The sequence below is a fragment of the Oreochromis aureus genome, linkage group 11 (genome assembly GCF_013358895.1).
Source record: "Oreochromis aureus strain Israel breed Guangdong linkage group 11, ZZ_aureus, whole genome shotgun sequence".
NCBI lineage: Eukaryota > Metazoa > Chordata > Actinopteri > Cichliformes > Cichlidae > Oreochromis > Oreochromis aureus.
Genome location: NC_052952.1, coordinates 13,382,655 through 13,606,232, shown reverse-complemented (window position 1 = coordinate 13,606,232; position 223,578 = coordinate 13,382,655). Strand labels below are relative to the sequence as shown.

The window sequence follows — 223,578 nt, the reverse complement described above, 5'->3', positions numbered from 1 at the left end:
TTTCCATAATCAGAACCATCTCTAAACATTTCATAGTTTTAACTGTTTCTTTATACGACTGACGGTCACTGTTTCAAGACAACATCTAAGCTCTGGCATTTAAACAATGCTTAGATGGCACCAAGAGACCCAAAATGTGCCAAGAAAATATTTCCCACAACATTACACCACCAACAGCAATCTGAATTGTTGATGCAAGGCAAGATGGTTCCATACTTTCATGCTCTTTACACCAAATTCTGACCCAACCATCACCAGAAATCAAGGCTCATCAGACCAGTCCTCTGTCATCCCATTTGTGTTCAATATGTTCTTCTGCTGCTCTGACTTGTCTGCTTCAAGGTTTGAAATGTTGTGTTTTGTACTGGGAAATTCCCAGTAGATCAGCAGTTTTTGAAATACTCAGTCCAGTCCGTCTGGCAGCTTTCTTTCCTATTCTGATGTTTACTTTGAACTTCAACAAGTCATCTAGTCTGCACATCTAAATGTGCATATTTACTGTCATGTGATTGGCTGAGAGGATATATGCATTAAAAAGCAGCTGAAGTGGTGGGCCTTGCTCACAGCTCTCTCAAACAAGGTCCTAAATAATCAGACTTCATCTTTTCTTAAAGACCTAATTGTACCATATCACCCCAATAGACCACTTCTTTGTCAGTCTGCAGGCTTGTGGTTCCTAGGATATTTAGAGGTAGAATGGGAGGCAGAGCCTTGACTTTCAAGCACCTCTTCTGTGGAACCAGCTCCATGTTTGGACTTAGGAGAGGGCACCCTGTCTATTTTTAAGATTAGCTAAAAACTTTGTTTTATAGTTAGGCTGGATCAGGTAACCCTGAATCCTCCCTTAGTTACGCTGCAATAGGTTTAGACTGCTGGGGCTTCCTGTGATGCAGTATTTCTTCTTCACTCACCTTTTCCACTCCCTGTGTGTTTATGCATCACTCTGCATTTAATCATCAGTTATTATAATTTTCTGTCTCTCTCCCACAGCGTGTCTTTTATCCTGTCTTCTTCTCCTCACCCCAACCGGTCACAGCAGATGGCTGCCCTCACTGAGCCTGGTTCTGCCAGACGTTTCTTACTTTCAACAGTTTTTAAAGAGTTTTTCCTTTCCACTGTCACCAAGTTTTTGCTCATAGAGGGTCATCTGATTGCTGGGGTTTTCTCTATTTTCTCTGTATTATTGTACGGCCGTAACCTTACAGTATAAAGTACCTTGTGGCAGATGTTGTTGTGATTTGGAGCTGTATAAATAATATCTAATTGAACTGAATCAAGTGGTGTGTAAAGGTGAGTGTATTAGACTGATTGAATCTAATCATTTAATTCTTATTAGGAATGTCATTAGGCTGAACATTTCTTGAAGAGTATGCTCGAGCTCAGCCCTGGACAACTCCTAGCTCCAACACGTACTGTGTTGGAGTGTAAACTACAAAAGCTGCACTACTGCCTGTATTGTTATACAGCAATAAATGATTTCTCTGTAGGAACGTGTTTGTTTTTTACTGTGTTTTAACTTCATTATGAAGACATTTGTTAGATTAAACCTGCAAGAAGGTACAAAGGCCCTCGGGGCATTGTTTCTGGTAGCAGCTTATTTCACATCTCATGTGATTTTGTTACCTATGTTGCTTTGCAGTCTGCTGCTTCACTAGCTCCCGGAGCAGCTGCAAGTAAGGTGAACTCACTTATTTTCTCATTCATGAATTCATTTCATAATTCACACACCCACATGTGTCTAGCTCTTCTTGTCGCTCTTGCTGCCCCCTCTATCCCAACCATGACATCCACTACTGGCTAAGGGAAAAGAACATCCATCTTTCATAGTCTTTACTCTTGTGTGCGGGTCTGTGCCTTTGGTAGAAGAGGCTACAAGGATATATGGATATGCACCCTTTAGGAGCACTGAATCCCCTGCTGCCCCTCCTCTTGCAGGCTTGATGTCCTTGCCAGCAGGAAAAGTGGTGCACTGTTGCAGACAGATAGCATCTCATGTTGGCTGTTGTTACAGATTTCAGCTTGCTGCCTCTGATTCTCTGCACAGGACTGACTCTGACTACCATTATGATAAACCATTATGATCTATCAGTCAGTGACCTGGGAGTATTTGTGCTTCACATCCCTCTGAAAACTAATTTCTGGAACAAAAAGGGTAAAGTAAATCTTTGTCTCTCCCTGCCATTCTTTCTTCCCCCCTCCCACTCCTGTCCCTCTCTCTTTACTCATCTGTTAAATGGAAGTCTTGTTGGGAAATGAGCCAAAGCTATTCACCCAGCCACCAGGACCCAAGGAAAATGTGGCAACTATATTTATAGCTGCTGTCTGCTTGCACCAAATAAGGTGGAACAGTCAGCAAATGAATATATCTTTTAAAATAGGATTAGGCACTTAAACGGTTGCTGGTAGTTCGTACTTAGCATTTAGTTTACAAAGTGACACTCTCCAAGAGTCATGAGTCATTTGATTAATAAGAATCCTTGAGTATGGTACCAAGACGAGGACATGGAAGATGTAGAATGAATGACATAAACCTTTCAAAATGTTTACATAGGGTCACAGATCAGAGACATACAGAAGAGATTACTCTATGTTTGTCTATGATCTTCAGTTGTGTGGCTACAGAAATATTAAAATGCTGTACAGTATTTTTCCTGTAGAGCAGGCTATATGGGAACTAGAGTGACCAGGTGCCCCACTTTATGTAGGACTCTACAGCATTTTTATTCCTCCTCTTTCCATCCCACATTTCACCTGCCACTAGTTTAAAAAAGTCAACACATAAATGTGTGGTTTAACAAGAGATGTCCCGACAAAAGGATGCGTCACTGCTGGAAAGCAAAGATGATTAGCAGACAGAACAGCAGCTGAAATATCACTAAAGCCTTATTGCCAAAGCAAAGCAAACAGGAAAAACTTTTGCTTTTGTAGTAATCATTAGTGGTCACCCACAACATTAAAAGCACTGACAGGTGAAGTGAACGACATCAGTCATTGTTACAAAACAGTAACACTATGATAACACTTTGAAAAGTCTGACCCTCCCAGACTTTCTTGCAGAACAGTTATACACACATCACAGCAAAGGCTGTTCCCAAAGATAGCAGCTCCCCTCAGCAGAACAACAAGAAGAAGCCCAGAGTACTGACCCAGTGCCCAGACCTATCCCAGTAAGCCTGATCCAAGGAGTCCCCACTGCAAATTGATTTTATTTCCTTATCTCTATTGCAATAGCATCTCTGTATGAATTGTCTCTGTGGGGGTTTAACATTGGCTTCATAGAGACCTTGGGAATCTTTCCTAAACTCCTAATTCCACCAAAATACTTAATTTTCAATTTGTTGATGGCATTTGAGCTTATATTATATTTACGTTATTTCCCAGTAATGTGCGCTGGAGCTTTACAGCTATTAACTGGCATTTCGGTGCCATATATAAGGATTCCCCTCGCTCCTTCAAGTCTTCGTTTCTGTTGACGGACAGCGATCGCAATCGACTCTCAGATAGCGGCGCTCCTTTCAGCGCCACATCGCGGGCGTCGCAGGCTGTGTGTGTGTGGGAGGGACTAAGGGGAGAGCTCCCCTCAGTGCAGCCGGTCTGCCAAAGCACTGAGCAAGCTCAGAATATATTCAAAGCATATCTACCGATAAGGCTTTTTTTGTCTGCCTCCGTTGTGTGGTATCATCCGCTGTGACGGAGAGAAGTCGGAAGGGATGCTTAAGTAACGCGGTGAGTTTATTTCTGTTTATTAATGCAGCTTGAGGAGGATTGAGGTTTTTTTGTTTTGTGTTTTTTTAGTCAGGGATTAGAAAAAATATGCATCGCTGGTCCAACCCTTATGCAGAGGAGCATCTCATAGCTTACGCTGAATCCAAATTAAGTGTGCAGGACGATTAGGGTATATCTTTGGGGAAGTGGTGCTTTTATTTAAAGCTACTGGTGCTTTTTACTGGACTCGGGCTGATAGTGGTTATGAATCTCTCTGCTCTGCAGGGATTAGTTATAGCTCAGTTTCACAAAGGTGTTTATTGATCAAGCACTGTATATTTTAAAACAGAATTAAAATAGATAGCTTAATCTCGATTTGTACGTTTTGTTTACCTAATTGGATTAAGAGGCATTTGGCTAATCACGGGCATATAAGCGCCTTTTAAGGTCCACTCTTAAACCATCTCATCAACTTTAAAGTGGTCTTTTCGTCAGCATTACTCTATATTAACTATATGTGGATTCTTCATTTTACGCACAAGTTTTAGCGCATTCGTGAATTATGAAATACGAGAAAAAGAAGAATGTTATCTACAATGACAGGAATCTCATTTATAAGCACCGTTAAACTTAGACGTGGTGTGTGTTCTTATTAGGGATGCTGTGGAGTGAAAACATCGTGGGAGGAAGGCTCAGAGTGAACCAGCGGGTGGTGAAACACGAATGGCTTCCCCAGAGCTGCTTCCTGCAAAGGAGGGAGGAAAACAGCCCGACATTTCCGACGCCCTTGACCGCGTTTCGGCCAAGCTGCATGCCCGCAAGTCGAGTGGATCAACAGGAGGAGCGATCCCGGGGGAGGGCGCCTGTAACCCGGTCCGCAGCTGCCATGGCCGGTGTCTTTCAGCACCAAGGACGGCGCCGCGCAAGGCGGGCGCGGAGATTAAACTTGGTCACCTCGGTGAGGAAAAAATTCGAGTTTGTTGCGACGAGGAATTAGAGACATCTTTCACCTATATCGACGAGAATGTTAACCTGCGACTGGCCAGCCCGGAGTCTAGTTGCAAAAGTACTCACAGAGCCGTGCGCAACGGCGAGCCCTGCTCTGAGACTCTCCCCGAGCTTTCTTTTATGTCCGAGGATGATCTCTCCTTCGGGGAGGGCTCCGGGAATTCTATAGACTACGGCTTTATCAGTGCAGTCACGTTCCTAGTTACCGGGATCTCATTGGTGATCATCTCCTACGCTGTGCCCAGGGATGTGGTGGTGGACCGCGACAGCGTGTCGGCGAGAGAGATGGAGAAGCTGGAGATGGAAAGCGCCCGGATAGGTGCCCACCTGGATCGCTGCGTCATCGCGGGACTCTGCTTGCTCACGCTGGGCGGCGTGGTGCTCTCCACGCTGCTGATGATCTCCATGTGGAAGGGAGAGATGTATAGGAGAAAGGTCATCGCTTATTCCAAGCGTTCGGCCAAACTATACGGCTCGATCAACCTGAAAACTAGATCCAGTCCCAGCCACTCATCCGGGCAGTATTCCTTAGAAGATGAAGTGGAGGAAACTATTACCTAAGCTGCTGCTCTGCATATAAAAGAATTGTGATTAATTGGGGAAATAATGCCATTCACATTGTCATTCTCTAGCATATACTGTATTCAAATTGTAAGTCTGCAACATTTTTGTCTCATACTGTAGCAACAGATCAAACCTCCAGTTACATTTCCACGTGGCAAATAGAGTGAACAAGAAAAGCATCCAAAGCAAAGTTAGCAATCAGCAGAAATCTATTATTTGGAATTAAATTATTCCCAAATGATCTTTTTATGACTAAACTATTTTTAAAAAAAAAAGTGCAGGGAGAACATTAAGAGCTTTGTGCCACAAACATTGTATTACCTTTTTTTTTTGGCTCAAGATACAATCCCTGAGAGCTTCCATTTATTACTAAGGTTATTCATATTTAATGCAAACAACAAAATTGCACATAGGCACATTTCAGGAAGTAGGGGGATGCTTGTGTCCCCAGAGCAGGAAAGTGGCAGTAAGAAGGGATGTATAGTTGTCCCTGTCTACTGTCACGTGGGCGAATAGGCTCAGCGGTCCACATGGTAATATCCAGTGACAGTCCCTCTCTGGTGCAGTGCTGAGGTAAGCCAGTAAGGCCGGCTTCATCCATCTGAGCCAAAGCTGCACATTGATTTGATAGTTATGACAAATTTGACTGCAGTTGACAGCCATCACATCCACTCTGCACCTTCCTCTGCTCTCTGTTGATCTGCCCTGCTCCTCTTTCTCAGCTTCTTGCCTCACCTTCTCTCTGCCACAGCAGATTTCCCCTCCCCCTGCAGACCTTCAGCATATTTTAGACTTATACGCCTGTGGGAGGGGTCCCAAAAGACCACAACCCAAGTGCCTGTTACGTTTCAAGGTTGAGCAAGCCTGTGCTTACCAGTCTCTTTCCATCTTCTGCTACCTGAGGATGGACTTAAGAACATCTAATCACAGATGAAAGCGCTGCCCTATTTCCCAAACGGAAAGCTGTCACTACTTCAAAGAGCTAATTACCTCTCTCAAGTGATGTCTCACTCTTTTTTAAAAGGTTATGTTTGATGTTATCACACTGATTTGCTGAGTAAAAAAAAAAAAGAGAGAGAAAAGAAATGCAGGTGAGCACAAAGAGCTTAGGAAAAGAGGTTTATCCTGTGCAGACTTGCTAAAAATGTTAATGCTCCAGTGACCTGACAAGGTGAAGACCAGCTTCTGTCTCCTGGTTAAGGAGGAATTCACTTTGGTCTAGGCTTAGTCAGAGTTACAGCAACCTTATGTTTCTCCTTGATGGTTATTAATACAGGCTGAAGAAAAAACCATTAAAAAATCTCACACAATTGTCTTTTGCACACCTTAAGGCTCATAAATCATGCATGAAGTGCTTATTCTTATTTGCATATATTCTTATGAACAGCCAAATGTTGCATTCTGCAAGACGAGTTCAAGTGGCTCTTACTGTTACCTTAGTTTCTTGTCCTTTCTTTTCTCAGGCTGTGTGACCCTATTTCAAGGCTTACATTCAAAACGACATGAGTCAGCCTCTATTAATGAGATGCGGAGGCTTATTACTCGACGGTAAACAGCCCGGGGCTGTTGCTGTGCTTTTGTTTGGTTGTATTGCTTCTATATACTGTCAGAGCATATACATGCATTCTGAATGACAGTCAGTTGATGGAAGATGGGAGATGATGGAAAAATGGCCTGAGATGGTAAGATTAAGCAGAAGACATTTATGTATGAGCCCGGATTTTGTCAACAATGGACTAATGGAACTTTTTGTTATTAGAGCATTTCATTTCCTGTGTGTACATCCCTGAAGAGCAACCATTACATTTCAAAATTGCAATAAAACACTAAATGCAGACAATTCCAGGAAAGGTAATAAAAATTAATGATCCAAATGAGGCAAATTGTCCTGTTCTCTTCATGGGAGCTGTAAATCTTAATCATATTTCAATGAGAGGGCTTTCCTGGTCTCGTTGGCTGAGGAGGTGAAGTGCAACATCCAAGTTGGGTTGCTAGATTCTCATTTCTTCCCACTTCCTCTTTCTTTCACACTCCCCAGTAATTCCACATAAAATTAAACCTGTTCATCACCGATAGGTCAACACCAACTGAGCCACTGCCAAAAATTGTGAATGATACTATTGAGCAATTGGATCAAAATCCAGAAATATAACACTGCACTGCCTTTAATTTACAAATGTTGCAACATCTGTGACAATGTCACTCTTGTAACACACAGAAGGCCATAAATCCCAGATGGGGGCAATTAACACACATCAAAGAGCATCATGTGTGGTATATAATGCATTATGCTGTAGGTTTCACATACTATTCTTTTCCTGCTCCCATTTTTCCTCTTTATCTCCCATTCTTCTTTCTGTCCTCCTCCTCACAGCCAACACCAGGCTTCCCCTCATACAGCCAACTAAATGTGTTCAGGGGATTTAATCAGGGGATTTGCTTGAAGCGACAGCATTTTACATGCCAAGCTCAAGTGTATTTCCAGAGGTTTCATGCATAAGCTCTTTATCCTTGAGCAGTGCACAGCTAAATCACCCTTATTGATATTTGGTTGGCTTCTCCGTAAGTCGATCCTTTCGGGTAAGGCTGAGGAGCAGTCAAACTGCTGCCATCAGCTAATTTCCCAAAGGTGATATTACACTCCTCATCCTGTCATTGCTAAGACTCCACGTGTGTGCATGGTGAGTGTGGGTGTATTTAGTTGGCATAGGTGCTGTGTGTCACCTTTTCTAGATTAAAGAGTTGCTGACCTGAAAATTTCATTTCAAACCATTTCTGTGGACCAAAGATGGTCTACAGAGGTTTTAAATGCAGGCAGTGGATGAGAAAGCTATAGTATCTATATATAGATATATATATGTATGTGTGTGTGTGTGTGTGTGTGTGTGTGTGTGTGTGTGTGTATATATATATATGGAGAGAGAGAGAGACGAGAGAGAGAGAGTCAATTCACAATAGTAACCTCAAAGCAAATGACAGTTTTATGATTAATGCCTCAGTTTTTTAAAAGAGGGGGAAGATGTATTTTTATCTTAAAGTCCTGCATTCAGGGCAGAAAATCTGCAATCTGAGAACCCACCAGCAAGTCTGCTGACTGAGCCTCTAGAGATAATGGCTAAGTTTTGGGGGATGTAGCCAGCAGATATCTGGGCCAAGACTTTCGGTTATGCCTGTCCATCATTTTAGATTCTTTTTTTTTTTTTGTAGAAAAAGAAATGGATAAACCCCACCTCACCTGGAGGATTGGAGCTTGGCTAGCCGTTTTTCCATATTTTCTGTCTTAATGCTAATTTAAGCTAGTGATATCAAAGTTTTACTCATAAAAGTCAAATCACATACATTATTTAAATTTCCTGAATCTCCCGAGTGTGGCTACTATTTTTACACCATGCACCATGTAACTCCCATCTTGACAACACAACTGCATTGTGCACAGAATCCCCTCCAGTGTATCAGAGGCTCTTAAACAAGTGGAAGCAACAAAGTTTGGTGAGTAGGATTTGTTAAGCAAAAACTGGGACTAGTTTTCTGGTGTTAACAAAAAACCCTTGCATTTACAATGTGCTTTGCGCTCAGGACAGCATGTTTGCACGCACCATAGCTCAGTCATTTGCACCAAATGTTCTCCTTCAGATGTATTAGGATGTCAGAATGAAAATACATTTTACCAGTCTGAACTGCAGGGTCAAATTCATGCTGCACAACACCATAAAACATCGTAAATGTCAACAAAATGACAAGCATGCACCCGCTGCCTCGATGCCCCCTCTCTGGCTTCCAGTCTTGCAGACTTTTCCATTGAAGACTGCTCTTTGGCTTCTCCACACATCGGATTCTCCACACAGAATGTACACGAGAGGTCAGTTAGAAAATTTTTGTGTGCAAGTTTGAGCAATCAGAAAATACCCACCACACTGGAAGCGGACCAGAGGGCCACAAAGACAAGGGGAGATTAGCGAACTTTAAATTGGATATGATTTTGGATTTTTATGGGCAAAGTCACAGAACTTTGTGATCAAACCTGCTAATTCCTAAAAGGTTTAACTCTTCTTCAATGGTTGGCTGTGTAAATTTTGTGGTTTCTGTGTCTTTTAACAAAAAAACAGAAACAACTGGCTTTCATTGGTCATACATATTAGATAGTGTACATTAATTGCTATGCTGTGTCTGCTCTCTGTCTATCAGTGGATAGTGAGGCTCACAAAAAAAGTTTCCATTCTGATTGATTGCTTTGGAGGAGAAAGCTAAAGCCAAACTCCTCGGGGATATGACTTCATTCTTGGTTGTTCCCTCCACCACCGTACTAAGACAGGATATTTTTAGTCAATATGCATATTGGATTTTTTGGAAAGCTCATTGTCCGCAAAGCTCACTGCTATGGGTGCACTTAGCTGGGCTGTTTTACATTTAGACTCCAAGAACATCCTTGTTCAGGCTCATCCAAGCCCCTTCCCGCGGTTTCACTTTTAGATGACATCAAAGCTTTTGAAAAATACTTTTATGCTGCCTGTGTGTGTTTTTTCTTCAGCTAAATTTATTACCATATGGTCCCTCCTACTCAGTACTGTCTTGTCTTTCTTTCGCCTGTGCCATACCATTTTGTAAGCCTCAGCGGTTCAGCAGTTTCCTATGCTGTGTAGTAATACTGAACAAAACCCTATTCTTACGAGAAAATACCACAACTACTGCTCCATGTCAAATCGATTTACGTCTCTGGTCAGCCGTGTTCTACATGGCTGACACTGAAACAGTCCTCTGAATTGCTCTGTCACTCCCTCGCTGGCAAACCTCAGTGATGCCTCTTTAGCTGCCTCATCCCACAGCCGGCAATAAGGCTTGCCATAACCAGATACAAGAACGTCTGCAGGGCCATTTCCTGTGTTGTACTTGGCACCTTAAAATCACTTTCTCAGACGGATAAACTATCAGTGCTTTGGCTGCTATGGTGGATGAGAGAGGAAATGAGGTGATCGGTTAGATCAATCTTACAGTAAAACCACTCAGCCGCTGCAAGGAGGCAATGCAGGTTACATCTCTCTCCCTGTGTCTCTCTCAGCCTCTCTGATCATCCACTACAGTGAATTTTTAATGCGCTGTTTGCAATGGTAGAGGCTGCCCCTGCCAGTGATGTGGTTACACAGTGGCTGCTTTAACAATACCATTACCATGACATTTGCATTGCGCTCAATGCCTCCTCAGCTTAGCAGATGCCTGTAATGCAGATGTATTGCACAACAAATCACAGGATCTGTTCACCTCTTGATCACCTCGCTGTTTAGCCCCTTCTGTTGTAAATCACACAGTACTGCTGGGATCTGTTGATTTAATTTGTATCAAATTACTAATGTGGTTATTTGTCATGCATGGCCTCTATGTATGCTTGTTTCCCCCTATTATGCCTATGCATTTACCTCTAATTATAGCAAATAATGATTGCTTGCTAGTTTGCTGCAGTAAATTTTCTAGGTGGCGCAGAGTGTGTCCTTGAGAATGACTTCACCGAGCCAAGAAAGCAGTTTGTTTTTCTCCTACGACGTTGGAACAACACAATGGAAATATTCAGCACATTTACATCTATACTGCCTTGAATGATTGTGTGTTTCTATTTTTTCAGCTGTGCTTTAAGCTAAATGCCAATTCTAGCATGTGCACAGTTACTATGTATGCTGATGTGTAACGAGTATTGTGCTTACTATACTTATGATAGCATGCATTCTGCTTGGGTTAAACATAAAACGCAACTCATGTAAGTAGGGAAATAGGATCCAGCCTCTGTTGAGCATGTGTATGTGCATAAAATCAGTCTGTCCCTAGAGCATAGTGCCTAATATCACAAGAAAAAAAATCAGGAAGCTGACCTTTCAAGATCAAATCAGCAAGCTTGTTGTCTTTGCTTCTACTGACAGCAAAACTATTGCCATAAAAGCCTGCCACTATAATTAAATTTCCATGTTTGGATGAAAACTGCAGCTTGCTGATACATCCACAGATGTTTAACTCAAAGAATAATACTGTTTCCACCTCCAGGAATAAATCCAGTCTCCCTGTGTTCATTTGTTCATTTGCAGTTTCAGCTCTTCCTACATGGCGCTCGAAAAACAGAAATCAGCATTATCTGGAATTCAGCAGCAGATAGAGGATAGACTCTGGAGGGAGTCAGCAGCAGTGTTTGGTCTGAGGCCCAGACCAAAAGCGGGCGCTGCAAAGCTGACTGCAGCACTGCATTTCATTTTCTCTGCAGTGTTGTGTTACCGATTGGTATCAGTCTGCTGAGAGATGATACTAACTGGTGGAGAGAGGGAGGTTGTCGATAGGGTGAATGCACCTTGAAATCTTAAAATAAGACCTCTTTTATTGATTATTTTATGCAAAGTCGGTCATTTCAGCAGCAAATAGATCGGGTCCAGAAAAAAAGAGAACCTAAATAATAAAAAGAGTTCCCTTTTTTTTTCAAGAGGTATTCAGAGTCTTTACTTTAAGATAATTGGCAATAACAGAAATGTGAAGCTACACATTTGTAAGTAAATGTATTATATTAAAAACTAAAAAGCATAAGTGTTATGTGAAAATGCCTTACTCTGGGTTCATTATGCATTACAAGCTTTCAAAGGGTTATAAAACAAATATTGCAGGAGTGGTAGCTTTCCAATGAATTGAGCCTTAGCTTGAATCCACAGCCAACAAGCTCTCCAAAGCTGAACAAAATGTAAAGAAAGGACAGTTAGATAAACTGAAACACAGAGAGGTCCAAATAATGAACTTATTGTTTTCATTTATTTCTTGTGAGGACAAAAAAAATGAAAACAGTTAAAAAGGCAAAAAAAAGGGGGAAAAAAAGAACAGACATTACCATATTACCATTATTGGATGGTAATGTCTCGGTGCAGTGACTCCCAAGCAAGGCAAGTGGCTCCAGCAGATCACAGGAACAACATCGGAGATCTCTGTCCAGAAGAGCACAGTCCTAGGAACAGCAAAGATACTGCACAGGACCCTCAAGCTCCCAGGCCTCTGGTAGAGGACCCGAGCTTGAAAGATAAAGACTGCCTGCAGCTGCGGGTGAGAGGAGAATATATACATATATATATAATTTGACACTCCAAATCCACAATCGATGTTTCTGTCTTCAAATTGAGATTGATACTATACTTTAAGACATTAGAGGGGATATCTTGTGTCATATCACTTCAGTAGTTGGCTGCAAGCTCAATGCTAATTCTTTACTAATATATAACCTTCACTAAGATATAACCTTTTTGGTATCACTTTTTCACATCCGCCAGGTCACCAATGTCCCAAGTAGTACGTTTAGATTTTTTAACCACATGCTTGGTGAAAATTATATATACAGGGCATGGTAATTGAACTCCAAATTCCAATATCCCAAACACTATGTGCATGTGTGGAAGTTAGGAAGTTAAACATTTCTTTTTATTTATTATATTTTTATTTATTTTAAACATTTATCCTAAAAGTTCGAAGAAGGCCAGAGCTGGGACTCCACGAACAGATCTGATTTCAGATTGAACCTGTTCAAACTCAAAAATGGTTTGGAGAAACCTGTGAACAGTAAAATGTTTGTGCAACCTATAGAAACTGGACATCATGAAAAAAATATACAGCTGGTTTGAAAGCCAATGCTCAACAGCGAACCAATTTACCAATAATATTATTAACATTATGATGGGGAAATCGTCGGAGGATGTTACAGCAGAGGAAACGTTTATCTTCATGAACAGTCACTTCTGCTTATCTTATTCATTTGTACCAGTATAAGTATAGAGTCCTCAGAGCGATATCAGTTACATGGACCAAGAAAAGGATCGCTGTGCTAGAATTACAATCACCCATATACAGTAATATTGCCGTCAGTAATGATGATGCTTCACCTTATTGCCTGAAGATGGCAGCATTGGACCTCTCAATGCAATCCAAAGCCCATGCACTTATTGCCCTGTCAGCACCGAAAGTCTGACTTTCTGAGAACAGGCTGTGTGAAATCCCTGGATTACAGCACTGAGTTCTGCAAATCACTGCTGTTCTGTAAAAAAATATATATAAATAAATAAATAAATAGTGATGTGAAAATTTAATGCGAGCCACCCTACCTTTTCTCACAGCGCTACAATCTACTGGCATGCCCCTCAGTACATTTATAAATGCAGGCACACAACTTCCTCTGGAGGATTCCTCTTAGAAACCTTCCTTCCCCGCCGAGGTATTGTGCAACATCTGGCTCCAGCTGCGTATTGATCTTGGCTGAGGTCAAGACGAGGGGGTGAGTATGTGTGTGTGTTGTGGGGGAGGAGGGTTGCTGTAGTGTGAGTTAAGTGCATAGGTCTTTTTTTAAGGACCTCTTGTTTGTCCCAGCGAGCATTTACCGTCAAGTGGTGCTCTAACGTTAGAGGAGAGCTAACGGCAATCCCAGAGGATATCCTCCAGCCAGAAACTGAATAATTCATCCAGGCCTGTGGCTCCTCAGAACACCACGAGTCTGAAATGATGAGAGGTTATAAAATGCTCCTTTACCTCCCAAAGATCTTACACTTTTTTTATTGTCTTTCCCACTTTAAGCTCATGGCTTTTTGCTACCTCATTGTAAGAATTCTAACCCCTTTGCACTCCCTCACTTTAATCCACCTTTTTCCTTCCTCTATCTGCCGCGTCTCTCATTTTTCAATTTCAAAGTTTGATGCAACTGATACACAGATGAAGATGCCTTGGATCTGATGTCTTAACGCAATAATACCTCCACCCTCCTAACCTCCCTCCACCCTCCCCACCTCCCTCAATGCTCTGCTGTGAAGGGGGCTCTTTGCGGGAAACTCTAGCATTCAATCGTATCTGTTCGCATCTCGAGTTTCTCAGTGGCACATCGCACCGATGTGAGGCAGTGCATTCTCATCATCCTAACCTTCAAATTTGCTTTTCTCCTCTACATTCACCGCCACTGCTATCTCATCCTCTCCCTGTTTTTCTGGAACTCTCCTCTCTCTTCCTCTCACGTTTCCCTTCCCTGTATTTGTCTACTTCATGGTCCACCTTGCAATGATGCAGCTGAAATTCCAATGGGGAAAAGTGACAGCAAGAGTTTGAAATCATGCATGCACAGGTCTGACCTATGAAACGGCCATTAAATGCATTAAAAACTGGTATATAAACCTAGGAGTGGTTCTACTGCTAATAACTTTGGAATTTTGCTTTTATAAAGTTTTCATCCTTTGCTAATTAATGCTGCATCCTCTCTTTTACTCTTGTCAATGCAAAACATGTGGGTTTAGTGAGAAGCAGATGTTAGTCCTTTTTTACATAACAGAAAATATCTCACTGACAAAGTTTAATACTGAAGTGCCTCAACATCCAAAGTTCCTGTAACAATCAATCTGTGATTCAAGTAAAAGCAGCTATTCAGGGGAAGACTGGCATCAGTGTAACAGTGAAGAAGAAATGTGATTTTGATTATTAGCATGATGACTAATAAGCTTCCAGTCAACCATTGGGAACATCCGTAGGCCAACCGCTAGCTTATCCCAGCAAGGCCTGCACTTCTTTAGCACTCCTGCCTTCAACTTTCAAGAGCAGGTTCACATGCTTTCACACTGTTGCCAAAAGTATTTGCTTGTCTACCTTCATGCGCATTGACATCCCATTTTTAATCCATAGGGTTTAATATGATGTCGGCCCACCCTATACAGCTATGACAGCTTCAAATCTCTGGGAAAGCTTTCCACAAGGTTTAGGTTTAAGTGTTTATGGGAATTTTTGACCATTCTTCCAGAAGCACATTTGTGAGGTCATTCATCGATGTTAGTTGAAGGTCTGGCTCACAGGCTCTGCTTGAATTCCCCTTGAAGGTGTTCTGTTTGGTTGAGGTCAGGACTCTGTGCAGGCCAGTCAAGTTCTTCCACACCAAATTCGCTAACGACTGTTTTTATGGAGCTTGCTTTGTGAACTGGTGCACAGCCATGTGGGAACAAGAAGATGACATCTGCAAAATTTTTCCACAAAATTGCGAGCATGAAATTGTCCAAAATGTCTTCATATGCTGAAGCATTAAGAGTTCTTTACAGCATAATCCCCCTTCCACCAAACTTTACACTTGGCACAGTGCAATCAGACAAGTACTGTTGTCTTGGGAACGTACAAACCCAGATTCCTCCATCGGATTGCCGGAGAAGCGTGATTTGCCAGAGAACACATCTCAACTGTTCTAGAGTCCAGTGTTGGCGTGCTTTATGCCACTGCATCCAACGCTTTGCTTTGTGGTTGGTGATGTTAGGGTTGGATGCAGCTGCTCGGTCATGGAAACCCATTCCATGAGGCTCTCTACACACTGTTCTTGAGCTAATCTGAAGGTCACATGAAGTTTGGAGGTCTGTACCGACTGACTCTGTAGAAAGTTGGTGGCCTCTGTGCACTATGCGCCTCAGCCTCCGCTGACCCAGCTCCATGTATTTAGCATGGCCTGCTACTTCATGGCTGCCTTGGTGTTATTCTCTGTCGCTTCCACTTTGTTATAATACCACTATCAGCGGACTGCGTAATATTCAGTAGCAAGGAAATTTTACAACTAGATTTGTTGCACAGGTGGCTTCTTGTCACAGTGCCACACTTAGAGCTTCCCATTTTTTCACCAATGTTTGTAGAAGCAGTCTGCATGCCTAGGTGCTTGATTTCATGCACCTGTGACCATGGAAATTATTGGAACACCTGAAATCAATTATTCATATTGGTAAGTAAATACTTTTGGCAGTACAGTGTACATTTACATGCCACACTGGTCACTGCTGCTCATGGGAGAGGCAGGGTTTATTTTTTCTCAGTGTGTTCACCTGTTACAAATGCTGGAACCACATGATGTGGGATACTTGGATTCTTTGAAATCACATGTTTTCATACTAAAATGCACATCTTAAATTGATAGCAACAGTATTATCATAGTTTTATGATATAGTGATTACTTTGCATTTCACAATTATGCAGTTGCTTTTTTCCTACTGAAAAAAAATGACTGTAGAATGTAAAATGACTTAAAATGAGATCTGCAAATAAGATACTGAAATCAATTAATTTCTAATTTTATAATTTAGGAATTTGCACACAAAGCAAGTCCATCACAACAATGGTATGCAATTCTACATGCTTTTATGAAGCAGGTAATGGTTTAAAAAGTACTATTCAGCCCTAAGCTTTTATTTATCAGGATACAGTAAAAAGGTCATCTGGTACTTTATTGATCTGCAGCATTCAGGTGTGTCTTAACACAATGCCAAGAAAGAAGGACATCAACAGAGATGTTAGGAATGTAATTGTTGTCTGGGAAGGGTTATAAGGCCTAACAATTTAAGGTCCATCATCTACAATGAGAAAGAGTATTCACCACTCATAGAAACTGCAAAAAACCCAACAGCTGAATCTCCAACTCTACAGACCTCAGTTAGCATGTTAGCATGACTGTACAATTTGAAAAAGACTGAAAAATTACGGCTTGTTTGCAAGGGTTGGCAGGAGAAAGCCTCTTCTTTCTAAAAAGAACATAACAGCACAAGTTAGGTTTGCAAACGCTGCTTCTGAACAAATCACAAGATTTTTGAAACAATATCCTTTGGACAGCAGAGAGCAAAGTGCACATAGCATGTAAAGCACCATGTTTGGAGAACACCAAACGCAGCAGGAGTGATGATTTGGCTTGTTTTGTAGCAGTAGGACCTGGGTACCTTGCAGGCACTGAGTGGACTATGAACTCCTCTGTATAACAAAGTATTCTAGAGTCAAATGTGAGGCCATCTGTCTGTCAGGTAAAGTTTGGCCCAAACTGGGTCATGCACAGCACCAAATTTACAACAGAATGGCTGAAAAAGAAAAGAATCAGTTAAAGCCCAGACCTCAACCTGATCAAATTCCTGAAGCAGGACCTTAAGAGAGCTGTGCATGAACGAAAACCTCAATGAACTTAAACAAGGTTCTAAAGAAGAGGGGGCCAAAATTCCTCCACAACAATGTGAGAGACTGATCAAGTCATACAGAAAACCATTACTTCAAGTAATTGCTGCTAAAGGTGGAGCTACATGTCACTGAATATTAGGGTGTGCTTAGTTTTTCCTGCACTATTTCTGCTTTTTGATTAGTTTTTGTTAAAAAAAAAAAAAGACACAATTCCCCTCACATACCATCTACTATGAAAAGACAAGGCAACAGACTGGTTGTTTCAAACAGGACAGATTTATCAAGTTTGGACACTAACAACATTAGCCTAGAATAAAGCACAAGGCATGGTAATACACAAATATATGCAGAGTTCCGTCTGGAAGGGCAGTCACTTACTTACCTTGCTAATGGCTACATAAAGGAGGGGATGCTTGCTGGACTGAGGGGGGTTGGAAAATTACTGGAATTAGTTCATAGTAATTATAGGAAGCAGCCCATCCAGATCAAATTTTGGAGTGGTTTGGGGGTGAGGGCTCCAGACGCTGAATCTAAAACATACTCATGTCTTTGAAAGTTATAAGTCTGTTTGTGTATTGTGGATACAGAGGTTGATATCAGCTCTACCGCTGAGGTCCCAGTACTAAAGTTGCAAAAACTGTTGGGCACTGCGCTTCTAGTTGTGACCCTTCGAAGGTGTGGGCAGAGGAGGTATCCAACAAGCTTGCCTGAATCATCCCTAGACCTTCACTCAACAATATATTCATCATCTTTGTTTATAGTGGACACCAAATTCGGCTCATTTAAGTCTGCTGTCACTCCATTATTGGATTAAAAAAAGTTTCTTTCTTGTGTTCTGCTGAAGACAGACTGTGGATGATGTAATAAGGGTTTTGGAGTCAACAATGCATCGAGACCGATATAGATTAAAAGTCTAAATTCAGTGGCTGCACACAGGGCCGATGCATTACATCATCCCTTGTGTGCTGTTATTCATTTCTTGCAGCGTAATTGAAGCAGCCACAGATGATGTCATCTAAACAGAGGACTTCCATTCAGAAGTTGTTTTGTTGCTCCCGTACACGATTGGGTAGACTAGCCCCATCACCATAACTCTAATAAATGGACTGGATATGGCAAGCTGAGAGTGTACTTGGCCTTTACTGAGGAGATTGGCAGGTGTTTGATATTCACGGAAGGCTTACCCCATGCATCTCTGTCCCCTACCACCACCACCCATCCCATCTCCCTAACACAATTGCACTTCAGAGTCTAAATGATAGACTACAGGACTTGTAACTTGTTAGGAACAGCAAATAAGACATCTTGCACCGAGAGTTAGGGAGGTGAATACCCCTAACCCATGCCACTCATGAGATTAATGATCTATCAGACTGTGAACTGACACAAATGAAATCACTCCTCTTCGCTTACGCCAAGGGTCTTTCTCTCACTTTGTCTTTCCATTTCTGTGTTTCTCTCCCGCTCCATCATCCCCCTCCTCCCCCACTCCCACCACCATTCTCTCTGTCGCGGTGGCAAGGTTAGAAAGGTGCAATGAGGAAAGGGTGGGGAGTTAGGAAAGAGAGGGAGACGAGGTCTAAACAAATCTCTGTCCTGCCAGGACGTCCTCCTGCCAAGGTTTGTCTGGGAAGGCGGGGCTGCTGGGTGGGGAGGGCGGAGTGGAGGTGGGAGGGAGGGAGGGGGGGGCAACAGGGAATGACGTGATCCCCTTTATTCCGGCCAATAAAACAGAGTGGCCGGTGAGATCCGGATCCGTACGTGCCATCAAATTCAATAAGGTAGTGCTTTAATGTTTTCTTTTAATCAACCAAATTGCATTACACACTGCCTCCTCCACGAGGCTCCGTGGCGCAGAAGAAAGGGGGACTGGAGGGTGGCTGTTCTGGGGTGGTGGAACTACCAAGAGGGGGCATTCCCAATATCTAAAGGAATTTTAGAGAAAACCTTCTGATGCATGTATGTTAAAGAATTGGTGCAGCACAGGCCCAGGCAGTGTCGGTTCCCACTCAGTGAGAGGAGGAAGGGGCCAGTGTGAATTCAGGGTCAGACTGGGGACAGACATGGCGCACAGACAGACTACGTCATTCTGGTAATGAATGCCAGCTCAACATTGAGAGGATCGGCTGCTTTAAAGGCAGAGCACTCTCCTTCCTGGACGATGTTGTCTCTTATCATGTGCAATGCCCTCGGCAGTGCCTTCCTCCCTTCTTTCTCTTCCTCCTTTCCTACTCCAACAACTTCCTCCTCATCATTCTCGTCTCCCCATCCTCACTGACCTTACTCCTCCTCCCGCCGTTTGTCCTGCATAACATGAGTCAACCTTCCACGAAGGTACATCACGAATGCTCTTCAAAACACTTAATCATCAACCCCCCCACCCCCCCAGCTTGTTTTTTTTTTCCCCATTGTTGGACAGAGTAGCACAGGGCCCAGTCAAATGGGGAGGGATTGTACATCTGCGTCACCGGCTGCAAGATCAGCCTGCTGCCCCAGTCTGCTCGAGTTACTGGGGTTTTTATTCTGATTGGAGTTTTACGGTTGGATGTTTCATTCCACCTTAGATCAGGCACTGCTGTTGTGGCCCAAAGGATTACAGCCTGCTGCCGCTGTTGGCCACTCATCTGCGGATAGATGAAACTTCAGAGAGCAGTAATCCACCGAAGTAGGGTGGCTTTGCTGCTCAGCTGCCACAGCCACAACTTTAGAGCCAGCTGACATTTAACATAATGATCAGTCAGAGTGGCCGAGCGTTTACACACAGGAAAGGTTTCCCGGACACAATTAGACCACAGTCCTTGCATGGGCTAAAAATGAATCACAATGCACAATACCATAGTGTAGTCCTTCTATCCATCTAATGGTAAACTGTGAGTGGAGTGACTGGAAGAAAAGCCTCAGTCTCAGCTGTGATATTACAGTGGTCTATCCACAGAGTTTGAAAAGATGACCACAGCTACAATCTACTGTACAGTGTATAGTCTAGGAAACAGGCTGCATTTTGGTTTTAGCCATCCATCCTGGTGTGAGTCATTTACGGTATGCTATTAGAGAGAGGGTTACCCAAGTTTTCCAAATGCTAAAACAGGAATGATTGCAGGATGATTACAGGAATGTACCTCATTCAACCTTATCTATATTGAGGAAACAGTTTAATAATTTAGTACTCAGCTTCTCTCCCTCAATATACAACACACTTACATCACTACAAATATTTGTAAATGTGGTCAAATATAGGTGAATTAAACACCTTCTGTGTTCTCGCGCTTGCCTCTAAACTAAACTGATCTGAAGTTTGTTAAGTGTATTTGTAGCCAGTGAGTGGGCAGCCAGGATTCCTGCCTTATAAAGAAGCAGGAATGAGAAGAATTTGATTTCTTGCAGTATTTGGCTGACGTATGAGCATTAAACTTCATGGCATATAGGATGGATTGTAAAGTTTAGTAAAATTCCCATCGGTATTCACGTCAAGGCAGTACAGTACAGTTGTTTCCTGACATGAATAATGCGCAATAATACTGCTCTGTCTATTAGATTTGTGCTTAATTACCTCATACGACAGGATTTGGCTGATGTGAGACATCATCTGCTTTTTCGGGCACTTCTGCATTGTTACTATATCATTAAGTCAGAAAAGTGGAACTTTCAGAAGAATTTTCTGCTCATGATTTCAACTCACATGATGTGTATGCTATTTACAAGTCAGAAAACTGGTGATTATGGTCACGTCAAGATGCCATTGATGCAGCATAAGAGTGGATGTCTGAAACATCAATTTTTCTTTTCACTTTGTGAAAAAGAATATTTTTATGTCTGTAAATGATTAGTGACTTTAAATTATGGTTGTGTTAATTTAATCAAAATATGCACTGATAAGCTCTAACAAGCATTAAGCTAACCATCAGCTTTCACTATGAATGATTCATGTCGCCTGCAGATATGCAGGTCCGCCCGCTGCTCTACATCAAAAAGAACAGGAGGATACAAACTGAAACAACAACAACAGCATGCTGCCCGGTTCACGTTGAACTCATCCCCGAGGTCCCTGATGGGTGGATGACTTCAGCTGCAAAGTCACTTTGACTCAGTGAATCAGGAATCAGGTAACGGGATCAGGCTTCATTAGGTGACTTCAGCCGAGCTGGCAGACGGCCAGGTGAGCTGGACGCACAAATGGACATTGATTTTTCAATAAGGGCCCTGAAGCTGTCAGCCAACCAGGCTATGGTGATATCTTCTCTCGCGGGGATGGCCTTCTCTCGATGATGGCCTGACTGGCACACGACCACAGGCCACCACACCAGCCCTGGCTCTGTCTCATGACCCTACACTAGTGTTAATGTGCATTATCCTGGAGTACAGCTAATGGTATGAAGCGAGAAAATATTGTCATGTTTATTTAAAAGAGAAAAAAAGTTTTGTGTGGGTGGTTGTGTGTCTTCTTTTTACAAATCTTTGCTTAAGTTTCACATTTTTGCCCGTATTGTGGCAAAAAATATATAATGAGTCCAAAATATCAGAAGGCGATATCATGTTTTCGTGTTCTGTCACCCATATATATCTAGTCTGATAGTCAGATAGGCTTTATGACACAGGCCATCCATCTGGCCTCCCTCTAGCCTGCCAGCAGCCTCAGCTCTCAGTACCTGTAAGAGCACCATATGTTGGCCCTATGAGGTCAGGAGGGCATCCTACTGTGAATGAGGTACAGGAGATATAGCCTGGAGTCAATCTATTGTATGATTGTACAAAATGCAAATAATAGATGTCAGACAGCACTGATATTAGGAGGGCAGCAGGAATGAAAGTAAGAGCAGAGAATAAATGAGACAGTCACAGCAATAAAAATAAGTTGTTTTCATACATGCACAGCAGTCCTGAAGTTTTCTTTCATTTCCCAAAGGGGTTTCATGTGAGAACGCAAACGTCTGATGCAGTACAGTTGGAAATTCAGCTGTGTCTAACCAGCCAAGTATAAACTGGATGTGATGGCCATTAGCGACAATGTAAGGATAGCATGGTTGGGATGCTGCATAAAGTGTAGGAAAAAACAGAGTGCAATGATTTGCAATGACTGGGTATAAGAAAAAGCATCTAAGTGAGGTGTTTAGGCACTTAGTTTCTCAGAAGTAAAGATGTGAAGAAGTACACAAATCTACAAAAAAAAAACTGTGTCTACAAATTGTGTGACATTATCAGATGTTTCTCAGGGTAAAAGACTTTGAATATCTTATCAGCTACATAATATCATCAAAAGAGAATCTGGAGAACTGTCTGTGTGCAAGGGACAAGGCAGAAAAGTAATAATGGCCATGATCTCATCCCTGTTTTCACTGCTTGGGTTCAAGAAAACACTGCATATAAGGACAATTGACAGATAGTCCCCAAAATCCAGGTTAAAGCTCTATAATGTAAAGAAGAAGCTGTATGTGAGCATGATCCAGGAACGCTGTGGGCTACTCTGGACCAAACTCATTTCAAATATACTGAGACAAAGTGGGCACTGCATCACCCAAACTAAGGAAGGGAGTGACTATCCAGCTTGTTACCAGTGATATGAACATCACACTCAAAATGAGTCACTGTTTTTCATGAAATAGTAAAATGACTCATTTGATAAACATTTGATATATTTTCTATGTTCTACTGTGAATGAGATATGTGTTTGAGACATTTGCAAATCTTTGCATTTTGTTGTTATTTTACACGTTACATAGAGGCCCAACTTTTTTGATTTGCGGTTGTAAACCAAAGGAGGTTAAATCAAAGGACAAGGACACATGTTTAGTTGAAAGTGTACCATTTTCAGTTGTTTGCTACATATAAGAAAGGGCAACTTCAGAAAACGCTGCAACATATCCTCCCACAACTGTCTGAAGTTCACGTGTGAAAACAGCTATAGAGTGAGAATCTCTAAAATTCTTCTGCTGGAGAATTGCCCTCAGAGATTCTAAACAATGGCAAGAGATAATTTCTTCACTCAGCGCAGTCTGACTTATCAAACTATCAAGGTATAAAAACAAAGCCTTCTCTTTGTGAAAAGCTTGAGTCCTGGGAACAAAGTCCTGTTTGGTTAGCCCAACTTGTAGCTCCAGTCCCACAATGGTATTTTTACATCCTCCCTGCTGAAGTGTCTCTCAATTTCTCTGAACTGTGTGAACTCTGTGAGGGGAAAAAATGTTATTTGACTGCAGCGATCTAGAGTAAGAAACTGTTTCATTTTCCTCAAAAGCACATGTTGGGATTTCGGTTTGTATGACTGATTCAATCTCAAGTAACAGCATAAAAGAATTGTAATAGGCTGCCAAAAGGAAGCTCTGAATATGATCCTTAGTGCAGGTTGTTGGACTCATTTTACTCGAATTACTGGTTTTAAACAAAGAATAAGGAGTTCTAATTAAATGTCCAGCAATGAAATGTTCAACCAGGTCATTATAAATCTTTCTGTCTGACAGGCACGCACAGATGAGCTGCATTTCATTTAGGAAATGAGCATCCCTGTATCAACAATCGGCCGCTAATAAAAAACCCTGCATTTGGATTGGATGTCTGGGCTGTAAAAGAATCACCTGCAGATTTTTTGGAACTACTTATAGCCTCGTGCATCAATCAAGTGGCAGTTTAGTGCTCGCACTGGCCAGATTTTAATTTTTCTTTAAGCTTTATTGGAATTTGATTTGCCAAGATAAAGCTGAAGCCATTAATCTTGTTCTCCCCATGCGTCCACTCCAATAAACTCACTAAAATGGGCCTAAACGTGTCTTTGCTCCAAACCTCTCCAAAGTGAATTGTGTGTGTGTTGGTATTTGATGACACAATTTTGGGCTTTATTTAAATATTTTCTGTCAGGATCAAACACTGAATTAAACTGCTGGAGATGTTTGAAATGCAGACAGAAACCGCAGCGCTGATCACTTTCACAGCTCTAAGCATCAGGCCAAAGCAATGGGCTCGAAGAAGCTTTACACATATCCACAGAAATGACTAATAGCTACTGTGTGAACAAATCTTCCAATATCAGGAAATAGTAGAGGTATTTCAGAAAAATCTCAAATCGATGAAAAAACATAAGTCGAATTCCAGTTGTTATCAGCGGGCTGCAAAGTGTGGACTTGGGGACCGCCCATGCTCAGTCATCTTTCCTCAGTTGTTTCCCTTTGCATCTTGAACATGTCGACCCATTCCGCATCTGTCAACATCTATTACCCATGGCTTTCCCCTACATCGCTATAACCACTACCACCTCTGTTGCTGTGACAAACACAACCCTCCCCTAACCCCACCCACCCAGCCACACTTTTAAAATTGCTCATGACTCTTCAGCCGTTGTCCCAGCTCAGCCGGGGCCAAAACCAAGAGCATCTGCCACACAAGTTGCAGAAGAGGAAGTGGAACAAATTCGAGTCCTCTGGATCGCACCGCCACTTTTCGCCTGTCTTATTAACCACACATTTCTCAACGAAATTCTCCCAAACTGTCTAGATTCTTGCAGCAATTAAAGCATTTCTCTCATTCCCCTTTTCTTTCTTTTCTGCCTCTTGGCAAGGGGCTTGACCATGTTGGTCAGGTCGTCTCAGTGTTCCTGGGCCAAAGCTGACACAACCAATCAGAGGAGGCAACCGTGATCTGACGAATAAAAGAAACAGAGGATTACAGCAGGGAGGACGTCTTAGGTTCGAGGAGCAGCAAGAATCACACAGGGCGTGCCATTGTTTCTCAACCACCGATGGTTTTTGGCAGCTGTCAGGCCTTTTCTTTCCTAAACCCAAAGAGCCGTCCTGCTCTGGCAAAAGCCTCACAAAAAGAGACATAGAGAGGGTTGCAGTGAAAATAAGAAGCATTTGTGTGGCTAGAGGGCTGCTGGCATGTTGCTGTAAACAGGAATATAAACTCTCTTCTGGGGTGAAAGGGTGAGAGGCAGGAGAGGAGGACTCTGACGTTTGCAGGGGATGCTTTCCATGAAAATGATGAGTCAGTCACAACTACTGCAAAATGCATGTGATAAAGAGAATGTGTAACTTTATATGAAGATAATGGGGTGGCTGGTTGCAGCTTTGACATGTTTTATTTTGAAAAGCACAGCAATATTGTGATCTCTGGGAGTCCAGTCTAGCACTTATTTCCATTGGCCCTGCATCCAAAAAACTGGCCAGAGAGTTTGCAGAAAATGATACCAAAGACAGCACATTTTCCACTGCACCTCTCAAAGTTGTTATTGGAATTTTGCTTTATTTGTCCTTTATTTCCTTTATTTTCTTTAGTTTGTTCACATTATTATTTTCTCTTCACCTCAGTTTGCAGTGGTAATCAGTCAGTAGCTCTTTTCACATGCTCGTGTCACTCCTGTGTATAGATCTACAGTTTAGGAGACGTGATCCAAAGGGAATGAGCCCAATTTTTTAAAAAAAACATTTAAATTTGGCTGATCTCCTGTTCAAGCTCATCTTCTCATGCATGTCTGGATGGTTTCCAGCGAGGCTATTTTTGAGATCACTCACTGGTCTAAACATTGACTACTCCAGAACCGATTCCACTGCAGACCTGATGCAATGCCTTTGAGCTTGGAAACTGCAGACTCTTCAACTAAAAACTGCTGCATTATAGTTGAAGACACAGCTCTGATCCTCCATACAAGAACCAGAAACAGAGGAAAGCAGATCTGACTGAAGGAAAAAAAATCCGCCAACCAGTACAGTTAAAGTTCACTAAAGTGTTGGTTAAATCTACAAAAACAACCAACATGTAAAAGTGATTTATTATGGCTTTTATAGTAGGTCAGAGGGGTTTATGTATGACTATAACTTGGAAAGATGCAGGGTCTTTCCCTTTTGCCTCGGAGTTATAGAAGGAAGTTTCTACTCTGGGACATAACCAGCATAAAACTCTTCAGGGTGTATAAATATACACAGTAATTGTGCAGCTTACAAGATAATATATTAAATGGTGATTAGTATTGTTTACTTATCTCTGGACAGGATTAGGTTCACTGTTCCACTTTTGAGGGATCATGGTGATCCCTACAAAGTGGCTATATGCCATGACAAGTAGGTGTATGCATGTATCATGAAATGCCAAATGGCTTTTTTAATTAATAAAATGTGACAAATACATAGGTGCACTGCTTTCTGTACATACAGCAGACAAATGCACTTTGAACTTTAGAATCAAGAGCCAATGAAATGCAATGTTACACATATGTGCATTCGACACTGATGGAGACAAATGAAGGAGGGTGGATGAAACCGCTCTCTGGCTACTCTGCAGTGACAGCAGCGGTCTAATTGGGAAACGACCTGCTTTATCACTGAAACCAATGGGTAGGACGAAGCAGGAGACTGAGGTATAGGGCACCGAAGATAGCCAATGTTGGACTCCTTTTAATATTATTAACTATGTGTCCATTTTCATTTGTTCCTAGAAGAGGACAGTACAGTGTGTGTGTGCATGTGCATGCACTATGTGTACGGGGAAAAGGGTAGGAAAAGGAGACAGAGGACAAACACAAATTAATCTGACAGCTCTGAACAATGTCAAATCCATCCACATGAGAGCGTGCATACTTTGGACGAGATCTGCTCATTATTTATTACTTTACTACTACTTTCATGACCATAACATACTTCCAAACATCATTAACAAGCCCAGCACAAATCCCATCTTATTTACACAGCCAGGTGCACTGAGGGCAAGGCAGGGCAAATATAAAATATCCTGGCGAGCAAAGGCTGAGAGATTATGACAGTGTCCAGGTCGGAAAGTCCTTAATATTCCCACCTCTGCTTCAGGTCAATAAAGTAAATCATAAAAGGCTATTTATTTTAGGGCTTTAATGTTTGGTTTCCATTTCCATTTCTCATGGGAAAACTTTAAGCTTTAAAAAAAATGAAACACATGCTGCTTTTGCTTGATCCTCAAATGTAAATTGTCTTAATGATGTTGTTGAAGGGCCTTTTTAATGGACTTTTCGAGGGTACTGAAACACACTAATATTACCACTGAAAAGGATACCGGGTCGCTGATGACTCTTACGGCAGTGCGGCTCCTGAGAGGGATTCGTGTAAATCGAGTGAGAGCTTATTGCGAGTAATTAGGGAGAGATGAAATTGAATGCGATTCCTACAGCAGCGCTGCATGCTGTGCTAATGTAACAGAGCACTCATCAACTCCACGCCACAAAGCCAATATGAAAAACATCTGTTTCAACATCTCCCACTTCCCAAAGCAATGCGCTTGAGAGGATTGTGGCACTGTGACCTTGACGGTGTTCCGTTTTTATTCAGCGTCAGTGGCTGCGTTCGTGCCAGTGACTCCGTTGCCTCTGAGGCAGAATTATGACTGTGGAGGTTTGCTCTTGTTCTGTTATGACTGCTAACCATGACTGTTTTCACAGTCAGGCAGTCAAAAATGTGGTAATTCCCATTATATCATTACTGGGTGGAGTGTGAGGTCTATCTACGGTGTTGTGGTCCAAATGAGTGACTTCTTTTCTTTTTTGCAACGAATAAGCAAGTCCTAATTAGCCTGCATTAACAGAAAATTGACTGAAAATATGTTAAAATATTCAGGAGCTTACTGTTGGCTCCAGTCATGGATGTAACTGCTCTCCAAGAACTGGATTGTTCTCTAGTATTCAAAGTAGAAGGCATTAAAATGCACATCTTACTGGCAGCTTCAGACTTCCTACCAGAAATTTTCATCAAAACTGAAGTTATAATTAAAGGGAAAAGGCTCAGACATCTGATTTAAGCACTGATTCTAACAGTCTTTGGCTCACTTTAGAGTGCACTTTGTTACACCTTTGTGAATAACTAAATAAAATCTGTCATTAAAGTTCATGCGATCTAGACAAAGTCTATGCAATTCCTCTGTGAAGCTTCACTGTTTCTACCTGTCTTTCAGTTCTATATGTGATCCTAAGAATAAGACAATGATGGAAAACCATCTTATATGTAGAAAGATGGCTGTACCTTATTTCATTTTTGCTTCTAAAAAAATGTATGAATTCTCCTTTCTGTCTGTCCAAATGCCAACAATTGTGGAATGTGTGGAATGTAACTGTAGTTTGCAAATCATAAAAACATATTTAATAGCAAGTAATAGAAAGAGAACTCATGTTGAAACTCAGGAAAGGATGTCAAAGAGTTTTGTGATGCTTAAAGAAAGACCCAGCTGATCACTCAAAAATTATTTAGCACTGTTTAGCAACAATTGAGTGACATGACTGGGTAAAAAAAAAAGAAGAAAAAAAGTAATAACATATATCAGCCTAAAATTGCAAAGATTTGGGGGTTTTCATCATCTAGAGAACATTCAAGAGAAATCTTGCAGAGAAATCCAAAAATCTGGAAAAAGTCAAAGTTAATCACTGTGATTTTCAGCTCCCAGCTGGCAACTCATCAAAAACGAACATGAATCCATTATGAAGTTAGTTCATGTCAGCGAACACACCTAGAACACCAGTCAGTCAACACTGCTGCATCCACAAACACAAAGTTAAAACTCTACAGTGCATTAAAAAAAGGCCTAAAGGAAACACCATCAACTTATGTCGGCCTGCAACCTCTAAACTAAGACTGATGTGATAGTGCATCTCAATAAACTAGAATATCAGATTTTTTTTTAATTTTATTTAAAAAAGTAAACTTTCATACACTATATCTATTACATCTAAACTTAAATATTTCAAGTCTTTGCTGTCATTTTTGATGATTCTGTCTTACAGAAACATCTCAAATTAAATTATTAGAATATTTTGTAAGATCAATGACAAAGACTTTTACAGTACAGTACAGAAAGGTTAGACTTTTGAAAGGCATGTGCACTTATACCTTTACTTTGAAAAGAGGATTTTGGAGCAAGAGAGGAACAGTCCAGTTCTTTTTCTCCTTGGCTCAGGTAAGATATTTCTGATATGTTGCTGGTTCGGGCTTAATATTAGGAATGTGTCACTTGTAGCCCCTTTCCTAAAGATGTCTGCAGGCTGTGGTCATCCCTGCTGTTTTTACGCCTCTTCCCTTCACATTTTTCCAGTCAACTTTCTTCTGATATGCTTTGATACAGCACTCTGTGAGCAGCCAGACTTTACAGAAAAAACCTTCTGTGGCTTACCTGCCAAGTGAAGAGTGTTGACAATCATCATCCAGAAAACTGTCAAGTCAGCAGTTTTCACTATGACTGTATTCATGTGCAGTAAACTAGATTAAGAGATATACATTATTCATTGAGATAGTGGATTTCTGATTTTTATGAGGTATATGCCATCATTATGAATGAAAAATTTAAAAAGAGACTTGAAACATTTGAAAAATAACTTTTTGAACTGAATTAGAAAAAATAACTTTTTCATTATTTTTTCTTTTCCTTCTTTTTCCTTTTTTTTGCATTAGTAATCAGCATCGTTCTGAAATCAGCATCCTTTATATTAGGATGCCCTAGTGCATAAAAGGCAGGATGGAATGGTTGACTTGCAAGGCTGTGAGCATAATTATATTCAATTAATTATATAATATTAATAACAATATTAATAATAATAATAATAATAATAATAATAACCTAAAAACTAAATGTGAGAAATATTTCACTCAACCAAAATGAACAAAATCTATATCATGTACTTGCATTCATAGCATTTAACATTTGTCCATTTAACTTTCTTTTTTCAGAACAGGCACATGAGGGATGCTACTCTGGCAGATGCATGGAGAATAAAAATTTTCTTCGAATTATCTTAATTAAAGAATGACCACAAGATATGCACTGTGATTCCTAGGAAGCAGTAAAAAGGCAAATGTATTTCAGACAAGTCTCAGACAAGTATCATATTAAAATTTCAAAGGTAAATAGAGAGAGCTTCTTAAGAATTGTATTAGTACTGCAGTCAGACATACTTTCAAATATTATCAAGACAACTTCTTTGTGAAATTTGTTTAAAAATTTCATGACATTCTCATGTGGTTTATTTTACTTCTGTCATTTCAGAGAAAAAAAAATCACAAATAAATCAGACTGCATGAGAAATGCAGTGAATGAAATCGAAGGAAACACGAGTTTGGCCTTTGGGTATTATTACACATTCTTCTTGGTTTTGAAGTGCTATCTTTAAGATTTTCACATGCTTCTCCGGGGGTTTTGAGGCTAAGTGAACAGTGTGGACTAAATGTGGGGCAGGAGGAGTCCAGAAACCCAAATATTATTTCACAGAAATCTAATATGTGGGTACAAGTATGACAGCTAATAAGTTGGCCCCTGTCCTTGCTGCGCACCACCCACAGAGCGACAACCGCTAACGTGTAAAATCTTAACCTCTGTCTGGATGACCTCACAGCTCAGACCTCTGCTCAGGCCAGGGTCCTCAACCTGGGTCCAATAAGCCACCCCATAACTCGCTAACACTCTTTTTATTTGTCGTCCTTCTCTCTTTAGCATAAAAGCGCTACATAGCTGCATTAATACCGAGTGGTGCGCCGAAGCGTCAGTTAAACACTAAACTAGGTGTGTCTAGATTAGCGTGGGTTGCAGGCTGGCGCCTCCATTGTTCCTCATTGTTATTTCAGAACCCAAAAAAATAAATAAATAAGACATTCAGGATGGTTTCCACAGGCTGAGCCATCAGTGAGGGTCGTGCGAGCTTTTGGTGCCGAGGTCTTTTCATGCAGTCATATGGCCCCAGGCTTCCAAGAGAGCTTTTTTACACAGGCCACACAAAGATAAACTCTCCTTTTTTCTTTTTCTTTGCTGTATCACAGCCCTTTTCCTACAATAATTACAATGTCAGTCTGTTTAAAAACTAGTCTTACGGGAATATGAGGCCCCCATTACCGAATCGCCCGTGCACTAGGAGCTGGGGGGGCCATAAAACATTCATCTATGACCAGCTGTAAAAGAAGCAGTGAAGCAAAGGAGGAAGAAAATGGCACCCTGACAGCATCACATTTAGTGGAATAATAATCACACCCCCTTTTTGCTTTTATTGCATGTAGGCTTGATTGATTAACTGCCCTGAGAAGAGCACACATGGAAATATACCTGTCACAGTGTTGGTGACTGTGGCAGCACAGTTTCCACAGATTAACCTCCATCTTGCTGTACCACATGTGCATTTTGGTTGAGATTATGGTAAAAATTGTAGTACCGATGGTGCAAATTGTATACAATGACTTGCATATGGCTTATTGTGATTTTTTTTAGTTTGTATTAAAATGCCATGTATTTTAAATATGTGATTGCATAGTGGCTGGGTAGCTTTTTCACAGAGGCTGCTCACATATAGATTATAGCTTTGAGCTGACATTATGACACCAAATCAGTCCAGTAGGTAACAGGATTCAAGATGTAATTTTATATGTGCATTTCCCTCAAAATTCCAATCATAACCAGGATAACAAGCACACAAGTAAACACAACACGCATTTTTATTCAGCCAAGTGGCATCACAGCATGTAACAACTGTGTTAAAAGGCAATATTTATCCTTTCTGTTGTTCAAATTAGTATATATTTAGCTCAATTCAATTCAGTTTTAGTTATAAAGCGCCAAATCACAACAACAGTCGCCTCAAGGCAGCAATACAGTAATACATACAGAGAGAAACCCAACAATCATATGACACCCTAAGAACAAGCACTTTGGCGACAGTGGGAAGGAAAAACTCCCTTTTAACAGGAAGAAACCTCCAGCAGAGACAGGCTCAACTAGGGCTGCAACTGGCTGGGGTGACAGAAGGAAGACAGGACAAAAGACATGCTGTGGAAGAGAGACAGAGATTAATAACAAGTAATGACTGAATGCAAAGAGGTCTATTAACACATAGCGAGCGAGAAAGGACTCGTATATCTAACTATCATGTAAAGATTTAACATGTACGTCAACTGAAATGAATGAGGAAAAAATGCTCGAGGCATCCAATCGCATTAGAAGAAGAAGAAAAAACATTCAACTTTGTGAAGCAGAGGACTGAGGCTTGTTTTCCAGTATGTAGTGTTTCTATCAGTATTAACATTCATAAACTCTGACCAGTGTCAAAGTGGCGTTTATTCATATTGCCAGAGGGCAGGACAGGAAAGCTGAACATATACAAGATCAGCATATTATCAACAGGTCTAGTGATATGCAAATACTGATGGTAATCAGTGGTAATGTTCAACAAAGTAAACCGATGAATGTCATAGTAATAACTTAAATATGATCGTGTAAATCATCGGTCCCAACCCCTGGATCCAGTTGCATAGTTACATCCAGTTCCGGGTCATAGTTGAGGCTCAGGTGTTTAAACTATGTTTTTTGACTATTTATTATCTGTTTTAGCAGCATTTTGTTGCACGTGGTTAGGTTTTCCTGGGTCTTTTCAGGCTGTGTTATGAATAAATCTTATTTTTGTGTTCTTGCTACTAGTTTTATTTTGTTGTATTTATCCGGGACACCTTAAAATGAAGGTCCATGCAAAATATTATCGGAATAAACCACACCGTCTCACAAAAAGGCTGGGTAAATATAAATAATCTAGCAATAAGGATCCAGTTGCATAGTTACATCCAGTTGTACATACTATCTATCCACCTTTTTAAACTTGCATTTTGACTATATATTATCTGAGTTAGCAGCACAGTGATGCACTGGTTAGCACTGTCATGAGGAGGCTGGAGCTTGAACAAATGCTTTAAGAATCGCTGTGTTCTTAGTCAATTCAATCAAGACACAAATTCACAAACTACAAAATGAAGGAACATGCATAACAGCTATAAAAAAATGACCATTCTGTCAAACTGCAAATTCCTTTAGTAAATATTCCACAAACAAGACGTGCCTTATTTGCTAGCTTCAAGTCATGTTTAACACAGTATGGTGTTTAATTTGTAAATTATGGTAATATTTTGACTAAAATAGTAGGTAAAGCCAGGTATGCTTTATAACATAACCACCACGTGACTGAGAAGGAGCTACCACATATGCTTTCACAGAATCGCTGGGTTCTTAGTCACAGCAATCCTCACAACAAATCCACAATTCAGACTTTACATGGTAATGACAGCTTCTTTATAAATCTTTGATTCTGTGAGAAACTGCAGAGACATGTGACATTCCTCTGTAAAAGACTCCTTTGACATCATTGTCCAGTTATTTGATCTGCTGTTGATACAGCCCCCTATGAGCAACATTTGGTGACAGTGGGAAAGAAAAAAATCCCTTTTAACAGGAAGAAACCTCCAGAACCAGGCTCAGGGAGGGGAGGGATATGGAGTGGAATATAAAAACAGAGAGAGTGAAAAAACCGTGAGTGAAGCTATAGATTTAAGGTCAGAATTGTGCAAAACACTTTAAATAAAACCTATGACATGATGATAGTCATATAATAATTTCTTAAAGGTGAACCTGCTTCTCTAAAAGGCTAGTAACTTTTTTAAAAAACTTGTAAATTCACATTTAGAAACACTTATGGTCGACCCCCATACCACCACCACACAAACACACACTCCCCACCCCACCCCATGATAAAGAGTTGTGAATTTAGCCTTTGGTTTACAGGCAAAAGTACATAGCATAGTACCTAGCTCTCCACTGCTCCAACCACAACAGCCTTACTTTCCACTGTGCTATTCCTATGTCAAACCACCGCCTGTTTTTAGTCATGTCTCCTTCATGTAATTCTTTTGTGGTGGGAAAATGTATTTTTCCCTTGTACAGTTTAAGATGCACTCTTTCCACCAAATTTTAGGAAACCACATTCATAGGTTTGTCACAGGATTTATTGCTCATTGGAATAGATAGGTAGGCTGGACACTCTCAATGGCCTCTGAAACAGACAAATAGGCTTGGGGTTAAAGTAAATGTCAGTCCTAAAATATGATGAAACAATTACAATAGACATGTTAGATGTCAATGATCTGAAGGGGAATGTCAAATATGTCGATAACTACATGAACTGAATAAATAAATGTGTTTCAGTGGGGGGATTACTAGTTTGTCTCCAGTCATGCAGTTTTGAATAACAAGAATGAGCCACAGTTGAGTAAAGATATTATTATGTGTGGTTTCAAAGTAAACATCACCATCTGTGACAGTAAAGCAGAAATAATGGACCAACAGTAATGATCTATAGCTACGAAACTCACACAGGACTTGAAGCTGACAAGTTAAATATAATTTCTTTTGTCCAATCTGAGAGAACACAGAATTATAATTAAATAATGATAGACAATTCAGAAGTTAATACTTACTGAAATCTAATATTCTGAGAACTTTATAGAGTTCAATCTTCTGTTCAATGTTAAAATCATAAAACACAGTGGGTTAGCCAAGATGGCTGTCGGCATCCATATTCACTTCAGTCAGAATAAACGTCCATTCAGCGCAACCATATTGAACATTGATTTTGATCACAGACAAACACAAATGACAAACACCACATGCAATGCTTTAAAATGTCTGACCCTGTGTGATCCTTGGTTCACACGAAAACATCCCAGAAAAAGTCTGATGCTGTGATCAAGGCGAGAGCCCAGAGGGCCTGAACCAATAAAAGGCTGTGGACGGTATCCAAATTTTCCCGACTATTGTAGAATAAGAAGTGCTTGGCTCAGTTTGCTCTCTCCATCTGAGCAAAGGATTGGGCTGGAGGCCTGTCTTCACAGTCTTGACTGGATGCCATGGGAGCAGGCCGCAGCAGAAAAACAGGTCAATACTGACTGTTAATGCCACGATTGAATGGTTTGTGGTCTGACCATTTGGGAGACGGAACAAAATAACATTTTACTGGGGTTCATAAACCTCTCATGGATGTTAGAATGGTTCCTCCATAAATCCTAAAGTGTTGAAGGCAGACGTTAAAGTGAAAGCTACAAGAGTGACAAAATGTATGGAACTGCAGAGGTTCAGAGGAATCTCCTGCACATGCTGGAGATTTAACTGTACGGGCAATTTTTAAAGCAACTAAAGGTCAGTGAGTGTGAATGATGCTTTATACTACAGTCTGTAAAGAAGTGAGGACAAAATCACTGCCTGAAATTCTCTTCAGTCCAGTTTACATCTTTAATGTTAAATTGTAACTCAAAATCAATTCTTTATGTGAAATATGTACACTGCTAAAAAACACTGCATGTTTTTTAGTGTTTATTTGGTTAAAATTTGTAAGAAAGAGGAAGAAGGAAGAGGAAGGAGGAAAGGCTTGACTTGAGCAAAACTGTACTAACAGTTTTGTGATTAGGTCTCACACCCGCTTTCACACCTTGGCTCATGTGATTAGAGGATCATCAGGGGGTCCTTTTGTCCCTCTTTGGGGGGAAACTCCCACTGGGTTTAAATCTGGGACTCTCGGCCATTTGACCTTAGAACTGAAGAAGCTTCTTGGATGAGAGGTGAAACATCTTCAAGCAACTTAAAGAAGTCCAGACGCTTTTCTTTGCAAACTCCTTTGACTACGATGACCTGGATGACTGAGAACCTTCACAGACATGTACTAACAGATGTAGCTGAATCATTATCTACAGTTATGTTCAAAGAGTTTCCACACGACTCTTTGTAGTCCCGTGAAAACCTAAAACCCATGATTCAGCAGCTTGTAGAACTACCTTTAGCAGCAATGAATTGAAGTAATCATTTTCTGTACGATTCTATCAATCTCTCACATCGTTGTGGAAGAATTTTGGCACACTTTGCTTTACAGCCTTCATTGAGGTTTGTGGGCATTCGTTTATGGACAGCTCTTTTAAGATCCTGCCATTTCAATAAGGCTGAGGTCTGGACCTTGACTGGGTCATTGCAGCACCTTGATTCTTTTCTTTTTTCAGCCATTCTGTTGTAGATTTGTTGCTGTTCTTGGGATCATTATCTGGTTCGGTTGACCCCATGCAGGCCAAGCTTTAGCTCTCAGACAGATGGCCTCACATTTGACTCTAAAACATGTTGGCATACAGAGGAATCATGGTCAACTCAGTGAACGCTTCAATGAGTGCAGGTCCTGTGGCTGCAAAACACAGACATGGGACCTGTGTTTTGGTACAGTATGAGGTGTTTGTGCTGATATGTTGTGTTTGGTTTTTGCAAATGTGTAACAGTCTTGTCTGTCCAAAGGACATAATTCCAGGAATTCTGTTGTTTGTTCAGATGCAACTTTCTAAATCTAAGTCATGTATCATGTTTTTTCGAGGCTTTGTCCTTGCTACCCTTTCAGACACGTCATACTTATTCAGTCTTTTTCTTATTGTACTGCCATGAATTTTAACATTTAACATGCTAACTGACACGAAAATCAATCAAGTGCATTTGATTATTAGGACCTGGTGCTACTTATACTCTCAATTTCTATGGGATTAGTAAGGGTGTACTTAGTTTTTCACAGGACTTTATGCAGTCCTGTACAAACCATTTTTTCACTATATAATTTAATATGAGATGCTAAAATACTGGGAGACTTTGTCTTCTCCAAAGAACTGCATCAAAGAACATCAGGAGAGAAATTATTCAAAGTGCTGAATGCATTCATGGCAGACACAGAACTAATGACAAAAATATGTGTCCATGTGCAACTAGCCACAAGAGGGGACACAAGGATAAAGGCTGTCAACCCCACTGTCATGGCATCACACTGTATGTTCCATCACCAAGCACTTGTATCCAGATCAATGGAGCCAGAGCCTCACTCCATTTTAAAACGCAGTAACTGTAAGTAACTCTACCTCAGTTCAATACTGTTAAAGTCCTAATGTCAAACCCAATCAATTTGAGTTTGAAGAGCACCTGTTATCAACTTTATCAGTTTTATAAAGGTAAAATCTAATTTTCTTCCAATTTAGGGGCTTGCAGGAACCTGATACATATTGGTTCCACTCCTGGCCTGCAGTACCAGTCAACTAATGAGCTGCTAAATGGATCAAAAGTCAACACAGAGTTCACAGAGGGTGAAGATGAGAAAGGAGATGTGTCTAATCACAAGAGGTGAAAAGAGGGGAGAAACAAAAATAACAACAATAGGTGCTATTTTGCTAATTACTGATCTAGTAATGCAAATATGTTATTTCAACTTACACATTTGCATTACGCAGATCTGAGTCAGGGCTATGTGTAATAGCAAGAGAAGGTTTACAAGGCATGGTGGGACGGAGAGATTCCGCAGGTCTTTCCTTCCTACTGCTGTCAGACTCCACAACAAGGACTTCGCAGCTGATCAAACACACACATCCACACATGTGCAATAACACGAACTGCAATTCTCTTTTTCTGACAACACTGTATTTCATTCTATTGTATATAGTATCGTATTCTTATTCTTATTCTTAGTCTTATTATCTTATCCTATTGCAGTGGGTTTTTTGCTACTGTAACTTTGCACTGTCCACTTTCTGCTGTGACACAACAAATTTCCCATGTTTGGGACTGCTAAAGGTTATCTTATCTTCCTTTTTTAGGGAGACCTTTGTGTCCTCCATGCATCATTGTAAACATACCCTTCTAAATACATCCTATACTGTCCAAAGGTGAACAAGGGATATGTGAGACATTGTTCTTTACTTGTGTCACTTAACAGAATAAAAATATTTACAGTTGTAACCAGACTGCATTTTGATAGCTTCATTACTATTTATGTGCTATCGTTATGGGGAATAGACCCATGTGAAAAAAAAACTGGAAGCACCCCCAAATTTGACTTAAACATATGTATGATGTCTTTGTTACTATTCAATGCACTAACTAAATGTCCTTGGTGCTATAGTCGTAGTACGTCCTGTAACAACTAATATCTCTTTTGCATGCGTGCAATAACAGCCGCATTGATGCCACTAGGAAAATGAAGGTTTCTTTGATTTTATTGACGGGTGACTCATCCGATCGGCTGCAGTCTTTTCCAGCAGTGAGGACACCAGACCAAAGTACATCTCTGTATTACATTCATAAGGGGTGCATCAACTAATTAGATGTGATTTAAGCAAGTGCTTCCCCTTGAGAAGAAAAAAGTTGTACTAATATTATCCAAGAACTAACTGAAGTTTGAAGTAGAGCAAAAGCTCAGTTAAAGTTGATGCTCAGAGGTCAGACTGGAAATAAAGTATACCCACAAGGATGTGCTTTGCTTATGGTTATCAATATGTGTGCAGGGTTTGGCTCAATCATAACAGCAAAAAAGCATTCTTGGGGTTATATTAAAGTTTACAATTTAGCATGCATTTGTATAAAATTATCTTCTAAACCTCTGCATATAGACCAGCTCACAAATGTTTATACTCTGGTAAATGCTGTCTTTCTGAACCAAATCATTTACCTACATCATGTGGCGAGGGAATGTTACCTTCATTTTTAAGTAAAAGATCACACCTGCTGGTCCGTGTCCACTTTACCCCCTGCTTTAGGCAAAAGTAACAGAAGTTAGCATGCACATGTGGAATTTAGCCCCATGGTGGTTGGAAAGATGATCCTGTGAAAAGTGTGTAAACTCCAGAACGGAAGCCCTGCTGTGACCAATATATAACCCGGCATGAGTCATCCTGCCAAGCGCCCACAGATATGATGACCTTCTCTGCTTCACTATATTCTCAACAGTTGGGGCCCTGAAAGACTACGTATGAACATGCCCTCTGTGATCATCTTCAGATGTTCTTCCCTTTCCCTGGAGACAGTGAGACAGCAGAAGAAGGGTGGAGAATGGAAAAAGAAACCAGTAGAATCAGAAACTATCAAAGTCTCTGGGTCATTTACTTTATACACTACTTCCTGAGTTTATTTGATTTGATTTGTCTCAGATAGAGATTCTCTTTAGCACTGTTTTATTCAGAGAGTTTGAATCATTGCAAAAAATGTGTGTGTGTGTGTGTGTGTGTGTGTGTGAGAAGACAATGGGCAATCAGGAAGACTGATGTAATCATAAAATCAATCAGGATTTGACAGATAGCACCATCTCTCTGCTCACCACAGCCAGTATTTCAAAGATATCACTGTGTCAGTGCTTCAAGACTTGAACAGAACCACAGTTTGAGTTCTTTTTTCCTCATCAAGTCTACTGCAACTGAAATGAACTGCAGGGATCATGAGGACAGTCTGGCTCACCCTTACATTAAAGAAAGCCCCTGGCAGGTGCCAGAAGCTCCCCAAAACACATATCATATGAAAAGGAGTGGAGCTGTTGAAAGTAAACAAATTAGCAGTTGGCTTTTTGTGTTGCCCTTAGGTTTGTGGAGTTTCATTAGCATTGGAAGAACATGCAACCACAGGTAAAAAGAGTCCTGGATAGAGAATGATGTGGTATGTGTTTGAAGTGATAACCACTGGCCCTCTGCAAAGCAAGAACTCACTATGTCCAGACCTACAGCTCAAACACAAATAATGAGATAGTCTACTAGCAAAATGGGATTCCCATTTTCCCTGTGGCTGTGTTAAAGTGTAACCCAAAGGGTCAAATTTACATTCTTAAAATTCCTCGGAATACAATTAGTATACTGTGCAAAAGTCTTGAGCCTTGATAAAGTCTTGAGCAGCAACTCAAAATGGTACTCTGTTGTTTGTATGGCCCTCATGGGCTTTTATGCATGCCGAACAATGTGGGACATGCTCATAATAAGACGATGAATAGTGTCTTGGGGGATCTCCTCCCAGATATGTACCAGGGCATTATTGAGCTCCTGGACAGTCTGAGGTGCAACCTGGAAGGATGTCCTAGAGGTGTTCTGTTGGGTTTAGGTCGGGAGAGCTTGAGGGCCAGTCAATGGTATCAATTTCTTGATCATTCAGGAACTGCCTCCATACTCTCACTACATGAGGCCAGATATTGTCATACAGTAGGAGGCACCCGGGAACCACTGTACCAGTGAAGGGTCTGACAGTGGGTCCAAGGATTTCTTTGTGGAGGAGTTGGACTACCTGTGCAACCTCTGTAGGGTCCAGGTTTGATTTCATGCCACCAGTAGTGACACTGAGCTTAGCCAAATGCAAAACTAGTGAAAAAACAATCAAAAAATAAAAAGGGAAAAATATAGTAATCTCCACCTATAAAACCATTCCTGTTTGGGGGGTTATGTTATTGTTGCCCCTCTAGTGCACCTCAAACCTATTAACAACCCTCTGTGCTACTTAACTGACCAGAACAATATCCCAGAATTGATTAAAAAGTCTTCTTTTAATTTTTTTTTATTTATAACTTTTTTATTGAGTAAAAGACAGAAATAGAAAACAAATGAAAGATTCACGCAATTCTGTGAGGAAAAAAAAAAAATTATTGGCAAATGGTTTCCAATAGTGCTATACTAATTAGCTTTAGGACAGACATTCACTGTGAGGAATAAAAAAACTCACATTCAGGTGAGGACTGACTGTTCTGTACTCTGCTGCAAATTAAATGTTGTGAGCCAATCATGCTGGATGACCAGTGTTGAAGGTTACTCTTGTCACTATATTACAGAATACGGCTATATTCTGTTAAGTTACTCAATGTAAGTAATGTATTCAATACTTTGTCATGCTTTTTACAACTACATGAATGTACTATTGCTGTGTGATTTATTACTATTACTGAAGGCTACTCGCCACCAAGCTAACATTATTAGCTGGCGTTAGCTGAGGTTAGTTTATAGACTTTGCTTTCAGAATTGCACATGATTATTTGTAGGTAGGAGGTTGTTAATGCTATCCATCAAGTATAACAGTCTGCAGTCTATGAACTAACCTCAGATAATGGCAGCTAAGAATGTTAGCTTGGTGGTGAGTAGCCTTCAGTAATAGTAATAAATCACACAGCAATAGTACATCAAAGATACTGAAGTGGCACATAACCCAGGTAGCTACCACAACTGAAAACAAGGTAGTTGCAGTAAGCTAAGATTAGTTTAAAAAAAAATAACTTACTTCTTTTTGACTGGAGGTGGAGTCTTTTGACGCTGAGAGCAGCTTGGTTGCTGGCAAACAGAGTTCGCATTGAACGGTCAAATTTCGCCCATCCCTTTCTTGTTTAAATATGAAGTGGTGTCAGAATTTCCAAGTAAGGAATGAATTCCTGCCCATGCACTGCTGGCTCTGTTGTGCTGGCTTCGGGTCCATTGTGTAACTGATGACACCAACATTAACAGGACGCTTACATTAGAGCCTCTTATTTCGTGTTTTGTTTGGGTCTTCAGTAATGCGTGAAATTACCAAAATTAGAGAGGGGATAGCCTAACATAAACAGGAAAAGACCACCGTGTAATCCATTTATTTCAACTAAGTAACTGTATTCTAATTATCCCCCTTTTAACTGGTAACTGTAACGGAATACAGTTACTCGTATTTTGTAACGACGATACATGTATTCCGTTACGCCCCGGCACAGTGGATGACACACAGTACATACATTATCTGCAGTATCAGTCTACATTTACTGTTGTTTGAGGATGAAATAACATTTGCATATTATACAAAAGTAATACTAGGGTTATGCTTGTCACAAGATGCCTGGATGAAGATAGATAGTAAGATTCAGTGTCTTCTGTGGTCTCCAAATGTGATGAATCCAAAATATCCACATATTTTCCCAGACACCCTATCTCTTTCATACCCTGGTCCAGCCAGTAGGCCATGTGAATTGGGCTTCACGCTTCCAAATCCCTTTGCCTGCCTTCTACAGACCACGACTTCCTACCACAGGACCCCTGCCGCTCAACCAGGCCCTCAGGCCAGACCACTGGTCTACCCAACACTAATGGCTCTGTTTAGTAACTCAGAGCCTTTTGCAATTCTGCCAAGCACTCTCCAGGAGTCAAATTTGACATGGAGACCCATAGCACATTCTCACAGATTCCACAACTTCAACAGGTCAAATCACACCAGCATCTGTCTCCACCACATTCTGTTTATTCACTAGTTAATTTTTTTGTAGGACGTTAGAATACATTGTGTTCTTAAAAAGGCTGCATATGGGGTCTGTAGCTCTGGGGGACAATCAAGGGACCACTCAAATGAACCGGAGTTTCCCACTAGCTCTTACCGTGATGTTGAGCTGAAAGCAGTTGATTTCACTTTTGCATGCTTTTATTTTCAAGGTTCTAAGGATGGTTGGTATTGATTGGACTCCCATGATGTCTGTATGTTTGTAAGCATTCGTGTATATTGGTATCTGACTTTGGAGATCAGATTTTTTTTCCTTACAAAGTTTTTCCTTAGCAAGTAAATATCTCGATCTCCACTGGATAGATAATCCCAAAATTCTGTACAGACTTTTACATGCTGCTAAACCCTACCTTTCTCTGGTACAACATACCAGCAAGTTGATATCTTGCTTAAGGCAGGCAAATATTTGCTCATATAGGCAAAACTCAATATTTGGAATCTCAGAAATATAAAATACTCTTCTGAGGATGTGTGCAAATACTTACCTATAGGAATAACTGAGGATTTTATATTAAGATATCATAAAGTACTGCAGGAAGACTACAATGAATCCGCAGACAGACCTGCTGAAGGGTCCTGACAGCCACTGATTTTATCAGCCTTGTCTCAGACCTCCTTGTGCTCACCAAAGATTTAGCTTACTATGTGCAAAACAAGGTGTGGTTTTCTGGGAATGAAGAGGATTCCACCATCCATGCTTCTGCTATTAAAAAAAATAATAATAATATGCACAATTTTGCCCCCATCAAAAAAAAAAACATGCATGTACTTGAAAAAAAGATATATTTATCCTCACTGATAAAAAAAAATATATATATATATACCACACTACACATTCACCCCATCTGACTGTCAGCACTGCATCTTGAAAGTCTACAGCACAAACAACACTTTTAGTGTTTGCAGCCCAGTTACACCAGTGGTGATACTATGTTAGAGGGATGACCTGGATTCAGTTACAACCCACCTTTTCAATAAACCATCGCTGTTTCAGTATGAAAACAAACGAGCCAACAAACAAGAGAAATTGATCAGAGTCAAATCAGCATATTTTACAGGATTTTCACCAAAAACACTCCTACTGAGAGTCATCACCCTACTCCAGAATTCCCTTCAAAGATGCAATCTATAGTTTCTTAAGAATTGCAGCTATTTACTGGGGCTGCTGTCTTGCATCCTGTAGTCAGAAACTCTTGCTATTTCTTCAAGGAAATGTTACAGACATGGTTTTCTGGCTTTGCTACCAATAGTGTAGCTGCTGTGATGAGCTGATAGAGAGGAAAAGAGACACTTCTGTTTCAAAAGATTAATCCTAACCTGACCATCACCTGCCAGCACACTACAGAGCCTCATTTCCTGTGTGGAGATTTGCCAACGGGAGTAAAAGCGGAGCGACATGCTGCAGACTACACGCTGCAGAAAAAGTCTGTCATCACAGCAGTATGGGGGTTTTTTAATCTACTATAGCAATGTGTTTAATATTTTTTTTTTAAACTGACAGTAGTTTAACCCATTTGTACACATAATGACCTCAGCAATAAATACTCTAACAGGCTAGAGAGAACCATTCTGGTTCTTGTTCCACCTATTCAGTCAACTCCAGGTTTTTCTGTCATCACTCACAAGTGCTGAAGTCTTTCAACAGAACAATAGAGTTCCTTTTTTGATTCCCATCCAGAACACCGCCTTCACAGAGGCCAAATATTCTGAGGTACTGTTCAGTCTATAAGAACATACAGCATTCATAGCCACCCCATATAATCACACATAAATGACTCTCTCATATTCAGGAAAGTATCTATACACAGTGGAAGTGGGAGTTTGTGAACACTACTGGCCAAACCCAGCTTGTACCTTCATGAAAAGAGTCCAGGCACTCTCCAGGAATTTAGTGCTAGGAACTGTGCATAAACTCTAACTATAACCTGGTATTAGAGCCAGTGCTGGACTCAACACCATCTAAATGGTGATATTCATTGTCATTAGAAACAATTTGTGATGCAGGAGTCATCAAGCCTAAGTCACTGCCTGGACCTCCCAATCAATTATTTCTTGTTATGTCAAGTGTGTGGCAGTTTTATATCTGCCCTTCTGTTGAAATATCTTAAAATTGTTCAGTATAATATGCACAGGGAATATTTCAAGTAGCTATACAGTCAACTCAGAATTTGTATTATTATTTGTTTTTTATCTGTTGTTATTTTATCTTATTTGTATATTTTTTTATATTTTTTTATTTGTTTTTTTTTTTTCTTTTTTGGCTCTCACAAAAACTTTTTACTACCACAAAAAAAACATTATTATTGTGGAACAGATTCTTGAGCCATCCCTCATTTCTTTATATTTTGTTTCCAAGAAGCCAGACTTAAATTTTTCCAGTGATCTTGAGCAACAGCTGTAGAGGTTATGTGAAGGTCTTTCAAAGTTTTTTGGACATTGACTGCTTTTTCACTTACTGTAATTTAGGTCCTTGTACCTGACCATTTTGTCACAAATAACACTTTGTCACTCTTTTATTATTGCTTTTCCTGTTATTGACAACTTTAGATCATTTTAAATTTACTTACCAAATTAGTTTAAGTGCAGAACATCAGTGATTGGTAGTGACATTCCTCAACGCTATACGATTTAAAAAATAATATATTATTACTGGAGATAGCAGTAACTTTTATTTTATAAGCTTACTATTATCTGAAATATTATTTTGGGTGTAACCGATTGATCTTTTCAATATCTAACATTTGAAAACTCAGTTATACTGTACTATATACTATATGCTATACTATATACAGTTAGGTCCATATATATTTAGACACTGATACAAGTTTTTTTTTTCCTGCTTACTGAAAAATATTCCAATTATAGCTATAATGGACGTAACGTGTAGACTGACCTTTCATTTGAGGTGTGGCAGGGGTGTGGTCTCTGGCTCCACTGCAGTGGAGGGGTGGTGCAGCAGGCTCGAGGGGCAGTGCCAGGGAGGCTGAGGGCCAGGTGGAGGGGATTTCACTAATGAATGTTTCTCTTTTTGAAGTGACGCTGAGGACGAGGGAGGGGTGTGTGTGCAGAGGCAGCTGGGAAGCTGTCCAGAGCAGTCAAGGTGCCGAACAGGAAGCTCTGTGGCTGAGCTGCCGTGAAGAAAAGCATCTAGTGTTTGACACCCTGCAAATATAAACTGATGCACTATAACCGAATGTTGTGTGGGTCTGTGGTGTGTCACATGAGGGTATTCCCATTTAAACTGAATGAAGAGTTTAGGAGTTTCAGAGACTTAACTGGTGCCACCCTCTTGTTAAAGGGACCAAAAGTAAATGGTCAAATGACTTAAAGGCTATTTCATGGGAAGGTGTGCGCAGTTCCTTTGTTATGTCATTATCAGTTCAGCAGATAAAGGCCTGGAATTGATTTGAGGTGTGGCGTTTGCATTTGGAAGATTTTGCTGAGAACAGACAACATCCAGTCAAAGGAGATCTTCATGCAGGTAAAACAAGCCATCCTTGAAGGTACAGTTTGGTACATCCTGAAGAAGTAATAGAGCACTGGTGAACTCAGCAACACACCTGGATGTCCACAGAAGACAACAGTGGTGGATGATTGCAGAATCATTTCCATGGTGGAGAGAAACCCGTTCACAACAGCCAACCAAGTGAACAACACTCTCCAGGATGTAGGCATATCAATATCCAAGTCTACCATAAAGAGAAGACTGCGTGAAAGTAAATACAGAGGGTTCACTGCAAGGTGCAATGCGACAGATGAAACCAAGATCAACCTCTTCCAGAATGATGGCAAGAAAAAAGTATGAAGAAGGTGTGGAACAGCTCATGATCCAAAGTGTACCACATCATCTGTAAAACACAGCGGAGTCAGTGTGATGGCTTGAGCGTGGATGGCTGCCAGTGGCACTGGGACACTAGTGATTACTGTGGTGTGACACAGGACTGAAGCAGCCGAATGGATTCTGAGGTGTTTGGAGACATACTGTTGGCTCAAATCCAGCTAAATGCAGTCAAACTGATTGTTAAAAAAATGTTTTAGCTCTTCACATTTTTATGCAGTCATTTTGTTCAACCCACTGAATTAAAGCTGAAAGTCTGCATTTCAGCTGCATCTGAGTTGTTTCATTTAAAATTCATTGTGGTAACGTTCAGAACCAAAATTAGAAAAAAGTTGTTTCTGTCCAAAAATTTATGGACTGTAATTCTAGTAGCATGGTGGATATAGTTAGTAGTTCTGTTGTTGTTATCAAGCACTATAGGGTTATGCTTCATTTGTTTTTATGAACCTAAAGAGCACAGGAACTGACCATGTATCCTGCCTTCAATCTTTAATATATTATAGTGTTATTTGCCCCTACATTTGAAAGCACATGAAATTACTATAAATATGCTTACAATCACAGTAGTAAATAAGATCTTGTAACCTGATATTGTCAGAAGTAGCATTATTAATCAGAATGCTGGCTCAACTGCTGCTGCTACCATCACAGCGCACTTTTTGCTTCTACTAAAAATAACACTACCAGCAGCTTTGAATTCACAGTCGCTGGCATGTCATCCTAACCCTCTCCACTTCGGCATCCATATAAAGCTCTGGCTTCCCACTTGACTGGCTGATGATGACTGACAGCATCCCAGATTCCCAGACACCAGAGCTGGCCAGCAAGGAGGAAAAGAGGGTGCAGGCTGAGATGCCAGCTAGCTGGATCGGGGCATCTGTTCTGGATGATTTGGCAAAGGCCTCGACTCTGCAGCCACGAACAAATCACCGCTTCTCTCCTTTTTGATGACGGACCATTTGCTTTCCTTATTCCACTGCTAACAGACAGGAGCTGTACAGTCCAAACCTAAAGACATCATATTTAACCTCTGTAGACCTTGCTGTGGCTGCAGTATTGGATGACGCTTTCAATGACGTCAGTGGTAACAGTGAGGATGGGTAATGAGATGGAATGTATCGCCAACGATAGGTATTTATTCAAATGTAATGTGCCAACCCTCAATCTGGAAGCTTATATGATGGTGGTGTCTGTGGTTTAATGTCTGCAGTTTCAAACCAGGGTTATTAATCTCCAGGGACTATGCTTAGCCCTGAGGGACAAGGGTCTGGGTATGGGAATGGGTCCATTCACGACTTACCATATATGAGCTTGGTTCATTGGTGGAAGAAAGAAAATTAACCACAATCTTACTCATTCCCTCTGTACCAATTAAGTTCAACTTACTTCCCCGTTTCTTGCAAATACCTCAGCTTTTCCAATATGTATACACCACAGTCCAAGTTTTTTTCTACCAACTGGTCTAATTGTAATTCAGGCCTCTTGTCTCTCCTGGTTTACCCTCAGAACATTCAGGTAGACTTGCAGACTCTGCTACTTTAAGGATTTGATACCATTCCAGCCATGTATCAAAAGAAAATAAGAACCATAAGAGTGTTGAGGCGTGAGGGCAAAAGAGTCGAGAAACGTAATAGTTCTGGGTTGTTATCCCGGTTGCTTAGACCTCTAAAAGGAAAAATAGCCCAATTTGGGCTAAAAGGAAATCAAACCAGCCTTGATCTTGGACTGAATCATTACCTCCACAACAAATCAAATTTGCATCAATGATTATTTTCCAAGGGAGGAGAAAATTCTTGCACAAAGTTTCCAGAGGTATAAACAGCAATTATTGACAAGCTTTCACCACAAAGGTAACCTAACCCTTCTGAAGAGCATGCAGCGTTCAGCATGTGATATGTATTACTTATCCAAATCTTTACGAGTGTTGCATTGCTGCATGATACAGTGGGCTTAATGTGAGCAGGCAGTGGCAATTGAGATTATTGAGCTGTACTAAAGTGTCTCAGTTGCCAAAGAGAAGGTAAACTTTATTGGATCTTGCAAAATTTGATAGCTTAAAGAAGAACTTGATCTCCTCTTTCTGTCTGCTGTGGTGTTGTTGATGCTCTTCTGGACGTGCTGATACACAGCTACAATATCCAGACTGGTGTCATTTAAGTAATTCTACCTAAAGCCAGTGCGATGATGATATTTGAAGAAGGTGGTTTGAACTTTTGCACTGTGTTATTCAGCGATGGAAAAAGAGCCACTGCTCAGAAAAGCAGCAATTTAACAAGAAAAAATCAGTTAAAAGTAAAAAAGGGATACTCTTATAATTGGACTTGATAAATTATAAATTATATGACAATATGAAATGATAAAACAATGACAATAGTAACTGACATAATTGTTTTGCAAAAAATGGACTGGCAATACATAAATAAGCATAAGCATAATTTATGCTTGGGGCAGGGTTAGGGGTTACATGCCATCTGATCATAAAACACTGAGTCACAATTCAGTTTAAATATTGAATATTAGCACCTGTTGCTAGTAGCAGGAGCCATTCAGCTATCATTGGACATGCCAGACATTTTACAATAAGTTGATCAACTATATTAAAATGTGACAATTTCATATCTTCACACTTAAAGCCTTACACAAAATGTTAGCTTACCATTATTTGATGATATAGTGTGATTGTCGTTGACTCGCAATAGCAAACTGCTAAAACATGAGTGGTGGTGGTGGTGGTGTGTTTTGGGGCTTTTTTAATTGAATTATTTCACCAATATATTCTCCACCAGTCACATGTTAGCATCTGCAATGATGCTTTTAATGCATGCATTCATCCACTGTGAATGTGATGTTACAGTCTACATTTATAAGACAGCAAAGTAACTGCAAAGTGACATAGGTACTTGGCAACTTTGCTTTTATATAGTTTTAAAACCAGAACATGACTGTAGTTGTGCTCAGATTGATTGCAATATGTAAACAATCTAGTCACCAAATGGGAAAAAATTCAATGCAATCATCGGGCAACCACCAGTTTGTCATAGACAGGGAGGTTGCTGTCCTATTTTTAATATAGTGTGAGTAAGCCATAACATAATCCTCTTCTTTGTTTTTTTGTTTGTCAAATGTTGTGTTAAGTTTATAATGTGCAATCTTAACGGTAATAGTGGATACATGCAAAAATAAAATAGTTTCAGTAGTTTCACAAATGTTAGGGAGTTTATTGACATTATTTATACAATCATATCGCATTTAGTGGAATGAACTGTTGTTCTTAAAACCATCATCGCAGCCTTATTAGCTATAGAAACATTCTTGATCAAGAACACTTGTTTATTGTGTTTGTTTGTTGCCTTTTAGCATATTTATTGAGTTACTTCCTCTGCTAGGTTTGATACATAACTGATGAATAATTAAAAGTTTACAAAGCAGATCACTGCCAGTACTGATTGTAATACATTATGCTTTTTGCACAGATCAACACACTTTGCAATGTAAAATGTGACAGTGGAAGAAGTATCTCCATAATCTGTTTTCATGTGAAAGATCCCACTTTGACCTCAGAGGAATATGTGCTGAAATTAGACTCTGTGGTTTGGCTCTGCAAAAACTTTCAAACTTTAGCCAACACTAATACCGAGGGAAGGTCACGGGGGCAAGTGCAATTTAGCTGATCAACTTTGTCATTTAATATAGGAAATGTACTGATTTATATGCAAGAATTTACACCTACTGTTTATTAGATTTGGGGAATCATAAAGTTGCATGCAGACTTTTAACTTTAATATGGCCACTGAAAATCAGATTTAACAAGTACCATTAGTGACTCCAGAAATATATGCATGTTTTAGTGTTTCTGAAATGGAGAAAATGCATAATTAAAACTTTTAGCTGTTCGAATTCCAGATGAACAAAGAGTCCATTAAAATGCTGCCATAGGTAATGGATTTTTTTTACTCTGGCAAGCATTCTAACTATTCATTTTTGATGAGGACCCAACTCATAAACCAAGTACTTTTATTTTGTTTTTCAGTTTTTCTATTAGTCTGCTGGCAATGCCCCACTGTTTCAAGCTTTCTCTATGTGATCTGTTACTTACTTTATGTTATTTTCAAGGGCAAAGAATCTTCCACCAGCAGAACTTTACTCCCAATTATCATTTTAAAAAAAAAAATCTTACCTTAAAGTTGTTGGAAACTGGCTCCACAATTTACATATGTAAGAACTGGATGAATAAACGAGTCTGTCAGGTTTACACAAAACTACGTAAATGTCTGAGAAATATCACAGTAACTGCCAACTAACTGGAGAAGCACTTTGTCATTGTGCTGTGGCTCATGTTGCATGACATCCAACTGCAGTGGAACAGGGTTTCTAGTGCTGTCTGGGAGATAGAGACTGAATGGAACCCATCACTATTACCTTGAATGTTTGAGGTCAACCGCTTGCCATACTTCTCTCTCTGCAAGCAGATGGTAGCATTGCTAGTCTGCCAAGTTTGCGCTGACAAGAATGCATTTGTGTGACCAAAGTATCCATTGGTGTACATATGTGTACGTGACCACACATAAAATTGTATGCGCCAATAATATGCTAGACTTGATTTTTATTCATCGCGAAAACCTACTCAAAAATTCCCCCTATTGTCCACAAACAAGAGTGTACTGGTGTGTTTTCATGTCTATTACAAATCCTGTCACAGGGAAAGGGTGTGATGGGTTTTGACTGGATGGATGTAAAAGGAAGATGTACTGTAACCTTAGAAAATACAAAATGAGATGCAGGCAAACAGTGTGAAGTAGATAATACAAAGGGAGTTAGCGGACCACATTGCATGTCAGTATGTCCTGCAGTTGGGGGTCTGAGTTTCTCACTGCCATAATTTACATGTATCAGGAAACTGCAGGCACCGTCAGGGCAGAGCCTGATCTTCAACAGGTAACAAAGGCAGTGATGAGCAGTAGCCTCCATTTCTACCTTTACATGTTTTAAAAGTACAAGATCTGATTTCCTTTGTTTGCAGCTTAACTTTGTGTTCACATGTAAAAACACTAAAAGACAAACTGTACGTGTGTCCTCATTAGGATTCACATTTGTTTTATTGTGTGGAACTGTAGCCTAATGTTTATACTGTTAACTGGTAATTATTTGACAATGCATTTCAGGTCGTTTTTAGGAGTAAGCAACATATGGATTTACTTTCAAGAAAAGTAAGGAATACTGCGTATTAAGAGTACTTTTTTTAAGTAACGACCCCAAGACTGATGATCAGCCACCCTATAGGCAGTGGAATGGACAAGCTATCATGAAAATAAATTAAACCACACACAGGTGCAGCTCTTATGGGCTCAGATGGATGTAATTAATAACATACTACTGGTGATGTCTTAGAGCAAGATCCTTGGCCTAGCATGCAACAGGTAGGTGAATGCTGAGTCAGGCGCTAACAGCAGTTAGCAGTCAAGCATTCATTTAGGACGACTGAAGAAATCATTTATTGTGTCCTTAATTTACAATGAGTAGGAAAGTACCTGGGTCATTTATAAGCTAATATGCCATGAATTCTACTTCCATAGTGCTCCATAGAAGCCTAAAGTTTGTGCAAAGCTAAGGCTGTTAGCATAGCTTAGCACAAACACAGGAAACAGCTTCCATGAGGTCGTAGTGCCCCTTGGGTTTCTCACAGCCAATTAGGGAAGATCAGGCTATGTCACAGATGGCATGTAACCCCTCCCTGCCCCCAAACAAATTTCCCACCTGTGGGACTAATAAAGGTCATCTTAAACTAACCATTTGCAACATAAAAATGAAACATTTTGGAAAAAAGTCAAAATAATTTTTGATAATAAGTTGTAATATGTAATATGGTTGAACTTTCCAAGTATTTCAATGAGTGCCCGATAAAGGGTTTAAGGCTCTACTAATATACAATACATGACTGCAATAAAATGCAGTATTTGAATGACAGACATTACACTGTTGACATGATATATGGGTACTCAAACTCAAGAGAAGGAAGTGCTCAAACACCACTAAAGCTGCAATGTGAAGGAATATGTGTGTCCCATTGTTCCCAGTCGGAATGAGGTTTGGCAAAGTGCCTTGGAACTCCTCTGAGACCAGAACTGTAGCACAATAATGTTTACCATTCCTGGATGGCAGTGCAGACACAAATATGATGTCTCACAATGCCTATGGAATCAAAGAACATGTTATTGCTTGTTTGCATTCATAAAAACATGTAAAGCTTTGCCTGTGAAGCCTCCCCAACTTCCACATATATTTCCAATCTCTGCTGCATCACTCTCAGAGTATAAAATATCCTTTTGTGGTTGCCATTAACATTCACCCAGGAAGCTCAATCAGTAGCCAATTCTGGTTTTCCCTCCTTTTTGTAATTAGGCCCCAGGCCTTGTGTGGGGTAGGCTTGTGCATTCTGGCTGAGAAGACACGCTGAGAGGGGATTTGTGGTTTGGGAAGCATGGGCTGGAAAGAACAACTGCCTGCTGGAGCCAACGACTTGCCCCCTCTCTGATTTGACACATGCCCTACACTGTGACAGACTTTGCAGACAGGATGCAGCCTCGACATGTGCACGGTCGAGGCCTCTGCCAGAGAGCCTGGAGCTGAGAAGCCGGCGCAACAACCAGAAAGGAGTGCGGAGGCCGCAGAATATCCTCTGGAAGAAGATAGCAGCAGTCTGGAGCCTCCTGGTCAAGAGGCTTTGGAGTACAAGCATCGCCTGAAGCCAATAGTTTTAATTCCATGGGCAAAAGTTCCTCATATTGTTGAAATTACCACATAGTCTCGCTTGCATGTGCGCGCAAACTCAAGCTGACACAAAGGCATGCCTGCACATTGTCTGCACATTCATAATCACACTTTCATAACCACACATTCTCGTCTTCTTTCCCTCTCTCACACACTCACATGCTTTTCTCAGGGATGTTCTCTTGCCTTGAGAGGAAATTATTTCCCAGCATCGATGCCCTTGGAGAAAAAATTAACTTTGCATTCATGCCGGTGCAATTGTGTACAGGAAAAATAAAACAGAACCAACAAGGAGACATTGTGCAATAGGAGCCAGAAAAAAAAGTTTTTCCAGATTACACCACTAGTTCATAAGCAATGCTTGCAATGTATTATGTATTGCAATCCCTTCAGTTTTAAATGTAACCATCTTGCCTCTTTATCAGCATGTATTGAAGCAGTTCTTGACTATGTTATGCAAATGGGTGAATGAGATGCTTTCAGCTGGATCTAAGTAAAAAAAATAAAAACTGCTTTGATGAATATACGCATGTCAAACATTTTGCACAAAATGAAAACAGCATTATATTGACACAACAAGCCAAGCAGATCTATGCAAATACCACAGAATTAATGAAAGTCATTTATTGCAGTGTACACGTGTTAATATTCAAAGGTAACTGAGATGGAACAAAGCACTCAAAGTTGCACAAATTACAAATACACAAATTTGCTAACTGAGCCCCGGATGGCCAACTGCATGAAAGACGTCATCTCATTGCAGGTCTTTAAGTTAGGTACTACTTGACAGATCCATCTTAAGCAATCCAACTACTTACTTCTGCATCTCAAAAAAAAAAAAAAAAAAGGAGCGGGTCAGGTCGTCCCTGCTCATGGCCAAAACACTATCTCATCGCCAAGCCCGGCTGTGTGACTGGACAGGGCTGGATTTAGCACTGCATGCCTCATCCATCTTTGGCACTTCCAGTCTCTCTCCCTAAATCAGACAAAGATGGATGAATTTGCAGGAAGCCTCACTCCTTCTTTCCATTCACTCCCTCACCTTGAGAAAGTTACCCTGCTCCACTTCCTGCATTTGTCTGCCCCTTACCTACACTCATATTTTTTTCTCGTCTCCTCTACTTTGATCTTGCACAATCACTCTTCTTACAAACTCTTGTCCCAATCCCATGGTCTTTTCCACAGGCTAGCCCCTTGCCCTTTATATGCAGTATAACATTATTCAACTTGTTAAAATACTAGACAACTTCAAACAGTTGTGCATGGTCAAAACTTTGACCATGAAATGTAGTTAACATTCCTGTATTTTAGCTAAAACCATTTTTTGACTTAATTTTGTTGTGTAAACGTAACCAAACTGCAACTGAAAATATAATAGAAAAGAGTAAATCTTGCTACATGTGCCTGTGGCCTCCCGTGTCAACGAGCACAAGAATGGCATCATGAACATTTAGCAGCATTATCTGGCATATTTCCATTTGCTAGTTAGCATCATATATATTGTATAGCTGTTGGGAACATCATTAGATCAGTGTACGTGACAACTGATACTTCAAAATGAATGGGGCTATCCATTCAAGTGGTCAAGACTCAGGCTAAACACCAAAAATGTAAACTTCATAATGGTGTTACAGGAAAACTTGAGGGATCCCCAATGTCATTAAGCTTTATCCTCTGGGAACTCTCCGTGTTTTTGCAACATGTTGTTCCAGTTCTTCCAGCCAGTTACTATGTCAATCCCAGTGTTGCAATAGCAATGCCAGAGATCACCGGTGTCAGTGGGCTTATCCTGTGGGTATGATGAATATCTTAAAAAGAAAATGTCACAGCCAAAAAGCTAACTAAACCCCCAACACTTTTATCTGCTTTGGTTTAAAAAAAAAAATGTGGGAATCATCCAGTGTCTGCATTAGATATCATTGCAATCCAAAGCAGGGGCATTTGATGAGCGTTGCCATTCAGAGTCATGCACTTGGGTTACCAAAAGAAATTTTTGTTTAAACTCTTTCAATCTGACAGTGGTTTAATGGTTTACCAGCAAGCATCTTGCCTTTGCCCAAGCACTTGATGATCACAAAAAAAACAAACAGGTGTCCCGTAATAAAAGTAATATTACTTGAGAAGTAACCTATTTCAATCTTTGTCATTCGGTGTAAGTGTTAATTGTAAATCACTGTCATCACCCCAGCTTTTGATGAATAGGCTGATCAGGCACAGTTCTTATCCAGTCCTCATAAGCTCCTCATCCTCAGGCTCATCCTTTTTCAGCTAACCTGACCATTGTAGAGCAGCCAAGGACAAGCAAACCCTCTCCAAGGGCTAATCTCCCAGAGAATCCAGGATTATGAGCAGCACTAACAGTGACTTCACTATACACACCAGGCTGAGCCAGCAGCTTAGAGGGATTAGAAGGTTCTCTTCTCAAGCTTTAGGACCAGGTATGCACTAAAGTCATGCTCCTAGACCCTAGACCACAAGGAGAAAACACTGATGATCAGGTGCTTCTGTAGAAGTGATGCTAGGATTTAGTCTGACTTAATACAAGCACAGGCCAAGATTCTATTTTCCTTGACTCTACAAGGACATGTTTGGACTGCACAGCTGAACACAAAGAAAAGATTTATCAGATTCATGACTGTTAAATGGCGCGTAACAGATTTTCTTCCTCTACAAATCAAGGTTGCAGACAGGCTAAAAATAACATTACATACAGGTTAAGGTTAGTGCATGACATTCACAGCCTCTTTCCAATGTATGTCACTCACTGCTGCATGCAAAGGCTTTACCCAAATTCTTCATCTAGACTACAGATGGCACTGTTGCCTCAGTGTGGCTAGACCTGAAGACCTGTTTCTCATAATGATAATAATGACTTCAATCAAACTGATTGACAACCTTTATTCATCCTTTATAAGTTCATAAATGACCTACTGAAGTACTGCAATATTTACATGGGCGCATGGGAGCATTAAAAATTAAAATAAAAAATAAAAGATCACAGCTTCAAATCAAATGACTCCAAATTGTGCAACTACAAGAGTTCAATTTAGCCTCAGTGCTTTTCCTGTAAAAAATAATTCATGTCAGCATTTTCTCAAATGTCCCTTGGTTTTTACCAATTCCATCAGATTGGTGAGAAAAATCAAATGCAGACACGTTCATCCACTGACCAAGGCCAGAGAGTATTAAAAACTTGAGAAAATGGCTTTCCACACTCCCAGCTCTGGGCTAGTTACTCTCTCAGTTTAAATGCTGTCCAAAAAAAGACCATAAACTCGACACTCAAGTTTTCCATCCGCCGAAGAGTGAAATTATGAGACAATTGCCTTGACTTAATAAACAAAAGAAATGGAAGTAACAGCTGACCCCGCACGGGTGAGCAACAACTTGAGGTGCACGTTTGGATGGGATTCACATTCAACCATCACAGAACTGAGTGAACTGAGTGAACGGCGGAAGAAAAACCTACCAGAACTAAGATGTCTTTTCTTCCCTTCCTCTTATGAATGCACTCTCTTTATGAACAGTTTGTTTTTTGTTTTTAACAAGATGCCGCATGTTAATGACAGAGTTAATCGCAAGTGTAATAAAGCTGTTTCAGCTGCTGTTCAGAGGGGTAACTGAGAAGCAGTGGAATATGTCATACCTCTGATCCTGCTGCTGCCTTAATGACAGATGCCCTTCTTAAATCGTCCAGGACAATTATTGCAGGTGCAAATTTGCCAACAAACAGAAATCCAAAAACAACCTACATATCCTGCTCTTAAACTGACACAGATGGGTAGAAAATTTATACTCAACTTCTATGAAAACATGTTAAAAGATTTAACAAAAAAAAAAAAAAAGAAAGAAAAAACGCTGGTTTATTAAATTAGATTTTTCATTTACAGATAGAATGGAAACAGTAGCAGACATCAGTGCAGACATGTGGGATCTCTTAAAAATAACATTTACTGTACAGCTTGTTTTTCTCCTGGTTACAGTCATATCATTAATGCAAATGTAGTAATTAGTGATATTAGCTGAACTTAAAAGAACCTAGAAAGGGGAAGAGCTAATACAGTCCAATCTGTGGAGACACTTTGTATGTTTGTTAGTTATTTTGAAATATGTGGATTTAACTCCCAGGCAGGTGGCAAAATCACTGCATTTGAGCATAACAAATGTCCTCTTACAGAACCAAACCTGATTAAAAAATAATAATTTATACAACCGCTCTGGTCACATTGCAAGGCTACTTGAGCTGCCATGTTGCTCCAAGGACAGATGTACACAAGGGCGTCTAGGACATTGTAATCTGCATCGACTCCAGCATCTCCTCCACCGTCTTCATGGAGCATTTGTTCTCCTTGGTCCCACGACCAGCCAACTGCAAGTCAGAGAACGAAAGTGAGTGGCAGAGACAGAGTAAGGGGGGAGAGAAGGGGAAAAAAGAGGGCATCAACTCATTAGATCTCTCTGCCAACTAAAGTAATGGAGAGCCAAACACACTTAAACACAGCTTCACAGAATCAGAGATAACCTGATCCACCCAGTAGCATGCTTCAACGACTAACCAAAAACATCCTTTTCTCCATTTAGAATGGAGAAGTATAGAAGCAGAAATAATCAGAGACGCAACAGTGGTCATTAAATAGAATTGGTAAATGGGTCATGCAAAGTAAAATAATACCTCCAATCAGGATTTTTCCTCAACTGTTGCGTAAGTGCCATTTTCATTTTGAGTGCGCTCCGAGACAGGATGCCCACATTAGTCCTCTTCCATGGCCTCTAGTATAGAAGTATGTAACACCCTACTCTAATTTCTGCACTGTGTCCACAGGGTTTTGCAGGAAGTGCTGCAAATTATAATCCGCAGACATGTATCAGATTACTCATGCAAACACACAGAAGCACACACTTTTTCTACCCAATTTAACTTTGCCACAGATAAGGCACCCCCTCAAAAAATACCAATACGAAAGGCGACTTCCTTAACCATCGGCAAGGAACCAGGGACCCAAAAAGGGTCAGTTCAATTAACTTTACCTATACAGGCATAGATTTAATTTTGTAACTATGTCTAAAGAAAGACATACATGGCAAATGATATCAGCTAATAAAAGTTATGTGCCCTGCTCATGTTCACTTAATTGTAGTTACTGTATGTTATGACAATTCTGTATAGTAAACTACAACATATATGCAGTGAGTAAATCCAGAGTAAACAGTTCTGAGGCTCTATATTCATGTAGTCAGCTGGTTGAGGTCATGCAAAATGTAAAAGCATAGTAACAGAATCAAAATCAGATTAACAAAATGCTAATAATCAGCATGTCATTCTTCAGTTTTGGCATGTTAGCATGCCAACACATGCTGAAGACCTGCAGTTTCTGAAGGGACCACTTAACGCCATCCCTAAAAGTGAGTCTTGCTTTCAGTAATGAAATTAACATGTTTAGAGCTGGTCTCAGTCTCTTAACAATTATAAGACTGTTAAATATTTTCAGAGCTAATCCATTGGATAACAGCATGCAGCCACTTTTATTTTTTTTTAAGTTAGAGAGCTAAGCCTGAGATGGTGTGGATATGTGCAGAGGAGGAACAAAGAACATTGAATATGGTGCTGCCATGCAGGAGGAAAAAAGGAAGACCACATAGAAGGTTCATGGATGTAGTGAAGGAGGGCATGCAGAGGGCTGGTGTGACCAAAAAAAAACATGATGCTTGGGATGTATGAGGAATAACACCGCTAAGCAGATTATTCTAAATCTTACATATACCATAAAGCACTGATTTATTGCTGTGACATATTTAGTCACTCAAGCTTTGGTCCTTCTCAAGCCTCTACAAACAGGAAATAAATGTAGGCTTCACCTAGTCCATACTGTATTTCCATGGTAAAAGCTTTTTCCTTCTCCTTTTGCCAAACTCCAACTTAGAGAGGGCAGTTGGCTAAGGTGTACAATTGGGTGTGTAATTTCCAAGGGTGACTCATTCTTCTAGATTTAGGGCGTGTGTGTGTGTTTTTGTGTGGTGGGGTAGCTATAATGATCTGTGCATTTCATTGCTTTGCTGTCTAATGCGCCATTACTCTGAGCCCAGTAGTCAATTATCTCCTCGGCCTGAGGTGAGACCACCACATTAACTCCTGCTCTGCTCTACAAGTAGGAGCAGACTAGACAGCTCCACATCTATTTAGAGCATCTGATAATGGAGTCATGACGCAGTGTGAGCCTCTGTCCGTGACAGAAGAGCTAATCAGAGAATTTGTTTAGAGAGTTAGGGCAAGAGGCCAGGCTATGTGGTACTACTTTCACCCCTCCTGGAACAACAACACACACATCTCCAGGTCTCCTGCACATCCAACTTCACCACGGTAATTACTTTTTTTTTTTTTTTAAATGCAACCCTGTCAGTCGTGACCCCTCACCAATGTCTGCTCCCTCGTGCGCTCACCTGCCCACAGTTTCCTCACACAAAGGTATGACAATCACCAGGTACCGGAGCCTAATAAAAGTGGACGACTGACAAGGGCGACGCTTTAAAGGAGCAATCAATCAGCCAGCACAAGCGCACAGCAGCCTGCAGCTGTCTGATGGAGGGCAACACCGCTGTTCCCTTTTAAAAATCTCAAGAGTCATTTTACCCGAGGTGAGATCGAAGAAATAAAGGAGGCAACCTCACACCTTGTCATTTAACTCATCTCACACAACAAAGGGAAGAAGGAAAAAAAAAGAAGCACACGTGACACATGGTGGCAGCCAGGCATGCATACACGTAATGTGGTCACACGCTCGCAGCTGAATTGAAATCCACACAACTCCACTAGGCAACTTAAACAAATACTAGAGGTTGCAGAGCAGGGCAGAAGCAGAGGGCTGCGATGAATCTCACATCATGCTCCCTGGAGGACAAAGGTGTGACTGACTGAGGTGTTTCATTATCGTCAGTACAGGGTCAAAATCACACATAATCTAGCTTTTACACACTTGTCCAATGGCCTTTAAGAGTAGCTACTACTTTAGCCTGCTATTACAACTTGGCCCAGAGTATTTTCATCTTGGCCATTATTTTTTTAAGCACATTAAATCCCTGGGAAAAAATATAAATTGTTACAGAACTGGTAAATTCAGAAAAAAAATACACCAAAGATTTTTTTTCCTATAAAACTAATGAGAAAACTTTATATAGTTAGGCACTATGAAAGTGTATCATGTACCAAACAATCAATTTCTTTCATTAGCTATATCACAGATGTGTTTCCTGTCTGTGATTAAAGCCTTTAACACACTCCTCGTTATGCTACTGTGTAACAACATTTAAAAACTTACTTGTAAAGCCCAATAACATGCATCGGGGCTGTTTTCTTATTTTAAGTCTTAGATATATGAAAAAATGCTATCAGTGTGGGATATTCATCTCTTCCCCTGCTAAGATCAAAGCTTTTCTAAGACAGGATAAGGTCAGTAAGCACAAAAACCAAAGTGAAAAGTAGTATGGACTTGACATCAGTGAAGACATTCTAAATTGACTAAGCCAGCTCAACATTTTTTAAATGTATCCAGACATTCTGCAAATATAAAAGTGCTAATCTAAACCAAATAAGCTGCACCACTTCAATAGCTCTTCTATTTTTATTTTATTTCTATTCTTTTTTCACTCAAATCGAAGGAGCAAGTGACAGCTTAGAGCGGTTTTGTGACACTTCTGCAAAAAACATTCACCATCATGTTACATGCACACTTTTTTCCAACAGAGCTGTCAGATTTGTCTGAGGGCTCAACATGTGAAACGTGCTTATAAGGCAAGTAGAGTCAAATGTGGTGAGACGAGGTCTTTAGAGGCTCAGCAGGAAGCCTCACTCAGCTTCTGCAGGACCCACAGAAGCTGAGTGAGGAACCACTTATTACATTACAATCGTTTGGTGCCCAAAAGAGCAACACATCTGGCAAGTATGGCAAATAATCTTTATGCTTTCGTACTTTGGTTGCCAGGACGACACTGTAAACCATTTTAGTGATAACATCTTACAAACTCCTTACTTTTGCCCCTTCCTTGCTAAAGCAGCAAATACATGCATGCATGTCCACATCCATCCTTTATTACCCTTATTTATCGCTTCCTTTTTTCTTTCTCTCCCCCAACTTTTGCTCTCTACAGTAATAGGGCAAAGCAAATACTTAACGGAAGACTGGCTCACAGGGAAGACTGAATCTGTTTGTAAAATATTAAAACAGCAGCTAGTTAAACACTGGAACTGAAGAACGTTTTTTGGAATTGCTACGAACCTCCTACATTTTTCCTCAAATCCAGCTACGGGTCACTATATCCCACTTTGAGAAAGACTGAAGTAGACTACTCTCACGCTATAGTTTAGTGTGTTGTCCTCTGAGAATCAGCTTGTGGCTCTGAAAGAAGCTCATCTGTGAAGCCAGTTTGCAGGATAAAGTCTTAGCAGACGCTGTGGCCTTAAGTCAACACATTAACAGTAAATGTACCCAGACACAGTAAAAGACGTCAGGGTTGTTATTACAGCCATGCAAGTCAAAGGCATCCTACAGGACTGCTGTGCATTTAAGGGTCAATACTCGGTGGTGAATACTTTTCACATTCTATGCAAATAAGGGGGATTTTAGGATCTCTGAATATTGTGTGCAAATACTCCATGAAAGCTGCAACATAGCAGAAAAGTCTGATTGGTGGTTTTCAGTGTCTGGTAGAGTGAAGATTGATGTGGGGGGAAAATGTTTTTCAGTGGGAAAGAGACACCAAACAAAGAAAAATGAAAAGCTAGGTGCACTCACATCAGATCTGATTAAAGTCTATTTGTAACTCACCTTATAGGCTCTATTTATTTGAGTGGCAGCCCAAGCAGCATACTTCATGTTGTCCTTCTTCACCTTGGCACTAACTTTAGGACTGGCAGCGATGTGACTTGCAGACTAGAAGGGAAAAAAAAAAAAGATGGAAGGAAGATGCAAAGGAGAGAACAGGGGAAGGGGTGTTCTTATATCAAAACTTGGTGAAACAGCAATAAAAGCGTAATGGAGATGAATGTGCAACCACTCCTACCATCTACCACTCCACTAGTCATTGTGGCAGAATGAAGAGAAAAAACAGACCTTGGCCTGATGACACAGGGGAAATCATTTACGGAGAGGAAAAAGTGAGCATTTTAATGCTTCATACGTAAATTGTCACTTAACAGGGCCTAATTTCTCCAACACCATTGATTCCCGCCGATGAAAGGACCTTGTATGTTTTGAAAAAAGCCTGACGTGCAGTGAAAGGAGCGCCATGTGAATCACGGTCTCTGCCTGCCCCAACAGCTCCCCTCCGAACCACAAATCCCATGTCTTTCCCATGTTCCTGCCATCATCTCCACGCAGCAAACCCCAGAGGGCTTACCCTGCCTGCACTTCAAAGCCCAACCTACCAGTGTGCTGAAACTTTAACTACGCACCAATCAACCTGGCCCTATTTTTTCTGTAAAATGGTTTGGCTTCTGTATTTTTTTAGTAAGCATTTTTTTTTTTTTTTTTTTTTTTTTTTTTAACTCAAGAGAAACCTCAATTTAGATGATGTCAACACAGACAGGCTATCCCTGAATAACTGTGTGCACGACTGTGGAGGGGAATCCCCAAGTGAGTGTTGTAAGTTACCAGTCCACAACCAGCCTGTGGTCAGTGCTACCAGGTCTTGTGCCACACTGACTCAGATGGTGTAAGATGGTGAAAGTTTTCCCTTATGTTGAACTTGCACCTGTCACTGTTTGGACCATCGAGGCTAGCTGACAATGTGCAAAACACATTAAGACAGATCTTTAACTACTAAAAGAATAAATAACCACCTGAAGTATCCTTTAAAGACCCAATGGTCTTTGGACGATATATATAAAAAAAAATAATAATAATGATAATAATAATCATCATGAAAAAAAAAACCTGCTCTTTCGCCAGTCAGACTTGAGAATAAGCAGGACTAAATGTCTTGGATCTGACCTTCACTGCTCCTCTTCTAGACCTCTGTGAGGTTTCAGAGGGTGTGGGTTGATGTGAGGTGTTTGGACTATTTGAAGAATCCCAGTGCAGAAAACAGGAAACACCAGGGCTCGCTGCGTAAAGAGCTGCTTCCACTTTCTGCCTATTGCTCCCTGCATTGCTTTGTTTGTGTTTTTATGTCAGGTCTCCCTTACATATGATGCACTGGCACTAGCACACAATATCCTGTTTAAACAAATATGTAGATGAAGGGGCTATCTGGCCAATATTCCAATTAAACTGGAACCTGATTGGATAATTTGCCAGTGCAGTCACAAAATAGTGGCAGCAGCTGTGCTGCTCTCTCCCTTATGCTTTTCTCCTTTTTAGCCCATAACTACTTTATTTATTCAAGTCATAAACATGAAAAAGTCTCACCAAGGGGGTATTATTACTAAAATAAAGGGCTCCAGAGGGGCAGGCTTTTCCAGTGCTGGAGTTCACCGTCTGAGTCAGCAGCGAGCTGACCCGTCTGAGAGCACTTTCTTGCTCTCCCCAAAAACATACACACACACATACAGATAGAGAAAGTACAGTCTTGACACACTGTGGCCAGCCTCAACCTTGAAAAACCACAGCGTTACAAAAAAAGGCTCAACCACTGTTGTATTTCTTTCCCACTTTCTCTTCATTCAAAGCAGCACTCACCATGTACAGACCAAACAATGCCCTCATGTTTCGGTTGTTCAGCCTCAGCGCCTGGGCAAAATATTTCCTGGACAGCTCCAGGTTTTCCAGCCCCCCCTGAGTGTACTTCACCTGTGAGAGGAGTCATTAAACACAAGCAACAAGCTGTGTTAAAGGGCAGCTCAAGCAATGACAACATGACATCTGAATAAACAACATATGACCACCCCACGTAAACATTTTTTTCACAAGCCTATATTCCCAGTGACATAAGCACATGTCAGTGTTTCTCAGTGTTATAAAGAGACATCATTCACTGAGAGCTAGCATTTATTCCACAGTTTGCTCTGTATTTGGTGACAGACATCCAGGCGGTTACCTACCTCAGCGTACTGCTCACAGTACAAGTGATTGTGAGGATTGATCATCATCAGCTCCTCCAGGCAAAATGCAGCTTTTCCATAGCTGTGAAAGTGACAAAGAAAACAGTAAGCTGATTGATACAGCTGTGGATGGGTCATCCTTTAGGTTGTTCAACTGTGAAGCACAACAGCTATGCTCAGTAAATTCACAGGTCTGAGATGAGACTGCACAGGGTACACGTCATTTCACAGGTGACAGACTTATAATATACAAAGGCCCACCAGATGAGAGGTTTATTCACACGCTTACAATAAAGGGTATTCAGTCTAGACAGCTTGCTAAGGTAAAAGCCTATCTAGTGTGGTGATTCTTCCTCCACTGAGGACACTGTGTCCATCTGTGTGTTTTTCCTGTCTTTAATGTGTAGTTAACTACCTTCCTGAGGTCAGCACTACAGTAAGAGCTGGCACACTGTGCCTATACTCAGATGAGATCACTTCTCAGCAGCAGACTGCTGAGCTGTTGACCTCACACTAATCTGCTGCCACTCCACTTCTAATACACAGTTTCCCCCCCTCACAGGACCAGGCCAAGACAAGCTAAGATACAGTATATCATTGGACACAAAGCTATAAAACGTCTGCACACCTAACCAAATGCAAGCTAGCACATAGGCACACAGCCGAGCCAGAGCAGACCTACCAACAGAAAATGGGCAAAGTTTTGTGGTCAAGCCTTAATATCTTAAGGAATTCTGTATTTTTATTTGCCTTTCAAGATTTTACACATATCTTAACAAACTTTATCAAAGAATAAGCTGAAAAACAAAAATCTTGCTTGTGTGAACAGGCTTTTATGCTGTGATAGTTAAAGACTTTTTCTCACTTCATTAAAAAAAGCAAAATGCAAAGATGCATTTTGCTTTTTATATTGCTCTTGTGAGAAATGAAATGGTCCAACTGTTGCTTGATATAACATGAAACACTTATCAGTTTACCTGAAGTCTGCCATGGTAACTAGCTGAAAAATTAAGAGCATAGGAGCTAAAGAAAGGTGGGGACACAGAAAGGAAAAAAAAAAACAGTGGAAAGGGGCTGAGTAGAAAGGGAGATCAGAGGGCTTGGGAGGTTGGGGGCTGCTTACAATTACTACTTCCTCTCTATAAAGACTTTCAGATGTGCTCGTGCAATAGCTGTGGCCTACACCAGAGCCTGCTCCATCAGTCTTGTACTGGAGCCAAATTTGTACCTCTTCTACTCTTCAACGAAAGCTTCTAACCCAATCTGCTCTTTATGGCAGCTTCTAAGCTCCCTCTACACCACAGTGCTTGAGCGAGGGTAGTGTCACCATCATGTGCGAGACTCTGTATTTATTTCTTTTGGAGGTTAGTAAAACCATCAGCAGTGGCTTACCCCCATTTTAATACCACATTCTGACTATGCATTGGACAAAAATGGATTCAAAGTATGCTTGAAAAAATTATTACTATTTATCCTGCAATTTTGGATGACCAGTCCAATTTGGTTGAACAGGCTCATAACTTGGGTCAGAATGAGCGCCAGCAGCAGATTCCAACAGTGGCTCTGAGCAATACTTGCAACAGACAAAATAATCTCCTGTCTAAACATCAGCGGCATAAGGATTGTTTTAACAGTGTCAGCTCAGAGGCTATTAATTACATTCTTAATCTGTTAATGCTGTCTACTACAACCCTAACAGCAGCAAGGCAGAGACAGACTGCTTTGTTTATTTTTAGCTTCCAGGGTGTTGTGCAGTGAGGGGAGGAGAGTTTATTTCTCTTGCTTTGCTTCTCCATCAACTTCTGTTTTTTCTAGCAGCAGGGGGGCGACTAAAGTGCCACCACCTTCTCCTGGGAATTTCACAGCAAGTGTCCTCTCCCTCTGCCTCCTGATCTATCCCTGTGGAAAAGAGTGGTGATAATGCCTCACTATCCGGAAGAGGAGGAGGAGGGGAAACAGGGAGTTTGTAACCCAAAATAAAGAAGACAAAGAAAAGAAATTGACACGCCTGTAGATAGAGGGCTGTGGGAGTGAATGGTGTGATATTAGAAGTGTTGGGATAAGCTTGGAGATAATCCGCTCACCCTAGGATTTCCTCTGGCTACTACAGCAATAAAGCCTCCCAGACAAAGCATGAAATATCCAATAAGTAGCCTTCTCACCGTGCTACACATTCCTGCTGCTGCTGCCTTCCTACCAGAGCAACAGAGCAACAACAGTCAAGTGTCTCTGTCTCTCTCTCACACACACAGACACACACATATATATTTTTTTTTAAAAATGTTGTTAAACTGCAGACACCGCTTGACTAACTTCTGAGCCCCAGACAATTAAGGAAGGATGAACAGTGACACAAACAAAATTATTTTTTTCTTACAGTGCTCTTGTCTGTCTGGCAGTTCTCCCTGGCAACTGAGATATCAGGCTGGGGAGTCTTTCTGCTCTCATATGTCGGAGAGGGGGCTTAAGCCTGAAATCCTATTAAACCAGTCTTATGTGGCAAACTCAGCCAGGGTTCTATTCAGACCCCTGGCTGAGTTAGGCATCTCAACGCCTTCCATTGTGGCCATCCAACGGCCCTCTGGAGATCAAGCCATCAGAATGATGTGAAGTCCTGACACAAGCAACCCAAACATGAAGCAGCTGTACCAAGTCACTTTTTATCTGATAACCTTGATTGGACAATTCTCACTCAAACAACAATTAAATACTAAATTTTTGCTACACAAGATGTCTGGATTAATCCATGTGCATTTGTTAATAAACTATGATGAACATGGTGATGCTGTGCCCTGTGTTAGCTGTTACAAAATCACATATTGGAGAATCCTTTATCTAAAAGAAAAGGGTTTGTTTATGCTCCAACTGTATAAAACAATGCTTCAGTTTGACCATACCATCTTTTAAAAATGTTTGACTTGAATAGTGTTTGGATTTGGGTATTGTAACTGCAAAGGTGGGTCCCAGTATAACCACAAAGAATGCAAAGCTTTTAAAGCTGTACATAGAACAGGCACATGAAAAAGTATATATGCAAGGATATTTGGCTCTGCTTTCAGGGAAGTGAATACTACAATAGTTTTGGTTAAAATATAAAAATGGATTTACTCATGTTCGTTGATGTAGAGCTCTGACAGCTCATGCCATGCTTCCTGGTCTCCAACAAACCTGTAAGCAAACACTGACATTAAATTCTCTTCCTCCAGAGGAGTAAAACAATAAATGAAACTAACATATTAAAGAAAAAAATATTAGGATTAAGCAACCACTGTGTATTATAATAACAATGACAGTCTTGCAGCTGACAGCGTTTGTTGGCATTTTATGCTCAAATCATGCCAGCACTCTTGAAAGCAGGTTCGTTTTTAATTAAAATAAAAATCTAGGGAGATGAAGAGAAGGGGGTGGCTGATCCCCCCTTGTAACAAACACTCACTGCTCCAAATACTCATTGAGCTCCCGGATGGCTTCAGTGCTCTTCCCCTGGGCCTTCAGTATGGAGATCTTGCGCTTCCTTGCTGCCTATAGGGCAGAGTGTAAACAGGATTAGGAACTCAGCTTCTCAAGTGGTTGAGAGGGTAAAGAGCATGAGGGAGTGTAAGAGTTGTGAGTCTAAGTGTTTCACTTTTCAGTGTACCACAAGCTTTCTTAAAGTTCCATTATGACACTGAATCATTTTCTATAAGAAAAAACTGCACTTTTTTTCAAAGTAACAGCCACAGAGTCAAAAAGACAAGACTCTTTCAAGTTAACTTTTTTAAGTTTATTCATATTGTTACTGCGGGACTTTAATCATAATTGGAGATAGTTAGCGACCATGTCCAACGGGATACGGACACACATTATGAGTCAATGTTTGGAAGTTGGAATGAGCTCAGTGGCTGAGATAAAGTGGTGAGTCATCCCCTAACCAAGTGGGGAAAATGGCACACTCCTCCAAACCCCAACGCCTGTCTTCCTGCCGGCACAGCACGCATCTAGCACTGCACCAGCCTGACTTACATCAGCTGAAAATTGCTTTCCGCTTCATTTTGATGTTGAACTGACCTTAAGGTGGATTAGATTCTCATCAATCTGAATTAGAAAGTATTGCCCTGACTTTTCCAAATGTTAGACTCCCCCCAGACCACCTCCTTCTTCTCCTTTTGATAGTAAGTGAAAACCTTAACAGGGGCTGCTGCTCCATTAGGAGTGCACTGCCCTGCCACAGCTTATTTTATTTATGGACTGGCACTTGATTGAGTGGGGCTTCCTCTCATAACCAAAGCCATTGAGGGCTGTGTATGAGTCATGTCTAGGGACTGTAAATCTGGGTCTCCTCTGACACTGCCATCATAAGAAATCCACTTATCCATCAAGCTGGGACAAAGACCTGCTGACACACTGCAGCTTTAACCAAAAAAATAAATAAAAGGAGCGCTGTGCAACAAAAGAGACATCATCGTCATAAAGGAAAGAAATATTTTAACATAAGCAGTAAGCAGGCAAATTGAGAGAAAATTAACATTTCATGAATTTATCAACCAGTAGTGAACTGTGAATGGGTAATTATTTCCTTTTAATACCTTCTTTAATAAGGTTGGCTGATCTGAACTGCACATCTTTGAGCTGCAACTTATTTTTCAAGAAGCTAACAAGACAGATGAAGAATAATGTCCTGAAATTCTTCAAAGGAGAGAGAGGTGCTCACTACATCTGGTCAGCACTTTCCCAATAAAATCTGAGAAGAGATAAGAAGGCTGGCCCTCTTATCTCGAGTTGGAGTGACACGCTTTGTATCCATACAGCAACATCGTGCATCACAATTCTATTGCCTACCTGTATTCAGACTATTAAAACAAAGATGCCGCCAATTTAATCTGCAGTCTATCATGAAATGTAGAATTTATACTCACTTCAGATTAAAGATACAAGTAAGATCTTTCCTCATCACACACCCACTTCTCTTTGCCCCCCCTCCCCTTTTTTTCTTGGATAAAGAACATCTTTGGGCTCAAAAGAACATATGGAACTTGTTGCTCTGAAAAGTCATAGCACTTTATTAAACATAAAGTAACTCCAACTTACTCCTCCCTGTTTTTTTCTAGCTACTGATCCAGAAAAAAAAAAAAAAAACCTGGCATTTGACTATCTGATCCCTCTGTCGTTATGACTCTTTTTTTAATTAATGCTCTGAGGACACTCAAAGAGTACAAACTAGCATATTTGCGTCAACACTGCACCATGAGTTGACCTACAGCATTCGTTCCCTATGATGAGACATGAACACACAACACAGGTGGCACACTCAGCACACTGGACATGTGTGAAACAGGTTAAAAATGTATTTTATGCATTTATTTATTTTTTCCCCACAGGTATGTTTGCACCCATACACAGCAGAATGGATGTTTTTAAGTTACAATCGAATCCTTTTTTAAAGTCTGAAAGTCAAACGCTTCCAAGAGTTTTCAGAGTATACTTCACATTTATGTGGTCAATAAACATTGACGTGAGGCTTTAAACTTCACATCGCTTTTCCCGCACAAATAAACTCTTGTCTAGCAATGAATCGCTAATTGCATATGATTGTGGGTCAACCTCAGAAGTCGTCTGTGTGACCTCAGCGGCTTATTTAAGAAATACTAGCTTTTTATATTGAACAATTAGGGTGAAATGAGAGCGTTGGAATTTAATATTAACGTAATCACTAAGTCCACTCATTTTTAAACAAATCCTAAACTAGCACATCCTTTTTTGCAAATGCTGTTTGCACCACATAATCTAAAATACTCACAAGAAGAAATAAAAAGGTGGAAAAATTGCATTTATGCACGCAGACAAGAATTTTGCCAGCTCATTGCTGTAGGTATTGGAACATAGCAAGCAATGGAAGGGCTAAGAGTTTGAAACATTTTTTGGACAGCGCCATGGCAAAAAAAAAACCTTGAGCAATTTTTGTTGATTCAACAATTTTGGTTAATGGGTACCACATCTATTCCACAGCCTGTAATTACAACAGCTCAGTTTCCAATCTGTGCTTCGCATGCTGGGATGCCTCGCAAGTCTTCCTTGTGGTCGCCAATTTTCCGCCATTTCTCAGGCCCATCCCCTGCCCGAATCGTAAGAGCATGTTGGAGAACATGTAGGGAGGAGGCAGCCCTCACAATAAGACAGGTGACCTAAGTGATGTCATCGAATGGTCACTCCACCCTGCGTCACAACACCCATTGAGGACAAGGATTGTGGGAAAAAGTTTAAGGTTAACATCTCAGAGACAGAGGACATATTTGTCTGTTTTGTTCCATTCCCAGTCCCAGGTTTGAATGACAGCCTACGCTTGAAAGGGTGGCAGTCTCTAGCACGCAGAGACCAGGAAACAGACCATTCCCTTTCCGAGTATGTCCCTGCAAGCTACATTAGATCCGTGCCATGTCAGGGAGGTGTCCTGGGACTCACTGAAATTACAACTCCCATTATCAGAACAGTGGATATATTTAAAGCAATTCACTACAGATCATTCTAATAACAAAACATAAGTTGGCTAAGTGCCAATCACTGTACATGACAACGACAGCACTGAAGGAAAATCACAGAATTTGCAACTTTAATCTCATTTTCGTTAGTGTGAGTGCGACAAAGCCCAGTCAGAATATTCACTGCAATCACCCGAATCTTATTTCCTTGTTTGAAACGAACCGACAGAGTCGTTGAGGAGAGCAGGCAATGACCAAAATGTCAATGACACTTTTGTGCTACCAAATATTGGTAGGCATCACGACTGAAAAATTAAATCAGTGTTGGTAACCCATCCTTAAAATGTTTGCTCTGTGCTTTAGTTACAGCCATACTTGCAATTGCTGGATCCAGAGCAGGTCTGGTTCCGGATTGGTTCAATAACTGCACTCATTAAGCTCAGACACTAATCTAATAACCTCTCATTAAACTTTTTATCTTTCTTACTGCTCAATAAAGCAACAGCTGGGTATCTGTTTCATTGTTTTCAGAACAACCCATAGACATTATAACGCTACCATAACATCATCCATTGGTTTGTAAAGTCCTGTTCTGAAGCCTTGTTATGTTTTTTTGGGGGGGGCCATTTTGGTTGCAAAAGACCAGATGTATTGAAAAGGAGGAGGGATTGTCTAATGACCTGTGATTGACAACTCATTAGCCAATAAACATGCAGCTTCATACCACAGATAATTCTCCACTTGAAACATAGTATGACCAAGATTTACTCAGCAATAAAATGTTTATAGATGTCACATGACGAAAAAACAAAACAAAACCAACAAAAAAAAAAAAAACATTTTTCCCAAAGACTTCTATTGGACTTGAATTCTCTTTCCCAACCACAGCTATCACCATATGGTGGCATTCAGATGGGATGCAGGATTTTAGGCACTTTGCTACATCCATATTTTACATTATGTATGGAAAACTATTATCAATCCAACAATAAACCTTATATGACTCCTGCTGAGCATCTATTTTTCCGGGTAGTTTTCGGGTTTTAAAATAAATTGTCACTACCTCTTGAAAAAGTAGCATTTGGTTTTTTTTGTTTGTTTTTTTTTATCTCTAACAACCAACAGATCATCACAGTCAGAGGAAAAACTGAATTTCAAGTTCTTGTTATTTCTAGCCTTAATGAAAGCTAAAACATTTTGAACTTGACGTTTGATCTGATGCCTTATTTGCATTCGTTAAAAATACCATTGCACTAGTAGCTGTTATGACACACAGTCATGGTCAGTTACTGAACACTGAAAGACAACACACTGCTCCATAATCAATCATGGTAGCTAGTGTTTCTGATATGCATGATGTCATCTGGTAGGAAGGAGGTGCCAGCTAACAATTTCCAGGAAAAGAATGTTAACCCAATTGCAACAGAAGTATAATTTCTCTTTTGTTTTCTCATGTTTACAGCTCTACACAGCTGAGTGGTGTAAAAAGTTCTCAACAGCTGGCAGAATGCACCATGTTTACCTTGGTAAGCCTTTCAGTAGTTACAGAACTGTTATGCAAGATTTAAAGAAAGATGTAATGCTAAAGTTATTTTTTCTGTAGCTTTTCTGTCAATATTATGTAGTCTGAATCCAGCATAAGGCTGGATAAATAAAAATGTACATTTATAATTGTAAAGTAAAACAAAATTATATTTATAATAACCAGCAAAAATAATTTACAATCTCAGTGTAAAACAGCGACAAATAATTATAAAGTGAGTGCGAGAGAGACGGGAATGATGGGAGGCAGCAGCTCTTGCAAGATAAAGATAGGGAGACTATTTCTCCATGACACAAGGAGAACAACCATATTCCTATTTGTTTAAAGCACAAAGCTGATGTTGTGAAATGAAATCCAAAGTATCTATGATGTGTCTCTAGCACACTGCCTGCTGAAAGAAAATATCTAATACATCTAAAGGGATCCATATGTCAGCATGGCACAGGACTTGTTGAACATCTTTAGCGGGGGGGGACCAGGGGACGGGGGAGGGCTACAGCCAAAATAAACAAGCTACTTTCTTCTGAAAACCCTTTAAAAGATTTATTTTCTTGCATGGCCACATGTCCTTATGGAAACAATTACCAGCAGGTACATTGTGTTTAAGGATGGTATGTGGGTTTGGCAGAACACTGGCTAGACAAGTTTCTGCAAGTCATTTTACAGTGATGGATAGTAAATTGAAAAGAAAAGATGGCAAGGAGTGGGCTTCAGAGAATTACTTCAGACTTGTTTGTATTACCAGCTTAACATCCAGCAGCACTTTGCACCTGAAGCCAGTAGAGAGCAAAGGTGAGGGAAGGGAGCTTATCTCTGTTCAGTTGGGGTGGAGGTCTAAAAGGCCCAGTAAATCATCATCTTCAAAGACCGGAGCTATATTTACGCTTTACTTCCACCAAACATGTCCGCCACTGACTAAGACTATGAATCACCCCCCCAGCCACCCAGCCCCCTCCCTAAACACTTTTTAGTTGTGTGGGTGATAGGCTGATCAGCAGTGTGGTTGAGGCCAGAGGCCAACTGGAGTTTAACTTAGCTACTCCCTCGCTAACGCCGAATTGCCTCGACAGATTTAAAGCCCTCCACAAAGCTGAAACCACAAAGTGAAGCAAAGTAGAGCGCTAAGCAGGGGACTTTTCATTTTTTCTTTCCTTACCGTATTGGTGGGGTCGTCTTGGAGAATGGCATCATAGTGCTTGTTGGCCTCATCGTACCTTCAGCATGGGAAAGTGGGGGGAAGAAAAAATTTTTTTTATTAAAATTAAACCAATCCCTATTCCCAGTCAAGTAAAATTAGATGGTTTGGAAATCAAAAAGAAGAGTTCAAGACAATCAAGTTTCTGTACACATTGTGGCAGGTTTCTAGGATTACAATGAGGCTGTACAGAAATCAGTAGTGATCTATAGAAAGAAAGAAACATTCATTTAAGTTTAGGTTATTGGTCATACGGAGGCTTATATAATTTCACAATGGCTCATGACATCAATACAAATAAAACTCCCTGTTTTTCACATTGTATTTTCATTTGATTGTGTAGTTTTTTTCACCTTTAAACAAAATTAAAATGCTGCCTTTACATCTGTCTGGGTCTGCAACAATGTTTTTCTCTCTCTGGGCCCACACATTTCCACAAAACATACATATGAACCTGATAGGCTGCTGCTTCCCAAAGAGTGTGCTTCAGACTGTTGGACAGGGCCAACAAGAACAAATACATGAGCTATAAATACTGGATCATATGGTTACAAATAAATAAATAAACAAAAATCTTGCAATCGGATGCATGTGCTCCCTACTTATGATGTGAAACCAGGCGCCAAAGAATGTTTTTTCTTATAAGGAGTAATCTGCAGTGCTGATGTTTTAGCAAACAACAGCATGGTTCCTTGATCACAAATGGTTCCTCCCGCAACAGACAGAAGCACCTCTGGTTCCCATTAGCAATGAGCAGCCCTACTTCCAGCACTGATGCTTCCCTCACATTCACTTTATTACTCAGCCACACTTTGGGAGATTTCAGATGGCACCAGGCAACCACTCACGAGCCACTTTGATTTGCTTTATTTATTTAGGGACCAAACATGTGTGTGTATGTGTGGGCACGCATATGCATGTGTGGAGGGGAAGGCCCTTACTGTTTGAAGCTGCGTCATTCAAGTGTAGCTCTGTCTGCTGCCAATTAGATCCCAGTGTGGAGTTTATTTAATCTGACAGTGCCGAAGCAATCACTCTCAATTATCACATAAACTCTGACATAACCGATAAACCAGCAATGGTAATCTGGGTGGGGAATGTGAGTGAGGTAGTAAACAGATTGAATTACCCTGACTTCAGCTCAGTACAGACTAAAATACCCCCTTGTTTATCTTCCTTCCTCAGACTCCTTGTTCTGATTGTGGTGACATTTCAATATTTACACGGCCAAGACACTCTTAAAGCACTGAGATCAAAACAGAGAATGCAAAGAGAAAAAAAAAAAGGCAAATAAGAAGTAACAAAATAAGGAAACAACAGCAGAATAGAAACCAGAGAGGGCTGAGAGACCCCCAGAATAACAGTGGGATCTAACCACTTCCTTCCCGGGAATCCTTACCTCAGTCTAAAGGGCCACAGGACTACCCAGCACTGAACCTTTCCTCTCTCCATTCCCTTCTTTCTCCAAAAGGAATGCTGGGTGATCCAACATAAACACACATTACCCCACACACTGTACTTACATATATCCAGACCACTGTACCACTTAGGATCTGCTAACATTTTCTTGTCCCCAAGCCTCTCAAAGTACCATACATAACAGTAAGGCCGTGCTTTTTTTTTTCTGCCTGCCCTCTCTCCCAATGCTTACCTTTCCAAAGCTTCCAGCCTCATGCCCGTTAATCGCTTCACTCTGTGGCTATCTGGAAACTGCTTCCTCAGTTCCTGTAGACAGGTCTGCAAGGATGTGGGCAGAAGGGAGACCAATTATAGATGGCAGTATTTAAACTTTATGTTACGCTGACTCTCACGCAAATACCAAAGCTTCTTTGATACAAACGGTCTGTCTTGAGACTTAACTGAACAACCAACGATACAAAGACATTCTCGCATAAGGCAAACTTCACTGTCTTAAATAAACTATTGTTTCTCTGTTACACATTGGGACAGCTACATTACTATATTTTTAAAAGATTTTTTTTTTTAAAGTGCAGATTCTCCTACTTCCACTTTTTCTTCCTCTTCTACACAAAGTCTGAATTTGTGAAAGAGAAGACAATAGTAACAATAGCATTCAGCATTATCATGAATGAGATGGAAAAGTCTGCAGTGTGACCTGGATCGTTTCTGCTATCCATCAGCTTAAGTCTAGTCCTTCTGCTTTTTTTTTTTTTTTTTTTTTTTTTTAAGTCTGGCAGAAGTGCTGAGAGGATAGCCAACAGACAACTAATTCTAATGATTGAGTTCAAGCCTTCTCTGTACTCGGTGAGTCACTCATTTAGCCAAAGGGAGCTGTCACATCCATACTGACTGGAGATGAACTACTTGATTTACTCCCCCCCCCCCTTCTAGTTTTGCATGCAGATTTGACCATTTTCATATTTCTGAACCTAAACTCTGAATAATTACGTGACGCTTTATGATGACAAATAAATCCTAAAGGGAAAAAAAGGTGGAACTTTGTTAGAGATGGCCAAGTTCCGTGAACACTTGAAGCATGCATCTCCACGTATTTGTTACATCCACTAACTCCAGTTCTTATTAAACTGTTTTTCCAAAGTACAGACGGAGTAAAGACCACTTGGCCAAATAAATATCAGATTTTCACATTTGGCAGCGCAGGTGCTGCAAAGTAGTAATGGTTGTGAGAGAGTGAAGCTTTTGGGTGTGTGAGGAAGTGCGACGAAAACTTACCAGAGCCAAGTCATCCCGACTGCAGTCCAGGGCTGCAATCATCACCTGCTCATAAATAATCCATACTGGGCAGAAAACACACAGACAAAGAAGACAGTGTTGACGCCCTTTCTATTCCACTGTCTGTCATAACATCTAAAACTTGATATATTAAACTATACACTTGACACAGAGACTTAGAGTCTGACTGTAGAGCTGCATGAAGATGTTTTTTCCCTTTTCCACAATGAGAACCAACAGTTTATTATTATTACTAACAAAACTGTTCTGTTTCATTTAATACATCATGGAACATTTATCATTTTCTTTATGACATACACTGAATATTACTTAAAAACTACCCTGCCGTATTAATAACATCCATAAACACCCTTCTGAAAAATTTTACAGGCATCCTATTGATTTGCTAGCAGTGAACTGGTCATAAAATGTAGTCAATTTCAGTAGGTTTTTTTTTTTTACATTTAAGGAAGATTCTTAGAGCAGGAATACACATGTATATTCAAATTATAAAACTTTTTTATATCAACTGGATTCAACTGGTTTCAGTTAATTCAATTTCAGTCAATTTTCAGAGTGGCCATGTTTGTTTCTAATTCATTTTTACTGTTAAAAATGTCACTGATTTAATGTGAGATTTTGAATTTAATTTTTGTGATTTATTTATTTATTTTTTTTGCTTAAGTAAGTGGGAAATGGATTATTACTTAAACAGCTTTTCTACTTTGAGCCTATGGTTACCTATGGTTATACTATATTGCATGGTTTATAACTATCACACAGACACACAATAACACTCCAGTGGGTGGAGTGGTGACTTGGGGTTCAGTATCTAGATCAAAAACACTTCAGCATGTGGAACTGACATCTGGACGGGAACCGAACGATTTCTAAGGAGTAAAAAAAGCTTCTATGGGGGTCAAGTGGGGAATTTTCTCAGATTTGACTATGTTAGATAGAATGATCCTAAAAATAACTGACTGTACGACAAATATAAATAAATATATTTATTTAAAACTATGTTTTTATTAGTCCTGACAATCATTTTAATTACATATTAGTTGCAGAAGCTTTGCAGATCACTTTGAAAGCATTTACACAACCATAAACACAGGTGGAACATCTTAATATGGTTTTGTGTGAATTCAAAAACGGTCACCATGACACATCAAGATAGGCTTGACTTGGCCTGTGGTCCTTAAGTTAGACTGTTTGAAAGTTACACTCAACCCTATAATTTGCTTTCCTCACTATCTTGAAATGGTGCCTATGGCTCAAGAGGTAGAGCAGGTCATTTACTAATCATAAGGTTAGTGGTTCAATCCCTAGCTGCTCAAATCAGTATTCCGAAAGCATCCTCGGGCAGAATATTGAACTGCAATTTAACAGAGTGTGAATCTCTGTGAACGCTAAATAGAAAACACATAGACATAGAAAAAGCATTTGTGAATGGGGAAATGAGACATAAAACATTTTGGATGCTTAAGTAAAGTAGAAAAACACTATATAAGAACCAGTCTGTTTATGGTTTCCAAATAAATTCTACTTTAATAATACAATACAAAGTGTTAGTATGGAAATAATTATCTCTTGAGGCACCAGGGGAAAAAAACAACAGTCACAATTTGGGCGGTTTAGTAAGAGTGCAGCAATATTCTGAAGAAAAAATCCTGCAAATATTACTAGCATTCTTAAAAACAGTGCTGACGCATTGTGAAACTAAAGTAGTTAAACTAACAATTCTGTAGATTCCATGCTGAGATGTTTCGCTCGGGGTTGTATGACTGTTATAACACAGACTGTAGTTTTTGTGCCAAAGCAAGTTGGATCTGCTCAATGTGGTCGGGTTAACAACATATTGTGACTGTTTTCATTACAAATACAAAGATGGTACATATCAGTTTCTGAGTTTATATCAGTTTATATAACTATACCGCTAATGCTTAAACAATCCAAACATTGTAACGCTTTTCAACACCAATAAAATTATTAATGGACATTTACATAGGTGTTATAGGTGGTTATATGACAACACTTTCTGCATTTTCTTCCATGTTATATTTATTTGCTTGTGAAGCAAGTCATGCTGAGCCTCACCAACATAACACGCACTAACCCTTTAACATGTTTAACTCTGTGGTGAGCTATAAAAATATGAAATGTTTATTGACAATTTTTCTGTAAGTCAATTTTAACATTACAACATTCTATAATACATAACAGAGTGCTTGCACAAGTCGACTAATGGAAATCAGCGCAACATGTTAAGCCAGCAGCTTTGATAAGTAAACTAGACATGTTCAGCCAAATGAAATACACCCAGCCTCCACCCAAAAGGTTTTATGCCAAAACAAACAAATGTCCTTAGTTTTTCTTCACTTTAATGATTCCAACTCATGTTTTGATAATTGCCATCTCATTTCACAGCCAATTTAGGAGTTGGTTTCAATAAAAGCATAGCATGTCAAGTGTGCGTCCGCCTCTTTTAAGGGGTTTGTGAATCATTATGATTTGAGGAAAAGGGAGAGTTTAACAGAGTAATGCAGCAGGGCAGCTAAAACAATAAATAAATTCTGCAGGAATAACAGTATGGTGTGCACTGTGAAAGGTAACTGAATACACTCATTATTCCTTTTTTCTTCACACTATTAAACTGTGTAGAGCTGTATTCCTGCTCACTGTATTTCTGGAAAATAATCATGTTTTAGAGTTTTTCCTGACAATCTACCAATTTAATTTCTGTATCGAAGTTTACTCATCAAACCAAAGATATAAAATTTGAACTTGTTCACCCTTTTTCATTTTAAGCATTAACACCTGTCCAGACTTGTATTCTCAGAACTGTCTTTGCTTATCTGCATGTTCCACATCACAGTAAGCTCAAGATCATTTCCAGAAATTAACGTTTGATTCTCTCTAAGAACAAGAATATTACTATTGACAAATTTTACTGAGGGTTATTAAGTAGTTTTAGTCACTACAAAGTATAAATCCCCAACTATTGCCTAAATACTGCAATTTTGAAGGTTGCCACTAGTGAACGGGAACAAACAACTCACTGTTTGTTACAAATATATAAATCAAATAACATGTCATACAAAGACTAAATTTTCTCTGCTTTTATGTTTAGTCACCTGTTTTAATACTACCAAATAATATTATATAATCCGTAGTCTTAGGTGTAACGCTCCACCTAACCATACACGCAAAAACATGTCTATAATGATATAAGATGACGATCTTCAGATTTATTTAGCCTTGACACACTTACTGTCATCTCCCAGTTTAGATGCATGTTCACTAATGAGCTCTTCACCAACATCCACGATCTGTTCACTGTTTCTGCAGTTATCTTCTCTCCATTTCCGCAGCTTATCTCTCATCTCTTTGGACAAAGACAATGACAAATAAGGACAACTACAACCTGAGACAATTAACAGATTGCAACACAATTTACTATTTCAATACCTTCACTTCTGTAGCACTCTACCACACGTTTTTCAAGTGTGGACTCAAACCTTTCCGGCATTTTAACCGGTCTGGCTGAAGAGATTTGCGACATTAGGACCATTACACACATCAAACTTCATATACTATGCATGTATTTAGCTCAACAGATTTGACAGCGTGACACGAAAATGTTCGACCTACTAGGAGACGTTATGACTGCACACGAGTGCAGGCGGAGAAAAGGCAGCATCAACATTAGTACGGTACTGCGTTACTGTCGCGGTGTTCCAGCTCTCTTACAAGACCCGACACCTGCGTAGTCTCAGATGTGGTGGCTACCGTTAGCCGCTGCATTAGGCTAAACCAGGCTAAAATGATAACAAGCACTTTGTCTTTTCTTCAAAGAGACAAACGTCGGTTTCCACTGCACACTCCCGGTGCTTTCACGCCATCATTACTCTGAAGCTAGGAACAATGAAGCGGTTACTGACTACTGCGAACATAAAACTGACAGGGTAGCACACTGTGCTAACTATGTTTAGCTAACCACTTTAAAGGGTAGCTTGAAAGCTCGTGTATTAAGTCTAGAACAGCGACGACTCCACGCCATGTCAATGCGCAAGATAACGCTAAAAGCTTTCAAAAAGTAAGAACACGTGACTGTGTGACACTTGAAGAGTAGCTATTTTATATTTAATCTTACCTTCCCATCCTACATCGTACATTTCTGCTACCGACGCCATCTTTTCCTTTGTGATAACGTACGCCGTGCTTACGTCATGGACATGCCCGCTGCGATTATGCATTATTATTATTATTATGTCCAAGTCTTTCATAACGCGTGAGATGTGCTATAATTCATCCAAACAGCTTACGTATTTTTTTATTCATACAATAAAAATCCTTAGTGTTTTTGTCTAGACTTAGCCTTAGGGTAAATTAGGTCCCTCTCTTGCATACCCATTGCAGTATTCAGCAATACATCCCAAAATAAATAGCAGGTACAGAAGGCATTTACAGTCCAGATGATGTCGTTTTCGTGCTCCATTGCCGTTTTTATATGTTTCCCTTTTAAGTATTGGGTAGGATAATCGGCATCTCGGTTTCCTCTGAAAATATGAAATGTGCTTTCCAAGCAAATCTACCGTTTTATTCTGATTTCCCTCAGGAGCCTCTGTGAATCTCATCCCCTCGCTGTGGATGCTTGCTCGCACACTTCTCTCTTACCACATTACACACTTGTTGATGTGGACTCAGCACAAACTTGCTTACAGAGACATTTCAGAGATTTGATGTCATATCCAGTGCTGCTCACTGACCATAACCTAGTGCTATGCATACTTTGCCGATGCTCTAACGGTGAGAGGGCAACAAGATTATTTGCCCATGTCTTCTTCTTCTTCTTCTTTTCTGTAGGACACTGATATGATTAAAAAAAAAAAACAGTCTGGCTTCACCAGTATAGGGCAACAATGAAATGTCATCATGCCTGTCAGAGACACAATTAATAACGTTGTATGTGCAGTTTAAATTACACTCAGTTCTGGCTATTTGTGCACTTGTAATTTTCAAGTCTGCACATGGCAGTCAGTTGATATGTGGTTGGGTTTTTGCTGGAACACAGAATACCGAAACAACCACATTAAAACAGTCACACACGCTCCTCTGGGGTGGAAGCCTTCCCCCGTCTGCCAAGGTGTCACTGAGGGCCAAGGCCCTAATGGTGACCTGCAATAAACACCATGTGGCGGGCGTAACTCTTGGGATTTTCAGGACATGATGGTAAAAGCACTCTGTGAACAAGCCGTCCATAACTTTGAGATGCAGCTGGATGTGGTGATGGTAAAAAAAAAAAAAGCCTCTTGACATAAGGCGTCTGTTTAACTTGGAGCAGCTCTCCTGTACAGAAATGTCACAATGCGGGAGATCAGTTGCAGCAAATTGTGCTACTTGACTGTTCTTACGTAGGTTTCCATGCTCTGTCCCACATATGGCAAATGGGACAAGCATATATATATATATTCTTTTTCAGTCTCCATGTATAAAGAAGAAGAAGAAGAAAGAAATATTCCAGTAGAAACACTTCACAGGCATTATATTTTGATTTCTGACAGAAGCAATCAGAGTTGGCAATCTCTAAAATGAACAGTTACGGCCTAAAAATTGAGGTAACGTTGAGGTGCTCTCTGCGGTTTTGAAATAGTCCCTGTTCCATCTAGGTTTCTCTTTTGCTGGTGTTGTACAGTGAGATGCGGAAAATGAAGACAGATGCAATTAGCAGCAATGTTTGGACTCAGTCTTCTGGAGCCGGCGGCACTGTATTTACTTTGAAATCTGATTAGGTCTCCTGTCTGACCAAGTTGACTTCACCTCACACCGAATAACTCTGTACAGATGACTTCAGCACGCCTTGCCTCTGATGGACTCCCTCTATTGCACCTTTGACCTCGCCCATATGACTGAGAGGCCCTGAGCGGGAAATTATGGCACATCACAATTAGGCTTGCTCACTGTCTTGCTCTTCTCTCTCTGCCTTCGATGCCAAAAACAATATTCAGTCTCATGTCAGAGCAGCACTGCACTGGTAATTGACGTGCTCGCACAGCACGGGCCTTAAGATGTATTGCTCCCCTGACACCTTGTGTAGTAGCCTGATTGCTCATTGTGGATTGGAGTATTACCACATGTAGTATATTATGTATTGCTGGATTGGTTTAACATCCAGTCATCCTTTCTTGCTAAATCCAAACAGGGATTTCACATTACTGCGCGTGCTATTACCTCCAGCAGACTTCAGCTCAGTCTGCAGGTGATTTCTACAAACCCCTGACAGTTCCATCTATTCACTTCCAAATGAGCATGTAGCTCCGCTCCTCCTGAAATGTGTAATAATAATAATGAAAGAAGTCATATTGGAAGACTTTATATTTGAGTTTAAGCTTACATAACACTCGGGCAGTCTTATTAAAGAGAATGTTTGATCTCTAAGAGAGCATTTGGCAGTGGCATGACAATTTTGACACCTCCGAGCCAAATATTGAAAATGTCTTCTCAGTCCAATCCAAGAATCACATCATCTTCACTCTAAGTCTCGGCAGCTGGTGGAGCTCATCCATTCCAGCAGCATTTTCTTTTCTTTTATTTGTGTGTGGGTAGAATTTGAAATATAAAGCACTTCTACAACTTCCCAGGGGGTATGAGTTGAGGTTTGCCATTCATGGAAGGCACGGTTATTGTTCATCAGTATTACTTTCTTTCCATGGCTGCAAGAGAGTTTTTTTTTGTCTAAGGCAGAAATACACACGATAGCAGTTATTACAGAATTTCAAATCCACGGAAAAAAAAAAATTCAAATCACCCCAGTGCAGCACATGCCTGTAACTTTACAGCATAATCTGGAGTTATCAGATTTCACTTTTTTCTCTTTCTGGTAAGAATAATCATGGCCGCAAATTTGGAGATAGTGCCGCATTCTCTCTAATGTCATGTTTTCAAAGAAAATTACAGAGAGGAAAAGTGAAGCTGTGCATAACAAAAGGAGCAAACATGGAAACAGTGCTTGTTGAGGAAGGATTAGATGGGTCAAAAACTGATCAGCTCCCTTGTGTATCCTCTGTGTTATTGCTGATGTGTTTTGAGGACAAATCAAGGTGACTTGTGCAGTTGCACAGATGTTCTGCCTGGTGCCACTGGGTGCACACTGGGAGTTTGTATCATTTTCTGGCCCATGGGCCTGGTCGATAACCTTCATCTCGTTGCCATAGAGTGTGACGGTGCTGAAGTCAGCACTGGGCCCTGAATCAGGAGTGTGGGCTGCTGATTTATAACCTGACACGCAAACAGAGCGAGGTGATGCATATCTAAAAAGTTTACAAAAAGAATCATTGAAATTCATATGAGATGCCGGAATTCAGATTCAGCTCAGGGATGCTTGGCTTTGCAACCTCCAGCACCGAGTCATTTGTCTTCAGATCTTATTGATTTATATTTTGACAGATATTAGACTGAGGCCAGTGGTGGGTGTCTTTGGCACTGTCATCTCCTCTCCCACTCTTGGATTCATTTGTTGACCAAGAAAGCTTTCAGGGAACCAAAGAGCTGAGGTTTTTCATGGAATATTTGGCCCATCTCTCCAGCGCCCTTTGAGTTTATCCCATTAAGGCCGAAAAGTATTTTCTGCAAGACAAACATGTAGAGTGATAGATAGCTCGTGTGCATGCTGAAATGTGTTGCTGTTCCTGACAACATCCCAGCACTGAACCTGGATGTTATGTGTGGTCAAACCCGTCACTGCCTGCAACTGCTTCATCCTACAAAAACACACATGCTTTGATTTACAGAGGGATAAATGGTGGATGACTGTTTATATTTACTCCACATTTTATGGGCTTTGTTTAAAGTTTTGATAATCCTTTGAGCTCAGACCTCTTCATTCACTACCCCTGGTTGTGTACCATTGAGAGCTGACAGGAGAAAATCATTAGTTACTCTGTTGGGTGGGGTGACCGTGAAGCACCTTGGCAGAAGGAGAAGGCAAAGCTGAAGAAACATTGGCAGGACATAGTTAAGTTAGATAGCAGACCACCATGAAATATATCCACACAGAGGATCAGAATTAAATCTGGGAGACAACTATTACAGTAGGACTGGGTGCAAAAACAATTAACAAGCCTCAACCTTAGAAAAGAAATCTTTTCCATTTGTTAATAACAATGAGATGAATGACACATTTCTAACCTTATAATTAGTTTTTGTGACCTTTTTCCTGAAAATAAATAAAATAACTGCACAGTTTTTAATTTTAAAACAATAAATTGAACAAAAGTGGTGGATGTAGCAAAAATGATAGAAATCAAAACTCATAAACGTAAATTCATATATTTTTTTATTTGTCAAAAAAATCAATAAACACACTAAAGGTTAAAAATGATTACATTTTTTTTTTTTTTTTTGGTAATTATTTCATGGTTCAGGCTTTACAGGTTCAGGCTAATATCTGTTTGGTAAATATGAAGCTACGGCCAACTGCCTGCTAGCTTAGCTCTGGCTAAAGATTGGAAAAAACAGGGAAACGCCTCGCCAACCCAGCCTCTGTGCCAAGGTAATAAAATCTTCCTACTAGAACTGCTAAAGTCCCACCAATAAACACAACGTATCTTATTTCTTCAGTCCATACAGAACTCAAGTGTAAAACTCTAGTTTTCATACCGGTTTGTGTTGAATATTTCTTTTTCCTTGAGCAGTGACTTCTGCGAAGTAACTGTGGCTTGATATAATCATTTATGTCAATTACAGTCATTTTCCGTTTCTTGTTCTTATGTTAAGCTAAATTAAACAATTAAAACACTCTAATTCCAGCTTAATATTCAGTAGACAGCCATGACGGTGGCATTTAACCTCACACCTCCTGTATACCTCCAGGACACTGGGGTGTGCAGCTCGGATCACAGCTGACCCTTCTCACCCTGGACACAGTCTGTTTGACCTGCTCCCCTCAGGCAGGAGGCTCCGGTCCATTCGGACCAGAACCTAAGAACAGTTTCTTCCCCTCTGCTATTGGACTCATGAACACCACAAACACATGACCCTATACTGTGTTCTCTGCATCTCTTCCATTTTTGCACTGATCATCACCTGCGCACATGTATATATCAATCTGCTTAGCACTTTTAATTTTAATTTTTTATGTTTATTTAAGTGTTTGTCTTACAGCATGTTTTGCACTAAGTGCTGCAGCAATTTCCTAATGTTGTAAACCTGCTCAACATTTGGCAATAAAACCCTTTCTGATTTTGATTCTGATTCACATCTGATGCCTGTCTCCCCTTTTCAGCACATTTTCATCTATTGTCTTTGGTTGTCTAACTGAGGTTTACTTATCCTATGAGTGATGTAGATCTTTTGTAGATCACACATTATAAGGTTATATTACTTTTGGATATTTGAAAAGAAATGAGCTGAACATAGCTCTGTGTTCACTGTCTTGGGCTGTTTAATGTGCACGACTATGTATTCTGAGACTTCTGTTGGAATTAAAAAGTAATGGTTGAGATTGTGTTCAACTGAAAAATGATAGCAATTAACTGATTACTGTAAAAGAGAAAATCTCTTTTTTTTTCCTTTTATGCCCTATACTATGACCATTCAGAAACTCTCAGGTCTGGATGGAAGAACCGGTTTAACATATTTTTGCGTGATCGATATGTTATTAGCAAAATAACATTACTGTGGCTTTGGAGAAGAAAACTGAAACAAAGTCAAAAGAGAGGAAAGAGAATTCCCCTTCACGTTTCCCAAAATACTACCTCCCAAGTACCTTTTTTTGTGAGGATTGGCTAGTTGAAGCAAAAGAAACCAGTCCAACTTGGCTCTTGAATCCCTGTTTAAAATACATCATTTCTACATCATTTAACCTATCTGAGAATGCTTATTGGCTTTGTCTGCCCCAGTGAAGACTTTTTTTTTTTTTTTTTTTTTTTTTACCACTGCTTCCTAATTCAATATTGTGTAATAACAAGTATTATGGCCTGCACATAAAATGCAAGTACACAACTCACATTACACTTTAAATGGACAATATATTCCACGTATTTATGTTTAATGAAGGAGCAATTACTGGGTTTTGATCATTTTGCAATAAATTAGGTTGGAAGACCATATGGAGGTTTTTTCCTTCACGGTAACTGGATGAAAATTAATAGGGTTGTGAGAAGGCACGCTTCACTTTGTGAAAAAGTGAGCCTGTTCTCGAGGTGATTAAGGTCTTCTTTGAACTCTCCTGTAGACACAGAAAACCACTCTCACATGTCAGAATAATGATGCTATATTGTTTCTGTCATATACTGGTACATTACTTTTAATCGAGTACCTCACATTGAACTTATAGCAGCGTTACTATGTAAAGGAAAGCTGAAATAAAAATATTAATTCGAGATTCAAAATTACCCCTGCCCCCTTTATGACCTGTTCTCCCATCTCCTGCAGTTTCTTTGTGCAGTCCCTAACGTTTTGACAGGAAAAATAAAATATTTACTGGAAGCGTGGTTTCTAAAAAAAAGTGTAAGGTCTATTGTTCCTAAAAGTGAAACAGACTTAAGGATTAAACAAAATATCAGTTCAAACAGTTGAAGAACTCATGCAAAAAAAAAGCGTACAGGCGGAAGTATGTAAAAATATGAATACAGCAGTAAAATAAAAAAAAGAAGCATTGCTGCCTGCTTATATCAGCAAAATCTAGTAAAGAATATTGTAACACAGAAGGTATTTTATTGTGATCTTATAAAGCGAGCTAAGTGGCAGCCAAACTGGCCTCATATTAAATCTATGAATGAGCTAACAGTAACAAATTCCCTAATCATACTTGCCAAACAGACCGAATGATTTTCACCGATACCTCTTTTTACTGTGCAACCATTCGTGAGACCAAGCAGACAACAAAAAAGAGGTTTGAGGAGAGTCGAAGCTGTGTTTGCTTTTTTCTTTTTCATTTAAAGCATGCTGCCACTGAGTGAGAGCTGGCTGTGTCAGAAGCACCCAGTAAAACAGAAACTGGCCACGGTGAGTGGTGTCTGTTTATGACTCATTTCTACCTGCAGTCAGGCGGCAGGGAGAAGTGCAAGGGGAAGAGGGAGAGACTGGTGCTAACAAGGGGAGAATTGTGTGGGGATACAAGACAGCGCCGTGTGGTTGTCAGGAAAACAAGGTAGCAGTGAAACCCATTAGAGATGGGCCATTCAGTAGCTGATATTGGCTGTTGTTGACCGGGTATGGTAGACACATGGGCACCTTTATGAGGCAGCTGCTGAAATGAAGGTGGACAAGGGATGGTTTTGATGCACAGTGAAGACATTCTAACCTTTAGGAAAAGGAAAATAATTGGAAAACGATGCGGTTGTTTTCATTAAAATTTAGACGGCTAGCAAGTGGTGGTTAATATGACTTTATTTGCCCTCAAACCGTTCTCGTCCCATAAAGAAGTCATACAGCAGAAATATTGGTGGTGTCTGGAGGAAAGCCCATGTTTTCACATTCAACAATATGTTCACATGGACCCCTCTTTATAAATGAAATGTTTCACTGTACAAACACCACAAGGAAATTATTGGAATTCTGAAATTATTACAAGTCACAGTCATGTATCCTTCTCAGAAACCAGCAAAGGAAAGACAAAAAAAAAAAAAAAAAAAACATGCACATTTCCACACATAAGCAACAACACAGCTAAAGAGTAAAACTGTATGTAAAACTCATGTCCTTTACTCCATGACAAAGAACCACATTGTCATGGAGTAATAAAATTAAGTATTACACTTTAAAAAGCATGCACGTTTCTTGGAAATAATGTATTTGCCATTGGGGAACATTAGTTGAGAACCATGACTTTACATCTATCTGGGAACAGTTAACAGGTACAGGTATTTGTGCATTCACCTGACTGACAGACTGAAGCACCGACAGTATAGTGTACAAGAAGGGATGAGCAGACTATTTCCTAAGGAAGCTCAGAACCTTTAATCTGTGCAGCAAGGTGTTGGAGATCTATCTGTCTGTAGTAGCAAGTGCCATCTACTTTCCTGTTGTTTGCTATGCATCATCATAAAGCATCAGTGCCTGAGATGCCAGCAGGATCAACAAAATGATTCACAAGGCAGGAACCATCGTTGGCTTGTATGTAGAGGTGTTTGTGTCAGTGAAGGACAATTGCTCTCCATCATGAACAACCCATCACAGCTGCTCCACTCCACACTTCTGAGGCAGCAGAGCTTCTTCTCCCTCAGACTGATTCGACCCATAAAGAACGCTTCAGGAAATTATTCCTGCCATTCTCTATTAAACTGTATAATGAGTCTTCTTTCTGTGACAGGTAAACACACCTGTCAGGCATAAGATTCCACACAAACAAGTTACTGTATTATACCTTCATGCAGCTGTTTGTCTTAAATTCATACATACACTTAAAAAAAAACTGTTAAAAAATCACTCAAACGTTTTTTTTTTTATTATTATAAGCTATTTTTATTCTTTATCCTGCTGCTGTAAAACAATACCAACAAAATTCAACAGCCTATCTCTCCCCAAAATGGTATACTGTTAACAAAAATTCATACTATCTGCAGAATTTTACGCGAAATCATATTGACCTTTGGAAAAACTTCTAAACCCACTGCTAGATTTTTTTTCCTCAGCGAGGATGTCGCTGATTGGTTAGTTTCTCAGTAGACAGCTGCGTCATACTACTACTTCCCTTTCCCCCGGAGCAAACATGGCGGAGTACGACCTCACTACCAAAATTGCCCACTTTTTAGACCGACATCTCGTTTTTCCTCTGCTGGAGTTCCTGTCTGTCAAAGAGGTACGATGTATATGAAAACGTTAACATTTCGGTACATTTTTTTCGGTGTTTTAACAAGCAGAGGACGGTGTTTAAGCTGCTGTAAAAACCCATGTACTCCACGAGCCACATTGTTTGCCGCTTTGTAAAGAAACGATATTTAACCGGAAGTGTGAAATGTAGGAACGACATTCAAAGTAAAAGAAATAAAGGACACGTAACCGTTTGAGCAAAGCCTGTAAACGTCGAGGATTTTTTTTTAAAATAAGATCAACGTTTAGCGTAAAAATTTATGTATATGGCTGAAGAAAAAACGTATGACACGAGATTTTATGAGCTATAGTGTCACACTTAAGAATTCAGTTTGTTCCATATTTGAAAGACCCGAGTCGGAAGTTGTGCATTTGATTGTGATTCACTTTACACTGGTAAAACCAAGCTTTTTTTGAAGTTTTAAAAGCAAGTTTTAAGTTTAGCTAAGTGTAGGAGTCCACGTTTTCTAAACTCGAAACAGCTGGTTTTACAGAGTTGTTTCGCGGTAGTACCAGACTTGTCCTTATTCAGTTCAGTGGTGTTGCAGTGTGAATGTGCCGGGCGATGAAACATACTTAATGTCCTCTTTCTCTCCGGTAAAGCTAAACCCCAAAACCTGAAAAAGTGAACAACTTCAAAAAAAACCCCAATCATTCCCAGTGCTGAGATAGCCATTTAGTTTGTGGTTCACTTAATACAACGTTTGTGGCCAGCAGATTGATGCAGAAAGCTAATAAGACGAGCAAGTTTTTTCCGGTGGTCTGAAACTATTTATCTACGGAAAATAGCATACTAGATGTTATTGGTTTAACTATTGCCGCCTTTAGTTGAATCGGCTATAGCCAAAGAGAGCACTGTTACAAATACAAAATAATTGTCAGCGTTTGAAGTAAGCATCGTGGCTTCTGTAGTGTTAATGTATTGCCGGACGTTATGGAGGAGATGTGCTAAATTTATTCAGTACGTTGTGCTTTGTAATAATAATCAAATTTTAAAAAAAAATAAGCCTTTGTAACTTTGAATCTCAGGGTTTGAATTAATGTACAAAACACTCTGTCCTCTGTTCTGTTTCCTGTTATTTGCCATGTTTTTAGATCTACAATGAACAGGAATTACTTCGTGGAAAATTGGACCTCCTCAGTGACACAAACATGGTGGACTTTGCTATGGATGTGTACAGAAGCCTGTTTGCTGAGAAGGAAATTCCCCATAGTAAGTGGTGGTGCTGCTCAGTGGCTTATCCCGGTTTCTCCAGAGCTGAAACATACACTACTCTACACACATCATTCAAAATTGATTTATCAGTAAACTTGGTTTTACAGCCATTTTTAGTACTGGGGTATTGATTGCTAGTTTATAGTGTTGTTGCATCTAATGACCTTCTTTCTCTTTCCTGTGTCAGCACTGAAGGAGAAGAGGTCAGAGGTTGTGGCCCAGCTAAAGCAGCTGCAGTCAGAGACCGAACCCATTGTGAAGATGTTTGAAGATCCTGAGACAACAAGGCAGATGCAGTCAACCAGGTAGAATCTGTTATTTCCTACTCTAAACATATCCTTCAGCTGTATTTAATTACTGTCCCAAAACAGATTTTATGCCAAACATGAGGAGTTTGTAAAATTTACTGGCTCTTGGGTTAGTAAAACCTGCACAGCAGCATAGCTAATGGATTTTATGAAGTCCAAGGAGCTGCATATTGAACAAAAAATGTACTTAGCCTTCTTAGGAAGACACAAGTTAAACAAAAAAAAAAAAAGGCAGATATGATTAACTTTATCTGGACTGTTTTGTGGTATTTCAATTAAAACAGTCATATCCAGCTTTATCTGTTCATTTGTTTCTTGGCAGGCAGTGTAGTGTTTAGAAGATCATTTTCTATCAAGATCATTTTCATAGTTTAATCTCTTTACTTGTAGAAACTGTTGGGTTTGTGCTTTGTATTAGCTTGTCTTGTTATTGCTCGTTTGATTCCCACATCAAACAGTTTCCTTATGTTTTACATCATTCTTTTCTTGGTTTATAAAACAATAGTGTGTTAGATTAAAACTCATTTTATCTTATAGTTTTGTTTGTAACGTTATGCCTCGTTTATAGGATCACCTGGTGCTGGAAATAAAAAAAAAAAAAGGTTGTCCTTTTTCCTTTAGGTTAAATTTTAACTTCTCAAACAGTTTCCCCAAGTGTGTTAGATGAAACTCAAACTCACTTACCAAGCTTTTTTGGATCATAGTAAATCATGTTTTACCATATCTATAAACAATCTGTCATTATTGGATACACTCTGTGGAATATAATCACCATTAGGATGACCAGTGATTTATGTTCTCATTTGTTTGGAGTTAAAGCACTGAAAACCACTTTTGGGTTTTTGAGTAGACAAGCTACTGATTGCTTGGTGGGGGGTTTTTGTGTGTGTGTGCTAACATCTCCTGACGGGTGCAAAGCAGCAGATTGGATCTTTTGCATCATCAGTTTGTTAAACACTGTGTTAAACAGCCTAGGGTTTCAATGATTAAACACTGGAGTGCCATGAAGTTGTAATGTTGTCAGTTTTACTCTTAATACTGGAGAAATAACTAAAACACATTTCCTGTTTAACTTTACTACATTAAATTTATCTTGCAAATTTTATCTCACCAATTTCTTTTCTAATTTATGTTAAGATTAAGACTGTTGTCTATGAAGCATTTTCCATGTTCCCAATCCAGAAGAGAGATCTCTCTTTTGGAGCTTGTGTGTGAAGGGCAGGAGCAGCAGCACCGCCATCCAACAGACACACACAGCCTGCTCTTAGTGAGGATTGGGAAAGCTGTGGTTACACTTGAGTATAGTCACACTTGTTGCCACATGTGCAACAAGTCTTTTGCATGTAAGAGCACAAACATGAGCAATATGTGGAAAAATGTAGTGAAATCACATCACATGCAGGAGGAGAAATACATCTGCCCCCCCCCAGGTGGGTTGTATATAGAACCTACATACTTAATTAAGTAAATGATACAAGCATGGGTTACCAGTGTATAAAAGCAACCATCAGTCATCTGTGGATGTTTTAAATGCAATCTGAGCTGCTGTTCAGATGTCTACTTGTCAACACAGACTGTTTTGTTAGTATGAAGTAGCCCACTGGACAGGGAGTAGGAGGATGTCTGCCTGGTACATGGTGATTATATAACTCTAATCACCAGCAAATTGAAATTGTTACTTTGCCTCTGTCCTCAACTCAGGTGTACTGTGTTTTCTATTTTATTTATGCCGCACCAATTGACAACAACAACAGTCTTTTCAAGCACCCTACAAGAAAACTGCTTGTCAGGAAATTAAAGATAAATAGAGGGTTAACTGGATCCCCACTGATGGTATAACTATCCTCAGTCTGATCAGCCCCAGCTACTGGCCAGTTGTCTTACCTGAGTAAATCATTTCTGGCCTCAGGATATTTCTTATGTGGAACCTTAAGAAACTGTGTTTTGTGGCAAGAAATGCACATGCTAGTGGCTAGTGGGTGTGTTAAGTGATCGCAATATGTGTTACTAGTGTGGACAGTGGGCTGACATTTCACAGTAGAGGGTGGATATAAAGGAGCTCAGAGAAACCATCCACCCAACCATCTTTAGCTTCAGAGCCTAAATCAAATTCATTTAACAAACATCACACTTGTGCCAGTAAATGCACACTCATTCATTCCCACTGTGAAAGTGAACTTAACCCAGGCACACACATAGTTTCTATGTGGTGTTCACATAAATAGATTTTAGGTCACAGGCAAAGTTGTAAAATGCATTCAGGACAGAACAGTTAAGGGAAGCCAGTGCATTCCTTTATTTTGACAAACCCATAGAGACACAGAGGCTGTGCTGAGAAATCAGTATTCACTTTATTCACCAGACATCATTTGTTTGACATGGCTAACATAGATTTATGTTGGCCAAACCAAATGTAATAAACAGCCTATCACACCATTTTAAAAGTGAAATGGTCTTCATTTATGTATGGTTCTTGATTTAGCCCAAAAGTGGAAAAATATACCTGAATGATGGTCTAAATGCCGGTTCTTTAGCCAAACGGCAACTCAAGTTAAATGGTCTCTAACTACAGGAACTGTCTTGCTTTCTTCTTTTTCTTTCTTTCTTCCAGAGATGGACGAATGCTCTTTGACTATCTGGCAGAGAAACATAACGTAAGTTGGCCTGATTTGCTGACATCTCACTTCTTCGCTGCATTTCCCATGGCTCTTGTGTGAACTCATGGTTGTTTTAGGGGCAAAGCGGGAGGGACAGGCCGAGCAGGGAAATGCAAAATTACTTCCCAAAACCCTTAACTCATTTTCGGGTTTGTATGGCTTGCACAAATTCTGTGGACATTTACATTCTGTGGTGAATTGTTAAGAATAAACGGAGTAGCTCGGGACTCGTGGATAGAGCCGCAAGAATGCCGGAGGTTCTATATTTACCGTGATGTTTGGCTTCTTACCCTCCCCTCCATCGGTCCCCTCCTACTCCGGTATCCCACTGACCTGCGTGCTGTCCTCAGTGTACCTCGACACAGCCCAAGCTCAGAGCGCCTCAGTATGCACTGGGAAAGGCTTGGGCGGCAAAAGGCGCTTGCTGCCTGTCACGGTTGTACTGAATCTTCTTGAATGGCTTGACGTCAGCTCACGCTGCTCTGAAATACTGGACAGGAAGGACATTTAAATATAGGAAGACATGTAGGCTTGAAATGATAGCCCCATATATAATATATAGTTCATATGACCACATCTTGGAAGGCGTTTTGTTTTGTTTTGTTTTTGCTTTTTTTAGGTTAAATATTCACTTCCTTTTCATTGGGGAAAAATGATTTAGCAGTGTGCCACCACAACAGGGAATTATTCAAATGCAACAAATTATTCAAATGCAACAAATAAATATAAAATATTGTCATATTTGTCATTTAATTTATAGGTCATTTGGGTTTCTCTGGAGTTTTTGTTATGACTGTTGTTAAACTTACTAGTATTTAATTTTTACTTAATGCAATGATGGTTTGACGCTTGACATTGCTATTTTGTTCCTGATCGGTAAGCTCACATCATGATTCTAATGGCATGAAATGCTGCCATTTTTAAAACCTGAGATACGTAGTTGTCTTTGAGCACATTCCTGTGACACACTGCTTGTGGCAGTAGTGAAACAGGGGCCTCGCCTACGTGCTCTCCTAACTTGTTTCATTTTAACCCAAGCCACAATGTTTTCTCAGTTTAACCAAATCGTTTTGGAGGCTAAGTTGAACCAAACAACTAGAGAAAGTAAAAGAGAACAAGTGGTGAAAATGCTAACGTGTGAGTGAAACAGGACACCACCACCACATCACCTCTTTACTTATATGTTCAAAAGCTTTATAAACATAATTTACAACTGTATAATACCTGTACAAATAATGTTATGTGAAGAATTATTATATAATTTTGGTAATCAGTCAACATTTCAATGATTTCATATTTTTTAACAGTAGAAAAGGTCTCAGTACATACCAATGTACCCTTTAGAAATTGTATTTATAAAGTTTTAGTCTTACCATTTCACGCTGTCAACAATTCACATTTTCTCTGTTTGTAAAATTGATGTTTATGCTGCATTTCTCTTGCAGTTTCGTCAGGAGTATTTAGACACTCTGTACAGGTATGCCAAGTTCCAGTACGAGTGTGGAAACTACTCTGGTGCTGCAGAGTACCTCTACTTCTTCCGTGTCTTGGTAAGCTGTCAGCTTTGGTCGCACACATTCAACACATTTACAATCTATCGAACATGAATGGTGACATTTGCTGATAACCGGTACCCCTTCACTTAACAGAGTGCCAGTACTATTTTTCTGTCCTCATTTATATACTAGCTTAAGGCGTTCGTCTGATATATTAAAATTGAACGTCACATTAGGTTTGCCAGATAGCTTTAATTCCTCCATATGCCAGTGCTTGCATAGCAGAGGAAAAGAACACTTAGAAGTAATTGAATGTGAAAAGCTTACGTCATTGCCTGTTCAATTCCTTGCACGTCTTCTGTATTAGGAGGAGACTGCTGCTCTAAGACTTGAGTAGAATCTTTTACTGGGCCAAGTGATCAGTGGCGGACTGCATAATCTGTCTGTAGTCTTCTCACGGGGCGGGACTCAGTAGACAGCTTATTGATTTGAGTGCTGTGGCCAGAGAGTCGCTAGTCACGACTTCTGAGCTTATGTACTTAGTTATGCAAGGCATCTCCCAGTTACCATTAAGAGGGTTTCATGCAATTTGCAAGGTGTTTCTAGGAGGGTGTGTGATTATCGTGGGGGATGAAAATTAACTGTACGTAATTAATAGCTGTGTTCATCATACAGCTGTCTTTCTTTTCTGAATTTGGAGTGCTGAGCTGGAGGACAAAGCCGAAATGTTATTAAGTAGTTTTCAAGATGAATGTTTCAAAGTCCAGTAATGCCAGTGATTGTCTCGCAGAGAAAGATAATTACTGTTCACTGAGACCACTGCCAGTATTCTTGTTTGTGCACATGCACACTCCCTATTTCCTCTATAATGGAGCCTGACTGATGTATTTGTGAGGCTGATGTACTGGCCAATATTAGATGTTTCCAATGTATCGGTATCAGTATTTAAAACGGCTGATAAATGAAAATTAAAAAGGTAAGAAAGAGACAAGAGAAACACCCTTTAACCGTACTATGAATTTTGATGATGCTTATTTTGTCCAACAAAAGGAACTCTGCAACTTCCCTGTTGGCAACACACGTTTGGAACGCCAAAAACACAAACAGCTGATCTGAGCTGAGTTGGGCAGAGCATAAATGAGTAATCCACTGGATGTTCTGACAATTAAAATAAAAAAAAAAGGGCAGGGGGGATTTTGAACGGCATCGTTATGTTATCTTATTAAGGAATTATAACTACACCCAAAAATGCCTGGGAAACCTGGTTATGTTTAATTTGTCTGAAAGAAAAAATATCCACAAACATTTTTTTTAAATGCCCAGGAGGATATATTAGTATCACTTTTGTTTAAGGGAAAAAAAAAAAAAAAAAGCCCATATCAGGTGGCCTGTACTTTACAAACACAAAGACATATTGTGTATAGAACCAGAAAATGGGAATGGACTCACCTGGATGCATTAAGAAATCACAATTGCCAAGTTTTGGTAAGTGCAATGATCAGTGATCGTGGTGTTTTTTTTGTGACACGTAGGGGACTCTCCAAGCTTGTACAATTTGTTGACTAAAGTCATTTGGAGTAAATCAAAATGCCCTGCAGAAATTAAACTCTATTGTTACTCCTTGTGTGTAATCTTAGATCAAGTGTTTGTGAGTTAAACTCGGAGCTGAATGTCCTATAATGAGCGATGGAAGCAGCCTGCATTGTTGGTGGTTTCAAAGTGTCACTCACTTGTGTTCTAGCTTTGTTGGTTTTTGTCAGCATTTAGCTGTGTGGTAAAGCAAGGACTTGTGCTAAAGCAGGCCAGGCAGAATGGGAAGAATAATATCATCATTTTGTCTGTTTATTAGAATGAAAAACATTAAGACCATTTTTGGTTGTTTCTGTCCTCATTAGCATTTGATACGGCACTGCAACTTGTCTTTTGGATGTCAGTGACTCTGCCTAGTCATGCACGTCTCTGTCCCCCTCCTGAAAATCTTGGCAATGAGTTTAAGCAATGATTGACCTTCTTCCCTACAAACAACTCTTTTAGCCCAAAGCAGTTGGATATTTTACTGTTGTGCTCAGATCTGTTAAGGGAAGAGACAAATCAATAGCATGTAAGAAAAGTCTTCAAAAGCTTGCAAGGCGTATGACCCACTATCCCAACAACAGTTGTTTATGGCATTGCAACTCAGTCTAAATAAACCAAAATTGCTCTAATTGAGGTATGCTGTTCAAAGTCCAGCATAGAGGGCTTTTTCTTTTTTTTTTTTTTTTAACCCTCAAATTGTTAGTTTCCTCATTTCCAGCCTCTGTAACTGGATATCTGTTGCTTACTCTTGACAATGCAAGAGGCTTTTTAGAAAGGGGATAGGTAGAAATGGGTTTCATTAGTGAGACTCTGTGTACTACTCCCTCTCCCCCTCCTGTTTTTTTTTTTTTTTGTGTGTGTTTTTGTAGACCTCCCATCCTCACAGGCCTCTTGTCTGCCCCCCCCCCCTCCGTATGGGAGAGGTGAGGTTCCATAAAGTCATTTAACGTGGGAAACCCAGTCAATTAAACGAAGGAAGCCAGCCTTGCAAAATCCATGCCTCAGGTCTTGTTACAGTGTGGCCTAGCCCGAAAAGAGCAACTTATTCATATCATCACTTAATGCAGGGATTGAATGTTAAGAATAAAGATTGAGTATCCCGACGGATCCCCAGCACAGTAAATTTATTGTTGCTGGTCAGTCAGCGAAAATGTGCCCATTTCACAAACCAATGGAAACTTAAGGTAACTGCTGGAAAAACCCAGGTATTGAAACTTTTCTAGCGTGGCCACTAGTGAAAAGCCAGACTGTGTGTGTGTAGAAAGCTGCCATAATGACCTGGAGGTCAGCCAAACGTAGCAGGCAGGGACTTCCAAGAGAGAAAAAATAGCAAACAAAACAAAACACTAGAACAGATGAAACGCTGACCTTTATATCGGCAGCATAGCCAGTTTCTTCTCAGAGCTACAATGCTGATCTTTCTTGTGACTTCTGCACTCCCCCCTCAAAAAAATCATTCATTATAGACCAGAGACGTGCTCTGTGATCAAAGAGCGCTGCTCCGACTGGTTGGATGGACACAACATCTTACTGTTTTCTCCTTTGGGGGAATACCACAAGAGATTTTCCAAATATTTCCCTTTACCTGCCATCATCTCATATTATAACAGCTTGATGAAATGTTATCAGACTGTAGCTGGTTTTTACTAAGCAAGAAATCCCTTTATAGCCAAATAATCACCAATTTCAGTTTCAGCGGAAACCTGTTCTCTTATTTTTCCTTTTTTTTGTTTAAAGCGTTTCCTGCGTGTGTGCATCTGTCGTGTCTCACAGTCTACTACAGCAGCTGTCCGATGTTGTACAGGGGCGTTTGGTTAGCATCTAGGTTTCTCTGGACGCTCCACAGACACCCACCCCGACTTCCTGCTTGACTCATGTCAATGCGTCTGGTGTTTGGTGTTATCGTGGACTACTGTGGCGCACAGTTTCCCATGAGCCCTAGGGTGTAGTCCAGTGGTCCACTACAGAGTGATTGTGTCGCAGAGGTTCAGAGGCATTCTCAACCTGCGTTTCATTACAGGATTCTTTTCTTTCTTTCTTTTTTTTGTTTGTTTGTTTTAGCTGGGTTCTGGGAATCAGACACTGTAGCCTGCAACACGTTTGAGAGTAATTATCCTCTCAAAGATGTCTTGTTAGCCTTGGTTCATATTTCAGCCTAATTACCTTGTGATTAAGACGGAGTTGTCCAGATTTATTGAAGGTGATGGGTGGCACTTTTCATTTCTTGTATGAAGAGCAGCAATATTTGCAAGAAATACTAACAACTCCAATTTTCTTGGATATTTTGAAGTTGGATCATTTAAATATTAATGAAGACTGATTTGATCACTCCTGTGCCGCTCTGTTGCACAGACTTGGGCAGTGTAATCCTAACTACACAGCCATGCTAGCAAATAAAAGTCATGACCTATGTGCCACATTCATTTAGAACAGTCTTTTATCTCCGATGCGTACCCTAATTTTATCAATCCGTGAGATATAATCTTTGGAGTAGTTCTGATTGCAAACAAGTCAAAAGTAGCCCCTTGCAATAAATACAATTCAAATGTTAAATGAACGTTTCATCTTGCTGAAGCGTTTTTAAACCTGAGGACCTTATTGGCATTACCCAGTCAAGTGAACTCTCCAACCAAATGCTATAATTCTGTAGGACTGTTCAGGAAATTTCAGTGACACATTCTTCAAATATGTCCTTACTTAATGTGGTAATTTACCCAAAAGTGCTTTGAATGTGGTTCTATTAAAAAGTCTTTCATAATCCATTTCTCTTGTCTGTCAAGCTCCATTCCCCTGCCATGACATAATTTAATTGGTTTGAAGGGTATAAATGAGAAAAGTCACTGCATCATACAACACTGCTACTGAAGCCAAGCAAACGGTGACAAGCCCTGGCTCGCTGCGTATGGATGCAGATGTTGCCTCTTGGTCTGCCAGGCTGTATGAGAACAACCCTTATTAGTATTTGGTCTGTCAAGTAATGTGGAAAAACACTTGTTTTGCAGGTGGGACTGTGTCATCAGTTTAACAAATGTATCATGTTGTCCGTTCCAAGGTCCCATCTACAGACAGGAATGCCCTGAACTCGCTGTGGGGCAAACTGGCCTCTGAGATCCTGATGCAGAACTGGGAGGCAGCCATGGAGGATCTCACTCGCCTGAGAGAGACTATCGATAACAACGTAAATGCCCCACTTCTCAGAATTTGATACCACATTTAGATTCCCTTACATAGACTCCTGTATTGACATTTCACTTGCAGTACAGCTCTGCTGTGGCGTTTTATTTCTTGCCACACACACTCATCTGACTGCTTAAGAACTTGGATTTGTGTGTTAAGTCATTATTGGTGTTTCTTTGGAAGCCGAGGTGATTTCTTTGTTTTGAAGATGAGAAGAGCTTTAATATAACTGTCTCTAAACATATTTGTGATATAAAATTACTTTCTTTTTTTTTTTTGCCTTTTGGTGGCCTCTGTTGCACCACCTTTCGTGTCTTTCCTCGTGCTCGACTGGGTTTCTGCCTTGGCCTTGGCGGTGTCCAGACCGTCAGCTCCCCTCTCCAGTCTCTTCAGCAAAGGACGTGGCTCATTCACTGGTCTTTGTTTGTCTTCTTCAACCACCCTAAGGGCAGGGACAATATCATTGAGCTCTTTCTGTATCAGCCACAGTAAGTACCATTTTTATTATATATTTTTTCAGTATTTCCACTTCAATCATTCTTTTAGACAGGAATTTGAAAACCGTTGAAACAATCCCAGGAAGTAGTTGAAAAGATCAGATACATTTCCCCTGAACAATGGCTAAAAGAAGAAAGGCACAGTTTTGCAGTGTGGTTGAGCCTCGGCCTTGTTGGCTGTTTAAACTACACTCAAAATGGCATTTTGTGTTTTAGCATTACAAATGCAGATGAAAATGAGATAATGTCTAGAAATCTTTTTTTTTTTTTTTTTTTTGCATTTTGCATTTTGAGAATGGCCGTGACTGACAAATTATATGCTGTGGCTGCAGTGTTATAGTTTGACCCTCTAACGTGTTATCTGATTTGTATATATCAAAATGCTTCATAAAACATTTTACACGCTGAACTTGATTTAGAGGGAAACTGTTTTCTGTCATGACACGTTTTTTTGGTGGTGGGCTTCCTCATGAAACACTGCTGGTATTTTCAAAGTGGTTTCTGAAGTGTGTTTTCGTGTGGTCTGTTTACTCTCCAAGTCGAGAACCAGGCCATATGTATCGCAGATCGGAAACTTTATACACTGTGTTAAAATTTGCACACCACCTATTTTGATGTCTTAGCTCCCTCCCCTGTTCTGATTGCAGGCTTGTATAATTGTACAGATGATTGGGCTCCACAGACAGTATGACAGGCGACCACAACACAGCACACTCAAATGTCTGGTTCCCTGAATTTTACTCAGTTTTTAATTTTATTGTGGATGATTAAGGAGGCCTGCCCAATAATTACTCATGAAAAGCTCACCCAGCCATCTGTTTGGACAAACTGAGGTAGATTTGTGTGCTTTGCAGTTTCACAGTCTTGAAACCTCATGTTTTCCCCGCTGAGGCTTGGCTTGGCTCTTGTTTCCCATCTCTTGACCAGTACTTCCTTTGGCTGAAGTTGGTGACCAGTGGTTGGCCTTCAGCTCCACATTTGACCTCCCTTACCCCTGCAGTCAGCAAATGTTGGTCCAAAGCCTTGTTTGTGTACTATTGACAGAGTGCGCAGACCTCAGGGGAAATAATATCCAGTAACAAAGTATAAGACTGGTGCAAAATGGTCAAACACTACTGCAGTAGTACATCCTGTGTTGCTTGATTGTTGAAATCACTCCTTGGGTTGTTTGACATGACTTTCTTTTTCCTACAAGCTGTAAAATGGGACCTGCTCCTGTGTTCTCACACAGCCTCCTTAAATAGAGGAAACCTGAACTCATAGTTGATTCCTTGGCTGCATGCCTCAGTAGCATCTTCAGTAAACCAGTGCAGTGATGCTTGTTGCCTGAAAACTAAAAAAAAAAAAAAGTCCCCTAAGTGGGTTAGAGTGAATGCACCAAGAAGGCTATGGTACAGTGATTCATGCAAGATTGCTTGTTATTGGAGCCCCCAGGAGAATGAGTAGGTGTAAGTTAATCAGGAACACAGCAGGGAGCGTTGTGGTTTTTTTTTTTTTTTTTTTTTTTTTTTTCACGGGAGTCAAGCAACTACAAAGCAGGAAAGGGAGCCAGGCAAACAGTGGCTTTTTCAAATAGCCCACTGCCATTTTTAGACTGAACATCACAAATGCCACAGGTCCCCCTGTCCCTTTTAATTGATTTTGCTAATTAAGCCTGGTTCAGAACCGCTTCTCTGAGTAACATGTGCTCCTTTGGCCTTAGCTATGGGAGATCTGAAGGAACCTACCTGGGCTAAAAATTTAGGTGAATTCAGTTGGCTAAGGACTGTGGCTTTTGAAAGTCTAACCTTTTACAAAAAAAATTTAAACTGCACACTAAAGGACTGCAAACCCTCTTAAAGTCACGATAAGGGCACTTTAATACTGGGTATTACAAAACTGTCAGAACACACAGTGAATTGCAACTTGGTGCATATTTTCTTGGATAGCCACAGACTGGGCAGAGTACACGATGACTCCAGTTCACTGTCAAAACTATTTATAATGAGCATGCGAGCAGATCTGAACTCAGCCATGGAGTAATGAAAGAAGGTAAATCACAATGTACTTTTACACCATGTGAACAGCAAAGGGCTTGCTGGTGATTAACCTGGGGCAGTGACGGCAGCACAATGCACTATGGAAAGCAGTGTGATGCTTGGAGTAATGTTTTGGTGGGAAACCTTGCGTCCTCGAACTCATGTTAAGATTACTTTGACACATACCACCTACCTAAACATTGTTGAAGATGTTCACCCCTTCATGGCAGCGGTATTCACTGGTGGAAGTGGCCTCTTCCAGCAGGATATTGCATTCTGCCACAAAAATTTTTCAACAATGGTTTTGGGAATATGACCATGTTGTCTTGGCATCCAAATTTCCCAGATCTCAATCTGATTGAGCATGTGTGGGTTGTGTTGTAAAAACAAGTCCACGTAGTTTCAACATTGCAACTCAAATTACTTTAAAGGACCTGATGCTACCCCCCCAGACTCCCTCGATACCACAGAGTGCTATCAGAGAGTAGTCTAGTTAAATGTCCATGTCTCTAATTTGGAGCTGTTTTGGTGTCACAAATACCAGGCAGGTGGTTTTAATATTGCGGCCAGTTGTTGTGCGTACAGCATGTTTTTACAGAAACTGTATCTCCACAGTTGGTGTGGGATTAGAATGAGCCTGAAACAGGGTTGTCTCTCTCATGTTCAGCCCTTAGCAAGTTGACCTGTGCTTGGAGCATCAGTCCCTCTTGGATTGAGTTTCAGCTACTGGGCAGGTCCCTGCTCACTGATCTGTATCTTCTTGCCAGAATTCCCTTTTCTCCCCCCTCATAGGATGCTAATGAAAGAAATGGCTAAAGCTTGAACCCATGCAGACCCAATGAAGGTCCTGTTAGGACATTTATCTGTTTAACTGCAAAGGATTTTCTCTGTTCAAAATGCCAGGAGCCTGATAAGAATCTCAAAATGTTATATTATGTGTCCTTGTAAAGATCACATCTATGCTTACGTTGGTCTTATAAGTGATTACTTTCATCCTACCTCACTCCAGATACCTCAATGCTATCCAGACTATGTGCCCCCACATCTTGCGTTACCTAACTACAGCGGTCATTACAAACAAGGATGTCCGTAAACGTCGGCAAGTTCTGAAGGATTTGGTGAAGGTCATACAACAGGTAAAAAAACACAAAAATCTGTCACACGGTGCACAGTTATTAGGTCATTACTTATTGGCCATACCGGCTTTGAAGGGTGGGTAACTGATCATGTAATCCAATAGCATTGCTAACACTTCACTTTAAGCACAACGGGTGTATATATTATAGTTTGAGTCAAGCAAGAGAAGCCTTGAACTCCTGATGAATGGCAGTAAACTGATTAACTGTTGTGTGCCCGTGCCTTATCTACCAATGACAGTAGCTGGTTCAGAGATCTAAGCACTGTTTTGATTGGCTGTTGGTAATGAATAAAAGATGTCCTCAGTACTCTCTGCTCTATAGCCTTATGTCAGTTTAGAAGATTTAGAGCCCTTCAGAGTTCAGAGCATGGTTTCATTTATTTAGCAATTGTGCCCAGCAGGTGGTGGTTCTGACTACATTACAAACAGCTTGAACTTCATATACAGATAGTGATTCATGTTTGCTATATTTGTCATATTTATTTCTAAATAACTATATAAACTACTTGCCCCTTACCATCGATGAGCCCTAACTTTCTAACTTAGACACATAAATGTGTTTGTACCTGTGATTTTTTTTTTTTTTATGTCTTCAGGAGTCTTACACCTACAAAGATCCGATTACAGAGTTTGTGGAGTGCCTGTACGTGAACTTTGACTTTGACAGTGCTCAGAAGAAGCTCAGGGAATGTGAATCGGTGAGTACCCACTTCAGTCATGTCACAAACAGTAAATTCGTCATTTTGCTCCCAAAGGGAGAAAGAATTTTGTTTTGGTTTTTTGTTCATCTGCGTGACAATACGGAGGTCTTCTGAGGACGTCTGATTTGTGGGTCAGACTCCTGAACTTTCACACAGAGCATCATAGTATTAATGGTTAGTAATCATGTCATCTGTGTGTGACCTTCTGCACGTTCACACAGCGATTCTTTTCGCCGCAGTTCTGCGTGGGTCCAGTGAGGCAGAGCAGTGATAGGCTGGGCCTTGTATCTCACTGTCTGATATGTAGAGGTCTCCTTGGACACTGTATGACTCAGGCTTCAGTCAGATTATGCTATGGCCTGTAATTGACCCATCAGCCTAGTCGTTAACAATAAAAGCTTTATAAGCACAAGTCTCCGCAGAGGCTTGCAGACACTCGGTTTAAGAGGGAAATCTGTCAAAACACCACTGTTCAGAGCATTTATTTCAATTTCGGTTTGCAATGATGAAATGTAACTTAATATGAAATGTGAGTAGCTTACAGTAAAAGTCTTCTTTGTGTGTTGACTACAAAGCTTAACACACTGAACAGCATGATGATTTGAAAACTTGTCCTTGAACAAGATAAGATTTACAGCTCACTTTGTGGAAGAAACCCGCAAAGACATGATGCACAATAAAAATAACGTTCTGTCCTCTTTTGCCCAAAACCTATTCAAGGTCTGTGTTCAGGCTTTTCTAGAGAATAGTGCTAATTTAGTCTATGTTCTCCTTGATTTCGTACACTCAGTTTCAATAATTTGCAGTAGAAACACACCACTTGGTCCAGAGTTAAAAGTAATGATATAGCTTATTGTTCATCTTCTTATATTACTGACTATATACAAAAGACACTACAGCTGCCTTTGCTGGGACACCTGTCATGCTAAGAGGCCACACCAATGTCTGGGCTGGTGGAGTAACAAAAAAGTATAAAAAAATAAAAAATAAAAAATAAATAAATCACCCCTATTTTTTTTGTTTTTATTTTTATTTTCTGCAGGGGGAAACCATCTATAGAGGCCAGCACCAGATTGTAAACATGCGTTTTAGCGCTGTAAAATTGGGTGTTTTAACATGAAATTCTTTTGGGCACTTTTGCATTGTTTACATTTTTTAGCTCTGGAGGTTGCTGCTTGGTGTGAGACGAGCACAACAGGAGCCCACACTTAGAAAAACAGCCCCACTCTACCACTAGAGATTTTAAAATGCCACAGGTTTTTATTTGAAAGCATTATTAGACTGGGTGAATAAGAAATAATGGCTCTTCTGACTCATTTTTCACTTTAAGGTCAATTTAATTTTATTTTGGGCACTGTGGTACATAATTGAGTTATTTGGCTTAATTTGTATCTTCTGATCTCAAATATTGCCAGCAGTGTTCTTTTTCTTAAGGTTAATTCTAGATTTTGCACAGTTTTTACATTTGAATTCCACAAGGTATACAGTGCGACAGCAGAGCTGTACTGCAAATTAATAGGAACATTCAAACTAGACAGTTGCCACAGTTGAGCAAAGATTGTTGCATTAGTGGCCTTTAGAGTATCCATGTATCTGATATACAAAGTATATTCTGGACACATTCTGTGGTAAGTAATCAAATTTAAAGACAGAGCAGGTGTCCTAACTGATTGTTGTGCTATGTACATATTGTGTGTTTATCTAGTAGAACTTGATCTCCTAGTTCATTCTCTGCATACACACTGTAATTTGGCTTTCCCAGATGACTTGCTAATTTGGAGGTGCAGAGGAATAAAAGACTAAACTTAGGGCTATTTGGCCCCCTTTTCATCTTTTGCCTCTTGCAGATAAATGAAAAACATGTGGCCTGATCAAATGGTTCTTTCTTAGGAGAAAATGTTTATAACTCATGTCAGTGGTATACTTGAGGTTCTGTTTCATTTAGATTTATTCTCTTTTCTCTAATACAGAGAGTCATCTGCCTCACCATATTGCTACTTTACAAATGAGGAAGTTAAAGCCAAATTAATTAGCCAAATTTGTTTTTATGTGGTTATGTACTTAAAAAAACACATCCAGCGTGGGGAAAAATTTTTTTTTCTGTAAGGGCTTCACAGGCTAAACTATGACACGTACTATCAACAACATTAGAGCGTATCCTGTTTCACCTAAGACGTGACACACACCCTCAATCACCATCCTTGTTAAACACTTGCACGCTCTTTTTAGGAGCTCTCTGGGTAGGTCCTGACCTTACCTCGTGGGGTTCTGTTTACAGACTCTACTGTGCTCGAAACAGATGCTCACTCCCAATTTCCTCTCAGAGCCCAAGTTATTCCAGGTGCTTTTAACACTAGCTTACCTGTCAGTCTTATCAGAGCATGTCCAGTAAGCACAAAAGGCTTCTATTAACCTTGTCCAATTCACAACAGGTCTAGCAAGTTGGGTGGTTCCAAAAGTGTTTAACAGCACCTCTAATGCATTACTGTGATGGTATGCAAACATGTGTTTTTTCCCAAAATGGTCTTGTTTGAAGTCGGTGAGACATTTGTGCGGGGAAAAGTCACACGCAAGAGAATAGTTTCACTGGTTAAGGGATCTCACAGACCATGGAGTGATTGAAGTAAACCACTACACACTGGAACTGGTTTTTGTGTTGATGAACATTTGTAGTGCCTCACATTTGATCCGCTGAGAAGAGTGGCACCCATTTATTTGCTGATTGCTGTAATAGCAGGACATGCGTATTGTTTTCAGCTCTCCCAACTTCAGTTCACTGCAGCCGGTACAAAAGTATGAGCCAAGTGCTTTCAAATAGGGAGTTTAGCTTGGTTAGGCTGTACAAGTTGTTATTTGTTTCTTTCCCACTCCACCCAAATCTGGAATCGCTGTCAGATGTTAGATGCTTGCATGGCAAAAGAATGAAAAGTATAGGGCTACCTATAGTCCGGCCCTCAGATTGCACATAAATGGGCTCTTCGGGCCCCTTCCAGAATTTGTTTAAGCTTTGTGGTCTGAATCCCAGATGACAATAATTAGGGCACTTAACTGTTCAAAGTTTATCAGCCTTAGATAAGCATTGTCATAGCTGAAAACGTGTGTTGCCTGATAGCGCCATGTAGTTGGGATTTATTCAAGCAGAATTTTGTGCAGATAGCAGCTTTCTAGGCTTAAGAAAACAAAGAGCTGGTAATCCTTACAGAACTTTTGAAGATAGAGGTCTGTGATGTGAAATAGCTCTCACTGGTGCGTTGGAATGCAGTAAGCACTGGGAAATGGGAGCATTTCATACAGTAGTACCTCTGGGACCATAGTTGGGGCATGAACATTTATAAGAGATTAAATGGATGAATAGGCCATATGCAGCAGTAACAAAGAGTCAAAATGAGGCAGTATTTGTTATTGTAACTGGCCATAGGTGATTTTTTTTTTTTTTTTTTTTTTTTTGTACAGTAAAGATGGCTGAAAAAAAATCAGTGTCATTTGTGAATGGAATTGAACTTGTGGTGTTACAGATGCTGGATGACAGTAGCTGTGAAATTTGACAATCCTACAGAGAGGAGAGAGAGAGTTGACACTGAACCAACAGACCAGATGACCAGTGATAAGTCGCTGACAGGGTGGTCATCTCTGTGGCTGGATCTGTTCTTGCTGAATGGTGTCATGTGGTGGTTGTAGAATCTGAAGATTTGTGGTTGGTTTTGAAATGTATTACTTAGAGAGGGAACTTTATTGTGAAACAATAATGCAGACAGTGTGGTTCTCCCTACCCCATTTACTACAGCAAAAAACAAGTTGGAATTGGGCTTAAGTGAACTGAATTCTTTTTCCCCTTATTAAATAGGACATTAAATAAAAGAGGCAGACAAATTGAAACCTGTAAGCAGCACTCATGACTTTCCACTCTGTCTGGTCCAAACTCAGAGTTGTGTGTATTTTAGGCCAGTGTCCTACATTGATAGAAATAAGCATTGCTTTAATACCTGTTGTACAGTGCTCTAACATGAAGTTCTTCCCGTCTCTTAGGTTCTTGTGAATGACTTCTTCCTGGTTGCTTGCCTGGAGGACTTCATCGAGAACGCACGCCTCTTCATCTTTGAGACCTTCTGCAGAATTCACCAGTGCATTAGCATCAGGTTGGTAACACACATTGCTCAAGAGCTGTCTGTTGTATTGGATGTGAAGAATGTGTATTCCCCAACTAGTTGGCAAGTAATTCCTGGAAGCAGCTGGCAGTTGCTACATTAAGTCAGTTGCAAAGAGGGTGTTGAACCAAAAACCACCTCTCGCCGGTTTGAAAGCTGTGAATGTCTCTGTGCTGCTCCGTAGAATATGTTTGACAGGAAAACTCTGACTGACATCATTAATGATTAACAGGAAATACTGTTTAATATCGCTACACTTCAAGATGCAGGAAGTAAGAACAGCTGCTTTGCGATTAATGGAATTTTCCTGAAATGAGTGTTTATTGGCCTCTCCGTGCACAGCCATGCTAACACCACACATCTTGGGGATAAGTATTATGGGGTTTAACTGCTTCCAGGTCTCTACAGGTTGCTGTGCTTACTAAACTTTTAAGACCACCTGTCCAAGGCCAGTTCACTACAAGTTGTCTTCCAGTAAGAGGTCAGGGTTTGGATTGCTTTAGATGTTCCCAGCTGTTCCAGTACACATAAACATTTCAACTCTCTTTGGCTGGGTAAATGGAGGTCAGGGGGTTCTGTAGGTCTTAATTTGACTGTTAGCTTGAAATTCAATTTAGTTACATTAAAATAAAATTGACCTTGGATCCATCCCCAAAACCAAGAAATTTAGTAAATGCTAATTATAGTGAGCATTAGCGGTGAGAAAGAAAAAAAGATTATAGTAATTGTTTGTAATTAAGAAAGATTATAGGATTTGGCATCAATTTGAGAGAGTTTTAAAGATAAAGAGAAATTCAGCCTTCCTAGCTATCACGCTTGTCTTTGTAAGTGTTATCTCTGATGTTAGGAAGTGCATATGTTATTCTGTTGTTCATAGTGTTCCAGACTAATTTACAGTACACATTTTCCACTGCTTTCACACAGCAGTATGCCGTCCCTCAGGCCTATTGTGACTGCTAAAGATTTGAAGGAAAGGCTGCATTTCCAAGTATGGTTCACAAACACGTGATGCTCAGTGGAAAGAGGGAATGAATTACTTCTTCTGACACGAAAATGATTGCATTGACTGCTACATAGAGCTGTGGAGGTCTGTAGTCAAGGTTGAACTATGGAACATGATCAGGCCCTGTCGAAATCTCCAATTGCAGATTGTCTGGAATTGATTAGGAGTCCTGGTTCTTTTTGGCAGACTTAGTGCAATTGGATCCATTTACTTGTTAAGGACCACAAAAGGTTAGTGGTAACATTGAAAGAGGAAGTTGAACAGCGATTTTTCTACTTTTCACCTTTTTGTGTGTCCTCAACTCTCTTGTTTGTTGAGGTTTCTGAAGCAAGAACACAAACCAAGGGTCGTTTTAGGGATTTCCGTGTTTATTTTCGGTGGTGTTATGACGATGGACAGAACATGTCTATTTTTGACAGACAACCAAATTCCAAGTCATTAGTCCTCTACCCAGAAGCCTTCTGCACCCAAGCGTGGATTCAAATGAATTTGATGGCTGTTTTTAATGAGGACATTTTTACAGCTGTTGGCCATGATGGTTTCACAGATATTTAGCTTGCCTTTTGCCCACAGCTTGAGATACAAAAGTAGACCAGAAGTTGGCTTATTTTAGTTATTTTATGAAATAAAGGCTTATGTAAAATGTACTGTAGGCACTGAAAATGTGATTTAGCCCACACTTGCAATCCCCCCCCACCCCACGTCCTTTTGTCTAGACTTTTCAGTGTCTCAAGAGTGCGTGCGTGTGTGTGTGTGTGTGTTTCCAATTTAGCTTTGCTTTCCTTGTTTGATTTACAGGCTTTATTTCCTTAGTCCTTCCATAAATGTTTCAGTGGCAAGACCCTGCTGCGACCTCAAATGCACACTTGTCCTTTGACATTATGAGTAAATGCTTGAGACGTGGTCATTTGGGGAAGTTTTGTCCCCCCCCTCCGCTCATGACTGGATTGTTTTGTACACAACAGTTCACTGGTATTTGGAAGGGGTGTCGTGTGTATTTGGAAGTAACACTGAAGAGCTTTCCACCTCACAAGTGAGTCATTAAAAAGACCACACAATCATTTCGGTTTCTCCGAAAAATCAATTTTACCCCAAGCCGAAAACGAGGTTGCTCCAAATGGCTTGGACTCTCCCAAACACTATCATATGTTAGTGTTTAACAATGCATTCATTTTAGGCCAGCCATGTTAAGAAGGGGGCTACTTTGGAGAAGAACCCCCACCCCCCCCAATCCTGCTCTCTCTCTTAACTGAATTAGACCCCAATGCCTGACCTCTCTGTGCAAGTGTGAGCTTGGTATTGAGACTCACAGGAGTCCCCTAGCCTGAAGTCGAAAGCTCAGGAGCCAGAGCGAGTAAGGGGTCGAAATGAAAGTGATCCTTCTCCCCAAAGGAACAGGATCATGGTTGTGTAAAATAAAACCAGGCGTGGAAGCTGCCTGTTCGGCTTTAAGGCCAAAAGATGTCAATAGTGTGGGTTGTTAACTCTGACCTGCGCACTGCATGCTCCCACATCTGTCCTTTTCTTCCTTTTTCCCCCCTTCCCCTCTCCTCTTCCTTCTCTCTGAGATATAAGTAAGGCTAGCTGTTGAAGAACACTGTCACTAGAACATAAGATAAAGTTACCCTGCTCTGATATACAAATGTGCTTCCTGGGAGGAAAACATTGCCAGACTTTATTTTATAAATTAGATTAGAGGGCTTTGACTCGTACAGGCCAAGGCCTTGGGCCTTTTGGGGCACTTTGTGTTCCTGTGTTATACTGCAAAGACAACAGCGAGAAGGGTTAAGGATTAGCTCAAGTCCCCAGCGAGGAAACCAGATCATGTTTGTTTTGATCACCATATCTGACCTGGACTTGACTGACATGCGCCCCGACTTTCCTGAATTGTCAAACAAAACACCCACAGTATTCCTGCGCAGCAATCACCTAATCACTGGGGTGAAATTAGAACCAGTTACAAATTTACTTTTGAATTTGCTTTAGATTACTTAATTGTTAAATAAATAGTTGAAGAATTGTTACTAATATCAAAAGTTTTAGGTGCTTTTGATGCTTACAGTTGTACCCCTTATATTCCAGTCTGCCTGCCTAAAGTTACTGAATAAGTCATCCTGTACCATGTTAATGATCCCACATACAGAATTATTAAGGACTGTCTTCAAGATCCTGCAACACATTGCCTCACAGAGCTCAATATCATGTAGACACACACTTTTTTTTTTCCCGCTTAACGTGAAATCTAAATCTTGAATTTCCGAAGTTGACAGTGTGAGCTGCAGCTACTCATCAGCGCATCATTTACTTTAAATTAACACTTGCTGATGTGAAATGGTGTCAGTGCGATCACCGACATGTGTTATCCATCAACCCTAAACTTGGGTCTTTAAATAGCCAACACACGAACTTGTGACGTTCCGGACAATGATCCATCAGAGCAATTTTGTTGTCATGGATCATTTTCCACAGGTTTGATGAGCTGAAGTGTAATCAGCTGTCCAGCAGAGCTAATGTTACAAGGTTTGTTGATATGAATGACAGCTTCATCAGTCTCCTCATATCCTTTCCCCTCCTCTGGGCTGCTGGGATACTCATGAACTCCTCGCAACTGCCTTTTTTCTATCCTGTTATCCACCTTCTCAATCACTTCACTTGTGGTGTAAGTGTTGAGAGATGTGCACTGTCACTTGGAGACCAAACCCTATTTTTCTCATTATGCTGAGGTAATGCGTTTTATTTGTTGTTTATGCTTTTAATGCCTCATCCAGACACTGACATCATTTCACTTCCCTTCTTTATGTGGTTTTGCCACCATTTGACCAACATTCATGGGTTAGAAAGTGGTAGTCTTTTTTTTTTTAAAGTTTTTAAGCCTTGAGGTAAGACAGACATATCACAAATCCAAAATAAGATTACTTCCCACTAAAAGAATGTCTTAAATAAGCCTCTGAGAGCGACAGTTGAAATCTGTACTAGTGGTTGACTTTGTTTGCTGAGGCATGGCGTGTGAAGTGGTGTGGTCTGGGAAGATTCTTACTTATTGAAGGGGTCTCGCGAAATGTGGTTAATGGACCAGGAAGTGATCGTTAACAAAGTCAGTTGTTTTATACAGGCTTTTTTAACCTATGCTTTTGGGGTTTTTTTTGCAGGAATACCGACTTTATGCATTTGTGCCAGCAGGATTTGTGCTTCTCAGGGGAAGGGCTGGTTTCATGGTTTTGAGATGAGAGTTGCTGTAGTCATTCTGAGTAGTGCTCAAAGCGGCCGGGAATATTTATTGGGGCCCTGATATGAAATGTGGTAGGCGTGGAGGGTGGTGAGGGTCAGACAAGAGGAAAGAGGCAGGAAATGTAGGGGGAAGGGGGTATCGAGGGGGTCTAGTTATTTTGAAAGCCGCAAGGGAAGCCAGCTGCAATGGGGAAAGCTTTGGATCAAAGAATGCCAGCCACCCTCATAACCCCCTCCTTATACTGTGACACATCTACGTCTAGCTCTATCAAAGAGCAGCCCGGTCTCCTACCTGGCTTTTACTTCAGGGGACATTTGCTGTTTGGAGTTGTCTGATGAGCTTTAGCAGCCAGGTGGACAAAGTGTTTCCTGGACAGAGCTACAAAAAAAGAAAGGGTTAAATAATTACAGAGGTTCACAACATGGGGTAGTACCCATTCTTCAAATTGAGTTGTTCATACAAGTCTGTAAATCAAGCTCCCATTAGCAGGGGACCATTAGAAGTGTTTGGGTGTGTTATATACTTTTTGCCTGAAGCGCAATATGTTGGCCATTTGTAAACTTTGTCAAATGGAAATAATAACCAGTCATTTGGCACCTAATGTGCAACATCAGTCATAACATAGAATAGCATTAAATAAGATTTACTGGGTGCTAGAACATATTTCATGCATGAATCAGCACACACAGCAGCTACATTTAATTGAAGTCAGTGTTTCCAGAAGCTAAATGTTACCTGAGAATTAACAGTAAAATTCAGTTGGGGTATTTTATATATTTTATTTGACAATGGCAGTTTTCAAAAATTGAGTATAGCTCCATGATTTAGTAGATTAGACTAACCTTTAGTGTAAATAACTTGAAGTAACAGTTTTCTGTATGAAATTGTTTGTGTCTCTGGCATAGTAGTTTTCGGCCTGCTCTTCTATGCAGCATTGCTTCAGTTCATTTTTTTGTGGGGAATCATTTATGCACATCTCTCTTAGAGCATTTCAATCAGGTTGAGATCTGGACTTTGACTCTGCGACTGCAGCGCCTTGATGCTTTTCTTTTTCAGCCATTCTGTTGTAGATTTGCTGCAGTGCAGGAGATCGTTCTTTTGCTGCATGACCCCATATAGACCAAGCTTTAGCTGTTGGACAGATGGCCTCACATTTGACTCTACAATACTTTTGTACTGTTGATGTTCAACTCCATGAGTCCTGTGACTCCAAAATCAGCCCAAATCATCACTGCTCCACAACTGTGCTTGACAGTTGGCACGAGGTCTTGGTGCTGATATGCTATGTTTGGTTTTTGCTAAAGGTGCCACTGTGCATGCTGTGTGGACGAACATCTCCACTTTGATCTCGTCTGTCCAAAGCATGTTGTTCCAGAAGTCTTGTGTGTTCTTCTTCTGTTTTTATAGAGGTGCTCACACTCAAGTGCATTTGATTGGAAGCACCTGGCATCCTCTTAATTCCTATGGAAGCAGTAAATGTGTACTTATGCTATACAAGACTGCTTGGAATTCTGTGAAAATGTTCTTTTTCACGTGACTTTATATTAAAAGATATCCCTCTTAAAGTGTGAGATTTTATCAGCTGTTTTTTAGACTTTGCTGGACTGGTGGCTCAGCATAGTGCTTCAAGCTACAACAATTGATACTCATGCAGAAGTCGTGACAGTTCGATCTACATACATTGTTTTGGGGTTTTTTGTGGAGAGGATTTTACTCCCCCTTTTTTTTTTTTTTTTTTTTATTGCTTGGGATTTTTCATGTCAGTATTTGATAACAAGAATAAAATCTGTAAACACAGTATGAGTGTTGTTACTGTTGTAATGGAGCACTTTGTTCTTAAATTTCTTTTCTTGTTTTTACCTGAGAGTCGCTGCAGACACAAAAAGACAATTTCAAAAAGGCTCATAAACAACAACCGTTTAGTTTAGCATCCTAAACTACTTACAACGATATTGCTAACATTGTTTTTTACCAGGTATGTTTTTACAACCTTATTTTACCACTTAGAAAGGTGCTATTCCATACACGTACACTAATGCACAAGAACAGCTGATTTTTGCCGATATCCTGTCATTGGCTAAAAGTATTGGTCAAATTAAAATTCTAACTTAATTGCTGACCAAAGACACATCCTCTGGGAACTCTTTAATGTCTCTAGAACATTTAATATCAATGTTACTTTGAATTATTTCAACCGAACCAGGTTAGAGCTCACTGTCTCCTTTTCCTCAACAGCATGCTGGCAGACAAACTGAACATGACTCCCGAGGAAGCCGAGAGATGGATCGTCAACCTCATCCGCAACGCCAGGCTGGATGCCAAGATAGACTCCAAACTGGTGAGACCCTCTGTCTTCTTCCTCAATCAGTCAGCTCTGTGCTTAAGTAATGAATCAAATCCTTTAAAACAAATCTCAGCAAATTGGGGGCTGTTTCAGAACCACTTCTGTGTAACCTCAGGAGGGAAAAGGAGCCCAACGCTATCCTCATTTTTAAAATTTCATTATTTTTTTTAAATGGAAGGGTAGCTATAAGGACATTGTAACCGCAGTATCTGAGCCTTGATACATTCCCTTTATGAGGCTCTATGTTGATCCTACATGTTATGGCATACCCATCGCAACAGTTCTCTGTAATCAGTAAATCATAGCTTAGTCTACCAGAATGACACAGAATTATCTTGATGTGCCTACAGTAGAAACGAATAGGACCTATGTGATACTTCTGGTTGGTCATTGTAGAATAGCATGCCTGCGAGACTTAAAGTTATTGGCATTATTGTGAGGCTCTTATCCATTCTTCTAGGGCCATGTGGTCATGGGGAACAACGCCATATCGCCTTACCAGCAGGTGATTGAGAAGACTAAGAGCCTCTCGTTCCGCAGCCAAATGCTGGCCATGAACATTGAGAAAAAGCAGGCCCAGAGCAACAGAAACGAGGTGAGTAATGGACAAAGTGTACATTTAAAAAAAAAAAAAAACACAAATCTCCACTCCCTGCTCGTCGCTGTAGGGGAAGCAAAACTCACTTAACCGATCACACTGAAGGTCAGCGTGCACTCAGGGTAGTTCAAAGCACCTCAAATGATCAGCTCAGAAGAACAAGGCTCAAGAATGTTGATGAACAACCATCAACAAAAGCTCTCTTTACACGGAATAAAGCCAGTAAGAGCAAGTTTAACAGAGCTAATGCTTTCATCCCTCCATTGCTCTTCAAAGGCCTAATGACAAGGTAGATTCCAAACAACCATAAAACGAGGCCCGAGCTCAGTGACTCAGCTCAGCAGCGTAAATAAGGTGGATCCTCACTCTGGCTTTGGTGAACATTAGTCAAAGTCTGGAGTTTTCTGCACTTAGGACCTGTTACAGATGTCTGGCTCGGGGTCCAGTCATCCCATTTGTCTGTTTTTGATGTTGACCTTGCACGTTATGGTGCTATGTAGGCAGTTCAAATATTGCAGCTACGCACAATGCTAAAATGATGCTCCGAACTCCCTGAAAAGTTGACATCTGTCAGAGCGAATTGACGGGCAGCCCGACAGGACCGAGACCAGGCAGTTACAGCAAGCATGTTAACTGTGCGCCTGTTGAGTATCTTTTGATGTGCTCAATTAGCCTCCTCCCTATTGTTTGAATGTCTGCAGCGGGAGTGCAACCCTAAACTTATCCTATAAAAAAGCACCCCCCTCCCCTCCCCCCTCATTAAGGAGTTTTTGTAATTAGACTAAAATAGAGAGGTTGCAAACAACTCACAGAGCACGATTACATCCTGCTGTCCTTAAGGCTACAAATTACTTGCATATAGGGAACATTTACAGCCTACCATGTGGGCCAGCTGCTTAGGGTCCCTGTCAGCTCTCACAGCCACCCAGCACTCACCAACAGAACACACACACATTACACACACCCGACAAGGGGAAAACGTCAGCATATAACTGCTTGCACATGTATGTTACTTTTTTTACATTTCCCACAGTCAACAAGAAAGATTTGTTTTGATCGCTCGCAGTGATGTGCAAATGGTCTAAATGTGATGTTTTCTTCACGCTTCTCTTGCAGACACCGAGCTGGGCAGGTCAGGAAAGCGGATTTTGATGGATCACCCATGCCCTGTGGTGTTGCATCTTTTTTCCACACTTGTCCCTCAAAGAGCAGATTACTGTTTTGCACTTGGTTCAAGTCATCACCAATTCAATAAAAGTGACCAACAAAACCATTTTCACCCATGATTGTCTTATTTCTGGACATTACAATCTGCACTTGAGGTTTGAGTGGTCAGAACTTTCTGGTTTTTTTTTTTTTTCCTTTTTTTTTTTGCTCCGGTAATACTTGATGAAGTTTTAATGTTCGCATTGAGTCACCGAGTGGGACAGTTAAGACTAGTGCGTGTGATGCGGCTCATTTGTGTGCTGTAATGATGAATGGCTGTTTAGTCTGTCGGTTTTATGGTGTTTTTAGTGGTTCACTTCACTGTGGCAGGCAGCCTCCCTGAGTGGGATGTCAGCTGAAGAAAGGGGGGGGGCAGCGGAGGTGATGTGCAGTTACCAGTGGTCACACTGTGTGCCAGTCATCCTGTCCATCTGAGGACATGAGGGAGCCATAAAGAACCATTAGCCAGACGGACACAATCTTTTTAATGTCCCACCCCACCCCCACTTTTCTCTGCTTTCGACCTTCTCATAACTAAAGTCCTTTGACTCTCCCTAACTCCCTCTTTATTGCTCACAAACAGGGTGTCGATCCTTCATGTGCCTTTAATTTTCTTCCTACATGCAACTGAACTGCTAAACAAGGAATTCTGTGTTTAAAAAATACACCTGCACTTTCCAGAAAGTGCAGAGAGTGTTTGATCACCCGTATGTGTGCTTCACCCATAAACGTGCTCCTTTTGAGTGACACTGTCCTGTCCAAGAAGCAGCAGGACAGACCGATAATAGGCGCTTTCCCTCGTTTTATTTTCTTTCATAATGCGTCACAGACCAGCTCGGTTGACAAACATAAGTGCACTGTGTACATTTAGAGGTGAAATATGAAAACCCGTTTTTTCTTTTCTGTTCTTTTTTTTTTTTTAGTGGGTTTTGTTCAAAGTACACAGCATGTCCCGTTTTATTTATTCAGCGTGCTTTGTAAACATAGGTATTGGAGCAGGGTTTCACAATCGGTTCTATTTTTAACTGAGATCCCTTCTGGGCTTTGCTGGAAAAGGTGTGATGTCAGAATCAGAATTTAACTATGATTGAATTGTTTCTTTTGAAAGGGTTATCATCAAGACAAACACAAAAAAAAACTAGCAGAATTTAATAAGTACTAACATTTTTAGTGATACAAACACATCTGCTAAAATGTAGATTTATCTTCAATGGCTGGAAATAATTATCACAGTTACAAACAGAATAAATGAAAAGGTAAATGAATAAAGCTGCCTATTAAAGCCACATTTAAATTCACCAGCATGTAAAGTAAAGACTACTGAACTATATATATGTATGTGTGTGTATGAATACAGACCCTTTCCAAAAAATTAGACTATCATGGAAAAGTTTATTTCCATAATTCAATTCAAAACGTTAAACTTTCATAGAGTATAGATTCACGGCCAACAGCTTAAACGATTTCAAGTACTTGTTTATTTGTACATAATTTGGGCTTCCAGCTCATAAAACCCACAAAAACAGGAATTCAAGAAATTAGAATACTGTGAAGACATAGCATTTACTGCTCAGTTTTTGCATTTAAAAAAAAAAAAAAGTTCGGATCACATCAAGTCAATCAAAATGGGGTACTTTCAAAACGATATGTCAATCTTTAATACTTGGTTGGGAATCCCTTTGCCTTAATCACTCCCTCGATGCGGCGTGGCATTGCCTGGGAGTTGTGGAAGCCCAGATTTCCTTGATGCTTGCTGTCAGCTCTTTGTTTTGGGGTCTGGTGGACCTCATTTTCCTCCTGATAATACCCCATAGATTCTCAATGGGGTTTAGGTCCGGCTGGCCGGTGAAGGCCTGTGTTGGCATGGCCATCAAACCAGGTTTTGGTGCTTGTGGCGGTATGGGCAGGGGCCAGGTCCTGCTGGAAGATGATACCTGCATCTCTATACAGATCCTCAGCAGAAGGAATCATGAAGTTCTCTAAAACATTAGACTGTTGCGGTGACCTTGGATGTAAGAAAGCAGAATTTACCAACACCTGCACCGGACATTGCACCCCAAATCATGACTGACTGTGGATATTTCACACTGGACCTCAAGCAGTTTGGGTTCTGGTCCTCACCCATCTTCCTCCAAACCCTTGGACCTTGATTCCCAAATGAAAGGCACACTTTACTTTCATCAGAAAAGAGGACCTTGGACCACTGGCCAACAGTCCAGTCCTCCTTCTCCTTGGCCCAGTGGAGTCTCTTCCAGCATTGGCTCGGGCTCAGAAGTGGTTTGACCCGAGGAACCCGACAGTTGTAGCCCATCTCCCAGATGCATCTAAATGTGGTGGTTTTTGAAGCTGGATCTCTGCCAGATTCTTGAATCTTCTGTTTGATAATCTGCTGAAGGCCACTGTCATCTCTTCTGCTGGTGCATCTTCTCCTGCCACATTTTGCTTTTCCACTAGACTTTCCATTGATATGCTTAGACACAGCACTCTGTGAACAGCCAGCTTCCTTAGCTATGAACTTCTGTGGCTTACCCATCCTATGGAGGGTATCAATGATGCTCTTCTGGCCAGTTGTCAAGTCTGCAGTCTTCACTATATTGAACCTGAGACAATTGAAACAAAGTGAAGCAATTTAATGACACCTGGGAAAACCTGTGCAGGTGCTTTGAGTTTAGTAGATGATTTGTGTGTGACACTCAATTTAAAACATTCATGCCCTGTAAAATTAGGGCTGATGTTTTCACGGTATTCTAATTTTTTGAATTCCTGTTTTCGTGGGTTTTATGAGCTGGAAGCCCAAATTATGAACAAATAAACAACTAAGTACTTGAAATCGTTTAAGCTGTGAGCCGTAAATCTATAATCTATGAAAATTTAAAGTTTTGAATGGCATTATGGAAATAAATAAACTTTTCCATGATATTCTAATTTTTTGGAAAGGGTCTGCATGTGTGTATGTGTATATATAGATAGGTGGGTGTGTGTGTATTAATGTGTACACGCAGACAAACAAAATCTCATGATCTCGTGAACCACCTTTAGCAGGAATAACTTGAACTAATTATTTTTGTATGACTTTATTGCTCTCTCATATCATTGTGGAGGAATTTTGGCCCACTCTTCTTTCCAGTGTTGCTTCAGTTCATCGAGGTCGGTGGGTATTCGTTTATACAGAGCCACAGGCTCACCCCACAGGATTTCGTTGAGGTTGATATCTGGACTTTGACTGGGCCATTCCAACACCTTGATTTTTTTTTTTTTTTTTTTTTTTCCTCTTTCAGTCGTTCTGTTGTAGATCTTCTCCTGTGCTCGGGATCATTGTGTACTTCATGACACGATTTAGTATTATTGATTCAATGGCTGCAGGTCATGTGGCTGCAAAACAAGCCCAAATCATCACCCCTCCACCACTGTGCTTGACAGTTGGTATGAGGTATTTGTGCTAATATGCTGGGGGGGGGTTGTTTAGTTTTTTTTTGTTTTTAGTTTAACATATTTCTCTGAGCACTGCACAGTCTCACCTTTGGGTGGATTTACTGTGAAGATTGTGGCATTGTATTAACACAACGGAATGGTCCAGACCAGCAAACTGCCAACACAAAGTCTTTTATAACTGATGATCAGTTAATTAGGTGTAGCTGATTAGTTGCAATTGGCTGCTACTTACCCTCATATTTCCTATGGAAACAGTAGGGGTGCACTTAATTTTTAACAGGACTGTTGATAATCAATAGCTGATGCCAGGTTGATTTTGAAAAAAGGATTTTTGGTGTGTTTCCATTTTATTAAAGGGAAATGTAATGTCTTCATTGCAGGAAAAAAACACCCCACTTTTGAAGCATTTCAGTCCTTCATCATTGTTTTTGAGTGAGCTTGGATTTATTCATTAAAAAAAGGAACTGGAATTCGAAGCACCACAGAAACGGACACAAAAGATTAATGACAAACTGGTCCATCTCTAGATAAAACACATGCAAAACAAGTCTGATCAGACGTGGGCACATTGTCATACATAGAATCACGTTATACAACGCAGTCTCCCTTAAAGGTCAGGTTTATTAGCTGTTCCAAAACTTCATGTGATCTTCACCAGCAGGTGAACTGTAGCTGTTCACATTATTTCACGTTTTCAGTTAACTCTAATGGAAGAGCTCCTAAAGTGAACCCTGAGGGGAGACAGTTTTGTTTTCTAGATTTATGGTGATTCTAAAACTGTGTTTGCACAAGTGGACTGTAATGTTTCAGCTCTGTTTGTGAATGTCATGCTGGATTATTTTGGGATATTGAAGTTTCCCTCTTTCCATTTGGAGCCACAAACATGGAAAGTTGCTAAAAACAGATTGAACTTTCTCAGTTTGCCTCACTCTCATCCTGCCCTTGACATTTTGGATATTCTGACTTGTAGATGACCACTGTGCAGTGGCTTTTTTTTTCCTTTTCTAACTAAATAAACTGTGACAAAAAACCCACGATGGAGACCATCTAGCCTGGATCTCTGATTAGCAGAGTGAACAGCAGCTCCCCTCATTGCTGTTATGGCACTGAGGGCTCTGAGCCAGACCATCCAAATGCTGACGTCACCCCCCCTCATCCCCACTTCTGTGCACTGCAAGGAGCGAGAGGGGAGGGATGGAGAGAATAAAGTGATTGGTTTACCGACCCCCTTCTCCATGACACATCATGAAAATAAAAGTGCCAGAGGCCTAAATTATCACATTCACCTTAACCGTGCACTCTTAGATGTTGTTTTAGAGACAAATCCAAACCAGCAGCTCTGCCTGTGGCTAACAGGCCTCCTGACCACAATGTCTGGATAAATAAATAAACAAAGTGAGGACAAAGGTCACCATAAGTTTCAGGATTTATTTTTTTTAAAACACAGGTTTCCCTCACTCACATTTTTTCGGTTCTAGTGACCAAATGGTGCCTTGTACCACCGGGTTTTTGAGTAGTAATGTGTTTTTTGTTTTGTTTTTTTAAACGACCTGGCGGCTCTGCTGGTTGAAGTGTAAGTGGGTGAAGAAATATAATTTTGCAATCCATGTAGCGGCATCCGTGAATGAATATATCTGCCCTGTTTTGTTTTTTTTTTTCCTTTTTCTTGACCTCCCACTTGTAGGATCACCGACGTGGACAACGGAGCTGCTCTCACATGAAAATATTTTCCTGAAATAAATAAAAGATTAAGTGCCACACCTAGTGGCTGAAGGGGGTAGAGCATTTACAACTTGGATTCCACTGGGTCAGAAAACATCAGGAGAAATGGTATTCTGCACACGGCCACGTTTATGCGTGTGTGGCTGTTTTACCTGAAGCACTCCGTCACCAACTTTAATACGTTCATTGGCCTTTGTAATCACTCATCTGCAGGTCAGCCGGCAGTCTGAATGTCACGGGGGGTGGGGGGTAGTGGACGAGCTCCAGCTTTTCCCCACGAGGTAAGACGCTCCTGACTGAAGGAGAAGGCTTACCAACTTGGATATGTCCTTTCTTTGGGGTCACGTGGGTCACCCTGGAAGGCCCGGCATGAGGGGAAAAGCGGAAAAACTCCCAGAAACGATTGAATGATTGATCCAAGTTCCACAATTACAGCCTCTCCGACGATTAGCATTAATTTCAGAGAGGGGGTGGGGGTTGGAGTAAAATAGGCGTGACCATATGGTTGACTTTACCCATGCTATTACCATAGATTATGCAGATAATTTTTCTTTTTCGTGGGGCGAACCTCTAATTATTAAATATGGCCATCGTCAGTGGAATAAAGCTCAACCGAGATAGATTGGCTGTGCAGCAATTACATCTCTAGTTGAGAGGAGTCAAAAACTTTGATTTTAAACTTCTGCCGAAGGGGAAAGGGGCGTGTTGGGATGATAATTTGGGTCCTAAATATTCTTGTCGTTTGGCAGAAAAAAAAAGGTCCATTGTATACGGACTGCAATCCCATTATCCAGAAAAGAATACATCAACTTTTTTTCTTTTCTTCTTGAATGACGATCCAGCTTTTTTCTTAATGCTCACTAGGACCCAGAGGCAGCCTCGGATCGGCCAGTGTGGCCGAGTTTGCGCTAGGGGGCCAGGGGAAGGAGGGGAGAGGAGGGAGGGTGGGGGGAATACAAGAAATGTCATCTCGAACATCTGAAATAAGGAGCAACACACAACGGGAAGAGTCTCCACACGTGACAGGGACACGGCGCTTATATCTGGCAAAAGGCAGCAGCGAGCATCAGGACCGGTCGGGAGTCCCAAGTCCCCAACCACTCAATCTGAGGAGCGCGCAAAACGCAGACTCACTTCACCGGCTCTCGTTTTACGCTCTCAAACAAGCAACACATGTGTTTCTGCTGGAAGCCAAGTGGACGAGCCTGAGAGAGGAAACGCAGGTAAACGGAATCTAAGCTCCCCAATTTTTTTCCCTTTCTTTACAGAGAGGAGGAAAGGACCCCCTCCTCCTCTTTCTCCTCCACCACCTCCCCTTCTTTACCGCTACCACCTTTTTCCTCCTCCTCGGACCTCTGTTCTCTTCTGGAGACACAAGTTTCTCTCTCTCACACACACACAAACACACACACACAGAGAGGGATGCTGCACGTTCCCCATTCGCACTTGCACTCAGAGGTGGGAAGCTGAAAGTGGAACCGGAGCGGAATTGCACTTAATCTTGTGAAAGGTACACATCACGTTACTCACGGAGCGTTATTTTTTTTTATTATTATTTTTTATTTTTTGGCGACCACCACGCACAGTTGCCTTTATTTTTATTTTTATTTTTAAAGAGGGGTGCCCTTTGAGCTTTACATTTGCGATTGTTCCAACACATTAACACACAGAAGCTTCTCTGTTTTTTTTTTTTTTGGGGGGCTTCAGTGCACTCCTCTATCATCCCCACGCATCAGTGTTTAGGGAAGGTGTTGATGTCGTTACACTGTTATCACAGTAACCTCCTTTGTCATTCTCCCCTCAGCGCACGGACACTTTTACTCAGTGAGGATCTGCGCGCTCCATAAAATGATCCCAGTCGGCGACTTGATACGATGTCACATCTCGTCTTATGTTTGACACATCCGATGACCAGCTAAAGAAACGTGGAGGAGGACGTTACAAAGATTTCGAGATTTTAACTGGAGTCCGAGCTACACACCGCCGTCCAGATGCAGTTTCGACTCTTCTCATTTGCCCTGATCATATTGAACTGTATGGAGTACAGCAACTGTCAGGCGCCGTCGCACCGCTGGAGGAGAAACAAAAGAGGTAATTAGAAGGTTAAAACCTTCCAGTATTACAGCAGCATCACTTTTAAGGGTTCGCAAAGAGTTTGTGTGTGTCCGGGGAGGAAACTATCCTAAACAAGGTTGTTCACACACTATGTAAAAAGTCCTCTTCGCTCCTACTTGTAGTCCCTGTTTTGTGCGCACTAAACACGGGCGGAAAGTTGTTGGGTTTTGTTGTTGTTGTTGTTGTTGTTTTTCTTTTAAAAAATGAAATTAAATCTGAATTTTGTTTTCAACGCACGTAACTTAGTGCCGTCGATCCAACCCAGAACATTCCAGAAATCCATGCAAAAAGGAGAAAAAACGAATAGTTGTTTGAGCTACAGCTCATTCTTACAGCATCTCATGTAACCTACTGACCTCTCCAAAATAAGATTTTCCACATTATTTAATGATTTCAGAGCCGGTAACTGGTGCGTAAAATGTGCGCAAAATTGGCCACGCGCATCCAAAATGACAAAGAGCGAACTGGATTAGCGTTAATTCAGGCTATCTGTGGATGTTCTGGTACCAGAAAAGGTGCAGTGTGTTGGAGGCACGTAAAGCGCTACATAAATAAATAGCGTTAGCGCTTTGGGTCTGTAGAGAGCAGGAGGTGACTTATTCAGTGGACAGATACGGAATCCCCATCCTCACACTTATGGATGGCACATCTCAACTCCCCCCCCCCCAGCCACCATCTTAAGCTGGTTTTAATTGATCTCATAACCACTTTGAACAGTTGGTAGGAAATGCGCATAACAATCACCCAGCAGAGGCGCAGGAGCTGTGAGGGGGGGTCAGGGGCTGGGAGGGGGATCAGCACCTTTGTAAATACCACTCTATACTCTGAATGAATGAGGAGCCAGCCGGATTAGGAAAGTGGCCCCCGCGGAGCCCTCCTCAGACCTGTGACACAACACATTGCCGAGATCCTTTTTAGGGTGACCGTGAGAGGAAATATGGTCCGGTTTGCGCATGGCGCTAACAACCCGTGTCTAAAGGTAGGACACTTGAAAAACTCATTTAAAGTCGAAGGGTGTGAGGGGGGGGGGGTGTCTTGTAAATTGTACGGCAATCACATATTTAATCATATGCGCTGCATGCCAGGGGGAACCTCCACACTCTGCAAGCCCTCCACTGCCCATCTGCAAATAATCAGGCAATCACTGCGGGGTACTGGCACACACACGTTTTTCAGCCCCTCTCTTTCTCTCTGCATCTCTCTCTCTCGTTGCACCGTGCAACTTTTAGATAGCACACAAGATGCGGAGTGCCATTTACGTGGTAAGAGCAGTCTTTCGCCCTTAAGAGCACCTTTAATCTGCAGGGTTGGATGGTCAAGCAGCAAATCCAGCGGTGCACATTTGTCTTTAGGTGCCTCTTTATCTGTGCTGCTGTCTGTTTGTGTGTGAGGGAGAGAGCGAGAAAGAAGGAAGAGGTCTGGGGGGTGGCCTAACCAGCGGGGACGAGATCAAAAGGTTAACTTACACATTTGACCTCAAGAACAGCTTCAGGCTGAGGACAATAAGCTAAACACTGTTACCGCTCACTCTCAGAGCGGATGTTACACTTGTCATGCTAACCCCGTGCAAAGGTTTCGCCTTTACTGTAATGTTTAAAGTATTCGTGTGTGTGTGTCTGTATTTAGGGGGGGAGAGGGGGTGGACATACAGCACTTTGGGCCAAAACTGCCATCCTAGCAAGCAGTGGGCAGTCAGCCAAGTCTTCAGTATTTGCTTCCTTCCTTTATTTATCACGGTTATATTGAAAGAAGCATGTGTAAGAGATCATTGTCCAATAGGCCTAGAAATGCTTGAATATTTTTCTAGCCCTCAAGGTTCCTGTGACAGCTTTATATACAGCCTGTCTGGCATGCACGGGGAAGCCATCCAAAGCTTTCAGGAGTGTTGAGACCCAGGCACGTTTAAAACTCAGTTTGGCCGTGCTCAGCTCCCCCAGGCGAAACTGCTGTAATGTGGAATGAAAGACATCCTGCGTAATTTACCAAACACTGATGAGTATAAACAAAAGAAAAGAGAATTTTTCTGCCACTGATATGCTATGGCGCACGTAGCCGCATAACTGAGCGAGGTGTAAGGAATGGAGATGCCATCATAATGAGGGGAATGGGGGCGGGTGGGTTTGTCAAGGCGTAACGCTGCCGTTGCATGTGACCCCCGGCACGCGGTCAAGATTGGGATCTTTGTGTGGTTTTCTGGGCTGGTCTGGTGGTGCTCACACACTGCATGGCATGAACCAGCCTCTCGTTTTGACTGTGGCAATTGTGCATATACACTTTAAAAAAAAAAAAGTAAAACAGATGACAGAATATATTAAATTTACACCTCCTTACCCCCTATCCTGCCCACTAGAAACAGGAAAATGATGCCAACGAGCCCTGCTATGATATCATAGCTAGACACAAGGGTATTACTTTTCATTTTTATTCTCTGGCTAATGATGCCACCTGCTGACTCCATAAAATCAGGCTCGAGTAGGAGCGCTGCCTGAAGGAACAGGGATACACAGTGGGGCCCTAAGCCGTTTTAACTGGTAATGAATAGGTAACGGCAGTCGAGAGTGGTGAAAAGTTGCCATGTGATACTGTTAACCCTTTGTGCATCAAGCCAGAAATCCCAAATTTGAATTCCCAGCAGGTCATAGCATGTTTCAGATCAGATTCAGCTGTGTAATCTGTTACTCAACTGTGTTAACTGTATTCTCAGATGCTTCTTTTTTTGTGTGCTTTCTTTTGAAGGACCAAAGTGATTAGATTAAACCAATGCAGAGTAGCAGAGTTGGAGGGGGCGAGGCTAGAGATGCATGACACTTGCAACATGGATGTGTTTGTGTGTGCTAAAAATCACAAGATGTCACTGAAAATGAGTGAAAACGTGATACTCTCAGGTAGTGGACTCTTCTTAACTGATTCTATGGTTTACTTTGAGAATACAGCAAAAGTTTGGTGGAGTTTCTTTTTAGATGCAGCTAAGCTACTAGCACATCGTGCGCTCTCTTTCTGAGCCCTGCACATCAGCCTGTGGACTTGTGTGTGCTGAAAGCTTGCACAAAGTCCCAGGTTTGTGGGTGTAAGTGTTAATGTTGGAACACAGCACTTCAGCGCAATATAATCTGTTGATTAAGTGTTTAAGGGGAATGACAGGGAACGCTCCAAGAAGCTGCTTTTAAACCAGCCCTCGCTAGTCTGGAAAAAAAGTGCGTGTGGGGGGGGAAAACCCCTGCAGATGGCACGTCTGTTAACAAGACCTTCTCACATGATGCCACTCTACTCCAGGTGATGTTAGCACTGCAGCCTCACTTGTCTGTTTTTTTTTTTTTTTTCTTATTCCATAGCTAACACTTGAAAGCGCGTTTGTTTTATTCGTGTGAAGCACGTGATTGGTCTCTGGAAAATGCTGAAAAGCCATCGGATCTGATCTCAGCAGAGATCCGTCCTTCTCACTCACCATCCTTGGAGGTTGTGCTGAGGGGAGAGAGGAAGGGGCTTTTTAGGGAATGAGGAAGGCATATTTAAGCAGATCAGCTGGAAGTGGCTGAATGTGAACAGCATCACCTGAGAGGGATTACAGCGGGCTGAGTCTTGACCTGAGCTCGAGCTCCAGCGTCAAGGAACAGAGCTCTGTCTTTTTTCTCCCAGGCCCCGTCAGCTAAGCTTCGAGAAGTGTAAATCTTTGTGTGTGTGTGTGTTTGTGTGTGTCTGAGAGAGAGAGTGAGCGAGAGAGAGAGAAGCGTACTGGCAGATACATGGACACCCTGCAGGTGCATGTTACCGATGATGAAGGGTCCACAACACACATCCTCTCCCTTCACCCACCCCACCTTCTTCAACCAATCATGTTCACGGTCTGTCTTGGGGATTATCGTGGCCATTAAGGACAATGATTCACTTATGCGCTGTATTGATAAATCACATTAGTCTGACCCAGCCTCCGAACTCTGTCGAAAGACTAGCTCCTTGTCTGACCTGCACGTCGATCCCGGCCTGTAGTGCAGCTCCCGCTTCAAGTCCCAGCGGTATCAGGTGAAGCCGGTGAAAGGCTTCTCAGTGCGTTGGTGCCATGCTACACTGCTGAAAAAACCCCAGCAAGAGGAAAAAACATGCAGTGGCATGAACTTTTTCTGTAGGGAGCCACAGATCTGGATTCTTTATTGGGCTCCACGACAAAGTAGGATGATCTGATCTGCTTTTTCTCCACTGTTTTACCATCTGAAAAATTCAGTAAATCCCAATGAATGAATTGAGTTGGCTGAATAACCTTTTTTTTTTTTTTTTTTTTTTTTTAATTTATGAGCGTGTGATCGCGAGGTAAGAGATGTACTCATATTTGTCTATCAACTTCTTCCATCTCCAGATTCGGGCCCTCTTTCATAATTTTCCTCCCCTCCTTTTTTTTTTTTTTTGGATAGGGAGGCTGGGTGGGAGGGTTGGGAGGGGATACACATGGGGATCTTCCTTTCCAACTTTCAACTATTGTCATCTGAGGATCCCATATACTGGCAAAGCTAAATGCCAAACAGATGTTTTCAATTTTAGGCTATGTGTTACCACACTGTAAAAATTCTTTTTTTTTCTTTCGGAAATGTGAAATAAAATAAAGCTATTATATAAAATCTTATAACACACTCCATGTTTCCTCATGGTGACTGGACTCTCTCAGCAGCAGACAAAAACTACAGTGTCTGTCCAGAGTGTGAAGACTTTTTTTTTTTTGCATCCCTCACCTATGCCTGTTCCTTCGCAGCAATTACACCTTAATACGTTTCCTTATAAAGCTTCTAAATATGACCAGCCAATTTGGTCCAATTCTCTCAAGTTTATTGGGCCATAAAAGATTCTAATGTTGGGAATCATTTCTAAGTGCCACACATAAAACAACAAAACAAAAAGAGTATTTAAAAAAAAAAAAAGACATACAAGGTCCTTCCAGGTGGGAGAGCTGCCCAGAGCCGGGGATGGAGCCCCTCAAGCTTACACCAGAATGCATTTCCAGGCTGCTTACCTCTCACATTACTAATACACACCTCTAAAAGAATCCAGGGAAGAGCTGTTTAGAGGTAATGATGTGAACACAATAGGCATCTATTGTGTTCTTTTTCCTCAATGAATCTAATCATGGGAATTGTTAAAATGAGCCATTTCCCCTTTCGCTTTACACAAAACAAAGCATTAAAATTAGGCTTAACTAGCTGGACATTTTAAGAAAGTCTTCATTCACATGAGAGTTAGATCATGCTGATGCCAGCAGCCAGTTCGCTTAGTTTAGTGTAAACGCTGAAAACAGTCAGTCTGACTCTGTCCAAAGGCAACAAAACCACCCGCAAAGCTCACTAATTAACACAATGTAATTTAACACACTACAGAAAGTGTAAAAACTACACTTACACTAGTGGGATTTTTGAGATTTTCCCTGTAACATAGGTTTGTGTTAAACTGCAGTAAACTAATGCACTTGGATTCGCTATTTGCAGTTATTCTAGTTTATTACTATTAAATATGTATATACAGTATTCTTTAAGGTTTCTACAACAATGTAATTATTATTAAAAAGTTGTAAAATGGTGTAAATATTAATGTACTGTTTTATTAGATGACAGGCTGCTGCTGCATGTTCACATAATGGACATAGCAGTGATACCTAATTTTCTCATGACCATGAAAAAAAAGGAATAGGTTGAGTGTTGAGCTGTTCTTTCACATTTTAAGAAGTATAAAAACTTGTATAAAAACATACATTTCCTTCTTTACATGTTGATTATTTTCCTATTTTCCTTCTTCTAGTTATTACATGAAATTTGGCCAGTGGTGCTCAAAATTTACATCATTCCCCACACGGCAGGAGGAAATACTTTCACGCCCCATCTAAACAAAACAATGACAGAAAAGCCTAGCTGCAACTTTATTTAGAAGATAAACTCATTCACACTGAATCCTTCAGTAACTTTTGTTTTAAACAAACAACTTTCATTTCAAACAACTATTTGTAACTTTTGTCACTAGACTGCTTCATTCGTCTGCACCACTTCTTCAAAAAAGCAACAAGTTAAACAGAATGTGAACATTGCCAAACATGGAAAAATAAAGTTCAGTCTTAGCCTTATAAAAAAGAAATCCAGAAACTTGTGAACAGAGATGAAAAATATATGATTTAGTGAGAGTTTAATACTTTTCACTCTTAGTGGCTGCAGTGAGCCTGTTTTTGACTGCAGAGCTGTGGCGGGGCGTGGTCTGCGGCACGGCTGCGGGGGAGGCAGACGCACCTGAGCGGCATCCCCAATCACGCCTTCCCGGCTTAAAACAGAATTAAGTGGGTCCTGTTGTTGTTGTTGATGTGTGTAGGCTGTAGCCGAAAAGCTTCAGCCGCGTGCGTAAGTTGACAGTCGCAATAAAGAAGTGTACTGAAAAGTGCGAACATGTGCTCGGGTCTGTGGTGCTCCACTCCTGGGTTTCGGCACCGCTGTAAACGATGCACGACAGACCCGACCACATGTTTGCACTTTTCAGTACACTTCTTTATTGCGGCTGTTGACTTACACACGCAGGTGCAACTTTTCAGCGGATGCGCATATTATTAACGCAACTGCCGCAAATTTCTTTGTTCTGCCGTAAAAGTGATTCTGATGTTAAACATGACTTTTCTGCCAGGTAACTTGCGCCCCACCTGCCAGAACTGTGCGTCCCACCAGTGGGGCGCGCCACACACTTTGAGAACCACTGAATTAGGCTAGCTTTAGGCTAGCTTTAAGCTAGCTTGAGTCTGATGATAAGTTTTATGTTAAATGTCCAGATATCAGAAGTATATCAATAGAAATCGTAACTTTTGGAGAATGTACATAATATACATAACATAGATAATAGAATATTGAGCACATTTATCACATCGTGTGCTTTTATTACTCCAATATGTGAAATGGTCAGGGTTAGAGTGCCCTTAGTCAACACTACACAGCATAAAATGACAACCAGAAAGCAAAAAATGTGTTTTCACAACACATAACATGTAATTTAAGATATTTTATGAATATTCCATTTCTTTATAGCTGCTGGCTCTTAATGTTTAGAGGATCATTTAGGGCCCAAGAGCCTTTGGAAGGAAGATTAATGTATAGTGTTTCTAGAAAAAGCCACACTCAGTATGTGCTCTTGTTTACCATATTGATATGATCCTTTGTGTGCGTGTTGACTAGTACCTACTTTGCATCGATCTGCAAAGCCCGGAAATCTGAAACTCAAGGAGGCCCCTTGAGAAAATACACCAGCATGTACAGAAACAAACACACACACACTGACTCGAGTTTGGTGCTAAGGGCTGCTTGCCTCAGTGCCTGTTAGAATGGCTCTAACAAGAAGGAGGCATGGGGCTCTCTGATCGCTACCCCCGTGCCCACCCCTTAACACTCGACAGATGGACAAGACTCCTTTTTTTCTCCCCCCCTCCCTTCTTTTATGGGACCTCTAATTATGCTTACACACCACATCAAAATAAAGCTCAGCATGCAATGCCTTTGGTATGGAGAGGAAGTGAGCTGGTCAGATGCAATAAAGCGTCTCTCTGCGGCGCTCGCCTGTAATTTGGTGGCCTGAGTATGGACACCGAGAGGTAAAGGTACTGCGGCCCCAACTGTCGCCTGCTGACTGCGTGGTGCGGTACAGCCATCTATGGAGTGGCAGTGATGTGCTTTCTTGAAGAACGCTCAACAAAATCCGCTTTTCTTGCTATGTTGGTTTGCCAGTATCATCGTATACTGTGTGAAAGACAAAACCAACGCACTTTCAATTACATGTAACCGTGACAAGATATTTTACCCCCACCCTTGATGCATCGTTGGCGGGGACTGTAAGCACCCTCTGTTATGGCTTTGTTATGGTTTTGGCTGAGTTTGAGGTTAATGTTGGTAATTGGGCACCCTCAGACTAAATAAGGACTTGCCTGTGGAATTAGACTTGGACTAGTTGAGACAAGAGCTTTGAATGATACAACGTGTCCTGCTTAGACCGGATTTTTTTTAAATTTTTTGGTTTTGTTTTCCTGGCCATGGAGCTGTGTTGAGGCTGGCCTGTGCTTCTGTCATCTAACTCTCAAGCCTCATGGTGTGAGGAGAGGAAGGCCTCATAGCTGCCTGCGGAGTGCAGAAGCACCCGGTGTGTTTTTAATCAGGAACAGGGCTGGGAGTCATTACTGGGCCTTGATGCTTAGCTCATTGTCTCTCTGACTCCCTCTGTGGAGAGAAAGGAAGGCAGAGGACGAGGAGGAGGAAACAGACCGACAGCAACGTAGCGTGCGTGTCGGATTTAAAAAGGTCTTAGAGGGTCATACCCTGTAGACTTATGAGGTCGGGGTAGAAGGAGCAAAAAGGAGTGATGGGAACAGAGAGTGCACGATAGAGGAAGGATTGGATAAGATCTGGTCTGTCTCTTATCAGAGCAAAGCAACAAGATTGTAGATCAATCTTGTAATGGAAGCTATAGTAACAGCAACATTAGCCTCAAGGCAGTGGAGTGTACTTCTTCTCCTGTCAGATTTATTCAGTCTCACACCCCAATACTTGTCACTCAGCTTGATGAGCTGTGCGATTATATCCGAGATAACAGAGCACCTCTGTGTGTCTTTAAACTCCTCGCTAAATGGCTAGCATCCTAGCTGTCAAACTGTAAGTATGTACGCTCAGTATCTGAGCTCATTCCCGACCTTGAGCTTGAAAAAAAAAAAGCCAACACAGATGTTTTGTAAGTTTTCGCTCAATGAGTTTCTTTGGTGCCGCAGGTGTGACTCTCCATTGGGAGCTGGTTATTTGTTGGAAAAAGGATGTGTTTTCGACATAAAATCCCCCCCGAGCCTTCCCAAATAACAGTGTTTTATTTTTGTATGTGTTTATTTTATCAGAATTGACAGGTTTGGAACATGCAGTATGTGATACTAGCAATGAATGGGCTCTTTATAGATGGGATCTGTAGTTGGCTTCTTTCTGTGAATTTCACAATAAAAGTCACCGACACGTACACTGTGACTGATGTACATAAAATTGCTACACTCTCATTTAACATTTTAGGATTAAAATTAATATTTTATTTGACTAGTTATGAAAAATATTTTTTCTGAATAATTTTGATCTTTATTTGTATTAAGAATGTCAAATTAAATAATTACATAGAAAATTCATCTTAAACACTGTTTTGGTAAAAAAAAGAAGAAGAAAACTAAGAAAACAAAATGAAAAAATAAACTTGCATTAACTATAAAAATGAATTAAATTAGTTTAATCAATAATTAAACTATTTATTTATTTATTTATTTATTTGGTATTTTAGTGGTACTGTAAAAGTAACCCTAGACATTGGGTTGGTTAAATGAAGCATAAACTTTTATTCCATCTAAAGGCCACAAGATGGCGATAGCTGTGGTTGCAAAAACAACTTCCAGTCATAATTAAGTTTAATTACGTTTTCTGTCTTGACCTCTGCAAACACTTTCCTGGTGGGTTTATGGGCTCAGTCACTCATTTTGGGACGTATTGAATAGAAAACTGTCTGATTTGCAAATCTTTGTTATACTATGTTTAAAAAAGAAGGATTATCCATGCTCATTGGCTGCCAATTCATTATTGACAAGTCACATGCCAAAGAGTAGTTTCACAGTCAGGTCTGCACCTCCTCAACACATCTGATTTTTATTTCTTTAAACCAAGATGATGACAGTGAAAATGCTAATCTTGAGGCTTTAAAACAAGACTTCAGAAACCAGTGGATGATATCCATCCTTTAAACTGTCTATGAATGACGCCCAAAGACAAAGAAAGTTACACTAACTAGAAGAAACAACTAAATTAGTGTCTACATCACACTAGTGTAATAGTGTGATGTCATGTAACGACAGTTTAGTATTTTTTAGCTGTTTTCTCTGTTAGCCTTTTAACTTCATTCACTCATTTTCACTGACTATTCTTTGAGCACTAGTAGTTGCCGCTTTTCATGAAACACCAGTACTAGCAATCAACAGGCTCTCTGTAAACGGGCTCTGCTGTGGGCTTCTTCCCCTTCATGCATTTCACAATAAAAGTCATTGACATACACACTTTAACCCAACGTCAGAAAGAAAACAATTAATTTTAAACTGAAGCAGTAATAAGAAGCACGTGCATTTTCCCACATGTGCAGAACAAATCTGGTTTAAGGTGTGACTGAACGATCGAAGTACCAAAACCAACATGCTAGCAACACGTGGTTTGCTATGAAGACTTTCTAGCTGTCTGGTTAAATCATTAGTGATCAGATCTGAGATTTGTTTTTGACCGTGTGACAAATACCAGAGTAGCAAGTTCTTTTTACTGTGCTGGGGTCTGTGCAAACTTCTGGGGAATCTGTGCAAACTTCTACAGAATATTTATGCAAGGCACTTTTACTGCTAAGTTTCTACTTGTTTTCTTCTTCGCTTTGCTTAAAAAGAAGGATTGTTTCATCAAATACCAATTCAGTCCATTGTTAATCTAAAAGATATTGCTTAAAGCAGCTTCAGTGTAAACGCTGCAGCAGTAAGAAGTTTATTTCCAACAGTCTAAGTAGGCTACACTTGGACCGTTTCTACTTGTTTGGCTACTTGTTTTAGGGTAATGCTGTCAAATTAACAAATGAAGCTGCATCCATGTGGGACTCACAGAATGATGCTTTTGCACCAGTCCAAATCGTGATTTGTTTCATTTGAATATCACTGAACAGCTGTTAGGTGTAGTTTCCTCCCCTCTCAGTCAAGACTACACTTTGGGTAACGCTGTCCGTCACTGAATGAGATGCAGTCCCATTTGTTTCACAGAATGGGCACAGCTGTGTTCACTGTAACACAGTTCATTTTGTTGTATTGTATGCAGCGTTGTATTTTGTGGTCGGGGGCATTTTTGTCACTGTTTGTCTTGTTGTTGTCTGCGCTGCCTAAAGCCAGTGTATGCTTTTGTGTTTCGTTTTGTTTTTTCCTCTGGCTGCATGTCACATGGGCTTTTGACACAAATGCACACGCACACACACGAGTGAAAGTCTAATTGTGGGAGAACATTTTTAAGCTGTTATGATTTTAATGCAGCACATTTTTATGTTGCGCCTTGTCAAACAGCACATCAATTGTGGTGACTGCCTTTGACTTTTCTTTCTCCATTAGGGTTTCTCACTAATCTTGTTTTAAGATGCAGACAATGAAACACGACTGTGGTAGAGACAAATGCTAGACAGAGAAGTATAAGCTTCAAAAGAACAAAAAAAAAAAAAAAAAGAAAGAGGTCCATTAACATTTGTCAGATTCCTTCACCCTCCCCCCACCCCCTTCTAGTTATGCACTTGTGTTACATCTTGGCTGACTTCTCCTTAACTGGATATTATTTGATTTGGAGTGGTGCCAGGGCTCAGGAGCATGCGGCCTTAGCTGTGTAAACAGCTGTCACCAGCAGGAGTCATAACTAATAGGTATCTGTGGACAAGGGTCACGTGTAGTTTATATGTTTACCAGCTAATGGCTTCAGAGATGGTACCGCCTTGGTGCGGTAATGAACACTAGTGAAGTGTAATGGACAGCATGGGGCTGCTTAGCATCAGCAATGAGGATGAGTGCACACATTTGTATTCAAATGGTGAAAGCCAGAGACGTGAAATATAATAAGAAAAATATATGATCTAACTTCAACATTTACTAGTTATATGTGACGAGGAAGACACTGAATCTTTATTGAGTTGATTTGCTCATAGTAGCAGCGAACGCCGCGGCGTGCAGGTAAAAGGCGAGCACAGCCATTCAATCCATTCATCTGTTTCCATTGCATGTAACGACAGACTTGACAACCCTCCTACCACCCAGAGGGTTTTGGATGCAAGTATCGACTTCTTAAATCTTATTGCAACATCTAACACATTCCTTGGAAGCCTGTGTTCTTTTGTTTTGTTTTGTTTTTTGGGTGCAGTAGTCAAATACTGAAGAGCACGTGGAGTATTTGAGCTGAAAGAAAATTCATCTACAGCAAAATTCCCGCATCCTTCATGCGTTATGAAAGCATTTATTCCAAGGTTCTCTCAAAAGGCAATATAAGAAAAGAAACATGTCCTCCCGCGGGCTGAGTCCTGGCCTCTCAGAGCCAACACAAGCCGGTTTCTGTTAAGAAATCTGGGCAGTGCCAACCATTCAGGTGCCGGTTTGTGGTGGTGCGAAAACATGAGGCCAGATGTGACCCAGGCACCTGCTACAGGAGCAGGCGGCTCTACGCAAAACTGTACATCGCAGACTTGAGAAGTACCTCAGATGAACTTCTCTTTAAAGATTCTTTGTGTATGTGTGCGCTTTCTGGTAATTAAGTTAATGAGAACTTAACAAAATAATGGCAGCTTTAGTAAAAGAAATGCAAGTCTCAGCCTTCTAATGACCTGTGCTGTGGCCATTTCTCTCGTCGAAAAGCCGGCAGCAGGCAGTTAAGTGAGAAAACAAACAAGGTTGCGGTATTTTCCCGTGAAAAAGTCGATATTGGATCCAGTCCAGTTTTTTTTTTTTTTTTTTTTTTTTTTTTTTTTGAGAGAGAAAAATGTGGCTTTGATGTTTAGGAGTTTTGGGTTTTTTTTCAGTGTCAGGCACCACGACTGAAAGTGAGACCAGGTCTTTGCCATTTGTCCCCTGTGGTGCTCTCCACTTTTGACCCTGGTAAGCACTTCAGATCTCCCTTTTGGCCTCAGCGGGTGAAGTGGGGGTGTGAAGTAGTATCTTGTTAAGCACTTAATAAGGAAGAACTTTTCAACAGCTGTTCATGTTCTTTTCGTTTTTTCTCTTTTTCTTTTTTAATGCTAAATGCCTTGATTCAAACCCATTGTATGAAAATGAAGATTCCATCAGGTGGCAGCTCTTTGCTCCTGCTCCCGTCTCCCGAAATTTGGCTACCCCTAAGAAAAAAAAAAAAATGAAACTCTGTGCTGCGAACAGAAAATGTCAAAGCTTTTAGTAACTGGCTGATTTATGCGAGTCCTCACAATTGGCAGTCTTTTCCTGGATCTAACATTCAGTGTGTTTTCTTAACTTCCAAAACCAGTTTCTTACTGTTTCTACATTTCTTTTCACTGTTCCTTTAAACTTTCATTCTTTTACATTTAAGATAAAAATACTGTATGTTTTTTTTAAAGTTACTTTGCAGAATATTTGCATAAAAAACATGATTAGGTTACACAATATTGAATTTAATATTAAAACCTATATTTGTATAGAGTATTAAGATGACCCCTACTCCGACCTGCTCTGACACTAAAACAATGTCACAATTATGCATGATGAAACAAAACTCCTGCTTTATTATAGTCTGAATATGTGACTTTTGTACTTTATCTTTATATAACCAGCATTTCTTAAACTGCGGGGTGTATGGGGCACAGTGTGTCATCGTCATCATTATCTGTAATCAATCAATATTTCATATCCAACTAAAGTTGAATAGAGTGTGTTTAACTTGAAAGGAGAACTTTTATTTTACACCTTCGACCTTGAGTAATGGTCACAAAAAAAAACAAGTTAGCATACCTTGATCATCTTCAGTTGAGGCTAATAAATGTTTTTGAGAGAGTAAGTTTGTATAATTTATTTTTTAAGTAAAGCCTAGTAATCAAATTTTACAATGATGGATTTTGGAATTTGCCCTACCTGCAGCTACTATTCACTACCACTAATACCACAATTTACTGTAATTGCTAAACATTTAAAAGTAAGCTAATTTTTTCAAGTAAAAATCTGAGCTTTTAATACAGCAGTGATGGCAATTTCTTATATTTTTATTTTTGAGTTCCGCTTTTAACAGTTTAGTGTGATCCATCCAGCTTTTTCTACTTACGTTAAAATAAAAAATAATTTATTTTCCCAGCTTTGTCAGCCAGCGATAGGAAGTAACAAAACCTTAAGTTTACAGTCTGTTTTTGCGTGACACTTCGGCAAAAGATGATTATCTTCCATCTGGATCTCCAAAAATGTGTTTCTGGCAAGTATGAAAAATTTACGTCCAAGCTTTTTTGTTTTTCAGACGTGTGAGCTAGAAGTGGAGATGAGTTTAGTCAAGGTGATGACACATGGGGAGGGAAGCGTGTGCACGGGTTAGGGTGGGAGAGATGGAGCAGAAGCTACATGGGGTGCAAATATGCCAAGCATGCCCGATGACTTTGCTGATCCCTGTGATGTCCTCGGTCGCCTCCTGCGCTGGGAAAACCCACAGCCAAGTCCCACCCAGTGGCGTAAGAGTGTGTGTCTGTGTGTGTAGGTGCGTGTGTGAGTGAGTGAATTACTAGACTACCCACACGTTGAGCTACAGGTGTGAAAATTAGGTGTGAGGTTTATGTGTGATAAATTACCAACATGTGGGCTAATCAGAGCCACTCCACCTTTCCCTCCACCCAGCTTTTTCCCCTCAGCCATTTCTTCCTTGTTCTGAGAACACATTTTTCCCACAGCTTGAGTGAATTTGAGGGAGTGTAAATATTGAACTATACAAATTCCAAATGGTTTTCTTTCTTTTGGGAATTATTTCTTATTTTGCACGTCTTATACTTCATAAGTAGTTTATGCTTTTTCAGTCAGTGTCAAAAACTGTTAATCTACTGACATTCCTGATATCAGACTGCCTAGATGTACACTACTGTGCAAAAGTTGTCAGCTACTCCTCATCTTTTATATTTTGTTAGGAAAATGGGAAATGGGTGCCATGATTCGCTGAAATGTAAAACAAAAACAAAGTTTGTACCATTCTAACAAGCCTGAAAGTCAATGGTATGACCATCTTTATTCCTGTTATAACACCTGTTATAATGAAGTGCTTCGAGAAACTGGTCCAATGTCACATCATGTCCTGCCTGCCACCCACACTCGACCCGCTCCAGTTCGCATACAGAGCTAACAGATCAACTGAAGATGCCATTGCTACAACGCTCCACACCACCATCTCTCACCTGGAAGTGCAGGGCCGTTACGCCAGGCTGCTCTTTGTTGACTTTAGCTCTGCTTTCAATACGATACTCCCGGACAGACTAATAGTTAAACTGCTGGAAATTGGACTTCCTTCTACCACCTGCCGCTGGATCAGAGACTTCCTCTCAGACCGTGTACAGAGAGTTAGAGTGGGGCCTCATCTTTCCTCAGCCCTCAGCCTCAACACTGGCTCTCCACAAGGCTGTGTACTGAGTCCCCTACTGTACACTCTGTACACACATGACTGTGTTAGTACCCACCCAGACAACACAGTCATCAAGTTTGCAGATGATACCACCGTGGTGGGGCTCATCTCTGGGGAGATGAGACGGCGCGTAGAGCTGAAGTTCAGAGGCTGTCAGATTGGTGTGTAGATAACAACCTGGACCTCAATACCACCAAGACAAAAGAACTGGTAGTCGACTTCAGAAGGAGGAAGTCTGAGCTGCAGCCTGTCAGCATCAACGGGAGTGCGTGAAAGGGTCTCCAGTATCAAGTTTCTGGGTGTGCACATAGACACAAACCTCCAATGGAGCTCTAACACCTCTGCGGTCTTAAAGAAGGCCCAACAGCGTCTCCACTTTCTGAGAATCCTCAGAAAAATGGGACCTGAAGAAGGAGCTGCTGACCGTCTTCTACCGCTGCTCCATTGAAAGTGTGCTGACATATTGCATCGGTGTATGGTTCTCCAGCTGCACCACAGCACACAGAAAGGCACTCCAGAAGGGTCATCAATATGGCCCAAAAAATCATTGGACATCCTCTTCCCTCCCTGAAGGACCTGTACAGCACTCGCTGTCTCAAGAGGGCACGCAGCATCCTACGGGACGGTACACACCCAGGACACCGGTGTTTAAGCTGCTGCCGTCTGGCAGGAGGTTCAGGCTGCTGAGGTCCCGAACAAACAGACTCAAGGACAGCTTTTACAATAGGGCAATAGCCCTGATCAATGCAAATAGCTGACCTGATTGGCTACCTCCTGGACTTTTTAGGGGAGGTAACAATGTTTAAAACAATAATAATAATAATATATATTTATAACAAGGTGCAATAATAATAATTAATGTGCAATAATAACAGTGTGCAATACACATACACTTATTGTAAATGGTAAATGGCAATACAGTCCATAGGACCCCAAAGCGCTTTACACTTTCATCATTCACCCAGTCATTTTGGCGATATTTACTACATTGTAGCCACAGCTGCCCTAACTATACGAGTGTGCCGGACACAGGCGCCACCGGGCCCTTGTTTGTTTTTATTTACTAAGTTAATATACTGTGTTGTGTTGTTTGTGTTGCGTTGTGATGTGTCATATCGTGTCGTGTTGTGTTATATGTAGTGCCGACGTAGGACAGTTTTCCAATTTCATTGTACTACTGTACTATGTATGACTGTGCGATGACAATAAAGAGTTATCTTATCTTATCTTATCTTATTCTTCAGCACAGCCTGAACTCTCTTAGGCAAGCTTTCTTAGAATTTCTTTAAGCATTCTTCAGGAATAACTTCCCAGGGTTCTTGAAAGACATTCAAAGCTCTTCTTTGGATGTTGGCTCTTGGATCTCTCACTGCTTCACTAATGTTTAGGTCTTGGCTCTGGGGAGGCCAGTCAATGACTGATAGTGTCCCACTGTATGTTTTACCATCCATGTATGCTTGTGTTGCATTGGCAGTGTGTTTGGGATTATTGTCATGCTGAAATATGAAGCTGCTGCCAATCCTGTGTCTGGTCTTTGCTGTATTTTTTTTTCCTATTTCTAAAGAATATGACTTTCAGATACTACCACTGCCAGTTCTTCTGGCCTCCACTGTACACCATACTGAGATATGCCAGGTTTTCAGCTATAATCTCTTTGGGAATCAAAAATACTATTTTATTCCTGGATTTTACTTTAGAAATAGGACAAAATTATATGTTTTGTGACAGGCTGCTAGTAATAAAGTCTTTAAGGACACTATTATAACTGTTGCCTGGCTATGTTGTCTGTTATGTGTCGACACACTCACTTGATTTAGGTGCATTTTTTTGTGCTTGAATAATTTGTAAGTCATTGTTAAGTAGCTTCGCAAAAAACCACAACAACAACAACAACAACAACAAAACGGATCTGAAAATTATCTGGTACAGGGACTGAAAATAGACCATCATCTGCAATTAGCTTACTACATACGTTGCCATGTTTGAATGATGCAGATTCTTTTTTTTTTTTTTAACTGTATTTTGCAACCACATCCTGGACAACTGATCTAATCCTTTCCAAATGTGCTATGCATCACCTCTGGACTCTCACGAATAAAAACCATAAAACGATTTATTATACTCCATGTAGTTTTGCAACTAAAGGTCAATGTCTTGTTGGCACAAATTTACAAAGAGGTCCATAATTCATCCAGGCCAGTCCTTTAAAAAAAAAGCATAAAAATGTCCACATTCCATCGCCACACTGGTTTAAACAACGTTTGATATTGATAAAATCTCCAGTATCCAACTGCTTGTTTGTTATTGTGCTCTGAACCTGGCGATTTCACTTGGCACCATCGTTAGTCTGGTGTGAGTTGCTGAAAATGGGTTGAAATAACTCTGGTATTTCACAAGAACATCATCACCTTTTTAGAAATGGTGAAAAAAGATAGACAAGAAGAGGAAATGGAGCCAGCAAGAAATGCAAACCACATGTTCATCTCATGGTGCCTGTTTAGGGGGTGATAAAGTCCATCTTCGTGACTCATCAATTAACTCCTGCAGTGCCCCAGTGATTGAATACGACAAAATCCTTTTGCACCTGCACTGGCCAGTCCTAGTGGAAGTGTATAAAACAAGTATTAACCACCAAGAGAATGAAAAACAGATGATGACCCATCACAGGCAGCAGACAGGTTGATTTTCCTTTCTTTTTTTCCGTTTTTACTGAAACAATGGCAAGAAAAAGAACACATTTCGTGTGCATTAAACAGGGAATATTTTTGCATTTAATAGTGTCAAAGTGCTACAATTAACACTGTTTTTTTTTTTGTCTGTTTTTTTTTAAAACCACTTTAAAGCTGTGCTGTAAATCTATAAAATATACCAAAAATAAAATGGGCCCATAAATGTCGCGTTCCTAACAAATGCTTTTTAAAGTGTCACAACTCTTTTAGGATGGACTTTTTTTTTGTTTTTTTACTCCACTGGAACAAAAGTTTAACATGATTAGAGGTTTGCATTGTTTCACTGCATTGTTTAAATAATGTTGACACGGACTGCAAACAGATATTCTGCTGTTTTCATGGCAAGGCAAAATTATAAAACATTTATGGGACCGCAACCCACAATGAAGAGGCGATGCCGTTAGTTGACCACCACATCAAGGTCATTCTGTTTTTTCCCCCTCTCATATATGACCAGCTTTTGAGCAGCTTTCCACTGGCTGAAGGGTGTAAGTGTCCATCACTGTGGTTGAAAGTGTGAAAACACTGCGAGAAGCAGGTTAGTGATTCATCTTTTATTACGAATTTCCAAACAGGAATTACAAGGTCTCTTTCACATCAAGGAATCCAGATGTTGTGTCTGACCCGAATAAGGGACTTAAGTCTTAAAGATATTAATAAGGAAATGAACTAACTTGGGGTCTTCATACAGACTTGAAAGGAGTGAAAGGTTGAGAGTTCAACTGGACAGATGGGCTGAAGGTGCAAAGTGTTTCCAGATTATCTTTGAAACACTCTCAATGTATCTCTATTTGACCAGCTGCAAAATCAGGAAGGACAGGATCAAATCACACTTTGAATAAACTTGCCACCTTGTTGCATTTAAAATGTTGCTTTGAAGACTGTGACCATTTCTGTGACTACCTGCAGTCAGTTGCCGTGTTCACAGTGACTTTGGTGCATAATATTGGTGATAAAACAGTAGTAGATGGAGTCAGATTCTTGGCATCCTTGCTTTTATATAGGAATATAACCAGAACAACAGCAGGTGTTGCGCTTCCTTTTGCAAAGGGTTGTGTTGCAGAGGAGTTAAACTCGTTGGCGCAGACTCACTCAGACTGATTGCACCATGTTTCTATCTATCTGCATTTATAAATCAGATGTTAGTTATTTGCAACCCTTCACCAAAACCTTCACCTTCTGTCTAAGAGTGATTGCAATTAGTCTGCGTTGAGCCGCATTGGTTTGTAGACAGGTTGCCTCCCACCAGGCAACCTGTGTAAATCCCTTGTGGTTAAAGGATGTTTGAGGATGTTGACTGCTCAACTTCTGGGTGACCAGTTGTTCATACTCACATTTGGCCGCCAAAAGCAGAAAAAAAATCAGTACAACCACCAGGGTTTCCTAGTCACAAAGAGGTTGTTGTCCTGTTTTTACTTTGACGTGACAGAGACATAGGGACATAGAGCTAGGCCGCACGAATTTTAAAGCTGCAAAACAACCAACATTCCCTTGAAAGCTCACTAGGCTATTTAATTTGTTTTATCTTGTTTAATCATGTTGAATCTATGTGTGTACAGTAAATAAATTGTCTTTTTATGGGAAGTTTGAAACTTATGTCTTGGCTGAGAGCAGTAAATAGGGAAACCACCAGAGACTCTAGCATGTTAGTTCTCATGTACACGTTAACCCTACCAGTATCAATCTTGTTATTTAACTCTCGGAAAAAACACAAACAGAAAAAAACACTTCAAAAAATTGTTAAATGTCAAACTATTCCTTCTATTTATTTGCATCCGTGGTTATCCAGTGAGTCAAATCTATTTTTCTCACCTGCATGGCACTGTGGCCCGACCTGTTGAGTCACACCAAATTAAATTAGCTTGACTTTTTGTTTTATTACGCACTAAAAAGTGTTGCCTTCATGTTGCCATTTTTCCACTTGCCTGTTTGAACCATAGCTGCCTGTTTTACCCATTCGCCACTACATTAACAACCACCCTTTTAAGTGAGGGTTCAAATCCCCGAGCTGCCTGCGTCGCACGGTGGATCTGTGTCACAGGAACACTTTGGCTGGGGCTAATATGTCTGACAGCAAAATGTGTTTGCTCAGTCTCATGCTGCAAAATCATTATAAGCAGCAGGACTGTCCCAAATTATAAACATGTGCTTACAGTATGATCTGTTAAAGTAAACTGGGGGGAAAAAAGCATAGATCCTAAAACCTGACTGTTTCCAGCTGGAACAGAGTCAGAGGCAAGTCCAATATATTTTCTGCTAAATTGGAACAGAAATGCGCCTTCAGCACACAGGCCCAAAGTACCCCTTTTTACCCCTTCTGCTTTTTCTCCGCAAATTTTAAGCTAAGTGCGACTTCCAAATTCATGACAAATAAAGTCACGGGCCCGAAAAGCAGGTCGTTTGATGTCATTTTCCATGCTCGAACAATGTTGAGATGTTACAACCGCTGGTGAACTGCGGGTGCGAGGGCCGACACTGCTACAGCTATAGAGTGTAATCCTCGATAGTTTGGTGGTTTGAAGAGATCCAGAAAGTGGCTGCTTTGCTCCTTCTGGTACGATTCGCCGCCAGTCAGCTGGAGGCTGCTGCGCTGTCCTGTATATGCCCTTTCCCTGTCCCATGCTTTCTCTTTTTTTCCCCTTAAGTGGAGCAGCAGTAAGCTTATACCAGCATTTAAGGGGAACAAGTGAGGTAGACAATAAACAATAATAGTCCCAGTGCCACGAGGAAAGCGTATAATTCTGTTGGTGAATGTGGCGCTTTCCACATGAGAGTGCAAGTCTTTGTGACCTGCTGCTACTCCAAAACCTGAGGTTTTCCATCCATGCCTCTTCACCATGTGACATTTATGGATAATATAGATGAAACGGCTGATATTTTTTTTTGCCGTGTTACTGGATGATGTCAAGATTCCTCGTATGTATATATGTGTCCTGCACTGTAAAGTGCCTTTTCTAAATAATGGACAGTGTGCCTGCTGGATAGCTGCATTCACAGTCTGCATTATTAGATTTAAATACCAGGGGCCCTTGGAGAAATGAAGCAGAACTGTGAGAATAGAAAGAGTTGTGTTTTAATATAAGCACCAGTCTTCAGTTTTGCTGAGTTCGGAATTCACCGCCGTGTTATGATACCGATACAAGTCTGTAGCATTTCTGCATCACCTCAGCAGTTAATCGGGACGCACTCTTTGCTAGCCCACAGTCTGGTTTTCTATTTAGCACTGGGTTAAAATGACAGGTGTCAAGGTAAACTGGGGTCTATTACTTTTTGCTGAGTGAATGACGCTGTGACTTGAACTGAGGAGCAGAGGCGTGAAAAAGAATCATGTCACTGCTTTGTTCTAAATGTTTTTGGCCACAGACAACCAAAAAATCCTTGCATCTGAAAGCAACATATCCCAAAAAACATAAATACAAGGATCCTACAAAAATTAAAGAAATTAAAATAAAATATATTAAGGGCCTGAAAATGGTTACAGAGAATCAGTCTTCATCAGTAATGACTTAAGATTCGTTACCAAAGTCAATCTAAAAAAAATACCTACATCACTGAAACCTACTAAAACATGTCTTTTGTTCTTTTTGTGAAGTTCACGGCTCTAGAAAAAACACAAAAATTATATGCAATTTGCCTTGTTAGGGTTTTGGGTTGCAGAAAGTTGGAATGTTTCAATATGAATGTTTTCATGGGTAACAGTAGGTGAGTGCAAGGCAGGAAGTTAGCTGACCGTGGGTGGAACCTCATGGCGTATGCTGATGGTTTTGGCAGCCATGAGCATAATCTGTCACGCTGGCTTTGGACTCATTAAAATCTACCTGAGATGGAGTTTGTGTTTTTTTTTACTTGATCTCAAAGCAGCCCTAATTACTCTTGAACTGCATGCAGTTAAATTTCCCAGGCTGAAAAGCGAAAGCTGCCGCGCTCCAAACACGTTGTCATTCTTATGCTGTGACTCTAAGAGTTGCTCGACGAACTTAAGATGAACAGCATGCATACTTAATAGCAGGTTTATAAATCATTTTGTCTTGCAGCCTTGACCACTTGATTAGCATAGCTTTGACTCTTGACTGGGTGCTTTCCCAGTCGAATATGTGAGTGGCATCCTATAGTAGATGCATAACTGGTGGATGAAGTCAAGAAAGTCATTTGCGCTAGTTAGCTGTTACTGTTTCTACTCCTATATATTTACTTTTATGGCCAAACTTCCTGTATGGGATCTTAATGAAGGGTAATCTTGATCTTGTGGGTTCCTCTTTTTTGACATGAGATTTAAAAGATTTGAAATTTAGAAGATTTGACAGATTTTAGAGCATGTTGACAGTGCTAATGCTAGCCAAACATGTAAACTTGCGTTACAAGATCTGTCATCTCCACTCTAATTGTAAACCATCCATTCAATACATTTTCACAGCTCTGTATTTTTGTGTTGGGGCATCAAGTTGGTCATTCCTCATTTGGAGAAAGTTGATGTCTAAGTAATGCAATTCAAGGGGATTCCAGAACAACACTCTGTCTTTGTCACTCTCAGAAACCTTTAAGCTAAATGCTGTTCATCTAAAATAAAACAGGTGTTGGAACTGCATGGTATATTTCACTGTAACATGATCAATTTCAATTTTGGTGATTATTATATTTTTATAACATGAGAGAGTTTCCAAACTGGCTGCCATCTCAGTCTAGCGAAGACAGCCCACAAGATGCCAGGTGCAGTTAGGTTTTTGGATAGTTAGTTGGATAGAAGCATGAAGAAAAGGGAAATCCTCTGTAAATTAGCTGAAAGGACACTGCTTAGTGGCACACAACTGTTCGAATTCTAGGAATTGATGTGATTCTGTCTAAAAATTCCCCTATACACTGGAAAGTACACTTTCTGACAAGGGTTAAATAAGGTTTGGGCCAGTCTTGCGCTCATATTGTAAGCTACATATGTAGCTACAGTTAGCAGGGCTTTAACTTAATTTAGTATAAATATTCGGGCATAGGGAAACAACATAATCATAATGTAGCCATATCAATAATCTGTTCAAAAGTTTATAAATTATTTATAAATTAACTTGCCATGTACTGTGTTTAAACTTTGGACAGTTTTTGTAATGAGGAAAGTTAGATCTTGCTAAGCTAACTGGCTTCTGCTTTATAATGCACACAGATGTAATCTTCCCCAAAATGCCCACATTTTCTTTTAAAAATGTACCCATTATGTAAATTCTCTTTATAAATGCAAATGATTTCAAGGTATTTTCCTCCCTCGGGACTTACCAGGGTTTAGCTGTCACAGTATATTTGTGAAGGCTGAGGAAGACGATATGTGAGGGGTCCTTCATGTGGTTCCTGTATGAGAACAGCAGCTTTGCACAGCGCTCTGCCTTGTAGACATGACACATTGAGGCGCTTATTAAGTTTTTGTATTAAAATGTCCTCGTGGAGGCTTTTTCAGCGATGTTCGTATGGATTTGGTCTTTTGTAAATAGAGTACTTGAAGCCCAGAGGGATCTTTACTCAGCTGTCAGAAGTGGGAACTGCGGATTTGTTTTGTTTCACATAATAAGCACTTTGTGGTTGAAATCGTAAACGACATCACTTTATCATGTGAAAGGAGTGGTGCTTTTAATGATGTGCAGTCCTCTCCTGAAGTCTCAAAATACATACCCTATACGTTATAGCTGGTATCCATAATGAGATGCTGACCACTCTGTCCATTTGTTCTACATCTGTGGGTCAGTTTAATTTCAAAGTGACTGACAGAAGAAGAGCATGGGCGTGAAGAACAGAAGAAGAACGTGGAACATGTGTCTGAACACACTTAGCATTAAGATAGACTGGGTTTAAGTAGACCTGGTGTCTGAAAATAGGAAAGACATAATATGCCAAAAGAAAAAGGGACCACATTTACAATTTGGAACATATTCTCTAGCAAACTAACTATACAGTCCTCCCAAATTAGGTTAAACTGCTGTAATATATGGAGACGTCTGTTCATTTACTTTTCAGTATCTTTTCTTCTGCTCTAAAAAAAGAAAAAAAAATCAGAGTACATTTGGATGTTTTTCTTAAGAATGGCTGAAACCTGCTGGCAGTCGGCAGATTGATGTAAAGTGCACTAGACATTATGCCGGTAGTGTGGGACGTGAGTTGGACAGCGTAGCTCCAGACACTGTGAATTGTGGCCTCTTTCCTGACATACCTGTGGCCTAAACCTCCAAACCTTTCCACAGACGCACACACACAAGCTAATCTCCCCAAGATCTGGACCAAAAGAGTTTCTCTCCACCACCTTCAGCCTTTCCTTCTCTACTTTCCCCATAGTCATATGGTAATTCCAGGACACGGGAAATGCTTCATTCAAACAGCGTATAGCTGCGCTGTCCTCACTTGCCGTCACCGTGAGATTAGCAACAAGCAGAAACAACGGAGAGCAAAGAATGAGCGGGAACTTTGAGCCAGGCTCATCAAAAGGCCTTTCAATAACTATAATTTCCCTGTTGATTGACCTGCCAATGGTCTGGGATGACCACAGGCCCGGATAGTGTTTTTCTTTCATTCTTGTTAGGATAGTTTTGTTAGCATAGTGTTAAGAGGTTTGAGCCCGCTTGAAACGCGCTACAGAAATAAACTTTTCCAGCCTGACAGGTTTACCTTCTCCAAGTTGGCTTTCCTTTTCTGTCAGTGCTATGCTCAGATTTAGCAAGGGCAGACGGGAGTACAGTGACTGGTTTAATGCGAATGTCAGTTTGCTGTAAACGCATCCAGATTGTGTATTCTACAGGAATATATAGTTGAGTATTGAGGTTGGATCTAATGATGCAATTTAGTCTTACAGAATGGAAGGATTGACAGAATGAAATATGAGATATATTGGGGGGAGTGATTCTGGTGATAGCGATAGTGTTACCTGACGGGAAATAGAAATCGGCTTTAAGTTCCTGCACGTTATTATAGCACTTTCTGTAAGGTCAGGAAAGCACTTGACATTTGTCCAGTTGTACTAGATGCTAGGTAAGACGCACCTGCATGCTCCAGATGACTTTGAGGATGCCGTCTTGGAGCTGCATTGGCACTACTGAAACGTTGGTCGTTGGATTGACAGTTGAACATAAGACACGATTTTCCATCTGAGAATTGGAAGAGCCAACGCTAGTATTAATTTGGGGTTTTCATTCATGTCTTACTGAGCAAGTGCCGACTGGAGATGAACCATCCCCAGTCTGTGTGATGAATAGAGTTGGAGCGCACATCCCGGCGCTGCTGTGATCGATGGAGTGTCGCTGTAAACCTCATCCCTAAAGACCATCAGAGACACATTCTGATTAGCACTTAATCTTACTTCCATCCACTCTGGCTTCAGGAGAACGAGCACAGTTTGGCAGAGCCAGCATACCTCTCTAAAGACTGTCTCCCAGCGCTCCAACAAAACAAATGAAAAAAAGATGAGACCAAGGCAGCCTCCGACATGCGCTGACTTATTTTCACATGATTACAAACTGATGCTTGCAATGGGCCCACTTAGCGCTCACTTTTGTCTGGTTGAATCCCCTCAGAGAAATCTAATATGTGGATCTATGGCCAGTAATGCAGGCGTGCTCTGCTCTGTCTCTCAGGCTTTGTCCAGCTTGCTGCACAGTGTTTTATTAAGCGTTGTGGTAGGTCGCACAATATAAGCACCGCTGTTACCCAGTCCCTGCCTGTGATATTCAAGACTTGGCTTGAAGAACATCTGAAGTGTCTCTCGTTTGGAATGGCCCAAGGACATTTTCCTGTAAACGGGATGCTAAGGAGTTTACATTGAAAGTCACTTATTGTAGAAAGGACTGTCTTTTTACTGGCTCCTTTGTCTTCTGCAGGCAACTCGAGCTGAGGCTAGAGCCGCTGCGGTTCTGGGGGCTTTCATCGGCTGTCTCAACGCAATCGTTTAGGAGGCCAGCTCTGACCAGAATTAATGCAATATTCACATTCATAACCAATCAGGATTCGAATGCTGAGAGGCGAACTAGAGTTTGCATGAATGACAAATTGTTGAATTGGACATATTTACTATGAATTGAAGGATATCCTGCTGATATATCTATTATGGTTGTTTGGGTTTTTACTCTTGTACTTAGGTATTATTCTAACGGTCAGCCCTCCCACAGTTGAGTGTGTTGCCTCTTGTTCACCCCGTCCCTGTCACCGGGTGAACTTACGGTCATCCGCAGATGAGTAATGATACGAGGCTCTGAAGGAATCCTGCTTCTTTGTTGCTGGTTCAGAATAAACAGCCATCTGAACCACCGTGGAAGTTACATCTTCCAGCGGTAGTCGAGCTCACAGAAGTACTGACCTCACAGTTGCTGTACACACACCCTTCACACACACACACGCACTGAAAATAAAATTAATTTGTTTCTGATGATCATTGAGTGATGATGGTAAATTCACTGTTCAATAAAGGATCCATCACAAATGCTGATTTCAGAAAGTTTTTAGGAAATATAAATCTGTGTTTTTGTGTGAACAAAGTCTTTGATTGAAAAAAAAGTGACAGATTCTTCCGGATTCTAATCAACTGTTGCTCCTATATCACCCTCTTTCTTCCCCCCCACCCCCCCTGTTTGTCCTTCCTGCAGCTAGCTATGGTGCGTACCCCATCTGTAAAGGCTGCTCGGTGTGCTCCAGGGATAACGGCTGTGTGAACTGCCAGCCCAAACTGTTCCTGTTTCTGCGGAGGGAGAGGATGAGGCAGTACGGGGAGTGTCTTCACGACTGTCCGGCCGGATACTACGGCATGCGCAGCCCCGAACTCAACATGTGCTCCAGTAAGATCCTGTCGAGCTTAACCTACCCAGCATCCCTCATACACTCCACCTTTACTCCCCAAAATCTCCTTCCACCCTCGGCTCCCTAGCCAGACATACAATACCACCTCCCGTTTTCCCACAGCGAATGATTTATTGCAACTTACTCAGAGGAGACGCACATGCCTGACGATTTGAACGGCTCATCCGTTCACACAGGTGGATGTAACTGGTGAAGCCTTGTCTTAGCAGCCTCTGTCTCACGAGGTTGTCTGAAGGCATGAAATCGAACCACAAATGCAACCAAAATGCAAGGGCAATTAGGCCAAAACTAGCTTTAGGGCCACATTAAACAGCAGTACAGTAAAACAGTCCTTTTGGACATACTATGCAATATGGAGAAAGATGTTTATATGTTAGAATCAGGGAAGGAAACTTACTTGTTTTAACGACTGATTGCCGGAGCTTGTGGATTGAGGTTTTCATTAGACAGTGTAATTTCTTGGAAGTCAAAGACATTTTTTTGCCTGTGAACAGAAAGCAGGCCACCCACCAATATATTGTGCATTGACTGGAGAGTTTGATTAAGAAAAGCAAAGCAATAAAAGTGGCAATACTCCTTAGACTAATAGTGTATTTAGAGAAAGGCAATATAATTCGGAACTTAACTTACTTTTATTTACTGTTTGAGTAATGAAACCATATTAAATATCACCTCATCATTAGGCATAGTGTTTTGGACCACACCTTTGGTCTTCCATACTCTAGATTACACTATTAACAATAGCTCGTCAATCAAATATGTCCTGCTCCTCTTTATGTTACACTTTCATAACTTAACCTTTCCGAACGTGAAATATGGCCGGAGAGAAATAGAGAGGACCTTTATAGGTGTTGGCTGAGTGTTTCATATAAAAACAGTGGAACTGAAATCCTAGGCCAAACTTTTGACAGGCGTACTGAAATGAAGTCCCAGATGAGGGTGTCCGTACCTTTGCCACTGACATGCAGCAACCGTAGCCCACCTAGATGCAAATATATAGATTGGCTCATTTTGATATTAAAATAAAAGCATGTTACAGCCAAACTTCCCTTTTTTTCCCTTCAAGCCATGAATGGCCTCTACTGAAAGTGAAACTTCAGTGTCCAGAAATCTGGCAGTGGAACATCAGCGCATGTTCATTTTTACCTGGTCAGGTTGTGATTCTTCATCAGTCTTTGAGGCTCTGTTCAGAAATTAGTACTATAAAAGGTTCCAAATATAAATTCATGAATGAATTTAAAACAACGTTTTTCTTAATTACTATCAGTGTTTTGTGGGTGAGCTTGTTCCCATTCTTACTAGATGTTGGCCATTGGGTTCATATCACTTTCTTTTGGGATTTCAGTGGAGAAAACGATAAGAGCTAAACCCTTTACTAACTAAATAAAATTAAAAATATAGAGGAAATATATTGAGATTGAGATTATTCGCGATGGTCCGTTTTTCCTTTTTGTAGGATGTTTTTTTGGATTTAGGATAACAAGATCACAAAAGGTTTGCAGAAATATCTTGTAGTGCAGTTTGAAACTTTAAATGTGTCTTTTAGCAGACTGCTGGTATCAATTGGATACCCACAAACAAAACCCTTGCTCTTTGCATGCTCATAGTTCATCAGTTTTCCCACATTAGAGGCAAAATCCTAAAGGCTCCAAAGTCACTTTATCCCATTTTCATTACTCAGAGAAAACTAGAAGTGAAAGACATCTTGTTTCTTGGTCGAAGAGAGAAAAAACGTCTTTTAAAATGTTACTTTTTAACCCTGCTTTCCTGACTGCACCGTCCCCACACAGGCTGAATTTTGACTTTAACGGATCCTGATGTGTGGGAAGTTAATCTGGATCACTGGCCATGCAAACTGCTCATAGAACAACATCTTGTATTGTCATGTAGCATCAGACTTTAGAGCGAGAACTACTTTGATGTGATAGCTGCTTCAGCTGTGGCTCTCTAATCCGGTTTCCTATTTGAGTCTCACTCTCAACTGCGCTCTGTGTGTCATTTCCACTAAACAGTTGGCATCCGACCATTTTATTGTGGACATTTTATCGACTTGGAAGGTAATATTTGTGAGCTAATGCAGGCAACTGGAACTCAGACACAGTGGACATGAATGGGGATGATGAAGGGTTCTCTGTGCCCTGTTTCTTTGGGGCTTTTTAAGCACTGCCTCTGAAATCACTTAGAGGACAGCTGTTTATTATTAAATCCGAGTTTGTCTGTGCGATTTTATCGCATTCAAGAATTTTTTTTGAGGGCTGTCCTGAAAATCTTTTATTAAGCAAGAGGTCGATAGGATTGGGGACTCTCTCTGTGAAATCTAACGTTCACTTTTTCTAAAGGAAAACCATAAACTGACATTGTTATGCAATATAAAGCAAGGAAAGCCCCACAGGGGGCTGTAGTTTCACTGGTAAGGAATCTAAGACATATACAAAAATCGCATGTATACTGTTATGTTGAACATGCCATGGTTCAGACTGTAAATTTAGATGTCAGATGTACTTTCTCTGCTGTTTGGGGTCAAGCTCCTGGTCATAAATATAGAGATCCTTGACTACAACTGTTAGTTAAAGATCCTCCAAATGCGCTATTATGGTTGATCTCTATTAGGGTCAGCTGGCTCATCTGGAAAGCAGGTTTCTTGTGGCTTTCTGGTCTTCTAACAGGTCGTCATTCACGCGTTTCATTCTTTAGAGGATCACATTCTCACCCAGCTGCTGTGCACTGCAGACAGTCTGGTCCACCTGACTCGCGTGTCTTTGGAAAGTGCTCGCCAGTGCAGTAGAACTCAAAAACTGTGATAATGCGGTTCTACTAAAATCGAAGCCAACAGCAATACTGTAATGTATGATCATTTAAATCTTTGCTCTTTGCAAATCCGCAAAGAACTCAACGTTGACTGCTGCTCCTTGTTACTAAAATGTTTCCTCGAATTTCTTCTGGATACCTTGAGAAGCTGTGCTGTATGATGAATTTTAAATTTAATGCTCACTTTTCTGGGGGGTTTCCATTTCACTGCAGGGAAGATAACACCATAATTAGAGACCGAAACAATGGGAGCTCTGCTTTCCGCGGCATAACGTAACTGGAAGCCCATTTGCAGCTACACTTCAGCTAGGTTCCAAAGAGGCTCGAGACATGGGAGCCACAGTGTTTACTGCCATCACGGAGATGGAGCTGGTTCGTCAGTAATGTCTTTTTGTTGCATAATATCTTTCTGCGTGACCATATTTTATGTTCTTGGACCTCTGCTCCCCTGGAACTCCTTTCAGCAGCTAATGAATGGGTTGATATGAGCCATAAACCATATGCTGTAACTCCAGTGTTATCCACGGGGGTTCTTATCAGTCGCCCAGAACAGGCCCCACACCGGTGTCTGTGAGTGTCAGCCCACTGCTCTGCAGGGAAGATTTGTAGCAACGGTCACACAGTGCGCTGCTTTGTGTACAGCCAAATCTGCATGAATGTAGAGCAGTCACGCTCTCTGCAAAGTCACATTTCATAACACTTTGCTTTTAATATACATTCCTCAGCCAAAGCATATTCTGTCATTTGCTATCACAAGCGAGCTCACTGGCTGAAAGAATTATGAGCTGAAAGGCGACTATCAGAGCTGTCTTCTGTATGAGACAAAGTGTTGAGAGGGTCAGCGTGAGTGCAGGGCTGCATTGAAGACTTCCTCCCTCGGGGTGTATTACAGACCCCCCACTGCTAGACATACTCTAGCTGCCAGCACAGTTGCCTTACCCCAATGCAGCAGCTTTAAAAACCCCACGCTGCGTTCACTGCCAACCACCAACCAGTCAAATCAAGGCCTGAGATCCAGTATCCTGAAAATGTGATTTAAAAATTGCCACTAAGTTAGTGCCAGTCTGTTGTGCTCTAGAGACTTCTTTCTTTTTTGTTATGGGTCAAAATAGAAGCTCATTGGATGTAACCTCTCCAAGATCATTTGAGTTTCAAAGTGCATTTCGGGAAGTTTTTGAGTTGGAGATCCGTTACGCATTATGATCGTTAACCATATGGGCACAAGTGTGCATAAAGGTACTTAAGTTTTTGCTGCCTTTAGCTGGCAACAGTGGCAGGACTCTCTCCTTTAAGCTCCCCTTTCCTTGCTCTACTTCTGAGCATGTGGGTATTTCCATTGCAGTCTAACCAACAAAAAGACCAGTTGCTTTTGGCCTTTGAGCTTCACCAAGGGACATTTAATCATCACAGCTTTACTAACCGCACTTTCAGATTTGCCAGACAATACAACGGGCCCACCAAACCAAGCCCGCTCCCAGGACCTTACACCCAGACACAGAGTTGAATTGGGTTTGTTCTCAAAGCACTGCATAATTATGCATGCCAAAGTGCAAGAGTGGAAGGGCTGTCTATGCTTGACCACCGTCTGAAGCTTGAGCTGTCTGCGAGTACATGCTGGAATATAGGAGCTCACAAGATTGTGCCTTTTGGAGTGAGGAAACTACGAGGACCTGCTGACATGTCTGTCATCCCGGATCTCTCTTTGGGAGATACTGACTGACAGAAACATCATGTCTGCTCCACCTTGCTCTGCGCTTGTGTGTGGAGGTGCACCCATGTGGAAAAAAAACGCATGGAGAGTGTCGGGAAGAACATGGCAGCGCTGGCCGATGCCATGGACTTCTGCCGTCCGCAGCCCCACACGACATAGCTGGGTGGCAGCGGGCAAGCCAAAGCTTTCATGTCAGCCAAATTCAGGGCCCGTAGAGTAGGTCAGAGCTGTTCGACTTAGGCTGGATGAGAAAGATGGAAAAATAGGGCTTGTTTTCCCCCTCACTCTGCCAGGCCCTTTTTATAACATGGACACTCCTGCTGTGCATCATCAAGTCTGGTTAGTTTTGTGGAGGTGGCTCTCTCGGTAGACTGATGACTGGCCTGACAGCCCAACTCCGGGCTCAGCTATAAGCCTGTGAGGAACAATATGATTTAACACCATCTCTCTCTGCACAGCGAGGATTCGTGTCAATAAATGAAGTGATTACACATGTTGCTGTGAGCCAGTGGAGGAACAGCAAGTTGACAGAATCTGACACGGAGCTTCAAGTGTCCATGATCAAATCAGTGGGTTCCCCATCCAGACCACAGCTGAGGGACTTCCTTCTGCCAAGCATGTGCTATTAGATGACAAGTGACACTCGGTGACTCATGTCTTGACTTCAAAAGCACTTGGCGTGCAAACCGCGTACAATTGAAGTGCAAAATCAGATGAAAAAGAAAAAAGAAAAGTGAAGCAGTGACATTGTAACAGGGGTGAAGCACTGACGACATCTCTTTATATTGAGCATCCTCAGCCACTTCACTGACTCAGGGCTGAAGTATGAGGCTTCTGCCCTGCACCCCCACCACCACACACACACACACACACACACACACACACACACACACACACACACACACACACACACACACACACACACTCCAGTATTCACCATATAAGTCACAGCCAGAACCAGGCTGGGAGATAATGATGATAATAAGTTTAAGTCACAGGAACACCGGGCCTTCACCGGGATCTGATGACCTCATTATTTCTCATTAGTTTCCCTGTGGCACCTAGATGAAGACTTTAAAGGTGGTCCAGAGGTTAATCCCGCTGGGAGAGTGAACCCACTCCCCTGTATCTGTTTCTGGAGCTGCTGGACTAGCCGTCTCACTGCTGAGCTGCTTGGTGGTCAGTATAGGGGCTTCTCCGGTGCCTCAGATAGCCCACGCTGTTCCAGATAGCCTTTTGGCTGATAGCTGGACTCTGAATGTCTGTCACAGGGATTCCCTTCCTAACCGGCCCCTCTTGCCGACGACCTTTGACCCTCCGGCTTTGCCTACTTTCATTTCTAACTCCCATGCAGTTGCATTGATGTTGTCGTCCACCTCATCCATTTCCCAGCATGACATCATTGCTTATCTGCTATTTAGAAAACTAGATATCCGGGTGTTTGAGCCTTTGCCTGGCTACATCTGAAAAACTGAAACCAAGAGTGATGTTTTAATCAAAAACCTTGTCAAGTGCTTATGCTGCTTCTGCAAGGACATAAACCTCCGCACATCTGGGTTGCTCATATTTACTGTCAATAACCAAGGATTGCACAACAGCCCCAGTGCTTCAGAGTACTGCCAGATGTTCTTGTTCTCCTGCTCCCTCTTTTATTTTTTGGTCCGAAAGCTAAAAGTCTCTCAGGTGATGACAGGCCTGGGAAGTGTGAGGGGTAAAAAGACAGCTTTGTGCTTTCCAATTAGCGCTGTGATTTATTTGCTCGCTCCCTGTATTGGGCTTGTTTTGTATCAGACCCAAGCGTTGCTGATTTAACTTCCTTATCCAGACAGAGGCAGGATACTTAAAAAGAACAGCAGAGTGCATTTATAACAGAACCGCTTGGCCTGCTCAACGCCAGAAAATCCGTAATGAAACTAGAAAATATGTACATGAATAATAATAATACAATTATCAGATAATTGAATTATTGAAGCAAAAGCGATGTGTGAAAGCAGGAAATAGCTCGAGGCGCGAGTGATTGATGATGAGTGCACCTTCATTTTTCAGAATGTGGAGTGCAGCTTTATTGTGGAATTGGGTCTATAACTATCCATATCTTATTGGTATGTGTGTGTGTGTGTGTGTGTGTGTGTCCATGGTTTGTTTAGACTGGTCGGGAAAGCGTGAGACCAGAGTGAGTGGGCAGAGGCCATACTTTAGGGTTCAAAGTGGAGCGGGAGGGACCCCCTTGTTTTGGAGGAATGTCGAGGAGGAGGCCTGATGGTTAGCTGAAGATGGTGTAATTAAGGGGTGTGATTGTGAGAACCTTCCCATCTCTGGGCCCTGCAAGGGTCACAGATAAAAGAGCAGCCCTCAGCCTCCACCACTAACACGTGGGAGAAAAAGCATGTAACCTTATGCATCCCCATACAGGACACAATCAGCAGAGCAGACGACACCCTACACAAGAACCCAGCCTTCCAGTCTGAGGTGGATGGTGCCTGCAGGTTATAGGTTTGGTTCACTCTGAACTTACTGGGCAAAAGAGCCACATAGTGTTTCTGAGTAGCGACATAAATTAGACAGCCCCGGGGAGGCTCCTTCTAATCATGTGGGCCTGTGCGTCGCCCCGTTGGTGTGGTTGTTGTAATTTCGCCCTGCCTGATGTGTTATTTGCAGAGAGCTTGATGACATATTGCCGTTGCCTTTCTTTGCAAGCGCGGCACAGGGTGTCATGTGCAGCACCAGGGTGTGGCGTGGGAGGATAAGTGCGCTGTTGGTTTTGCTGACTAAAGGATTCAGCATTTATTTAGCTGTGCAATAGAAAATGTTGTCGTCCCCGTCCCACCTTCCCCTCCAAAAATAAAAACGAAAAACGCACTGCCACCCTTTCATATTGTAGCCAAAGCATCCACTCAGAGTCGTCCGCTTTTGTGATCAAGAGCCACTATTCGCCGTTTAATGAAAACCCGAGTTCCGAATGATCTTTAGCTATGGAAACGCACGCAGATCGGAAGCGTGTGAAGTGATACGACAGCATATTAAGGACTCAGAGGTTCAGAGCTCCGGCGGGATGTGTTCTTCCTGTTTCAGCATGAGCATTAGTTGAAAACATGTGCGCTCATGTGCTGGATGTCAGTTCATCCTGTTGAAAGAGGTCAGCGTGACATAATTCCTCACCGGCTCTGCTGCTGCATTTTCACACTGTTTGTTCGCTCACTGCGCAACAAGAACATGAAGGTGAAAACACATTGATGTCAGGGAAAACAAGTCCTATGATATAGACTAGAGCTCCGTAGAGAAATGAATCACAAAGCATTATCGACTTTTTTTTTTTTTTTTTGTGGGAGAGACAGTATAATTCCTTCAAGGCCTCCCCCTTTCCCCAAAACCCCTTAGCTCTCGATCAGCTCCAGATGAGAGGCTTGCTGATGACTCTCCCTCTTTCTTTGCTTCTCCCTCCAGGGTGCAGGATAGAGAACTGCGAGTCCTGCTTCAGTAAAGACTTCTGCACCAAGTGCAAGTCGGGTTTTTACCTACACAAAGGGCGCTGCTTTGATAAGTGCCCCGAGGGCTTTGCCCCGCTGGAAGATACCATGGAGTGTGGAGGTATGTGAAGCAAAACAAATATGTAGAAAAAAATGGAAATGCCACCTTCTCTTTTACACCTTTCTTTATCTGTAAACAGTATTCTATAACTTCTCAGTGTGAGTTGCTTATTAAAGAAAAAAAAATGGGACCACACACAAAGAAGTTATGGCATCCAAGTAAAAGCTCCTTCAGTTTGCATTAATCTTGACCCCCGGGGTCTCTGTGTTGACCCCTAATAGTGCTGTGGTTTCACTGCACATCGCTTTTTTCTGTCTTTCTCTGCAGAGGGCTGCGAGGTGGGTCAGTGGAGCGAATGGGGAGCCTGCACCAGGAGAAACAAAACCTGTGGCTTTAAGTGGGGTCTGGAGACCCGAACGCGGCACATTGTAAAGAAACCACCCAAGGACACAATACCCTGTCCCACCATCGCCGAGTCCAGGATGTGCAAAATGGCCAAGCGGCACTGCAGGAACGGTGAGGAAGTTATGCAGCCATGTGTTGCTTTTTGTGTATGAGAAAGGCTTTCTGTCAGTCAGTCCCGATTTTATCCACACTCACTTTAAGGTTTGCTCTACTCGGGCCAATATTAAAGAAAACAGTGCACTTATCCCAAAGGAGAATTCTTCCCGTCCTGTCAGAGTTCCACCTGTCTCATGTAACTCCTGTACCTGTTTTTTCAGCATCTGTTTTTTTTGAGGTGTGCCGTCACGTTTCCTTGCGTGAAATATCACAGTTTTTCCATGGCGGCCATAAGCTAGCCTGCTCTTTTTCTGGGGTATATTTCCTCTCCCCTCTCTTCCATCTCCTCAGTGGAACTCTTCAAAGTACGAACTGCAGGTTTCCTCAATGGCCGTCTCTGTTTCCTCCCGTCAACTCGAGAGATATTTGCGGTGCGTGCTGCATGCTTGTCAGGCCATTAAATGAGAAGTCAAATCTGGAATTTCTCAGTGTGCAAATAGAGCTAAAGGAAATATTTTTTTTTCAAAAAGTAAACCATTTTCTCTTAGATGGTCCAAACACACCATTTGGGGTGACGGCCTCAGTTAGTAGTGCTTTTAAAATAAATGTCTTTTCCCTTAATGTGCTTTTACGTCTCTCATAAACTTTGGATTAGAATAGGCCAAGTGTAAATATTTAATTCACCAAATAAGGAAGCAATTACAGTGGCAGATATCATTCAGCCTGTCAAAACAGTGTTTAACAGAAAGAGGAAAATATTCTAACCTTGAGGATTTTTCTCCATTTTTGGCCTAGACCGTTGAATGGGAGGGTCATTTAGCGAAGTGGTGAAAGAGTAAATAAACTTGAAATAAACCCTGATAGTTTCTCATATTTCAGCAGTACCGAGGCGGTTGCTGCTGTCTGGGTTGGAAACTGTGATTCCATGGCACATTTAGTTCCTAAAGCACTCTGCTGTTTGTCAGGGAAATTCTTCCCAACCCCCACGCACCTCTTCATGACTTTGCCATGCCTGCTTGACCTTTTCCAAGAAATTTTATGACCTCCTTTAATTAAAATGTGGCATTTTTGTACATGGTTACTGTCGTCAGTTATCTCAAGCATGAAGTCGGTGATGGAGAGTTGTTAACTATGAACAGAGTGCGTAGCAAAAGCTTTTTTTCCCCTTTGGATTCTTTAAAAACTCGACAGCAGACTTGCCCATGTCCATCTTAGTTAACGCTACTGCTCCCTGATGATCCAGTCTTTGTAAACCTCTCAGTACAGTTCCCTTTCCAGTGACTTGAGTTACATCTCTAGTGGTTACAAAACGTGTGTTAAAGTGTCACTGTGTGTGCATCTTGGGGCTCTCTGGGCTTGTGAAGTGCTGCGGTGGCCCGTTAAATAAAGGCAAATTTCAGACTTAGGCATGTGTTGTTAATTCCTCACTGCTAGTGAAAAATCCCTTCTTGGCAAAGGCCGGTGAAATGCAACACTCTACAATTCAAATAAATACAATGTGAAAATGGAAGCTGCTGAAGTAAATGGGAGGAGAAGCAGTGCACACATCTAGAACTGTTGCATGGGAGCTCAGCCGACAGACGCCGGCAAATAATCACATGTCCGTGAGTGAAATCCAAGCAGCGACATCCGGGACTGAAAAATGAAGGCGGAAACTGCAGTTTTTTAGGTGTCCACTTGAGGGTGGCTCCAAATACAGCTTAGTCCACATAGCTTCCCATGTTAAAATAGCTAACATTACAGCCGTAAAAAGAGAATTTTTACTGCCAAACATCTTCGGATTGTTTCAACTTACGCTTTTAAACTGCATCAGTGCTTAAAGTTAAGGGCATGGCCACATTCACCAATGCTGGCAGAGGATGCTGGAAACTGATTCAATCACTGAACTTGAACCTTTAGAGAGTTTATGGTGCCTGTGCTTCTTGGCCTGATTTTAATGCAATTATCTGAGAAAATACATTGCTCAGAAAATGATACTCGATCATCAAAATGTAACAAAAAGTCTGTTAACGATCACTGATATAAATCTGTACAGTAAAGAAGCATAAAGAATTTTGAATCCATTTCACCTTGCTTGACAACAGGTGCACCGGACAGGCAGGAACAGTGTCTGCCAGCAAAGGGAACGATTTTGCAGATGGTGACAACAGTCCATTGTTCTCTACTTTCTTCAGACTAATTTTTCTTTAGTTCTACTTTTTGTTGGCATCCTTATCACTACTCTACTAGTCCAGCTCCTTCAGGACAACACATTGCATATGTGCTGCTGCCAGTGCTGCTGCAAGAAGATTTGCTGTCTTTCAGCAGTCTCTAAATTTTGGAGGATGCAGAAAGAAAGCTGCACAGGGCTTCAACCAAGAACCGGACTGGTATCTGTTCCCTTGTGTGAGGAAGAACAGGAGGAGCGCTGCCAGAGCCCAACAGAATGACTTCCAGTGTGTCCTGGGCTACTCGTGCACAGGAGGGCGTGATGTCTTCAGTGGGACCTGTGCTCTCAGTTTAGCACCATGTAGCTCGATTGGCATTCACCAAAGAATACCAGAATTGGTCACAGGTCCCACTAAAGGATGTCGGACCGTCATGGAGTCTGTCTCTGACAGTTAAACCTAGCAATGCAGTAATCAATGTTTTATTTATACATAAAGCACATAGACACAAGCACAGGATTGTATAACTGCACATTGTAAAGATGCTATGGATTAAATGGAGACAGAAAATAAGAGGAAGCAGCATGTATCTATACGCTATTTATGGGGATGCGTATCTCATCACCCTGGCTTGCATTTCAACACAGCCACGTATTTAAATTACACTGGACGTCACAGACAGATCCCTGTCTCCCAGCTCAGGCAGGGCACAAACAGACGCGACACGAGCGATCTTCATTCCCTTTCTGTGTCTGCAGAGATTTAATCCCCCTGTAAAATGGGCACAAGAGAAAAAGTAAAACCCAGATAAAGTCAGGAGGTGAGTTTTCACATTGAACGTGTAAACCGTGTCTGATGTCTTCAGTGCACGTTGCCGATCAGTGTAAACACCGTATATCACTCGCACTGCTGGGATCCATTTGGCCCAGTGTTTGCTAGGAAAGCAGAATCCTGATTACACAGGTTTGTGGCGCACGGACAGACAAAACATGCGGTGAAGGGTTCTGTTAAAGGAAATGGTATTGCAGCACTACAACTGTACTGCATGCATGACAATACATAGAATGAGTAGACAGATAATTAGTGTATATTTTCAGCATCTGAAGCCACGTTCTTTAGCCAGGAACATTTTGGTTGTGAAAACTGTGAAATCCTGTCATTTCCAGGTGGAAATGACAAAAAAAAGTTACAAAAATAACCTACATTTGGACCACCATGGCAACTCATTGTACCTTTGAGATGGTAAAATGCTCTTATAGCCTCTGGATCCTTGGAGCATTGCTCCGACCAGGCTAGAAACAATAAAGAGACATTATTAATAGCAGCTCTGACACTATCAGCACAGATAGACTGGCTTCCTCCCATTCCCTGACTTGTGTGTTGATGGGAAGAGAGGATAGGTGATGCCTTTAAGGAATTCCCTACAGAGATTTCCCAGCAGCCCCCTGTCATCAGATTCACTGGTTTACAAGCAGATGTGTGCGACGAGTTTGACTCCCATTTGAAGTTCTTTTTCCTTCTGCCTATCAAACCATCTTTGGAGTTGCCTCAGCTTTTTCTCTTTTCCCAGTCACGTTACTGTAATCTTTGAACAACGGCCGCTTCGGCCATGGCAGTGACATTAAATGTTGTGTAAACAACATAAGGTATTAAAGCCTTCAAAACTCTTATCCCCGATTTGGCATTTAAGAGGGAGTAAAGTCCAACACAAATGGGCCATTGTAATTCAGGCTCATGTCCAACCGTTTCTGCAAATCAGCTCTCAGATTCTCAGACAGCAACGAATAAGCGGGCTGGAGCAGTATTTCCATAGTTGTTTATTAGGTTTCTAGGTAAAGGTAGATATTTGCGGCCAAGGCCAAAGTTAGCCGAACAAGCACAAAAGTTTTACAATATGAAATTATGGAATAGTAAAAATTTACAGCTTTGCAAATATTTGGAAGTGATAACCAAAAGACATTTAGGATCTGGCCTTTTAGAACAATGTGCTTCAGTGCACAGTCAGAATGCTTCTACGACTGCTACTCTGAGCCCGTGAAGACTCGCAGACACATCGCTGACCTCATGGAAAGAAAAAGAGAGGAAGACTAAGAGAGAAGGAGCATATAATGATTATCTTTGGCCATTGGATTATGTACCTGCACTTGGGAGAGCTGCAGGCCTTAGTGGGAGTATTGATCTCTCGTATGTGTAACCAGAGAAACCCTTTCTGCTGTAGGGCTCAGCTGAGGCCAAGCCCTCCATCCCATCAGTCATTTAAGTGTTTGGATCCAGCCACCACTAATACTGCCTGTCATAACTTAACTGTGCAGTTTATGTTTATACTGTAACTGTGATAACTGCTTCTTCTGCTCCTGCTGCTCAGTCCATTCCCAATGCCATCAATTTGAACCTTGAGGGTTTTTTAATACATTCTGAGGCAGGGGTGTAGCAGAGGATAAACCCACTTAGAATCAGTGTATCACCTCATCACTCCTCTGCAGTGTGACATCTCTAGGCCTTTGAGGTCCTTTGTCTCCATTTAAGCCATTGGACGTGACAGAGCAGTGGCACACTACCAACAGTCTGGTGTAGGAGACTAAAAGGAACGCAGATCCGCCCTGGATAGACCAGACTCCAGGAAGATTTGGTTGACTGGTGGGATTTTATGCCAGGTTCTGTCTGAACCCAGTCTGGTTCTGCGGTGAATCCACAGTACTGCGGACCCCCCTAGTCCTCACCGTCTGCGAGCCATCTGCTCGAAAGTCTCTGCTCCTGTAAAATGATGCACAGAGGGATGGTGATTGCCTTAAATCCGCTCTGGAGGAAGCTCAGCTCAGCCCGCTTTGTCTGTGGCAAACACCGCTCGCAACCCCAAACAATTCTGGATTCTGGCAACGCTCGCATTTAAGCGAGCAGTTTATATGCATGCCTATGAGCGTGTGACACACAATTTTGGTGTTTATACTCACCGAGCCAAGGGGTTTAAGCTCTGGCGAAAGATGCCACTCACTTCTGAGTATTTGAGTTACGCACTCAGCATGATCACATCTGAGTCTGGCCTGTGTTTGGCTTGGAAACCCGACATCCAAACACATTTCTGTGTGTGTTTTTGTCAGATGTAGCCTTCGACCACGAGGCCAGGTTTTTTTTTGTGTTTTTTTTTTTTTTTTTTGCTTCTAAAACAGATGCACACTTTCAACTTGAGCCTAAATGATGGAGCGTGGTCTTCTCGTCTCAGCAGAAAAGCTCACAGCTCAGTGGGTCCAAGCCAAACAACGACAGAGCTCTGCTCGAGACACCGCTCTAAACTCTACCCAAAGCGCTCGACAGTAAAGGTTTGCACTCCTCTCCCTTTGTGTACTTATCTCATTATTCCAATTAATGTTCGCCGGGTGTGCGCTACAGGAAGTCAGGGGAGCTGGTGCACAGATGACAAGTTTCGCTCTGATTTCTACCACACTACAATGGCAGGTGGTGATTAATGGCGATCTCTGGCCCGGGTAACATCACGGACAATCCGGATCAGTTCTTCCCGCCAGCGGGAGTGGAGTGAGGAGCGCTTTCCCAGGACAGAAGGAGAGCCCTAATTGGCAGCCACCCTGTCATAGTGATTATTTGTGCCTCTCAGTGCAGCCTGTTGTGACTGATGGAGCCACGGCTTAATCTTCATTTAATAAGGCTGCTCCATAGGGGCTGACACAGTAGCTGGTGAGAGGGCCTCGGGAGCACTCTGCCTCCTTTGGACAGCATTGATGGTTTGGCTGCGGTCACACGGGCTTGAGTTGGTGTCTGACTGTGATGACGCCCACCTGCCACCACCACCCACCGCACAAACACTCATCAATCATTGATTTAATTAAATTCTTACCAAATCTGGGGCAGACGAAAGACGAGAAAAAAAAAAAGCGAATTAATTTAAACATGACAAATTCCATGTGTTGCACACATTGCTGTGGATCTGTAAAACTGAGGTGAGCGTGTTTTGGAAGTTTTGTGCTGTGCTGGAGTGAATAAGAGCATGGGTGAAGAGGACAGACACATCAACCTGTCACTGCCTTGGCCAGGTCTCCGGCATCTCAGCGCCAATGGCAGTTACGGTCACCACCACGGTCACGCGCACAAATTAACACTTCATCTATCACGTGTCCGCATTTGTGCCATGATTTTCTCCCCATCTCTCCGCTTGTGTTTCATATCTCCCTAAAATTGATTGTCTAGGCTCTTGTCTGGACAGACCATCAACACTTGCTTTATGCCGATGGTCTCAAACCGAACCTTTGGGTTTGTTTTTCTGGCCTCTCGTGGTGGTGTTAAATCTTCCACTGCAGGAGAAAGTCATTACCAGTAGTCTTCTTAGAGACTTCTCTTCCCTGGGTACATTCCTTATAGGGCATGGGGGGGTGATCCTGGAACCCTGCGGGGAAACAGGGGTGTCTCTGATTAACTTCCCACTAAGTGCCCCTGCTCTCTGACCAAAATAAATATGGCTGCTGTCATTTTGTCAGCAACTGTCTTCAGAGAGCAATATTTGAAACACCCATGATCCTGCTGGCTTTTATATGGAGAATCCATCGTCATACCACAGGCATGAACCATAAACATGTGGAGGCCTTTCAAAGACCGGGGGGGTGGAGGGATGGAGGGAGGGGAGGGAGTTGGAAGAGGAGGGGTCAGTGGCACTCACTGGGGCTCCACATTATTGTCATCTGGTCTTTTCCAAGCAGGAAGAAAGAGGAGGGGTGTGAGGGTTTTTTGTTGTTTTTTTTCACACTCTTTGGCCCAGTTAAGTTGCGGTTTTGCTGAACTGCCTTTTGTAGACTCGTGTACGCACATTAGATACAGACGTCCTCTTATTTGTTTGACTCGGGTTACTGAAATGTGCATTACTGCTGTCCTTATTCCCATTAATGCGAGCTAGCTGAAGCCGACAGCCAAAAGTTGATGCTTGCGCTCGCCCGCGACTGCAGACGGCGTTTCACTGAAATCACACTCACTCTTTTGTACGTTTAAAGACTTGAAATATGTTGCGTGCCCTGTGTTCAGAGAGGAACTCTGTCGGGATCGAGGGGACGCCGCGCCGGTTGCGCGGCTTCCGTTGTCGTCTTCTGGCTGAGGAAATGAGGCATATGGGCCGACATCAACAACCCCATCAAAAACAGACGTACACAAACAAACAAAGTGGCAGCAAACTGGTGGGGGGAGAGAAGGAGGTGGTGGAAGAGGGAGGAGGTGGAGGAGGGGAGATGTTCTACAGTAGTGGAATGTTTTCATGTTCTCATGCCCCACAAGCCAGAGCTTTCCCCCCTGTTGTGCAGTATATGGGCTGATATTACCCATGAAACGGTCATGACCATAAAACGACCAACGACCCCTTGATGGGCAATTGGTGCCGTTACACCCTGTGATTTTTTTTTTATTATTATTATTATTTTAACTGCAGACAAGACACAGTCTTTACAAGGATAGATGGCAACAGCTTCTGATTTGATCTTTGAAGTTGGGATGGATTATATATGTAGCACTCCTTGGCCTTTTGTAAAATATGTGACTATATGGAACCTGTTTGCCCTCTAAAAAAATGCTTATTAAGTTCATTGCTATGTATTTGGAGGTTACTATGGTTTTAAAGGCTTTTCCAGGATGAAATTACAGGAAAAGAGTCAACTCTGTTATTTATTGTAGTTTCTTAAAGCTGAAACAAGGCAAAATGTAAAGCCATCATTTCTTCTCCAGTCTGAAAATATGAAGCACCCATAGCTTGAAGCAGGCCCGTGTTAGGGTTTGTCACCTCATATTTAAATAACCCAAACTGGTCAAAGAGAGATCTGTCTGATCGCGCCCCATCCCTGCAACGCCTCTCTCTGTCTGCCAGACCTCCAGTCGGCCGCTGCTGCCAGCTCTCCTGTGGGGCCCACGAACGCTTTCATCTCCACATCCACAACACGCCAGACAGATGAGGATGCGTACGCACACGTGCGCGCACCCGTTTACACCGCCCGAGTGTGAGAAACGTGTAATAGACACCGATAAACAGTAAAACAGACCTCACAGGCAGAACAAGTCACCGCATTATCTACTCTTTCCCTCATCCCTCTTTCCATTCTCTTTTCCTGTCTCGCACTCGAATGACACGCTAGTGCTTGTGTATCACATATCACAGTGCGGGAACAAAGTGCATGCCACGGAGGAGGACGTGTTCGCGTGGCGCACATTGTTTTGAAGCGGCACTCTGCGGTCCTCGCTCTCCAAGCGGTCTGGCTTGAGGAGAATAGAAGGCAGGCGAGGAGCCGAACGGGACAGCCTGAAAACATCTGGTCCACAGTTGCACTGGCTCAGCCTCCAAGAACCCCTCTCCACTCAGCTCCACTCCACACCACTCAACTCCTCTCCTCCTCTTTCCATCGCCTTCACTTTATTTCTCCATTGCTACTGAGTGTCTTTATAGAGCCATCACAGCGTTTAATTACAGCTAGTGATTCAGAGAGAGAGGCTGTGGCTTCTGACCCACTCATGTCCATGAACGTGGACCCAGCGCAGAGACATGTAGACACAACAAAGAACAAGTATAGGCCTGCTGGCCGTTGGCTGCGTGTATGTCTGGGGTGTTTTTCGGTGTCTGTGTGAACTAAGTGACAAATACAGGGGGTGCAGACTAAAAGCACAGCCATTACGGTGGTAAGTAGAGGCCAGGCCCAGCGTACCAGCATTGAAGAACACGGCATTCTCATCAGCACACAAATAAAAGCAAAATGCCAGGGTAATGTCACAGGTTAACAATGACAGCTTAAATGAGTGAATGCATTAAAGCATGTTAGTGAGCCTAACAGGCTCAGACTCAGAACAAAAAACACAAGCACAAAGTAGCTTCCACGAGCCAATCTGAAGTTATAAGCTTCTTACATGCTTTTGATTTGGAGCGAGTGACAGGTAGGGTATTTAACTTGATTGATTTTTAGCCACTTGACCAGGACAGATCTAGCTGTAAGCTAATATAAGCTAATACTGACTAAGTAGTGTCTTATTGAAGGTGAAATGCTAGCATGTTATTAAGCTTTTGCCTATTTTTTTTCCCATCCCAGCAGACACTGAGCCTTGTTGCCATGCATTTGGGTTCAGGTTTTTGACTACCTGATGAGTCTAGTTTTGAAAAAAATAGGGCAAGCATCTGATTCTGTTAAAGCTTACTTCTTCACTATGTCCAGTAGTTTTACAGCCTGGGCTCACCAGTATTTCTTTATTGTTAGACAATTACAGGTGGCATAAGGGCAAATAGCAATTCATGCAATGTTGCCATGGTTTGTTATTTTATATGCGATATATTAGAAAACAACAATAATACAATGCAGCATCTTTGTATTTCTTTGGGTAGATGACACCTTCCTCTTTATTTGGGGTTTTAGCAGAGAACTGATGTAAACAAAGTGCAATAATATTTCTGTAGCTACTTTTCTACGGTGTTCCTGAGGGGTTAAATGCAGTGCAACTTAAGAAAACACCAGCAAATAGAGAAATTCTACAAAAGCTCAAAAAACACAACAGAAGTTGAATAAAACACAAAAACAGAAAAATGGTGCAAAAGCTAAAAAATAAAATAAAATCACAAAACAAAAGTTTTTTGGAAGAAACAATACTGTGACGGAACAGCTCCAAAAGTGACATGCTAACAGTAAACAGCTAATAGCAAACATTTATCTGATACTTCAGCAGCTGGTCCGTCACATTATTGTGTCCCCAGAAACACTTCCATTGTGTTTTGTGAGAGTTTGGGCTTTTTTCTACTTCTGTTGTGTTTTTCCTTTTGCAGAGTTTTTCTATTTCAGTGTTTTTTATTATTTTTTATTTTTACAGTTACAGTTCGTTTGACCATGCAAGGCCACCAAACATTGCACTTAAAAAGTAACACACACACTTTGGATCTAAATGCTGCTATGATCATTAAGTAGAATTCAGGGTGCACAGTCTACTGGAAGGTTTTGTTCTTGAGTCAGAGTATGTAGTACATCCAGTCTGCTGTTATTGGTCTATGAGCCATCTGTGGCGAAGACTGACATTACAACAGACGAAAGCTGAACTGAAAATGAATACACAACGTACTTTTCATGCTTTATTTTTTTGATTTTTGAAGTTTTCCGTGGTTTTCCTATTTGCACTGAACTCCTCTGTGGCTCCCCTCCATGTTTCGCCCACTTGTTAACTAATCAACATTTGGCACATGCGTACGACATCCGCGTCCAGCGACGTGCAGTTGGGATTTTGGAGTACTACACGGGAGCACGTCTGCGGTGGGTGAAAACCCCTTCTCCGCTTGCTGCCCAAAGGGAAACGTGTACGCAGACGGACACATTTGCAGGACCATAAATTACACTTTAAGGTTATTTAAGGTCTTCTCCAGTTTGTCAAAACAGCAATCCTACTCCTGCTTGGATTTCATTTTAAGGGCAAGCAGGGTGGGTGCTGAATGACAATTATGTCAGTGTGACTGAAAAACGTCTTTCTAATCAGTGCTATGCCGTTGGTCAGACGATGGCTTGCACCACAGTTATGGTGATTTGCGCCAAATTTCTTCCCCTCAGATGACTTAGGACATTAAATTAGCACTCCGTGTTGACAGTTTGACCCCGGAGTCCAAAATCGAAAATAAAGATGAGCGTGTTTTCTGGTTGTACTTCTGATCTGATTCACCGCCTCCAGGCTTGGACATTTCAGATTATTCCACTGAAAACTGCTGTGTGGTCTCTGGGTCATAGCCAGTGACCCAGATCTCATCATCGGTGATGATCCTTGACATAAAAGTTGGGCCAATTTGACACGTTATTTGAGGTTTGTTCTCAGCTCAAGTTTGAGGTCTAAGGATGGTGAATTTGCTAATGCATACATGCAGATTGTCAGAATGGGACTATCAGTCAGCAATCCACGTGCAATAGAAGAGCTGGAAGGCTCACAGAGACAACCCTGGTGAGAATAACAGACAAATTTACATTTTTGATTGCACATGATACATTTTCAGTGCTCTTAGTCTGCTTGTCTGTCACTGAAATTACACAACAGAAATGATCTGGCTGAATTTCTTGAAACTTGGAGAAGTTGCAGAAGAGCAAATGGTGCTTATCCAGACCTCTTTTAGGCTGTGTTAGCACACTGGCTTTAGTGGAGCAAAGAGCATTTTCTCAGATTTTGAATATTCTGTCATGTTAAAATGGCCCGTTTAGTGCACAGAATATGATAGCGCTCCAAAGAAAATTTCAAGACACGACTGAATGGGCCATTTCACGAAAGTCAACCTATTCCAGGTACCATATCAAATCCCCTCAAATGTAAATGCTCCTTCTCGCTGGGTGGCAAGGTTCAGGACCATGATCCCAGCAGGCCTTGAGACAGTTCTTTCAGATTAGAGAGTGCTTACGTTTTTCTTTGATTTGATTCCTTTCTCTTGCTGCATCTATGACAGATGCTGGAGTACACAACTCTCTCTCCCTGGTGAGGTGAGACCATGAAATGACTGTTGAAATTGCACTGTAATCATGCACAGCTAAAAACAACAAGAAAATGTCTGCCATATGCCTAAAAGCCCTCTGTTTGTGTTCTTGTGAATTTAAGGGGGATTATTGACAAGGGAATGAGTGGTGCCTGGATAGAGGAGCTGAGCCGGCAGTGACTCTTATTGCTCGTGTCTGTGATCGGATCTGTCAGAGCCACTCAGCTGTCTGTCTGTCTGGTGTTTGACAAGTGTTTGATGCAGCACAGGCCTTAGAGAGGATCAAGCCCTTCCTGAATTGGCTTTACCTCTCTCCCTGTGCAACAGGAGCTCAGCGAACATCAAACGCATCTCCCCCTTTCTTCCTTTGTGAACTAATGAACTATTTTTATCAAAAAATATGTTCCGTCTCTGGGATCACCGGAGGAGACTGAACAACAGCACCCTTTGAGAGTTAGGTGAACAATCAAGGAAAACAAAAAAGTGGCTGCCAGCCTTGATTCTTTCATCACTGGCCATTGCACAGGGATTTCACCATGATCCTGACGGCCCCTGTCTATGTTTTTGTGCCTAAGCCCATCTGACTTAGTTTGGCTCCCCGCTTGTTAGGGTCTGGTCCTCTTTCGGGACAGTTGTGCTCCACGTCCAAACATGTGAGGGATTTCCTCCTGAAATTTCCCAGTAGAGAGAAGGGGTGGGGGATGAAAAGGCTTGTGCAGAATTGAGATATAAAGAGGGAGTCTTGCTGAACAATTTCTTTCTATATCCTTCCCCATTCCCTTACAGACCTAGAGAGACAGGATGATGTATACAAGGAGGAATTAGAGGAGCATGTGCACGCACACGCGAACACATTGGAAAACAGTCAATGACACAGTTGAGAACAGTTGATTAGCTAGCTTGCTAAAAAGCTGATTGTAAGCCTAATTCAATAGCAGACGATACACTTAGAAATAAAGAAAAGAGGCAATAAATACTGTAAGTACAGTAAAGCACAAATGCAAGACCACACATTCCTTAAATTACTGTTTATTTTTATGATGGAAGCAATGCTGTTTAGCGTAAGCTAGTTAGCTGGTTATGCTATCGATTGCATGTTTAAGCCTAGAAACACTTGGGATGAATGCTACTTGGCAAACGGGGATACAAAAAGCCCTCTCCACTCTTAATACACCTTATTGTGTGCCCCCTCGTGCGTATGCTAACACCCATTTTATTCCTGTCTATAAAGGAGGCTGGGGAACTGTTGCGCAGAGAGATTCTTGCTCAGGCCTTCAAGGCTCACAGGAGGTGGTTGATCCAGGTAAATCCCCGAGCCAGGATGCTTCATTGGGGGTTGACCCCCTGCGTTACTTGAGCCCCAGACTCTCAACAAATCCTGGAGATGCAGATTCCCCTCCTCAGACAAATAATAAATGCTCCAAATACTTACTTCACCTCCATAGTATGATCTCCTTTTCTTGCCTTGATCTATTGTCAGGATGCATTTAGAGGTGCCTAGTTAATTCTGCTGATGTTCCTGTTTATGTACAGAGAGGAAGATTGCTGAGGTTCTTTGGAGAGAGTGGTTTTTTTTATTGCTTTTGCCTCTGGATCGCAAGTCTGATTAACTGTATCAAGGACAAGGTGGATGGTGTACAAGTGCATGAAACCGAACCGTCAAATAAGATCAAGAGCTACAGCAGCAAGCGGCTGTACATCACTGTAAAGACACAGAAATGTAAATGGCAGTTATATTACACAAGCTTCTGAGAATCTTGTTATCGAGTGTCCAGTAGAATAAATGAATCCATGCTCGATCATGTGTTTGCTGAAAAAGTTTAATTTCATCAGTTCGATGCAAAGCACTTATCGGAAACTAAGATGGATGACTATCATAACTCTGCAGCACATTTCCTGCTTTATATCACCGCATGTGGAAATTATAAGACGGATCAAAGACTCTATAGAGATCTCATCTTAATATAGAAGGCATGGAAATTAAACTGGAGCGCTGTAGCTCTTCCTATCTTTGAGTAAAGACAAACAGAGTTGACATCTGTAATAGCTTACTGTCTAGAATAATGAATTTGCTACTGTACTGTAGATCCCAGCAAGTTCCCTGATCTTTGGATCCATGTTCATATTTTAAACTGCTGAACACTGTAGCTCGCTTTAGCTCACTCCCCCATGCGCACAACAAATGCAAAAACAAATAGACCATGCCAGCGGCAAAGCCTTCAGGAACATCGGGGCAGGGGCCTCCCTTTGATAACTGCTGTGCTTTATATTTTTCTCATCAGAAATGAAACACAACATTAAGCCATTCATTAAAGTCAACTAGAGCTAATTATCCCTCATTTACCCAAGAGCCCACGGGGCAGCGCAGCCCCCATATACTTAGGCCCAGATGTGTCGATGAGTCAGTCGGTAGATAGCAGACCGCAGAAGGGGCTGCTCATTTCTCTCTGGGCCCTGCGGTTTCCAGGCGCATCAGACTCAGCAGGCAGGTCTTAATGCCTGTTCACAGACTGGCTGCTGACGTTACCCTCATGACACCATGAGCCGTGTAAAGCTACCGCAATACAGCAAGGCTCCATTTACCAGAAAGAAAAAGAAAGAAAGAAAAAATCAATAATGATCAGTTATACAGCCCTAATTCAAACTGAAAAATGAAGAGTGAGTGTCGTACCTCTCTAGCAGGCACGTCTTCCGAGTTGAGAAGAGGCTGATTCGCATTAGCGGCAGGCCTATGTTCAGATGGCCTCTCGTTGCTGCAGGGGGCGACAGCGTGCGTACGATTCCTGCTCCCAAGTCGTTACATTTTGGCAACCCCAAGTGGAAGTGGGAAAACCGTAACAGTTTGCAGGATGTCACAGACCAGAAACCAGATTACGTCATGTAATTTAACCCCTGAGACCTAATTTCTCCTTTTCTGTGTCTGGTACACTCACCAAACGATTAGAAATAATGACTGAACCGCTTTACCACTGAGGATGAGGAAATCTATCCCCGTATCGCTGTGTTCGGTTGTCTACTGATGAGGCATCTGCTCAGTGCAGTTTAGAGGAAGCATTTATAGCTTTTTGAGGTAAAGTGTTTGTGTGGTGTATATGAAGCCGTTTCTGCTGTAGAAATTGACCTGTTGTCCAGTGACGGGATGCTAACTGAGGCAAAGAACCGAGGTGAAGTTTTCAATATCAGCTTTAGACAGTCAGCTCTTAAAGGGACTGGTAAGGAACCATCTTGCTCCTGCGTGGGGCTCTTTTCTTCAATCAAGCGTGTTTGTGATACAGTATTAAAGTGAAAGAACATCCTGCTCTTTTAGTGGTTCACTTTAACCTCTTTTGAACTGATGTTCTATCGGTCAACACGATCTGCCAAAATCATGTCTGTTCTTAAGCCCAGTAGCCAGATGAGAAAATAGCATTCTTCTCAAGGTTGTAGATTATAAATTTGTTCCACCGTGGTTTTTACATTTTTTTTGGTGTGCTTGATCGTGCGGCATTGGGAAACCTTTGTAAAAAACCATGGATACATCAGTCAACAGCCCCTGTTGTGGTATTTGGCATCTTTAGCTGACTAGTTAACAGAGCAAACAAAACATCGATCAAATTGATGCATTTAAAAATAATCTTCTTGTATTTAATAAATCACTGCTACACACTCAGCATGATGAACACATGATGAACACAAATATACACACATTACAATTTGACATAATAGATAGTAATGGCGGTAGCTCATGCCGCTGAGATACAGTAGCTGCTGATTTTCTGTAATGAAAACACCTTCAGCTTTAAACAGGATACTTCACCCGTCCTCTCTTTCTACTGATTAATAAAGATGTGTAGTTTTGAAAGCTTTGCAGTTGTTTGTAAATGGGCCACATAATGTAAAAAATATAATTCCTTTTGTTTATGAATTGTTAAACTAATGTAATTAGCCTCCATCGTAAACAATAGTTAGAAAAGTCATACTTTACTATGATTAGCTAAACATCTTTTATGGTAAACTATCATATGTGCATATACTGTACGCTAGCTCTTATTATATTCATTGGCATGTTATTTCTCTGTCCTGAGTAGTTACCTTAGCTCTAATTAAAGGATTATCATGTTATGTTGTGCCAGTAAACTGTATCTCAGAAACCTGGGAAATGATACGTGCTCCAATTTTCCAACTTGGAAATCTGGCCTGAGGAATTAATCCACTGTGTGCTTTCTTGTACAGCAGGAAGAACTAATTCCTGACTTTCCAACATTTTGGAATGTTTTAAGTGAGTAAATGTGAGGAAAGATCTCTGGAAGGCAAGATTTGACTTTGGAGTTTCTTTGGAAGATAGTCTAATTTAAGCATCTGTCAAGGTTTCTTGTTAATAACTTGACTCTGAGTGCTCGAGCCAGCAGCAGTGGTAACCCGAGGGAACAGTTAGTGTATTGGGCAAAGCAGTTGAGCATGACTTTGAACCCTGAGTAGACTGATGGAGGAGAACTTTATTGCTTCTGTAGCCGACCTGCGCAGGTTGCGGCTGCATCTTGCTGGGGGGAGGGAATGTCTGTGCTGACCATCGGGCGCATTAATCACCGTGTCAGTCATGCATATTTTACCAGGACTTCTCTGCTTAGAGACGCTAATCTCCGAGTCCAGTTTTCACTTTAACTTACTGTCAGTGAAATAAGGCATCAAAGAGCCGAGCAGAGAGCTAACCTGCTTTTTAAAATCTCTGCGCTTATCCTCTGCCGGGGTCATAGATGAGAAAATAATGAGCGACCTAATCTCAACATTAGCTTTTTAAATCGGAATGCGTATGTTTTAAATCATTCTCGGCCAGCAGCGTGGTGATAGTAAGCAGAGCATGGGGGGAAAGGGAAGGAGGACGGAACGAAAGTGAATGAAAGAGTGTGATCCAGAATAACCTTGTTAGGGCTAAGTGACGCTGTGCAGAGGGCCTTTTGTCAGTTGGCTGGCAAGATGAGCATCTTGTAAATGATTGTCCTCTCTGTCAAGGGGCTGATTTCTTTTTTCCTACTATCTGACGTCTGTGTCTCTGCCACAGTACTTCAAATACTGGAGCTTTTTCTCCTTTCGCATCTGTATCTGTTACAAACTGTGGCCTCTTTTTATACATAATTTCATCCTGTAGTACGCTCCCCTTGTTCCCAAATGTCAAATCACCCTTCTGCAGCGTTTTCCCCACAGGCGGACACAAACAGCACAAAGCGCCATTAAAAGTTTTGGCTTACCTATCAGGCCCACGCCTTAATGAACCACGGGTCAGCTGAGGTCACATGGCTATGTCCCACCTATAAATCAACTGCAAACTGAGTTCAGCGGCAATATAGGGCAGTGTCAGTCCGTAACCTTTTCCCAGACAGAGGAGTTGTCGGTGTGTGAGTACTGGCTGGCTGCAGATCCTTTCCCCTTCACAGCATTATAAATGTATGTGTGAGGAGGCCCTTAATGGCTGCTAATCCAATTTCTGCCACTGAAATCAAATCTCACTGGCGCCAGTAGTTCTCTCCTTCCCTCACAAATAATGGCCTCCGCTTTGGCCTGTTTATGAAAAAGACGAGCCGCCAAAAATTCCGGCTTTACCTTCCTTAAGTCCCACCGAATCTTCTTCAAAAATGTTTGCATGTTTTTGTTGTTGTTGTTTTGGGTTTTTTGTTGGGTTTTTTTCCTTTGCTCTGCCCCCAGTCCTATTCCATGTTCTCCGAAACGTATTAATTGACTGTCTGTGTCGAGTGAAGGGACGGGGTAACAGAAGAGCAGGGGCAAGTTTTCAGCAGCGTAGGATCCCATTTACCGTATGTCTTAATGCCTTCTCGAGGTCAGCCATCGATTTTTGTTCTCAAACCGCAAAGCAAAGGAGATAAGATTAGGCCTTTGATTCCTGCGCTGCTGCCCGAGCCGTGAGTGGATGAAATCACTTGGCCTGCCCATTGGTTGGTGTGTTGCTTCTTTTTAGAAGGTTGTGACGATAGGGTAAGGTAGCAACAGGCTCACAATAACACGTGAGCTAGTGGTAAAAAAGTAGGTATTTTTTTTACTTTTGCAGGAAAATCTCTTTATGGTGACAAAAGTAAATAGAAGTTTGATTTCAGAGGAATACGACACTGTTGCATGATGCAGTCTTTCTCTCATGTAAACTTATACATGTTCTTCAATTTGCTTCCCTTTTCCAAAACAAACATATTGGCTTTGACACAGATGAAGGGAGCTTTGGCTTTGGCCCCCTTCCTCCTGGATATGGATTTGACTGATTATCTTTCAGTGCATCAGTTGGACAAGTAGTCATATTGCCATTCCGCAAAGAGATATTATTCTGGAGTGTGATCCTAATAATATGATACGTCTAATAGCACTTAACTCTTAGTTGGAGCTGTACCATACTGAGAGCCTCAAATAGAAAGTCGGGGACATGGAGAGGGGAAAGGGGAAGGATAGTGAAGAAAAAGAAAAAGTAGCAGATCCCAAATGGCTTTAAGAGGTTATTGAGGAACGTCCTCTACGGTGCCTGTGGAGAGGTTTAATATCTCTTTGCTCATTGGTTTGGCAGCTGAAAAAATTGGAAATGACACAAAGTATTTCTCAAGCTCACGAAGGTGATATAGAAGCTCACGATCACGGACTCGCGAGCATACAGGGCATATGCCGTACATCATTCGCACATGCGCTCGCACGCTGACTGATACACAAAAGAATTCCACAAAGGTCACTTTTGACAGCGGTAAATAACAATCCCACCGCAGGCTCTGCTTCTGATTCCGAAATGCAAAAACATTTTGATTTGCTCTTGAGAGCTTTGTTTGTTTGTTTGATTCACTTTTCAGTTCAAACCCGAATGCGAACGTCAAGTTGGCAAAGAAGACTGTATCTATGGAGGAGAACCAAACATTGGTGAAGTTGCGGTTTTGCTCTACTGATAGTAAATGCAGCCAGAATGGAAAGAGAATTTTTTTTTTTAAAATGGAGATAATTTTCTTATAAAAGCCGTGTTCTTTTGATTCGATCCTTGCAGTGCCAGTTTCAATGCAAAACAAAGACAGAGAATGATTTGAAGGCCACTGTGCCTTCCAAGACAAAATTATCTTTACATGCTGTAAGATTTATGAATTTGTTCTTGGTTTTGAAAGCAATTGATGCAAATTAAACTGTTTCCTCTGTGAACCCTGGTAATCAGCTTAAGTGATTACATCGGTCGTAAATATGAGATGATGAAAGCTCAGTGTGCACTGTGCCCTGAGGAAAGGCTAAATTGGAGTTCATAGGGTAGACATGATAAAACATCACACTGGGACTGCACCAGATGCAGGGGGGAAGGGGCTTATGTGGGGAGTGGTTGCCCTCTAGCTGTCAGTGTTGAGACTGGATTATGAAATATGGTCCTAATTTGCTGTCGAGGTGTGTTTATGACGCGCTATCAGTTAGCTTGGGGGCGTGAGCTTAGCTTTGAAATGTACTGGTAATGTTGATGTGAAGGAGTATGATTGGAAGGAATCACTAGTGGCTTGGAAAAGTCTGAACTTGTCAATATCTGCTAAATAAAAACCAAACCCCCCCCAAAAGAAACATTTGGGATGGAAACGTGGGAACACAGACAGGTAAAATATTGAAGACAAAGAAAGTGAGAGGAGAGCCTTTTAATTAATGATAAAAAGAACAAGGAGCCAGTGGAGAGAGTCAGGATTCAAGCAAATGCTAAAGTAAAGTTTTTTGGGTAACAAATGGTAAATATATCCTATATCCCATATGGAGGATGGTGATTTTACTTGTACTCATTGTTGATGGCTGTCATCAACTTGCTGCAGTCACAGGCCAAAAGACTGAACAGGAAAAAAAGCTTTTCAAACAAAGTTGCAAGAGGGCGCTAACGATGGAGGCACTGTTTTGAGACTTTGAATGCAAAGGTTACCAACCATAAAGAATAAGTTCCTTTAAATAAACATTCAGATTAATAATAGCTAATTATTCAATGCACAGTGGTGTATAAACGCACAGTGAATGTCAATTCATCCAAAGTTATATTGGACATGGGCAACTGGTGATTTTATCGGTGATTGGAGCTTGTAGGTAGCAGCATTTATTACTGCAAACAAAATGGATTCAATTTTCCATCCTTTTTTAGTGAGCTACTGTGATAGATGATAGACTATTTAATTCAAAGTTTGAACATATTGCAACAAGGTGCCAGCATTAGCAATGCAGTCATACTGACACAGCATTATATCCAGTGACACAGTAAAGTAGCCCAGATAGTGTTTTCTGTGTAAATTTTAAGTAAAATTCTAACACAACTGTTTAACTGTTTAGTTTAACAATAGCAATGACTAAAATAATCTAATACTGGAACCTGCCACAATGTCACGTCATAAATCGAAATTGAAAAATATTACCTACCTGGGATGTTGTAACCTGGGCCGGGCTTTTTAACCATTTGCTCAAAGCCCGCCTTTACCACCGTGTAACTGAGTCAGTAATTTCCATCCTGTCATATGGGGTCCAGTTGTTTACTTCTGGGTGGCATATCTCCAGCTCTCTTGGCTTTACAGCCTGGTTGTACTTGATGGCGTGCCTCAAGTGGCAAAACAATTTGTTGTTTCCTCCTTTAGCGAGAACAGTTTTCTTGCATATTTTGCAAAGCTTTATTGGAGTACCTCCCTTTTCACTAAATTATCATCAGAGACTGACATGTGGCTCTCGCTGTCAGACATGTCTGGGCTTGTGTCATTGTGCCAGCTTGGGAATGTAAATGCATGGTGTTGCTAATATCATTGGTATTGTGATATGACATTTTTATATCATGTAAAAATTTATAATGATATTATGGATGGCAAATTCCTTAGCTTTAGCTCTAGCCCTATTTAGCGCAGTATCTACCATTCCCATTGTTTAGGTAGTTAGCTGTCTTTTTGTGGGAAATAAATGCAATCAGTGTCTGTCTGTGTGTGTGTGTTTACTTTCTTCACTCAGTTGGCTTCAACACTTTAACTTTCAGAACAATGCCAGTATCCACACTAACCAATCAAAATCAAGCAGGAGGAGAAGAAAAACCGGGCAGGAGATATTTTTGTAACCAGGCAACAATAAGCACTCGAGAGAAGCGCAAGTGAAAATGTGGTCAGGGGCACAGCGGGCGGAAAAAATAATGCTAAGAAAACTAGCTTTAGGCATTACATGTAGAATTACACTGCAGCTTCTGTTTTGCCTTTGGTTTTAGCTCAGTTTTGTTTGAAAATTCACATTTTCATTCTCTTCACAATCATTTAAAACAACAAGAAGTTAAAGTTAGCTCAATAAAATTTGTGATAGTAGCAGTGCATGATGTAGAAGAGGTGCTAAACAGGCATTTCAGGTTGTAATTAATTAGTGCAACTATTAATTTGTGGACTTCTGTTTTGATTTTCTGTAAGTCAGCCTGCTTGTGCGGTTGCTGAGTTTGTTTCTGTGTGTGTGTTTTGTGAGTGTAAAACTCTTTGGATTACAGATCCCCTGCCCAGTCCTGAACTAGCCAGGAAGAGAGCCTTTTAACTTAACTCTCACATATTTATTTGTTTTAAGCAATTGCTGTAAATGCAGGCTTTTTCAGTTTAAATGCAGCCTTGCGTCCAAGGAATGGCCCACGAGGGCTTTGCCCGTTACTGAAGGAGTTTAATGCAGCACCGTGTACTTTATTGCTGTCAAATGTAATTTATCCTGACTTGATTGCACTGAAAGCCATGTTTATCAGGCACCTAGCAACACTGTTTTGAATGAAAATTACCTCTTTAAAGAGCAATTAGGAAAATGAACCTATAGGCCAAATGCCTTTGAGCTCCAGACTTACTTTAATATTATTCTACATTAAGTCACGCAAAAAATCTAGAGTAGAATCAGCTAAGCAAGTGTACAAAGTCCCCTGGCAATATTTTTCAATTGAAGGGCATGAGAGTTTGATGGAAGAGATGTGAAAGTTGTTTTCAAAGGGTGATGTTAACTAGGAGCTGTGTGCGAGAAACTTTATTGCCATGTTTCAGATTGGCAAAGTGACTGAAAATAACAAGATTAGATTAATTGCAGGAAATAACTCAGAGATGGTTTGATGTTTGCATGCATCTGTATTATTCATTGGGAAACCCTGTTAGTAGAGCAATATCTTGCTTTCTCATGCATGTCAGCTTAAACGAGTGAATATTTTCTAATCTACCTCACAGAGCAGCCCTGAGAACGGGAAAACAGTCTTTTGTATGGGTGCGTTTAAGGGCCAACGCAACACCAGCACATACAGTGTGAGAAGGCAATTAAAGATATGGCCACATTTTCAAGACAAAAGCTTAAACAAGTGCTGTAATAAGACGTAGAATTAAGCGGTGAAGGCCACCATATGAGACTTGTTTTTCTGTAGCACTTTCCTCCTGTGTTTCCCCTGTCAGCGACCCAGAGCGTGGCTTGTTTCTTTGTGTTCTAGATCAGGATCCAGATATCTTTCTCATCATCCAAGCCTTACTCCACTTTTCCCCCCATTAGATTTTCTTTCCCCCTAAATTCCCTCACACTCACCCGCCTCCCCTCTCCTCCCTCTGCACACATACATCTTGCACACACACCTCGTTATCTTATTTGTGGCCTTGGCAGCCAGATTGGTTGCCTTGTGGTTCAGTAGCCAGAGTTTTCTCTGTCACAGAGAGCCTTGGGTGCAGATCCTTCACCACACACGCTTCCATGAGAGCAGGAAGTCAGTTCCCGGCATGCTTTGCCTATCCCAGTGAAACCTGGGATGGATTAACCTTGGGCTGGGGGACCTTTCCAACTTGGAAAAGAGTTATGCAACTTCCCATACTTATCGCTGCTCTCTATTGCAGTGACAGTGAAGTGTTGGGCTGTACAGACGTTTGTTTAAAACTGGGGTTCAGTTCTGAGGGCTGGAGCAAGCTAAGACCTCATTTGTGATGTTTCCTAACGTAGGACTCGCTTTTTACATAATGCAGGCTTTGGCAAAAGTTCACATACGTACCTTTTTAGGGCCCTCACAAGCCAATTGTCAACAAGCACTGATTATTTTAGCTTTTTAAAACTTCATTACTCTTGGACGGTTCTCCATTTAAGCATGCGAGGTGCACATTGTGCATGTGCTTTTCCATAAGTCTGTTCTGCACTAAAATCGGCCTCACAGCGCATTAATGTTCCTTCAAAAGCAGCTTTTTGCACCTACCCATATGCCAATTGCATGATTGTTATTTTAAATAAAAATACAGGCAATATATTGGTTGATCACGTGCAGCTGACCACAGTCTTACAAGAACTAAAGAACATGGAAAAACCTAGAAATAAAAACAGAGCATTGAGAGCCATGTATGAGCACAGTTATCATTTTGGAGCTTTATTCGGATTTAGTAGTGCATGATACAAAACACCATTCAATTGTATTCTATTTTATTTATATAGCACCAAAACATTAAAACAGCTGCCTGCTGAGATCCTACAATAAACACTATAATACAACAAACCCCTAAGAGAAAGAACTTGGCGACAGTGGGAAAGAAAAACTCGCTGTTTAACAAGAAGAAACCTCAAACTAAAGAAGGCTCAGGGAGGGGCGGCCATCTGCCGTGACCATTTAGTGGAGTGGGGCGAGAGAAAATACACATTGTGGAAGAGAGCCATAGATTAATAATAATAAAATTAACCGAAATGACCTGCCAACCTTAGGCTAAAGAAGAGAACGAGTTTGACATGAGGCAGTCTAAAACACAAAATCGCTCTCACTCAGAGAATCTCACACCTGAGGGTAATGATTAAAATGGAAAATCTTTTCTCTCTTTTTTCTGCTCAGGTGGTTCAGGAAAGCATCGATCCAAAGAGCCAAAGAAGAAGAACAAGCAGAGGCTGCGGTTTCGAGCCCAGAACCAGCACAGTGACCACTTGGCTTCTAAACGCTCCAGCCAGTGAGGACTGAAACTACCCAGTGAACAAAGAACCAACGCAAAGCTGCTAGCCGCTGCTGCACCTATATTCTGACTGACGACTATCACGAACCCCGCCACCTCTCCACCTGCTGCCCAGCCCTATCCCACCTTCGCCCTGCCAACCAGGACTCAGAAATCTGCCAGTCCAACAATATACAGCATATAACGTGTGATATAAGTACAACACTAAACCACAACCACACCAAACACACGCTTTCATGCCTCTGCCTCCTGCTAATTCTCCCCTAGCTGCAGTGACCAGCCAGGTGACTCTGTTCTCCCAGCCTTGTTACCTTGTGGATCTTTACAGTTGACATTACCGAACTCATTTCATCGTCATTAACAATGTCATTCAGCGTCTGGGGTGACGGAAGACGGAGGAGCCACCAGAGGTACCGCGGAGGCGGAGGAGCCAGGAAGGGGACGGTGAGGTTGTGAGGGAGTTGGTGAGCTAAACTGTTCGGGAGAGATTTAAAAATACGCTCGAGGATACGTTCGACCGAAGCAAAACGATGCTTATGGACAAGAAAATGGCATCTTGACCTGAGAGAGAGACTATTTTTTTGTTCCCTATATTTATGTCAAAGCTATCCTTACCTTCCTTATTCATGGAGACAAGTGTTCCCATTGTGGCCTTTATGTTATGTACATTTTTGAGAGTAATATTAAAAGAAATTACCATGCATAGTTGCAAAGTATTTTATTCTCAGCACAAACTGTTTACGTTCAGACCGCTTTATGCTCTAACTGTATAGTGTGGTTAAAAAACTAAAAAAGAAGAAGAAGAAAAGAATAAATTTAGTTGTTCAACTAGCATGGCAACAGACTCGTGTACATAGTTGATCTAATATTGAAAGCTTATTACTGTATTTTCAGTATTGACTCGTTCATCGTTCTAAATGTTTTAGAGAAAAAAAGGTTGTAATACAAGCTACAGATTAAAATGATTAAAAACAAATAATAAACATAGCCACCATATAGCTATTTCATTTATATGGTATATATTTGATTTATTTATTAATTCTGTTTTGTACTTTTTTTTTGGTTCAGTGAGAATTTTTGCCTCATACTGTTACTCTTATATGCTGAAATATTCTTTGCGTTCCTTATAACAGTGCATATCTTTAACACGTGGAAACGCTTTCTCGTCTGTCACGCAGGTGTTGTATTCCTTTCATTTGACCTCATCTACTGATTTTGATGTTTTAAAGAAGAAAAAAAAACAAGACTAATAAAACTATGCTTTGACATATTCTAGGTTTATTGATTAGGATCCAGCAAATGTATGGTCATAGGACTGCATATGTGTACATTGTGTTTTATTAAAAAACATTTCATGTGACTGTATGATGAAGCCTTTCATTATTGTCTGTGGCTATAATATATGTGGCTAAACTCTGAAACTGTAGTTTTCTTGTCTTTTTTTCCCCGAGTACCATCGAGTGATTTCAAAAACATTTGTGAAATCCGTCATGTCATACTGCATGAGACAAGCGGTATCTCCAGCCAAAGGATTGGATATGGTCGACTAGGCCTTAACAGCATGACAGCACCGTTAAGGGTTTGTAATTCACTATGACGTAGCCTCGTGAAAGCTACAAAACCAGCGGATGTCATTGGTGGCTCATCCATCTCCAGCATTACACTATAATTTCCTAACAACTTGCGTTTGGCTGTGTCTTTTGTCGTGCGACACACAATCGATCACCAACTTAAGTGATGCACGTCGCACTTACTTCTGTGATCTTCAAAACATTAAATAATCACACAAAAATTTAGCTTTATGCTAAATCTATCTGGTATATGGGTGAAGAGAGCATGTTCTAATGCAAGTCATGGCTAATTTAACCCGAGGTCCACGCTGCGTAATCGCCATCCCATAAAATATGAAAGCAAAAAAAAAAATCCAAATCTGCCAGACAGCTTATGGATGCCCAGTAGCAGATGAATCATGCTGTGTCACATATATATCATCCTGGGAGAAAGAGACCACAGTCTTCCTGCTATGGTTAACCCCCCCGAAATCACATATGATATTTCCACAGGGAGCCTGTCAGTGTTGAAATACCCCTCACTTTATGGGCTCCATGTCTATCTTAAGGCCAAATATGCAGCTTTAAGTGCATGAAGATCTTTCACAGGTGTTCCAAGTGGCACAGCAGACTTTACCCAAGAGGCTTTTCACACCTTAACACTTCCACCAAGCCACATTTGCTATGGAGCCGCAAAACTGACATGTAGTAAAAGGTTATCAGGTCAAAAGAATAGCTAACACATTTGGTTATTTTAGCTACCATGACATTAGAACAATGAGAATAGAAACATTTAATCAAACGCAATACAAAATGTCAGTAATGTTTCAATAAGCCCTGTATGACTGTAGCAAAGAAATAATTTTTGGCTGGCATGTTAAGTTCACAAAGAGGATCCAGGTCAGGTGCTGCCAGGTCACTGATAGGGCTCACTGAGCCCAGGACACTGTCGTTACATTAGGAGCATGCCCTGATGTTGTCAGGCATACAAACTAGTGAGTTGCTGCAGTGAAATTCCAGTAAAAGGGACTAGCCTGCCTCATCATTTTGTCACTCTGATTTTAAGGGAGACTTTCAAATCTGCACTCTGTAGTTTGATTATTTTCATTTTGACCAAACAATGTGGCATCCTTTTGTTCCAAAGACATTACCCAGTCCGTATCAGTGTAGATATCTCGCATGATTTTTTCCCATTCAGATCTTTCCTTTAGTTTTTCAAAAATCCACATTTTCTGTCTTGTTATTTGGGCTTTTGGAAGCAGCCAATTTTGGGGGGGGAATAACATCAATGGCCAGCCCATGGCCTTTATTACCTTATACGTAATTAAATGCATGTCTAAAGGTAGCTAACTTTAAGTCTAGCTAACAAACTTACCCAGATGCAAGCCTAAAGAAAAACTTTATTTGACAGACAAGTAGTGTTAAATAGTTTTAGGCCTCCATCTAGAGCTGTTGTAAAATGTTACTTTCTAAAAAAATGTATTTGAAGATGGCAAAGGGGAGGCCAATAAACTACCAGTTGGGCCCATGAGTAAATGAAGCAAAGCAAAAATGAAATAAAAGGAATTAAACATGTCATAGATGTTGAGTAAGTTGTTTTTAAAGACATCTGCTGCCGGTTCCAAGTTAATGAACGATTCACAGATGTCATCTCCCGGGCCAGACTATCACTACTCCAGACTTGGGGATTAAACCTTACAGCTTACGGAGAGGAACTCCACTGAAGTGGATTCATTAAGCACAAGACCACCACTAAAGCACACATTGCAGCATCCAGAGTGGAAAAAAGAAAGTACAAAGAATCGCATCGCACATTTGATGCGATGCGATCAAACTCTGATAGTTATTCTTTAATATCGGTCTGTCCCTTTCCGCTCATTTGTTTTTCTGTGACTGTGAGAAAAAGGACATTGCTGGAATTCTCAGTGTTGTTGAGGAGGTTAACAGTCATGCACACATCAGAAGGAATGGTCCTCCCTGTGCAAACCACTTCTGTAAAGTGTGTGAGTGTGTGTATGCCTTCCTTTGTGCGGATTTTTTTAATGTTTGTGCTGAATGCGGTTAGGTGGCTGAGACTGAAGCTCCCTTTTAATCTGACAGAGAGCATTTTCATTAGTTCTGTTGGGTCCTATTATTAAAGCCTACTTCAAAGGCACAACAAGTGAAACCACTAACAGGAAATGACCCAGTGGGCTTGAATTCGGATAGATCAGTGCTTTTAAAGCAGGTTGGGATGGCGCTTAAGTGTATCTGCTGTCGGCCATGTATGTGGCTCACAAGACAGTAGGAGGATGACAGGAGGGGTGCAGAGACCTCTGCTCTATATTAACATGCTCCAGCTTAATGCGAGTAAGCAGTTGTGGCATATGTGACACATTCGTTCCAATGTGCATGGCAGAAGTGGAAGTTATGACATTGGTGGGGCAAATAAGATTGCCCTGGATAATAAATGTTGCAATAATTTGCTGTTTTTAATAACTGTATAATGAGCCATCGCTTTGCCCTGTGAGTTGAAGGAAATCTGGAATCATTAATCTTCTGGTGGGTTAGCCATGGTGTTTGGCACGGGCTGAAACAGCACTGAGTAGGAACATACTGGTGTCAAAGGACAAGCAGATCTTAATATTTTGAACAAGTTTGCCATATGTTAGACATCATGGTGTGTACAACGCTGCGAAATGGTGGCATTAATGGGTGACTTTTATTACTAAACTCGCTCCTAATTGCAACAATGCAATCCAAAGTCAACTCTCAATGCAGGAACTCGCTTCATTTGGAGTTGCTAGGGAACACGTTAATCCCTAGAATAAATACAGTCTTCAATAAAAGCTAATTGTCTGTGACAGTCATTTGCTTTGCTGCAGAAACATTCAAAATGGGAAACTGTAAAAAGATTCGGAGTTGGAGTAGCGGCGCACTGGTTAAGCCTGCGTGGATGATCGCAATCGTGTAGCCCCATTATGTCGGCCTCACCTGCAGGACAGGAAACGTAGACCCTTTGTCGTAATGCTCACCTTGTGCATTAATATTGCCATGCTTTGACACGCATATATTTTTGTTTAAATTTCTGGATGACAAATGGGGATATTTATGAGTCACTTGCTCTGGTAGTGTTTCAGTTGAGCTTCATTGCAGCAGGTGCAGAAGAGAACATGGGACGTTTTTATCACCATCCATTACATGGAGCAGACAGGCATTTCTATACCTACCCGGCGTGGCGATTCCTAAGGGTGCCCTAACTATTGTTTTTCCTGGCCGATTCGACCCCGCGTTCTTCTGGAATACCTAGCTGTTTCTTTTACACTGGGATTCAAATGCAACACAAAGCCATTGTCCCTGCTCAGTTATAGGCAGAGCAGCTCGCTCATACCACTCAGGATGTGACACACAGGGGCTTTATGACCTGAAATGAATCATACTGCACACCTTAAACGCATTACAGGCTGGGCAAACATTTCCTCTAACTGGTGCTTTGAGAGCCATGGGCACAACCATTATATTGGACTCAAGAGCCAGCTGGTGAGGACAAATCCACAAGGATTCCTATTTTCCCCCTTCTGACTCTCTGGCAGCCCTGCTCCATTCATTCAATTTTTATATGTGCCCACTGCCTAGTAGCTGCGTTACTACTGGTTTCAAGGGAGAATTAATCGAAAACAGGTCTTATTAAAGTATATTAAGACCAGTTGAATGGGATATAATGTACTCAGTCAGAGCCCAGAGGGGCTTTATGTGAGCCGTAGCTGACACTAGTGGCTTCTACATGTAGGGATATGTTGTTCTGTAGTGGCACTGCATTCCTTCCTGGGGGGCTATTCGCTTAAGCCAGGTATTGCATTGTGGGTAAGCAGATTTTAAGGGGGTATGAATACAGCGGGGGGTAAAGCAGGCTCTCATTGTCCAGGAATGTTTATCCTCCACCCCTCCTTGATTCAGGGATGGATTATGCAGCAGCATGCTTCAGAAGCAACCTTTGGCTCCACTTGGAGGGTCTGTGGAAGAAATATTCATTCATACATATACACACATGTGCAAACGGTCGTTATCCTCCTAATAAGAAGCCAGGTTGATTGCTCCCTTAAGGCCCATGGTGAGTAGGTGGAAGTGGAGCCGCTGAAGCAGGGTGTTGTACGTAAGTCCCTGGGTTGGGCTCTTTGGGAAGACTGGAGCCAGTGATGCCCCCAGTGAGCGCAGCACAGTCATCATCTTCAGCACAGCAAATTTTATTGGGCAGTGTGTGGGTTGTAGAAACGTGTTTAATCAACTCAGCTATAGGGGAGGTCTTGACCTCATCGCAGACATTTCCAGCCCAGATTGAGCGTGTGTGTGCGCGTGCCTTTGCTGTCGAGCGTGACCTGCGGTGGAGTCACTGGCTGACACTCTGCTCTTTGCTGGTTTAAGTGATTCACTGGAGAAAGTGATAACTGATTTGTTAGTTAAGAGTCTGAAACAACTGCTGTCAAATGACATTTTTCCCTGTAGATCCAGTCGCAAGGGACCTTTTTTGAAGTCCCTATCACACAGTGTTAGATGTCCATTTTTTTTAAACATCTTGCTTGCAATTTTTTTCCTATAAAGAAACAAGCCTGTAAATATTTAGCATTCGCTTAACCACAGAGTAAAAGTTGAGTCCCAAATTTGGATGGAAAGCACATAATTGATATTTTTAACCCCTGCTGAAGTCAAGTCAAGTGGCTTTATTGTCATTTCAACCATATACAGTGGTACAGTACACAGTGAAACGAGACAGCGTTCCTCCAAGACCATGGTACAGGACTACATAAAGTGCAAGTGTGCAAAAATTGCAAAAAACAGTGCAACAGCAGACAGAACAATGCAGACACAGACAGTGCAGGCACAGAAAGCGGGGCTTTCTGACACCACGGGCAGGTCAATAATCTTCAAATAACATTTACTCACTATTTGTAAATGACATTTACTATCAGATGGGCTGGCGTCCCCTTTGAATTGTCATGTCTATGTTTATTTCCAGACATTTCAGTTAGTGCCGCCATCAGGTCAAGAGTTTGTAGCACAGTAATTATGTGCTACATAAAGCTCTTTGTTCCACTTGTGTTTGTCTTAAAGATCTAAAGTGACTTTCTTTTGTATGATTATTATTATTTTTCTGGCTAAACGCCATCCCCTGCAAATCAAATCACCAACAAAAAGCAGCACTGTGTGATTTCCTCATCTTACCACCCGAGAAGTTTAGTTTACACACTTAAATATCACTAGTTTAAAAGATTTATAGACGTAGTGTACTGCATTTACCGATGAACAGGGCCCTAATTGCTACCTGCCTGCACTGTGCCTCATATGTGTATGTGGGTATGAGTCAGATAAAATAAACCACATGGTGTGTGTGCGTGTCTCTGTGTGTGTAAGGAAGCTGAACAGAGCCCTGTGCACTCATTTACTATCTCCTTGTGTGGTTTGGCAGCAGCTTTGTCGGTATGGGGGCGTACAACGGGCATCCGTCTGGACGTGAGGCAAGCCTGGCATGCCTCTCAGCCCCCTGCAAGGCTGCATGAGGGTGGGATCAGAGCAGGAGTCCACCAGGCTCCAGACTGGTAGTCTGTGCATGCGTGTAAGCAAATGTGTGTGTTTTTCTTTGTGTATATGCACTTCTGTGCGTACTGGGGGTAATTAAATTGTAATCACACGGGCTTAAACACCAACCACAGGGTTTGCCATTGTTCTGCATGTCACTTGCAATCTGTTGACGTCTTTGCATATTGTTCCCTCCATTCATAACTCTGTCAGATAGACTGCCTGAATCTGTGTGTTCCCTAATTATTTCTACACCGGTTTAACACCGCATCATTTATTTGACCTTTGTGGTCATTATAATAGTGAGGCACGATCCAGCCATGCTGAAAGTAACACAATAGCATGCACACCACCATGGCTGGATGCCATACCTCCATGTTCTGTACTGGATAATAAGTGAACCACTGCAGAGCTGAGCCTGGTTTGCACTTGGACAGCAGACCACCCTCGGAAAATACAGCCGCCTCTGTTGTTTGTCCCTAGACACTCCCTCTTTCTAATCATCACAGTTGTTTATTGAACATAATAGTAAATACAGCATGGATAAATACATACATCATATTTTTAGCTGAAGATAAGAAAGTAAAGCTGCTTTTGATGGAAGCTACTCAAATCTGAGCCTCACTGGCAACATATGCCACAGCCACTGAGCAGGCAGCAGTCGCAGCAATGACGGCATCTGACGGGGCTAGCATCGCCATTCTCCCCGATGTCAAACGGCATCTGTGAAAAAAATTAGAAATACGTCAGAACAATAAATATATCAAAGAGGTTTCTTCCTGTTAAAAGGGAGTTTCCCTTCCCACTGTTGCCAAGCGATTACTCACTTACTTGGGTTTTCTCTGTCTTATTGTATTGTCTTTACCATACAATATAAACCATCTTGAGGTGACAGTTGCTGTGATATGTCGCTATATAAACTGAATTGAATTGAATTGGTGTAGGTACAGTACGTCAGGGGTGTCACAACTAGAGGTTTTAAAGGAAAGAAGAAACAAATTCTGCAGTGTTTTTTAAATTCAATGTTTACTGGCACATATTTCTAGCCACAATGTGGACACCAAAATAATGTGTAATTGCCGTGTAATATAGGGTGGTTGGGGTAATGATACAGTAATACAGCTCTCTCCCCTAAAATTGCAATGTAAGATTGGGCAACACCGTTTGTCCTTTCCTCTAAAATATCTCAGTTATTAATTCCTCAGATACACTTGACGTATATTTTCTTTGACTTTTTTTCCTTTAAAACTTCAGTTTGCTACTCCTTTATTTTGCTTCACTGAAGTATTTTTTGGGGTACTGAAAATGCATCCTAAATGTAAAAAAAATTGCCCTGTAAAATTACAGGATAGGTTGTAGGCTGTATTTTGAAGTGCTACTTGAAGATTAGAAATTGAATGAACTGAAGCTCCATGACTTATTTTAAGTATTTGATCAACTCAGCATACCATCCATGTTTCTACTGACGTCTCTTCTTGCGTTGCAGCAGGATCATCAGTGCTCTTTTCTTCCTCTACGTCTTCCACCTGTTGATTAGTTGCATACATGTAGAAACACAGTAAAACACACAGAGCTGATGAGCATTGAATAAAAAGGAATAAATCTTAATTTACATCAAGCAGGCTACTCACTGCTGTGAATGGGAAGGCAGCGTTCCCCTCAATGCAAATAGTTAGTGCGACAGCCACGATGACTGCAGCCGTGAATGTTTTCATTTTCAGCAGTTTAAGTTGTCAGAGTAGTTGAAGTTTTTAGTTTCTGCTATCAGCGCTTTTGAGCATAATGGCTCTGTTTACTGATCATGCTGTTATTTATACAGTGTTACCTTGTCACTGGCAGTACTTTATTCCCTCTTGGGAAAGGCTTGCAACACTACTTAAATGATGCTGGATATGTTAATAGGAAATTCCCAAACGACAAAATGTTCTGTACTTTGCATTGGTGCGAACCGTATTTGTTCAATAATCTTAATTCCTTAATTCAGCCATAGTATTGAATTTTTTATGAGTGCAACAGTTTAATACAGTACACAGTTTGTCACCCATATTCTGCACTATTTTACTTATACACCAATTATTATTTCAAATCAATGTGTCCAGTGCTTGGAACTTTCTTATAGGAGGATGCTAGACTGCGTGGGTTTCCTTTCAATATTGACCATTTACGGGACTGTGCAGCTTAAATAATGTAGTTTGCTACTGTCTAATACAAACTTAATTTAATCTGATCACTCAGTTTTCCCTCAGTTGTATGAATCAGTTTCCTGCACTCAGACAACTGCACTGAATGCAGGAAATATGGTTTTATGATACAGAATATATATTTGATGTCAATGTGTAATACTCTGTACACATAATTAAGATCCTAACATGCTGTCAAATGTCATATAACTGTCAACTTAAACACAGAGCAAACGGCTTATCTTTAAATTTTGTCACTCTGTTACAATCACTTTAAATAATGGAAATCTGTTCAAGGAAATAAATTGTAGGGAAATACCAAAATCAATAATGGCAGGAATGACAGGAGTGCACGGTGTGTTTACTCTGATAAAGCTTGAAAGGGTCTTTTGAATTTTACTAAACATCTTGTGCAATAACCAAAATCCCTTATCTCCACTCTGTCTCATGTACTATGACCCCTCTGACCTGTTAGCTTTATCTTAATGAGCACATCTGTGTCAACAACAACAGCAGGATTATTGGCTCTGCTGGAATACATTCTGCCTTTTTAACTGTTTTTAATAGGACTATAAGGAATAATTACTTCATTTTTTGGTGTCATTTATAGTAGCTGCAAGGACCACTGTTTTTGGCTGAGGTTGAAATAAAGAGAGAAAACAACCCCCCCAAAAAATATTGATGAATTGATGGATGATTTCATTATTTTTAAACAAGATTCCAGCCCCTGCTGAGGAGTAATGAGTGCAGTGTTTTAGTACTTGTTCAGAAAAATAAGAGCTTCTTGCAGTGTTGTCATTAATGGAGATCATACAGCTGGGATTTGTTTACCTTTTCCTGTTAAAAGTAGTCCCCCTCTCCTCCCCCTTATGCATTACTTAATGTGATCAAATTTCGTTTGAACACTTCACACCAATAAATGATCACTGAAAATGATCGGCTACATAACAGCCAAACCTACACTGTGAATTGTTAACCAACTTGTTAAGAACCACAAATGGAAACAAAAGGAGAAAGTCTAATCCATCATCAGATCAAAAGATCTGTACGGGAAATAAAGATGTGGTCAAAAGTTTACATGCACTCATCATGGGCATGAATGTCTTGGTAACTTTTAATGCTTTCTTTGAACTGTTGTTTTTCCAGGGTGGAATGATTGTACAGAAAATATCCTTAAAACAAGAATTAGTTGCAAAAGCTTGAATTTATTTATATATTAGAGCCTGTGTATATATATCTGACCATGTGTGTTCATAAATTCAATTTATGTCCATAATGACTGTATATAAATGTTTGACAAAAAAAAGAAAACTCCAGGGCTAAAATATAAAGCTAAGATGTTAGTGCCAAAAACCACTAGCTGGTACTACTTTTCTGCTCGAAAAACAAGCCAGTTCCCATAGACTTCCATGTTAAATGTACAAATTAACTTCTAAATCAAAAAAACCAAACACCATTGCCATAAATATAAGGTCCCAAGCATGGAGAGGCCAAAGTCTAAAGTGCTTACTCTCAAATACAGGCTTTTACCAGGCAGGAACCTGTTTAGCTGGTTTCTGCTTTCAGCTGTTGCATCTATATAAATGTAGTTATAGCTGCATAAAGTAGATGAATCAACACTCCATAGCACATTTGCTGTCATATACCATTGTGTTCTTATACAGTGAAAAGTACTACTGAATAACGATTGAACTGTCTATATTATATTTACATAAAATGTTATGTAGTGCCACATAATGACTTCAAATTATAGGCCATCCATGTAAAAATGTAACTTGAAGTAATGTTCTACTTCATGTTTAGTCTAACTACTGTTGAACTTAAAGCTGCTCTTTATCAGCTGCAGTGTAATAAAATCTGTTTTTCAGAGCAAAAGAATTATTCTGAAGTACCGTTTAATGTTATTATTTGACAGGCTTGATTAATGAGTACACACATGTGATTAAATATGTTGATACAGTCACATCACTGAAGACATAGACAATACAACCTTACCAAATCAAAATCAAAATGTTTCATCCCATGAACACAGTTAAAACTGACTATTTTGAAACTTCATAAGTTAATACTGAGTGGTTGTGGGAGCAGGAATCCTCAGAACCTGCAGCAAACTCCACAGATACCGGGGGTGCAGCAGCCACAGCAAAAGCGACACTTGATGCCAGGCCTGTGTATGGTGTTATACAACTTCTGTGGGAAACACAAGAGACATGAGCACAGAGTTCATCTGCAGCAGCATCACTGCTCTTTATTTTCACCTGCTCTAACAAACACTTTCATTTAGCTGAAGTAATTTGGCCACATTCATTCAGTTAGTGTTACTTACCTTCCATGAGTCCACTGATGCCTCCTCATGCTGCTGCTGCTGGATAGTCCATGCTCATTGGCTCCTCCTCCCTGCTCCTGCTAATGAATTGAGTGCAGTAGAAACCACATTGTAGCATTGAAACAAACATTTGCAGCTGGTGAGCTAATACACTTGGTTAAAGTCAAGTTCTTACTTCAGTGACTGGGACAGCAGAGCTCTGCTGAACACAGATGAATGTGAGCACGATGGCCACTGCAACTGCAACACTGAACGTCTTCATCTTAGGAGGCTTTGAGAGGCTCAAGTTTGACTCTTTCTCCTGGTCTGAATGATTGTTGTGAGCTGAGTCCTTCTGTCTGATGGTAAATGTGTGCAGAAGTGCTGATATTTATACTGATTTGGGCCCCTGCTGCCTCGTCACTCACAGCTCTTACTCTACCTGATTTCAGGACCAAGCTTGCAACATCCTTAACTTTCCCATAATTCCTATGTGACCCCGGGGAGTGGAAATTTCTGAGGAACTGGAGATTCTCTTGCCCAAAGTGATGCATTATTATGAACATGAATAACCATAAATGATTTGCATGTCACTATAAAACATTGTATATCATTTCAAAACACTGTACAAAAGACACTTTTTCAATATAACATTTTCACATTCTGTTCAATTCAGTTTAATTTATGTAGCGCCAAATGATAACAACAGTTGCCTCAAGGCACTTTATATTGTAAGGCAGGTCCCCAACCTTTTTTGCCTCACGGACCGGTTTATGCCCGACTATATTTTCACGGACCAGCCTTTAAGGTGTCGTGGATAAATACAACAAAATAAAACTAGTACCGGTACCGAAAAAAAGATTTATTCATAACACACGTGAAAAGACCCAGGAAAACTGAGTTAACGATAAAAAAGATAACAAAATAACGCTGAAAACCGATAAAAACCATGAAAACCATACATTTCACACCTGAGCCTCAATTCTCGCAGCCCGGTACCAAACGACTCATGGACCGGTACCGGTCCGAGGCCCGCGGGTTGGGGACCGCTGTTGTAAGGTAAAGACCTTACAATAATACATGACACAGTAGGAGGAAAAACTGGTAAAAATAACAAAATTAGTGAAGATTGATCCATGTTTCACACTGACGTCACAAGACTTTAAACTTAACCATAACATAGATCTGCATACACAGTGTTTTAATGGCATAGATAAGATAAACATTTATGAATGAACTTGTATAGAAAGTGTTTGGAGTAAACAGTATCTAACACTTCTACATTCTTTAAAAAAAAGTATGCTTGGTTTAACTTTAAAATGACCAATGAACCAGTCCATCAGCTCAAAGCTTTTGCACATTACTGCATTTTTGTCATAATTAGTGGTAATATTGAATGATGATGAAATGCTCTGTACTCATATAATTACAAATATGGGAAAATATGCTCACCTTACTTTTGCTATCAATGACTTGGCTCTATTAACAGGTTGTACCACATATTATATGGGCAAGAGTATGAGGCCACAACTCTTAACTGGCATCAGCACAAAAACTGTACATCAGGAGCTTCATGTCACTGGTTTCCATTAAAGTTTCATTCTTGTCAGACAGAAACAGAAACAAACAGCACATGTTGTAGTATAGTGCCACTGAAGTTTAATATAATAACATACTATAGTTCCAAATGCTGCACTGTTCACTGTTACAGCAGGATCACCAGATGAAGAAACACTGTCAGACTTTAACAAATGCTAAGCAGTCAAATCATTTCAGGTATAACCGTCTATATTTAGTGGTTAATGTGAGAATCGCAGGTAGATATTCTCAGAATCTGCAGCACAATCCACAGACACCAGAATTGCAGCAGCCGCAGCAAAAGCGACACTTGATGCCATGCTTCTGTATGTGGTACGGCATCTGTGTGAAAGAGGACAAGAGCAGAGAGTTTATCTTCAGCCGTAAGTCACTTCATTCTCTCTATTTTTACGTAAAGCTGTGAGTGCAGAGTCTATTTTAAACATCTGCCTGCATTTGAGAGATCTCACAATAACTGTCTGAATTCATTTATTGAATTAAACACACCAGCCATGAGTCAGCTGATACCTCCTGATGTTCAGCAGCTGGACTGTCATTGTTCACAGCCTCTTGTAGCTCTTGCAGTTCTCGTATCTGTAGAGAAAGAAAACAGATCTTAGCATCTTCACAACAAATTCATGCAGAAGAAGCACATTACATGAATTTAAAAGAGTCTGTTACCTCAGCAAATGTGGCAGAGCTCTGCTGAATGCAAATACAGATGAGTGCAACGGCCACTGCAACTAACTGAACGTCTTCATCTTCAGGAGGTTTGAGTGGTTTAAGGTGGTCAGATCCTTTGACTCTCTCGTTGACTCTTGTCAGCTCCTTTGTGATGGTTGACTGAGGGAAAAGGTGCTGGTATTTATACTCATTTGCTCCACTGCTGCCTCGTCACTCAGAGTAGTGTTTCCCAACCACTGTGCCGCGGCACATAGGTGTGCCGTGGAAGATTAACTGGTTCCAGCTGATTAGTACTCTAAGGCAGTGTTTCCCAACCGTTTGGAGCCAAAGGACATATTTCACATCAGAAAAATCACACGGCACACCACCAAACGTTCCTTACGCTGATTGCTTAGAGTATTAATCAGGTGTAACAAGATAATCTTCACCGGCACACCTGATCATTTCTCACGGCACACTTATGTGCCGCGGCACAGTGGTTGGGAAACACTGACTTAGAGTACAGAAACTAATGTCGGGAACATGCTTGCATCAATAGGACTGGGAAAACCCATATATTTAAAAATCCGAAGAAAAGGTCAAAGTTCATGCCGACTGAGAAAAGTACAGATTTTCTCATTCCTCAGGAATTTCCCATTCCCAGAATTTCATAGCATAGGAAAATAAGGAATTTTGCAATGTTCCTGAAATCAGGTAGAGTAAGAGCTGTGAGTGACGAGGCAGCAGGGGCCCAAATCAGTATAAATATCACCACTTCTGCACACATTTACCATCAGACAGAAGGACTCAGCTCACAACAATAATCCAGACCAGGAGAAAGAGTCAAACTTGAGCCTCTCAAAGCCTCCTAAGATGAAGACGTTCAGTGTTGCAGTTGCAGTGGCCGTCGTGCTCACATTCATCTGTGTTCAGCAGAGCTCTGCTGTCCCAGTCACTGAAGTAAGAACTTGACTTTAACCAAGTGTATTAGCTTACAAGCTGCAAATGTTTGTTTCAATGCTACAATGTGGTTTCTACTGCACTCAATTCATTAGCAGGAGCTGGAGGAGCCAATGAGCATGGACTATCCAGCAGCAGCACATGAGGAGGCATCAGTGGACTCATGGAAGGTAAGTAACACTAACTGAATGAATGTGGCCAAATTACTTCAGCTAAATGAAAGTGTTTGTTAGAGCAGGTGAAAATAAAGAGCAGTGATGCTGCTGCAGATGAACTCTGTGCTCATTAGGGCTGCACGATTTTGCATAAAATGAGAATCACGATTTTTTTGCCTAGAATTGAGATCACGATTCTCTCACGATTTTCTTTTCCAATATAAATATTTATTGCACTTATTAACTGCACATCAACTTCGGAACAGTTGAAACTGAACATAAAAACAATAAATAAAAACAATAAATGCCTCACATTTTGTGGTTGCCGCAAAATGTTGTACTGCTTGAAATTCTGTCTCCACCGTTGCTCGACACTGCGTGTATAGAGCAGGTAGTGCAACAATAGAAAAATAGTTGCGGGACGGCAGTGTGTAGCGTTTGTCTAGGGTGTTGATCATTTTCCTAAATCCCTCGTTCTGCAGTGTTAGGGCTGTGCGATATGATCAAAATCTCATATCCCGATATTAAGACATCTATCGTCCGATAACGATATAAATCACAAAAATGTAACATTTTCTGTAAATTCTGTGAATGTCGGGCAGCTCGACTTGCATGAAGTGTTTCCAGCTGGGCGTCGCGTACCTGGAGTCGAGTGTTTTAACTGATGCATGAAACGATACATTTTTAGACATAGGTTGTAACGGCCGGCGTTTTCTTTGTAAGTATTTATTACACAGCGTGCTGCGGGGAAAAGCCGGTTCTAACGTTTGAGTCTAAGGTTTATTTTTTAGCACCTGACGGCTCTTTTTTGCTTCTCATCCGTAAATACTCTGCATCTTTCACGTGATTCAGTTTATTTTGAAAAGTCTCAACAGGATCTTGAGCTTTATTGTGAAAGGTTTATGTGGAAAATAAACAAGCGGACACGAGGTGGTTTTACCGTCGTTGTTGCCAACGACAACGCATACAAAACAAGCGCTTGTCCGTCTGTAGTGTGGTTGTATTAAACATAAGAGAAAGAGAGAACTTTAGAAATTAATATAGCCACTACAGTGACTATCAAAATAATGAAAAATATTGCCGTAAACAGTTTATTTTGCGACACCACGAAACAAACGATAGCGTAAAATGAAACGATAGATCGTTTTCTATCGTCATCCGATATATATCGTTATATCGAACAGCCCTATGCAGTGTTGATATATCTTTGGTCAGGTGATAAGTAATAGCCTCCGTAATTTCTTTGAGCCTGCAGGAGTTCGACGTGTATAGGGAAGCGCTGTATAAGGTTCCCGTTATTGATGTTTGGGTGGTTGACCGGCACAAATTTTCTCCTGTTACTTTCTCGCCATCCCTGACGTGTTCTCCGATGTTTTTCCCTGCCAATTTGAGCATCACGGCACAGCTTCTGTATCACGTGGTATAAGGCTCCGCCCATGTCATTTGTTGAGCAGGAAGGGTGAGCGCTTGTTTTCATGCAGATTACGTCCCGGATCAAAATGCGGTACAATCGTCGTCGTCTTTTTTTTTTTTTTAGTCGTTGTCATTTGGAAATGAGATCGCACATAAGTATGAATCGAGATCGCGATTTTCTAACGATTAATCGTGCAGCCCTAGTGCTCATGTCTCTTGTGTTTCCCACAGATGCTGTATAACAGCAGACACAAGCGTGGCATCAAGTGTCGCTTTTGCTGTGGCTGCTGCACCCCCGGTATCTGTGGAGTTTGCTGCAGGTTCTGAGGATTCCTGCTCCCACAACCACTCAGTATTAACAAACTGTATGTCACAGACAATGTGTGAGATTATACTGTTTTAGTCACATTGTGTCCTCAGTTACTGCCTCAACTACATGCTTGTATTACACAGTTTATCACAATAAACTTTATGGTCATTTAGATATAATGTGCAGGTGGTTACATATGGTTAAAATGATTCAAATGCAGTAAGTATACACGTTTTTCATATAAATATAGTCCATAACTTGATTTGGTCTGTAGCCCACATAATTAAACACTTTAGTGACATAAAACATGTGAGTTTTGATGTTATGTACTGTATAGCCTGTATAATAAATAAATATGTAGCCCAATAAGTATAAAATCCAGAAAGCTACACAACATGGGGCGGTTCATTTACAAACACAGGTCTAACTTGAGTTTCACACAGTTTTTGGTTAGAAAATAATCAAATTGTTAAATGCTTATGTAACACCCGTCCCACGTTCTATTAAGAGGGGCCCTGGGTTCCTGTTGTTACTTTCCTACTGATACTCCCTTTTTAATGCTTATGGTACAAAATATGCAATAAAACTACACTATATGGAAATAAATCACACACAAGCAGGTCAATTATAAAGTTAACTCCACTTTAGTGAATGATTAATTAATAACACAAAAGAAAATAAGTAAAATCAATAAAGTTTGTTAAACAATGGTATGGTATCTACTTCAACAGAAACAAAATCATCAAATAATATTGTGGGCCCACACGCACTCTCACCAACACACACACACACCTCAAGTCTTTCTGCTAGCAAACCCCTCGTTGCAGGCCTGAGTCGTGGCTCGGGTGCGTTGGGACCTAAAACAATATGGTCGCTTCACTTGTTGCCAAGCAGTAAAATAAAAAGCACGTGCAAACAGTACTCACACCTCCAGGCAGTTCAAGGGGATAGCAGGGGAAACTGGGTCAAGGCTACCAGCAGGCCGCGGCAGCAGCACTCAGTCGTCCTCTCCACGTGCTCCCACGTGAACACATAACTTCAGCACACCAGTAGAAGGGACCTCTCTGACACGCCAGCAAGACGTCCGTCTCCTCCTACTGAATCACACAACCCCGCTAAATGCCAATTCACATGAGATAACATTCAATCTTAGCATTAGCTTAATTAATAAAAAGAGCAGAACAAGAGCTTAGCGAATATGCTAGCGGCTAATCGCGGTTAGCAGTTAGTCCATTTTACACAATAACATAGGGTACAAGTGTCAGACAAAATTCACATTTACCTCACAGTAGGGTACAACAGCTTTTCACTCCAGTTAACTATCCGTCAATCCGAAAATATGTCTGTCGCCTTCTATGAACTCTGCGTTCACTGACACTGTTCAGCTCTCGTCTCTCTCGCTTCCTGCAGAGTGCACACGGCTCCCCACTTGCTCCCACCCCTCTACCTGAGACTACTTCAGGGTTCACTGGAGCTGTAGTACATATCAATACCGTATCAAAAATAATGACATAAACCTCAAAATACAAATAAAAAGGTTGTGCATTTAACTGACACACATCACATACCTTACAGGCATTTGCATACACATTATTGAACACAGTGAACATTTGCATTTAACTATCAATATAAATGAACTATTTAAAGAAATTACCTATTTATATAGCCAGGGCTACACTTAAAGTACACAAAATGTCAGAAATCTGCACTGTCATGAACAAAATTTAAACCTAATTTTTCGTGATTTGTTGGATTAACCCTCTGAGGTCTGAATCCCAGGCTGTGCACATCAACATCACAGATTTGTACAAATAAAGTTTATAACAAAGACATGTTAAATATTAAGCACTGAAAACAGCTTGGTTGTTGTTGTTTGGAACGTCATTTAATGCATGTTGTTTGGTTGCCATAGTGATGCCTTGATGCTAAAATGACATCACAGCATTTAAACATGTTTTGGTTGAAAACATCAGCATATGAAAACAGAACTGAAGAGACACTGCAACCAAAGCAGACGACTAGTGAAATTTCTACGTTTCCCTGAGGATTAACTGCTCTGCAATTTACCAAGAACTAAAGTAAGCTCAGATTTCAGTTTATAAACTTAAGATCATTTACTTAAATATAAAGCCTGATTTTCCTGCTGGCCAGGACAGTATTTATGTACTTTACATTGTGAGAAACTGAGGCTACGTCCACATGTACACGGCTATGTTTGAAGCTTTGTCTATGCATTTGGGCCTCTCGTCCACACCTAAACAGCATATTGAGTCACTGAAAGGTGAGATTTTTAAAACTCCTGCCAGGGTGGAGATTTTTGAAAAGTACGTTTTGTGTTTATGTGTGGACGAGGAAAACGGAGATTTACTCAGGCAATGTCAAAAGTGTGCGCCGTTTTTGACGTCACGCTGTGGCCACGTTATTGTTTACATCAGATCAATTTCTACAATGGCCGATGTAGACAAAATACTGTTGCTGTTAATCTTAGTATCTGCAGTTTTACACGCTTACATATACACACACAGTTACTGTGCCTCCATTTAGAAAGACAGAGGCATCAGAGTGAGCATCAGACGTGGCTTCTACATTCAACACAGACGCTCTCACAACCCAAATCCTGACGTCGGTTTGGAATAAATGTAATTTAAAAAAATTACATTTATGTATGCTATATGCATTTTGTCCATTCCAAAGTTGTGAGTCTATACCAGCCAAAATGCTGTCTTTAGTTATTAACATTTGCAATGATGAAGGCACTTGAAAGTAACACAAAATTAGCTGCCTTCCAGAAAAAGACAAGAACTTTTCAGAAGTACGTAAGGTTTTGTGAGGTTTTCCTCCCAAGCTTCTGGACTTCTGATTGGCCAACATTTCTACACAGTTAGGATTTGGCATGTTCTTGACAGCGTTTGACTTTGTTTTTAGGGTTTACATGTGGAAGGAGATATTTTTTCAAAACTGCACATGTGGACGGGATTTTGTTTTGTAAACGAAAAGGAAAACTCCTGTTTTCAAAAATGCCCGTCACGTGTGGACGTAGCCTAAAGTTATCACAAAAAAAGCAAATTAAGCTGAACATTCTGAGTTGAGGTTTAGTGATCATTGTTGTTTTGTGTTCCTTGTAGTCAAAATGAATGGAAGAGGAGATGAATCACAAAATAACCGTAATGGTAAGCACATGTACTCAGTCTTGAAATTGATGAAAACTGATTTTCAGCAGATATTTATGAATGCTAATTAAAAGATAAAATGATCTTGCAGGCCGACAGGTTAACCCAGAAAATCTTCCAAGTGGAGATCAGGAACCGGCTTATGAAGCAGCTTATGAACCTGTTGGTGGATTCTGGGGTTTACTGAACAGTCTTTATCGTGCTCTCTATAATATCTATTTTTCGAGGCTGAATGAGCTGTTAGATGAATTAGAGGAACAATATGATGTCTTTGACATTGACAATCTCAATGACGGCAATGTTAACAATGTAAACATTAACAATATTAATGTGAGAGACAATAATGCCAATGTTGACAACAATGAACTGCATGATGATCATAATGCTGTTGTTGTCGACATTGAAAATGATGATGATTCTGATGAGGCATTTGAAGACTGTGAGGATGTTCACCAGTACATCCCTGAAGAGGATCCTCAGCCAGGTCTATCCAGGAGGAGGCCTAGAGATGGATGAAGAAGATCTGGAACCAAACAAAAGATTCAGATGGAGCGAGGAGTTTTCTGATGATGACTCTGACTTCATCTCTGCCTGCGACACTGATAGCGAGGGCTGTCCTCATGCTGGTAATATTGCTGATGAGGACGTCAATCAGCAGGTACCAGAAGAAGAACAGCTGCCTGTTGGATCCACGAAAAGGTCCAGAAAGGAAGATGGAGATGAAGAAGAGCCTAATACCAAAAAATCCAGGCTTGCAAACTCCGAGAGCAGTAGTGATGAACTTTTTGAAGACGCACTTGAAGAGCTTGACAACCATGAAACTGGAGGCTCGAGGAAGCGGTCCCGAGAGGATTTTGAGGAAGAAGAGGAAAACTTGCGTGTTTGCAAATTTCGGAGATGTTCAGATGAGTCCACCAGCACCAGTGATGACAACTAACACTATTCCGACGGCGTTTTCAGTATCCTTTTAGCAGGCTGATGGCCTTCTCATGTGACCCTGAATCTTCCTTGCAGGCTGCAATAAGCTGGGCATACACTGTGCGATTTCTTCAGTCGCGTTATTCAGCTCCTGCTCAAACTGTCCGATTGACTCGCAGGGGCTAGAAGTTTGTAGGTCACGATGCAGGGTCTCACACTATACGGCCCGATGCTCTGTGCGACCTGAGTGCTCACACTGTGCGTCCATAGCATGAAGGTTAAAACACAAAATCTTACACTATTTTCACGGTTGTTGCAGTCGCGATAATTTTGTGAGGTCACGTCGAAAAGGCTCTGATGACCTTGCCAAAGTTCTACAAGTCGTGCCTCCATCGCTTGTGTCCAGATCACACGCCGCACTGCCGTGCTGTTCCGTCTTTTCGCTTTTATTTCTGTGTTTGCGCGGCGCGCGTGTGAGAAGCTGCGTTGACACCCTCACGATGGCCGTCAGGATTTCAAACAGGTTTGATTTCCTTACGACCAAACGCTTGATGATTGGGAGCTGGTCGTGAGGTGTTAATCGCTTCTCGTTACCCCATTTATACGATGCACGACACGTGATTAAGGCCAAACTCGGGCCGATCCCCAAAACGGTCGCACGACTGAAAAATCGGCTCAAAATGGGCCAAAAATCGCGCAGTGTATGCCCAGCATTAGGCTGCCGGGGGATTCCCATCATGCACTGGGTGTTTCCTCTTCACCCTCTATGTGTTAATAGACCTCTCTGTGCTGAATTGTACTTGTTTTTAACCTCTGTCTCTCTTCCACAGCATGTTTTTATCCTGTTTTCCTTGCCCCTCCCCAACCGGTCTCAGCAGATGGCCGCCCCTCCCTGAGCCTGGTTCTGCTGGAGGTTTCTTCCTGTTAAAGGGAGTTTTCCTTCCCACTGTCGCCAAAGTGCTTGCTCATAGGGGTCATTTGATTGTTGGGTTTTTCTTTGTAAGTATACCTTACAATATAAAGCGCCTTGAGGAGACTGTTGCTGTCATTTGGTGCTCTGTAAATAAAATTGAATTGAATTGAAAATTGAATGGATGTCACTGTGTAGAGATATTCCCTCCATAGAAGGCTTAGACCCAAATGCAGATTCAATGCACATGGTTAAACTATTTATAAGACTTTGTTTAAAGAGAGGGAATGGAGAACGTGGCTAGAGCTAGGAGTGTCAGCAGAGAGCAGGAACCAGAGGAAAAGCTATCAAGAGACTGATCACCTGGGTCGTGATGGGAACAATCCAACGGGAATTCTTCATCCATCAGTCAGCGTGATGCCTAAAACTTTATTCAGATGTAAATATATTACATTTTTAAATAAAGATCATTGAAGAATATGAAAAAAATCATCAGTGTTTTTAATGACACTGCATTTCGTTCATGTGTGTCTATTGGACAGTGTTGTAGAAGTTACAGGAGATAGGAATCAGTTCCAGCTTGGCCTGATGTTTGATCACGTTTGTTTGGACTGGCTTTGAGCCTGCTTGTGATACGCTACATCCACATGATGCAGCTACTCGAGCTTTTTTGAAGTGTCGTGAAATATTTTTGCTTACATGTTCTGCAGAACTGATGCAGCGCATATATAGTACAGATACTATCTGAAACGGCATTATACAGTGTTACACCTAATTTATAGTTTCACCACAGTGCAACGTCTCTCAGTATTGTTGAGATGTGTTCTATTATTATGTCCAGTATCAAATTTCTGCTGTACGCAAATCTTTCTATTCTCTCTTTTTCTTCTATGTGAGGGATTCCTGCATTAATCATGCAGCCTAGAAACTTCATATGCACACTGTGAAAACACCTCCAAATGAATTCAGTGAAAGGTTGTCAAGATAATGTCGTCTAAAACATTTATGAATGAACTTGTATAGAAAGTGTTTCGAGTAAACAGTATCTAACACTTCTACATTCTTTAAAAACAAGTATGCTTGGTTTAACTTTCAAATAACCAATGAACCAGTCCATCAGCTCAAAGCTTTTGCACATTACTGCATTTTTGTCATAATTAGTGGTAATACTGAATGATGATGAAATGCTCTGTACTCATATAATTACAAATATGGGAAAATATGCTCACCTTACTTTTGCTATCAATGACTTGGCTCTATTAACAGGTTGTACCACATACTATATGGGCAAGAGTATGAGGCCACAACTCTTAACTGGCATCAGCACAAAAACTGTACATCAGGAGCTTCATGTCACTGGTTTCCATTAAAGTTTCATTCTTGTCAGACAGAAACAGAAACAAACAGCACATGTTGTAGTATAGTGCCACTGAAGTTTAATATAATAACATACTGTAGTTCCAAATGCTGCACTGTTCACTGTTACAGCAGGATCACCAGATGAAGAAACACTGTCAGACTTTAACAAATGCTAAGCAGTCAAATCATTTCAGGTATAACCGTCTATATTTAGTGGTTAATGTGAGAATCGCAGGTAGATATTCTCAGAATCTGCAGCACAATCCACAGACACCAGAATTGCAGCAGCCGCAGCAAAAGCGACACTTGATGCCACGCTTCTGTCTGTGGTACGGCATCTGTGTGAAAGAGGACAAGAGCAGAGAGTTTATCTTCAGCAGTAAGTCACTTCATTCTCTCTATTTTTACGTAAAGCTGTGAGTGCAGAGTCTATTTTAAACATCTGCCTGCATTTGAGAGATCTCACAATAACTGTCTGAATTCATTTATTGAATTAAACACGCCAGCCATGAGTCAGCTGATACCTCCTGATGTTCAGCAGCTGGACTGTCATTGTTCACAGCCTCTTGTAGCTCTTGCAGGTCTCGTGATCTCTGTAGAGAAAGAAAACAGATCTTAGCATCTTCACAACAAATTCATGCAGAAGAAGCACATTACATGAATTTAAAAGAGTCTGTTACCTCAGCAAATGTGGCAGAGCTCTGCTGAATGCAAATACAGATGAGTGCAACGGCCACTGCAACTGCAACACTGAACGTCTTCATCTTCAGGAGGTTTGAGTGGTTTAAGGTGGTCAGATCCTTTGACTCTCTCGTTGACTCTTGTCAGCTCCTTTGTGATGGTTGACTGAGGGAAAAGGTGCTGGTATTTATACTCATTTGCTCCACTGCTGCCTCGTCACTCAGAGTACAGAAACTACTGTCGGGAACACGCTTGCATCAATAGGACTGGGAAAACCCATATATTTAAACATCTGAAGAAAAGGTCAAAGTTCATGCCGACTGAGAAAAGTACCGATTTTCTCATTCCTCAGGAATTTCCCATTTCCCAGAATTTCATAGCATAGGAAAATAAGGAGTTTTGCAAACTTTTGCACCCCCGGTATCTGTGGAGTTTGCTACTTGTTCTGAGGATTCCTGCTTCAACAACCACTCAGTATTAACAAACTGTATGTCACAGACAATGTGTGAGATTATACTGTTTTTGTCACATTGTGTCCTCAGTTACTGCCTCAACTACATGCTTGTATTACACAGTTTATCACAATAAACTTTAAGGTTATTTAAGTATAATGTGCATTTTTGTTGACATTTTAAATGTCGATTTTTCCTTTGTTATACTTGTAAAACTGAATATTATCCATCCATCCAGCCATCCATCAAAGCTGTCATAGGGCTACAAGCAGACTCAACAATACATACTAGATTATGTATTATTGTTGGGTCTCCCTTATAATATAAAGTGCCTTGAGGCTACTGTTGTTGTGATATGGTGTATAAATAAAATTGAATTGAACTGTATTTTGGAGTAATCATTGAAAATGTGTATCATTAAAATAGTCTTTCCAAGTGACATGGGCATGAATGCTGGTTAATGCTGAACATGCAAGTTCTGTTGCAATCTTTCTAGGGAGATGTGAAATCTTCTGACAATATACAGAGAGAACTGAGAAAGTGTTTGCCCTAAGCAAAGTGAAGTAGCAACACTCTTCCTATGCAGATCTGACCACAACAAAAGCATAAACGGCATTCTATATAAAGAATAGAAAAGTGTAACCTATTGCAGTGTTAACTGTTGGCACTTTCACCTCACAGTGAGAAGGTCCTGGGTTTGAATCCACTGGTTGGCTGGTGCATTTCTGAGTGAGGTTTGTATGTTTTCTTGTGTCTGTGTGGACTCCCTCTGGGGTTTCCTGTCAAACTTGGATGTTAGGTTAAACATTCATTTTGAATTAGCCACAGGGATTACTGTGAGCATGAATGCTTGTTTTTCTGTGTGTGAGCACTGTCTAGGGCAGGGGCCACTTGTGGCCCATGGCACCCCTACTTGCAGCCTGTATGGCATGAAGAAATAAAAGGCATTTTTTTTTTGTTAGGGAGGATTTGTTTGTTGCTGAGTGCAATGTTAAAGTAAGTTCTTTAAAACTCAAAAAATGATTTTTTATGAAAGCACTATGACAGCTCATTTGAGTTTGAGACTCATGGTCTAGAGTATACCCTGTACCGACCAACCAGAAAGTAGTTCTGAAAATAGATGGATGGCTGGATGGATGGATAACAGTCAGTTTTACAAATGTAACAAAGGAAAAGTCTACATTTAAAATAACAACAAAAATGCACATTATATTTAAATGTCCTTAAAGTTTATTGTGATAAACTGTGTAATACAAGCATGTAGTTGAGGCAGTAACTGAGGACACAATGTGACTAAAACAGTATAATCTCACACATTGTCTGTGACATACAGTTTGTTAATACTGAGTGGTTGTGGGAGCAGGAATCCTCAGAACCTGCAGCAAACTCCACAGATACCGGGGGTGCAGCAGCCACAGCAAAAGCGACACTTGATGCCACGCTTGTGTCTGCTGTTATACAGCATCTGTGGGAAACACAAGAGACATGAGCACAGAGTTCATCTGCAGCATCACTGCTCTTTATTTTCACCTGCTCTAACAAACACTTTCATTTAGCTGAAGTAATTTGGCCACATTCATTCAGTTAGTGTTACTTACCTTCCATGAGTCCACTGATGCCTCCTCATGTGCTGCTGCTGGATAGTCCATGCTCATTGGCTCCTCCTGCTCCTGCTAATGAATTGAGTGCAGTAGAAACCACATTGTAGCATTGAAACAAACATTTGCAGCTTGTAAGCTAATACACTTGGTTAAAGTCAAGTTCTTACTTCAGTGACTGGGACAGCAGAGCTCTGCTGAACACAGATGAATGTGAGCACGACGGCCACTGCAACTGCAACACTGAACGTCTTCATCTTAGGAGGCTTTGAGAGGCTCAAGTTTGACTCTTTCTCCTGGTGTGGATGATTGTTGTGAGCTGAGTCCTTCTGTCTGATGGTAAGTGTGTGCAGAAGTGCTGATATTTATACTGATTTGGGCCCCTGCTGCCTCGTCATCTCACAGGCACAGCTCTTACTCTACCTGATTTCAGGAACATTGCAAAATTCTTTATTTTCCTATGCTATGAAATTCTGGGAATGGGAAATTCCTGAGGAATGAGAAAATCTGTACTTTTCTCAGTCGGCATGAACTTTGACCTTTTCTTCCGATGTTTAAATATATGGGTTTCCCCAGTCCTATTGATGCAAGCGTGTTCCACGACAGTAGTTTCTGTACTCTGAGTGACGAGGCAGCAGTGGAGCAAATGAGTATAAATACCAGCACCTTTTCCTCAGTCAACCATCACAAAGGAGCTGACAAGAGTCAACGAGAGAGTCAAAGGATCTGACCACCTTAAACCACTCAAACCTCCTGAAGATGAAGGCGCAGTTAGTTGCAGTGGCCGTTGCACTCATCTGTATTTGCATTCAGCAGAGCTCTGCCACATTTGCTGAGGTAACAGACTCTTTTAAATTCATGTAATGTGCTTCTTCTGCATGAATTTGTTGTGAAGATGCTAAGATCTGTTTTCTTTCTCTACAGATACGAGAACTGCAAGAGCTACAAGAGGCTGTGAACAATGACAGTCCAGCTGCTGAACATCAGGAGGTATCAGCTGACTGATAGTATGTGGTACAACCTGTTAATAGAGCCAAGTCATTGATAGCAAAAGTAAGGTGAGCATATTTTCCCATATTTGTAATTATATGAGTACAGAGCATTTCATCATCATTCAATATTACCACTAATTATGACAAAATGCAGTAATGTACAATAGCTTTGAGCTGATGGACTGGTTCATTGGTTATTTTAAAGTTAAACCAAGCATACTTTTTTAGAATACTGTTTACTACTGTTTACTCAAACACTTTCTATACAAGTTAATTCATAAATGTTTTAGACGACCTTATCTTGACAACCTTTCACTGAATTCATTTGGAGGTGTTTTCACAGTGTGTGTTAGGTTTTGTAATGTTGATTGTCATTTATGCTTAGGAATATTTAACCATATATGCTTAGAGGTGTATAATCGATTGTGATTGTGTAGTGATAGGATGTGTGATCTTCAGTAGGCTGTAAAAGGCTTTGTGTGCATTACAGAGTGTTCTGGCTTTCACACCCACACTCTGGGAGCATGGGAGAGGTCGTACCTTGTTTTATTGTTTTATGGTAGGATAAACGTGTTGTAGTCTAAGTGCCTTTTGTTTAGATCAGGGGTGCCCAATCCCAGTCTCGAGGCTACTGTCCTACAGCTTTTAGATGCATTCTTGGTCAGACACACCTGAATCAAATGAATGGCTTGTTATCAGGCCTTTGCCAAACTTGGTGGCATACAGAAGAGGTAATCAAACCATTTGATTCGGCTGTGTTGGAGTAGGGATGCATCTAAAAGCTGCAGGACAGTAGCTCTTGAGGACTGGGATTGGGCACCCCTGGTTTAGATGAACTGCTGGACTTCCAGGCCAGCAGGTTTAGGGAAGTCATATATGGGTCATGCTTTAACCCCACACACACACACACACACACACACACACACACACACACACACACACACAGGGTATTCTTTGTTCACATGTATACCTATGTATGTTAATGTTATATGTTATATGTTAATGACCCTATGCATATTCATGTAACAACAATAAAAGGAGTGCTATGGGGAACCTGGCTGAGAGTCTGACAGAGGTCACGTGGGTGGAACGACACTTGGCTCCAGACAGGCCTCCCCGTGCACGGAAACATAAAGAACTTTGCCTACTCATGTCTTGCTTTTCTGTGTAATTACATTGTCTTCAACGTTCCAGCGAATCGGGTTAAGCTACAAACCTATCATTAATTGGTCCTCCGAGCCGGATCCCTGGAGTCGGCATTCACCGAGGAGGGAACCCTGACGTCAGTGAGACGTAAGAATTTGTCATTGTGTCGGTGGATTAGCTGTCTGTTTTCTCTCCTCGACGAATGACGATCGGCGGGATCCGAGGCTGATATTACACGCTAAGCAACGCCGAGTAAGTTGAGAGGCGACTTATAGTCCCGAAACTGGGTTAGGTTAAGAGGGTTTTGGTAAAATCGCCAAGGGCCCAAGCGTCCGTGAGTGTCCGGTTTGAAATCGCCCTGGGTTTGTGTCCCGAGCGTCCCTTGACTGGGTTTTGAGTCGCGTGACTGGGTTAGGGTCCCAAAAGAGTGTTGCTGTGTTTGTGTGAATGACTGCGGAGCAGGCGCGGGCTGTGACACGGTTGTTGTTGTTATCATGGGTCCCGAGCAAGTAAGACTGCCTCACAGGGAGATGACACATTCATGCAAGAATTCACTCCCGGCAGCGCGAGCCATTTATATTCTCATAATTGTCATGAGCGTAAACTGGTCGTGGGAGAATCTCAAATGTTGGAAGTTTTCAGAAAACACAGCAGCCTTGAAGAGCGTGCAGAGAAGGCCAGCCCACATCAGCAGCAGTTAAGCTATGCTCTGGTGAATGGCTTTCACCCACCCATTGCTGATTTCATTAGGAAGCAAAATGTTAATCATAACTCTGACCGGTCCTTCACATGCATTAACTGCACCCGCTGTGCACAGGAAGGAATTAAAGAAACACAGAAGAAGTCACAAAACTCTGCAGTCGCCGCTTCCCTAGCAGATAAAATCATTTTCCAGGGACAGACTGGAAGAGGGCTGAATAGGGGCAGAAATAAGAGAGGTGAAGGCCCGCGGGGATTTAGGTGGGAACGCGACAGAAGGAAGGAGAAATGCTATGCATGTAGAGAAAGGGGTCACTATGCTAGAGAGTGTCCTAAGCGCAAGCCTGAGTAACCCCACCTGTAATAAATGATTAGTACCACAAAACTGCCAATACACACACGTTTAGATTATTTTTTAGCTTGCCCTGATCAACAACAGCTGTGCTCCAGACCACAGATTTAATTGAGGTGGATAAGTGTTAAAAGCAATCTGCATTAAGCTTAGGGTTGCTCAAATTCAGTACAATGACATATGAGATGAAGTAAAATAGGCAAATATTTAAAGTAATAACGTGCATAGAGGCACTTGACCTGTTTGAAAGACTGTGGTCTTATTATGAGCCATTGTTGAGATATAGAGCACACCTGTGAAGACAACTATTATGCTGAACCCTGTGTAAAGCAGCTGAAAACTACATGATGGAGAAGCTGAAAGTGCAAGACTTTGCCACTGTGGGCAAAAGCACGCAACCACTGTGTGAGGTTGCGTTGCGGTCTCTTCTGAGCTGGTGAGCAAGCTACACATTATCAGATCGGGAGCTGCTGAGAACTCATCAAAGAAAGGGAAACAGAACTATGATAACTCCAGTATGTAGCGTATCCGTGAGTTCAGCTTAGGTCTTTCAGATGCGCAGCAGTTTTCCTGGATCTTGACTCGTGTGTAGAGTGTTCATAGCATCAGCATCATGTTTTTGTTTATTTGTTTTGATGGGTTGAAAAATAATTAAATAAACTTATGATCATACTTATGGATCACCATGGCACATATCATCAGCCATATAGTTTATTTAAGCAGATGAAAAAGTGAGTGTGAATGTGCCTGACGTACGCAGTGTGTGTGTGTGCGCTGTGTAAAAGTAATTGTCTCTAATTGTGAGAGCGGTGATTCTGCAGGTCACCAGCTGTTGTAAAGAGAAAAAAAAAAGAGAGTAAAAAGAGACAAAATTTACATTGTAGATGAAAAATAATTATAGGAAAAAGGTTTTGTGTTTATCAGCCAAGAACAACTACAATCTCATTTTCTGCTTTTAAGAAAGTTAAAAAAAAAAAGAGAGAGAGATGTGTGTCGGTTAAGCAGTGATAATAATAATGAAAAATGTCTTAGCTTTGTCACTTTCAGATGAAAAGCAGACCTGGATCAATTTTCCACATGCAGCGGTCGGAAGAAAGTTATAGTTTAACATCATTGGAAACCTTCAGGCCAAGTTTCTGGCTAACTTATTTACAGCACCATGTGTCCCTCAACCTCACAAGCGAGCTCTCACTCTTCCCTGAAGACAAGGAATGCAGTTCCAAAGAAAAATAACATGGCAGATAAAGAGACAGCAGCAAAGTCCTGAGCAGAGAGACCCAGCAAGCAGCAGCAGTGTGGACAAACAGCATCGGAGAAGAAGAGCAAACCATCATCCTGACTGACTGGATGAATGTCACTGTTTCTCCAACAAGCTGCAACTTCACTGTGCTTGTGAAAAGAACGTTTGAGGAGAACTGAGGAGACTGTTGGAGTTTGACATTTGCCACTTTCTGAGTAAAATGGCAAGAAGAGACAGTGGAACGCAGGACAAAGCTGAAGAAGAACTGCCGATTGTTGGACTGTTGAAGTGGGAGAGGACAACAGAGTGAGAGGAGGTGAGAACACAGAGAGTGCTGTTGTTTAATGTAGGAAATCAAAATTTGGGTTAGCAAACCTGGGAAACAGAAAACTGACTGCTTAAGTTGGAAAATTATGAAGGGATCTGAAACACTGCAAAAAGAAACGTATACAAAATCAGACACACAAGCAGAACATGCTTTAACCCTACTAACACAAACACAAGAGAGCTCATGAAGATTAGACACCATCTTGAGCATGTGAGTCTGTTTATCACCTGGTGTGATGCAAAGACCAGTGGACTCATAGCTCATTAGTTAAGAAAGGATCAATTAATAGCAGAGAAGTGTGTAGGAAAGGCAGCTTTAAGAACATGCCCTGCTGGAGATCCAGCTCCAGACATATCCATTAAACCTGCCTAATAACAAACACACATGCAATGAAAATCAGCTTCTCTCTCATCAGTGTTAAAATAGTGTCAATTTAGCAGACACTTGTTATCAAATGCTGAATTTATCCAATGCTGACAGTTAACTCTCTAGGTTACAGGACAACAGTTTAATTTTTGTGAAAAAAAAAAAAATTCTGGTTTGACCAACCAGTGATCAGACAATAAATTTAGTTGTTAATATAGTAAATTGGGAGATGCTTTCTGCTTGATTGATGCAGCACAAGTAATTTACTGTATGGGGGAAATTCTATTTTTGTGATAATATTTTCAACATGCATTTCTGTTGTCCTGTCAACTTGGTGGGTTAATAGCCGATATGCAAATTAGTTGATGGTTCTTAGATTAATGAAAGGTGATTGAATTCTAGCAGGAGTGAATGGGATGTGTTGGAGTTTGTTAGAGTGGAGACTCTAAAACACTGAGTTTCCTGTTGTGATGTGCGAGTGAATCCTGCACCCAGACACACAACTCTGAATACATAAGAACAAACTTCTTTTGTGAAATGCATGACAACATGTCACATGTTTTATGATGACGGGAAAAATGAAAACTGAATAAGATGGGTCTGTGGCCTAAATGAGTGAAAAGCACAGACCTGGGGATTAAACTCATATCTAATAACATATTAGGGTTATGTTGTGTGTTGTGCGGCTGATGGTTGGTTTGGAATTAATCTAGCTGATGATTTTTCTTTTGTTGTGAAGTTGAGCCTGCCAATTAGTATGATGGTATGATAAATCATGCCAATAGTATGATTTACCCTCCTGAGATGAGGAGCGTGTGTCATGACTTAACGAGGCCTTTTTATTTTGATACTTTCACAGTGCACTGAAAGTTTTGTTTGATGATCCCTGTTTGAGCAGATCTGCACGATTACAACAGAAGCGCTATACGACACGTCGTCGAGAAAACTGTTGCAAGTGGGCTTCTCCATTAAAATGGGCTCAGGAGAAAGTCACTTATTTGGGACAATTAGAAAATAGGTCCCTGCCCAAAAAAGGATTCAGCGAGGTAATCCGATCTAAATTCTTCTTTTCTTTTTGAAATGACGTCATTTTGCTGAGGGTGCAAACGGAACGCGACGATGGATTCCAGTATCAGCAAAGAAAGAATGTATGAATGAATGAATGAATGAATGAGTGGAAGAGAAAAAAAACCTGACTGACTGGTAAAAGCTGATAAAAGCTGACAAGACTTTACTGATGTAACACGACGGTGCGAAGTTAACCCCCACCTGACAAAGGTGCGGATGAATCTATGTGTGTTTCTTTTTACAGGAGCAGGACGATGACAGCAGCATCCTAGGTTGCGTGACGATTTAAACTTTTAGATGCCACTTTCTGTGTTTGTGAATCTATCAGGGGTGTGTTATTCATGGGCTTGTGCGCAGCGTTAACATTTACATTTCTTTTCTACAGCAGAGAGTTAATCATGTGTTTGATTATGTGAGTTACAGCAGGACACACTAATGGTTAATGTTCTTTTACTACAGGAGTACTGGGTTTATGAGTAAAGGGAACTGTGTTTACAGGCTATATGTTGATTATGCTATTACACTGTGTTCTTGGGAAAATGTTGAATATTATGGGGGAGAAGTGAAAATAGCGTGAAACACATCCTGTGTTGAAACCAGTGTCATTCCTTTTACAGCAGGCTTAACTTTAGGACCTTTTATAGCACCTCTGGAACCTGTCGACCTGTGCCTGACCACCAGGACTGTCCATGTGTGTTGTTAATGTTTGTTTTTTCTAAGAGTGCATGTAGAGGATTCAGCAGAGACGGACAAGTCACATGAGAAAGTAAATAAGAGATGCAGTGTTTATGGAATAGTTTAATATGGGGCTCATTAGCTGGCCACTACTGAGCTCCTAGTGTTAAATACGTGGAGTGACTTTGCTTAAGGGAAGTCACCGATTACATTAATGTTAACTGAGTACATGGGATGATCCGTGTCTGAGGCAAATTATCGCAATAATTGTATTTTTCTAATTTGAGAAAACCTGCACATGATACTTGTCCTGTTGATGCTGAATGCTTTATTACTCTTATGATACAATTGTTTATAAGTGTGAAGTTTGATTTCACTTCCAGATCTTGTTTTCCAGGCCATGATGGTGTGTATGCAGGCTCCTGGCGGAGCCGGGTTTTAAGCAAACTTAATATGCAAAACACGCTAACATCTTTTATTGCAGGGTTACGGAGCTGCTCCAGAGGAGATGCCGATGTTGCCTGGGACGTGATCTAGCTAACCTTTTTCTTTAGGACAGGAATCTAGGTTTGATGAGTTGACTCATGGGAGTGTCCATGCGTCAAGAGGAAGGGTCCAGAATTACATGAATTACATGAAACTATGTTTTCTAAACTATGTTTTTATGATTTTTGTGTGATTTGTGTGCAGTTCATTTACGGGTATTAAACCTATGTAAAGTGGTGCATCCATGTTCAGATGAGGCTTTGATGGTCCATAAATGAAGCTCACTGAACTAAAGAATGTGGTTTGATGATGGTTTACATGCTTTCCAGATATAAGTTTTTCCTCCTAGCAAGGAAATACAGGTGCAGCAGTCAGAGTGTTGCTGAAAGGAATCTCCTGAGAAATCTTCGGAGGCCCAGTGAGAAGCAAACCCATTCCAGGCATAGCTGACAGCCCAGGCAGTGGTTGAGGTCAAAGGTCAAGCTGTTTGGGGCCCATCATGAGATCAGATCCACAGCCACAGCAAGGACCACGAAGCTGCGTTGGAATGAGAGCTGTGCCAAGGGGGCTTTCCAGAGGCCAACAGAGGAGATTGTGGACAACAGGCGGGCACCTGAAGGATGAGGGAGCGTGCCAAGCTCCAACGACAGCGCAGAGGAGTCCCAAGGATGGCATCATGATTCTGTGAAAAGCACAGGAACCAGAAGCTATGGTGGTGATGACAGCAGTTTCCTATGAACATCACCTAATGCTGTGTCACTGTACTGTGTATACGATGACACACTGAAGACTGCTGGGATCATAACAGCAGTAAGATAACTGGATCCAGCACCCTTTCCATAGAGGGTTTTCCTGCAGAGGATGGACAATGGAGGATATGTATCCCCACAGGACAAGGAGGCCTGAAGTGAGGTGATGGAGGTTGGTAGAGGCCATAAAACTAGAGTGCTGAAGAGGTCTGCAGCTTTCACAATAGCTGAGACCCATGTTGACAAACAACAAACTCAACTGGTATGTTTGAATGTCTATTCTACATACATTTGGACTCTGGTCCTATGAACAGTGATGGAAACAACTGGAAGAGACATTTATGACGCCCTGCAGAACTTAAACCACTCTGCAGAGAGACGTGTGATTTACATGTCTTGCGGAGGAGCACCACCAAGCTGGAGTGATCTTGAAAATGTTAATTTCTCTTTTGACCATTAACAATTCATTTGTTTGCTCGTAGGATGCAGTTTACCATTGGATGAGAACTTGGATAACTTCTAATATATTTGTCAGACTGTGTACGTTGACATATGCTGAGTATAAAAATGTTTGCCTTGACACTGTCAGACATGAGGTGATCATAACTGGGTACTTTTCTAGCATAACTGTCAAAGGGGGGAATGTTAGGTTTTTGTAATGTTGATTGTCATTTATGCTTAGGAATATTTAACCATATATGCTTAGAGGTGTATAATCGATTGTGTAGTGATAGGATGTGTGATCTTCAGTAGGCTGTAAAAGGCTTTGTGTGCATTACAGAGTGTTCTGGCTTTCACACCCACACTCTGGGAGCATGGGAGAGGTCGTACCTTGTTTTATTGTTTTATGGTAGGATAAACGTGTTGTAGTCTAAGGCTACGTTCACACTGCAGGCGAAAGCGCATCAAATCCGATTTTTTTGACCCTATGCGACTCATATCCGATCACGGTATGACAGTGTGAACGGCACAAATCCGATATTTTCAAATCCGATCTGGGTCACTTTCGTATGTGGTACTGAATCCGATACGTATCCGATGTTTTAGAAAGCGACTGCTGTGTGAACGGTCAAGTCGCATTAAATCCGTCTTTTACGTCACTGACACAAGACAGACGCCAATTATCAGCGCCGGAGAAGCGCCCGATAGGACATCGCGAACGGTTTCTTGCCATCCGGTGAAACTGTTAAAGAGACCACGTTGGAGAAATGTGAACATTTTATTTTTACTGTATTTTCTGCAGATTCTGACAGAAATCTGCAACTATCCTTTGAAGCACCGCTCCTCTAAAACAGCAAAACGGATCATTGTTAGGTCATCTACATTATTATGTAAATAACAAAATAACTTAAAGCAAAAATTTGGAAACATAAAGTCCGAAGTCTTTATATTAAGGGCAATCAGTCAAACAATATTGTTTGCTCTGGGTCTAAACACAGCGAGTTGTGTGTGACATCTTCTTTTGCGCATGCGGGCCGCTTTGAGCGTTCACACTAGAGCGCGTTTGATGTCGCATTTTATGTGTAGTGTGAACAAGCAGACAAAAAAATCGGATTTGATCAAAAATCGAATTGAGCATTAAGACCTGCAGTGTGAACGTAGCCTAGGTGCCTTTGTTTAGATGAACTGCTGGACTTCCAGGCCAGCAGGTTTAGGGAAGTCATATATGGGTCATGCTTTGACCCCACACACACACACACACACACACACACACACACACACACACACACACACACACAGGGTATTCTTTGTTCACATGTATACCTATGTATGTTAATGTTATATGTTATATGTTAATGACCCTATGCATATTCATGTAACCACAATAAAAGGAGTTCTATGGGGAACCTGGCTGAGAGTCTGACGGAGGTCAAGTGGGTGGAACGACACTTGGCTCCAGACAGGCCTCCCGTGCACGGAAACATAAAGAACATTGCCTACTCATGTCTTGCTTTGCTGTGTAATTACATTGTCTTCAACGTTCCAGCGAATCGGGTTAAGCTACAAACCTATCAGTGTGCATATGAAGTTTCTAGGCTGCATGATTAATGCAGGAATCCCTCACATAGAAGAAAAAGAGAGAATAGAAAGATTTATGCAGCAGAAATTTGATACTGGACATAATAATAGAACACATCTCAACAATACTGAGAGACGTTGCACTGTGGTGAAACTATAAATTAGGTGTAACACTGTATAATGCTGTTTCAGATAATATCTGTACCAATGTTCCTCTAATTTTCACACGTGTCTGAGCGAACATACAAACTCCGTGAGCGATCCCTTGGACCACTGTGAGCGACATCAGACGTGTGCACTGTGGTCGCGCCGGCATCTAATCCATCCAAGTTACATGGTTTATTAAAATAATCAAATTACAGCATTTACATTTATGTTAGACTACTTTTAATTAACTGATTTAGCCCACTTACAATGAAAATGTAAAAAAAATCTAGTCATTGACCTGTGTAGTATGTTAACACTATTGGAAGTAAAAATAACTTGAACTTCAATTTTGAAAACAACTTTCTTTCTTTTTTAAAAAAAAAACTCTGACTTGTATTATGAGTCTGTGGTCTGGGAGAGAGTCCTGTAACTCTCTGTCTGCAAAATACAGTATATAATGACCAATGCTGGGCAATTAATTATATGGTTACTTCTTCAAAAAAGTAACTCAGTTTGGCAAACAACAAAGATTTTTGCGGCTATTTTTAAAAAAAAAATGCAGCCAAGGCATTTTTAAATAAACATTTCAAACTATTTACAGAACAATCAGGTTTCTGCATCAAATCTGATGCCACACAAATTATTTGTGCCACTCGAAAAAATAATTTCTGTCCCCTATGAGATAAAGGAGAACAACAGCCTGATACCTGCAGGCCTGACAACAGGAGATGTATCACTCCTGTAACACCTGTAACATTCAGTACTCGCCTCATTGTTCTGACACACACAACAAAACTACACTACACACTAACTACACAAGATTTGCGCTAAACGTGCAAATGTCTCACATATCAAAGCACCGCCGTCACTCCTAAAACTTCCCCCCGTTTCTTAACAACTAGATGCCACGTTGCCATATCATTTTTTGATTGGTCGACATGGTACTTTTTGGACAAATAGGAAAGGGAGAGGGGTGGAGTTTGTTTTGCTCACGGAGAGTGGAGAGTGCTTTGGAGCCTTTTTTCTTATAAAACGCCGTTTTTACGTTTATTCCGCAGTAAATATAAATAACGATAGTATTCAGGAAGAAAACCAAACATTGCATATATTTTTTTTATCACAACTCTGGTTTTACGTGGCCTATCAACACAATTTAAAAACTGGTATAAAGTCCACACTTTTTCCGTCAATTGTTCCGTCTGTCCTGCTCACATCTCCAATGGTTGGAGATGACACGTTGTCATTAACGTGGCTTCACTCCACATCAGCCACGCCGCTTTGCCAGCTAAAAGACCGGTGTCAGCACATAAGGACGCTGTCATAGCCTGTCAACCACGTTGATTAGCTGCGTATATACGAATGTAAATCGCATTATTGGCTGGACTATGGGATAAGGTGGCATCGTTCTAATACAATATGGGAGCAGCCAGTCACTCACTGACTAACACTGCAAAACAGGATTGTTAAAGTATTAATTTTAATTTCAATTCAGGTTAATTTTTTTTGTGCGCAACACAGATTTTCTGTGCGCAGAGACCGTGCCAGCAGTGCGCAATTGCGCACGTGCGCAGCTTAGAGGGAACATTGATCTGTACTATATGTGCGCTGCATCAGTTCTGCAGAACATGTAAGCAAAAATATTTCACGACACTTCAAAAAGCTCGAGTAGCTGCATCATGTGGATGTAGCGTATCACAAGCAGGCTCAAAGCCAGTACAACCAAACGTGATCAAACATCAGGCCAAGCTGGAACTGATTCCTATCTCCTGTAACTTCTACAACACTGTCCAATAGAGACACATGAATGAAATGCAGTGTCATTAAAAACACTGATGATTTTTTTCATATTCTTCAATGATCTTTATTTAAAAATGTAATATATTTACATCTGAATAAAGTTTTAGGCATCACGCTGACTGATGGATGAAGAATTCCGTTGGATTGTTCCCATCACGACCCAGGTGATCAGTCTCTTGATAGCTTTTCCTCTGGTTCCTGCTCTCTGCTGACACTCCTAGCTCTAGCCACGTTCTCCATTCCCTCTCTTTAAACAAAGTCTTATAAATAGTTTAACCATGTGCATTGAATCTGCATTTGGGTCTAAGCCTTCTATGGAGGGAATATCTCTACACAGTGACATCCATTCAATTTTCAATTCAATTCAATTTTATTTATAGAGCACCAAATGACAGCAACAGTCTCCTCAAGGCGCTTTATATTGTAAGGTATACTTACAAAGAAAAACCCAACAATCAAATGACCCCCTATGAGCAAGCACTTTGGCGACAGTGGGAAGGAAAAACTCCCTTTTAACAGGAAGAAACCTCCAGCAGAACCAGGCTCAGGGAGGGGCGGCCATCTGCTGAGACCGGTTGGGGAGGGGCAAGGAAAACAGGATAAAAACATGCTGTGGAAGAGAGACAGAGGTTAAAAACAAGTACAATTCAGCACAGAGAGGTCTATTAACACATAGAGGGTGAAGAAGAAACACCCAGTGCATGATGGGAATCCCCCGGCAGCCTAATGCTGGGCATATACTGTGCGATTTTTGGCCCATTTTGAGCCGATTTTTCAGTCGTGCGACCGTTTTGGGGATCGGCCCGAGTTTGGCCTTAATCACGTGTCGTGCATCGTATAAATGGGGTAACGAGAAGCGATTAACACCTCACGACCAGCTCCCAATCATCAAGCGTTTGGTCGTAAGGAAATCAAACCTGTTTGAAATCCTGACGGCCATCGTGAGGGTGTCAACGCAGCTTCTCACACTGCGCACGCGCAAACACAGAAATAAAAGCGAAAAGACGGAACAGCACGGCAGTGCGGCGTGTGATCCGGACACAAGCGATGGAGGCACAACTTGTAGAACTTTGGCAAGGTCATCAGAGCCTTTTCGACGTGACCTCACAAAATTATCGCGACTGCAACAACCGTGAAAATAGTGTAAGATTTTGTGTTTTAACCTTCATGCTATGGACGCACAGTGTGAGCACTCAGGTCGCACAGAGCATCGGGCCGTATAGTGTGAGACCCTGCATCGTGACCTACAAACTTCTAGCCCCTGCGAGTCAATCGGACAGTTTGAGCAGGAGCTGAATAACGCGACTGAAGAAATCGCACAGTGTATGCCCAGCTTATTGCAGCCTGCAAGGAGGATTCAGGGTCACATGAGAAGGCCATCAGCCTGCTAAAGGATACTGAAAACGCCGTCGGAATAGTGTTAGTTGTCATCACTGGTGCTGGTGGACTCATCTGAACATCTCCGAAATTTGCAAACACGCAAGTTTTCCTCTTCTTCCTCAAAATCCTCTCGGGACCGCTTCCTCGAGCCTCCAGTTTCATGGTTGTCTCTTCAAGTGCGTCTCAAAAGTTCATCACTACTGCTCGGGACCAAGCCTCGATTTTTGGTTTCATGGTTGTCAAACCTTTCTGGACCTTTTCGTGGATCCAACAGGCAGTTTCATCTTCTGGTACCTGCTGATTGACGTCCTCATCAGTGTTACCAGCATGAGGACAGCCCTCGCTATGAAGTCAGAGTCATCAAGTCAGAAGAAAACTCCTCGCTCCATCTGAATCTTTTGTTTGGTTCCAGATCTTCTTCATCCATCTCTCTAGGCCTCCTCCTGGATAGACCTGGCTGAGGATCCTCTTCAGGGATGTACTGGTGAACATCCTCACAGTCTTCAAATGCCTCATCAGAATCATCATTTTCAATGTCGACAACAACATCATTATGATCATCATCCAGTTCATTGTTGTCAACATTGGCATTATTGTCTCTCACATTAATATTGTTAATGTTTACATTGTTAACATTGCCGTCATTGAGATTGTCAATGTCAAAGACATCATATTGTTCCTCTAATTCATCTAACAGCTCATTCAGCCTCGAAAAATAGATATTATAGAGAGCACGATGAAGACTGTTCAGTAAACCCCAGAATCCACCAACAGGTTCATAAGCTGGTTCATAAGCTGGTTCATAAGCTGGTTCCTGATCTCCACTTGGAAGATTTTCTGGGTTAACCTGTCGGCCTGCAAGATCATTTTATCTTTTAATTAGCATTCATAAATATCTGCTGAAAATCAGTTTTCATCAATTTCAAGACTGAGTACATGTGCTTACCATTACGGTTATTTTGTGATTCATCTCCTCTTCCATTCATTTTGACTACAAGGAACACAAAACAACAATGATCACTAAACCTCAACTCAGAATGTTCAGCTTAATTTGCTTTTTGTGATAACTGTGCTTTTTTTGAAAACAGGATTTTCCATACATAAATGTAATTTTTAAATTATCATTTCCACATTCCCCTAAAAACCAAACGCTGTCAAGAACATGCCAAATTTGGGTTGTGAGAAGTCCAGAAGCTTGGGAGGAAAACCTCACAAAACCTTACGTTGAAAAGTTCTTGTCTTTTTTTCTGGAAGGCAGCTAATTTTGTGTTACTTTCAAGTGCCTTCATCATTGCAAATGTTAATAACTAAAGACAGCATTTTGGCTGGTATAGACTCACAACTTTGGAATGGACAAAATGCATATAGCATACATAAATGTAATTTTTTAAATTACATTTATTCCAAACCGACGAGGATTTGGGTTGTGAGGCGTCTGTGTTGAATGTAGAAGTCCACGTCTGATGCTCATCTGATGCCTCTGTCTTTCTAAATGGAGGCACAGTAACTGTGTGTGTATATGTAAGCGTGTAAAAACTGCAGATACTAAGATTAACAGCAACAGTATTTTGTCTACATCGGCCATTGTAGAAATTGATCTGATGTAAACAATAACGTGGCTACAGCGTGACGTCAAAAAACGGCGCACACTTTTGACATTGCCTGAGTAAATCTCCGTTTTCCTCGTCCACACATAAACACAAAAACGTACTTTTCAAAAATCTCCACCCTGGCAGGAGTTTTTAAAAATCTCACCTTTCAGTGACTCAATATGCTGTTTAGGTGTGGACGAGAGGCCCAAATGCATAGACAAAGCTTCAAACATAGCCGTGTACATGTGGACGTAGCCTCAGTTTCTCACAATGTAAAGTACATAAATACTGTCCTGGCCAGCAGGAAAATCAGGCTTTATATTTAAGTAAATGATCTTAAGTTTATAAACTGAAATCTGAGCTTACTTTAGTTCTTGGTAAATTGCAGAGCAGTTAATCCTCAGGGAAACGTAGAAATTTCACTAGTCGTCTGCTTTGGTTGCAGTGTCTCTTCAGTTCTGTTTTCATATGCTGATGTTTTCATCCAAAACATGTTTAAATGCTGTGATGTCATTTTAGCATCAAGGCATCACTATGGCAACCAAACAACATGCATTAAATGACGTTCCAAACATAACAACCAAGCTGATTTCAGTGCTTAATATTTAACATGTCTTTGTTATAAACTTTATTTGTACAAATCTGTGATGTTGATGTGCACAGCCTGGGATTCAGACCTCAGAGGGTTAATCCAACAAATCACGAAAAATTAGGTTTAAATTTTTGTTCATGACAGTGCAGATTTCTGACATTTTGTGTACTTTAAGTGTAGCCCTGGCTATATAAATAGGTAATTTCTTTAAATAGTTCATTTATATTGATAGTTAAATGCAAATGTTCACTGTGTTCAATAATGTGTATACAAATGCCTGTAAGGTATGTGATGTGTGTCAGTTAAATGCACAACCTTTTTATTTGTATTTTGAGGTTTGTATTGTATTTTCCAATTTCATTGTACTACTGTACTATGTATGACTGTGCAATGACAATAAAGAATTATCTTATCTTATCTTATCTTATCTTATCTTATGTCATTAT

General features: G+C 41.1%; 8 protein-coding genes, 1 long non-coding RNA gene and 1 pseudogene across 11 annotated transcripts; 5 read left to right on the top strand and 5 right to left on the bottom strand.

Annotated features, from left to right (window-relative positions):
• The first annotated feature begins 3,603 nt into the window (after nt 1-3,603).
• Nucleotides 3,604-7,134, top strand: LOC116312458 (transmembrane protein 74). The gene is made up of 2 exons (XM_039620083.1): nt 3,604-3,726; nt 4,362-7,134. Exon 2 carries the CDS (start codon nt 4,429-4,431, stop codon nt 5,272-5,274), a length of 846 nt encoding a protein of 281 aa, XP_039476017.1. The 5' UTR covers nt 3,604-3,726; nt 4,362-4,428; the 3' UTR covers nt 5,275-7,134.
• Nucleotides 7,135-55,553: 48,419 nt separating this feature from the next.
• emc2 (ER membrane protein complex subunit 2) lies at nt 55,554-79,807 on the bottom strand. Its single transcript, XM_031729873.2, has 11 exons — nt 79,742-79,807; nt 78,860-78,973; nt 75,589-75,653; nt 74,546-74,631; nt 72,856-72,913; nt 67,138-67,223; nt 66,810-66,869; nt 63,702-63,783; nt 63,340-63,450; nt 61,489-61,593; nt 55,554-57,038 (listed from the first exon to the last, which is right to left on the bottom strand). The coding sequence occupies exons 1-11, from the start codon at nt 79,779-79,781 to the stop codon at nt 56,952-56,954; spliced, it is 894 nt and encodes a 297-aa protein (XP_031585733.1). The 5' UTR covers nt 79,782-79,807; the 3' UTR covers nt 55,554-56,951.
• An 8,434-nt stretch (nt 79,808-88,241) lies between these two features.
• On the top strand, nt 88,242-115,776 carry eif3ea (eukaryotic translation initiation factor 3, subunit E, a). Its single transcript, XM_031729872.2, has 13 exons — nt 88,242-88,390; nt 89,497-89,614; nt 89,805-89,922; nt 92,537-92,579; nt 94,028-94,132; nt 98,706-98,831; nt 99,194-99,318; nt 102,355-102,481; nt 103,080-103,181; nt 107,211-107,320; nt 113,797-113,899; nt 114,366-114,500; nt 115,620-115,776. Exons 1-13 carry the CDS (start codon nt 88,301-88,303, stop codon nt 115,653-115,655), a joined length of 1,338 nt encoding a protein of 445 aa, XP_031585732.1. The 5' UTR covers nt 88,242-88,300; the 3' UTR covers nt 115,656-115,776.
• A 6,013-nt stretch (nt 115,777-121,789) lies between these two features.
• rspo2 (R-spondin 2) lies at nt 121,790-183,164 on the top strand. 2 transcript variants are annotated; one of them, XM_039619121.1, is made up of 6 exons: nt 121,790-122,086; nt 122,668-122,954; nt 149,478-149,666; nt 157,652-157,795; nt 158,063-158,251; nt 181,635-183,164. In XM_039619121.1, the coding sequence occupies exons 2-6, from the start codon at nt 122,855-122,857 to the stop codon at nt 181,748-181,750; spliced, it is 738 nt and encodes a 245-aa protein (XP_039475055.1). In that variant the 5' UTR covers nt 121,790-122,086; nt 122,668-122,854; the 3' UTR covers nt 181,751-183,164. The 2 variants fall into 2 exon arrangements, with proteins under 2 accessions (XP_039475055.1, XP_031585738.1); XM_031729878.2 differs by lacking the exon at nt 121,790-122,086 and adding an exon at nt 122,271-122,373.
• Nucleotides 183,165-189,080: 5,916 nt separating this feature from the next.
• LOC116312460 (hepcidin-like) lies at nt 189,081-190,617 on the bottom strand. Its single transcript, XM_031729877.2, has 3 exons — nt 190,484-190,617; nt 190,301-190,378; nt 189,081-189,575 (listed from the first exon to the last, which is right to left on the bottom strand). Exons 1-3 carry the CDS (start codon nt 190,565-190,567, stop codon nt 189,474-189,476), a joined length of 264 nt encoding a protein of 87 aa, XP_031585737.2. The 5' UTR covers nt 190,568-190,617; the 3' UTR covers nt 189,081-189,473.
• A 2,293-nt stretch (nt 190,618-192,910) lies between these two features.
• On the bottom strand, nt 192,911-194,064 carry LOC116312459 (annotated as a pseudogene).
• Nucleotides 194,065-194,629: 565 nt separating this feature from the next.
• On the bottom strand, nt 194,630-196,043 carry LOC120442628 (hepcidin-like). The gene is made up of 4 exons (XM_039619491.1): nt 196,028-196,043; nt 195,597-195,805; nt 195,423-195,509; nt 194,630-195,257 (listed from the first exon to the last, which is right to left on the bottom strand). The coding sequence occupies exons 1-4, from the start codon at nt 196,041-196,043 to the stop codon at nt 195,165-195,167; spliced, it is 405 nt and encodes a 134-aa protein (XP_039475425.1). The 3' UTR covers nt 194,630-195,164.
• A 322-nt stretch (nt 196,044-196,365) lies between these two features.
• Nucleotides 196,366-198,588, top strand: LOC120442667 (hepcidin-like). Its single transcript, XM_039619599.1, has 3 exons — nt 196,366-196,538; nt 196,634-196,708; nt 198,338-198,588. The coding sequence occupies exons 1-3, from the start codon at nt 196,452-196,454 to the stop codon at nt 198,431-198,433; spliced, it is 258 nt and encodes an 85-aa protein (XP_039475533.1). The 5' UTR covers nt 196,366-196,451; the 3' UTR covers nt 198,434-198,588.
• A 1,561-nt stretch (nt 198,589-200,149) lies between these two features.
• Nucleotides 200,150-201,992, top strand: LOC120442669. The gene is made up of 3 exons (XR_005614852.1): nt 200,150-200,494; nt 201,542-201,586; nt 201,678-201,992. It is a non-coding gene; the product is annotated as an uncharacterized LOC120442669 (long non-coding RNA).
• Nucleotides 201,993-207,118: 5,126 nt separating this feature from the next.
• Nucleotides 207,119-207,851, bottom strand: LOC120442668 (hepcidin-like). 2 transcript variants are annotated; one of them, XM_039619601.1, is made up of 3 exons: nt 207,675-207,851; nt 207,505-207,576; nt 207,119-207,371 (listed from the first exon to the last, which is right to left on the bottom strand). In XM_039619601.1, exons 1-3 carry the CDS (start codon nt 207,759-207,761, stop codon nt 207,276-207,278), a joined length of 255 nt encoding a protein of 84 aa, XP_039475535.1. In that variant the 5' UTR covers nt 207,762-207,851; the 3' UTR covers nt 207,119-207,275. The 2 variants fall into 2 exon arrangements, with proteins under 2 accessions (XP_039475535.1, XP_039475534.1); XM_039619600.1 differs by having other exon boundaries at nt 207,505-207,579; nt 207,675-207,850.
• Nucleotides 207,852-223,578: the final 15,727 nt, after the last annotated feature.

Coding starts and splice junctions, on each gene's coding strand:
- LOC120442667 (XM_039619599.1), top strand. CDS start 196,452: ATGAAGACGTTCAGTGTTGCAGTTGCAGTGGCCGTCGTGCTCACATTC. Junction 196,539..196,633: donor CTGCTGTCCCAGTCACTGAA/GTAAGAACTTGA, acceptor TCAATTCATTAG/CAGGAGCTGGAGGAGCCAAT. Junction 196,709..198,337: donor CATCAGTGGACTCATGGAAG/GTAAGTAACACT, acceptor TGTTTCCCACAG/ATGCTGTATAACAGCAGACA.
- eif3ea (XM_031729872.2), top strand. CDS start 88,301: ATGGCGGAGTACGACCTCACTACCAAAATTGCCCACTTTTTAGACCGA. Junction 89,615..89,804: donor TGAGAAGGAAATTCCCCATA/GTAAGTGGTGGT, acceptor TTCCTGTGTCAG/CACTGAAGGAGAAGAGGTCA. Junction 113,900..114,365: donor CCAAGATAGACTCCAAACTG/GTGAGACCCTCT, acceptor CCATTCTTCTAG/GGCCATGTGGTCATGGGGAA.
- LOC116312460 (XM_031729877.2), bottom strand. CDS start 190,567: ATGAAAACATTCACGGCTGCAGTCATCGTGGCTGTCGCACTAACTATT. Junction 190,379..190,483: donor CTGCCTTCCCATTCACAGCA/GTGAGTAGCCTG, acceptor ACTAATCAACAG/GTGGAAGACGTAGAGGAAGA. Junction 189,576..190,300: donor CGTCAGTAGAAACATGGATG/GTATGCTGAGTT, acceptor TTTTTTTCACAG/ATGCCGTTTGACATCGGGGA.
- LOC120442628 (XM_039619491.1), bottom strand. Junction 195,510..195,596: donor GCTCTGCCACATTTGCTGAG/GTAACAGACTCT, acceptor CTTTCTCTACAG/ATACGAGAACTGCAAGAGCT. Junction 195,258..195,422: donor TATCAGCTGACTCATGGCTG/GTGTGTTTAATT, acceptor TCTTTCACACAG/ATGCCGTACCACATACAGAA.
- emc2 (XM_031729873.2), bottom strand. CDS start 79,781: ATGGCGTCGGTAGCAGAAATGTACGATGTAGGATGGGAAG. Junction 78,974..79,741: donor GTACGATGTAGGATGGGAAG/GTAAGATTAAAT, acceptor CTTTGTCCAAAG/AGATGAGAGATAAGCTGCGG. Junction 75,654..78,859: donor ATCTAAACTGGGAGATGACA/GTAAGTGTGTCA, acceptor TTTTCTGCCCAG/TATGGATTATTTATGAGCAG.
- LOC120442668 (XM_039619600.1), bottom strand. CDS start 207,761: ATGAAGACGTTCAGTGTTGCAGTTGCAGTGGCCGTCGTGCTCACATTC. Junction 207,580..207,674: donor CTGCTGTCCCAGTCACTGAA/GTAAGAACTTGA, acceptor TCAATTCATTAG/CAGGAGCAGGAGGAGCCAAT. Junction 207,372..207,504: donor CATCAGTGGACTCATGGAAG/GTAAGTAACACT, acceptor TGTTTCCCACAG/ATGCTGTATAACAGCAGACA.
- LOC116312458 (XM_039620083.1), top strand. CDS start 4,429: ATGGCTTCCCCAGAGCTGCTTCCTGCAAAGGAGGGAGGAAAACAGCCC.
- rspo2 (XM_039619121.1), top strand. CDS start 122,855: ATGCAGTTTCGACTCTTCTCATTTGCCCTGATCATATTGAACTGTATG. Junction 149,667..157,651: donor CGAACTCAACATGTGCTCCA/GTAAGATCCTGT, acceptor TTCTCCCTCCAG/GGTGCAGGATAGAGAACTGC. Junction 157,796..158,062: donor AGATACCATGGAGTGTGGAG/GTATGTGAAGCA, acceptor CTTTCTCTGCAG/AGGGCTGCGAGGTGGGTCAG.